Here is a 288,358-nt window from a genome sequence, read left to right on the forward strand (position 1 = left end):
CATGCGCTGTGCGCTCTGGCGAGACATTTAGTGAGTGGGCTTTAGAAAACCTGACCACAGCTTTTTGGCTGGCATAGAGCGTGCGGTTACGCACACAATGACGAGCGGAGGTGCCATCTGACTTTCCTCTCTCGTCATGGTGCCCGCACACCACTCGCTAGACGTGCCTCCTTTTTAAAATTTTTTTTACTTGCACCGCGCGCTTGTTGTATTATGCAGTGAAGCATAATCTGTTTACTCCAGTCTCTATCACATGATCAGACAAACCTATTGGGTCTACTTTTTTAAGAGCTGGTGTCATCAAATCGCTTGACTTACAGAGCATGTTTTTTAAGTCCTTGTTATTTAAGTGAGAACACCAGCATGGTGTCTAAGAGGCATATGTGTTTGTTTTTGACATCTGATGTGCTAATCCATTCCAAATGAATGTTATTGCATCAAGACCATTTCATACCATGCTAGGATATTTTACTGAAAGAAAGGACTATTGTTAGTTGGGACTTGTTTCTCGAATATATCCATTGAAATTATGAATCCGCACACGCTTTAACATAATGAAGGGCCCCGAAATAGAAAGCATAAATTAAACAGCTACCTAAAAATAATTATGTCAGCTCTGAAACTAACTCTCAGACCGACATTTGCTAATTAGACACATCTTCCCTGAATGCTGCCTGCACACACTGCCCTTCTCAGCGTGCTTTGTTTCCGGAGTGCACGCGCCTGCCATCTCTGACCTCTTGCAGCGCATGTCCCGCTGCGGCCCAATCTATCAGATCTGAAGCTCTAATCCACCCGCTGCGTTGTACAGCCGGCGACATTAAATGTGATGGCTTAGGAGCATTCCTGTCGCTGTCTGCCCGGGTGCCACCAGTGTGCCAGTCTTTGACGTTAACCCCATCACTCACACATCAAGTCTGGTAGAACATCTCCTCTCTTAATGGAGGCTTTGAGAACAGCGGCCATGACTGCCATGTGCTGTGCCGCGCGAGGAGCAGCGGAGCGGTCACAGCTCTTCAGAGGGCCCGGCGTGCGCAGGGGGGGCCTCTGGTGTTCAGAAGGATGTGGGCATCCTCGAATGCTATAAAGATGCCATTTGAAGCACCCGAGAGCGAAAGATGCCACGGGAGTGAATGATTGCGAAATGTTAAAATCCAAGTCTCATATCGCCTTGACAACTGTTTAAAGAAAATTATTCATATTCTCCTCTGCTATGGAAGTGACTGGTGATATGATAACGCAAGGCCCATGGCATTTTTCTTATGTATATTATTTACTCATGGTATAACGGGTCAATGTGTTGCTCTATCTTTACTATTGATTCATATCCCTGCAAACATCGGAACGTACAATCAGCCAAGTACTTCAGTAAATGATGTGGAAGGAAATTACACAACATAGTAAATACCCGATGACAACTTAACACCAGGAAGGCTGAGGTTAGATGTGCTAACCTGGTAACGCGTTTCCAAAAAGAGTCCGATGTTTAATTTAATTATATTCTTCGCTCTTCCTAGCACCTAAAATAATCAGAATTTCAAACCCTGATCGTGAAGTTACAGAGGACCTTCGACACGTCCAAAAAATGATGATCTGCAAATACAAATTCCCTCTGTTAACAAATAAAGTGCTTTACCCCGGGCTTCCTCTCGGTTACTCTCTTCATGGAATCTAATCTTTTGTTTTTCAAGAGTATACCTAGGGATAGGCCTACTGCCTTTGTTGTTTACTTTCACAATACATTGATTAATCTTATAGCATCTGACATAATTCCCAATCACCACTATATCCTTCCTCATTAGTTTATGGGCTGCATTGTGACTTTCTTGAGCGACTTTTCAGGGCCTTACGGGGGGAGTAGGGTTCAGCACTTGGGAGGATGTGCTGGGGCGGTGTTCCACGTCCACCACCAGCACCACCACGTCCACCACCACCACCACGTTCACCACCACCATGTTCACCACCACCACTACGTCCACCACCACGTCCACCATCATGTCCACAACCACGTCCACCACCACCACGTCCACCACCATGTCCACCACCACCACGTCCACCACCACCACCACGGCCACCACCATGTCCACCACCACATCCACCACCATGTCCACCACCACCACGTCCACCACCACCACATCCACCACCGCCATGTCCACCATCACCATGTCCACCACCACCATGTCCACCACCACCACGTCAACCACATCCACCACCATATCCGCCACATCCACCACCACCATGTCCACCATCACCACCACGTCCACCACTACCACAACGGCCACCACCACCACCATGTCCACCACCACCACCACGTCCACCAGCATGTCCACCACCACCACGTCCACCACCACCACATCCACCACCACCATGTCCACCACCACCACATCCACCACCACCACGTCCACCACCACATCCACCACCACCACGTCCACCACCACCACGTCAACCACATCCACCACCATATCCGCCATATCCACCACCACCACATCCACCACCACCACCAACTCCACCACATCCACCACCACCACGTCCATCAACACCACGTCCACCACCACATCCACTACCACCACCACGTCCACCACCACGTCCACCACCACCACCCGTGACAGGTCAAGTGTCACTGGAGGGCAGGGGTAATAGGAGTGTCAACCCCGGCTGTACATGGGACATTTAAGGATGCATTGGGTGCGAGAAGACGGGAATAGGGGATAGAAGTATTACACCAGACCCAAGATACATTTTGAAGAGGCGCAATGTCACAGGGGCTCCTGTAAAAGCACTCGCAGCATCTCTACCTCACAGTGGCACACCTGCACAAGCCACTCACTCAAAACAAGCGTTGGCATGGCCAATAGGTCTCGCCTTTTGGACCTTATAAGTGTTTAGACATGCAACAATTGATGTTGTTGCACCAAGGATATTGTGCTGGATAGCTAAACAATTATAAGGTCCCAAAGGCGAGATCTATTGGCTATTCCAATGCTTGTTGCAAATTGTGTTTGTGCAGGTCATTTAGGGATTGCCAGAAGGCGCAGCTGCGACCCGTGGCTTGACCCTTCAGACCCGGGCACTGCCTTTTTGACCCCCGGCCCCAGAGGAGGCAGAGTCAGTGCAAAGAACACATGGGCAGCTCGTTCTCTCTCATATTCGTTTTGTCCATTTCATATTACACTAATGGTGACTAATAGCATATTATTCACTATTAGTGTAATAAAAAAACGAGAACCAGGAGCTGGAACAAGACTTTATGTCGCAGCTGAGGTAAGTAGAAACATACTTTCGCACTCATAATAGGTGAGAGTTTGTGCGAGGCAGATAGCATGTATATCTTTGAGCATGGATGTCTGTATGTGTGAGCTTGTGTGTGTGTGAGTGAAAGTGAGTGGGTGAGAGTCCGTGACAGGCAGTGAGTGTCAGGAAATGAACAGCAGTGAGTCTCAGAATGAGTGCGACTGGGAGTGACTGAAAAAGTGGATCAGTGAGAATCAATCAGAAAGAATGAGTGGGAGAGAGGGTTACAGTGTGATTGACAGTGAGTTACAGTGAAATGACTAAGTGAGAATTAGTGAAAGAGTGATTACTAGTGAGTGTAAGAGAGATGGTATTAGTGAGTGAGCATGAGCATTATCTGAGTGAATGAGGTATCATAAGTGAGCCAGGGAGAGAGAATAAGTGAGAGTAAGAATGAAGGAGTGAGAGTGACTGAGGGCAAGTGAGTGTGAGTGAGTAAGTGAGAAAGTATGACTGTGTCTAAAAAAGAATGGGTGAGAGTATGGCTGAGTGCTAGAGTGAGTGAAAATGAATGAGAGAATGAGTGTGAGTGAGTGAATGAATGAAAGTGAGTGTAAGTAAATGTGGTGTTAACACTTGAATCTAACTCTGGTCCTTGTAATGGCTTGGCTCAACATGAAGGAATTTGAATATTTAATGAGTGCCCTTTCAGAGCCTATGGTTCTAAAGTTTAAAAAATGTTTTTTAATTCTTTTATTTAAATTAAATTGTTTTTTATCAAAATGTAGATTTTTAGTAAATGTATGTGAGAATTGTACTTTAAAATGCACCAAATGATCCAATTAAAAAAATATTTTTTTTCGGGGGAGAACCCTCTTCGCCTCCCCCTTAGAATAGGTGCAGCTCACTCACTTTGCTCATTTGCTACAATTCCGTGCAATTATTACCTCTCACTACTTTCAAATATCATGTCAGCACCCTAATATAGGTGGTAAATAAAATAAACGATTGCTCATGGTGCATTGCTCTATTAATCATGCAGCTATTATGCAACTTCAGGAATGTCAATTATTGTGTGTCATCTGGGTTAAGGTGATATCATCTCACTTTCTGGTAAAACTCGGGGTCATAAGTCATATTATGTCACTTGCGGTGATGTCATTCAGTACTAAGGATGTGTGATATCATTACTGCTACCCCTGGCATTTTAGTAAATCGGCATCCATGATTGTGCTTCGGACCCCCCTAGATCCTTCGGTCTGGTTCAACTCTTTCTTTTGGCATTCAGGCATGCCAGGTCTGGCTGCTCCTTGACCAATCCTCCATTTTATTTCTCACTATCTATTCTGCGTTTCTCTTACTCCTATTGCCCCAAACTCTTCCCTAAAGCCTTTGCACTGCTTGAAAAAGTATTGGCAGCTAGGAAACTTAGTCACTGTACCACCTAAAATAATCATCCATACATAATTGGATGATAATTGCACACCTCAAATGACCAGCTACCAGATGGTCATGTCCTAGACATTTTACAACACAAAAGTTGGGAGGTAATTATAAATTACAGAGTCGCATCCACAACAAATTTTTGCTGAAGTATGCAAAAAGTCGGTTTGTTTTTGCAAATTCTTTTTCTTTCTTTTTCTTTCTTCTCAACAATAGAAACACATGCAGCCAAAGCGTTTCGCCCGACACATGGGCTTTTTCAGGGTAATGTGAATCTACTAGCTACAGTTGTGCATTTGAAGAACGGTCGCATCTCACTGAGGATTGGACAATGTGTACCATTCTATTCTCACACCCTTAGGGTCACAAGATATCAACAATAAATAAGAATCCGAGAACCGCAATGCCGTCACGAAGTTCTTTGTCCTATAATGTTAAGGTGATTTTAAACCGAAATGCAGGGTTCAGCAACCGACATGACCCACCGCTTGCTCCCAGTGACAACATTGTACCACAACCATCCCTCATTCCAAGCCTACTACTTAATGCATTCCTAATGCACCATGGCGCAAGAAGGGCGAGCGAAGCACTGGGACAAATTTGACCCCACAATTTGATATTGTGCAGCAAGGTGAGATAAAGCAGCAGCATGGTCGCCACGTCATCAGGTCTGCTGTTCGCTCCCTCAAACTTTGCTGGGTGGAGAGGGTGGTTTTCTTCCCTCCCTCCCAGGCCTGGCTTGGGGGAGAAAAATAGACTTGGAGTCTATGTATGATGTGCAAAACCCACATTAATTGTGAGCCAATTGGTCTCACATAACACAACCTTCAAGTTTGCTGTACACACTAATCATCCCCTCACAATGACCTAATGCTGAATAACCATCACTTCCCCCACTAAACAATTCAACCCCTATTCCCCAAACTCACCACTCTTCTTCATTAAATTTTAGCATCCCTAAATTCCAATATTCCCATTTTATGTTCCAAGCCTGTGCATTCTTCTAACTGGCTCAACGATTTCTTTTTTGCATACAAGACCTGCCAGCTCCCGCAAAGCCTCTTGTACGTAAACATGGATCATGCGTTTGCGCCATGACATAGGCCTGTCTCACGGATTACGGTCCGGAAGACCTGCCAGCTCCCGCAAAGCCTCTTGTACGTTATAATCTAGTAAGTGAATAATGCATTCCTCTCTGTTGTTGCCCTTTGCCTTGCTGCTCAGTCTATGTGATGTCATCAGAATGTTGAGAGTGTTTAAGTGGAAGAAGGAATCAGTTGGTGTGGAAGGGCTGAGCGGCAAGGAGGCTGCTCCTGGTGGAGCATAGCATTAGACATAACTTGGATCCTATCTGGAGAATAAAGCTGTGATCCTAATATACATCTCTGGACTACGTATCTTTCCTTTAATTGTAACACTGGCGACGATTTTAAAGAACCTGCATGCCACTTCAATGGAGATTGGACTTTTAAAACTACAACCTGTGGATTTGAACAAACCTGGCACCCCTAATGCCCCACCAGTGACCATTTCATTGGTCGCCCCAACCATAAAGTGCCAGTTTGTCTTAGACTTTCCTTCGTTGTCTTGAAGCCTGCCTGTCTTGGAGGAAGTGTGCCCTCCTGCTCCTTGGGACAGTCTCAGAGTAGCGACCTGCTCCTACCTACTTGTTTGCTGTCTCCCTATTGAATGCCAGTTCTTGCCCGCTTGTCTGCTTCCTGCGTCTTGTTCTGCCAGCCTGCTGTCTGCCAGTTCCTGCCTGCCTGCTCGCTACCTGCTGCCCACTGCCTACTGTCCTGCCACTGCCTATTATACTGCCTCCCTGTCTTTCTGCCTTGGAGGAGTGTTTGTCTTCATTGTTCTGACCTTCTGTGCCCCTATTTTGTCTTCTGGCTACATCCTTTGTCAGTTAAGGGCTCCGCTATGTGCCTTTGAATTTTTGAGTTTTGTCGTGTTCCCAGTCTTATGCCCTTTGAGCACTCTTCTGCAGCATTTTGTACTGTGCGGCATCGGCACTGCTCTGATCATCTATGGTTTTGCTGTGGCACTACTTCCATTGTGTTTGACACTTTTCTGTCAAGACTTTGTAGCTGCGCCATTGAAATATAAACTGCCGCATTGCAGTTTTAATTACACATCTAGCGTGTTACACTTACCTTAGGTGGTCGCGCGATGTGTGCCCCATTACGTCCTTTCTCCTTTCCTGTTGCTCCTGTTGAGAGACACCCAGCTGCTTCAGCGTGCCGTAAGCCACCCGGCACGACGCTATAAACGTGCCGCCATCCTGTGGCTGGCATCCATCTTTTCCTTGGGCTATTGCCTGATGCACGCTCCCGTTTTGCCAACCACGTTTTTGCCAACAAATCACTTCGAGGATCTCTGTATTCCGGTTGTATTCCGGTTCACATCTTGAGGTGTTTTCTGATGTCCGCTGACCACCTCCTTACCTCGTAGACATTTGGGGATCCAGTTAATTCAAAAGAAGAAATTGAAGACGTTCTGACAGTCACAATTTTCTGCTGAACTGTTGTTGTTGCTTGATCCTCCTACAAGGTACTGTTTTTCATGGTTGTGGCTCACATGTTCCACACTTTAGTTGTTTACTGACAACGGTGACTACCTTCTTTATTTTAGCTTATTGTTTTCTTGGGACAGTGCATTTTTTCAGAATGTTGTTGTTTGTGCTCAAATACTTTTATTGTGTCATTCCTTAAGGTTCAATTTCATGTGTGTTTCTTATGTGATGATTGTACCATTCACTGGTACCTGATACTGTATTTGTATGAGAGGGGGTCAGAGAGTGTAGTGTCCTTGTTTTGTATCTGTATGAATAGAGGGAGAGAGAGTGTAGTGTCCCTGGTCATTTTAGTGTACGCCTTTGAGTAGTTTTGCCTCATGTGAGGTGTTTGGACTGTGCGTTGTGGGTGCGCACATGAGAAGATTCCTTCTTTTGAAGCTTCTCTGACTTGCCTGTTTCGGTTTTACCCTCTGTATTTGTTGTTACCTCATGTGAGGTGTTGGACTGTACGTTACGGGTGCGCACATGAGAATACTCCTTCTTTTGAAGCTTCTCTGACTTGCCTGTTTTGGTTTTACCCTCTGAATTGGTTGTTACCTCGTGTGAGGTGTTGGACTGTGCATTACGGGCGCGCACATGAGAGGCCTACCTTTTGTGTAGCTTCTTTGACTTACTGCTTTTGGATGTACCCTGTGAGTGGTTGTTGCCTAGTGAGAGGTGTTTGGACTGTGCATACAGGTGCTCACATGAGAAGACTACTTCCTCTTTAGCTTCACTGGATTTATCCTTGTTTTGGTTGTGGTTTGTGTATCACCCTGTGTTTAGGGGTTGCATAATTACCCTTAGACTGTACACCTTCGAGTGTTGGGCGTGCGATTTGTAGAACACAACACTTTTGTGTTTCTCTCATCTTTTCTAGATGGGCTGTGATGTGGTGATTGACGATGCTCTTGAAGATTGATGTTATTCTTGAAGCGTTATGTTATTTTTGTAGCTTGTTGACTTCTTGTATGTGTGTATGTCCACCTGCGCACATTTATTTATTGTCAGCCATATTGCATGTATGTGCTATGATCTCGCATACTTGTATTTTTACAATTTTGATGAGGGGGGTATGTTTTATAATCTAGTAAGTGAATAATGCATTCCTCTCTGTTGTTGCCCTTTACCTTGGTGCTCAGTCTATGTGATGTCATCAGAATGTTGAGAGTGTTTGAGTGGAAGAAGGAATCAGTTGGTTTGGAAGGGCTGAGCGGCAAGGAGGCTGCTCCTGGTGGGGCATAGCATTAGACATAACTTGGATCCTATCTGAAGAATAAAGCTGTGATCCTAATATACATCTCTGGACTACGTATCTTTCCTTTAATTGTAACAGATTCCTAATGCACCATGGCGCAAGAAGGGCGAGCCAAGCACTGGGACAAACTTGACCCCACAATTTGATTTTGTGCAGCAAGGTGAGATACAGCAGCAGCATGGTCGCCACGTCATCAGGTCTGCTGTGTGCTCCCTCAAACTTCGCTGGGTGGAGAGGGTGGTTTTCTTCCCTCCGTCCCAGGCCTGGATTGGGGGAGAAAAATAGAATTGGAGTCTATATATGATGTGCAAAACCCACATTAATTGTGAGCCAGTTGGGCTCACATAACACAACCTTCAACTTTGCTGTACACACTAATCATCCCCTCACAATGAACTAACGCTGAATAACTATCACTTCCGCCACTAAACAATTCAAACCCTATTCCCCAAACTCACCCCTCTTCCTCATTAAATGTTAGCATCCCTAAATTCCAATATTCCAATTTTATGTTCCAAGCCTTTGCATTCTTCCAACTGGCTCAACTATTTCATTTTGCATACAAGACCTGCCAGCTCTCGCAAAGCCTCTTGTACGTAAACATGGATCATGCGTTTGCGCCATGACATAGACCTGTCTCACGGATTACGGTCCGGGAGGGGCCCATAAAGTGCTACCCTCTAAGTGGCGGAAGGCTACTGCCTCCATCAGGAGTTGAGCAGCAAAAGCACAGTGTTGCAGCATGCTGTGTAATGATCAGAAGTAGTGAGCATTACTTTTTACCCTGTGTCTGTGGAATGAGGCTCACAGGCTCACTCGCCTTTTTAAAAGTTTCTCTTCTGTGTGCTTAACTCAACCTTGCCCTACATTATGTAGATGTGGAGTACAACGCAGCGAAGGAGTAATGACTCTGCACTGGATATATGTGTGTCTGGGAAGGGAACAGTACAGGGACAGAACAGTACTGTGCAGGGTATGTGTGCATAGTGCACGTACTGGGTATTCGTATACCTGCAAGGAATACATTGCTTGAGAGATGTAGCACTGTATAGTGTGTGCACAATGAAAGCATGTGCCAAGTGTATGTGTGCTTGTATGAAGTACAATACATGAAGGGTGAAGCATTGTGCAGCTTGCACATGATGCGTGTGCCTGCTGTTAGTGTGTGTGTTTGCAAATAAAAATGCCCTGGTAAAGTATAGAAAATGTCTGTGGTGAACAGTGTGCGCAGACTGAATGTGTGTACTGAAAGTATGTGTACTTATAATGGTACAACGCATGGAGGTAACAATGCTGGGCAGTAAGTGTGCTGTTAATGTACACTTAGTAAGTGTGCCTGCATTAGTACTCTATATGGGGAACCCTGGGTTCCTTTTTGAGAATCCCTGTCAAGCCTGGTGAAGAGTCAGACATGAGTAAGAGGGGAATCCCCCAGACAGATTTCTATACTTCTGCATTCATGTGAGCTAAGTGGGACACACTGGAGGAAGGGAGCAAGAGACTCTTCCTTTACACTTCAAAAGATTGCTCTTTGGTTCAGTGATAGATCACAAGGAAGGGGTCTGGACACATCTCAAAGAGGAGATGGGGTTGATAAGGGAATCATGAAAAGTAGGGCTGGGAGCCTGGGATTAACCTTTTGATGCACATATCACTGTGGCTGACATCCAGGTGTTAACTCTGGTCATTCCCATGAATTGTATTGTGGGTCAATCAGCTTCAGGGTCTTGTCTGTTGTGACAGAAATCCTTTCAAGGGGAAAGAAGAAAAAGAGAAGTGGAGAGGTCCAAAGAAGCAGACTCCCAGCATAAAACTGTAAAGGATCACAACCTAAATCACATTTTGTGTCAGGAAATTGACTTCAGACCCCAAAATGTGTCATCTGCCATGCAGCCAGACAGGTTTTGTGAGAAGGAGAAGTGCTGCAAGACATCTACCTGAGACCAGGACTGGGGTCAAAGGCCTGCCTGTCTCCCTACTGGTTGAGGAGACATAACCTTGGAAAACCAAGAACCCACAGCCTGGAGCCTGAAGCACAGCGCTGGCCTGCTTGCCAAGACAGGTGTGCCCTGTGAGGAAGAGGAGAGGTTTGGAGGGAACGAGGCCCAGTATGGAGCCCAGCAGAGAGGACTCCCTGAATGATTTGGTCATTGCCCATGTGTTGGGTCGGCGACCCATGTATTCCAGGAGAGGGCCGTCTTAGACTGAGCTGTGTGTTAAGCGACATGCAGGTCTTGCTTAGCCCATATCACCGAACTGCGATGACCCCATTTGCCAGGAGGGGCCTGGGCAAAGTTGCTACTGAACGAGCGCTGAGACTTGTAACCACCAGAGGTGCTGCTGGTACCTACAATGCCAAGAAGAATGAGGCAGCAAGAGAACTGCCCCTGATTGACCAATAAGGACTGCATAGGACGCCTCGGATGATGACGCACCCTTGCTGAGTTCCAGTCGGGAGTTTGAGAACGGATTACCCCACCACCACTCACCCCAATGGGGAAGGTTGACTAACTGCATTTTCACAAGCTGGGAGCTGCTCCGATGGTTGTAGAAGTTGGCAGTGCCACTCAGGATGGAAAGCCTGTGCCACTGGGCGTTGCTGCTTAGGCTGCGAGCAGCGCTACTTCTCCAAGCAGGTTCAGAAATCCCAGTTGTTCGCGCTGAAGACACTCAACACCCTGCTGAATGCTTCTGTGCTGCAGGAGCGGGTAAGATTTTAACTGGGCCTATTGAGCCTCGGGGACTCTGTACTAACCGTGTTGCAGCACCATAGACACGTTTGACTAAATCCTGAGGAGTCAAAGCAGAACACTTGAGTACGGCTGTGGTATAGTTATATTATTCCTTATGGTTGAATCCCTCCTTCCATATAGTTATGTTGGTTTGCTCCTGTAGAATGTTAATGTTCAAGTGTAAAACTGTTAGAGGTCTGGAGTGAAAAGAGAGAATCTTGGGATTGCATTAAGCTCTGGCTGGAGTTTTTCTAGCTAAATAAAGAAAGAAGTTATTCTCATCATTTGGACTTCGTGCTTCACTGACATCACATTTGGCGACGAGGATGGGATGCGGACCTACTTCCTTGGAGAAACTTCAACACACGTCATTGTTCTCCTCGTTTTATCCCTGACAGACTTTCTTTTTATGTGTCCAGTGCTTTGGCTTTTTAGCTTTCTTTTTTCTGGTGTTTATTTCCTGGGAGTTTCTTAATATTTTATTCATTGATTTTGCCCCTGGATGCCGGTCGTAGTTAGAGCGTTACCACGGTTTGTGCCAAGAGCCTCAACAACATATGCTCTCTTATGCTCTCCAGTACTACTTCTGCTCGTGCACGGTCTTGACTGGGGTAAAGCCTCACTCTGCGTCGACCTCACGTCTTGACTTTTCTCGTGCACAGCCATGACTTTGCAAGGAGTTTTTGGCGTCTCTCTTGGCCAGACTAACGTGGAGTGAAGCGTCTGTGGTATCTCCGCTCAACTGGCCTCTACCTTACTGCATTGCTCACCTAACATGCCCCTGACCGTGCAATGCTCTCATCAGACTTGCCTTCATTTTGGCAACAATTTCTTCAGAGTGCCTTTCCTCATGCATCCTTGCGTGTCTTCATCTCCTGCAATAGGAAGCCACGCCCTCTGTATCTTCTCTTAGATACTTCATAGCTTAAAATAGAAAAAAGGCCTGCAACACTTCAAACACTGAAAACAGAAAAATGACAACTGCCTTTCAGGCACTACATTGGATGTTATAGAAATAGGACTATAATTTCATTTATCCCTCTGCTAATCTGTTCACGCTGTATCATCTAATTGTTTTTTTGTTTTAGGTGGAGCTCGGTTATCATTTTGGGTACTGGTGTGGTTATTTATACCTATGTAATTTGGACTGCTTATATTTGTGTTTTATTTTCTGTTTGGATAGTCTTTCTTAATTATCTGGCAAGGTCATGCAAAATGTATCTCCTCTTCTGTTCTTCTTAAAGACACCGGGTGACCCACCTCTTCCAGAGGTAAAATGGAAGAAAAGTATTTTTTAACTATTTGAGAGTATGTGGTACAAACCTGTCGCATGAAAAAAACCGATTACATTGTCTCTGTGCTGAAGGTCGAGACATTTTAGAAACATTACCTGATATTGATGCGGATGGTGAAGGTGATGCTTCTTTTAAATGCGTTTGAGTCCAAAATTAAGAAATTGGACAATCAGTTTCTATCATCTTACAGAGGTATTATTTTGGTAGGCATAAACAAGGTGAGAATGAATCGGTGGAGGATTTTCTTACAGCTCTGAACAAATTAGCCTCTGCGTGTAATTTTGAAGACAACATGAAAGAGAGAATTCATGATCAATTTATGCCTAAATTCAAGTGTGATAAAATAAGGGAGAGACATTAGTCAAAGGGTGTATTAATAATGGTAGCAAAGCGACTTGAGCGCTCAATGTCATGCATACCCAAATTGCAGAAAACTAAAGAGGCTGGTTCTGTGGTGTGTTCAGTCCCTGTAATGCAAACAAGTTTTCTTCTCACGCTAAGGTTAATGTGCTTTGTTACAGGTGGGGTGCCCCAAAACACTTACCTAATGTTATGGAATGTCCCACAATACGCTGTAATTTATGTGGGAAGAAGGGACATTATGCTAAATGTTGCAAAACTACAAACAAGTCGAAGGACAACATCAATGAAGCATCTGCTGAGGATGCTGAAGTCATTCTTCAAATAATTAATGATGTAAACTGTGTTTCAAATGCATGCTGTGATCATCCGTCTGATGTTGGGCAACGTAATGGCATTAATGTATCAATGATGATGGACTCAAGTTCCAGACTGTCCTTAGTCTCGGATGTGGACTTCACAGGGTGTTTTGAAAGGAGAGTCAATATGTGTGGTCCTGATGTTATTCCTTATAGTTACGGAGGTACGTCCATTGAGTTGTGATGCAAATATACAATTTCAGGGCAATCATATTGCTGGGAATATATATGACTCTGTAAAGGGTGACACTGTCTTAAGCTGGCCTCATCAAAAACTTATAGGAATTTATCTTGACCCTAACTCTGGTTGATGAATAGAAGCCCCAGCTAGGCCCGCAGGACACAAGGGTTCGCTCTCCTGCAATGGAATCTATAAGGAAGTTGGCACGGAAACTGCAAAGTACAAAGACAAAGTTTATTAACCCTTAAGGGTGGTCCTACAATCCATACAACACCCTTCAGTATTGCATAGAGTAGCACAAAGAACTTGCGTACACGGTCCCCTTTTATACACAACAGAGGGGCTCATAAGTGGGTGGATACAACATGAGGCAAGGAATGTTACCTTTTATGGACATTTTCGATACAAGATCAATATGTGGGCGGAGCTGACATACTCCTTGAGCCCGCGAAAACATGGTCAAGCAAGGACTAACTAATAACAGATGTGGTCAAGCCTGGGCATGCGCCAGGCGGACAAAGGAACTATTTATAGACTGTTACTAGGCAGATTACAAGAGCAACTAACACAAAGATAGGACTCTTCTCGTGTTGAGCACGTGGAGACATGACAATACAAAATGGAGTCCAGACTTTAGTCAACATAACGAAAGAGACATGTTCTGAGGAAGGAGAATTCATGTCTTTAGTAAATGCTTAACCACATCGTGGTTTCAATTTACAACAGACGACCCTTTCAGCATTTACTGAAGACATCCGGTTTGTTAGGATAATCATCGCATATGTCAATTGTCATCATTTCTTCTACTTCTTTAGCTAAACGTTTCTGATAAGTGACATTGGCAATAGCTTTCTTATCGGGAATACAGAATGATACACATAAGGAACAGAGCAAGGGACCACATTGGACACAGATGCAACAAGAAAACAGAACTGCTACAATTATACAGAGACCAGTTAAAACCTTCCAACCCCAAGCAGTAATCAATGCCCAAAACCATCCAGAAAAGGACCAAGTGCCATTTTCTGTATGGATTTCAGCTGCAATTTTATGCAACCTGTTGATAGCATTATAGACTGACGGCGTGTGGTCAGGGATAAACACACAGCAACTACTCCCAATAATTTTACAAGCTCCACCTCGGTCAGCTAACATAACATCTAACACCATACGATTCTGCAATGCAACAATTCTAGTAATCTGCAATTCTTCCGTAAGATTCCCAAGAGCAGCAGCGGTTTGGTTTGTCACAGCCTCTACCACTCTTGTTAACCTTCGAACTTTCCTACTATTTAGGGCAGCTCCAACGAAGAAAAACAATCCTAAATTAAAATCAATATACTGCTGCAGACTGGTGTCAGTCTGATCCACATCATCAATTGATAGAGTACGTTTATACCTATTTACAGTCACATTATTTAACAACTTCAAATCCTTATGATAGGATGCAGGTGCCAAAAATACAGGAGGCAATAGAAATGCTACATAACATACTCCAGACCAACCGGCTGGCAAACGGTAATAACCTTTATTTCCACATACGAAGTACGTATTATGGGATGCTAAGAAAGTACTGTTATTCAACCCGTCGATGTTTAATATGGTAATGCAATCACTAACACCAACAGGAATATAACCCACACTCTGGACACACAGATCCTCTTGAGCTTGTGCCACTTGAATCACAAATCTGTCTTTTCCCACAGTGTCTCTGGTGTTCGTGAAAATATAAGGAATCGATTCATTGTCTGGTCGATACTCTTCCCATTCCCAAATTGTCCCATTCGCTTGCGGATATCCATCTTTATCCTGATGACATTCTTTATTGAGTCTGAAGAGTAATCGTCCCACTGTGGGTTTCCGAGTGGCAAAAAGCAAAGTGTACCATGCTCTACAAGAGCCATTATGAGAGAAAGGAAGAGGTATGAATGGCGTTCCTCCTTTCTTCTGATGAGCTGGCATCATACCACATATCCAACAGTTCGTAGCATTCGTGGCAACGTGGGTATGATGCAACATCTGGATGAAAGTGTTATTCAAATAAGACTGACGATGCTTCAATTCTTGATACGGAAGGGTATAGAAGTAGTGCTCCTCAGGCACTGGAGTGGTCAACACAAGTAACTCTCGAGCAGGAGTCACATCCTCCACAAACCATGTGGTTATCCCAACAATAGCTACTGTGAGCATAAAACCTGTTGCACAAAGAATTTTCTTTTTCTCCATGTCAGAATAAAGAATCAATATCTTCCTGAAACTAAAAGGCTTGTCAGAACTCTTCCCCTTGGGCAGCGGTCGATTTCTTCACCAACGGGCCAAGACGGGTGTCGCTACACTAATGCAGGGCTGATCCCCCCCCTTGCCTCATTGGCTCTCCGTTTCACTAACCCAAGGGCCGTTCTGACAACATGTCCCGATACTGAAGAATTCACTTCCTTGGCCTGAGATGATATCGCTTTCCTCCAGGAGTCGCGTGATCCGGAAAGAGCTCCTCAGCATCGTTCGGTTCCACAGCACGGCCTTTCTCTGTGGTCAGAATCTCTCGTTGATCGGTCAATACAGCAGGCTCCACCAATCCGGGCGGTACTTTGCGGCAGTGCAGGGAATGGATCCAATTCTTTCTGTTGGAAACTCGCACAGCCGTCCTCGTTGCAAGTAGGACCTGCTCAGGACCCACCCATCTCGGCTCCAAGCTGTTCGTCCTGTCAAAGATCTTTATCATGACATGGTCGCCAGGCCGGAGACTATGTCCTTCACCGGTGGACCGATCAGGGAGCGCCTCCCGGACCTGTTGATGAATAGAAACCAAGTTATCCGTTAACTGTGCCAGATAATCATTCATCATTACGCAAGATACATCATTCACAGTCTTAGGTTTTGGTGGACCCCAAATATTCATTGGGCGTCCAAAAACAATCTCGTACGGTGTAAGACCGGTTCGAGAGTGCGGTACCGATCTGATTGACAATAACGCCAGCGGTAAAGCATCTGGCCAAGTCAAAGATGTCGAAGCTTGGATTTTAGCGATCTTGAGCTTCAGTGTACCATTATACTTCTCGACTAGTCCTGCAGATTGAGGGTGAAACACTGCGTGGAACTTCTGGGTGATGCCCAGACCCTTCAAAACATACTTTATAACATCCGCTATAAAGTGGGGTCCGTTATCACTCCACAGAAGTCTACAAACGCCATATCGAGGGAAGAACTCCTTCAACAGCATCTTGGCGGTAGTCATTGCAGTATTGTCTTTCGTAGGGTATGCCTCAACCCATTTACTGAAGGCGCAAACCACTACTAGAACATACTTCAAATTGTTACAACGCTCAAGCTGGATGTAATCCATCTGCAAAACCTCAAAGGGTGCAGTAGGTGTTACAAATCCTCCTGCTGGAGTTCGAGTACCCTTTCCTGGGTTGTACCTCAGGCAGATCATACAGGTCTGCACCACTCTCTTTGCCGTGCTAGCAATCTCTGGATGCTCCCAGACTTGGGTAAGCAATTTTACAATTGCGGAAGCTCCAACATGTGCTAGCCCATGTGCCATCTTAACCATAGGTTGTACAAAAGCCGTGGGTAATTTCCATCTATCCATCTGCTTATTTCTCCAGCAACCCTCATCATCCAATTCTCCCTCACTGGACCATTGCTCCCGTTCTTTATCAGAAGCGGTCCTCTGTATTTCTCGCACTTCTTCCTTCGCATCGTGCCATCTTTCTACTTGCGACTTCACTACATACATGGCAGTAGCACCGGGCTGCATCGCAGTCTCCCGTGCCACCCGGTCTGCTAACGCATTCCCTTCTCCAACTTTATCGACTACTCTCCTATGGGCGCTACATTTAACGATGGCAATTTTCTTCGGATATGTCAATGCAGTTAAAAGATTATGAACGAACTCCCCATGCATTATTTGTACTCCATGTGACGTTAAAAACCCTCTCTCCTTCCAGAGCAGGCCGAAATCGTGCGCTACTCCGAAGGCATACCGGTTACCTGTATAAACATTCACACACAATCCTGTACTGAGCTCACATGCTCGTGTTAATGCTATCAGTTCCGCTGCTTGAGCTGATTTCTGTGGTATGCGTGCTGTCTCCACTATTGTTTGCAATGTGGTAATTGCATACGCTGCTGAAGTCGTACCATCTGGTAGCTTCAGGCATGACCCGTCCACCCACAGTTCTCCATCTACATCTGGAAAGGGCATATCCTGGAGATCAATACGACCCTTTGTTTGTTCCTCAGTCACAAGAATACAATCATGTGCTTTCCGTGCTTCAGACTGAGTCTCGGGGTATGGCAACAATGTGGCCGGATTTAACGTCACGCACCTCTTTAACGTAATATGAGGAGCCAAAAGCGTCAGCTCATATCCCGTTAAACGGGCACTGGTCAAATGCTGCGTCTTTGTCTGATTAAGCAGGGCATCAACAGCATGGGGAACTAATACCAACAGCTTATGAGATAACACAATTCCCTCGCTTTGGCGTATTGACACAGCTGTCGCCGCAACCGAGCGAAAACAACCAGGCAATGCTCGGGCAACAGGATCAAGTACAGCCGAAAAATATGCACAAGGGCGCTGCTTGTCGCCATGCATCTGCACTAAAACTGATAATGCACATCCATCTTTCTCATGCACATACAGCGAAAAAGGTTTGGTATAATCAGGAGTCCGTAACACTGGTGCTGAACAGAGGGCCTGCCGCAATTTCTGGAAGGCAGTGTCACACTCATTCGTCCAAGGAAGCGGAATAGGTGTGTCTTTTGTCAAAAGGGCTAACAATGGCTTAGCTATGTGTGAAAACCCTAGTATCCATTTCCTACAAAACGAAACAAGACCCAAAAATGCACGCACGTCCTTCTGCGTGGACGGCGTCGGCGTGTCCAGAATTACTTGGACACGATCTGGTGTGAGTGCACGCCCCTCCTTAGACAAAAGGTGACCCAGATAAGTCACCTTTGGTCTACAGAACTGTAACTTTTTCCGAGATACTTTGTGATTGTGGGGTGCCAAAAAGGAAAGCAAAGACAACGTACTCGTTTCACACAACTCCGGAGTGTCGGCCGCCAGCAAGATGTCATCGACATATTGAATGAGGGCGACACCCTCGGGCAGAACAAAGGAGTCCAATTGTCTTTTCAAAGCTTGACTGTAAATGCTAGGGCTTTCCGTGTAGCCCTGAGGGATTCTACAAAATCGGTAAGACCTATTATTTAGAGTAAAACCAAAAAGGTATCGACTATCAGGATGAATAGGGATTGAAAAGAAGGCATTTTTCAAATCAATAACTGAAAACGTGGTCGCCGTAGGCGGGACCAAAGTAAGCAACGTCGTGATATCAGAAACCACTGGGTACTGAGGTATCACGATCTTGTTCACTTCTCTCAAGTCAATTATAAACCGATAGACTTTAGCATCCGTATCCTTTTTCAAAATGGGTAGAATCGGGCTATTACAGACGTTGTAGGGAACTTCCTCCACTACTCCCACCTTAATCAAATCCTGCACAATCTGTATAAGAGCCTCTTCCCCCTCCTGCGAAATACGATACTGTGGAAGGCGTGGTAACACCGCCCCCTCCTGGACACTAATGTGAACAGGCGGAATCACCATCTGTCCCACATCAGTATCCGAAGTGGCCCACAAAGCACAAGGGAGGGTAGCTAACACAGCATCTTCTGCAACCACACACATCCGTTCAGACCGGGGGTAATTGTCATTTAATATCACCCGCACTCCAGCAGGGGAGCAGCGGATCGTAGCTCTGAAGTGCTTTAACATATCAAGGCCCATAATGTTGTCCGGCGTGTTCGGGGCAAGCAGAAACGGACAGGGTGCAGAAAAAGAATCAACCTGAAATGTGAGGGGCCGCGAAAGAGGGCTTCGGGAGAGTGTACCATCAAACCCTACCGATGTAACCACTAAGCCAGATGGGGGAGCCCTCGGAACCAATTGTTTAGACAGCGCACTACGAGTCGCTCCTGTATCCACTAGGAACTGATCAGTAGAACCCAAAACCTCAGCTGATACGTAAGGACCCTTCTGATCAACCGGCACCTCAACTGATTCTAACCCCCATCCAACGCATTCCTATGCATGCTGAGAATCATGGTATCCAGAACGGTCAATCCCCGACACTTGATACTGGTTTTGTCGATCGAAAACATTAGGCCTATCTCGTTGCTGCCCGGCAGGGTCAAAACGAGCGTGATCGTTAGAATTCCCTCTAAGATTCGAGAAACCCCCTCTACCTCTCGGGCCACCCTGATTGTGTCCCTGACGCGAAGCATGCAACGCCGGGCAATCTCTGGCCCAGTGTCCCGATTGCTTACAATACGCACATTGATTCCTGTTCAAATCAGATCGGCCCGAGGGAGGACCATAAAATCCTCCCCTACCTCTATTGACACCCCGGCGGGGCGGACCATATACTTGCGCTAACATCACCTTCGTTTTTAAATCCTTCGATTTCTTCTCCTCCTGCCCCTTCGCTTCTTGCTCCTGGCGCTCATAGTACTGAGCTATAGTCAGGAGGGCTGTCGGGGTCGCAGTGGACCAAGAACTTTCACTCGCTTTTAGGCGGGCTGCGATCGCCGGTAGTAAATTCGCCACATATTTATCAGCAAAGAGGTGTCGACCCGTATCATCCGTAAGTGACTGACCACTAAAATCATGAAACGTCTCCTCAAAGCGCGTAAAGAAATCTGCAACTGATTCATCAACTTTCTGCTTACACGAGGCTAGCATATTCCAGTCAATCTTTTTAGGGGGAATGATTGTCTTCAACTTAGTCAGAATAGCAGCAGGGAGATCTAAGATAAGCTGAGGTGGTTTCTGCGCGGGCTTCCTCTCCCTATCCTCATCCTCAAGCTCAGACCACCGAGCCTTAAAAGCGGCAACATCGTCCACCTTCCGCACAGATCGCCACATATCTGGTGGTAAAATAAGCCCAAAGAACAAATCTATATCTGCTAAGGTCATAGTACAAGAATTCAAGGCCCCCTCGACTTCTTCGTAAAAGGCCGCTGGATTCTTGCGGGGATCAGGCAACGCATTCTTTAATGCCATGACGTCAGCCCTGTGCCAGGGAGTATAAACCCAATTATACACAAAATATCCCTTAGCATCGGCGGAGGTAATATCCGAGCTAGTCCCCGCTCCTTTAGGAGGAACATACAAAGGCGCCGCCTCTCGCATTGGTTTAGCATGCACTAGGTCGCTCTTATCTGACTGAGAGGTGGATGAGTGGCCATCTCCGGTATGCGAATCCGACTGCTTCTCCTCCTCAGCTTGTTGGCGTGCTTTCTCTTTAAGGTCCCTCACCGCGTCCCGCAACGCAAACAGCCACCGAACCGCATCAGGCGCCTTAGAGGGAGAGAAAACACCATTACGCAATGCTTTAGCATCTAATTCCACATCGTCAGGCTCAAAGACACTGGAATATTTCCGGAAAGCAGCAATCACTTCCTCAGAAAAGTGGCCCAGAAAATACAACCTTTCTCTATCCTGCCACAACTCCCAAGAATCCAACAACTCAGCAAGGGATAACTTGCCCTTAAGTGCACGATAGGAAACTTGCCGAAGCTCACCCATTCGCTCAGCCGATAACATGGACCGCGTGTCTACCTTACCCGAACCCGATCCAGAATCTTGTGGCCTCAGGGCAGACGCGCCAACATAAGGAGGCGGAGAACGATCTAATAAATAAAAATCATCGTCATGATTATTAAGGACAGGATAAAGTGACTGACGAACAGCATATTGACCCGAGACTTGCAACCTACGCTCTTTCTCTTGCCTCTCCGTCTGTTCTCTTTCCTCCCGACGCTTTGCTTCCTGTGCTCTCACATGATCATTCTTCCGTTGCTCTTTATCAAACAGCGCTTTCTCACGTTTCTCTCGCTCACGCACTTCCTTCACCCATAATCGCACACATTCAAACGTCTTGACGAGCACGCCGTTTACACATACACTGTTCCACATACTCAATCTTACGCATATCAAACGACCCATACAACGGCCACCGTAACTCAGGATCCTTTCTGGTATATTTCCTCCATACTGTGCTGTACATTATGGAGGAAAGACCATGCTTCACATACATATCCCTATTAGGAGTCCCCTCAGGGGGGGCTGGAGCAGATTCCTCGAGGTTTAACCGGTTTCCAAAGCAGCAGCACCACTTACGGAGTGCGCTGAAAGCAGGCATGCTCAAAAATAATGCAAAATATGCAGTATTATCAAAAAAATGGCACTTAAACGTTGTGCCGTTCAAAGTTACACAGTTCCGGAGAAATATCTCCACATTACCTGCCTATACGTGTTGCAACGCATATATTCTCACAATAGCCAATACAAGATATGACCGGTCATCACAAATCAAACTCAAATAGCCAAACCAGGCTTCAAAAACTCGGAGCAAGTACCGTACACCGGTTCTTACCAATCAAGAGTCCAGATTCCAACTGCCAAGCTCCAAAATTCGCCCAAACGGCTGTCACGGCAGGACCGACAGAAGAGGTCTCAGTCGAGGACCGGCGCCACCCAGATGGTCAGCTCGGAAGGGAAGGAAGAAAAACCTCGGGATGCCAGGACTAAAGTGCCTCTGGCAGTGATCACATCCCCGGCCAAATTCCTCACCTTCGTCGCGACCAATCCTTCGAGCATCCGAGTCGCCGATGAGCCCCACGTGACGGGCGCCAATTGATGAATAGAAGCCCCAGCTAGGCCCGCAGGACACAAGGGTTCGCTCTCCTGCAATGGAATCTATAAGGAAGTTGGCACGGAAACTGCAAAGTACAAAGACAAAGTTTATTAACCCTTAAGGGTGGTCCTACAATCCATACAACACCCTTCAGTATTGCATAGAGTAGCACAAAGAACTTGCGTACACGGTCCCCTTTTATACACAACAGAGGGGCTCATAAGTGGGTGGATACAACATGAGGCAAGGAATGTTACCTTTTATGGACATTTTCGATACAAGATCAATATGTGGGCGGAGCTGACATACTCCTTGAGCCCGCGAAAACATGGTCAAGCAAGGACTAACTAATAACAGATGTGGTCAAGCCTGGGCATGCGCCAGGCGGACAAAGGAACTATTTATAGACTGTTACTAGGCAGATTACAAGAGCAAATAACACGAAGATAGGACTCTTCTCGTGTTGAGCACGTGGAGACATGACAATACAAAATGGAGTCCAGACTTTAGTCAACATAACGAAAGAGACATGTTCTGAGGAAGGAGAATTCATGTCTTTAGTAAATGCTTAACCACATCGTGGTTTCAATTTACAACATGGTCTGCAAGTTAAGGTCAGAAAGGTGGATATCATGCCTGAAATGTTTATGTGTGAGTTTCCTGAAGTTTTCCCTGAGAAAATTGGTTTTTGTCAAGGGTTACCAGCACCACATTTGTTTGAAAGAGGGAGTTAAACCAGTGCATGTAAGGTCAGCAGTATTCCTTTTCAGCTTACAGGAAGTGATAGAAACTGTATTAAATTGACACAAAGCGGAAAGGATAATTGAGCCGGTGGAAGCTTCCCAATGGATTGCATCAAGAATTCAGGAGACATTAGGCTCTGTGCAGATCTTAGCAGGGCCGGACTGCCTACCGGGCGTTTTGGCATGCTGCTGAGCTGGGGGCTGATTTCGTTGATGGGGACCTGAGTGTGATGAATGAAATTCATTTTGATTTGTTTATTTCGAAGCACACGCAGGTCTCCATCAACGAAATTAGCCCGCACCGCAGTGACATCAGCCCCCAGCTCGGCAGCATGCCAAAACACCCGGTAGGCAGTCTGGTCCTGGGTCTTAGGCACCTCTATAAGGAGGTTATTGAGGATACATTTCTTTCGCTCAACATAATGGAAATGATAAGTTTATTGGGCCATGCCAAGTTTTTCACAACTCTTGATTCAACATCGGCATACCACCAAGTTAGGCTATGCGATGAGCCCAAAGACCTTACAGCATTTATAACCCCTTTTGGTGTGTATCGTTTTAATAGGATGCCTTTTAGACTTTGTTCTGTTGCATTAGTTTTACAGAGGCTCATGACTGATTTGGTGGGGAAAATAACTAAAGTAAACTTATTTCAAGTTGATGCTCTCATCTTCCCTGATACACTGGAAGAAAATGTGTGTAAAGTTTGGGAGAGGTTGAGGACTTTCAGTACTAAGGCATTTTATTACAGGGGATGGGGTTAAACCTAGGGATGACCTTATCGGTGTTATTCAGCATTTGGGGCAACCCACCAAAAGAGAGCATGTTTAAACCTTTCTAGGGATGGCGGCGTTTTATGCCAGGTACATTCCTAATGTTGCCAAATGTTCCTGTAGTATTAGGAATTTGCTCAAAAATTTGAACAGTCAGAAGAGTGTCAGAAGGAATTTGAGGGTATGAATATGAGTCTGGCGTCTGCACAGTGCTAAAAAGGTTTTGTTCCGGGTTTGCCGTGTTGTGTGATCACGGATGCTAGTGATAATGGTCTTAATGCTATTTTGAAACAAATTCAGAATGACAGTGAATCCACAATTGTATTTGCCTCTACGTCTTTGATGGGGGCTGAATCATGCTATGTTGTTATTGAAAAGGAGGACTTAATGGTGTTTTAGGCACTGAAGAAATTCAAGCAGTTTTTGTGAGGTGTCAGGTTTGTTGTCCAATCTGATCATAGCCTCTTCAAGAAGTGTTTGAAAAAAGGTTTCGGATTGAATTTCCTCACATATTTGTAAATGGATTGTTGCATTGCAAATTGCAAATTCATTCCTGGTGCTGATAATAGATCTGCAGATTGTTTGTCAAGGTTAAGGAGTGATGCTTCGGAGTCATGTAATGATGATGTGGTGTAGTGGGAGGATGAAGAGGTCCAGGTTTGTGCCGTCACATTGGGGTGCATTAGGAGAGTGAGTGGATTGAGAAATTAGAGTAGGATGAGGGGGTGAAACGTCTATGAGGGCATTGTCAGTGAAATTGATAATTGGTTGCGAGGTGTGAATTTAGCTGGATATGCCGAAGTATCTGATGAACTTACAGTCAATAATAATCTCTTGTTAAGAGGGAGCAGATTAGTTTTGCCTTGCGATGTGAGGGAGCGTCTAGTATGTTTGGTTCAAGGAGGGCACCAGGGTATTTGCAAGATGAAGAAAAGGTTGAGAGGCACCTACTGGTGGTAGGGAATGGACCTCATGGTGAGCGGTTGGTTTGAAACTGTTGTGAGTGCAGATTAAGTGATAAAACTTTGAAGGTAAGGACATCCCCCCTGGTTTACCGACATATCCCCAAGGACGTCTGGGATGAGGTAGCGTTGGATATAGCTGGACCCATAAGGAGTCATTTTCAAGATATTTATTTGCTGTCAATGATATGCTCTCTAAATGGCCAGAAGTAATGTTTACAACTGAAATCACCACAACAACTTTAATACATATTTTGACAGAGGTATTCCCTTATGAGGGAAATCGCAATAGTATACTAAGGGGCAATGGGGTATAATTAACCTTGAAAATGATGGAAATATTTTTGGGCGAAAGGGGCATTACTCATAAGAAGTGTGCCCTATATCATCCATAATCCAATGGAATGATCGAGAGATTTAACAGAACAATAGACTATGCAGATTGCACAATAAAAAGGTGTGTGTTGGATGGACAAGGTGAAACATATAGTAAAGGAGTACAGTTATACTCCTCATACTACAAATAGGATGAGTCCATTTGTTCTCTTTAAAAACATAGGCCTTATGCCAAAATGTGTTCTCCATGAGTTGATGTATATTGCAAGGAGCTTTCTCATCTAGAAAATTTGACTAAAAGAGGGATATCAAGAAAGGTTCAACTTCAGAGAGAGAGGGAGAGGAAAGAGCGGTATGACCTCCGCAAAGTTGTCAAACATTGTAATGTTCAGTTGGGGACATGGTGAAAATTAAGCTGCCGAAAAGGTCTGATACTGCTTTTTATCCCTTTGGCATGCCCCAGAAAGTGATAAAAGTGATTAAGGGCAGTGCTAAAGTAGATGATGGGAGAGTTTGGAGCTTCAACAGAATTATTGTGTTGCCAAAGTAATAGTTTTCATCTTGTTTTTATCTTTTTGTTTTGGTTGGGGGGTGTGATATAGTTATATTATTCCTTATGATGTATTCTCTCCTTCCCTATATTTATGCTTATTTGTTTCTGTTCAATGTTGATGTTCAAGTGTAAAACAGCTGAAGGGAGTGTAATGAAAACAGAGAATGTTGTGATTGTGTTAAGCTGTGGCTGGAGTTTTTCTAGCTAAATAAAGAGTGAATGTATTCTCATCATTTGGACTTTGTGCTTCACTGATCTCACAACAGCTTACTAATAAGCATTCCCTGGATACATTCACCAGTGCATGGGAACTGACCCCGACCATGGTATAAAACAGAGGGAGGTACCGGCATTTGCCTGACAGTGACTGCTACTCTTCTCTCAAGGGGCTCGTGTTATGCTCATAAACATCGTTATACTTTTGCATGTGTAGAGTTAGAAATAAAATACTTATTTTTCTTATAAAGCAAGTACTTGACTATTTGAATGGACATTGATTTATTGTTTGTACTGTTTGCACTTTGTGTTGTACCTCATGTTTACTTACCTGTATCCACACTTCCCATCCCTGCCTGTTCACAGCTACCACTGAGAGTCAAGTGAGGAAGGGGTACTTGCCCCAATTGCTCAGGATCCATAATAGGTCGGGCCCGGGACATCAAGAGTCAAACTCCTCAACGCCCACGGTTGGGCACAGCAGCACCTGCATGCCCCTAGTCCCTCTAACAGGGGTTCTGACAAATTTGTAAAAATTCTGTTTGGCAGCATACTGAGTGCAACATGTGTCTGATCATCTAACCAGCATCAGCGACGTCGACAGTTCGTGCAGCACTGTTGTAACTACTTCTGAACTCAGAGGTCAAGTGGAAAAACGGAATGCAGACAGGGATCTTAGTACCATGTTTACTTTTTGTAGTTTCCACATGTTGGCCTTCCACTAGACCCGCAGCAGGAAATAGGAAGATTTAGTGGGCTAACAGTGGGAGAAGAGGTCAACCCTGTAATACCATGAATGACATAGGATGTGTGATGCCACTTTGCTGCCTCTGGTATTATGGGGAACTGACAAGCATGCCTACATAGAGAAAGAAGTATATTCAGCATGATCATTCTGGTATAGTTTAATTAGATACAAGATGAAAATGTGTGCTGTCTGTTGTGGCACACATTGAACAATCATTGGCATAGCCAATAGGTCTCGCCTTTGGGACTTTATAAGTTTAGCCACGCATGTACGAACAATGCCAAGAAGCAGAATGAGTGCCACAAGCGCAGATGCCGCCCACTGATCTAATATCATGTGTGAAGCTGCACGCTACCCATGGCTGTCCACACCAAAAGTAGCTGTTTTGTCTGTTTAACAAAACGATTTTCGAATTAAGTACGACATCATTAACTGGCTTCCGGTCACAAGATTCTCAGGGGGTTACTCATCTATTTAAAATGCTTTAATAACCATCCTTTTTAAAATATATATTTGGATTTTAATAGAGAGTGAACATGACCGAAGGTATCAGAGTGCTTTACATGAGCACTGGTTGCATTACAGATGGACATATTCATTTTGTTAGGCATGGGGAGATTAGGTGATTTGCCCGGCATCACATGAGGTTGAACGTTCTGCTGTGGCTCAAACCCGCTTCCCTCTCACAGACACTCTCTCTGAGCCTCTCACACTCTCTCACGGACTCTCACAGACACTCTCTCACAGACTCTCACAGATACTCTCTCACAGACACTCTCTCACAGACACTCTCACAGACTCTCTCTCACAGACTCTCTCTCACAGACACTCTCTCAAAGAAACTCTCTCACAGACTCTCTCACAGACACTCTCTCACAGACTCTCACAGACACTTTCTCACAGACACTTTCTCACAGATTCTCAGACACTCTCTCACAAACTCTCACAGACACTCTCTCAGACTCTCACAGACACTCTCTCAGACTCTCAGACTCTCAGAGAATCACAGACATTCTCTCACAGACTCTAACAGACACTTTCTCACAGACACTCTCTCACAGATACTCTCTCACAGACACTCTCTCACAGACACTCTCTCACAAGCTCTCACAGACACTCTCTCACAGACTCTCACAGACACTCTCTCACAGACTCTCACAGAATCTCAGACACTCTCTCACAGTCTCTCACAGACATTCTCTCACAGATTCTCACAAACTCTCTCTCACAGACACTCTCTCACAGGCACACTCTCAAAGATTCTCTCACAGACTCTCACAGACACTCTCTCATAGACATTCTCACAGATATTCTCAGACACTGTCTCAGACACTCTCTCACAGACACTCTCTCACAGACTCTCACAGACACTATCTCACAGACACTCTCTCACAGACACTCTCTCACAGACACTCTCTCACAGACTCTCTCTCACAGACTCTCACAGACACTCTTTCACAGACTCTCACAGACACTCTCTCAGACACTCACAGACACTCTCTCTGAGCCTCTCACACTCTCTCACGGACTCTCACAGACACTCTCTCACAGACTCTCACATATACTCTCTCATAGACACTCTCTCAAAGACACTCTCACAGACTCTCTCTCACAGACTCTCTCTCACAGACACTCTCTCAAAGAAACTCTCTCACAGACACTCTCACAGACACTTTCTCACAGATTCTCAGACACTCTCTCACAAACTCTCACAGACACTCTCTCAGACTCTCACAGACACTCTCTCAGAGACTCTCAGACATTCTCTCACAGACTCTCACAGACACTTTCTCACAGACACTCTCTCACAGACTCTCACACTCTCACAGACACTCTATCACAAACTCTCATAGACACTCTCTCAGATGCTCACAGACACTCTCTCACAGACTCTCAGAGACTCTCAGACAGCCTCTCACAGACTCTCGTAGACACTTTCTCACAGACACTCTCTCACAGCCTCTCACAGGCACTCTCTCACAAACTCTCACAGACACTCTCAGATTCTCACAGACACTATCTCACAGACTCTCAGAGAATCACAGACATTCTCTCACAGACTCTCACAGACATTTTCTCACAGACACTCTCTCACAGATACTCTCTCACAGTCTCTCACAGACATTCTCTCACAGACTCTCTCACAGACACTCTCTCACAGACACTCTCACAGACACTCTCTTACAGACACTCTCACACACACTCTCACAGACAGACTGTCACAGACACTCTCTCACAGACTCTCTCTCACAGATACTCTCTCACAGACACACTCTCACAGACTCTCTCCCAGATCTCTCACAGAATCTCACAGACACTCTCTCACACACTCTCACAGACACTCTCATAGACATTCTGACAGACATTCTCAGACACTCTCTCAGACACTCTCTCACAGACACTCTCTCACAGACTCTCACAGACACTATCTGACAGACACTCTCTCACAGGCTCTCTCTCACAGACTCTCACAGACACTCTCTCACAGACACTCTCTCACAGACTCTCTCTCACAGATTCTCACAGACAGACTCTCTCACAGACACTGTCTCACAGACACTCACTCGCAGACTCTCACAGACACTCTCTCACAGACTCTCACAGACACTATCACAGACACTCTCACAGACACTATCTCACAGACTCTCACAGACACTCTTTCACAGACACTCTCTCACAGACACTTTCTCACAAACACTCTCAGACTCCGACACTCTCTCACAGACTCTCACAGACACTCTCTCACAGACTCTCAGACACTCTCTCACAGACTCACAGATACTTTCTCACAGACACTCTCTCAGACTCTCACAGACCCTCTCTCAGAGACTCTCAGACACTCTCTCACAGACTCACAGATACTTTCTCACAGACACTCTCTCACAGACTCTCACACTCTCACAGACACTCTCACAAACTCTCATAGACATTCTCTCAGACTCTCACAGACACTCTCTCACAGACTCTCAGAGACTCTCAGACACTCTCTCACAGATACTTTCTCACAGACACTCCCTCACAGACTCTCACAGACACTCTCTCACAAACTCTCACAGACACTCTCAGATTCTCACAGACACTCTCACAGACTCAGAGAATCACAGACATTCTCTCACAGACTCTCACAGACACTTTCTCACAGACACTCTCTCACAGATACTCTCTCACAGACACTCTCTCACAGACTCTCACAGACATTCTCTCACAAACTCTCACAGACGCTCTTTCACAGACTCTCACAGACACTCTCTCACAGACTCTCACAGAATCTCAGACACTCTCTCACAGAATCTCACAGACACTCTCTCACAGTCTTTCACAGACATTCTCTCACAGACTCTCTCTCAAAGACACTCTCTCACAGATACTCTCACAGACTGACTCTCACAGACACTCTCTCACAGACTCTCTCTCACTGACACTCTCTCACAGGCACATCCTCACAGACTCTCTCACAGACTCTCTCACGGACTCTCACAGACACTCTCTCACAGACTCTCACAGACACTCTCTCATAGACATTCTCACAGATATTCTCAGACACTCTCTCAGACACTCTCTCACAGACACTCTCTCACAGACTCTCACAGACACTATCTCACAGACACTCTCTCACAGACACTCTCTCACAGACACTCTCTCACAGACTCTCTCACAGACACTCTCTCACAAACTCTCACAGACACTCTCTCAGACTCTCAGAGACACTCTCTCAGAGACTCTCAGACACTCTCTCAGACTCTCACAGACACAGTCTCACAGACACTCTCTCACAGACTCTCACACTCTCACAGACACTCTCTCACAAACTCTCATAGACATTCTCTCAGACTCTCACAGACACTCTCTCACAGACTCTCAGAGATTTTCAGACACTCTCTCACAGACAATTTCTCACAGACACTCTCTCACAGACTCTGACAGACACACTCTCACAAACTATCACAGACACTCTCAGATTCTCACAGACACTATCACAGACTCTCAGAGAATCACAGACATTCTCTCACAGACTCTCGCAGACACTTTTTCACAGACACTCTCTCACAGATACTCTCTTACAGACACTCTCTCACAGACACTCTCTCACAGACTCTCACAGACACTCTCTCACAGACTCTCACAGAATCTCAGACTCTCTCTCACAGACACTTTCTCACAGATTCTCACATACACTCTCTCACAAACTCTCACAGACACTCTCTCAGACTCTCAGAGACACTCTCTCAGAGACTCTCAGACACTCTCTCACAGACTCTCACAGACACAGTCTCACAGACACTCTCTCACAGACTCTCACACTCTCACAGACACTCTCTCACAAACTCTCATAGACATTCTCTCAGACTCTCACAGACACTCTCTCACAGACTCTCAGAGACTCTCAGACACTCTCTCACAGACACTTTCTCACAGACACTCTCTCACAGACTCTCACAGACACACTCTCACAAACTATCACAGACACTCTCAGATTCTCACAGACACTCTCACAGACTCTCAGAGAATCACAGACATTCTCTCACAGACACTTTCTCACAGACACTCTCTCACAGACTCTCACAGACACTCTCTCACAGACTCTCACAGAATCTCAGACTCTCTCTCACAGACACTCTCTCACAGACACTCTCACAGACACACTCTCACACACACTCTTTCACAGACACTATCTTACAGACTCTCACAGACACTCTCTCACAGACTCTCAAAGACACTCTCTCAGATACTCACAGACACTCTCTCTGAGCCTATCACACTCTCTCACGGACTCTCACAGACACTCTCTCACAGACTCTCACAGATACTCTCTCACAGACACTCTCTCGCAGACACTCTCACAGACTCTCTCTCACAGACTCTCTCTCACAGACAATCTCTCAAAGAAACTCTCTCACAGACTCTCTCACAGACACTCTCTCACATACTCTCACAGACACTCTCTCAGACTCTCACAGACACTCTCTCAGACTCTCAGAGAATCACAGACACTCTCTCACAGACTCTCACAGACACTTTCTCACAGACACTCTCTCACAGATACTCTCTCACAGACACTCTCTCACAGACACTCTCTCACAAACTCTCACAGACACTCTCTCACAGACACTCTCTCACAGACTCTCACAGAATCTCAGACACTCTCTCACAGAATCTCACAGACACTCTCTCACAGTCTCTCACAGACATTCTCTCACAGACTCGAACAGAATCTCTCTCACAGACACTCTCTCACAGACACTCTCACAGACAGACTCTCACAGACACTCTCTCACAGACTCTCTCTCACAGACACTCTCTCACAGGCACACTCTCACAGACTCTCTCACAGAATCTCACAGACACTCTGTCATAGACATTCTCACAGATATTCTCAGACACTGTCTCAGACACTCTCTCACTGACACTCTCTCACAGACTCTCACAGACACTCTCTCACAGACACTCTCTCACAGACACTCTCTCACAGACTCTCTCTCACAGACTCTCACAGAAACACTCTCACAGAATCTCACAGAATCTCAGACTCTCTCTCACAGACACTCTCTAACAGACACTCTCACAGACAGACTCTCACACACACTCTCTCACAGACACTACCTTACAGACTCTCACAGACACTCTCTCTGAGCCTCTCACACTCTCTCACAGACTCTCACAGACACTCTCTCACAGACTCTCACAGATACTCTCTCACAGAGACTCTCTCACAGACACTCTCACAGACTCTCTCTCACAGACTCTCTCTCACAGACACTCTCTCAAAGAAACTCTCTCACAGACTCTCTCACAGACACTTTCTCACAGATTCTCAGACACTCTCTCACAAACTTTCACAGACACTCTCTCAAAGACTCTCAGACATTCTCTCACCGACTCTCACAGACACTTTCTCACAGACACTCTCTCACAGACTCTCACACTCTCACAGACACTCTATCACAAACTCTCATAGACACTCAGATGCTCACAGACAATCTCTCACAGACTCTCAGAGACTCTTAGACAGTCTCTCACAGACTCTCGTAGACACTTTCTCACAGACACTCTCTCACAGACTCTCACAGGCACTCTCTCACAAACTCTCACAGACACTCTCAGATTCTCACAGACACTATCTCACAGACTCAGAGAATCACAGACATTCTCTCACAGACTCTCACAGACTCTCACAGACACTCTCTCACAGATACTCTCTCACAGACTCTCACAGACACTCTCTCACAAACTCTCACAGACACTCTCTCACAGACTCTCACAGACACTCTCGCACAGACTCTCACAGAATCTCAGACACTCTCTCACAGAATCTCACAGACACTCTCTCACAGTCTCTCACAGACATTCTCTCACAGACTCTCTCACAGACACTCTCTCACAGACACTCTCACAGACACTCTCTTACAGACACTCTCACACACACTCTCACAGACAGACTGTCACAGACACTCTCTCACAGACTCTCTCTCACAGATACTCTCTCACAGACACACTCTCACAGACACTCTCCCAGACTCTCTCACAGAATCTCACAGACACTCTCTCACACACTCTCACAGACACTCTCTCATAGACATTCTGACAGACATTCTCAGACACTCTCTCAGACACTCTCTCACTGACACCCTCTCACAGACTCTCACAGACACTATCTGACAGACACTCTCTCACAGGCTCTCTCTCACAGACTCACAGACACTCTCTCACAGACTCTCTCTCACAGATTCTCACAGACAGACTCTCTCACAGACACTGTCTCACAGACAGTCACTCACAGACTCTCACAGACACTCTCTCACAGACTCTCACAGACACTATCACAGACACTCTCACAGACACTATCTCACAGACTCTCACAGACACTCTTTCACAGACACTCTCTCACAGACACTTTCTCACAGATACTCTCAGACTCCAACACTCTCTCACACACTCTCACAGACACTCTCTCACAGACCCTCTCTCACAGACTCTCACAGACAGACTCTCTCACAGACACTGTCTCACAGACACTCTCTCACAAACTCTCACAGAAACTCTCTCAGACTCTCACATACACTCTCTCACAGACTCTCAAAGACATTCTCTCACAGACTCACCGACTCAGACACTCACTCATCAACATTCTCTCACACTCTCTCAGAGACTGTCAGCCATTCTCTCACAGACACTTTCTCACAGACACTCTCTCACAGACTCTCACACTCTCACAGACACTCTATCACAAACTCTCATAGACACTCTCTCAGACTCTCACAGACACTGTCTCACAGACTCTCAGAGACTCTCAGACAGTCTCTCACAGACTCTCGTAGACACTTTCTCACAGACACCCTCTCACAGACACTCTCTCACAAACTCTCACAGACACTCTCCGATTCTCACAGACACTATCTCACAGACTCTCAGAGAATCACAGACATTCTCTCACAGACTCTCACAGACATTTTCTCACAGACACTCTCTCACAGATACTCTCTCACAGACTCTCACAGACACTCTCTCACAAACTCTCACAGACACTCTCTCACAGACTCTCACTGACACTCTTGCACAGACTCTCACAGAATCTCAGACACTCTCTCACAGAATCTCACAGACACTCTCTCACAGTCAATCACAGACATTCTCTCACAGACTCTCTCACAGACACTCTCTCATAGACACTCTCACAGACAGACTCTCACAGACACTCTCTCACAGACTCTCTCTCACAGATACTCTCTCACAGACACACTCTCACAGACTCTCTCCCAGACTCTCTCACAGAATCTCCCAGACACTCTCTCACAGACTCTCACAGACACTCTCTCATAGACATTCTCACAGACATTCTCAGACACTCTCTCAGACACTCTCTCACAGACACTCTCTCACAGACTCTAACAGACACTATCTCACAGGCTCTCTCTCACATACTCTAACAGACACTCTCACACAGACACTCTCTCACAGACTCTCTCTCACAGACTCTCACAGACAGAGTCTCTCACAGACACTGTCTCACAGACACTCACTCACAGACTCTCACAGACACTCTCTCACAGACTCTCACAGACACTATCACAGACACTCTCACAGACACTATCTGACAGACTCTCACAGACACTCTTTCACAGACACTCTCTCACAGACACTTTCTCACAGACTCTAACAGACACTATCTCACAGGCTCTCTCCCACATACTCTAACAGACACTCTCACACAGACACTCTCTCACAGACTCTCTCTCACAGACTCTCACAGACAGAGTCTCTCACAGACACTGTCTCACAGACACTCACTCACAGACTCTCACAGACACTCTCTCACAGACTCTCACAGACACTATCACAGACACTCTCACAGACACTATCTGACAGACTCTCACAGACACTCTTTCACAGACACTCTCTCACAGACACTTTCTCACAGACACTTTCAGACTCCCACACTTTCTCACAGACTCTCAAAGACACTCTCTCAGACTCTCACAGACACTCTCTCACAGACTCTCACAGACACTCTCTCACAGACACTTTCACAGACACTCTCACAGACAATCTCTCATAGACTCTCACAGACACTCTATCACAGACACTCTCACAGACACTCTCTCACAGACTCTCACTCACAGACTCTCTCTCACAGACACTCTCTCACAGACACTCTCTCACAGACATTCTCTCACAGACACTCACTCACAGAGCACTCTCTCACATACTCTCTCACAGACAATCTCACAGACTCTCTCACAGACTCTCACAGACACTCTCTCACAAACTCTCACAGACACTCTCAGATTCTCACAGACACTATCTCACAGACTCTCAGAGAATCACAGACATTCTCTCACAGACTCTCACAGACTCTCACAGACACTCTCTCACAGATACTCTCTCACAGACTCTCACAGACACTCTCTCACAAACTCTCACAGACTCTCACAGACACTCTCGCACAGACTCTCACAGAATCTCAGACACTCTCTCACAGAATCTCACAGACACTCTCTCACAGTCTCTCACAGACATTCTCTCACAGACTCTCTCACAGACACTCTCTCACAGACACTCTCACAGACACTCTCTTACAGACACTCTCACACACACTCTCACAGACAGACTGTCACGGACACTCTCTCACAGACTCTCTCTCACAGATACTCTCTCACAGACACACTCTCACAGACACTCTCCCAGACTCTCTCACAGAATCTCACAGACACTCTCTCACACACTCTCACAGACACTCTCTCATAGACATTCTGACAGACATTCTCAGACACTCTCTCAGACACTCTCTCACTGACACTCTCTCACAGACTCTCACAGACACTATCTGACAGACACTCTCTCACAGGCTCTCTCTCACAGACACTCTCTCACAGACTCTCTCTCACAGATTCTCACAGACAGACTCTCTCACAGACACTGTCTCACAGACAGTCACTCACAGACTCTCACAGACACTCTCTCACAGACTCTCACAGACACTATCACAGACACTCTCACAGACACTATATCACAGACTCTCACAGACACTCTTTCACAGACACTCTCTCACAGACACTTTCTCACAGACACTCTCAGACTCCAACACTCTCTCACACACTCTCACAGACACTCTCTCACAGACTCTCTCTCACAGACTCTCACAGACAGACTCTCTCACAGACACTGTCTCACAGACACTCTCTCACAAACTCTCACAGAAACTCAGACTCTCACAGACACTCTCTCACAGACTCTCAAAGACATTCTCTCACAGACTCACAGACTCAGACACTCACTCATCGACATTCTCTCTCACTCTCTCAGAGACTGTCAGACATTCTCTCACAGACACTTTCTCACAGACTCTCTCTCACAGACTCTCACACTCTCACAGACACTCTACAACAAACTCTCATAGACACTCTCTCAGATTCTCACAGACACTGTCTCACAGACTCTCAGAGACTCTCAGACAGTCTCTCACAGACTCTCGTAGACACTTTCTCACAGACACTCTCTCACAGACTCTCACAGACACTCTCTCACAAACTCTCACAGACACTCTCCGATTCTCACAGACACTATCTCACAGACTCTCAGAGAATCACAGACATTCTCTCACAGACTCTCACAGACATTTTCTCACAGACACTCTCTCACAGATACTCTCTCACAGACTCTCACAGACACTCTCTCACAAACTCTCACAGACACTCTCTCACAGACTCTCACTGACACTCTTGCACAGACTCTCACAGAATCTCAGACACTCTCTCACAGAATCTCACAGACACTCTCTCACAGTCAATCACAGACATTCTCTCACAGACTCTCTCACAGACACTCTCTCATAGACACTCTCACAGACAGACTCTCACAGACACTCTCTGACAGACTCTCTCTCACAGATACTCTCTCACAGACACACTCTCACAGACTCTCTCCCAGACTCTCTCACAGAATCTCCAAGACACTCTCTCACAGACTCTCACAGACACTCTCTCATAGACATTCTCACAGACATTCTCAGACACTCTCTCAGACACTCTCTCACAGACACTCTCTCACAGACTCTAACAGACACTATCTCACAGGCTCTCTCTCACATACTCTAACAGACACTCTCACACAGACACTCTCTCACAGACTCTCTCTCACAGACTCTCACAGACAGAGTCTCTCACAGACACTGTCTCACAGACACTCACCCACAGACTCTCACAGACACTCTCTCACAGACTCTCACAGACACTATCACAGACACTCTCACAGACACTATCTGACAGACTCTCACAGACACTCTTTCACAGACACTCTCTCACAGACACTTTCTCACAGACTCTAACAGACACTATCTCACAGGCTCTCTCCCACATACTCTAACAGACACTCTCACACAGACACTCTCTCACAGACTCTCTCTCACAGACTCTCACATACACTATCTCACAGACACTTACTCACAGACTACCTCTCACAGACACTCTCTTACAGACACTCTCTCACAGACATTCTCTCACAGACAGTCTCTCACAGACTCTCGTAGACACTTTCTCACAGACACTCTCTCACAGACTCTCACAGACACTCTCTCACAAACTCTCACAGACACTCTCCGATTCTCACAGACACTATCTCACAGACTCTCAGAGAATCACAGACATTCTCTCACAGACTCTCACAGACATTTTCTCACAGACACTCTCTCACAGATACTCTCTCACAGACTCTCACAGACACTCTCTCACAAACTCTCACAGACACTCTCTCACAGACTCTCACTGACACTCTTGCACAGACTCTCACAGAATCTCAGACACTCTCTCACAGAATCTCACAGACACTCTCTCACAGTCAATCACAGACATTCTCTCACAGACTCTCTCACAGACACGCTCTCATAGACACTCTCACAGACAGACTCTCACAGACACTCTCTGACAGACTCTCTCTCACAGATACTCTCTCACAGACACACTCTCACAGACTCTCTCCCAGACTCTCTCACAGAATCTCCCAGACACTCTCTCACAGACTCTCACAGACACTCTCTCATAGACATTCTCACAGACATTCTCAGACACTCTCTCAGACACTCTCTCACAGACACTCTCTCACAGACTCTAACAGACACTATCTCACAGGCTCTCTCTCACATACTCTAACAGACACTCTCACACAGACACTCTCTCACAGACTCTCTCTCACAGACTCTCACAGACAGAGTCTCTCACAGACACTGTCTCACAGACACTCACCCACAGACTCTCACAGACACTCTCTCACAGACTCTCACAGACACTATCACAGACACTCTCACAGACACTATCTGACAGACTCTCACAGACACTCTTTCACAGAGACTCTCTCACAGACACTTTCTCACAGACTCTAACAGACACTATCTCACAGGCTCTCTCCCACATACTCTAACAGACACTCTCACACAGACACTCTCTCACAGACTCTCTCTCACAGACTCTCACAGACAGAGTCTCTCACAGACACTGTCTCACAGACACTCACTCACAGACTCTCACAGACACTCTCACACAGACTCTCACAGACACTATCACAGACACTCTCACAGACACTATCTGACAGACTCTCACAGACACTCTCTCACAGACACTTTCTCACAGACACTTTCAGACTCCGACACTTTCTCACAGACTCTCAAAGACACTCTCTCAGACTCTCACAGACACTCTCTCACAGACTCTCACAGGCACTCTCTCACAGACACTTTCACAGACACTCTCACAGACAATCTCTCATAGACTCTCACAGACACTCTATCACAGACACTCTCACAGACACTCTCTCACAGACTCTCACTCACAGACTCTCTCTCACAGACACTCTCTCACAGATACTCTCTGTTGGACCCGGCCTCGTGGCGTGGTCCTTAACCCCCTGGATTGTGCCCGTTCCCCACCCCGGCCTTCACGGGCCACCCGTCTGAACTGCCCCAAGGCCCTTCACCCGGAGCTGCACGTGGTCGCATACTCCTCGTGGCTCCGCCATCTTGTTGGCATCCACGTCACACCCTTCACCAGCCAGCGCGACCCCGCTCAACCCGGCCTCGACCCCAGCGAAGCCTCGACATCGAGGCACCACGAACTGGCCAGGGGGTGCCGCAGGAACCATTCATCGCCCCCGGCGGAGGACAGTATCGATGGGACCCCCAACTGTCCTCCCCTCTCGAGGTGTGATCGCCCTGCAACTCCCATGGGCCTGGCGCCTCTCCTGCTGGGCGTCTGGCCACCTCCACTCGGCCACTCCGCCCCCTCGGGCGCATAGGTCCGGACATCAAAGGGCTCCAGACATATATCTGGGGCGACCCCACCACAGCTCGACAGTTGTATCCAGGAGTCGAGAGCCCTGCTGATCGAATCGCAGCTGACCCGATGGAGAAGAACTCTTGCCAGAACCATCACGAGCCCTGCTGACTGCGTCGCGGCTCCCTCTTGTGAACCCTTTCTGAACCACCTGGAACATCGGAGCCCTGCGGACGCTGTCGCGGCCCAACCTCGCTGAAACCTTCCTCGGAGCCCTGCTGACGACGTCGCGGCTCGAGCTGAGCAGAAACCATCTTGAGAGCCCTGCTGATTGAATCGCGGCTCTCCACGAACTGTACGCCAGAGCCCTGCTGACGCCGTCGCGGCTCGACCCCTCCGAGATCGGAGGTCCTCCAGCTTGAGGATAAGAACTGGGCCCCAGGTACCCTCGTACCACATTCCTGCCAAAGACTGTCCCGCTACCCCTACCCTTCCAAAGAGACATTGAGACTTTTGGTGGATCCCTCGATCCCTTCGTGTAAATATTGAACTCGTAACCTTTTATTGATGATAAAGAATTGCTTGTCTTGAGACAACCTCCTTGAGTCCGGTGTGGTGGTGTTACTGTGCTAGTACGTAATAGGAGAAGGATCTCTCAGGAGACTTCTCGGCAGTGCTCGGCTACTTCGTGCAGTGAGAGGGCCCCCCTTGGTGGTCTCACCGACTCCTCGGGGTCCGCCTTCCAACATTTGGTGGCCAGCGACGGGATCCGAGCCGAACGCAGTACGTACCAGCCAGTACCCACTAGCTACCCATCCAAACGAATAGCATCATGAGCAGCCAGGAAAACAACGTGACAATGGAGTTCCAGCCCGAACGGCTGGAAGAATATACGCACAAAGAATTAAAACAGTTCTGCAGAGACAAAGGCATTGCAACCACCAGCCTCGGTACCAAGGAAGAGATGCAGAAAGCTCTGAGGGCATGGTTGGAGGCCGGGGCAGGCCCCTCCCAGGAAGAAGGGCCCTTGCCCCTGACGGAGACCACAGCAACCGCACTGACCCCGGCAACCGGAGGAAGAAAGAGCCTAGAAACCGGCCTCTCCGAAGAAGAAATACGAGAGCGGGAAAAGGTCCGGAGCCACGAACTAGAGCTCGCCCGACTGCGACTGGACGGCGAACTCCAGCTGGCAGAAAAAAAACTGGCCCTCGAGCAGCTACGCCTTCAAGAAGAAATAGAGGAGAAGAGACGACACCGGGAGTTGGAGGAAAAGAAACTAACTCTTGAGCACGAGCGCAGTCTCAAGGAGCTCGAGATCAAGGCCAAGAACGGAGGGACCAACACCCCCAGTACTAGAGACACTCTACCGCCTCCCGAGGCCAAGGTGCATATCCCGAAGGAGGTCGTCAAGGAGTATTACAAGAATGACGATATCCAACAATGGTTCAAGGCCTACGAGGTGGCCATGACCTCCCATCGAGTGCCCCGAAAAGACTGGGGCGCAGGCCTGTGGGGGCGATTCCTGAGTGAAGGGCGGGACACGCTGCTCCAGCTACCGGAGGAGGTGATGACCTCCTACGATCACATGAAGGAGGCCCTGCTCACCCGCTACGGGCTAACAGCGGAGATGTACCGCCAGCGGTTCCGAGGCTGCAAGAAAATCCCGGGTACCACATGGGTGGAATATGTGGACTTTTTCAGTCGGGCCCTAGAAGGGTGGATCAAAGGCAGCAAAGTAACCACCTACGGGCAACTGGTCGACCTCATCGTGTGGGAACATCTTTCCAACAATTGCTTCGTGGAACTGAGACAGCACCTCCTCGACAGCAAAATGACCGACCCGCGAAAACTTGCCGTCGAGGCCGATCGATGGGTCAACTCCCGGGTCCCCCGGAGCTCAATGGGGGAGTACCAGAGGAACCCCAACGGACCCCCACGCCAGCGCGGTGGGGGGGGAGGGCCGAACAGGAGCCGAGACCCTCCCGCTGGGGCCCCCAGGAGCCCCCCTCGAGGGCCACCGCAGCCACATCTCTCCCCGAGCCTAGCGCGAAGGGTGGGCCCGGCCCGACCCGGACCACGGCCACCAGTGACCTGCTATGGCTGCCAACAAACCGGACACTTTGCCAGCGACCCGGCCTGCCCTCTGAACCGAAGAAACGGGGCCGGCGGGCCCCCGCCCCGGCAGCTGACAGCCGCCGCCTTGGGGGGAGGAGAAGAGGAAGAAGAGGCCCTCGACCGAGAAAACACTGAGTGGGAGCCGGCAGCCATGTCCCTGGTCTGCCTGGGTAGCCGAGAGATGGTACCCTGCACCCCCATCCCAACCAACACCCAGAAGTACCGGCAGCAGGTCACGGTCAACGGACAACGGGCCGAAGCCCTTCGCGACACCGGCGCCAGTATCACCGCTGTCCGCTGCCACCTGGTGACCCCTGAACAGATTCTACCGAATGTGCTGTGCCCTGTACGGACGGCCGACAACAGTGAAAGCCTATGCCAGATGGCCCTGGTCCCCTTCGAGTGGGGAGGGGTGACGGGCCTGCTGAAGGTGACAGTGCGCGACGACGCCCCGGTCGACTGCCTCCTGGGGAACGACTTGGAGAGTTCCCCCTGGGCTCAAGTAGAACGACGAGAGCACCTCCGAATGTTGGGACTGGCTGATTGGGCCTGCGCCATCACCCGGTCCATGACCGCCCAGGCCCCCCGCTCATCCTCGACCTCCGGGACCGCCCGACCCGAGGGGCTCACACCCCCTCCCGCCAGCAGCGAGGAGGAGGCGGACACCGACCCTGGGCCCAGCGAATCCTCCCCCGAAGAGATGGCTTCTCCGAGCGCCCTACCAGAGCTGACGCAATGGCAACACGAAGGGGGCCCCACCCGAGAGCAGTTCCAGCAAGAGCAACAGTCCTGTCCCTCTCTCGAAGGGGTCCGACAGCAGGCGACCGCGCAAGCCAACGGTGACCAGACCGGCACCCACTGGATCTACTGGGCCGAGGGCCTGTTGTACAGTGAACAGAAAGTAGCAGAACTCGGGGCCAGCCGCGTGTTGGTGGTCCCCCTCCGCTTCCGGGAGTTCCTTCTCAACCTGGCCCATGATGTGCCCCTCGCCGGACACTTGGGGCAAGACAAAACGTACAGTCGTCTGGTGACCCACTTCTACTGGCCCCGGATGCGGAGAGATGTGGACAACCACTGCCGGTCCTGCCAGACCTGCCAAGCCAGCGGAAAGATGAGGGGTCGGGTCAAGGCCCCTCTCCAGCCCTTTCCCGCCGTCAGCACCCCGTTTGAACGAGTCGGAATCGACATTGTGGGACCCCTGGACCCCCAAACCGCCCTGAGCCACCGCTTCATCCTGGTCCTCGTGGACCACGCCACCAGGTACACGGAGGCGGTCCCGCTCAGAACTATAACGGCCCCTGTGGTAGGCCGGGCCTTGATGGGGATCTTCTCCCGAGTGGGATTCCCCAGCGAAGTGGTGAGCGACCGCGGCACGAACTTTATCTCCAGGTACATGCGGTCCCTGTGGCAACAATGCGGGGTCACATACAAGTTCACGACCCCATATCACCCTCAGGGGAACGGACTGGTTGAGCGGTTCAACCGAACATTGAAAGGGATGATCCAGGGCCTGGAAGAACCCCTCAGGCGGAAATGGGATGTCCTGCTGCCCTGCCTCCTGTTTGCCTATCAGGAGGTCCCGCAGAAGTCCCTGGGGTTCAGCCCGTTTGAACTGTTGTATGGTCACCCGGTCCGCGGACCGCTCAGCCTGGTCAAGGAGGGCTGGGAGATGAAGCCCCGAGGCGCCCCTCCTGACATCTACCGATACCTCCTGACCCTCCGAAACCAGACCCGCAAGTTCCGAGCCATAGCCGAAGCCAACCTCGAGGCCAGCCAGGAGGACATGAAGCGGTGGTACGATCGCAACACTTCTACTGTAGAGTTCGAGCCGGGTCAGAAAGTATGGGTCATGGCCCCGGTCGAACCCGGCGCCCTCCAGGACAAGTGGACCGGGCCCTTCAAGGTGGTGGAGAAGAAAAGTCCCGTCACCTACCTGGTCGATCTGGAGTCCCCCCGGAACCCCCTCCGGGTCCTACATGCTAACAGGCTAAAACCCCACTTCGCCCGGACCGAACTGAGCCTGCTGCTGGCGACCGACGAGGGGGGCGAGGACGACTCCGAGCCCTTGCCCGACCTCTTGCAATCCGACATTCACGATGGATCGATCGAAGGGGTCCAACTCGCCTCGTCCCTGACCCCGGAACAGCGCAACAACTGCCAGCGATTACTGCGGGACTACGCAGCCCTCTTCTCTCTCACCCCGGGGGTGACCCACTGGTGCGTCCACAACGTCGACACCGGGGAGAACCCCCCCATACGACACAGAGCCTACCGGGTGCCTGACCGAGTGCGGGCCTGCATCCAGGCCGAAGTAGCAAAGATGCTGGCCCTGGGGGTCATCGAGCCTTCCGACAGCCCGTGGGCCAGCCCTGTCGTCCTGGTGCCCAAGGCCGCAGCTCCCGGTCACCCCCCGGAGTTGCGATTCTGCGTGGACTACCGAGCCCTGAATGTAGTAACCAAGACGGACGCACACCCGATACCCCGGGCCGACGAACTCATCGACCGCCTAGGTGCCGCTCGCTACTTGAGCACGCTGGACCTCACCGCCGGGTACTGGCAAATCCAGCTCACCCCCGGCGCCCAAGAAAGATCCGCCTTTTCGACTCCGGATGGGCATTACCACTTTCGGGTGATGCCCTTCGGAATGAAGAACGCCCCGGCCACCTTCCAAAGACTGGTGAACAAGGTTTTGGCCGGGCTTGAGGCCTTCAGCGCGGCCTACTTAGATGACATTGCCGTGTACAGCAACCACTGGGCCGAGCACCTCCTCCACCTGAAGGACGTCCTGGCCGCCCTCCAGCGGGCCGGGCTCACAATCAAGGCCAGCAAATGCCAAATCGGCCACGGATCCGTGACCTACCTGGGCCATCAAGTGGGGAGCGGGCAGGTGGCCCCCCTCCAAGCGAAGATAGATGCCATCCAGACCTGGGAACCCCCCACTACCCAGACCGCTGTCCGGGCCTTCCTGGGCCTCACCGGATACTACCGGCGGTTTATCCGGGACTATGGGAGCATTGTTGGCCCCCTCACAGAGTTAACGTCCAAAAAGCAGCCCAAGAAGGTACACTGGACACCCCGCTGCCAAACAGCCTTCGACACCCTAAAGACAGCCATGTGTACTGCCCCGGTGCTGCAAGCCCCGGACTACGAGAAGGAGTTTGTGGTGCAGACGGACGCCTCCGAGTATGGGATCGGGGCCGTCCTATCCCAAGCCGACGAAAAGGGTCTCGACCGACCAGTGGCCTTCATCAGCCGACGACTACTGCCCCGAGAGCAACGCTGGAGCACTATTGAGCGTGAGGCCTTCGCTGTGGTGTGGGCCCTCAAGAAGCTCCGGCCCTACCTCTTTGGCACCCACTTCCGGGTCCAGACCGACCACCGGCCCTTGCAATGGTTAATGCAAATGCGGGGCGAGAACCCCAAGCTGCTGCGGTGGTCCATCTCGCTACAAGGGATGGACTTTGCCGTCGAACACCGGCCCGGCAATGACCACGCCAACGCCGACGGCCTGTCCCGCATCTTCCGCCTTGACGAGGAGAATCCCCAAGGAGATGGGTGACTCTCCATGCCTTTGGCTGGGGGGGACGCCTGTTGGACCCGGCCTCGTGGCGTGGTCCTTAACCCCCTGGATTGTGCCCGTTCCCCACCCCGGCCTTCACGGGCCACCCGTCTGAACTGCCCCAAGGCCCTTCACCCGGAGCTGCACGTGGTCGCATACTCCTCGTGGCTCCGCCATCTTGTTGGCATCCACGTCACACCCTGCACCAGCCAGCGCGACCCCGCTCAACCTGGCCTCGACCCCAGCGAAGCCCCGACATCGAGGCACCACGAACTGGCCAGGGGGTGCCGCAGGAACCATTCATCGCCCCCGGCGGAGGACAGTATCGATGGGACCCCCAACTGTCCTCCCCTCTCGAGGTGTGATCGCCCTGCAACTCCCATGGGCCTGGCGCCTCTCCTGCTGGGCGTCTGGCCACCTCCACCCGGCCACTCCGCCCCCTCGGGCGCATAGGTCCGGACATCAAAGGGCTCCAGACATATATCTGGGGCGACCCCACCACAGCTCGACAGTTGTATCCCGGAGTCGAGAGCCCTGCTGATCGAATCGCGGCTGACCCGACGGAGAAGAACTCTTGCCAGAACCATCACGAGCCCTGCTGACTGCGTCGCGGCTCCCTCTTGTGAACCCTTTCTGAACCACCTGGAACATCGGAGCCCTGCGGACGCTGTCGCGGCCCAACCTCGCTGAAACCTTCCTCGGAGCCCTGCTGACGACGTCGCGGCTCGAGCTGAGCAGAAACCATCTTGAGAGCCCTGCTGATTGAATCGTGGCTCTCCACGAACTGTACGCCAGAGCCCTGCTGACGCCGTCGCGGCTCGACCCCTCCGAGATCGGAGGTCCTCCAGCTTGAGGATAAGAACTGGGCCCCAGGTACCCTCGTACCACATTCCTGCCAAAGACTGTCCCGCTACCCCTACCCTTCCAAAGAGACATTGAGACTTTTGGTGGATCCCTCGATCCCTTCGTGTAAATATTGAACTCGTAACCTTTTATTGATGATAAAGAATTGCTTGTCTTGAGACAACCTCCTTGAGTCCGGTGTGGTGGTGTTACTGTGCTAGTACGTAATAGGAGAAGGATCTCTCAGGAGACTTCTCGGCAGTGCTCGGCTACTTCGTGCAGTGAGAGGGCCCCCCTTGGTGGTCTCACCGACTCCTCGGGGTCCGCCTTCCAACACTCTCTCACAGACATTCTCTCACAGACACTCACTCACAGAGAACTCTCTCACATACTCTCTCACAGACAATCTCACAGACTCTCTCACAGACTCTCTCACAGAAACTCTGTCACAGACTGTCACAGACACTCTCTCACAGACACTCTGTCATAGACACTCTAACAGATACTCTCTCAGACACTCTCACAGACACTCTCTCATAGAAATTCTCTCACAGACTTTCACAGACACTCTCACAGATGCTCCCTCACAGACATTCTCTCACAGACATTCTCACAGACATTCTCATACACTTTCTCAGACACTCTCTCTCAGACTCTCACATACACTATCTCACAGACACTTACTCACAGACTACCTCTCACAGACACTCTCTTACAGACACTCTCTCACAGACATTCTCTCACAGACACTCTCTCACAGACTCTCACAGACATTCTCTCACGGACACTCTTTCACAGACACTCTCTCACAGACTCTCTCACAGACAATCTCATGGACTCTCTCACAGACTCTCTCACAGACACTCTCTCACAGACTCTCACAGACACTCTCTCACAGACACTCTCTCATAGACACTCTAACAGACACTCTCTCAGACACTCTCACAGACACTCTCTCATAGAAATTCTCTCACAGACTCTCACAGACACTCTCTCACAGACACTCTCACAGATGCTCCCTCACAGACATCCTCTCACAGACACTCTCTCACAGACTGTCACAGACTCTCACTCACAGACACTCTCTCACAGACTTTCAAACAGACTCTCTCACAGACACCCTCTCACAGACACTCTCTCACAGACACTCTCTCACAGACTCTCTCACAGACTCTCACATACACTCTCTCACAGACTCTCACAGACACTCTCTCATAGACATTCTCACAGATATTCTCAGACACTCTCTCAGACACTCTCTCACAGACACTCTCTCACAGACTCTCACAGACACTATCTCACAGACACTCTCTCACAGACACTCTCTCACAGACACTCTCTCACAGACTCTCTCACAGACTCTCTCTCACAGACTCTCACAGACTCTCTCTCACAGACTCTCACAGAAACTCTCTCACAGAATCTCACAGAATCTCAGACTCTCTCTCACAGACACTCTCTCACAGTCTCGCACAGACATTCTCTCACAGACTCTCTCACAGACACTCTCTCACAGACACTCTCACAGACACTCTCTTACAGACACTCTCACACACACTCTCACAGACAGACTGTCACGGACACTCTCTCACAGACTGTCTCTCACAGATATTCTCTCACAGACACACTCTCACAGACACTCTCCCAGACTCTCTCACAGAATCTCACAGACACTCTCTCACACACTCTCACAGACACTCTCTCATAGACATTCTGACAGACATTCTCAGACACTCTCTCAGACACTCTCTCACTGACACTCTCTCACAGACTCTCACAGACACTATCTGACAGACACTCTCTCACAGGCTCTCTCTCACAGACTCTCACAGACACTCTCTCACAGACACTCTCTCACAGACTCTCTCTCACAGATTCTCACAGACAGACTCTCTCACAGACACTGTCTCACAGACAGTCATTCACAGACTCTCACAGACACTCTCTCACAGACTCTCACAGACACTATCACAGACACTCTCACAGACACTATATCACAGACTCTCACAGACACTCTTTCACAGACACTCTCTCACAGACACTTTCTCACAGACACTCTCAGACTCCAACACTCTCTCACACACTCTCACAGACACTCTCTCACAGACTCTCTCTCACAGACTCTCACAGACAGACTCTCTCACAGACACTGTCTCACAGACACTCTCTCACAAACTCTCACAGAAACTCTCTCAGACTCTCACAGACACTCTCTCACAGACTCTCAAAGACATTCTCTCACAGACTCACAGACTCAGACACTCACTCATCGACATTCTCTCACACTCTCTCAGAGACTGTCAGACATTCTCTCACAGACCCTTTCTCACAGACACTCTCTCACAGACTCTCACACTCTCACAGACACTCTACAACAAACTCTCATAGACACTCTCTCAGATTCTCACAGACACTGTCTCACAGACTCTCAGAGACTCTCAGACAGTCTCTCACAGACTCTCGTAGACACTTTCTCACAGACACTCTCTCACAGACTCTCACAGACACTCTCTCACAAACTCTCACAGACACTCTCCGATTCTCACAGACACTATCTCACAGACTCTCAGAGAATCACAGACATTCTCTCACAGACTCTCACAGATATTTTCTCACAGACACTCTCTCACAGATACTCTCTCACAGACTCTCACAGACACTCTCTCACAAACTCTCACAGACACTCTCTCACAGACTCTCACTGACACTCTTGCACAGACTCTCACAGAATCTCAGACACTCTCTCACAGAATCTCACAGACACTCTCTCACAGTCAATCACAGACATTCTCTCACAGACTCTCTCACAGACACTCTCTCATAGACACTCTCACAGACAGACTCTCACAGACACTCTCTGACAGACTCTCTCTCACAGATACTCTCTCACAGACACACTCTCACAGACTCTCTCCAAGACTCTCTCATAGAATCTCCCAGACACTCTCTCACAGACTCTCACAGACACTCTCTCATAGACATTCTCACAGACATTCTCAGACACTCTCTCAGACACTCTCTCACAGACACTCTCTCACAGACTCTAACAGACACTATCTCACAGGCTCTCTCTCACATACTCTAACAGACACTCTCACACAGACACTCTCTCACATACTCTCTCTCACAGACTCTCACAAACAGAGTCTCTCACAGACACTGTCTCACAGACACTCACCCACAGACTCTCACAGACACTCTCTCACAGACTCTCACAGACACTATCACAGACACTCTCACAGACACTATCTGACAGACTCTCACAGACACTCTTTCACAGAGACTCTCTCACAGACACTTTCTCACAGACTCTAACAGACACTATCTCACAGGCTCTCTCCCACATACTCTAACAGACACTCTCACACAGACACTCTCTCACAGACTCTCTCTCACAGACTCTCACAGACAGAGTCTCTCACAGACACTGTCTCACAGACACTCATTCACAGACTCTCTCAGACACTCTCTCACAGACACTCTCTCACAGACTCTAACAGACACTATCTCACAGGCTCTCTCTCACATACTCTAACAGACACTCTCACACAGACACTCTCTCACAGACTCTCTCTCACAGACTCTCACAGACAGAGTCTCTCACAGACACTGTCTCACAGACACTCACCCACAGACTCTCACAGACACTCTCTCACAGACTCTCACAGACACTATCACAGACACTCTCACAGACACTATCTGACAGACTCTCACAGACACTCTTTCACAGACACTCTCTCACAGACACTTTCTCACAGACTCTAACAGACACTAACTCACAGGCTCTCTCCCACATACTCTAACAGACACTCTCACACAGACACTCTCTCACAGACTCTCTCTCACAGACTCTCACAGACAGAGTCTCTCACAGACACTGTCTCACAGACACTCACTCACAGACTCTCACAGACACTCTCTCACAGACTCTCACAGACACTATCACAGACACTCTCACAGACACTATCTGACAGACTCTCACAGACACTCTTTCACAGACACTCTCTCACAGACACTTTCTCACAGACACTTTCAGACTCCGACACTTTCTCACAGACTCTCAAAGACACTCTCTCAGACTCTCACAGACACTCTCTCACGGACTCTCACAGACACTCTCTCACAGACACTTTCACAGACACTCTCACAGACAATCTCTCATAGACTCTCACAGACACTCTATCACAGACACTCTCACAGACACTCTCTCACAGACTCTCACTCACAGACTCTCTCACACAGACACTCTCTCACAGATACTCTCTCACAGACATTCTCTCACAGACACTCACTCACAGAGCACTCTCTCACATACTCTCTCACAGACAATCTCACAGACTCTCTCACAGACTCTCTCACAGAAACTCTGTCACAGACTCTCACAGACACTCTCTCACAGACACTCTGTCATAGACACTCTAACACAGGGGTACTCACAAACTTTCTCTTGGGGGTCAAATTTACAGTGTGGTTTGTGGCCGAGGGCCGCACCTTGGGGGCGGGGTCATTGGGGAAGGGGGCGGGGCTAGAGCAACAAAAAAAAACTGTGACCATGAGGTGGAACACAGGTCCCTGCAGCGGACGCCTTCGTCCACTGAGCCACCGGACCCGGCATACACATATCTCTCTCTCTCCCTCTCTCTATCTCCCTCCCTCCCTTCTCCGTCTCCCTCCATCCTCCGTCTCCCTCCCTCCTCCGTCTCCCTCCCTCTCTCCTTCTATCCGTCTCTCTCCTTCTATCCGTCTCTCTCAGTCTCCCCCTCTCTGTCTTCCTCTCTCTGTCTCCCTCCCCCTCTCCCTCCCTCTCCTTCCCTCTCCGTCTCCCTCCCTCCCTCTCCGTCTCCGTCCCTCCCTGTCTCCCTCCGTCTCCATCCCTCTGTCTCCCTCCCTCCCTCTGTCTCCCTCCCTCCCTCCGTCTCCCTCCCTCCGTCTCTCTCTCCGTCTCCCTCCATCTCTCCCTGTCTCTCTCCCTCCCTCTCCCTCCCTCTGTCTCTCTCCCTCTGTCTCTCTCCCTCTGTCTCTCTCCCTCTGTCTCTCCCTCCCTCTGTCTCCCTCCCTCCCTCTGTCACCCTCCCTCCTTCTGTCACCCTCCCTCCCTCTGTCACCCTCTGTCTCCCTCCATCTCCCTCTCCCTCCCTCCATCTCCCTCCCTCCGTCTCCCTCCCTCTCTCTCCCTCCCTCTGTCTCCCTCCCTCTATCTCTCCCTGTCTCTCTCCCCGTACTATGAGTAACCCTGATCTAGCACATGCAGGTGGCCACCATGGGGCTACAAACGGAGCATTGGACACAATTACCGCCCACATGACATTCAGCTCAGAGGCTGCTGCTCTCAGTATTCCACCTTGCCATAGTTCTATTGTGCATAATTCCAAAATCAACTTTGCTGTATGTCCCAATAGCAAGGGGCCAGTTAGCTCTATAAAATCTTTACCCACACCTCCCAGTTTTAATTGTGTGTTCGCAATATATAGCGAGAGGCACGCGCAGAGGACATTGGAGCACTTGACACGCCAGAGAGAAACACAAACATTGAACATCCAGTTGAAATAGCATCCAAATATAAATGGCACGCAAACAGCTGTCAATGATGCACTGAAAAACAGGAACACGGATATGACCTCAAGATGACGTACACCAGCAGGCAATGCAGCCCCCATTCAAAAAACAGTACTTTTGGAGACAGTAAAGAATTTTGGATTAATATCAAGGGATCTAATCGAAAAAAAGTAAGACATTCTTAGAAATATGACAAAAGTTTGCAAAATAACAGCCGTTCAAAGTGTGAAACTGAAAGATAGCAAAAATAGAATGTGATTCAGTGCATACATGTTTAGACTCATTCGCTTCAACCCGCTGCTGGTTGAAATTGTGTTGAAATCAGATGAAAATGTTTGATCTGTGATGCGTACATACCCGCTGTGCAGTGTGATAACTGCGTCTCCAGACCTGAATCTTTAAGAGGGCTCCGACGTTTTAATATATTTGTGTGACCACCAGATCGTGACGATCTATATCTCAATGCTCTGCTCCATCTGGGGGGCGGCCGGGTGTAATTTACTTACTTTAAACTTTGTAACTGTTTTCATTTATTTTACAAAGGTGTCAGAGCGGCTGCAGTGAAGATTCTCCGGGGCTGCGAGCTGCGAGCTGCGAGGACGTCGACACCACGGACACAGGAAGCTTCTTAAAAGGTCCTTTAAAAGTCAGCTGTAAAAGCGCTAGTTACAGCTGACTTTTAAAGGGCCTGTGCTTCGCGCTGGGTGCCGGGTGTGACGTCTCAGAGGCTCAGGCGAATCAGAGGCAAGGATAAGCAGAGAAGATGGTCGCAGAAGCAAACGATGTGAATACGTATTGAATACGTATTCACAACGTATGCTCTTGCGGCCATCTTCTCTGTTTAAACTTTACAGGAAGGACTCCTATGGCAACAAGGTCCGCGGGCCGCCAATGAAGGTCGGGCGGGCCGCCAGCGGCCCGCGGGCCGTACTATGAGTACCCGTGCTCTAACAGATACTCTCTCAGACACTCTCACAGACACTCTCTCATAGAAATTCTCTCACAGACTTTCACAGACACTCTCACAGATGCTCCCTCACAGACATTCTCTCACAGACATTCTCACAGACATTCTCATACACTTTCTCAGACACTCTCTCTCAGACTCTCACATACACTATCTCACAGACACTTACTCACAGACTACCTCTCACAGACACTCTCTTACAGACACTCTCTCACAGACATTCTCTCACAGACACTCTCTCACAGACTCTCACAGACATTCTCTCACAGACACTCTTTCACAGACACTCTCTCACAGACTCTCTCACAGACAATCTCACGGACTCTCTCACAGACTCTCTCACAGACACTCTCTCACAGACACTCTCTCATAGACACTCTAACAGACACTCTCTCAGACACTCTCACAGATACTCTCTCATAGAAATTCTCTCACAGACTCTCACAGACACTCTCTCACAGACACTCTCACAGATGCTCCCTCACAGACATCCTCTCACAGACACTCTCTCACAGACTGTCACAGACTCTCACTCACAGACACTCTCTCACAGACTTTCAAACAGACTCTCTCACAGACACCCTCTCACAGACACTCTCTCACAGACACTCTCTCACAGATTCTCTCACAGACTCTCACATACACTCTCTCACAGACTCTCACAGACACTCTCTCATAGACATTCTCACAGATATTCTCAGACACTCTCTCAGACACTCTCTCACAGACACTCTCTCACAGACTCTCACAGACACTATCTCACAGACACTCTCTCACAGACACTCTCTCACAGACACTCTCTCACAGACTCTCTCACAGACTCTCTCTCACAGACTCTCACAGACTCTCTCTCACAGACTCTCACAGAAACTCTCTCACAGAATCTCACAGAATCTCAGACTCTCTCTCACAGACACTCTCTCACAGACACTCTCACAGACAGACTCTCACACACACTCTCTCACAGACACTACCTTACAGACTCTCACAGACACTCTCTCTGAGCCTCTCACACTCTCTCACAGACACTCTCTCACAGACTCTCACAGATACTCTCTCACAGAGACTCTCTCACAGACACTCTCACAGACTCTCTCTCACAGACTCTCTCTCACAGACACTCTCTCAAAGAAACTCTCTCACAGACTCTCTCACAGACACTTTCTCACAGATTCTCAGACACTCTCTCACAAACTCTCACAGACACTCTCTCAGAGACTCTCAGACATTCTCTCACCGACTCTCACAGACACTTTCTCATAGACACTCTCTCACAGACTCTCACACTCTCACAGACACTCTATCACAAACTCTCATAGACACTCTCTCAGATGCTCACAGACAATCTCTCACAGACTCTCAGAGACTCTTAGACAGTCTCTCACAGACTCTCGTAGACACTTTCTCACAGACACTCTCTCACAGACTCTCACAGGCACTCTCTCACAAACTCTCACAGACACTCTCAGATTCTCACAGACACTATCTCACAGACTCTCAGAGAATCACAGACATTCTCTCACAGACTCTCACAGACACTCTCTCACAGATACTCTCTCACAGACTCTCACAGACACTCTCTCACAGACTCTCACAGACACTCTCGCACAGACTCTCACAGAATCTCAGACACTCTCTCACAGAATCTCACAGACACTCTCTCACAGTCTCTCACAGACATTCTCTCACAGACTCTCTCACAGACACTCTCTCACAGACACTCTCACAGACACTCTCTTACAGACACTCTCACACACACTCTCACAGACAGACTGTCACAGACACTCTCTCACAGACTCTCTCTCACAGATACTCTCTCACAGACACACTCTCACAGACACTCTCCCAGACTCTCTCACAGAATCTCACAGACACTCTCTCACACACTCTCACAGACACTCTCTCATAGACATTCTGACAGACATTCTCAGACACTCTCTCAGACACTCTCTCACTGACACTCTCTCACAGACTCTCACAGACACTATCTGACAGACACTCTCTCACAGGCTCTCTCTCACAGACTCTCACAGACACTCTCTCACAGACACTCTCTCACAGACTCTCTCTCACAGATTCTCACAGACAGACTCTCTCACAGACACTGTCTCACAGACAGTCACTCACAGACTCTCACAGACACTCTCTCACAGACTCTCACAGACACTATCACAGACACTCTCACAGACACTATCTCACAGACTCTCACAGACACTCCTTCACAGACACTCTCTCACAGACACTTTCTCACAGACACTCTCAGACTCCAACACTCTCTCACACACTCTCACAGACACTCTCTCACAGACTCTCTCTCACAGACTCTCACAGACAGACTCTCTCACAGACACTGTCTCACAGACACTCTCTCACAAACTCTCACAGAAACTCTCTCACACTCTCACAGACACTCTCTCACAGACTCTCAAAGACATTCTCTCACAGACTCACAGACTCAGACACTCACTCATCGACATTCTCTCACACTCTCTCAGAGACTGTCAGACATTCTCTCACAGACACTTTCTCACAGACACTCTCTCACAGACTCTCACACACTCACAGACACTCTATCACAAACTCTCATAGACACTCTCTCAGACTCTCGCAGACACTGTCTCACAGACTCTCAGAGACTCTCAGACAGTCTCTCACAGACTCTCGTAGACACTTTCTCACAGACACTCTCTCACAGACTCTCACAGACACTCTCTCACAAACTCTCACAGACACTCTCCGATTCTCACAGACACTATCTCACAGACTCTCAGAGAATCACAGACATTCTCTCACAGACTCTCACAGACATTTTCTCACAGACACTCTCTCACAGATACTCTCTCACAGACTCTCACAGACACTCTCTCACAAACTCTCACAGACACTCTCTCACAGACTCTCATTGACACTCTTGCACAGACTCTCACAGAATCTCAGACACTCTCTCACAGAATCTCACAGACACTCTCTCACAGTCAATCACAGACATTCTCTCACAGACTCTCTCACAGACACTCTCTCATAGACACTCTCACAGACAGACTCTCACAGATACTCTCTCACAGACACACTCTCACAGACTCTCTCCCAGACTCTCTCACAGAATCTCCCAGACACTCTCTCACAGACTCTCACAGACACTCTCTCATAGACATTCTCACAGACATTCTCAGACACTCTCTCAGACACTCTCTCACAGACACTCTCTCACAGACTCTAACAGACACTATCTCACAGGCTCTCTCTCACATACTCCAACAGACACTCTCACACAGACACTCTCTCACAGACTCTCTCTCACAGACTCTCACAGACAGAGTCTCTCACAGACACTGTCTCACAGACACTCACTCACAGACTCTCACAGACACTCTCTCACAGACTCTCACAGACACTATCACAGACACTCTCACAGACACTATCTGACAGACTCTCACAGACACTCTTTCACAGACACTCTCTCACAGACACTTTCTCACAGACTCTAACAGACACTATCTCACAGGCTCTCTCCCACATACTCTAACAGACACTCTCACACAGACACTCTCTTACAGACTCTCTCTCACAGACTCTCACAGACAGAGTCTCTCACAGACACTGTCTCACAGACACTCACTCACAGACTCTCACAGACACTCTCTCACAGACTCTCACAGACACTATCACAGACACTCTCACAGACACTATCTGACAGACTCTCACAGACACTCTTTCACAGACACTCTCTCACAGACACTTTCTCACAGACACTTTCAGACTCCGACACTTTCTCACAGACTCTCAAAGACTCTCTCTCAGTCTCTCACAGACACTCTCTCACAGACTCTCACAGACACTCTCTCACAGACACTTTCACAGACACTCTCACAGACAATCTCTCATAGACTCTCACAGCCACTCTATCACAGACACTCTCACAGACACTCTCTCACAGACTCTCACTCACAGACTCTCTCTCACAGACACTCTCTCACAGACACTCTCTCACAGACATTCTCTCACAGACACTCACTCACAGAGCACTCTCTCACATACTCTCTCACAGACAATCTCACAGACTCTCTCACAGACTCTCTCACAGAAACTCTGTCACAGACTCTCACAGACACTCTCTCACAGACACTCTGTCATAGACACTCTAACAGATACTCTCTCAGACACTCTCACAGACACTCTCTCATAGAAATTTTCTCACAGACTCTCACAGACACTCTCACAGATGCTCCCTCACAGACATTCTCTCACAGACATTCTCACAGACATTCTCATACACTTTCTCAGACACTCTCTCTCAGACTCTCACATACACTATCTCACAGACACTTACTCACAGACTACCTCTCACAGACACTCTCTTACAGACACTCTCTCACAGACATTCTCTCACAGACACTCTCTCACAGACTCTCACAGACATTCTCTCACAGACTCTCTCACAGACAATCTCACGGACTCTCTCACAGACTCTCTCACAGACACTCTCTCACAGACTCTCACAGACACTCTGTCATAGACACTCTAACAGATACTCTCTCAGACACTCTCACAGACACTCTCTCATAGAAATTCTCTCACAGACTCTCACAGACACTCTCACAGATGCTCCCTCACAGACATTCTCTCACAGACATTCTCACAGACATTCTCATACACTTTCTCAGACACTCTCTCTCAGACTCTCACATACACTATCTCACAGACACTTACTCACAGACTACCTCTCACAGACACTCTCTTACAGACACTCTCTCACAGACATTCTCTCACAGACACTCTCTCACAGACTCTCACAGACATTCTCTCACAGACTCTCTCACAGACAATCTCACGGACTCTCTCACAGACTCTCTCACAGACACTCTCTCACAGACTCTCACAGACACTCTCTCACAGACACTCTCTCATAGAAACTCTAACAGACACTCTCTCAGACACTCTCACAGACACTCTCTCATAGAAATTCTCTCACAGACTCTCACAGACACTCTCTCACAGACACTCTCACAGATGCTCCCTCACAGACATCCTCTCACAGACACTCTCTCACAGACTGTCACAGACTCTCACTCACAGACACTCTCTCACAGACTTTCAAACAGACTCTCTCACAGACACCCTCTCACAGACACTCTCTCACAGACACTTTCTCACAGACTCTCTCACAGACTCTCACATACACTCTCTCAGACTCACAGACACTCTCTCACAGACACTCTCTCACAGACTCTCACAGACACTCTATCACAGACACTCTATCACTGACACTCTTTCACAGACTCTCACAGACTCTTCACAGACACCCTCTCACAGACTCTCACAGATACTCTCTCACAAACACTCTCTCACAGACACTCTCTCACAGACTCTCACAGCCACACTCTCAGACTCACAGACACTCTCTTACAGACTCTCACAGACACTCTCTCACAGACACTCACATATACTCACTCACAGAAACTCTCTCACAGACTCTCTCACAGACACACTCTCACAGACACTTTCTCACAGGCACTCTCTCACAGACTCTCTCTCACAGACTCTCTCACAGACAGACTCTCTCACAGACAGACTCTCACACAGACTCTCACAGACACTCTCTCACATGCACTCTCTCACAGACACTCTCTCACAGACTCTCACACACACACTCTCACAGACTCTCACACACACTCTCACAGACACTAACAGACACTCTCTCACAGACACTTTCTCACAGATACTCTTACAGACTCTCACAGACACTCTCTCACAGACTCTCACAGACACTCTCTTACAGACTCTCACAGATACTCTTTCACAGACTTTCACATACACTCTAACACAGGCTTTCACAGACACTCTCTCACAGACTCTCACAGACACTGTCTCACAGACTCTCTCACAGACACTCTCTCACAGATTCTCTCACAGACTCTCTCACAGACTCTCCCACAGACTCTCACAGACACTCTCTCACAAACACTCTCTCACAGACACTCTCACAGACACTCTCTCACAGACGCTCTCTCAGACAGATTCACACAGACACTCTCTCACAGACACTCTCTCACAGACTCTCACAGACTCTCTCACAGACACTCTCTCACAGATTCTCTCACAGACACTTTCTCACAGATACTCTTACAGACTCTCACAGACACTCTCTCACAGACTCTCACAGACACTCTCTTACAGACTCTCACAGATACTCTTTCTCAGACTTTCACATACACTCTAATACAGGCTTTCACAGACACTCTCTCACAGACTCTCACAGACAATGTCTCACAGACTCTCTCACAGACACTCTCTCACAGATTATCTCACAGACTCTCTCACAGACTCTCCCACAGACTCTCACAGACACTCTCTCACAGACACTCTCTCACAGACACTCTCACAGACACTCTCTCACAGACACTCTCTCAGACAGATTCACACAGACACTCTCTCACAGACACTCTCTCACAGACTCTCACAGACTCTCTCACAGACACTCTCGCACAGATTCTCTCACAGACTCTCTCACAGACTCTCTCATAGACTCTCACAGACACTCTCTCACATACTCTCACATACACTCTCTTACAGACTCTCACAGACACTCTCACATACACTCTCTCACAGACACTCTCACAGACACTCTCTCACATACTCACACACCTACTCTCTCACAGGCTCTCACACACACTCTCTCACAGACTCTCACAGACACTCTCTAACAGACTTTCACAGACACTCTCTCACAGACACTCTCTCACAGACTCTCTCACAGACTCTCTCACAGATTCTCTCACAGACTCTCCCATAGACTCTCACAGACACTCTCTCACAGACTCTCACAGACACTCTCTCACAGACACTCTCTCATAGACACTCTTTCACAGAACAGGCACTCTCTCACAGACATTCTCAAACAGACTCTCACAGACACTCTCTCACAGACACTCTCTCACAGACTCTCACTCACAGACGCTCTCTCCCAGACACTCTCTCACAAACACTCTCTCACAGACACTCTCTCACAGACACAGACACTCTCTCACACTCTCTCACAGATACTCTCACAGAGACTCATTTACAGACACTCACTCACAGACACTATCTCACAGACTCTCTCTCACAGACACTCTCTCAGAGACTCTCTTTCACAGACTCTCTCACAGACACTCTCTTACAGACACTCTCACAGACATTCTCTCACAGACACTCACAGACACTCTCTCACAGACTCTCACAGACATTCTCTCACAGACACTCTTTCACAGACACTCTCTCACAGACTCTCTCACAGACAATCTCACGGACTCTCTCACAGACTCTCTCACAGACTCTCTCACAGACACTTTCTCACAGACTCTCACAGACACTCTCTCACAGACACTCTCTCATAGACACTCTAACAGACACTCTCTCAGACACTCTCATAGACACTATCTCATAGAAATTCTCTCACAGACTCTCACAGACACTCTCTCACAGACACTGTCGCAGATGCTCCCTCACAGACATCCTCTCACAGACACTCTCTCACAGACTGTCACAGACTCTCACTCACAGACACTCTCTCACAGACTTTCAAACAGACTCTCTCACAGACACCCTCTCTCAGACACTCTCTCACAGACACTCTCTCACAGACTCTCTCACAGACTCTCACAGACACTCTCTCAGACTCACAGACACTCTCTCACAGACTCTCACAGACACTCTCTCACAGACTCTCACAGACACTCTATCACAGACACTCTATTACAGACACTCTCTCACAGACTCTCACAGCCACACTCTCAGACTCACAGACACTCTCTTACAGACTCTCACAGACACTCTCTCACAGACACTCACATATACTCACTCACAGAGACTCTCTCACAGACTCTCTCACAGACACTCTCTCACAGACACTTTCTCACAGGCACTCTCTCACAGACTCTCTCTCACAGACTCTCTCACAGACAGACTCTCTCACAGACAGACTCTCACACAGACTCTCACAGACACTCTCTCACATGCACTCTCTCACAGACACTCTCTCACAGACTCTCACACACACACTCTCACAGACTCTCACACACACTCTCACAGACACTAACAGACACTCTCTCACAGACACTTTCTCACAGATACTCTTACAGACTCTCACAGACACTCTCTCACAGACTCTCACAGACACTCTCTTACAGACTCTCACAGATACTCTTTCACAGACTTTCACATACACTCTAACACAGGCTTTCACAGACACTCTCTCACAGACTCTCACAGACACTGTCTCACAGACTCTCTCACAGACACTCTCTCACAGATTCTCTCACAGACTCTCTCACAGACTCTCCCACAGACTCTCACAGACACTCTCTCACAAACACTCTCTCACAGACACTCTCACAGACACTCTCTCACAGACGCTCTCTCAGACAGATTCACACAGACACTCTCTCACAGACACTCTCTCACAGACTCTCACAGACTCTCTCACAGACACTCTCTCACAGATTCTCTCACAGACACTTTCTCACAGATACTCTTACAGACTCTCACAGACACTCTCTCACAGACTCTCACAGACACTCTCTTACAGACTCTCACAGATACTCTTTCTCAGACTTTCACATACACTCTAATACAGGCTTTCACAGACACTCTCTCACAGACTCTCACAGACAATGTCTCACAGACTCTCTCACAGACACTCTCTCACAGATTATCTCACAGACTCTCTCACAGACTCTCCCACAGACTCTCACAGACACTCTCTCACAGACACTCTCTCACAGACACTCTCACAGACACTCTCTCACAGACACTCTCTCAGACAGATTCACACAGACACTCTCTCACAGACACTCTCTCAAAGACTCTCACAGACTCTCTCACAGACACTCTCTCACAGATTCTCTCACAGACTCTCTCACAGACTCTCTCATAGACTCTCACAGACATTCTCTCACATACTCTCACATACACTCTCTTACAGACTCTCACAGACACTCTCACATACACTCTCTCACAGACACTCTCACAGACACTCTCTCACATACTCACACACCTACTCTCTCACAGGCTCTCACACACACTCTCTCACAGACTCTCACAGACACTCTCTAACAGATTTTCACAGACACTCTCTCACAGACACTCTCTCACAGACTCTCTCACAGACTCTCTCACAGATTCTCTCACAGACTCTCCCATAGACTCTCACAGACACTCTCTCACAGACTCTCACAGACACTCTCTCACAGACACTCTCTCATAGACACTCTTTCACAGAACAGGCACTCTCTCACAGACATTCTCAAACAGACTCTCACAGACACTCTCTCACAGACACTCTCTCACAGACTCTCACTCACAGACGCTCTCTCCCAGACACTCTCTCACAAACACTCTCTCACAGACACTCTCTCACAGACACAGACACTCTCTCACACTCTCTCACAGATACTCTCACAGAGACTCATTTACAGACACTCACTCACAGACACTATCTCACAGACTCTCTCTCACAGACACTCTCTCAGAGACTCTCTTTCACAGACTCTCTCACAGACACTCTCTTACAGACACTCTCACAGACATTCTCTCACAGACACTCACAGACACTCTCTCACAGACTCTCACAGACATTCTCTCACAGCCACTCTTTCACAGACACTCTCTCACAGACTCTCTCACAGACAATCTCACGGACTCTCTCACAGACTCTCTCACAGACACTTTCTCACAGACTCTCACAGACACTCTCTCACAGACACTCTCTCATAGACACTCTAACAGACACTCTCTCAGACACTCTCATAGACACTATCTCATAGAAATTCTCTCACAGACTCTCACAGACACTCTCTCACAGACACTGTCGCAGATGCTCCCTCACAGACATCCTCTCACAGACACTCTCTCACAGACTGTCACAGACTCTCACTCACAGACACTCTCTCACAGACTTTCAAACAGACTCTCTCACAGACACCCTCTCTCAGACACTCTCTCACAGACACTCTCTCACAGACTCTCTCACAGACTCTCACAGACACTCTCTCAGACTCACAGACACTCTCTCACAGACTCTCACAGACACTCTCTCACAGACTCTCACAGACACTCTATCACAGACACTCTATTACAGACACTCTCTCACAGACTCTCACAGACTCTTCACAGACACCCTCTCACAGACTCTCACAGATACTCTCTCACAAACACTCTCTCACAGACACTCTCTCACAGACTCTCACAGCCACACTCTCAGACTCACAGATACTCTCTTACAGACTCTCACAGACACTCTCTCACAGCCACTCTCACAGACTCTCAGACAGACTCTCACAGACTCTCACAGACTTTCTCTCACAGACTCTCACATACACTCACTCACAGAGACTCTCTCACAGACTCTCTCACAGACACTCTGTCACAGATACTTTCTCACAGACACTCTCTCACAGACTCTCTCTCACAGACTCTCTCACAGACACTCTCTCACAGACACTCTCACACAGACTCTCACAGACACTCTCTCACATGCAATCTCTCACAGACACTCTCTCACAGACCCTCACACACACTCTCTCACAGACTCTCACACACACTCTCACAGACTCTCACAGACACTCTCTCACAGACACTTTCTCACAGATACTCTTACAGACTCTCACAGACACTCTCTCACAGACTCTCACAGACACTCTCTTACAGACTCTCACAGATACTCTTTCACAGAATTTCACATACACTCTAGCACAGGCTTTCACAGACACTCTCTCACATGCAATCTCTCACAGACACTCTCTCACAGACCCTCACACACACTCTCTCACAGACTCTCACACACACTCTCACAGACTCTCACAGACACTCTCTCACAGACACTTTCTCACAGATACTCTTACAGACTCTCACAGACACTCTCTCACAAACTCTCACAGACACTCTCCGATTCTCACAGACACTATCTCACAGACTCTCAGAGAATCACAGACATTCTCTCACAGACTCTCACAGACATTTTCTCACAGACACTCTCTCACAGATACTCTCTCACAGACTCTCACAGACACTCTCTCACAAACTCTCACAGACACTCTCTCACAGACTCTCATTGACACTCTTGCACAGACTCTCACAGAATCTCAGACACTCTCTCACAGAATCTCACAGACACTCTCTCACAGTCAATCACAGACATTCTCTCACAGACTCTCTCACAGACACTCTCTCATAGACACTCTCACAGACAGACTCTCACAGATACTCTCTCACAGACACACTCTCACAGACTCTCTCCCAGACTCTCTCACAGAATCTCCCAGACACTCTCTCACAGACTCTCACAGACACTCTCTCATAGACATTCTCACAGACATTCTCAGACACTCTCTCAGACACTCTCTCACAGACACTCTCTCACAGACTCTAACAGACACTATCTCACAGGCTCTCTCTCACATACTCCAACAGACACTCTCACACAGACACTCTCTCACAGACTCTCTCTCACAGACTCTCACAGACAGAGTCTCTCACAGACACTGTCTCACAGACACTCACTCACAGACTCTCACAGACACTCTCTCACAGACTCTCACAGACACTATCACAGACACTCTCACAGACACTATCTGACAGACTCTCACAGACACTCTTTCACAGACACTCTCTCACAGACACTTTCTCACAGACTCTAACAGACACTATCTCACAGGCTCTCTCCCACAAACTCTAACAGACACTCTCACACAGACACTCTCTTACAGACTCTCTCTCACAGACTCTCACAGACAGAGTCTCTCACAGACACTGTCTCACAGACACTCACTCACAGACTCTCACAGACACTCTCTCACAGACTCTCACAGACACTATCACAGACACTCTCACAGACACTATCTGACAGACTCTCACAGACACTCTTTCACAGACACTCTCTCACAGACACTTTCTCACAGACACTTTCAGACTCCGACACTTTCTCACAGACTCTCAAAGACACTCTCTCAGTCTCTCACAGACACTCTCTCACAGACTCTCACAGACACTCTCTCACAGACACTTTCACAGACACTCTCACAGACAATCTCTCATAGACTCTCACAGCCACTCTATCACAGACACTCTCACAGACACTCTCTCACAGACTCTCACTCACAGACTCTCTCTCACAGACACTCTCTCACAGACACTCTCTCACAGACATTCTCTCACAGACACTCACTCACAGAGCACTCTCTCACATACTCTCTCACAGACAATCTCACAGACTCTCTCACAGACTCTCTCACAGAAACTCTGTCACAGACTCTCACAGACACTCTCTCACAGACACTCTGTCATAGACACTCTAACAGATACTCTCTCAGACACTCTCACAGACACTCTCTCATAGAAATTTTCTCACAGACTCTCACAGACACTCTCACAGATGCTCCCTCACAGACATTCTCTCACAGACATTCTCACAGACATTCTCATACACTTTCTCAGACACTCTCTCTCAGACTCTCACATACACTATCTCACAGACACTTACTCACAGACTACCTCTCACAGACACTCTCTTACAGACACTCTCTCACAGACATTCCCTCACAGACACTCTCTCACAGACTCTCACAGACATTCTCTCACAGACTCTCTCACAGACAATCTCACGGACTCTCTCACAGACTCTCTCACAGACACTCTCTCACAGACTCTCACAGACACTCTGTCATAGACACTCTAACAGATACTCTCTCAGACACTCTCACAGACACTCTCTCATAGAAATTCTCTCACAGACTCTCACAGACACTCTCACAGATGCTCCCTCACAGACATTCTCTCACAGACATTCTCACAGACATTCTCATACACTTTCTCAGACACTCTCTCTCAGACTCTCACATACACTATCTCACAGACACTTACTCACAGACTACCTCTCACAGACACTCTCTTACAGACACTCTCTCACAGACATTCTCTCACAGACACTCTCTCACAGACTCTCACAGACATTCTCTCACAGACTCTCTCACAGACAATCTCACGGACTCTCTCACAGACTCTCTCACAGACACTCTCTCACAGACTCTCACAGACACTCTCTCACAGACACTCTCTCATAGAAACTCTAACAGACACTCTCTCAGACACTCTCACAGACACTCTCTCATAGAAATTCTCTCACAGACTCTCACAGACACTCTCTCACAGACACTCTCACAGATGCTCCCTCACAGACATCCTCTCACAGACACTCTCTCACAGACTGTCACAGACTCTCACTCACAGACACTCTCTCACAGACTTTCAAACAGACTCTCTCACAGACACCCTCTCACAGACACTCTCTCACAGACACTTTCTCACAGACTCTCTCACAGACTCTCACATACACTCTCTCAGACTCACAGACACTCTCTCACAGACACTCTCTCACAGACTCTCACAGACACTCTATCACAGACACTCTATCACTGACACTCTTTCACAGACTCTCACAGACTCTTCACAGACACCCTCTCACAGACTCTCACAGATACTCTCTCACAAACACTCTCTCACAGACACTCTCTCACAGACTCTCACAGCCACACTCTCAGACTCACAGACACTCTCTTACAGACTCTCACAGACACTCTCTCACAGACACTCACATATACTCACTCACAGAGACTCTCTCACAGACTCTCTCACAGACACACTCTCACAGACACTTTCTCACAGGCACTCTCTCACAGACTCTCTCTCACAGACTCTCTCACAGACAGACTCTCTCACAGACAGACTCTCACACAGACTCTCACAGACACTCTCTCACATGCACTCTCTCACAGACACTCTCTCACAGACTCTCACACACACACTCTCACAGACTCTCACACACACTCTCACAGACACTAACAGACACTCTCTCACAGACACTTTCTCACAGATACTCTTACAGACTCTCACAGACACTCTCTCACAGACTCTCACAGACACTCTCTTACAGACTCTCACAGATACTCTTTCACAGACTTTCACATACACTCTAACACAGGCTTTCACAGACACTCTCTCACAGACTCTCACAGACACTGTCTCACAGACTCTCTCACAGACACTCTCTCACAGATTCTCTCACAGACTCTCTCACAGACTCTCCCACAGACTCTCACAGACACTCTCTCACAAACACTCTCTCACAGACACTCTCACAGACACTCTCTCACAGACGCTCTCTCAGACAGATTCACACAGACACTCTCTCACAGACACTCTCTCACAGACTCTCACAGACTCTCTCACAGACACTCTCTCACAGATTCTCTCACAGACACTTTCTCACAGATACTCTTACAGACTCTCACAGACACTCTCTCACAGACTCTCACAGACACTCTCTTACAGACTCTCACAGATACTCTTTCTCAGACTTTCACATACACTCTAATACAGGCTTTCACAGACACTCTCTCACAGACTCTCACAGACAATGTCTCACAGACTCTCTCACAGACACTCTCTCACAGATTATCTCACAGACTCTCTCACAGACTCTCCCACAGACTCTCACAGACACTCTCTCACAGACACTCTCTCACAGACACTCTCACAGACACTCTCTCACAGACACTCTCTCAGACAGATTCACACAGACACTCTCTCACAGACACTCTCTCACAGACTCTCACAGACTCTCTCACAGACACTCTCGCACAGATTCTCTCACAGACTCTCTCACAGACTCTCTCATAGACTCTCACAGACACTCTCTCACATACTCTCACATACACTCTCTTACAGACTCTCACAGACACTCTCACATACACTCTCTCACAGACACTCTCACAGACACTCTCTCACATACTCACACACCTACTCTCTCACAGGCTCTCACACACACTCTCTCACAGACTCTCACAGACACTCTCTAACAGACTTTCACAGACACTCTCTCACAGACACTCTCTCACAGACTCTCTCACAGACTCTCTCACAGATTCTCTCACAGACTCTCCCATAGACTCTCACAGACACTCTCTCACAGACTCTCACAGACACTCTCTCGCAGACACTCTCTCATAGACACTCTTTCACAGAACAGGCACTCTCTCACAGACATTCTCAAACAGACTCTCACAGACACTCTCTCACAGACACTCTCTCACAGACTCTCACTCACAGACGCTCTCTCCCAGACACTCTCTCACAAACACTCTCTCACAGACACTCTCTCACAGACACAGACACTTTCTCACACTCTCTCACAGATACTCTCACAGAGACTCATTTACAGACACTCACTCACAGACACTATCTCACAGACTCTCTCTCACAGACACTCTCTCAGAGACTCTCTTTCACAGACTCTCTCACAGACACTCTCTTACAGACACTCTCACAGACATTCTCTCACAGACACTCACAGACACTCTCTCACAGACTCTCACAGACATTCTCTCACAGACACTCTTTCACAGACACTCTCTCACAGACTCTCTCACAGACAATCTCACGGACTCTCTCACAGACTCTCTCACAGACTCTCTCACAGACACTTTCTCACAGACTCTCACAGACACTCTCTCACAGACACTCTCTCATAGACACTCTAACAGACACTCTCTCAGACACTCTCATAGACACTATCTCATAGAAATTCTCTCACAGACTCTCACAGACACTCTCTCACAGACACTGTCGCAGATGCTCCCTCACAGACATCCTCTCACAGACACTCTCTCACAGACTGTCACAGACTCTCACTCACAGACACTCTCTCACAGACTTTCAAACAGACTCTCTCACAGACACCCTCTCTCAGACACTCTCTCACAGACACTCTCTCACAGACTCTCTCACAGACTCTCACAGACACTCTCTCAGACTCACAGACACTCTCTCACAGACTCTCACAGACACTCTCTCACAGACTCTCACAGACACTCTATCACAGACACTCTATTACAGACACTCTCTCACAGACTCTCACAGCCACACTCTCAGACTCACAGACACTCTCTTACAGACTCTCACAGACACTCTCTCACAGACACTCACATATACTCACTCACAGAGACTCTCTCACAGACTCTCTCACAGACACTCTCTCACAGACACTTTCTCACAGGCACTCTCTCACAGACTCTCTCTCACAGACTCTCTCACAGACAGACTCTCTCACAGACAGACTCTCACACAGACTCTCACAGACACTCTCTCACATGCACTCTCTCACAGACACTCTCTCACAGACTCTCACACACACACTCTCACAGACTCTCACACACACTCTCACAGACACTAACAGACACTCTCTCACAGACACTTTCTCACAGATACTCTTACAGACTCTCACAGACACTCTCTCACAGACTCTCACAGACACTCTCTTACAGACTCTCACAGATACTCTTTCACAGACTTTCACATACACTCTAACACAGGCTTTCACAGACACTCTCTCACAGACTCTCACAGACACTGTCTCACAGACTCTCTCACAGACACTCTCTCACAGATTCTCTCACAGACTCTCTCACAGACTCTCCCACAGACTCTCACAGACACTCTCTCACAAACACTCTCTCACAGACACTCTCACAGACACTCTCTCACAGACGCTCTCTCAGACAGATTCACACAGACACTCTCTCACAGACACTCTCTCACAGACTCTCACAGACTCTCTCACAGACACTCTCTCACAGATTCTCTCACAGACACTTTCTCACAGATACTCTTACAGACTCTCACAGACACTCTCTCACAGACTCTCACAGACACTCTCTTACAGACTCTCACAGATACTCTTTCTCAGACTTTCACATACACTCTAATACAGGCTTTCACAGACACTCTCTCACAGACTCTCACAGACAATGTCTCACAGACTCTCTCACAGACACTCTCTCACAGATTATCTCACAGACTCTCTCACAGACTCTCCCACAGACTCTCACAGACACTCTCTCACAGACACTCTCTCACAGACACTCTCACAGACACTCTCTCACAGACACTCTCTCAGACAGATTCACACAGACACTCTCTCACAGACACTCTCTCACAGACTCTCACAGACTCTCTCACAGACACTCTCTCACAGATTCTCTCACAGACTCTCTCACAGACTCTCTCATAGACTCTCACAGACACTCTCTCACATACTCTCACATACACTCTCTTACAGACTCTCACAGACACTCTCACATACACTCTCTCACAGACACTCTCACAGACACTCTCTCACATACTCACACACCTACTCTCTCACAGGCTCTCACACACACTCTCTCACAGACTCTCACAGACACTCTCTAACAGACTTTCACAGACACTCTCTCACAGACACTCTCTCACAGACTCTCTCACAGACTCTCTCACAGATTCTCTCACAGACTCTCCCATAGACTCTCACAGACACTCTCTCACAGACTCTCACAGACACTCTCTCACAGACACTCTCTCATAGACACTCTTTCACAGAACAGGCACTCTCTCACAGACATTCTCAAACAGACTCTCACAGACACTCTCTCACAGACACTCTCTCACAGACTCTCACTCACAGACGCTCTCTCCCAGACACTCTCTCACAAACACTCTCTCACAGACACTCTCTCACAGACACAGACACTCTCTCACACTCTCTCACAGATACTCTCACAGAGACTCATTTACAGACACTCACTCACAGACACTATCTCACAGACTCTCTCTCACAGACACTCTCTCAGAGACTCTCTTTCACAGACTCTCTCACAGACACTCTCTTACAGACACTCTCACAGACATTCTCTCACAGACACTCACAGACACTCTCTCACAGACTCTCACAGACATTCTCTCACAGCCACTCTTTCACAGACACTCTCTCACAGACTCTCTCACAGACAATCTCACGGACTCTCTCACAGACTCTCTCACAGACACTTTCTCACAGACTCTCACAGACACTCTCTCACAGACACTCTCTCATAGACACTCTAACAGACACTCTCTCAGACACTCTCATAGACACTATCTCATAGAAATTCTCTCACAGACTCTCACAGACACTCTCTCACAGACACTGTCGCAGATGCTCCCTCACAGACATCCTCTCACAGACACTCTCTCACAGACTGTCACAGACTCTCACTCACAGACACTCTCTCACAGACTTTCAAACAGACTCTCTCACAGACACCCTCTCTCAGACACTCTCTCACAGACACTCTCTCACAGACTCTCTCACAGACTCTCACAGACACTCTCTCAGACTCACAGACACTCTCTCACAGACTCTCACAGACACTCTCTCACAGACTCTCACAGACACTCTATCACAGACACTCTATTACAGACACTCTCTCACAGACTCTCACAGACTCTTCACAGACACCCTCTCACAGACTCTCACAGATACTCTCTCACAAACACTCTCTCACAGACACTCTCTCACAGACTCTCACAGCCACACTCTCAGACTCACAGACACTCTCTTACAGACTCTCACAGACACTCTCTCACAGCCACTCTCACAGACTCTCAGACAGACTCTCACAGACTCTCACAGACTTTCTCTCACAGACTCTCACATACACTCACTCACAGAGACTCTCTCACAGACTCTCTCACAGACACTCTGTCACAGATACTTTCTCACAGACACTCTCTCACAGACTCTCTCTCACAGACTCTCTCACAGACACTCTCTCACAGACACTCTCACACAGACTCTCACAGACACTCTCTCACATGCAATCTCTCACAGACACTCTCTCACAGACCCTCACACACACTCTCTCACAGACTCTCACACACACTCTCACAGACTCTCACAGACACTCTCTCACAGACACTTTCTCACAGATACTCTTACAGACTCTCACAGACACTCTCTCACAGACTCTCACAGACACTCTCTTACAGACTCTCACAGATACTCTTTCACAGAATTTCACATACACTCTAGCACAGGCTTTCACAGACACTCTCTCACATGCAATCTCTCACAGACACTCTCTCACAGACCCTCACACACACTCTCTCACAGACTCTCACACACACTCTCACAGACTCTCACAGACACTCTCTCACAGACACTTTCTCACAGATACTCTTACAGACTCTCACAGACACTCTCTCACAGACTCTCACAGACACTCTCTCACAGACTCTCACAGACACTCTCTAATGACACTCTTTCACAGAACAGACACTCTCTCACAGACATTCTCAAACAGACTCTCACAGACACTCTCTCACTGACACTCTCACAGACACTCTCTCACAGACACTCTCTCACAGACACTCTCTCACAGACTCTCATTCACAGATGCTCTTTCCCAGACACTCTCTCACAGACACTCTCTCACAGACACTCTCTCACAGACATAGACACTCTCTCACACTCTCTCACAGATACTCTCACAGACACTCATTTACAGACACTCACTCACAGACACTGTCTCACAGACTCTCACAGACTCTATCTCACAGACTTTCTCTCACAGACACTCTCTCAGAGACTCTCTTTCACAGACTCTCTCACAGACACTCTCACAGATACTCTCACAGACACTCTCTCACAGACACTTTCTCACAGATACTCTTACAGACTCTCACAGACACTCTCTCACAGACTCTCACAGACACTCTCTTACAGACTCTCACAGATACTCTTTCACAGAATTTCACATACACTCTAGCACAGGCTTTCACAGACACTCTCTCACATGCAATCTCTCACAGACACTCTCTCACAGACCCTCACACACACTCTCTCACAGACTCTCACACACACTCTCACAGACTCTCACAGACACTCTCTCACAGACACTTTCTCACAGATACTCTTACAGACTCTCACAGACACTCTCTCACAAACTCTCACAGACACTCTCCGATTCTCACAGACACTATCTCACAGACTCTCAGAGAATCACAGACATTCTCTCACAGACTCTCACAGACATTTTCTCACAGACACTCTCTCACAGATACTCTCTCACAGACTCTCACAGACACTCTCTCACAAACTCTCACAGACACTCTCTCACAGACTCTCATTGACACTCTTGCACAGACTCTCACAGAATCTCAGACACTCTCTCACAGAATCTCACAGACACTCTCTCACAGTCAATCACAGACATTCTCTCACAGACTCTCTCACAGACACTCTCTCATAGACACTCTCACAGACAGACTCTCACAGATACTCTCTCACAGACACACTCTCACAGACTCTCTCCCAGACTCTCTCACAGAATCTCCCAGACACTCTCTCACAGACTCTCACAGACACTCTCTCATAGACATTCTCACAGACATTCTCAGACACTCTCTCAGACACTCTCTCACAGACACTCTCTCACAGACTCTAACAGACACTATCTCACAGGCTCTCTCTCACATACTCCAACAGACACTCTCACACAGACACTCTCTCACAGACTCTCTCTCACAGACTCTCACAGACAGAGTCTCTCACAGACACTGTCTCACAGACACTCACTCACAGACTCTCACAGACACTCTCTCACAGACTCTCACAGACACTATCACAGACACTCTCACAGACACTATCTGACAGACTCTCACAGACACTCTTTCACAGACACTCTCTCACAGACACTTTCTCACAGACTCTAACAGACACTATCTCACAGGCTCTCTCCCACATACTCTAACAGACACTCTCACACAGACACTCTCTTACAGACTCTCTCTCACAGACTCTCACAGACAGAGTCTCTCACAGACACTGTCTCACAGACACTCACTCACAGACTCTCACAGACACTCTCTCACAGACTCTCACAGACACTATCACAGACACTCTCACAGACACTATCTGACAGACTCTCACAGACACTCTTTCACAGACACTCTCTCACAGACACTTTCTCACAGACACTTTCAGACTCCGACACTTTCTCACAGACTCTCAAAGACACTCTCTCAGTCTCTCACAGACACTCTCTCACAGACTCTCACAGACACTCTCTCACAGACACTTTCACAGACACTCTCACAGACAATCTCTCATAGACTCTCACAGCCACTCTATCACAGACACTCTCACAGACACTCTCTCACAGACTCTCACTCACAGACTCTCTCTCACAGACACTCTCTCACAGACACTCTCTCACAGACATTCTCTCACAGACACTCACTCACAGAGCACTCTCTCACATACTCTCTCACAGACAATCTCACAGACTCTCTCACAGACTCTCTCACAGAAACTCTGTCACAGACTCTCACAGACACTCTCTCACAGACACTCTGTCATAGACACTCTAACAGATACTCTCTCAGACACTCTCACAGACACTCTCTCATAGAAATTTTCTCACAGACTCTCACAGACACTCTCACAGATGCTCCCTCACAGACATTCTCTCACAGACATTCTCACAGACATTCTCATACACTTTCTCAGACACTCTCTCTCAGACTCTCACATACACTATCTCACAGACACTTACTCACAGACTACCTCTCACAGACACTCTCTTACAGACACTCTCTCACAGACATTCTCTCACAGACACTCTCTCACAGACTCTCACAGACATTCTCTCACAGACTCTCTCACAGACAATCTCACGGACTCTCTCACAGACTCTCTCACAGACACTCTCTCACAGACTCTCACAGACACTCTGTCATAGACACTCTAACAGATACTCTCTCAGACACTCTCACAGACACTCTCTCATAGAAATTCTCTCACAGACTCTCACAGACACTCTCACAGATGCTCCCTCACAGACATTCTCTCACAGACATTCTCACAGACATTCTCATACACTTTCTCAGACACTCTCTCTCAGACTCTCACATACACTATCTCACAGACACTTACTCACAGACTACCTCTCACAGACACTCTCTTACAGACACTCTCTCACAGACATACTCTCACAGACACTCTCTCACAGACTCTCACAGACATTCTCTCACAGACTCTCTCACAGACAATCTCACGGACTCTCTCACAGACTCTCTCACAGACACTCTCTCACAGACTCTCACAGACACTCTCTCACAGACACTCTCTCATAGAAACTCTAACAGACACTCTCTCAGACACTCTCACAGACACTCTCTCATAGAAATTCTCTCACAGACTCTCACAGACACTCTCTCACAGACACTCTCACAGATGCTCCCTCACAGACATCCTCTCACAGACACTCTCTCACAGACTGTCACAGACTCTCACTCACAGACACTCTCTCACAGACTTTCAAACAGACTCTCTCACAGACACCCTCTCACAGACACTCTCTCACAGACACTTTCTCACAGACTCTCTCACAGACTCTCACATACACTCTCTCAGACTCACAGACACTCTCTCACAGACACTCTCTCACAGACTCTCACAGACACTCTATCACAGACACTCTATCACTGACACTCTTTCACAGACTCTCACAGACTCTTCACAGACACCCTCTCACAGACTCTCACAGATACTCTCTCACAAACACTCTCTCACAGACACTCTCTCACAGACTCTCACAGCCACACTCTCAGACTCACAGACACTCTCTTACAGACTCTCACAGACACTCTCTCACAGACACTCACATATACTCACTCACAGAGACTCTCTCACAGACTCTCTCACAGACACACTCTCACAGACACTTTCTCACAGGCACTCTCTCGCAGACTCTCTCTCACAGACTCTCTCACAGACAGACTCTCTCACAGACAGACTCTCACACAGACTCTCACAGACACTCTCTCACATGCACTCTCTCACAGACACTCTCTCACAGACTCTCACACACACACTCTCACAGACTCTCACACACACTCTCACAGACACTAACAGACACTCTCTCACAGACACTTTCTCACAGATACTCTTACAGACTCTCACAGACACTCTCTCACAGACTCTCACAGACACTCTCTTACAGACTCTCACAGATACTCTTTCACAGACTTTCACATACACTCTAACACAGGCTTTCACAGACACTCTCTCACAGACTCTCACAGACACTGTCTCACAGACTCTCTCACAGACACTCTCTCACAGATTCTCTCACAGACTCTCTCACAGACTCTCCCACAGACTCTCACAGACACTCTCTCACAAACACTCTCTCACAGACACTCTCACAGACACTCTCTCACAGACGCTCTCTCAGACAGATTCACACAGACACTCTCTCACAGACACTCTCTCACAGACTCTCACAGACTCTCTCACAGACACTCTCTCACAGATTCTCTCACAGACACTTTCTCACAGATACTCTTACAGACTCTCACAGACACTCTCTCACAGACTCTCACAGACACTCTCTTACAGACTCTCACAGATACTCTTTCTCAGACTTTCACATACACTCTAATACAGGCTTTCACAGACACTCTCTCACAGACTCTCACAGACAATGTCTCACAGACTCTCTCACAGACACTCTCTCACAGATTATCTCACAGACTCTCTCACAGACTCTCCCACAGACTCTCACAGACACTCTCTCACAGACACTCTCTCACAGACACTCTCACAGACACTCTCTCACAGACACTCTCTCAGACAGATTCACACAGACACTCTCTCACAGACACTCTCTCACAGACTCTCACAGACTCTCTCACAGACACTCTCGCACAGATTCTCTCACAGACTCTCTCACAGACTCTCTCATAGACTCTCACAGACACTCTCTCACATACTCTCACATACACTCTCTTACAGACTCTCACAGACACTCTCACATACACTCTCTCACAGACACTCTCACAGACACTCTCTCACATACTCACACACCTACTCTCTCACAGGCTCTCACACACACTCTCTCACAGACTCTCACAGACACTCTCTAACAGACTTTCACAGACACTCTCTCACAGACACTCTCTCACAGACTCTCTCACAGACTCTCTCACAGATTCTCTCACAGACTCTCCCATAGACTCTCACAGACACTCTCTCACAGACTCTCACAGACACTCTCTCGCAGACACTCTCTCATAGACACTCTTTCACAGAACAGGCACTCTCTCACAGACATTCTCAAACAGACTCTCACAGACACTCTCTCACAGACACTCTCTCACAGACTCTCACTCACAGACGCTCTCTCCCAGACACTCTCTCACAAACACTCTCTCACAGACACTCTCTCACAGACACAGACACTTTCTCACACTCTCTCACAGATACTCTCACAGAGACTCATTTACAGACACTCACTCACAGACACTATCTCACAGACTCTCTCTCACAGACACTCTCTCAGAGACTCTCTTTCACAGACTCTCTCACAGACACTCTCTTACAGACACTCTCACAGACATTCTCTCACAGACACTCACAGACACTCTCTCACAGACTCTCACAGACATTCTCTCACAGACACTCTTTCACAGACACTCTCTCACAGACTCTCTCACAGACAATCTCACGGACTCTCTCACAGACTCTCTCACAGACTCTCTCACAGACACTTTCTCACAGACTCTCACAGACACTCTCTCACAGACACTCTCTCATAGACACTCTAACAGACACTCTCTCAGACACTCTCATAGACACTATCTCATAGAAATTCTCTCACAGACTCTCACAGACACTCTCTCACAGACACTGTCGCAGATGCTCCCTCACAGACATCCTCTCACAGACACTCTCTCACAGACTGTCACAGACTCTCACTCACAGACACTCTCTCACAGACTTTCAAACAGACTCTCTCACAGACACCCTCTCTCAGACACTCTCTCACAGACACTCTCTCACAGACTCTCTCACAGACTCTCACAGACACTCTCTCAGACTCACAGACACTCTCTCACAGACTCTCACAGACACTCTCTCACAGACTCTCACAGACACTCTATCACAGACACTCTATTACAGACACTCTCTCACAGACTCTCACAGCCACACTCTCAGACTCACAGACACTCTCTTACAGACTCTCACAGACACTCTCTCACAGACACTCACATATACTCACTCACAGAGACTCTCTCACAGACTCTCTCACAGACACTCTCTCACAGACACTTTCTCACAGGCACTCTCTCACAGACTCTCTCTCACAGACTCTCTCACAGACAGACTCTCTCACAGACAGACTCTCACACAGACTCTCACAGACACTCTCTCACATGCACTCTCTCACAGACACTCTCTCACAGACTCTCACACACACACTCTCACAGACTCTCACACACACTCTCACAGACACTAACAGACACTCTCTCACAGACACTTTCTCACAGATACTCTTACAGACTCTCACAGACACTCTCTCACAGACTCTCACAGACACTCTCTTACAGACTCTCACAGATACTCTTTCACAGACTTTCACATACACTCTAACACAGGCTTTCACAGACACTCTCTCACAGACTCTCACAGACACTGTCTCACAGACTCTCTCACAGACACTCTCTCACAGATTCTCTCACAGACTCTCTCACAGACTCTCCCACAGACTCTCACAGACACTCTCTCACAAACACTCTCTCACAGACACTCTCACAGACACTCTCTCACAGACGCTCTCTCAGACAGATTCACACAGACACTCTCTCACAGACACTCTCTCACAGACTCTCACAGACTCTCTCACAGACACTCTCTCACAGATTCTCTCACAGACACTTTCTCACAGATACTCTTACAGACTCTCACAGACACTCTCTCACAGACTCTCACAGACACTCTCTTACAGACTCTCACAGATACTCTTTCTCAGACTTTCACATACACTCTAATACAGGCTTTCACAGACACTCTCTCACAGACTCTCACAGACAATGTCTCACAGACTCTCTCACAGACACTCTCTCACAGATTATCTCACAGACTCTCTCACAGACTCTCCCACAGACTCTCACAGACACTCTCTCACAGACACTCTCTCACAGACACTCTCACAGACACTCTCTCACAGACACTCTCTCAGACAGATTCACACAGACACTCTCTCACAGACACTCTCTCACAGACTCTCACAGACTCTCTCACAGACACTCTCTCACAGATTCTCTCACAGACTCTCTCACAGACTCTCTCATAGACTCTCACAGACACTCTCTCACATACTCTCACATACACTCTCTTACAGACTCTCACAGACACTCTCACATACACTCTCTCACAGACACTCTCACAGACACTCTCTCACATACTCACACACCTACTCTCTCACAGGCTCTCACACACACTCTCTCACAGACTCTCACAGACACTCTCTAACAGACTTTCACAGACACTCTCTCACAGACACTCTCTCACAGACTCTCTCACAGACTCTCTCACAGATTCTCTCACAGACTCTCCCATAGACTCTCACAGACACTCTCTCACAGACTCTCACAGACACTCTCTCACAGACACTCTCTCATAGACACTCTTTCACAGAACAGGCACTCTCTCACAGACATTCTCAAACAGACTCTCACAGACACTCTCTCACAGACACTCTCTCACAGACTCTCACTCACAGACGCTCTCTCCCAGACACTCTCTCACAAACACTCTCTCACAGACACTCTCTCACAGACACAGACACTCTCTCACACTCTCTCACAGATACTCTCACAGAGACTCATTTACAGACACTCACTCACAGACACTATCTCACAGACTCTCTCTCACAGACACTCTCTCAGAGACTCTCTTTCACAGACTCTCTCACAGACACTCTCTTACAGACACTCTCACAGACATTCTCTCACAGACACTCACAGACACTCTCTCACAGACTCTCACAGACATTCTCTCACAGCCACTCTTTCACAGACACTCTCTCACAGACTCTCTCACAGACAATCTCACGGACTCTCTCACAGACTCTCTCACAGACACTTTCTCACAGACTCTCACAGACACTCTCTCACAGACACTCTCTCATAGACACTCTAACAGACACTCTCTCAGACACTCTCATAGACACTATCTCATAGAAATTCTCTCACAGACTCTCACAGACACTCTCTCACAGACACTGTCGCAGATGCTCCCTCACAGACATCCTCTCACAGACACTCTCTCACAGACTGTCACAGACTCTCACTCACAGACACTCTCTCACAGACTTTCAAACAGACTCTCTCACAGACACCCTCTCTCAGACACTCTCTCACAGACACTCTCTCACAGACTCTCTCACAGACTCTCACAGACACTCTCTCAGACTCACAGACACTCTCTCACAGACTCTCACAGACACTTTCTCACAGACTCTCACAGACACTCTATCACAGACACTCTATTACAGACACTCTCTCACAGACTCTCACAGACTCTTCACAGACACCCTCTCACAGACTCTCACAGATACTCTCTCACAAACACTCTCTCACAGACACTCTCTCACAGACTCTCACAGCCACACTCTCAGACTCACAGACACTCTCTTACAGACTCTCACAGACACTCTCTCACAGCCACTCTCACAGACTCTCAGACAGACTCTCACAGACTCTCACAGACTTTCTCTCACAGACTCTCACATACACTCACTCACAGAGACTCTCTCACAGACTCTCTCACAGACACTCTGTCACAGATACTTTCTCACAGACACTCTCTCACAGACTCTCTCTCACAGACTCTCTCACAGACACTCTCTCACAGACACTCTCACACAGACTCTCACAGACACTCTCTCACATGCAATCTCTCACAGACACTCTCTCACAGACCCTCACACACACTCTCTCACAGACTCTCACACACACTCTCACAGACTCTCACAGACACTCTCTCACAGACACTTTCTCACAGATACTCTTACAGACTCTCACAGACACTCTCTCACAGACTCTCACAGACACTCTCTTACAGACTCTCACAGATACTCTTTCACAGAATTTCACATACACTCTAGCACAGGCTTTCACAGACACTCTCTCACATGCAATCTCTCACAGACACTCTCTCACAGACCCTCACACACACTCTCTCACAGACTCTCACACACACTCTCACAGACTCTCACAGACACTCTCTCACAGACACTTTCTCACAGATACTCTTACAGACTCTCACAGACACTCTCTCACAGACTCTCACAGACACTCTCTCACAGACTCTCACAGACACTCTCTAATGACACTCTTTCACAGAACAGACACTCTCTCACAGACATTCTCAAACAGACTCTCACAGACACTCTCTCACTGACACTCTCACAGACACTCTCTCACAGACACTCTCTCACAGACACTCTCTCACAGACTCTCATTCACAGATGCTCTTTCCCAGACACTCTCTCACAGACACTCTCTCACAGACACTCTCTCACAGACATAGACACTCTCTCACACTCTCTCACAGATACTCTCACAGACACTCATTTACAGACACTCACTCACAGACACTGTCTCACAGACTCTCACAGACTCTATCTCACAGACTTTCTCTCACAGACACTCTCTCAGAGACTCTCTTTCACAGACTCTCTCACAGACACTCTCACAGATACTCTGTCACAGACTCCCACAGACACTCTCTCACAGACACTCTCTCACAGACACTCTCTCACAGACTCTCACAGATACTCTCTCAGACTCACAGACACTCTCTCATAGACTTTCACAGACACTCTCTCACAGACACTCTCTTACAGAATCTCACAGACACTCTCTTACAGACACTCACTAACACTCTCTCACAGACTCCCACAGACACTCTCTCACAGACACTCTCTCACACTCTCTCACAGACTCTCACAGATACTCTCTCAGACACTCTCTCATAGACTTTCACAGACACTCTCTCACAGACACTCTCTTACAGAATCTCACAGACACTCTCTTATAGACACTCACTAACACTCTCTCACAGACTCTCACAGACACTCTATCACAGACACTCTCCCACAGACACTGTCTCACAGACTCTCACAGACTCTCGGACAGACTCTCACAGACTCTCACACACCCTCTCTCAGAGACTGTCACAGACCCTCTCTCACAGACTCTCTCACAGAGTCTCACAGACCCTCTCTCACAGACTCTCACAGACACTCTCTCACAGACACTCTCTCACAGACACTCTCTCACAGACACTCTCTCGCAGACTCTCTCTCACAGACTCTCTCTCACAGGCTCTCTCACAGATACTCTCTCACAGACACTCTTTCACAGACTCTCACAGACACTCTTTCACAGACTCTCACAGACACTCTCACACACTCTCACAGACACTATCACAGACACTCTTTCACAGACACTCTCTCACAGACTCTCACAGACACTCTCACAGACACTCTCTCGCAGACACTTTCTCACAGACACTCTCTCAGACTCAGAAACTCTCACAGACTCTCATAGACACTCTCTCACAGACACTCACAGACACGCTCTCACAGACTCTCTCAGACACTCTCTCACACTCTCTCACATGCACTCTCTCAGACTCTCACAGACACTCTCTCACAGACACTTTCGCAGACTCTCACAGACACTCTCTCACAGACACTCTCTCACAGACTCTCACAGACACTCTCTCAGACTCTCACAGACACTCTCTCACAGACTCTCACAGACACTCTCTCACAGGCTCTCTCACAGACTCTCACAGACACTCAGACTCTCACAGACACTCTCTCACAAACTCTCACAGACACTCTCTCACAGACTCTCACAGACACTATCACAGACACTCTCTCACAGACTCTCACAGACACTCTCTCATAGACGCTCACAGACACTCGCTCACAGACTTTCACAGACACTCTCTCACAGACACTCTCTTACAGACAGTCTCTTACAGACTCTCACAGACACCCTCTCACAGACACTCTCGCAGACACTCTCTCAGACACTCTCACAGATACTCTCTCACAGACACTCTCTCACAGACTCTCACAACTCTCACTCACAGACTCTGTCTCACAGACTCTGTCTCAGAGACACTCTCTCACAGACAATCTCTCACAGACACTCACTCACAGACACTGTAGGAGAGTAGGATCTGCCTCTTATGTTGCCCCCACTTTTTTCCTGATGTTTACACTGTTTTCTGGCTATAGTCTGGCTGGGACCCTGCTTATCAGGGCCCCAGCCTCTCTGTTTTCTCTAAACGACATGGAGTGCCTATTAGGTGCACTAGTGATTGGATACTGTGGTACCTTATGAGTCCCAAGTATATGGTACCTTAGGTACCAAGGGCATAGGTACTTCACAGGCCTACCAGGGGCTGAAGCATGTATTATGCCACCCCTGTGAAGCAGACTAATTCTGAGGTGGTGCTAGCACTCCTCACTGATATATAGATTCCCTATATCTCTCCGGCACACACATTTAAACCTATCAGTCACCCCTAAGGCAGGCCCTATCAATCCTGAGGGCAGGGTGCTTGGTTTCTATGTGAGAGGGTGCCTCTGCCTGAGCAGGGCCCCTCTGCAGCTCTCAGAGTCCATTCTCTGGGGCTGTTTGTGAATGCGGTCAAACTATATACTCTTAAGTGCATTATAACCTCGCGGTAAATGCTAACTTTGGAATGGCTGTATTGAAACATGTTGTGTTTGGTGTCAAATGCTTTGGAATCATACCCCCACACCAGTAACTGGTGTAGGAGTATGATTCCACCCTTCTAGATGGATAGACATGTACCTACTGTGGAAACGGGGTAGAATCCTAAAGAGCCCTGGCATCACAAAATGGATGCCACCAGTCACAGACACTGGGCTGCCCTCCTGCTGATGACTGAAACTTGCAGTGGAGGAAGCCCAACAATAGGTATCCTGTCACGGGGAGGTGTGACCACCTCCCAGACAGGGTGTAGTGTATTGGTGCTGGGTGGGTGCACTCTTAGAGTGCTTTGAAGTCCTTTACTGGGGGAGCAGTAGGCTCCTCTGTGCATACACCAGTTCAAACCGGTTCAGGGGCTACCTGCCCCTGCTCTGGTGCGAAACTGGACAAAGGGAAGTGGGTGTAGCCACCCACTCCCCTGACCCTCCCATAGGTGGGGTCATAGAGCTAATCTCGCCCTTCCTTCAAGTATAAGTTAGGGAACCCTTGCCATTGCAAACTAGATATCCCTGGACGACACTCTGAAGAAGAATCCCGGACTTTCGATGTTCCACTACCTCTGGAAACCTGAAGAATCTCCCTTGGAGTCAAGGAGTGACTCCCCTGCTTGGCAGGCACCAAAAACTGCAACACCGGTCACAAACTCCACTGCTCCCGCTGGAGCCCGAAGTCTCTGCAGCTCAGGAAGAGGATTTTCTGACTTCTCTAAGGCAATCGTGAGTCCCCAGTGATGCTGAGGCAAGTGGACCCCACGAGTGATGAGGAACCGCAATCCCTGGGCACCGTGCACTATTGTTAAATGCAACCCCTTCACAGCACTCTACAAACCTGTGCTTTGGGCCATGTCTTGTCCAAGCCTCTAGCAGCGATTCCTCCAAAGATCAGATGCCTACCCCATCCCGAGTGACCGTGGACTCCTGTTGAGAGGATCCTCCTGAGGCATCTTTGCGATCCCTTGCTGGCTGGCTTGTGGGTCCCCTGAAGACTTTTCTACAATTCCAAAGGTCTCCCCTGATTGCTCCAGGCCTGCCCGGACTTAACCTTGCTGGGTGAGTCCCCCAGACCTTGCTGGTCTGCACCGCTGACTTTTTGTCCTTTCCAAGAGACTTGCTGTTGCCAAGGCTTGTTGGCTCCAATCTGGTCGCCAACACCGCAGTAAGCTGCAGACTTCATGGGACAGGCCGAATCCAGTTCCTGGTTGTCGTCGACACCTCTTGGACCTCGTGGCTGAAGAGTCAAGACACCCGTGAAGTACCTGAAAACACCCGACGACTGTGGCCATTCATCTTCCTTGCCCCGGGTCACTGCCAAGTGACTTTGAACATTGTCCCCTCTGCTTTCAGGTCTTCCTCCTTCTGAATCCAGGCTTGGATTCCACCGGACACTTCTTCTGTCTTCACAAGCAGCAAGTCTTCACTGGCTCCCATTGAAAACAACGCCGTAACCCGACACCTAAAGACACCTATGCACCCGGCTTCCCTGGGTGAGGTAACTCCAGCACTACGGTGCTCCTGTGGGTGTTGGCTCTAGAACTACTTACCCTGTAAGTGACTTGCTTGTTGTCTCCTTCGAAGTGCCCTAAAACTCTTAATTTCCAATCGCGACTTGCACCATTGAAGTCAACGCCGATTCGCGGCTGTGTTAACACACTGCACGCGTCCCTCGTGGGTCCTTTACTTACCTGCCTTGGGTGGTTTTGTGAGGCCCCAACACTTCTAAAGGCCCTAGGCCTTGTCCCTTTGCAAGTCGTTGTCTCTAAGTCTCTTTTTTAGTATATGGTCTGGTACGCCCCTAGGGCCCCAGCCATATTTGTGCTTAATTTATTGTGAAACGTTGATTTGTGCATATGTTCCTGACTTCTAATCTCATAAAGAGATTAGTAGAGAGTTGTTTAGTAATAAATACATATATTTTTGATATATAAACCTGTGTGGTGTCCTTTCATTTGGTGATTCAAGAGGTTATGTGGTAAAACAAGCTACTTTACATTCCTCCAAGACTTAGCCTGAAGGCTGCTCTCCACAGCTACCACTAGGATAGCTTTCTTTCAAGGTTGTCTTAACCTACTACCATAAAAGTCGAATTGTACTGGTGCAAGGTGTCCACTTTACCTAGTGAACAGCATATACCAGGCCAACTTCTCACAGACACTCTCTCACAGACACTCACAGACACTTTCTCACAGACTCTCTCACAGACTCTCTCACAGACTCCCTCACAGACACTCTCTCACAGACTCTCACAGACACTCTCTAACAGACTCTCACAGACACTTTCTCACAGACACTCTCTCACAGACTCTCGCAAACACTCTCACAGACACTCTCTCACAGACACTCTCACAGACTCTCTCTCACAGACTCTCGCAAACACTCTCTCACAGACACTCTCTCACAGACTCTCGCAAACACTCTCTCACAGACACTCTCTCACAGACTCTCACAGACACTCTCTCACAGACTCTCACAGACTCTCACAGACACTCTCTCCCAGACACTCTCACAGACACTCTCTCACAGACACCTTCACAGAATCTCTCACAGACTCTCTCACATACTCTCTCACAGACACTCTCTCACAGACTCTCACAGACACTCTCTCACAGACTCTCACAGACACTCTCTCATAGACACTCTCTCACAGACACACTCTCACAGACACTCTCTCACAGACACCTTCACAGACTCTCTCTCAGACACTCTCTCACAGACACTCTCTCACAGACTCTCACAGACACTCTCTCACAGACTCTCACAGACACTCTCTCATATACACTCTCTCACAGACATTCTCTCACAGACTCTCACTCACAGACTCTCTCTCACAGACCCTCTCTCACAGACTCTCTCTCACAGACACTCTCTCACAGACACTCTCTCACAGACACTCTCTCACAGATACTCTCACAGACACTCACAGATACTCTCACAGACCTTCACAGACACTCTCTCAGACTCTCACAGACACTCTCTCACAGACTCTCACAGACACTCTCACAGACACTCTCTCACAGACTCTCACAAATACTCTCACAGACTCTCTTTCACAGACTGTCTCTCACAGACTCTCTCTCACAGACTCTCTCTCACAGACACTCTCTCACAGACACTCTCTCACAGACTCTCAAAGACACTCTCTCGCAGACTCTCACAGACACTCTCTCACTCCCTCTCACAGACTCCCTCTCACAGATTCCCTCTCACAGACTCCCTCTCCCACTCTCTCTCACTGACTTACTCACTCTCACTGTCTGACTCACTCTCTCTCACTGACTGACTCACTCTCTCACTGAATGACTCACTCTCTCTCACTGACTGACTCTCTCTCACTGACTCTCTCTCACTGACTCAGGGCCAACACAGCATCACTCAGCAACACCACAGCATCACTCAGCAACATCACAGTATCACTCAGCAACACCACAGCATCACTGACGGCCAAAACTGCATCACTCACGGCCAACACAGCATCATTCACGGCCAACACAGCATCACTCAACACCAACACAGCATTGCTCAGCACCACCACAGCATCACTCAGGGCCACAACAATATCACTCAGCGCCACCACAGCATCACTCAGCACCCCTACAGCATCACTCAGCACCACCACAACATCACTCAACACCACATTAGTATCACTCAGCATCGTCTTTGCAATAGTACACCACCACATCATCACTCAGAAAGACCTAAGTATCATTCAGCATCACCTCAGCATCATCTCAGCACCAGTCACCACCACCACCACCACTACCACCTCAACATCACTCAACACCGCCTCAGCCTGCTCTCGGAATCTGCCATCTGTTGATTCTCCCCTAGCTTCTGGCCGCTGCTAGTGTTATAATACAGGCACTATTTCACAACCTTCAACCTCCAATTGTTTTTGCCCCCTCAAAAAATAACTTTAACAAGCATTGCAAGAACAAAAGAAAAATGAGGAAATATTTTATTGTACATGCATTTTTTAATATGGTCGTTCTGTTGGACATAATGACTTGTTGGTCATATATAAGGTAACAAAAATGCTTCTGGCACTTTTTTATTACAACTTTTCAGCATGCTGCACAGCAGCCACACTTCTCTACAGCACAGCTTAAAGACATTGGCAAAGTCAATAGCTCTGGCTAAACACTTATAAGGCCCAAAAGGCGAGACCTATTGGCTATGCCAATGCTTGTTTATTTTCCAGTGTAGGAATGAGCACAGAACAGTTTAAAAATGAGTGACACTTGCACGAAAACGGGTGTAGAGGAGAAATATACTACCACTGCGCAATTGCAGAGGTAATTTTGTATGCAAAGTTTTACTCGATATACACTTGTTCATGCAAAAAGTATTTTCCTTATTTAGAAGCCGAATTTCCTAAAGGATTAACAAGAAATATTCTCGGAAATATTTGTGAATTCATAAAAAGGCACCCATCCGAGGGAGGTAAATGGTAGGTGCAGATTTCCAAAGATTTTTCTGATTTAGGGCCACCGCATGTAAGAAGAGCTCTTGGCGGGCAGAAACGTCGGCAACCACTTCTGGATTGTTTCCAGCTCACAATCCCACTACTCATACTGCAGAAAAGTACGCCTTTTGCAGTGTGCCCTGTGTACCCCTACTAGCAACAGCTATAGAGAGAAGATGCGGCGTAACGCCAAGAGCTGCCGACTGGGGCCCAAGATCCTGTGATTCTGAGCCCCCGTGTCGACAAGAAAAGAATGTGCCTTGTGTAATAAAACGGATGCTCATGTAAGGCGCTCCAATACTTTCGGTCTAGGTCGGGCTGTTTAAAAATTCAAAAAAATAAAACAAACAAAAAAGAAACCCTACAACATATGGAAATCATGTCCCCATGAACGGAACCTTTCTCTGCGCCCCTATGCCAAATTCTACCTTTTCCAGGTGCAGTTAAGGTGAAATCATTGCATGTGTTTTTGAATGTTCATATAGCTGTAAAATTGTGGTTATTCATCACTTCTGCCTGGCCACTCCAGTCTCACGGCATTCCTAGGGGAGCATACAGTGCCTGCTCCAAAGCCGGTACATATGACTGGACAATCCAGCCCACTGATACATTTCCCCCTGTAGAGATGTGCAGATCAGGGGCTTGCATTGGTGGCGCACATGACAGCTTGTGTTTGACTACGTATTATTACGAGATTACGAGGCACAAATGTTCCCGCCTCTGGCTCTAAAAGATTAGAGAAACAAAACAATTGTGAGCCGGGCTCTAAATGACAGAGAGGCATATCATCAAGCTGGCGATAAAGAATTATCGCCGCTTTTGCGGCCGTTTTCGGCCAAAAAGCGGCGATAATTTTATCGCCTAATTTGCAAGGTCACGCTAAGGCGTGAAACCTTGCTATAGCGCAGGGATTCTTAACGCCCAGCTTTGCATCTCTAATGAGATGCAAAGTGGGCGTTCCTGCCCTGACATGACAGGAGAAATATCGGTCGCTAAGCGACATTTCTCCTATCATCAAGCCCCACGCTATGAAGCATAGCGGCAGGAAAAGTAGCGATAACCCCTGTTATCGTTATTTTCCTTACGCCTGCTTCAGGACTGACTTAGCCATGATATCCTATGGAAGGAGGATATCATGGCTAAGTATGTGAGGCCCTATCAGCAAGCTAACGCCACACTTCGTGAGATTATCGCTGGGTTTCCATCGATAATCTTACGTTAGGCAGTTAGCGCTAGGATTTTTATCGCTATTGAGATAAGCATTGCTAATAGCACGCTATCTCAGTGATAAAAATCCACGCTAGCCGGCGATAATTATCCTAGCGCTAAGTGCGCTTAGCGATAATTATCCCAGTTGTTGCTGATATGCCCCAGAGTTCCCTGCACGAGGGTGGAGGTGTTTTGCATGCAATGGTTTTAACTCTTTGCTTAAACACTGGCGCACGACCAGGGCTGTCCAATCACAAGGCCTATGCAAACACAGTGCTGTCGTAACACGCACGCGCTTGTGTACCATGTAGTTATATGGCCATGCAAGAGTCTTTGCTCCATACTGATAACATCTTGGAGTTTACTCTGTCTTTAAGAGAGGTCCCTGGGCCTACAACAATCTCTAGCTCCACCTTGGTGGGTGCTGGGTGCCAGCTGGGGTGCATACGGGCCCCGCAGGGAGCATCACCAGGAAGAAGTTCTCCTGCGTTTGTAAATGTGGGCAAAAGTACCACCATCTTTGCCACGGAAAGGCCCCTTATTGTTGGGTTAAAGCTGAGACTGGGTACGCTCCATGGTCTTTTTCTGCTGTCCCTGGAGCGCCCGAAGGACGCCAACTCGGTAGGCGCTACAAAAAGGTGTGGAATGAGTCAATGAATGAAGCACTTAGCTTCACACGTTTGTTTCAAGGCGGTTTAGTTATTTATCTTTTTTTATTAAACTATTATTTTGGTTGTAAATGATGTTTTTATGTTCTACTGCTTAAAATGCGACGGCTATTTACTTTAAATATATTGGTAAATGACTAAAGTATCCTGATAAGCTACATTGCGACGTTTCGGTACAAAATTGGGAAGAAGGGAAAAGTAGGAGTTGAAGAGGTGGACATAAGAGAGAGAGAGAGTGAAGGATAACTACAGCGCTATCAGCAACTCTACTCCAGGTCTCTGCAGACAGCTCTCTGCTCCCTACCTATCTTATATAGAACAAGCCCGGAAGTGGTGCGTGGGCACGCGCATGTGCCCGCCGATGCACATGAAAAACAGATGGCACACTGCGTGCTGCTGCGCGTCACCGCAAACCTTAGGCCGCGGGCGGCTACAATTCCTGTCGAAGGTGGGACATGCACCCGCCTTTGCCCAATTGCGTGCTGCCTTCGCACGCAAAGACCGATAGAAAGAAAGCAAAAACACACGCACAAGCGTGTGAACAGTACAGATTGATTACAAGAGGTCGTTTTCCTAGCGCAGCGCATGCGCTGCTCTAGGCTCGACCTAAACATATCTGTAGGTCTAGGTCACAATCCTTTCTTGTGAGATGAATGGACACTGACCACTTACCTGTTTACAAAAACAGTGACTCTGATACACTAGATTGTCCACACCAGTTTAGTTGCTCTTCTCATTACGTCATTAGCCTATAATCAGTCCACGTGCAAGTGACAACATCAACCCACAGCTTAATAATGGCTGATAAACTCAGGAGCAGGTCAAGCACAGTGCACATTTAACACCAACAATCATCTTTCAGTAAGCAGACTGGCTCTATGCCAACAGGAAGAGTGCGCTTTAAAAGTCCACTCCACGTTTACAAAACCAACAGCCTAAAGAGAGTTGAGAGTTGCAACAGGGCTCTTGAAAAAACAAAGGCTTGCATAAACTGGACAATGACCCACCATCAACAGTCAGGTGATACATTATGAAATGCACATTTGTCCTATTACATCAGATTATGACCGCTACACACACAGGCAGGCCTCACTAAAGATTTCTTGGAAATTACACAATAGGCACAGGGTTACAGTAGCTGACTAAGAGGGTGAGTATTTCCCTTTTTTGTTCAAATCACATGGTCTATCTGTCACAGATGACTTAGAGAAAATGGTTATGTTTGTTCATTTATTTATGTGGGTGGTTTATATTGCTCCAACATTAGGTCATCTTTAAGCCTGTAAGATGAACAATATACAGAAATGCAAACAGCAATACAGGAATTCTGAAGGGTTTGCTAATGGGAATGACATTTGCAAAGCAGTCTGTATAGTAATAGATCACACCACAAATTGTCTATTTTCAGAGGGTTACAACATGATCTGCCTAATGAGGCAGGTCAAAATTTGTGACCCCTATGAAAGGAGACAAATGCGGGTCTACAAGGATAAGGCTTACAAGGTATAGCAGACCTCTGTCCCCGGAAAGCTTTCCCATATTGGAAATATTTTTAGGTTGAGCCTAGGCAGCGCAGATGCTGTCTCTCAACATGCTGTATTCAGTCAAGGGGCTCACAGCCCACCTCCAACTTCTGATTGGCTTTTGTAAGTGTCCTTTAAAAAACATTGCTTCTAACTGGATAATGGTTCCTGCTTGTTCCACCTTTTTGTAAATCAATTGTTGACTCCCATGGATCGCCTCCGGGACTTGCCCTCTTCCACTTGTCCTATTTTACTTAGGAACATTTTTTCTATTTTGACTAGCTCTTCACATATGTGAACGCTCGCACCCTCTCCTCGGACTTCAGCTGCCTTCTCCTCCCTCCTGTTTGTTTGGTTTGCCTTGGCTCGTGTATCAGCTTCATGTTAAGAACGGCATTTACATTTTCCAAACTGAAGCATGTGTTTGCATGTAAACAAAGTTTCTTTTGTTTTAACAGCACGCTGGGCTTTATGTTTTTTCATGACTGATTGGGATTCCAGCCCCACGGCAAAAGCGCCGTACCGAAAACTACTCCCCTTGACGCCCCCCTGACGGCATTTTATAACAAGCATTGGCATAGCCAATAGGTCTTGCCTTTGGGACCTTATAAGTGTTTAGCCATGCAATAGTTGCATAACTAAACACTTATAAGGTCCCAAAAGCGAGACCTATTGGCTATGCCAATGCTTGTTTTAACTGCTGCAATCTATTGAAGCCTCACGGAGAACATCAAAGCAGCCGTGCGGCCGCGAAAGTGATCGCGATCAAACATCTAAGCGAAAGTGAATGTAATTGCAGTAAAGCGCGACGCGCGCGCCGGAGCACATGCACTGTAGCTCTAGGCTGGCCTGGTAGCACTTTTTGGAGCCCTCACAAAATGTCTCGCCAGACCAGCGCATGCGCTGGGTCAGGCGAGACCTAAAAAGGGCAGTCGGCCATCACTGTGCTGCGCTCCTTGCGACAGCGTGCCTGGAATTGTCATGGCGTGCCTGGAATTGTCATGGTTTGGATTGCTGTTGTGTCCAGCTGTAGCTGAGGCACTGCAGAGCTTGTATTTGGCGAGGCAATGTGGCTGCGAACAACACAAAACCTTTTAAATGGCCGCACACTCAGGTCTCGCGCATCTTGCTCAAGTTAACTTTTCTCAATGACCCCTGTGACTTTAATGCAGTCTCACACACTCATAATCATAATTAGCCAGATAAAAAAATTACTTGGGGTCCAAATGATTCGACTGTCTTAATTTGGAGCCAATTGTCCTCACTATATCGTATTTTAGCCGGTGCAGACAACCCAGCCTATTTCTGCTGCAATAAGGTTCTAAACTCGTAATACGTGTGGCCTGGGAGAAAACTAGAACATGCACTAACAAGGGCATTTTTAAATGGTCAGTTTCATGGGGGAAGGCCTGCCTTCTGTAGGGTTGCTTGTTGTGATCTCTGGAAGGTACAGTATATTACATAAATCCAGGACAGCCTTGGGTGTAGTGGCAACAGCAATGCAAGTGAATAGTGCATCACATTTCCTGTTTTGCACTAGTTTTGTACCAAACCATATAGGCACAGACTGACCACCCACTCCACTTGCATGCCGATGCTGTGATTTATTTTGTGGCCTGAAGGGCGCACAGATGTATTTTTTATCAGCACTAGCTTTTTTTGTAAGGGGGGGAAAACAAACTATTGTATAAACGTTTTTGCTGATACATTTTCTCTCATTAAGAATGCAAATGCGGCGTGGACTCAGGTGTAGGAGGCTGTATTGAAGCCAGCCAGTGACCATGCGGATGTTTCAGTAGATATTTGAATGTAGTCCCCTTTTAGGTGTGAGGGAATAATATATATATGTATATATCCATATATATTCATATGTATACACTACAAAGATAACATGCCTAGATATATCACAATGTAATAATTTGCCCAGAGCTTCAAAGGCTTCCAATTCTGACCTTGCCTGGACAAGCTTCAACAGCTGTTCAGAAACAACTGAGAGGTCACTGTTGCTTTGCCTGACGTTCAGTTCATGTTAGTTCTCATTATTTTGCTGACACAGTATGTATTATAATTGGCACAGTGCCAAGCTTACATGACTGTGCTGCCTATATTTAGCATCTTATATGTCTGTTTATAATTGCCATTGTGCAGATCTCGCATTTCCCTGTTAGCCATATTTGGCAAAGTGTCCTATTTTAATTCCGCCGACACTGCATCACTAAATGTACATAGGACCCAGAAACCAGCCACTCAGGGAAGCAGCAGGCTAAGAGCACCAGTTGGTGACATGACTTCTTCCTTGCTGATCAGCAAGCATGCATGGGTATCATTAAATACATTTCATTTTGTTTCTGAACAAACTGCTGTGTATTGTGTGTTTCTTTCATTTGCTCCCAGGAGAGTGCAAATAGTATTTATTTCCGTAACAGAAGGGACCATCCAAGAGTTCTACTGGAGTTGGTGTAGATAAATGATGACGGCCCTGTCTGTTAATGCAAATTTGAAGATTTTTTATAAAAATAAATAAACATTTAAAAAAATCATTCCACTGTGATGCTTATTTTGTGAAATTGGGGCGTTAAGTGGAATTTGGCGTATGTTGCCTGTTGTGTGAATTTTTCCTCCAGTGTTTACTGATAATGCACATTGGCTCATTTTTAACTTGGTTGAATTTAACTCCAGATTAACTGAGTGTTTTAACCCTGGCATCTTTTGGCGTGTATCCCCTGTCTTTTTGCTTTCTGACCTCTTGGTTTTGACTCTGTTCTTGCTGTTTTAGTGTCTCTGTACACTGTCTCACTGCTGTTCAATGTTAAAGTGCAAGTGCTACTGTGAATTATGTTATAGATTGGTGTTTCCATGCTTGGCATGTTGGATTTACTGGTAATTCCCTAGTAATGTACACTTAGAGTGTCAGGGCCTGTAAATCAAATGCTACTAGTGGGCTTGCAGCACTGGTTGTGCCAGCCACGGAAGAAGCCCTGTAAAGGTATCTCAGACATGCCACTGCAATGTCTGCGAGCAGTTTTTACTGCCATGTGCTAACATTCCCCTTTGTTACATGTAAGGTACCCCTAAGGTAGGCCCCAGGCACCCCTATAGGCAGGGTGCAGTGTAGGTGAAAAGTAGGCCATGCACTGGTGTGTGTCACATGTCTTGATAGTGAGCTACAGTGTATTTCGTTTTTCACTATTGAAAGGATATCTGTTCCATAGGATAGAATGGGAGATACTTTGTATTGTAACAGCTTACAACTATAACTTCCTATTGGGACAAGATAGAGAAATGGAGTTTAGCATGCCTGAACTCAGAATGTAAAAAAGTGTTTTTCAGTAAATAAGATTTTTATACTGTGTTGTTGAAAATGTCACTTTTAGAAGGTAGGCATTTTCTTGCTTACCCATCCTCTGTGCCTTTGCTGGGTTGTGGATTGACAGTCTGGCTTTGGAGTGACATGGGCTGGCATGTGCATTCACTATAGACAGCCACCGGGGTGGGGGGTTGAGGTGTGTCCTGCCTTTCCTGGATGAGTCAGGGCTGGGCTGAATAGAGAAGTGGGAGGAGATTTCCTTGCACCTGAATAGGCCTGGTCTGCCTTACACAATGCTGTCTTCACCTCCTGCCAGGAAACTGGACCAGAGAGGACAGAACTGGTTTAAACTAAGCACAGAGACTCTCTGCCACAAGAGAACAAAGGAAAAGGTTGTATAAATATGGGGGCCCAGACCCCAGAACTTTAGAACTCTTTTGAACTCAGAAACCTGCCAAGAAAAAGAGCTGGAGAAGCTGAGAGGAGGAACTACCACTTTGCTGTGTGCTTTGCTGTGTTGGCCTTCAGTAGCTGCTTCTGACTTGGGCAGAGAAAGGACTGGACTGAACATTCTATAACTTCTTTGTTTGAGTTTCTCCAAGGGCTTGAGGTAGAGCTTGCCCCTGTTCAAGAAGTCTCAGGAACAGCAAAGACTTTAAGTTCATCTGCTACCAGCACTGGGAACTGTGTGTTTTGAGCTGCAACAGAAGAAAAAGCAACCAGATGCCATCACCAATGCCGCTGCTGGCTCCGTGTCCTGAAGGCAGCGCAGAGGGCACCGCCGCACTTTGCACTGCAACCCTGGCCTAACCGACGCCACTCGATGCTGCCACCGAGTTGCTGCCTGCACTACAACCTGTGGGCACCGCACTTTGCACCCCTCGCTTCACGCTGCCACCCTGGTATCCCCGACTACGCCACTCCACTCCGACATCGACACCGCTGCTTGCATCATGGTTCGGGGGCACCGCCCGTAAGTTAGACACCGCACCGCCCTTATCCCGCACTGCAGCCTTGGTCTACCAAAGCTGGCGCCATCAACTCTGGTTTGTCAGCCGACGACATTGCTTCCGCAACGACGACGCTGCTGCTTGCACTGTGACCTGCCAGCAAAGCGACGAGCACCTCATATCCCTGGTCTCATTGACGCCGCTGGATGACAGTCACCAAGCCACTGCCTGCACCGCAACCTGAGGGCACTGTACGCCACACCGCAGTACTTTGCACCGCAGCCTTGATGCCTGCCGTCGCTGGCACTCCTGACTTCCACCACGAGGAGTTCGATCTGCAACATGTGTGACTTCAAGGGCCCGACGACTCCTGCACCAACCTCCGGAACTGACACCTGCAGACGTCGGCTCTTTGGGGCTCAACGAGAGTTTGCCAATGCCCTGCATTTCTAAAGGTACTGTTTTGCGGGTCTCCCCAACGCCGCTGCTGACCTGCAATGCCGCGTTCAGCCAGAACTGTTTGGATTTGTTTTTCACAACACCGTGATAGCTGCGACGGAGCTATCGACTTCAAGGAAAGTTATTTTAAGTCTATTTTAGATTATTGATATTTCCAAGAACTGTATGGTGATTTTTTATCATTTTTGGTCTTGTTTGCACTGATAAAATGTTGGATATTTTTCTAAAACTGGTGTGGTGTCCATTTGTAGTGTTTTCACTCTATTACTGTTGGTTATGTGCAAATGCTTTACACACTGCCTCTGAGATAAGCCTGACAGATAGTGGAAAAAAAGTTCCTACTTGGACAGGGTAACAACCTGCCAAATAGAGACCCACATTTCTAACATTGGTTTGTCAGCGGTGAGGATAGGACCTGCGTTGGCACTTGACCTACAGTGATTGGTGTACACTACTACCATATCGCAGACTACTACGTACCACATACTGTTTCTTTTTGGTCTATTTTTGATCTTGCCATTCGTTGAGAGCTTTAACTTTCTTTTGCATCATGTCTGAGTCAAGACCCTCATCCTTTGCATCCTTGGAAGTGCCCTTTGAGGTGGAGAGGCTAGAACACTACAACATGAAGGAGTTGAAGACTATTTGCAAGAACCTCAAAGTCCAAATCAGGGGCCTCACCAGGAATGAGGAGCTACAAAAGGCGCTGAGGGCCTGGGCAGCAGCCAGACATGCCAGTGGGCAGTTTGGAGAGCTCAATGTAGAGGTGGAGGAGCTTATTCCTAGGGTGGATGTGCTTTTGGGAGCGAGGATCCCTCCAGGCCAGGCAGCAGTGGCTTGTCCCCAGAGGAGCTGGAGGAAAAGCGGGAGGCAAGGAAGTTTGAACTAGAAAAACACTGGCTGGGGAAGACAAAAGAATACCCATGGAAGAAAAGATGATGATCTTGGATCATGAGCGTGGTGTTACGGAGCTGGAGCTAAGAATTAGGTTAAGCACAGATGGTGGCAGCAATTCCTCAGTCCACTCAGACAGAATTGTACATTTCCTCAAGAATGTAGGAAAGGAATTCAAAAAGGGAAATTACATACAAAGGTGGTTTCAGGGTTATGAGGCATCTATCCACATGAATGGGGTCCCTGAAAAGAATTGGGGAGCAGAATTGTGGCCTCTTTTCCCAGAAGAGGGGAGGAAAACTTTAGTGGTTTTGGGTAAGGGGCATAGCCTCACCTTCGCTGACATGAAAGAGGCCCTTCTCACAAGGTATGGTTTCACTCCTAACTGTACAGGGATACGTTTAGGTCCAGTTGGAAAACAGTTGCAATCACTTGTTTGGAATGTGCAGATTCTTTTTGCAGGTCACTAGATGGTTGGTTGAAGGGCAGTAATGTGACAGATTTTCAGGGGTTCTACAATTTGATTGTGTGGGAGAACTTGTCTAGTCTATGTTTTGCAGAGCTCCACCAGCACTTGTCTGAAAGTTAGCTGACTGACCCCAGGAAGGAGGCGGACCGTTGGGTGAGTACAAGGGTCCACAAGAAGGTATATAGGGGAGACTCTGCCAAAGGTTACATGGTCCCCAGCAGAAGAGTGGGGGGAACAAGGGTAAACCACAGGAGTTCTCTAAAGGGCCCCAACCTAATATCTAAGGTAAAGGTTCCCATCCGCCAGGAGATAAGAAACAAGGGGCCTCTTCAGGGAAGCCTGCAGAGACTGGCCCCCGCAAGTGCTATGGCTGTGAGCAGGTGGGTCAAGAGTGCACAGACACTCACCGGTAGTGAGTGAAAGGTGCTGGCTAGTGTAGCGCTTGAGGAGGAAGGGTACGCAAAGGAGGGTGGGTATCCCGCAGAAATTACCCTTGTCTCACTAGGGGACAGTGAGATGGTCCCTGGAAACCAGGTGCCTGCAAACACTATGAAGTACAGCTCCTGGGTGACCATCAATGGGAGTAGAGTAGAGGCTCTCAGAGATACTGGAGCCAGTGTGACCTCAGTCTGGTGCAACCTGGTCTCTGAGGAGCAAGCAGTCCCTTGGGTATTCCACCAAGTAGTTGCTGAGGACAACTCAGAGCACCAGTGGATGGTGGTGCAGGTTCTTTTTGAGTGGGGGCGGGGTCTCAGGTACCTTGAGGGTGGTTGGGAGCCCTACCATGCCCGTAGATTGTCTGCTAGGTAACGACCTGGAGCAATCCTTGTGGAAGAATGTGGAGCTTAGGCCTCACTTGGATATGCTTGGGTTGCCAGAGTGGGCATGCATGACCACTTGGTCTATGGCAGCCAGTAAGGGTAATCAGAAGGACCTGGAACCTGAAACAATGGCCCAGATGACTGCCAAGAAAAAGGGAAGGGACGCGGAAACCCACCCCTGAGGTTCCCACGGTCCGAGAGGAGGCTGACCTTGAGGGGGATGCCACGGTCCCTACAAGGGAGCAAGTGGGGGAACTGGGGGACTTTTCTGAGCTGACCCATTGGCAGCAAGATGGTGGTTCCACCAGGGAAGAAGTCTGCAGGGAGCAGGAGGAATGCCCTTCTCCAGATGGTTTGCAGCAGCAGGCTGCAAACCAGGCAGCTGTTAATCAGTCTGGATCACACTGGTTCTACTGGAAGAAGTCTCCTGTACGGTGATCCCAAGGTCGCTGAGCCTGGGTCTGCCTCACAACATGCCTTTGGAAGGACATTTGGGGCAGGACAATACCTTTGACAGGATTGTCATTCACTTTTCTCTTCTTTTGGCCCCAAATGCAAAGGCAATCAGATGCAATCAGATGCACATTGTAGGTCTTGTCAGACTTGCCATGTAAATGGTAAGAGTGGAAGGAAGTGTAAGGCTCCCCTTCAACCATTTCCAGTTGTTGACATGCCTTTTGAATGGGATTGGGATGGACATTGTGGGGCCACTGGACCCAAGACAGCCATGGGCAACAGGTATATCCTGGTCTTGGTGGACCTTGCCACCCAGTACCCGGAGGCTATCCCTCTCAGGATAACGATGGCGCTAGTGGTGGGCTGGACGTTTATGGGGATCTTTTCCCACATGGGGTTTCCCAGAGAGGTGGTGTGTGACCAGGGTACCAATTTCATATCAAAGTATATTGTATTGTATTGGATTTGCATTTATATAGCACTTACTACCCCTGAAGAGGCGTTGAAGTGCTTTTTTGGTGAGTAGCACGCTACCCATAAAGGATTAGTGTTGAGCTAGTATAGTGAAATACGACATCCCTAGGGAGGAGTGTGGTGTAACCTACAAGTTCTCCACTCCTTACCACCCCCAAGGTAATGGATTGGAAGAAAGGTTCAACCAAACCCTAAAAGGCATGATCAATGGTCTAACAGAACCCATGAGGCATAAGTTGGACGTCCTCTTACCATGCCTTCTCTTTGCATACAGGGAGGTACCACAGAAGTCTTTAGGGTTCAGTGCCTTTGAGCTTCTGTATCGGCACCCTGTGAGAGGATCTCTCCGTTTGGTCAATGAAGGCTGGGAGACAGCTCCAGGAAAACTCCCCAGGATGTATTTAGCTACATGATGGCCTTCAGGAACCAGACTTCCCGCTTTAGGAAACTCGCGCATGACAGCCTGGAAGCATGCCAGGAGGAGATGAAATGCTGGTATGACTAGAATACCACTCTGGTAGAGTTTCAGCCTCGCCAGAAAATGAGGGTTATGGCTCCAGTAGAGCCTTGTGCTCTGCAGGACAAGTGTACTGGGCCTTTTGAGGAAGTGAAGTGCAAAAGTAATGTCACCTACCTGGTGAATTTGCAGACTCCCATTAACCCTTTACTTGTCCTCCATGTGAACTGCCTCAAACCGCACCTCGAGAGGTACGAAGTGAGCATGCTTTTGGCGACTGATGATGGGGTCGAGGAAGAGAGTAAGCCTCTTTCGGAGTATGATGGTCAGTGGAAGGTGTGATCCTCTCCCCTACACCTCAGAACAGCAGAGCGACTGTCACCAGTTGTTAGGACACCCTGTTCTCCCTGATCCCAGGCGTCACCCATTGGTGTACCCATAACGTGGACACTGTGGACAGTCCGCATGTGAAACACAAGATTTACAGGCTGACTGACAGGGTCAGAGCTGGCATCAAAGAGCAGGTCTTTGAGATGCTGGTGATAGGGGTGATAGAGCCCTCCAACAGTCCTTGGGCCAGCCCAGTGGTTTTGGTCCCAAAGGCTGCTGTACCTGGTGGCACTCCTGAACTGCAGTTTTGTGTGGACTACCGTGGGCTCATTTCCATCACCAGGACTGGTGCGTACCCCATCCACAGAGCTGATGAGCTCATAGATCGGTTGGGAGCTGCCATGTTCCTCAGCACTTTTGATCTAACTTCTGGATACTGACAGATTGCCTTAGCCGATGGGGCCCAGGAGAGGTCAGCATTCTCAACCCCAGAGGGGCACTATCAATTCTGGGTAGTGCCCTTTGGATTGAAAAATGCCCCTGAAACCTTTCAGAGATTGGTCAACCAGGTGTTGGCTAGACTGTAGGATTTCAGTGCTGCCTACCAGGACGACATTGCAGTGTTCAGTTCCAGCTGGGAAGATCACTTGCAACATCTCTGGGAAGTGTTGAAGGCTCTGCATAAGGCAGGCCTCACGATCAAGGCCAGTATGTGCCAGATTGGGCTGGGATTTGTGGTGCACTTAGGGCACCAGGTACGAAGCAGCCAGGTGGCACCCCTACAGCCTAGGATTTACACCATTCTGGCTTGGGAGCCCCTCAAGACACAGACAGAGGTGAGAGCCTTTTTAGTTCTCAAAGGCTATTATAGGAGTTTTGTCAAGGGCTATGGCACCATTGTGGCCCCCTTGACTCAGCTGACTTCTAGGAAACAGCCCAGGAAGGTGATCCGGACTGGTGCCTGCCAGATAGCCTTTGATGCCCTGAAGTCAGCCATGTGCACAGTGCCAGTGCTCAAGATACCCGACTTCTCCAAGGAATTGGTAGTGCAGACTGACGCTTCAGATCATGGTGTGGAAGGGGTGCTCTCATAACTGAACAAAGAGGGCCTAGACCAGCCTGTAGTTTTCCTTAGCAGGAGACTACTCCCTAGGGAACAGAGGCCGAGAGCCATAGAGCAAGAAGATTTTGCAGTAGTCTGGGCACTAAAGAATCGAAGACCCTACCTGTTTGGGACTCACTTCCGAGTTCAAACAGACTATAGGCCAATCAGATGGTTAATGCAGATGAGGGTTGAGAACGCAAAACTGTTGAGGTGGTCCATTTCCCTACAGGAATGGATTTTACGGCGTCTCAGCGCACTTTCTCACTGCTGTTCAGTGTTAAAGTGCAAGTGCTCCTACTGTAAATTATGTTATGGATTGGTGTTTCCATGATTGGCATGTTGGATTTACTGGTAAGTTCCTAGTAAGGTGCACTGAGAGTGTCAGGGCCTGTAAATCAAATGCTACTAGAGGGCCTGCAGCACTGGTTGTGCCACCCACAGATGTAGGCCTGTAAACGTATCTCAGACCTGCGCACAGTTTTTACTGCCATGTTGTCTTTGCAAGTGCACCCACTTGCCAAGCCCTAACCTTCCTTATTATTACATGTAAGTCACCCCTAAGGTAGGCCCCCAGGTACCCCTATGGACAGAGTGCGGTGTAGGTGAAACGTAGGACATGCACTGGTGTGTGTCACATGTCCTGATAGTGAACTACAGTGTGTTTCATTCTTTACTATTGAAAGGATAACTGTCCCATAGGATAGAATGGGAGATACTTTGTATCGTTACAGCTTACAAGTATAACTTCCTATTGCGGCGGTACTCAAAGTACGGCCCGTGGACCATTTGCGGCCCGCCAGGTCATTCCATGCGGCCCCCGTGGAAATCAGCAGGCACGGAATCGGCACCATTTCTGCCTGTTGTAATTCCTCGGGGGCCACATTTGCCAGGAGAAGCATGAAAGGAGCATGCAATGACAATCAGTGTCTCGGATGCTTACCCAACCCCATCCCCACCCCCACCCTCACCTGCCTTTCTGGCATCACTTGCTCGCCCTGGCTGTGCTACTTGTAAGTGCTGCTCACCAGGGCCGGCTTTAGGGCGGTGCGACCGGTGCCACCGCACCGGGTGCTGGCTTCCTGGGGGCGCCCTGTTTGAAAGTTTATTATGCTTTTGAACCACCTGCAGCAGCGTTTCTTTCCCCCGGCAATTACCAGGCCTCACATAAATGTCAAGATAACTCCTGTGATTAATTATCTTCCTGGAGCGAGATTAGTGTTTTGTATAGTTGAGGTTTTGACTTATGTGAAGTTAGTGCAGAGGGTTAATATGCCTGCTGCAGAGAACGTGTGCCAAGTAGATTACAGAGTGCGTATGATGTAAACAGATCAGCAGGTTACTGATTTCAAAAGAGGCATCCTTTTGTTACTTGCAATTTATAACTTAAAGTCCTAATATAGAATAGTGAGCTATTAACTTTCATCCTAGAACTTCATACACACTGCAAAGTATACATTCTTAAAACATTGATTAATGTTGCAAGAAGGGTTAATTTGGCTAGAAATCGATTCTTATTATTAAAGAAAACTCCCAACTATGCTGTTTCTTTTTCGACTCTGAGTTTGTGCTTCTCCACACCAAGCACTCTTAAACTATACTGCCTACCAGTATGGATGACATGTGATTCCTACACTTTCAGTCCTTTGGCTTATGTAACATTTCCTATACACTGATTTATACACGTATGATTGATTGTCTCTGTGTAATGTGAGTGTGATGCAAAGTGCTCGGACACCCTACACTGGTATGAGTGGCGCTATATAACTAATTCAATGCATCTGAGAGAGTGTGGTTATGGAGACTTGGTCACTGTTAAAGGGTGCTAGTGAGAGAATCCGTGGTGGAGGTGGTCATTGGGGGGTGCGCCAACAAACAATGTTGCGCAGGGCGCCACCAGCACTAAAGCCGGCCCTGCTGCTCACAGTGTGGCCTCTTTAATCTCTCAATTGGTGCCACTAAAACAGAGCTGTCTCTGTAGTTAAATGTATGTTCTTAAGGCCCCCGGTTAGGGTTTTAGCCAAGCCCGGACTTTTCTTCCTCATGGTCTCAGAGCAGACACGTAGTGTAAACGGAATAAATCAAATAAGGATCCAGCAAAGTCTTCACATCGATCCGTGGGCTGTGCCTAGCCTTTTGTTTTATGGCACGGCTTCACTTTAGGTACATGGGATGCTACAGGCTCTCGGGTCACAACAGCAGTGCTACATAAAGTTTACAGGTGAAATTGGGGGAGATGCAGTGTATACACAAAGTTGTATGCCTCGGAAGCAGCCCAGAAGGATAATTGTGTATAAATCCCAGTTTCCCCACTTTATTAAATTGTGCGATTCTGAGGGAAACATTTATGTGCCTGTGTTGTGGAAAATATTTCTAACATTTGTTTACAGGGAATTCAGCTTGCTTTGTGCATTGCTTTAGAAAGAGTATTACTTTTTAGTCATCCAACACTACCCGTCTGAGTCGTGGCAGGGATGTAGCATCAGGTCTTTTATGCTGCAGAATTGAACAGCAAATGGTTATTGGTTTTGGCACACATTAGGTAGAGTCAGAGCTGAGGAGACAGGGGCACAGTGTAAACATAGAGGTGAATGGGCAGAGTCAGAATGAACCGGTAGAGGTAAGGGGAAGGGGCAGAGAAAGGGAAAAAAGAGGGATTGGCAGACTCCGTATGAGCAAAGCATAGAAGAAGAATGAGAAGCGCAATGAGGAGGTATGGAAAGGTGAGGGGTTAAGTGAAGAGAGCGAGGGAGTAGGAACCATGTGAAATATGAGCGCAGAGTAAGGGTATTGCAGGTTATGAGGAGTGTGAGGGGGTAGGAGCAGAGAAAGGACAGGACGAGTGGGCTGCTATAAACGTAAGGACTATATTGAGTGATATATATATGGAAGGTGAGTGAATGGCTTGACACAATAATGGAAGCAACAGCTATGAGCTAGCAGCAAAGTGAAGGGAAGCAGTGAAGGTATACTATAAAGCAGAACTACAGGAAGGACAAAGGGAGTGGCTTACCAGTAGGGTAAACCTTCAGTAGAGTGAAGGTGTACAGGCACAATGAGTGGGTCGTTGCTGAGTGATGCAGTAGGGCACAAAGAGAGGATAGGCGTAGAGTGGTGTGTTAGCATGCCATGAGAGGTTAGGTGTAGGATGAGGTGTCAGGGCACAATGAGAGGGTAGGCAGTTTATAGGGTATGAGGAGAGTGAGATAAATAATGCTGAATAAAGTAGACAAGGTGGAACCAAAAAGGTGTGGGAACCAAAAAGGTGTGGTCAGATAGGGGTAGAGTGTGATGGACGGAGAGCAGTAGCAGCATAAAAAAGTCAAGGTGTAGAGCGAGTGAACGCAGTATAAGAAGTTGGAGCCAGAGTAGGTTCAAAATGACAGGCTATGAGCATAGTGAAATAGAAGGACCAAGACATGATTATATGCAGAGTGAAGAGGGGTAGAATAATGAGGCTGAAGGGTCACACAGAGGAAGCTTATAAACAGAGCAAAGAGGTACTGGGAGCAGATTGAGATGATAGTAATAGAAAGCGGGGGTAGGGACAGTGTGAGAGGCATTTATGAGATAAGGAAAGAACCAAGGGTAGGGGGAGAGGTATAATGAGTGGTGTACATTGAGGGTAAAGCAAAAGGAGAAGAGTAAAGTTGGGACAGAGTGCCAGGCTGCGGGACTGGTCAGGAAAAAAGTGAATTATTAATGCCAAAGTGGTTGGTAGAGGTAGGATGAGGGGGTAAAGTAGGGTTTGAGTTAGAGCGCAGGGTCAACGTGAATGCATAGGATCACAGGGGACCCTACCTATGAGCAGAGTCATTGAGTGTAGGGCTCAGGGAAGATTAGTGGTAGATGTGCTGCCTGATACATGCATTATTATGAAATGACATTCACCTACCTGAGATGATAGCCATTTTAGAGAAACACTACAATACCTCTGCTGCATTATTGGACAAGCTCATTGACTAGGAGAAGACAGCAGGTCTCTTGCCCATCATGCCAGTCATTGTGCCATTGTAAATGTGCATTACAGCCTGAGTACATGAATGCATGTATTGTGTGGGCCCATGCATGCACATTACAGCATGGGACCATCTATGCGTGTACTGTCTACGTACATTAAGAATATGGCAGCTTGGTGTCACTGATACTTGCATTGCCTGGGGTTACATGCATGTGGTAAGTTTAATGAGCTTAGGTGTGCACAGCGGCTGGACAGAGCACAGGAAACATATCTCTTTCAATGCACTTTGCATGTACCCTTCTGAGTTTTGCTGGATGATCTTGGGGCTTGGTACTGTAAACTCTCAACAGGGCCATTAAGGGTTGCTCTGAGTGAGTTTAGGAGGCATAGGGGTTTGAGTTGTTTCTTCTTAGAGACAAATGAAGGGTGTGTCCAAGTGTCTGCGCAACTGAGGGCCTAAGAGCAGGGAACTGGGTGCTTCTCAAAACAAGGCAAAGATGGCAAACTATGGTCGGAAACACACAGAACCCAGTAAAAATTAAAATATTTACAGTATTTAATCGGGGTACATACATACATATATCACATTTAGAAATACAGTGTTGTCTAGTAATGTTTTGAAAAGGGGATATTTTTTTTTACCCCTGTCTCCCCACCTCCAGTGAGCCCACCCCTTCCACCACCCCAACCCCCATCGCGCAGGCCCATCTGTGTGGCCCTCGGCCACAAGCCAGACTGAAATTTTGGCCCCCGAGAAAAGGTTTGTGAGTACCAATGTCCTTCTAGGACAAGCTAGAGCAATGGAGTTTAGTATGCCTGAGCTCAGAATGTAAATTGCATCTTTTAGTAAAGAATATTTTTATATTGTGGGGTTGAGAATGTTAGTTTTAGAAGATAGGCATTTTCTTGATTAATCATCCTGTGTGTCTTTACTGGGTTCTGGATTCACTGTCTGACTGTGGAGCGACAGTGGCTAGGGATGTACATTCACTGTAGACAGCCACTGGGGGGGTTGAGGTGTGTCCTGCCTTTCCTGGATGAGTCAGGGTTGGGCTGAATAGAGTAGTGGGAGGAGATTTACTTGCACCTGAATGGGCCTGCTTTGCCTTACACAATGCTGTCTCCACCTCCTGCCTTGGACTGGACCAGAGAGGACAGAACTGGTTTGAAATAATCACAGACACTCTCTGCCACAAGAGAACAAAGGAACAGACTGTATAAATATGGGGGCCCAGATCCCAGAACTTTAGAACTCTTCTGGACTCAAAAACCTGCTAATAAGAAGAGCTGGAGAAGCTGAGATGTGTTGGCCTGCAGTAGCAGCTTCTGACTTGGGCAGAGAAAGGACTGGACTGAACGTTCCGCAACTTCTTTGTTTGAGTTTCTCCAAGGGCTTTAGTTAGAGCTTGCCCCCTGTTCAAGAACTGTGTGTTTTGTGCTGCAACAGAAGAAAAAGCAACCAGACGCCATCACCAACGCCGTTGCTGGCTCTGTGTCCTGAAGGCACCGCAGAAGGCACCGCCGCACAACGCACCGCAACCTTGGTCTCACCGGCGACGCCGTTCGATGCGCTGCTTGCACCGTGGCCTGTTGGGACTGCACTTCACACAACCTCACTTCATGCCACCGCCCTGATATACCCGACAACGACGCTGCATGCCGACATCAGCGCCACTGCATGCACCATGGTTCGAGGGCACCACTTGTAAGTTACACAACATACTGCTGTCATCCCGCACCGCAGCCTTGGTCTACCGAGACCGGTGCCATCAACTCTGGTTCGTCAGCTGACGACAGCGCTTCCGCAATGATGATGCCGCTGCATGCACTGTGACCTGTCAGCGGAAAATATCCTTTACAGCGCATGTGATACATTGCATGCCATTACAACGTGGTCTTTATTACAACGACAGCGTTGTTAGATCACTAACCATTACAACGGAATTCGTTATAACCATTTGCTGTAGGGGGCAGAAGGTGTTGGAATTAAATCCAACACCTTCCCTACTATTGCACAGGCTGGAGTTGGAATATTAAATTATACTATTCCAACATCCAGTGCCCCCTACAGCAAGTCATTGTAATGACTTGTGTTGTAATGGTATGCGATGTAACAACGCGGTCATTGTAACAACCGCGTTGTAATGGCAATGGATGTATCGCATGAGTTGTAACGTGGCATATTCCCTGCCAGCACCGGACAAGCACCACATAACTTCGCATTGTAGCCCTGGTCTCACCGACACTGCTAGACTACCGTCACCGAGCTGCTGCCTGCACTGTGACCTGAGGGCATTGCACACTGTGCCTCTGCACTTCACACCGTAGCCCTGATGCCTGCTGGCGCTCCCAACTTCAATAACGAGGAGTTCGATCTGCAACGCGTGTGACTTCAAGGGCCCAATGACTCCTGCACCGACTTCCAGAACCGACGCCTGCAGATGCCGGCTCTTTGGGGCTCAACGAGAGGTCGCCGAAGCCCTGCATTTCTAAAAGTACTGTTTTGCGGGTCACCCCGACGCCGTAGCTGACTCGCAATGCCACGGTCAACCAGTTGTTCACAATGGCGTGATAGCCCCGTAGAGAGCTATTGACATCAAGGAACTATATTTTAAGTCTAGTTTTTTACTGAAAGCTGGTGTGGTGTCCTTTTTCACTGTATTACTGTTGGTTATGTGCAAATGCTTTACACACTGCCTCTGAGATAAGCCTGGATGCTCGTGCCAAGCAACCAAGGGGGTGAGCAGGGTTATATCAGTAGTGTATCCCCCTTATCCTGAGTAGGAAGATCCTATATGTAAAAGACTTGAACCGTGAACTAGCGCCCACCCCGGGCACCTTTAGTCAATCTGAGCTAATATCTGGTTTAGCGATACACGAGGCAAAATCACAGGCATTCTTTTTCCACTCCGGCGTACGCTTGGATACTATACAATTTGGGCAACTCACTCTCCCAGTGGCACAACACACCTTTAAGTATTTAGGCATTGAAATATATAGAGAAACTCCAGACCTGATAGAGGGTAACCTACATAGGGCTGTCAGGGCTGTCCGTTCCCAAACGCCTTCTGGACCTCTTTGCCACTGTCCGTGATGGGCTGTGTGGCTATCTCCAAGATGGTTGTCCTCCCAAGATTACTATATTATTTCACAATTCTACCGGTTGTAATCCCTAACCCCATATTTAAATCACTGGATACTTTACTTTCCGACTTAATCTGGGGGACTGGCCGCCGAAGGGTGGGCCTAGCTAAAATCCAACTAGCGACAGACAAGGGTGGACTTGGGGCATTGGATTTCCATGCTTACTGCTATGCAAGCCAATTACAATGGCTGTCATACTGGTTGGCAGGTTGCAACCTCCATGAGGTAGGCTATACCATACGTGGCATTAACCAAGGGGTATTACACACCTTGGTGTTGCCCTGCTCGAAAATCTTGCAAGGAGCACCAACACTGCTTCATACAGCACTTATCAATTGGCACAGGGCTGTTCAATACACATGTCAAAATACCCCATATGCTAATAATGTGCCTCTGTTGGGAATTCCTACACCCACTGGACTGATCACTACTCGGTCCATCCGCTGCTGGGCAGAGGAGGGCGTAACCAGGGTAGGAGCATTGTTCACGGACGGTATCCTTATGGATCATGCGAACTATGTTAGGGCAAATGGGGTCTCAGCTAACCTATACATGACGCATGCTACTATCCTTGCATATGTCAAAAAGCACTGGGCCCCGAACAGAGAGGAACCCCAAACACATGATTTAACGCAAGCGCTTCATCTTATGGGGAGGGGGAGCCGCCTCACGAGATGGCTGTATAGGGCTATTAGAGCACAGGCCAGTGTATCTCTTCAGGTGCTGCGGGACAGGTGGTCTGAGGAACTTGAGAAGGACCTCACCGACAAGCTGTGGGCCTCGCTGCTGGAGTACCCCAAGAAGGTGTCCCGCAATGCCAAATTTAAATTCATACAGTCTATGATATTACATAGGGCTTACCTCACTCCGCACTGGTTGCAGAGAATATATCCAGAAGCTGAGCATCGATGCCCCAGATGTAGGCTGAAAAACGCTGACCTTTCACACATGCTGTGGTCATGCCCCATTTCAGCAGAGTTCTGGGAGGGAGTGTTCCAGGGCCTAGGAACCACAACTGGTACTCCTATGGAGCAGACATTTGGTAGTTGTTTACTTGGTGTTTGCCGCCGTCCGAAATCGCAGAAGGTACAGACCCGCGTCATTGACCTGGCGGTATTGATTGCCAAGCGTGCCATAACCATGCGCTGGAAGTCGGTAAAGGCACCTTCAGTCTATGTTTGGCACGGGGAGGTGGTCCGCTGGGGGGGGGCGGGTGGAAGTTGAGAGTGCTGCCATTAGATAGGAGGAAGCCCGAGGTCTATGTAAGACCCTAATATCCATGGAATGGGACATTCTACTGGAGGCATTTAAGGCCCTAGACCCTGCGCCTGTTCCTAGAGTACCTGATGTGTAGTGGCCCATTAGCGATTAATGTCAATTTTTGCTGTACAGACGATCTCAGCCTGCAGACATGCGTCATATAGGGTTCTGCCAATCTTCACTCATATACCTGTCACCACAGGCACTGGATGATCACCAGTGTAGGCGGCATCTAAGCACGTTTTACTTAGGGTTGAGCCAAACAAGGGGGGAGGGGCGCTAGGGTAGTTTAAATGAGTTAGATCTGTTTTTCTGCTTCCACTTATATGTGACTTCAATTACAAGATATTACTGTGCAAATACACTTGGCATATATTATGTACTACATACTGTAATGTTCAGTGTTGATTGTTATACACAGTCTGAGACATATATAATGCAAGATGTTACCTACACTGTACTGTTTAATTACACTATGCATATCCATGCTACTGTAATCTTTGAAAAGAAGGAAAACTCAATAAAATATGCTAAAAAAAAAAAATCCTGACTAGGAAGAAGGGTCCCTACTTGGACAGGGTAACAACATGCCAAAAAGAGACCCCCATTTCTAACACCGAGTTTGTGCAAGATTACAGTGAAACACATGTATTCTTCAGAAGAACAAAGCTGAATGTGTTAACTTAAAGTGGAGGATTGCAACTCAGCAAGACACGGTCTAAGCGGTGGCATGAATGCATCATGGCAGAGAAGGAACTTACCATAGACTGCGTAGTGAGTCATCAAGCGGCCTGATCATGACTCACCAATAGTGTATGGTAATGTAGCTCAGTGAGTTAATGTGTATACTTCAGTGAAATTCTGTCTGAAGTGCAGGCTCAAAATCCATGTAGGGTAAGGAAGCTGGGGTGTTTAGGCTGTGAAGTCTGTGTGTCGCCAGAATGGTGAAGATTGCAATCCTAGGAATGATGTACATGTGGCTAATGCACCTGCTTTGCACATACCAACTCCTCCCGCTATTCTCAGGGTTCCGTATCAGAAATATGTATGCTGCGAAGATCTGTGCAATATGAATCAAATCAAATCAAAATAAGCTTCATTCGATTTAGGATAAAATGATAAAAGCACATAATACAAACATTTTTTAAGATAAAACAGGGTCAACAACATAAGCTTATTCGATCATACATTCAAGATAAAATATCATTAAAAAGAGATTCAGATCATAATAATTCGGGAACAGATTAAGAACATGAGGATTGCATAGATTTTCTAAATTTAATTACTAATTTTAAGAAACTTGAAACTGCATGAATAAGGGAATCATCTTCTAATAGCAGTAATTTCATGTATGCTAATTTACAGGTACGAATCCCCCATGCCCTCAGAACGGGTAACAGAAGAGCTCTACGCGGGGCTTTGTTAAATACACAAAAAAAGACACAATGTATGTCCGATTGTCTGGAGATATCATCACATGGGCACAAAGGAATTTCAGTGGACCAGTCATTACAGAGGGTAAAAGTAACTAAGTGAAAAAACATGCCTAATCTGAGGCGAGTCAGCAATGTGCGTGCATATGGGCTTAATTCTGAGCTAAGATAATATTGGAGACCCTCGCACTAAGTAATTTCCTGAAACCGGAGTACAGTAGGTTTCATTTTCTCCTTGTCCCATCTTTCCATTACCCGGTGGTCAAGAGCCAACTTTTTCAAGGCGGCTCTCGATAGCCCATCCAAACTGGGCGGGTTATCAAAGAATTCTGGGTGTCCTATCTTTACACAAAGATTTTTCACGTAGGAGAGCCACCTAATATTGGCCATTCCGTTCATTGTGAGACAGTCGGTAATTACTTCCCTATTTAAGGTTGTCTCCTCTGTCACCCAGACCTTATGCCACAGTAAAAGAGGGGAGATGTTAACAATGTCACTAATGTAGGGAAGGCCTACTTCTATATGGGTCATGTAAGTTGATGAAAATTTAGAGACTCCTAGTAAGTGGCAGATAAACTGATTCTCACAGCTTTGTAGCGTCTGCACATTTTCTATCCCCCAGAGCCCTGCCCCATAGGTGGCTGAGGAGACAACTTTGGCCTTATAGATTTGTATTAGTTCCATAGCGGGCTTCCCCCCAATTTTTGCAGAAAAATTGTTCAGGGCTCCCGCAGAACGTAAAAAGGCTAATTTCCTTGTTGCTATTGCCGGCTTCCAGCTCCCCCTCCTATCAAAAGTCACACCTAAATAACAAAATTTCTCAGTGGTTTCAATTTTTTGGGCGTCCAGATAAATAGAACAAGGTGCACTTCTAAGGCCCCTGCCACAGACCATCTTGTAAGATTTAGAAGTGTTCACCTTTAATTCCCTATCCCTCATAAAGGAGGTAAATTGAACCACCGCCCGCTGAAGACCTATCCTAGTACGCGACATAATTGCCGCGTCGTCAGCATAGAGTAATAGGGGCACTGAGGTACCCTTTATGGCGGGGTAGTCATATTGAAAATTACTTAGGTATCTCCAATAGAGTTAATGTAAATGGTAAACAACAGGGGAGCCAATATGCACCCCTGTCTGACCCCCCGCGAGATAGGGAATTTATCTGAGCATTCCCCCAGACGTCCGAATCTGACCCTTGCCCCTGCGTCCCTGTAAAGTTCACAAATAAACGTGATGATTTGGGCATCAAGGCCCAAAGAATAGAGTGTGTTCCAGAGGAATTCATGATTCACACAATCGAACGCTGAGCTTAGGTCAATGAAGGAAATATATAACTTTTCGCTCTTCGCTTGAGTGTACTTTGCAATAATTAAGGCCAGGTTCAAGCACTGCTCAACCGTTCCCTTGCCCGTCCTAAAACCATATTGTAAGTTAGAGATGGCCTGATTTTCAGTCTCCCAGCTCTGGATCCGGTTTAGGATAATCCTACCGGCCACCTTCATCAGTGCATCCAGAAGAGAGATTGGCCTGTAACAATTTGGGTCGTTTCTGTCACCCTTCTTGAATATTGGCACGACAGTAGCGTCAGGCCAAGATGCCACAAATCCCTGTTGGTTAGACTTGTTTAAAACATTGGTAAGTAAGGGTGCCCATAAATCCATCTCTGCCTTATAGACGTCGATTGGGACACCGTCGGGACCCGGAGCCTTACCGGGTGGACTGTCCTTAATAGCTTTAATGACCTCTTGGAGGCTGAAAGTAATATTCAACGGAAAAGCATTTCGCTCGCCTGGTCCGCCGGGGTCCATCAAACTGAGAGTTAGCGAAGGAGGACAGTGCCCTACAGTCGAACTATTATATAACTGCTTAAAATGGTTCAACCAGGTGTCCCCTGGGATAGCCACATCTAAGATATCTTCCGCTCTGCTTTGCAGGTAAGGGGCATTTACCACTTTCCAAAATAATGTACTATCGCGTTGTAGCGAGGCCTCACGTAAGGCCGCCCACGCCTCCCGCTTAAGGGTGGCTTTTCTCGTTTTAATGGTCAATTTGTAAGCTCCTCTAGCTTGACGGATTAGGTCTTGGTTTTTTGGTTTAGTCTGTAGGGCCTTTTTGAGAGAAGTCAAAGCTTTGGTGCATTTATTATCAAACCAACCCTGTGGGCGCTTAGCTGTTCGCCTATGTTCTCTAAATAAAAGATCTTTTACTGTCCGTTGGATATTAGAAAAGGCAGCCACGACTTTATCAGGCTCCATGTCAGCTGTTAAACATACGTGAATATCCTCAAGAGACGTCGAAACCAAGCTCTTTAGGAAGCCAGCTGGCTCAACTTTATCCCATTTGACAACATGCCCATTTACAGCACCGAGATTAACCTTGGGGGCATAATTAGGGTTCTTCTTGGGTTGACTACATTCTCCCATTGTTTTTACAGAGAATGATATGGGGTAATGATCTCCGAAGAGAGCCTTTCCAGTCTCCCAGAGGGTTATGCAGCCAGCATGGGCCGGGGACATTAAGGTAAAATCTATGGTGGAGTTACACCCTCGCCCATTGAAAGTTGGTTGAAACGGGACGATCGGGCTGCACAGTTCGTTTGCTAAGGATAAATTCAAATAGACCATCATGTTATTTAAGGAGTTGAGTGGGTGAAATGGGTAGGGCAGTCTTCCCCATAATCTGCTAGGCCGCACAAACCAGTTGCAGAAAGGGGGCAGACAGTGCAATTAAAGTCACCTACCCAGATTAACACCTTCTCACCTACAAGATTGTCTATTAAAGATATTATGCTATTTAGAAGGTTGTGAAGAACGTGCTCTGTATGGATAGATGGTACGTTATTATAAAAATTAATTAAAATTACATTGACAGAGCGGGGCCCTTTAAAGACCAGGACCTGATAAAACTCTGCGTTAAGACACTTGTTGACCCTGAGTTCCGCAGTTGTAGCCACATAAGTACAAAGGCCTCCTTTATTCCTGCCCTGCTTACTAATAAGTGCTGGCGAATGAAAGGATTGGAATCCTATAATGTGGATTTCCTCGGTCGTCCAGGTTTCCTGCAAACAGGCTATGGTATGTTTATTAATAACATCCAGCCATGCTTGCTGGTGGACCTTTTTACTCAAACTTGCCACGTTCCACGTAATCAGGCTGTAAGATGAAAAACTCGGCCTAACTTCCGTGGTTGCTACACTGGAGCTTATACTAAAGCTAATATCGCTGGGTAAATGTTGTGTCGTTAATAGCTGAGGAGTCACAATGGAGGAAGAAAGCCTACATTCCCTATTGGTTGTGCTAGCACCGTCAAGCGCCTGTGTCCTTATTACCCCAGTCCCCTCTGTTACGCCAAATATAACTGGGTTGTTTAAATCCGGTGTATTGACATTGTCCATAATAGACTTTGGGTTAATGGGGTCAATCAATGTTAGTGGTCAATCGACCGTTTCTAGACCGCTGAATCGGTTATGTGTGGGAATACCGGACCAAGGAACCCAGCGAGTGCGCTCATGGTTTACCGCCCTCAACGTATGTGTCCCACCCCAACTGTCCCAGCCTCTACCCAGGTGTCGATGCCCCACCGTTTTCCAAGAATTGTCATATTGGGGATGGCAGGGACCCATTGTCTGCCTGTGGCTGTCATGGTCGAAATAGCGGGGACCCATCGGTTGCTAAGATGACTCTTGGATGTTTGACAACCTTGGTGGGTAAAAGAAGGAAAGCCGTTTGATGCTTATTCCTCCACTTTCACATGATTTTTCCCATGCACAAATATGGTCGGCTGCTCTAGGATCATCAAAGGTTACCACGATGCAGTCGCCTGGCAGTGATTTCCGGCCTTGGCCCTCCCAGGTGGTTCTACGCACCATAAGGATCCTGTAGGACCTTGTCGGTGGGACAGGGCGATTAGTGTTGAGCCAGAATTGTACTTTATTCTTTAGGGACCATGTGGGTTCTGAATTATAATCCAAGAGTTCAGGGACACCTGTCATTACTGCCACAAGGGGGTAGGCTTCCGGGGGCAAGTCAACAGGAAGTCTGGGCAGTTGATCTACCCTCGTACCACCTGTGTCAGAAACTGAGGGTGCCGTTTTTGAAGCTATCAACGGCCAGGCCGAATTTGTTGAGGCTTGAGCATTTTGTACCATTGTTTTTTGGGGCAAGGTACTTGCCACTGTTGAGGTGGCGGTGTTTTTAGGGGCGGGTTTTACTGGACTATTAATTTTTGAGTTAGTAGATGGAATTAATTTTTGTAATGGGGCAGTAGGAGTAGAAATACGATTTTGTGGGGGTGCTGATTTGGCTGGATTCTGAATCTGGTTTTTTGCTCGTGGAATTTGTGTCCCTGATACCTGCTTAGTCTTATGCAGATTTAAAAGATTGGTCAATTTATTTTCTATTTTCGTTAACCTAAGTTCTATTGGGGTGAGTAGTGATTTCAATAGATCCGCTATACTGTTTAATGACATCTGTAAGTTATCAGACCGGAGTGGGTCTCCACCACTAGGGACATCAGTCAATGAGGCCACAAAGATGGGGTCGGAACTATCGTGTGCTGAGCGATGTAGTATCGCAGAGTGAACTACTTGTACCTTTCTCGAGTGTAAGTTCTCATTTGAACTAGGCCTAGAAACTGATTTATTAAAAACTGGTGTATTGGGAACTAGGGAAGGCTGGTTTATGTCTATCTTCCTTTTCCTCACAGCACCCTCCCTCCTCCCTCTATCTCTTCTTGTTTCGTCTGGTGTAACTTGCGAGGATAGCTGTGGGGATTGCGGGAGGAGGTCGGGGGATTTTTCCAGATCTGTGTTGGTCTGTAGGTCTGATAGCGGAGATGCAGATAAATCCACCATGCTTGGTAAGCTACGCCTACCTTCATTCAGTGACCTAGATTTAGGAGCAGTAACTAGCTCAGGGGATCTTACACTCGCTAGAGTACCCAAGGAAGATCTCTTGGCGCGTGCAAGGTCTAAAGACACCCTACCCTCCATAAGGCTGATACTCTGATCAATAAAAGAGTTTGCCTTAATGATAAAATCGTCCATTGGTCCTAGGAGGTTACCCACCCCTCCCGCGGCCTTTTTTTTCCTGCCTCTTGTTAGCACCATTGTATCAGTGGGATAAATGGCTTGCCGATGAATATATAAAGGGGCAGGTGTACGAACCCCAGGGAGGTCCGGCGAGACAGGACAGATAAAGGGGGGGTGGCCCGGTCCCGGCCTCCACCGTCCTCGAACGGCCTCAAACGGCCCGCCCTTTGCCCGGGCTTTGCCCCGGGCGCTCCCCCGCGCGCTCCCGCGCAGCGAGGAGGGATGGCAGAAATATAGTTAGAGTGACGCGCAGGGGGCGGGGCTGAGAGGGAGAGCGGGCCAGGTGTTTTCAATCGGCCAGGCAGGGACTCCTGGGACACGGAGTCCCTGCTGAAACGCTCGCAGCCCTACCCAGTTCCCCAGAGCACCACAAGCCTCACGGACACAGCGCAGTTCTCCCCAAGGTAATGCTGGTGAAGCGGGACCCGCGAAGCAGGTCCGGCGAACAGTTGATATTAAAGGCAGGTCCCCAGTAGGCAGAGAGCAAAGACCATCAGCAGGGCTTCCTCTTCAGCAAAGCGTCCCAGTGAGGAAAGGCAGGCCGAATCCTTTTCACACACCGTGTGCAGGGGGCGGGGCTGAGAGGGAGAGCGGGCCAGGTGTTTTCAATCGGCCAGGCAGGGACTCCTGGGACACGGAGTCCCTGCTGAAACGCTCGCAGCCCTACCCAGTTCCCCAGAGCACCACAAACCTCACGGACACAGCGCAGTTCTCCCCAAGGTAATGCTGGTGAAGCGGGACCCGCGAAGCGGGTCCGGCGAACAGTTGAAATTAAAGGCAGGTCCCCAGTAGGCAGAGAGCAAAGAACAGCAGCAGGGCTTCCTCTTCAGCAAAGCGTCTGTGCAATATGTTGGTTTAAGTCCTTGAAAATCAGCTCAGTGGGTCAATGCGCCTGTTGCAGAGATTATATTTTTATGGGTAGGTCACAAATGAAGAAAATAGTTGAGCAAGGGGTCTCTGCTGTAACAGTCTTTATTTAATTTGCATATCAGAGACTTGATTGAAATTCGTGCTCACTTTTATCATTTTAAGGACAATACAATCGAAGTCGTTCAGTTGGGTAAGAGTGACAGTGGTTAACAGAGCAGCAATAAAGTGGCATACTTGGCTAGACATTAATGGCATCAGTTATGGGTAAAATAATATTAGCCTTTTACATGCTAAGCTGCAAACTTGATTGTCTTTTAGCAATCAAGTAATTTAGGGGCATATCATCAACGAGGCGATAAAAAGTTATCGCCGCTTTTGAGTCCGTTTTCGGGTGAAAAGCGGCAATAATTTTATCACCTAATCAGCAAGGTCACGCTGTTGCGTGAAACCTTGCATTAGCGCCTGAAATCTAAACGCCCAGCTTTGCATCTGTTATGTTATGTTATGTTACTGGTTTTTGTACCGCGCACAGCTGCCCCAGCCAAGGGGCGTCCTGGCGCCAGGAAAGGTGAACACAACAACACGAAATGCAGCAGGTTTAGTTAATTTTATTAAAAAGAAACGTTTTGATGACACCTCTGAACCTGGTTAAGTCTTCCAAAGCACGGGTGTCATAAGGAAGAGCGTTCCAGAGCTTGGCGGCTACTACTCGAAAGGAGCGGCCTCCAGTCCTGTTCAACAGAAAACGGGGAACAACAGCTAAGTTCTGGCCCAACGATCTCAAAGAGCGAGAAGGGATATACGGAGTAAGAAGATTCATGAGAATCGGTGGAGCCAAGCCTTTCTAATGAGATGCAAAGTGGACGCTCCTGCCCTGACATGACTGGAGAAATGTCGCTAAGCGACATTGCTCCTATCATCAAGCCCCACGCTATGAAGCATAGCGGCAAGAAAAGTAGCGATAACACCTGTTATCGCTACTTTCCTTACGCCTGCCGCAAGACTAACTTAGCCATGATATCCTATGGAAGGTGGACATCATGGCTAAGTTTGTCCTGCCCTATCATCAGGCTAACGCCAAACTTTGTGAGATTATCGCTGGATTTCCAGCGATAATCTCACGTTTGGCAGTTAGTGCTCGGATTTTTATCGCTTTTGAGATAAGCGTTGCTAATAGCATGCTATCTCAGTGATAAAAATCCACGTTAGCCGGCGATAATTATCCTAGCGCTAAGTGCGCTTAGCGATAATTATCGCCGGTTCTTGATGATATGCCCCCACTTTACATGGATTCAGCCTCCTCTTCGAAAGTGCGATAGAATTACTAACTATGGGGCCTATTAGCAAGACCGGCGATAAAATTATTGCCGTTTTAGCGGTAGAAAACTGCCGCTAAAACAGCGATAAGGGGCTTGCTAATATGCGTTATAGAATTCCAATAGAAGCCGAGGTTAGATGTCCTGCACATCTAACCTGGGCTTCTATTGGAATTCTATAACGCACATTAGCAATCCCATTATCGCCGTTTTAGCGGCAGTTCCCTGCCTCTAAAACGGAGATAATGTTATCGCCGGTCTTGCTAATATGCCCCCATGTTCTTTTAGAAATCAAGTGAAGAACCACTGTATAAAGTGCACAATTATCAACTTTACATAGTAGAGTCACTGCAGGGGTACAGACCTGTATCCCGCAGCCTCATATACAGACCTCCCCAGCAGGTACTCATCCCACCGGGCTCTCCTACCCACTTAGTCCGAGGTTTGAACGCCGGTGGATCTATTCAGAATTTCGTCTTTCCGACGTCAATAACATACTAATGTTGGGCTGTGTTATTCATAAACAGAGACGGACTGTCAGAAAAAAATAGGTCCGGGCACCGACAGAAAAGACGCCAACATTAGCGAAGGAGATAGCTAAAAGCAATAATAATAACATCATGGAAATCAGCGGTAAAAACTGGACCACGTGATCATAAATAGATGCTAAAAAACTGGCCTGTACACTGTGCCTGGCCAGCCCATCGGGCACTGCCTGGTTGCCTTAAAGGCCAGTCCTACCATTGTTTTAACACCTCCTAATGCCTTATTTGAATACCTAGCAGTTCTTAAAACAAGCATTAAAAATGCAATCGGTCTCGCCTTTAATTAAGTTAAAGCCATTTGCTTTGCTATACAATACCATTAGCAAAGCAAATGGCTTTAACTTAATAAAAGGCAAGACCTTTTGCATTTTCAATGCTTGTTAATTAGTGTTAAGTCAGCAGCGAATAATGAATTTTCACTGCTACCCATTGGGAAAACAAGAAATCTAGTATCTTCCCGGATGTGAGAAAGTTATAGGGGGCGTTCTGCCGCCTTGTCCAGCAAACGGAACGAAAGTGAAGTGAAAGAGAAGTGAAAAAGCAGTCTGGTGGCTTCAAAAGGGTCATCTCATCATAAACAGAAACTGTGGAGGATAACAAGAGAGCCACAGATCCAATAGGTTGCTTCTTTGAATTACGTTGCCCAGCCTTCTGGCTTGGCCATTGCTCTTTGGTGGTCTGCATTAACAAAAACAACAAAAATATTTAGTTTGGCATACTGTTTTACAACATACCCTGCCCTGAGAGCTGTGGAGGTATACCATCCTGAGAGCTGTGGGGGTATACTGCCCTCGGATACTGCCCTGAGAGCTGTGGGGGTATACCGTCCTGAGAGCTGTGGGGGTATACTGCCCTCGCATACTGCCCTGAGAGCTCTGGGGTATACCGTCCTGAGAGCTGTGGGGGTATACTGCCCTTGGATACTGCCCTGAGAGCTGTGGGGGTATATCGCCCTGAGAGCTGTGAGGATATTCTGAGCCCATGTATACCGCCCTGAGAGCGGCATGCATATGGTGCCCTCAGAAACTGCCGAGAGTTGCATAGATATACCGTTCTCAGAGGTGCGTAAGTATAACCCCCTCCTCTTGATAGCTGAGTGCGTACACTAGAGAGGGAGGGGGAGAGAGAGCGAGAGAAGTGAAAGAGATAAAAAGAGAGAGAGTGAGAAAGAGAAAGAGAGAGAGTGTGAGAAAGAGAGAGACAGAGAGTGTCAGTGAGAGAGTGAGAGAGAGAGTGTGTGTGTGTGAGGGACAGTGAGAGAAACAGTGAGAGAAAGAGAGGCTGCGGGTGACTGGCCGGAGCATACCCTGTGCTTCCACTGAATCCGCTCCGGGTAATCCTGCTGTGCGGTTCGTCAGCAGCGCCGAATGGTCCAAGTCCTTTGAGAGAGCAGCGCTTTGAGCACCAGTAGCAGGGTGCTTTTTGGTAACTGTCTCTGGCAACATTTTCGCTGGTTAAACTCGGGAGACCCTGCTGTGCAGTTCATCATTAGCACTACAAGGAGGCATACTGTGGAGGAATATGGCGTGCGCTGAGAGCTGTGAGGATATTCTGAGCTTGTGTATACCGCCCTGAAAGCGGCATGCATATGGTGCCCTCAGAAACTACAGAGAGTTGCATAGATATACCGTTCTCAGTGGTGTATAAGTATAACCCCCTCCTCTTGAGAGCTGAGTACGTACACTAGGGAGGGAGGGGGAGAGAGAGAGAGAGAAGTGAAAGAGATAAAAAGAGAGAGAGTGAGAAAGAGAGAGACAGAGAGTGCGAGAAAGAGAGAGACAGAGAGTGTGAGAAAGAGAGAGAGAGTGAGAGAGAGAGAGTGTGTGTGTGTGAGAGAGACAGTGAGAGAAAGAGAGGCTGCGGGTGACTGGCCGGAGCATACCCTGTGCTTCCACTGAATCCGCTCCGGGTAATCCTGCTGTGCGGTTCGTCAGCAGCGCCGAATGGTCCAAGTCCTTTGAGAGAGCAGCGCTTTGAGCACCAGTAGCAGGGTGCTTTTTGGTAACTGTCTCTGGCAACATTTTCGCTGGTTAAACTCGGGAGACCCTGCTGTGCAGTTCATCATTAGCACTACAAGGAGGCATACTGTGGAGGAATATGGCGTGCGCTGAGAGCTGTGAGGATATTCTGAGCTTGTGTATACCGCCCTGAAAGCGGCATGCATATGGTGCCCTCAGAAACTACAGAGAGTTGCATAGATATACCGTTCTCAGTGGTGTATAAGTATAACCCCCTCCTCTTGAGAGCTGAGTACGTACACTAGGGAGGGAGGGGGAGAGAGAGAGAGAGAGAAGTGAAAGAGATAAAAAGAGAGAGAGTGAGAAAGAGAGAGACAGAGAGTGCGAGAAAGAGAGAGACAGAGAGTGTGAGAAAGAGAGAGAGAGTGAGAGAGAGAGTGAGAGAGAGAGAGTGTGTGTGTGTGAGAGAGACAGTGAGAGAAAGAGAGGCTGCGGGTGACTGGCCGGAGCACACCCTGCACTTCCAGTGGATCCGCGCTCGGGGTAATCCTGCTGTGCGGTTCGTCAGCAGCGCCGAATGGTCCAAGTCCTTTGAGAGAGCAGCACTTCGAGCACCAGGAGCAGGGTGCTTTTTGGTAACTGTCTCTGGCAACATTTTTGCTGGTTAAACTCTGGAGACCCTGCTGTGCAGTTCGTCATTAGCACTACAAGGAGGCATACTGTGGAGGAATATGGCGCCGCACCAGCGCCTCGAGCTTCCTGACACCCACGCACTGACGAACGCAACTCTGGAAAGTTTGCTTTTGGGTGGGGGGAAGGGAAGGGAGGAGTGGGTACAATTGCCAATTAGGAGCCAGCTTGTAGCATACCCACTTTACGGCTGTTGTGAAGACTTTTCTTATCTGCTTGTTAAATAAACAAGCAGATAAGAAAAGTCTTCACGACAGCCGTGAATCAGGCGAGCCAGTCCGGGTGGGCTGGACCAAAAAGCCAAAGGGAGGCAACGAAAAACCCTCCTTTCCAATGGGAAGCCAGCATTTACCATTAACGCTGATGCTACCCAATGGAAATGAGCGGCGGGGCTAGAGTCTCCTTCTCGAAACTGACTTGTTGACTATAGCTCTCGCAGGCGAGGAGCGCATGCGCGCTCCAACGCCAGGCGAGACCTAAAAACTGCTTTTAATGTTTTGTTTGTAAAGGGTCTGAAGTTAAATGGATTTTCTTAAAGGAATGGGTCCCTTGTCCAGACAGTAAAACATGTTTCTATTCTATTGCTCTACCATCTATTTCTGGGGCACTTGAAACAATGGAGACATAAATGTGCTTGGGCAGGAGAAGCAGCGTGCCTCGGGCTCTGAGTAGAGGGCATCGTGTAATTTTAAAGACTCCTTCCCCATCAGTCCTGCACCCCCTACTGACAATAGGTCATGAACCTTTTGTCACTCAGGGCTAAATTCATAACTCTTAGACTTGCTTTTGCACCAGATTGTTCGGAAGGTGACTGGGTAATGGTGCAGGATAATTAGCAGGCAGCTCAGAAGAATGCGCTCAGAGTGCTTACCATTAGAGTTGAGGCTAAACAACACAATTCCACCTCACAACACATATATCCAATTGACAACACATAATTCAACACAACTTCATGCCACAAAATTCAATAGCACACCACATAATAAACTACACTACATACCACTCCACAACACAAAATATCATTCCACATAATCACACTGCATGACAAACAATCCCACTCTACATAATTCCAATACACTCAAAATACATAATTACCCTCCATATAATACTATCGAACACCATGCCACATAATTCCACTACACAAATCCAGTTAAACCACACAATTCCATGCCACACAATGTGACAACTAACAATTCCAACCCAACCCTCATAATTCCACTACACACCACATACATCCACTCCACTCCATAAAACATAAGTAAGAGACATTCACATTTACAATGCCAATAGCTCTAACTCACATTATTTTTTTTTTTTTTTTTTTTTTTTAAACCGTTTATTACAAGACTCAAAAATATACAAATATGGGCCTACAACCTTCCGGCCGGCCGCTAGCAATGAAAGGAGCATACGATATACATTTATAAAACACATGGTGCTGCGGATGAGCATGCACAGGAGTTAACCTCGTTGAGAGCCACACCATCCAGACCCCACTATACGGTTCCATTTTAAACTTAAAGAACAACAAGTACAAACAAACCCACAAGGCAATCCTCAATCGGAAATAGCAACACGTGCTCCCCTAGAGGGGGGATCCTAGCCATCCATAGGAATCTCAAGAGGGGGGGAGAGATCAAAACTAGGGCTGGGTAAACCCAATGCCCGGTACCGGGGGGATGAGTTGGCTAAGGGGACGGGGCCGGCGACGGATCAGGCAATAACGGTGGAGCACAGATTCCCCCGCGGTAGGCGTTCCAGGGGCCCCACACTTTCACCCATGTCCCAGGCTTACCTCTCGCCACATACACCACCTTTTCCCGAAACATGCACCAATCCATATGTTCCTTCCAGGCCGAGACAGTCGGGGGCCTCTGGGAGCCCCACAGTTGAGCAATATCACGCTTGGCAACCATATACCCCGGAGTCACCCACCACGTCTGCGGCACCGAGTAATCGGTAGGTTCCCACACATTCAACAGGCATCTCCTCGCTTCGGGCAACAGCGCCACATGCGTAATCACTCGCAGCACCTCATGCACACCACGCCAGAACCCCTCCACCTCCGGGCACTCCCACAAGATATGCAGAAAAGTCCCCAACGCACCACACCCACGCTTACACAAACCGTCCTCAGCATAGCCCATACGCAGGAGCTTTGGCCCCGTCATGTAGACCCTGTGGAGTATCTTGAGCTGGACGAAACGAAGGCGAGCCGGTATGGCCACCTCTTTCGGGGAGGCCACCGCGGAGATCCAGTCCTCGTCGTCCAGCTCCAGCCCATCGGCTACCCAGGCCTCACGAAGGGCAGTCAACAAGCCTGAGCGGTCGTTGATCAGTTTTTTGTAGATCAGTGAGATCGTGCTGTCAGGGACGTGTCCATCCAGCACTCTATCCTCCAGGGGGGAACACTCCGGGATGGAGGCAACGTCCGGAAAGACGGAGCCCAGTGCATGACGGACCTGCAAATACCGAAAGTACTCGCTGCCCTGTAACTGAAATTCCGTCTGCAGCATCTCGAACGTTTTAAATCCTCCCCTCGTCCAGAGATCCCCCACTTTGCTAATGCCGATTATGTCCCACTTCTCAAAGCCCTTCGAGGTCCACAAGGAGCCCAACCGCTCAGACGCGTATAGTGGTGACGTCCGGGTCAAACGGTCCTTCCACCCCATAACTGCATTGGCCGCGTGCCACACTCGCACCATGACACGCGTGGGGCCCGTTAGGCGAGCGTCGGGCGCGCTAGAGTAGAGCGCTCGATTATAGTCACCACCTGGAAGTAGCATCCTATCCATTTCAAATGCCGGGTTTAAGGCGGGCCCATATAGGCCCTGATTAATCGCAGCTAGCTGGGAGGCCCAATAGTACCGTTTAATATCCGCGAGGGCAATCCCCCCGTCATACCATGGGAGCGTCAGCTTCGCCAGGGCAATACGTGGCCTCCCGTCCCAGAACAGGCGGCGCTGCAAACTCTCCACCTCGCAGAAGTAGCGCGCTGGGACGAGGTCCATAGTGTTCTGCAACGCGTACAGGAAACGCGGCAGCGACATCATTTTAAACAATGCCGCCCGGCCGAGCGGCGAAAGCGGCAAGCGCCGCCAGCGCGCGACATCCTCTTTCAGACGCTGGAGGGGGGGAAGCAAGTTCCGATTATACCGGGCCTCCGGGTCCAGAGTAATGAAGACACCCAAGTACCTAAATCCCTGCGGGGCGACCTGGATCGGACAGCCCTGCGGGAGAATAGGAGCCTCCCCGGAGAGAACATACACACACGATTTAGCCCAGTTGATGACAAGACCGGAGTTACGACCGAATGAATGCAAAACATCAACCAGTACTATGAGCGATTTACGTGGGGAAGCTAGATACAAGAGGATGTCATCAGCGTATAGGGATACGCGGTCCTCATACTCGGGGGTCCAGCGGAGACCACGGATGGAAGGCTCCCACCGCAGCCACTCCGCCAGGGGCTCCAAGGCAAGTGCAAAGAGGAGCGGCGATAAGGGGCAGCCCTGCCGTGTGCCCCGGCCCAGCTCGAATGGAGCCGATACTCTTCCGTTCACCACCACCTGCGCCAATGGGCCCGAATACAGCAATTTGACCCAACTGATGAACCCTGGGCCAAATCCAAACTTCGCAAGCATCGCCCAGATGTATGGCCATTCAAGCGTGTCAAACGCCATAGTGGCGTCTAAGGACGCCAAAATGGCCGGCTCCCGTATGAACGGGACACGTGCGAGCACACCGTGCAAACGCCGCAGATTAAGGGCTGTGCTGCGATGGGGAATAAAGCCGGACTGGTCCTGATGAACCAAATCGCCCACCACGCCGACCAGCCGATTGGCCAGTACCTTGGCGAGAATCTTGGGCTCCGCATTCAGTAGCGAAATGGGCCGATAGGATGTAACCCGGTCCCGAGGTCTCCCCTCCTTGTGGATGACCACGATGGTAGCCAGACGCTGGTCCAGCGGGAGGGAGCCCACCGAGTGTGCCGCCAGGAACATAGCCCGGAGGTGGGGCGCCAGCGTATCCGGTCACAACTTGTACAACTCGATAGGGAGACCATTCGGACCCATGGCCTTGCCGGAAGCGACCGAGCGTATGGCGAGGGCGATTTCGTCGGAGGTGGGAGCAGCGTCCAGCGACACCCTGTCATCCCCGGAAAGGGACGGCAGCGCGATATCCCTGAGCAGGGCACGGGAATCCTCTTCCGAGCAGGGAGACACCGGGGAATACACCCCACGGAAATAATCCGCGAAACAGGAGACGATTTCTTCTGGCTCAGTTACACACACACCATCTGTTTTCTCAATCAGCGGGACCACACGATTCGCTCTCTCTTTTTTGTCCAACCACGCTATCAGTTTACCAGCCTTATCACCCACATCATACAGTCGCCCCTGTTGCTCTCTACTGAGGCCCCTGGCCGCCTCCGTGACGAGGGCCCTATAGGCCGCTTGCTTGAGTTGGAGGACATGTAATGCGGCATCCGTCACCCCACCTTCTAGACTACCCTCCAACTCGGCTATTTCAGCCTCCATCCGGGTCACCTCCTCCCGCTCGCGCCTCCGGGCGTGGGAAATAAGGGATAGGGCCTCCCCTCGGAGTACTGTCTTGAAGGCCTCCCACAGTGGTACAGCCGAAGGCACGGATCCCACATTCTCATCAAAATATCGCTGAAGGGATTTAATCAATTCAGCGCGAATGGTGGGGTCGCGCAGGTACCAAGGATTGATTGGGACCACCCTACCCTCACCCCTCGGAAAGACATCAAAGTGTAGTAGGAGCGGGGAGTGGTCCGAAATACCCCGTGGCAAATGGCGCACCTCTCCCACCCTCCCAACATAGGCCGCCGGGACAAGGACATAGTCTAGCCGTGAGAGACTACCATGGGCTCCCGAGTGGAAAGTGTACTGCAGCTGCGTGGGGTGTTTTAAACGCCAGCAGTCCACTAATCCAAATGTATCCAAGAGGCCGGATAGCCACGCCTGTGCCCGGGGGAGGTCCCTAGGGGGGTGACGATCCACAGTCCCAGATACCACCGCATTGAAATCCCCCCCCACAACTAAAAGCCCCCCTGGAAGGCCAAGGAGGAGGCGCCCCAGGTCTGCAAAGGTGGTCGACTGCAGCCCCGGTGGGATGTATACTGACACAAAGACAACCACTTTGCCCTCCAGTCTTCCCACCAAGACCGTGTAACGTCCCCTGTCATCGTGGAGCACCTCATCAATCTCCAACGGGAGCGAGTTCTTCACCATGATGCCCACACCCCTTGAGCCAGACGTGAAGCCCGAGTGGGCCACTAGGCGATAGCCACGCCGATTCATGGCGCAGAAGGAGTTGCCAATGAGGTGTGTCTCCTGCAGAAAGACTACATCGGGCGAGATTCGCTTCAAAAACTGCAGGACCACACCTCGTTTGATCCTGTCCCCCAGTCCATTCACATTCCAAGACAACAAAGTTAATTCCCTACCCCCCATCATATACAGAAGCCATCATTCGTCCCCCGGAGAGCACTTTAGAACTAACACAAAAATATGTTTGCCTTGTGATAAAACCGAACAACACCCCATCCCTACCCACCCACCCCAACAGAACTCCCCCCTCCCTGCACCCCTGCATGAGCCCGAACAGCCCCCCCAACGTGCAGTGTGCCTGTCGCCCCATATATAGTTAAACTAACTAGACCCCCTAGAGGAGGAGGGAGAACCCCCAATAGACCCAACACAACCTCCATAGGAGGGGAACTTACAAAGACTGACGCAGAATCGAAAGTGGCATCATTTCCGTCCAGAGTGAGGCCCAATATTAAACCCTCAGTCCCGATCCAGCGTGCCGTCTCCCCCCGCCGCCCCCCCCCCCCCGCCCCCCCGATCACGATCCCCGGACAGAGTACCCAGCCAGTCCCCGGCCGCTTCGGGACGATCAAAGAAGTGCGTGCGACCGTCCACCTCCACTCGCAGCTTGGCTGGGAAGAGCATGGCGTATTTGAGGTTTAGGTCCCGAAGACGGCGTTTGACGCCTAGGAAGCTCAGTCTCTGCTTCTGGACTGCTGGGGTGAAATCAGGGTAAAACTTCACCTCCATATTGTCAAACTTGACCGGTCCGTGCAGTCTGGAGGTTTGCAGGATAGCGTCTCTGTCCCGAAAATTGAAAATCCGGGCAATGAGAGGTCTCGGAGGGGCTCCGACCTTCGGCCTTCCCCCGGGAACCCTGTGGGCCCTCTCCACAGCAAAGAACTTACTCAGCCCCCGTGGCTGGAGATGGGTAGCAATCAGGTCCTCCACAAAGAGATCCGCCGCCGCCTCCTCGCGTCCCTCGGGCACCCCGATGATGCGGATGTTGTTCCTCCGTGCCCGACTCTCGGAGTCCTCCAGGCGTCGATCCATAAGCGCACTCGCCTGACTAAGCCGGCGCACCTCTGTTTGTAAGGCCGCCACATCTGTCGTAAGGCCCGATGCGGTGTGGGCCAAAGAATCTACTCGGTCATTGGTTTTGGAAAGATCGGCCCTCACCAGGCCAACATCCACGAGGACCGAGTCGATCTTCTGCGCCAGTGTATCGAACCGCTGGCCCACCGAGGCCTTCATCTCGGCAATGGCGCCCATGACATCTCGCAGAGTCAGATCTGCGGGCAGGTCTGGGGCATCAGGAGGGCTCTCAGGGGACTTGCGCGGTCCATCGGGAGATCCCTTCTGGAGGGTATAGCGGTCCATACTGTTGGCCTGATGGACGGCGCCACGCCGGGTCGATTTGATCTTTGCCCGGTCTCCATCTTGTTTCGTGGCCATGGCCACCAGTCTCCCAGTCGCACCAGCCACGTCGTGTAGGGCAGGAAAGCAGGGCCACGAGCTCCGGGGGGGGCCACCTCAGAGCAGCGGGGTGGATCACAGCCTGCAGGCAGGCAGGGTCTCCCAGCAAGGCCACACCAACACCAAGTGCTCCGCGGCCCAACCTCGCAGAGACGGCAAGGGGGTGCGAAAGCGAAAGTGCGGGGTACGCGAGTCGCCAGGCCCTGCCTGCCGCTGTTGTTCACTTTGTCACTGGATCACCCCACAGAGCAAACCCGGGGTCCGGCGAGGGAAAGGCCGCAAACCTCAATCGGTGCTCACTCCGGTGTCCGAGGTCCGATTCGGAAGCGGGAAACGGGTGCCACCTCGGCTCAGGTTCACCAACATAGTCCCCTCATCCAGGGCAGGATAATTTCAGGATAATCGTAGGAGGTTGCGGAGGTCCTCGGGAGCCTCGCACCTACGCGGCCATCTTGGTTGCGCGCTAGGCTCCTCCCCCCCATTATTTTTCTTTAAATGTATTAATTCAGTTATTTAAGAGTTTTCTTTAGCGCTGGCTAGACCCGAGGGTATTGGAGCGTTTTGCAGCATTGTTAGGCAATACATCAATATTAGTACTTAATAACATTATCATAGGCTTTGTCAGTAAATAATAATGCAGTATGATTGAAATGTCAAGTGTTGAACCACACCCAAACACACAGATCTGGAACTTACCTATTTTTTTTTTCATCACCAAAAAGGCAAAGCTATCCACACAGTTCCATGCCACACAATTCAACTGCACACATTTCCAGCTGCTCCTGGTGCAGACAAGAGTGTTGGGGGTGGTGACGGGAGAAGTCGACAGATGACAAGCAAAAACAAAATTTCTAAAAAGATAATCACTTACCTTGCGCTCACTGTATCGCCGAGTCGGCGATGCGGCAAGCGCAAGGTAAGTGGTTTTCTTTTTTTTTCAATTGTCGTCATCTGTTGACTCGACGCGCACCCCGCCCCACCACTCTTACCTGCACTGGCCACGGCCATGCATTTCAATCCATACCACATAATTCGACACCAAACCACATAATACAACTGAACAACACAATTACACAACATAACACATACATCCAATCCACACCAAACCATTCCACATTATGCCACAAAATTCAACAGCACACCCCATAATTAAACTTTTAGGTTTAAACCTATAATAACTGATAAATCCGCACCAAAAGGAAAATAGCCCTCACCAGTGTAAACATATAAACATTGAAAAAACACCTTCACAACCACAAATTAAATGCCATTCAAAGGAAGGAAAAGGTGAGTGAAAGAGTAATTTGTATTTCTTCATGAATGGCCAATACAATGTAACTTTGTTATACAAGGCCGCAGCAAGAAAGACTGGGCTAACATTATTCTGCTTGAGTTTTGTTATTTAGGGATGTCACTAAAATATTGTTTCTTCTCCCTTTTGCTTTTTTCACTTTTGTTGTCTTTGATCTAAAGATACAGGGTTTAGAATCATGTTTTAGGTCTTATTTAATTATTTTATTAACTATAGAGAATCAGGAAATATCAAAATCAAATGTAATATATTTGGGCTATGTTTAATTATTTCACTGATAGGCAAGATGGCTGGTTTCATAAGAATCTTTCCCAATATGTACCATCATATTTACCCACAGACAGAGAATGGGTGAAAAACCTCTGATACATCAGCCCCCTTTTCTAGCGAGTCAGTATTGAGAATAGTTGGTGAATTGCCAAACACACCAGACTTTAAACATTCAATGCAAGGTGTAGTGACAGGTATATGTGAAAAGAGTGCTGTCACCAAGCATCTGAGATAATTGTGAAAACATGGCATTAGACATCTGGAAAACAAGTAAAAGAGTCACTTGGAATGTAGCTGCAAAATGCTCTTACCAAGTTCAATAAAGATTGTAGGGATACTGTTTATATTTGCAGTAATTCAGCTAAGACTATGAAAAAGTTGTGTGATGACCTGTCAAAATCATTACCTGAGCTGAAGTGCTTCCCTGTAAGAGATCCTTGGCACTTGCTAGATGGTATGCTGAAAAGCATCTTTACAATCTTCAGAATTAATTAACAATGCTATTGACTTTGGAGTCCATCTGGTGCACTGTTTTGTTATGCGCTGGAACTTAAACGCAAATATTTCTCATTTTGTGCTATGTGTGGCATCAAAGAAAGAGTTATCCCAACTGTGTCATTTAGCTGGTGGTTCTCGGCCCTAGAGGCCATGAATGCTATATTATCCATGTTGCAACTGTTTACAGAATGTTTGCTTACTGATGATGCCAAATGCAAGAAATGTGAGGATCTTCGGTCGCATATTGATAGTGATATGAAAAATGTACACTCTACTGCATTCTTAGATTTTTATAGGAAAACATAACTACTGTAGTGGACATAATAAAAAAACTAGAGTCTGAAAACACCCTTGTCTACCAAGTGTTCAGCTTAGTTGGTGTATGTGTGAAACATCTCCTTGAGAGCAGGCTTAGTGACAATTTTAGTGAGTTTGGCACTGCAATATGTTCCATGTTAGAATTCTTGCCACTTGGCAAGCAAAGAAATGTTGAGGAGCAATTTAGGGAATTTTATTTTGCAGTGCAGGAGGAAAGGCTTGCAATGATGCATAGAAATTTAAACACAGATTAGAGAGGTACATAAATGAAGGCGTCTAAACAAAAATCCTTGGGATAATCCACAGGATAGCGAAATCACGATAACAGAGGCATTCGTTCTTTATGTGTTCTTATTTTCTTTTTATTCATTGCTTGACACTACACAATTTCTGCAAAACAGCCAACGCGTTTTGCCCATGATTCGGGCTTCTTCAGGGCATGGTCTAAATGGGTAGTTCCCCGCTGGGGGGTATCCTAGTGTTGGGATGTGGCCCCAGGGACACTGAAGAAGTTTTGTTGGCCGTACACGGCCCTTGTGTATATAGCGCAACACATTTGCACTTTAGTTTTGGTCCTGTGTACTTTGAAGACTGTGACTAAGTGATTAATAACACATTCTGAGATTTGGACCAAATTTTGAAGTGGAATTTTCATCCCAACACTAGGATACCCCCAGCGGGGAACTACCCTGTGTAGTGTCAAGCAATGAATAAAAAGAAAATAAGTACACATAAGGAACGAAATGCCTCTGTCATAGGGATTTCGCTATGCGGTGGATTACCCCAAGGATTTTTGTTCAGAAGTCTTCATTTATGTGCCTCTCTTATCTGTGTTTAAATGTTGTTATATTAAGGACCACAAATGGTGGCTGATTCTCAGAGGTGGGCACTATTTGGAGACCTAATAGGAAATCAGCTGTGGTTTCTAGCATATTGAAAAACACAGGCAGTGGTGCAGCAGTTTAGGTACCCTGCCACCAAGAATCATTGTGTTTTGATGCATAGAAATTGTCCTTCACCAACCAGGGCATTTGAAGTCACTTTAGCCTCACTGAGGTACTCTGCACAAGTTCTAGATGCCTTCCGTAAAGGGAATTTTTCTCTAGACTTTGAAAAGTACTGCTTCATTTTTGACTACTTCAATAACTGAGGTCATATGCACCCAGCTCAACGCATATGTTGCAGAACGTGTCCCAGAGAATCACAGTCTTCATGTGCACCAGTACTGACATGGAAAGCTATGTCAGTGGCCAGAGTTGGCAATAGTGTACTGGCTTTTTTTGCGTTGCCCGTCTCAAGTGCCAAAGTTGAGATGACCTTTTCACAGATAAACATTTACATCGAAAGGAAAGACCGAGCATGCATGACCAAAGACTCACTAAAGAAGTATGTATGGTGTACTACAATAAGTTTGATTTGTAAACATGTATTTGGACCTCATATACCCTGGATGCACTGTCTATACACATGCACTAAAAGTGCAGAAAGCAAGCAATAATTAAAGTGAAACTTTCCATAAACACTGGGAAAACACTGTTTCTGTTGTTTTTAATTGTGCAAACATGCATAACCACTGATTACCACTGTGTTTTTTAAGGTATTGAAATCACCAGAATTTACCAAAAATAGAAACTGAAAACAGGAAAGCCTACACATAATTATACACCACTATATACCACTCAACAATACAAAATACCATTCCACATAATTACACTCCATAATATACAATACCAGTACATATAATTCCATTTGACTCAATGCCACATAATTACTATCCACATGATTTCACAGCACACCATGCCACATAATTCCACTTTACAAATACATTCCACACCACACAATTCCACGCCACACAATTACACAACTAACTAATACAATGCAACCTACATAATTCCACTACACACCACATACGTATACTCCATAACACAGAGGTAAAAGATATTGCCATTTACAATGCCAATAGCTCTAAGTCAGACAAATGTGAGATCTATTGCATTTCCAATGCTTGTTTTTTTAAAGCAGCTTGGGCCCATTAAAGGGCCTTGCATGTGCTTCTTAGAATCTCTACAGAAAGTGCATTAGCGTAATTCTGTGGTGCATTATAGTCAGTGGCATAACACTGCTCCCTGCAGCCCCTGTGATGCAGGGGGCCCCCAACCCTCCCGGGTGAAAAGCAATTCAAAGGGGTCTCATTCAGCCCAAGGCCAACAAATATTTGTGAGATATTGGAGAATCAGGGCCCCCTTCATCACATTCTACATGGGAGCCCCTTCATTTTGTGTTACATCACTGATTCTAGTATTTGTAAAATAGAAAATGCAGTCACTTCCTGTTGTATGTGCGCTCGCAGCAGCGTGAGACGAATGACATGTATAAGATACTACTTCAGTCACATTCCTGGTAGGTTAGACGCCTTTATAGACATCAACCCTAATCTAATTTAGGTGTTAGAGATAGTCTGTGCTCAATGACAGCTGAGAGTCGACTCTTTTGTCTCTAACCCCAATGTGAGGTTGGGCGCAACCTTCAGGATAAATAAAGTGGGGCTGGACCACTTAGGGCGGAGTCCATACAGCAGCGCTAGTGTGTAGTTTCCTGTGTCTCCCTCTCTCTACCCTGGACCCTCTAGACATTAAGTCCCAAGTACAATCCCTACCAAGTCTTTTGGACTAATTAGGCACCAAGTAAGGATCAGTTCCCAGCTAAAATTATTGCAGTAATCTTCAGATGGGGGCCTGCTATTGGATATGTGTACTACTTCATTCATGGACAGGCAAACACTGCCCTAGAGGCAGTTCCTGAATCAAAACACACACAATGTATTTTAATAAAATAAAAGCAGACTGAAGCTGAAATGCTCAGTCCATATCACTGCATGTACAGGTCATGGGGTCTTATTACAAGTCCTGACAAGATTACTGCTGACATTCATTATGAGGCCCAGTGGGGTCATACTCTCAAGCGCACAACCGTCATGAACAAGCATTGTAGGTTTTGAATTTGGACTGTGTGGACACCCTAAATATGAGTGAAAGTGCCGGATCACAGCTGCATGTATGCATGCAGTGGAAATATGTCACAAAAGGAGAAGGTTTTGATTTAGTTGTTGGAAGGGCACTTGCAATTACTCATGTCGTGTAGTTCCTATAAATCTATGTAGGATCTGAACGTTTTAGACAACATAAACTAAGGGATTGGTGTCCAAACTGATTCCAGACACCCCCACAGGATATGTTAGTCTGTAGACCAGCTAGCTCACAGTGCGCTATAAGCCCCACAACCTTACAAAGGAGCGAATAATTTCTGGCAACTATCGAACATGACAACCCTGAACCCTCAGGGATCGTGGAAACAGTACAAAACTTTTTGCTCAGTCACTCGTGCTCACCTTGTCTCAGAGAGATACACAGAATAAATGGTGGGGGCATTTTCAATAAGCATTTATTGAACCAGCATCATTCTAGTGTAAAATATGTGTGCTGCAACAATCATAAATCAGATACAGATAGAGACGATTACAAGCACCAATGAGTAGTTAAAAGGTAGAACTCTACCATAGTGCTAAAACAGTGAATATATGCAGGCTTAGGACTCCTAACTTTAGGACACCTAAATGCCCTCTGTGAATACCGAAAGTCTTAAAGTTAGGATTTTTCTCAGTTTAGGAGTAGTAAAGTTAGGACTTTTCTCAGTTTAGGAGTAGTAAAGTTAGACTTTACTACTCCTAAACTGAGAAAAATCCTAACTTTAAGACTTTCGGTATTCACAGAAGGCATTTAGTAGTCCTAAAGTTAGGAGTCCTAACTTTACTACTCCTAAACTGAGAAAAATCCTAACTTTAAGACTTTCGGTATTCACAGAAGGCATTTAGGAGTCCTAAAGTTAGGACTACTAACTTCTGTGAATACCAAAATGAGTAAGTGCCTTCTGTGAATACCAAAATGGTAGTAAATTTAGGATTTTGTCTTAAGTTAGTTCTGTGAATCGGGCCCTAAGTTTAGGCTTTTGAGGCTTCAAAACTAAAATTTAACTACCTGGTGTTTATTTTGTGGCCCCTCTCTTTTGTGGCTCTGCAGGACTTGGGCTCGGCTCCCTTGTTGCCCGGGATTGCATGGCTGCCCGGCCCGGGGTCGGCTCGTCGTTGTTGCGTGCTGCACGTCAGCTGTGGAGAGGCTGGCTGGCTGCAGTGATCTTGAGCTTCCGGGTTGCGGGGGCATCTGGAGCAGTTGGAACTGTGCAGGAGACACGCAGGAGCAAAGTGGGTTCGGGTCCAGACCGGCAGATTGGGATTTTGGAGGCTGATAAGGAGGTGAGAGGGTCGGTGAATGGGTCGGAAGGGGAAATTTTGTTGAAAGGAGGGGAGAGTGGGACTTTCTCGCAATTGAAGCAATTGAAGCAGGGTAAAATATCTCAGCCCCCGAGTTTAACTCAGAAAGGGAGGCTGGACAGCCATATGACCCCAAAGAAAGGAAGCAGAGTTCACCTTAAGAAGAAAAAGAATAATCATAAGACCGGAGTCTAAGGCTCACAAGGAATGGTCGTAGAAGGGATAGGTCATGATCAAACAGCCTTCGACATAGTTAGTAATACCCCAGAGTTAAGTATAGCAAACGAAAAAGTGGGTACGGCTAAAAATAGATACTCTTTGTGAAACGCAGAATGCGTGCGGTTAGTAGCTCAAGGTAAAAGGGAACCTAAACAGGATATAGGGGTAGGTGTAACACTAGTCTCGCCCACGTGGTAGTTCGAAGAAAGCCTGCTACACTGCAACAAGATAACGCAGATAATCTAGAGAGGGCTTTAAGGAAGAGTAAACATTACCCTGGAAAACCTAGATTTAAACCATCCTTGAGGTCATATTTTAAAATTAAAGAAGCAGAACCTTTAAATAAAACACCCTCACCGGACCCTCAAACTGCTAAAATCACTATGGCCGCTTTAAAGTCCATTGGAGTTTTGCAGAAGCAGTCCACAGTGCCAACTAGCCTCCCCAACTCCAACAGATATTCTGTGTTGACGGAAGACGACATAGGCATGGGTGTCGAGGAGCGCCCGACTCACTCACCTTTGGGAGGTGAATTTACTTCCACAGAACATATGACAAACGCACAATTGGAACCACAGATAAATGCGCAGACAAATGTACAGACTCCAGATGTGAGTTTAATGCTAATGCAGCTCTCAAAGGAGATTAAAGATAAATTTGCCATTTCCGAAAGTAACCAAGTTAAAATACAGGAATCATGTGAGAATTTGGATGCTAAAATGGCTGATATAACAGTAAGATTAACTGCAATGGAGACAGTGATTGGAGGTTTGCAAGAGGAGGTTAAAGCTAACCATAGAGAGATCCAAACTTTAAAAAGTAGCGAAAAGGAGATCAGGGATAAGCTGGAGGTATTAGAAAATAATTCCAGGTGGAACAACTTGAAGCTCCTCAATGTTTCAGAAGGACTTGAAAAGGGTAACTTGAAAGACTTTGTGGTAACTATTATTAAGGAGTCAATGCCAGAATTTCAAATGTGGGACTTGGAACAGGACATACAAAGGGTGCACAGAGACCCGTTTAGACGGGATCCAAAATGAGATAAACCAAGGAGAATCCTACTGAATGTTTGCACCTATGTTATTAAAGAGGCAATTCTTTCAGCTGCCCTCAAAGCAAAACGTTTCCAAAAAGATGAGTGGTCCTACTCTATAAGGTCAGATATAGCGAAAGCAACACAAAATCACCAATGTGAACTAGGACAGGTTATCAAAACCCTGGAAACATTGGGGGCAACAGCACAACTGAAGTTCCCTGCTACTTTAAAAGTTAGATGGAGAAACAAAATGCATAACTTTAGGGATGTCTCAGAAGTTGAAAATTTGATTGAGTACATAAATACACAAAAAGGCACATAATAGGCACACAATAGGCACACGGAATGGGCTGGAGTGTCGGAGCATCAGGGGGCAATGAGTCACCCCATATGGCGCAAGGGAGGGTTCCCCAGGGTGGGGGGGGGTGGTGGGTCAAAGTTCGAGGGTTTCACTTTTTCACTTGTAATTATGGGCACTGGGTAGGGAGCATTAGGGAAAAATAAAAACATCCTCATGTATGACATTGGCAAAATACTAAAAGGAGGCATTAAAGGGCGAAGGCAAGGAAGAGAAGAGCATTAATAAAATCAGAATACAATCTTGGAAGGTTAATGGCCTAAGAGTACATACAAGAAGGAGGAAGATTTTAGAATTAATTAAATTGTCTGAAAATGATATGATAATCCTGCAGGAGGCACATCTACAACAAGAGGAAAGGGAAGGGGTAGTAGATAAGTGGATAACACAGTTGGTATGCTCTAGTCAATCATGCAATGTCAAAAGAGTAGCCATATTATTAAAACAAATCGGTAAATGCAAAAATATAGAGTTATAAGGTGGATAGAGGGGGAGATGGGTTATAGTTAACATTACAATCGACAAATTAGGATTCACATTGGTAGGATACTATGGCCCCAATGTGGATGACCCATCCCCCCTTAACGAGCTATACAGGCACCTCTTAGACGCTAAGTATAACATCATCATGGCAGAAGACTTTAATAACGTGATGAATCCTGTCCTTGATAGATCAACTACTAAACATGCAATAAATGCCCCAAAAATAAGAACAAGCTTACAGTAGCTAGTAAAGAATTTAGGTCTATTAGATATCTGGAGATTTAATGCCGGTACTAGACAAGAATTTACGTATCGGAGCAGGAAGTACTCACACGCTTCAAGAATTGATTTATTTCTTGTTGATGAAAGACTGAGATAATACAATCTTACAGCTACTCATCAACCTGAGCATTTGTCTGATCACACGGCAGTGAGGCTAGAAGTTCCTATGGAGAAACAACAGGCTGAATATAGATGGACATTAGATAGAACACTCTTGGGGAAATAGGAGGTGGTCGATGCTCTAAAAAAAGATGTGGCAGAATTTTTTGATATAAATCGAGAGTCTGCTGCGCCGCACATTGTATGGGATACTTTTAAAGCCTATCCTTGGGGGAGAGTTACAAGTTATGCAGCTTTCAACCAAAAAGAAGGGAAAAGAGAATTGAAGGAGTATGAGGATAACATTGAAAAAGCACATGAAAATCTCCTCACCTGTCATAATATCACTTTAAGAATTGAGCTTCAGGGCAAGCTAAAGGAGGCTCAACAATACCTAGCAGAGTTCCTGGAAAGAAGGATCAGGGAGTGATGGGATGCTAGTAAAATGGCCCATCATGAGTATGGGGAAGGGTGCGTGAAACTCCTTGCATGGAAGACAAAGCAAGATCAGCTAAGATCAAAAAGGTGCAGGATGTTGCCTCCCAAGAACTATGTGAGGATAATTCTAGCATAGGCAAGGAGTTCAGAAACTTCTTTCAAGATGTATATACGGAGGATAGAAGGGCCTCTCTAATGGAATTAAATCAGTGGTTGAATCAGGACCCCTTACCCAGGATAAATACTAATCAGCAAACTTTATTAAATCAAGAAATCACTACTTTAGAGATAGAAAAATCCATTGCACTTTTAAAGAAAGGGAAGGCGGCAGGACCGGATGGCATTCCAAACGAACTGTATAAAGTCCTAAAAGAAGTTTTGGTCCCACATCTATATAAATTATTGAATAGCATTTATGTCCATCATGCCTCTCTCCCAGCGTCATGGAAAAAGGCAAGTATAACTTTAATTCTAAAACCTGCAACAAATCTCTTGAAATGTGAGTCTTATAGACCAATTTCTTTATTAAACACTGATTTCAAAATCTTTACACAAATTCTAGCTACAGGGCTAAATTCAGTACTGGTTGACATACACCAGAATCAAAAGGGTTTTATGAAGCATAGACAGCTTAAGGATCTAACACATGAACTAGTCACGGCAATTGATATAGCCACCACAACAAAATCCCCCCTAACTATTATAATGATTGACGCAGCTAAAGCTTTCGATCGAGTAAACTGGCCGTATTTATATAATGTCATAGAGCAAAATAATTTAGGTATCAACTTCTTAAATGCCATAAGATCAATATATGAAGCACCAACAGCTAGGTTGGTGGTAAATGGATCTCTTTCACCTAATATTACGATAGAGCGTGGGACTAGACAGGGCTGCCCCCGTCACCTCTACTTTTTAACTTGTATATAGAACCCCTTGCCAGGAGAATTAGATTAGAAAACGGGATTCCCCCCTTTAGATATCTGGATTGGGCGATAATGCCAGCACTATAAGCCGATGATTTGATGATTTATACACCAAGTCCGGAGGCATCATTACCCCTTATAATGGGCATAATGGGAGTCTTTGGAAAAACCTCTGGCTATCTAGTAAATAAGGATAAAACCGAGACTATGACCTGAACTGGCTCAATAAATTCTCCATCAGAAAAGTCAGAGATTAGATATCTGGATGTTAAAATAATCAAGGATTTGGATAAACTAGCTTCCTTTAATTTTAAGAGAATCCACCTAGAAACCAAGAAATTATTAGAATCATGGATGCACTTGCCTTTGTCAATCCTGGGTAGAGTAAATCTGATCAAGATGATGATCCTCCCAAAATGTACCTTTATTTTTAACACATTACCATTACACTTTAAAACTGAATGGTTTCAGAAATTACAATGTGATCTGAGCTGTTTCATATGGAAAAATAAGGCCATGAGAATAGCTTGGAAAAAACTATGTAAAAAGAAAATAGATGGGGGGGATCGCCTTGCCGGATTTTAAAATGTATCATTGGGCTTTCTTTTTTAAAAACACTAGACATCTTCTCATGGACAATACACAAAATATTCCCCCTCACTTACTGGTTCTAAGAAAGAATCTCCCGGATGAAGGAAATTCCTTTCTATTCAAATATGGACACCCAAATTTAAAAATAAAATCAAGTTCAAGGTGTTACTAGCAGCCTGCAAGGTATGGGTGCAAGTCAAGGGAATCTTGGGAACACCGTACTATACCTGTGAGGCCCCGATCTGGAATTCACCAGGTACCCCGGAGTGTCTTTTAGATGTCCTAGCTTTACCTTTATTAGCGGCAGGTCTGACAAAATGGGGGGAGTTATTTGTTCAAAGCTCTCTGATACCACGGAAAAACACTTGCATCAAAAACAAACTTTACCCTATTAAGATTTAAATACTTTCAATTGACAAGATGGTCATAAAACGAACTGCAAATTGGGTTGGAAACAGAATGGGAGGGAGAGTTTGTTAAAAACTTGACCTTTAAAAAGGAAGTATCTAAATGGTACTGGATACTGGTGGAAGCAGAGGACAACACCTTACCAGCGCCAGAGGAGATGTGGAGAACGGACATGCTGGAATCAGATATTCAAAGTTTATGGCAAGTATCAAGTGCTACATTTTGGTCCACTGTCAGACCCGCACCTTTGAGAAGAAACCATCTTTTTATTCTATACAGAGCTTATTGGTCGCCGAAGAAACTATCTAAGACGGGGGAAGTAAGAGAAGACAATGTCCCAAATGTATGCTGGAGAATGTGGATGATGTTCACTTGCTATGGCAATGTCCGGTAATCCAAATCTTCTGGCACGAGGTGGGTGAGTTTGCTTCCAGAACATTGGGGACCAAAATACAGGTAAGCCTTGAACTTGTTATATTTGGAATTATACCTAGTGGTGATAAAACTATATGGTAATCAAACCTCTGGCACATCTGCTTTTTGTATTGATAATTATAGCACGTAGAGAAATTAGCACAAAGTGGGTAGTTCAGGCTGCACCGTCACTAAGAGAGTGAATTTTATATGTAAGGAACACCTGTCTGGCAGATTGTATAAAGGGGTCAGCTTAAAGGAAAACGATGTGGGGCCCAATATGGGCGACTTTGCCAGAAAATATCCAAGGGGAATCCACCACTCGGGGAATATAAGCAAGATGTTATCTAACAAGTCCAATGATTAAGGCATGTCTAAACTATGTTGGTGAATGGTCAGATTGTGTTTTATCTCCAGACATATAGTTGGAAAAATAAAGGCCTAATGGATCTCATGTTGCGCTGGGACTTCGATCTCTGGGGGGGGATATTTACTGTCTACAAGAAACTCACATAGAGGGCTCGCAGAAACATCTCTTAGACTCCTTGGGTTTCCAAGTTTTGGGGGCCACTACTCAAGGCTCTAAAACCAGGGGGGTTGGAATTCTCGCTGAGAAAAGACTCTCTATTTTCTCGCCCCGGTCTAAGACTGATCCCCTAGGCAGATGGGTCATTACTGAGTGTCATCTATCTAATAATCCCCCTTTTACACTCTGTTCAATTTATGGAAGTAATACAGATGATCCTGGAGTCATTAACCTGGTCTCAGGGGAATTAGCACATTGGCCTACCCCTATTGTTTTATGTGGCGATCTTAACCTACATCTGCCTAGCAACTGGGAGTCTGACAACCATTGGAAATACAAAGGCAGAAAGCCCCTCGTGTTCCAGGCCCTGAAAAATCTCGCCCAGATACACGGTCTAAGAGATTGCTGGGCTAGATTGAATCCCTCTCAACCCGGCTATACCTTCTTTTCTGCTCCACATCACACCCTCGTTAGGTTAGATTACTTCTTTCTTTCATCTTCAACTATTAACAACTGTAATATTGAAATAGCCCCACGTTTTATGTCCGACCATAATCCCCTCATTGTCAACATGAGAGGGCTAGGCAAGTACAAAGAAGCCTCTGCCTGGAGCTTTGAGAAAGCTTTGCTTCAGGATTTATCATATCAAACTCACATGCAGGGATGGCTAAAGGAATTTTTAGAAATTAACGTTGGGTCTGCTCCACTTATGACTGTATGGGATACGTTAAAAGCAGGGATCAGGGGGGAAACCCTCAGCTTCTCAGTCCGCAAAAACAAAAAAGAGAAGATGTTGATAAACAATCTACAGGAGAAACTAAAGAAAGCTGAAATTAAATTAGGCCATTATATTCAAACAGGGCAAGATGTAGAGATAGGGCAGAAAGAAGTAATGTTGGTGAGAGCTGAAATTAGGGCAATCTTTGCGGAAAAAAACGCTGCAAAATGGGCAAGCTCTCGTGAGAAAAACTACGAGTGTAGTGATAACATTGGGCATCATTTGGCTGTCAGGACCAGACAACAGGTCTCTAACAGTGAGATAAATACAATTAGACTTTCATCGGGAAATGAGACCAATGACATTGATCTCATACGAAAGGGATTCCAGGAGTTCTACTCTAACTTATATACTGAGGAAAACCAGGCTCCCAATGATTTAATTATAAGGGAGACTACTTGTTATCTCAGCGAGATCAATCTTAGCTCTCTTTCCTTAGATAACAGAGCCTTATTAAATGTAACCCCTATTTGGGATGAGATACTGGAATCTGTCAACGGTTTTCCCAATGGAAAAGCTGCTGGGCTTGATGGCATCCCAGTAGAATTTTATAAGATCTTTGCTCCACAAATCAAAACAATTTTTACAGAAGTAATAACCTCCATATTTAACGGGGCTTTGCCCCCAGCTTCCTGGTCTATGGCCAGAATAGCTATCTTTCCAAAAAAGGACAAATCCCCCTTAGAGATGGGCTCTTACCGACCCATTACTCTTATTAATTGTGACTCAAAAATCTATTCTAAGATTTTAGCACAAAGAATCTCCTCAGTGGTTGATTCCCTGGTTTCAGAGTGGCAACATGGGTTCATCCCAAAAAAAGGAACAACTGAGCACGTTAGACGGGCTATTACTCTTTTTGATGCCGCACAGGCTGCCGGAGACCCGATGTCACTTATACTCTTGGACGCTGAAAAAGCTTTTGACCGGGTCTCCTGGCAATACTTATGGACAGTCATGAGTAAAATGGGCTTCGGGCCAAAAATCTTACAGGCGATACAAGCCCTTTATGTGAAACCAACTGCTTGTGTTACCATCAATGGGCAATTAACTGGGCAATTTGAGATCTCCAGGGGCACCAGGCAGGGCTGCCCTTGCTCCCCTCTGCTGTTTGCCCTCTACCTGGATCCCTTTATTAAGCAAATTCAGAAAAATAATGAGATCACTGCAGTTAACTTTCAAGGCAGCTGCACTAAGATTATGGCCTACGCTGATGATCTGGCTATCACCTCACCCGATCCCTCAACTGCCATTGCGGCCATTGAAAATGAGGCGGTTAAATTTGGGAAGGTCTCTGGCTATGCCCTGAATCAAAACAAAACGCAAATAATAACAAATAGTCAAATATCCTGGACTGATCATAGAGTGGTCTCTAAAGCTAAATATTTAGGTGTCTTTATCTCATCAAACTTGGATGAGATTGTTGAGGACAACTTAGCTCCATTGGCCATACATACCAGGAAGGCTCTGAAACAAATTGATAACTTACATTTAACCCTTGTTGGCAGATGTAACGCCATAAAGATGACATATTTTCCTAAGCTTCTATACTTCTTTCGATCCATACCTCTGGAATTTAACAAAACAAGTTTACAAAAATTCCAACAAATATTCACTCAGTTTATCTGGTCATACTCTCAATCCAGGAGGGCTCTACAGCAATTATGCCTACCTAAAGAACGAGGGGGGTGGTCTTTTCCTAATATTACTTTTAATTACTGGGCCTCGGTACTTCAATACAGCACAGAATTGCTAAAAGAAGCCCCACTTTCTCAAACATCAGGGCTTCCTTCGCCATTTCAGCTACTGTTGGGTGAACAATCTTGGGGCTGCCTACTCCGAGAAACCACCTATGGATACTATAAACGGGTAAGATTCAAGACACTACTGAACTCTTTTAAAGTCTTCCGCAGTATCAGCAGAGTTTTTGGGTTGGGCAGATTTAATCACTATACTCCCACGCTAAACAATGATAATCTACCTGCCATTTTTTGCAAGGCCTATTTTTCAAACTGGCATAAGGCCGGCATTTTGAAATTAGGAGATCTCATGACCAGTGATGGAGTAATACCCTTCCCTGACCTATCGACCAAATTTAAGCTCCAAAGTGAAGACGCTTTTAAATATCTCTCTGTCTCTAATTTTCTATCTAGGAAGGCCGGGGGCTCCTCAGGATTTAAGGAAATTGACTTGTTAAACCTATTGCGCAATCCACTAACCCCTCGAATTGGCCTTCTATATAATACTATAAACAGAGAGACTCCTGATGACCTACAAAAGATAGCTGACAAATGGCATAATAAACTTACTTCTCACAGCAGTATCTTTTTTAATTCACTTGCATTATCACACAACATTTTAATCTCAGCTAAACTACAGGCGCAACACTTTAAGACTATCTTTTTCCTGTACTTCACTCCTAGAAAGATTGCTAAGTGGGGAACTGGCCAAGGCACCTTTTGTCCTAGATGCTCTGAGTATGCGGCTGACTCAATTCATGTGTTTGCCACATGCCTAAAGCTTTCCCATACAATAAACCGCATACAGGAATTTCTAAGGGAAGTTACACTTCAGCCTATAATCTTAAATCCTACTATTATAATGCTAGGCACACAGAATGAAACCTTACGGCTGAAAAGAGATGGTCTAACATTCATTGCAATGACAGTCTGGAGGATGTGTGTGGCATCTGCCTGGCTTGATCCAGAGCCCCCTTCTTTCTCACAATGGCTAGCCAGATTTATTGCAACCTACTATCTAGAAATCACTGTCTACGCCAGAAAGGGCAGTAAAGGACGGAAAAAGGGGGTCGAGATTTGGGATAATCTCACCTCTTGGCTGGCGTAGACAGGATAATCACTACGTTTCTTCTTCTCCTGTCCCTTTTTTTTTTTTTTTTTTTTTTCTTCTTTTCTCTCACTCTTTTTTGTTTTGTTTTCACTTTAACCATTTGACTCTCAATAACCGTTAGTTTATTTTTTATTTTTTGATGTCTTTATAATATGTGTTTTTTCTTTTCTGTGTCTCCTACCCTTAATCTACACGTTGTTTTTGCTCTCACTGAGAGGGTGGGGGGTGGCAGGAGGGGGGAAGGGTGCTCTAATGAACCGCTCTCTGTATTTTTTCTCTGTTAAAAAAAAATAAAAAATAAAAAAAAAAAAAAGGAAAAATAAAGGCCTAATGGATCTCATGGAAGATGCTTTTTTGGTTAGCCTTCCCCGGTGAGATTTTGCATAGCTTCAGATCTTGGGCCAATGCCATATATGAGGACATAAAAAAAATAAAAATAAAGAACACCATGCTACTGGTTGTCAAACAACACCTTGATTGTTGGCTACTGGTTTTTCACACAGCACCCTGATTGTTAGTTAATCTTTGCTGTGATGCGATGTTACCAGCTCACTGATGATCCGTATATCGCCACAATTAAAATGAATGTTCTTCAAAGAATAATATATTCCTAATCTGTATCAAAGGAAAGGTCTTTTAGGATCTTTAAAGAGATCTGTTGTAATTGGTTTGGCAGTGCCAACCCCTGGAAGTTTTGGCCAAGCTCACGAAGGCATCTAGAAGCAAAGGTCGATCCTAGACATGAGGGACCATTACTATGCAGCCCAATTATATATTCTCTCCAAATGGTCCCAGCAGGTATGTGTAAATAGTGGACCCACACGGATCATGGTGGAATGTGGTATGGCTTTCAAAAAAACATTGGCCTCAAAACATTTTTGTAGTCAAGTGACCAGCACATTGTTGGGCACACTATATGCTATTGCAGCAGCATTGATTATTATGACATTACCCTTCACAATTATAATATATATAGAAACTAAGAACATGTAAAGACTGCAAAAGAATGTTCGGCATTACAGAAATTGACAGATACTGCCTGCCCAACGCAGCACCATTTAGATACTATACAATCAGACCTAAGGTGTTTCACCCCACGATATGGAAGGAAGAGTTGAGACAAAAACTGCTTTTCAATTGATGATTGTGTCTTTCCCCAGACAGTGGGGATAATTTCAGGATATTTAGATTAAAAACGACACCAACAAAGAAGACTAAGCTGAAATATATGGAGAAATGGAAAAAAGTCTTAGATACAACTGTGTCCAGGAAATTCTTGGAAAACGTATGGAGAAATGTTATGAAACATAACAAAGAAGTCCTGCATTGGGATCCTACTTGAAAATGATGACAAGGTGGTACTGATTGAACACTAGACAAATTGAGTAAAATATTCCAGGAATAGCAGTGTTGGTGATAAGGTGGAAGAATAGGCCCATCAAAAAATATATGTTGCTTATGATGTGGGTTAGCAACCTATTCGAAAAGGGTTCTTGTGGCAGTTAAAAATATGTTGGATTTTCCCAGACCCAAAAAGATCTTTCCTCTACTATTTTTAGATTCAAGACACAGTACTGGGAAGATGTGGCTAGTAAGAAATCGAGGTATACAAAAGAAAGGTCACAGTGGAGATAGTTTACAAAATGTCAGAGAACACATGTGTCGGCAATGCATATAAAGTTATGACAACACCAGATGCGATGAATGACTGTGATTTAATCAATTAAACAAGTTTTTAATCATAGGATCAACAATTCAGATGACAGAACATTTGTCAACATCAACATTTTAGTTAAAACAAGTGCAAATAGGGTGACGGGTGCAAAAATTGGGATCAGTGCAAGTGATGTGCAAGGGTAAGGTAGTGCCTATAGATACATCCACAATAGATTTAGGGACCTATCCTGCCAGACTTCTAGCAAATCCAACGAATGCAACAACATAAACAAAGAAAACAGTTATAGAATCACTGTCAATCCAGTTTGTTGTGGAGGAAAAAGAAAAAGTCGACGTTTCGACACCTGTTGTGACCAGCAAAGTGAATGTCTTGGAAGTGGGGTCTTCTTCAGGACCAAGGAATAGAGGGGGATGCGCACCTATGGACAATAATGAAGGTTATTAAGGTGTGTCCGAATTGGGAACGAATCTACTAGGCAAAAAATAAGAACATGATTTACCAGTATCAACAGGAGACTTTTGAGCTGGAGAATGAGAGTGTGGGCCTGTGTGGCTCCTGGGGTGGGAGAGATGGGAAAACGAAAGAAACACCTAGCGTCAAAATTCACACTAGAAACTGAAGAGGATAATGGTGAAAAAAAACAAGGTGAATGGGTACTCACCATTGGGGATTGAGTCGATATTCATCAATTTGGGCTTGACCCTAGATCGCTTCACACTAGGGCATCACACCAGCCCGCCTCTTGGTAACATAATAAGACGGTATTCCATTCATAACCGCTGGCACATGTCACCACATGATTCCATTCAATACAATACATGTTTTCTTTTACCGCATGACGCATTAAGATCTGCATTTAACCCTTGTAATATGCTATCACACATTGACAAGGTGACTCATTGCCCACTGCTAGTTTGTACGCTGCTGTGTAGCCAGGAAAACCGCTGGCACATGTCACCATATGATTCCATTCAATATAATACATGTTTCCTTTTACCGCATGACGCATTAAGATCTGCATTTAACCCTTGCAATATGCTATCATACATTGACAATGTGACTCATTACCCACGGCTAGATTGTACGCTGCTGTGCAGTCAGGAATTTTTAATACCTGGGAATTTTTAATACCCGGGAACATGCCTACATATTTAGACTTTGGAACTCTTTAACAGAGATCTGTCACCTAAATAATAATAATAATTTTTTCGTATGTATATATGATGTTCTTTAATATCCATGTGATATACCATTTAAAATCATTGTTGGATTCTGACCTTGCGAAGTTGTTCTAATGTTTACTTCACTGTTTCACCATTGAGCAAATCACGCATAGCCTGCTTAACTAGTTTCATATGTGCCCCATTCAGTAATTGGCTCCTAAAGCCTTTACAATTGTTCTAGATTTCTCAGTTCCTCCATTCTACAATCGTCTACACGAACTACCATAATATAAGCTTGGCTGCCTCGCCCCAGATCGGGGATCGACAAACCAGCCTTCACTTAACATCGGCCAGCCACGCTCGACTGTATCCCAAAGTACATGACTTGCACGTTTATACAAGGGATTTAACCGGTCACGTGACACCCTCCAGGGTTAGCTGTCACATGTTTCGACGCTTCCCCAGAGGTATGTCGCGCTGCCGCACGCTCTGTCTCCATTTATGTTGTTAACTCTTTCTTCGCATTAACACACCCATCCTTTTTAGCCATGGTTTTGCCGCCTCTCTCCCGTAACTTTGCGAATCAATCCCCCCCCCCCTGTTTACATTAATGCAACCACGCCTGGAGCATCTACCCATGCCGCCTCGCCTTGCCATGTGTGTAATTAACAAACCTTTCTGTGTATGAGCGGGCTCGGATTTCAATCCTGATGCTCGATGCCATTCACGGCCTTTTTTCTGTAAACCGCAGGCATTCAGTTTTAGTACAGACTTGGGAATAGGCACACCCCTACTCCGCGTTTATCTCCTAGGTTTATTTAATTTTCCATCTTTCCACCGCGTGCGCTGCGCATGTAGTGACGCTTCATTATTTCATACTAATCACCGCGTCCTGTGTTAAGCCCTTACACTTTCGAGCATGGCATTTATGGTTCCCACCTAACTTCGGCCAGGTTATTCTTAACCATCAATTTATCTTACGCACCACACATAGTTTGACGTCTCACCGCTCTACGTTTTTATTGTAAATATCATTCAATCCACCGCGACCTTTAACTACCCCGGGGGCGGCACATTTTACTCATGGCCAATTTCTGTTTCTGATTTAACTTTTTTAAGTAAAATGGGACTCCATTGCATCTTTAACAACGTGATTTTTCTTTTGTCCTCTCCTCTGCTCACAGCCATAGGTTACGTTTGAACCTTTCTGCTTTTCCTACTGATTGTTCAGACGTCCATAGCTATTTACCTCCTATGGTGTATGACTCAATCCCCAATGGTGAGTACCCATTCACCTTTGTTTTTTTCACTCTTATCCTCCTCAGTTTCTAGTGTGAATTTTGACGCTAGGTGTTTCTTTCGTTTTCCCATCTCTCCCACCCCAGGAGCCACGCAGGCCCACACTCTCATTCTCTAGCTCGAAAGTCTCATGTTGATACTGGTAAATCATGTTCTGATTTTTTGCCTAGTAGATTTGTTCCCAATTCGGACACACCTTAATAACCTTTATTATTGTCGATAGGTGCGCATCCCCCCACCCTCCTCTATTCCTTGGTCCTGAAGAAGACCCCGTTTCCAAGACATTCACTTTGCTGATCCCAACAGGGGTCGAAACGTCGACTTTTTCTTTTTCCTCCACAACAAACTGGATTGACAGTGATTCTATAACTGTTTTCTTTGTTTATGTTGTTGCATTCGTTGGATTTGCCAGAAGTCTGGCAGGATAGGTCCTTAAATCTATTGTGGATGCATCTATATGCACTACCTTACCCTTGCACATCACTTGCACTGATCCCAATTTTTGCACCCGTCACCCTCTTTGCACCTGTTTTAACTAAAATGTTGATGTTGACATATATTCTGTCATCTGAATTGATGACCCTTTGACTAACAATGTATTTAATTGATTAAATCACAGTCATTCATCGCATTTGCTATCTGGTGTTGTCATAACGTTATATGCATTGCCGACACATGTGTTCTCTGACATTTTGTAAACTATCTCCACTATAACCTTTCTTTTGTGTACCACTATATACCCGAGTCCAGTGGTCTATCGGGTTACCCCATTGATACAGAACTTTTTAGTAAGGAATGGAGGCTGATGTTTCCATAGGTCATAGAAATTGAGACAAGCATGGGCTAACCAAATATGGTTTGCCTTTGCAGACCTATTGATTTTGCTATTTTTGTTTTTAACAATGACATTCAGCATCAGCATAAATAATCAAAAGATGGATGTTTACCATGTACAAAAACAAATTGTAAAAAATCAGGAAGATGATTACTCATACACTTCATGATGCATGTGCATGTATGCGTGCAACACCACGCCTGTGCGCACATGCATCACCATACACCTAACACCTTGGTTTTTTTTGTTTTTTATTCATCATTCCAGGGTAGAGAACGCCCATCTTAGAACGGTGACTAAAAACATACAAGGTTGCCACAGCAAATTTTTTGTGCAAAGGAGCAACCTGGTAGCAAATGGCAGGAGCCAGACCTTTCCAAAAATCATTTTTCTTTAAAACAGATTGGTAGACAAGTGGGGCAGGGGCTGATGGAATGGTGGAAGGTGGGAAGGACCTTGGTTAAAAAAAGGGGCGAAAAAGAAAAGACAATAGGGAAAAACTTTGATGAACAAAGAAAAGTGATAAAGTGAACAACTGGAGTATGAATGAGAAGGGGCAATACAGAAAGCATTGGGGGTGCGAGACGTAGAGGGCAGGAGAAGTACCAGGTGAGCTGTGAGAGAGGAGCAACGCTGAGAGCCCAAGTGGGAGGAAGATTTCAGTGGGGAAGCAGCAGAGGAGGATAGGAGGTAGATAAGTCATGCACTCACACAGAGTGATGAAAGCACTTATGCTTAAAGTCCATCACACTTACATGTATGAAAGAAAAAAAAGTAGATCCCTGAATGTAAGCAGTAGAAGGATACAAGTCATTCATCAATAGAATAGTAAAAAAGCTGGGCTCCCAGGAAGGACACACACAAGAAGAGGAAGAAAACTATTAAATAAGTAAGCAAGCAAATGATATTGACAAGAAATCTAACCAATGATAAGCAATGGGCCGGCTCCAAACCCAAAGTATATTTTGGTATTGCCCACAACAGGTCTTAAGGCTTGCTTTATCTGGAAGGTGAGATGAAGGAATCATCATGCCACCAGCCATTGAGGCTTACACTTGTTTAATTATATTTGGGATTATTTAAATTGTGGATTTAATACCCATTGCCTACCTTTTGTTTTTCATTTTCATACATATCGCTGTCAAGAGCAATTGGCTGGGTGGGGTGATGGACTTAAAGCATAAGTTAATTAGTATATGGCTTGAGACAAGATATCAAATGAAATGATGTCATTATTGATGTTTTGAGACCTGAATATGTTACAAATAAGTTTAAACTAATGATACAATGTCAGGCTTATCAAGGGCATATTATTTGGTCTTTTTGTGCTTCAAATAGGTTTTAAAATGTGGCAACAACACTCTAAGAAACCTCCACACTGTGTGAAGGGTCAGGCCAGAATTGTTAGAGAGGTACTGACTTTCCTGGGCTGATTGTATGATACGGGTTTTGGGTAAAATGTATATATCTCTATATGCATACACTTAATGACCTTGACAAATATGACCTTGCCTAGACAAGCTTCAACAGCTGTTCAGTACCAACTTAGAGGTCACTTTATTTTTCTCACTTCCATGTTAGCTTGCTCATCGGTTGTTCAGTTCTTCTTACACTGTAATTCTGTATTATAACTGGCACAGTGCGATCTTGGATCTCTCTGTTGACCATATTTGGCACTATGTCCCTTTTAGTTCTGCTAGGGAGGCATTACTAAGTGCATACATGACCCAGAAACCAGTCACTCAGGAAAGAACAGGCTGAGAGCACCAGTTTGTGCCCTGACTTATTCCTTGCTGTTCAGCAAGTATGCATGATTACTGACAAATACATTTAGTTTGTTCCTGGTCAAACTGCTGTATTGTGAGTTTCTTTCATTACTCCTGGGAGGGTGCAAAAAGTATTTATTTCCCTAACAACGGGTCTCCAACCTTTTCTGTGATAGGTGCTACCTATGTTCAATGAAAACCATCCTGAGCTACTAATACTACTAGTGTTCAAATAGTGGCCACATCTGACAAGATTACCTTAATGGCCATCCTTTGCAATATCATCAGCTATGATCACATTAGGCAAGTTTGGCCACAGCAATGTAAAAAAGCTTAATCAACTTGGAATGTCTTACGTAGTTCATATATATCAGCCACTGTTGAGGTTCCATTGGCATCAAAGTAATATGAGTAATAACTAAGCCTGTTCAATGCTGCATGAGTTATCACTCCCATGTCAGCTATAAAGATGAAAACATAACCATTTTTCTCTAAAGTCAGCATTTTAGTTCTGAAAATACACATATCTCCACTATCATACACATATCTCCACAGCACTACATATATGTAGTGCTGTGCCTGGAGTGGTAAAGGGCTTTGGCCATTTTACAGCTAGGCAAGGATAGCACTGTGCTAATCCTATGCTTAAAAACTTTGCTGTACAGATGGTAAAAGACTTTGTCCCTTTCTATCTCGGCGTGAATGGCACTGTCCTACTCCTACGCTTAAAGACTTTGATAGAAAAGCAGACATTTGAGGCGAGCAAATTTAGAGTGTTGCTGGTGTTGAGAGTGCTCTATACTGGAGCTGCTTCCCCTAAACTTGAGAACTACCCAGAGTTCTCTGCTTCTTATTTATGTATATATATATATATATATATATATATATATATATATATATATATATATATATTACCTACTGGCGGTCGCCAGTAGGTAGTTATAGTTAGGACCACGTTTCCATAGGAAAACCTCAACATTCTATTTTGAATAACTTTGGCGCCGGTCGACGAATCCTCGCGAATTTCTCAAAATAGGTGGGGCGCTACGCTCCGCTCCTACCCTGAAAGTCTCGGGGGGATTCGTCAAGCGGGGGCTGAGATAAAAGGGGGGTCCCAAAACACGTTTTTCCATGCATTTTTCCATAGGACCTTTAGAACGAGCTACAGCCCGAACGGCTGAACAGAATTACTAGAAATTTGGCAGAGAGGTAGTCCCTAGGTCAAGGAAGTGCCTTTTGTAGGTTTGGTGTAAATCTGTTCAGTAGATTCTGAGAAAATAGCCTTTAAATCAATATATATATCTGAGCCCGCTTACGGTACGCTTACCGTACGCTTACCGTACGCTTACCGTACGCTTACCGTAAGCTTACGGTGGCGTGCGCGAGCGCGATTCTGATTGGCTCTTAGATCTTAGTAAACATTCGAATCGGCCGAAACCAGGAAGCGGCGTCCGCCATTTTGTCTCTCGCACTGAGTGTTGTTTCTCAAACATGATGGCCAAAAACATGTTACGGGGCTGTTTTGACAACTCCCTCCCACATAGTCATGTTGAGGGAGTCCCCAAACATCCCCCAAGAGCAAAAACGGTTTTATTTTTTTTTCGGCAATTTCGCGGGGTACGCTTACCGTACGCTTACCGTAAGCTTACCGTACGCTTACGGTAAAAAAATAAAAATAAAAAAAACACTATCCACACTTACCCCACCCCCTGTGCTTTTGGTGGCCGCAGGCCACCAAATGTGCAGGGCTTATTAATAGAGAAAAAAAACGTAATTTTGGCAACATGAAATTATAAAATCGAAATAAAAAAAACACTATCCACATTGACCTCACCCCCTGTGCTTTTGGTGGCCGAAGGCCACCAAATGTACAGGGCTTATTAAAGTTGATAAAAACCGTGCACGGAACGAACTGCGTTAAGTGGGCGCGCACGCCACAAATGGCGTAAAGTAACTTAGCATTTAAAAAACCGTACAAATTCACTGAAAAAACCATAGGTTTCACACACGTTATAGTTAGGAAATAGCATTTAAAAAACCTTGCTAATTCACTGAAAAAACCATAGGTTTCACACATGTTATAGTTAGCTGGACATTTTACTGATAAAAAACCAATGAAATTCCCCCGTTATAGTTACTGTAGGCAACTATAACTCACGCGACCGTAATCCTCTGCTGATGACATATGTGTCTTTATGAAAAAAAAATATTTGTAATATATGTATAGCTAAAATTTAATGGAAGAAGATATGGGCAAATAAGTGTCTAAATACAGTATTAGCATCAGCAGAGGATTGCGGTCGCGTGAGTTATAGTTGCCTACAGTAACTATAACGGGGGAATTTCATTGGTTTTTTATCAGTAAAATGTCCAGCTAACTATAACATGTGTGAAACCTATGGTTTTTTCAGTGAATTAGCAAGGTTTTTTAAATGCTATTTCCTAACTATAACGTGTGTGAAACCTATGGTTTTTTCAGTGAATATATATATATATATATATATATATATATATATATATATATATATATATATATATATATTCAGTCGCTTCACAAGAGGATTCGTTTCCGGGATCCATATCCCATTGTCAGGTGGCGTGTTGCACTCGGCCAATCCCACCGCCGAGTTAGAGTCAATAAAGTTTCCTGCTACGATAAGCAAAAACACGCTCTCAGAAAGGTACAGCTAGTGGGAGTTTATTCACAAGGTAACGCTACGCGTTTCAGCACAGAAGTGCCTTGATCACACGTTAACCACAAACCAATCAGGAACATCTTATGTACAAACACCAATGATCACCATGTATAATCAACATAGTGGAAGGACACTGATATTCAAGAAAATGCATCGGCCATTATTGACTAGTTCTTTTGCGTTAAATCTCTATTACGTCATAGAAATTTAGAAATCAAAACAGTGAATTCAATCAATATATATGAGAAACCTGAACTCCATCTCATATTGAGTCCATAGGAATAACTTATGATTAAGCACCTATGTCGTAGCATCACATATGTACAAAAAAGCAAATTGCACTCGGTCTAGTGCCCGAAAAGAGTCAATTTAAGATTTGATAAGTGACCAGTCTAAATCTCATAGTATCTAGGGTATCCATCCTCCAATGAGGTGATCAAATTAGGTTCTACTAAGGATGTTCCAACAAGGTAAATAGAGTGCATCTAGATCCAAGGATCAAGGAAAATAAAAAATAATAAAAAATAGGGGGGGTTGAAAATAACAAAAGTGAAGGTGTGTTTCTTAACTTATCGTGGTGAGGTGACAGTCTTCTATTCAGTTCAGACATGTGAAGGTCAGTGCAGTGCTCAGATTTTCTAAGGAGTGACGTGTCCCCGGCTGACTCCTAGAAAGAGGTAACAAGAACAAGTGATTAAAATAGATTAAAAACATCATCATTAATCAGTTTGCAAGAACACTCAGATTACATGTTAAACATCAGGACACAATAAGAATACAATGGACCAATTTAGAAGGCAGCCATGTACAATTACTCAGTGTGCAGATGGGTTGCAAGTTCCTCGTCCAAATTGTGTCCCCCAGGGAATTTGGTTTCCAATTCTAAAATCCATTTGGATTCTCTTTTTCTGAGGGCAAGTTCGCGATTCCCACCCCGCTTACCAACGTTGACCTGTTCAATTGCATAGTATCTTAAGAGGTCATTGTTTGATTGGTGTGCGGTTTGGAAATGTCTTGCAATGGGATATTTGGGGTCTTTGTTATTAATAGCCCTCAAATGTTCCTGAACTCTTTTCTTAGCCATGCACGAAGTACTGCCCACATATTTCTTGTGACATGGACATTCCAAAATATAGATCACATAAGTGGAACTACAAGTTAAAAATTGTTTGATTTGTTTTTTGGTATTGGTCCCTGGTATTGCAAAGTCTTTAACCATCACACTAGACCGACATGCCCTGCAATGCCCACAAGGGTAGAATCCACTAAGTCCTTGGATATGTTTGCCCTTTTGATCAGAGATGTCACTTTTCACCAACATATCCCTTAAGTTGCGGCCTCTTCTGTACGTTATAAGTGGTCTGTTGGTCAATTTGGGGCCTATGATGGAGTCAGATTTTAGAATTTTCCAATTATCAGCCACTATTTTTTGTACTTGTTTGGACTTTTGGTTAAAGGTAGTTATTATTCTTGGAAGTTGTGAGGAGACAATAGGTTTAGGCGTAGGATTCATGGTCTCTGATCTCTGAATAATCGAGGCTTTAGAAAGGGCTTTAATCAGTACCCCCTCGGAATATCCCCTATCACGGAACCGTTGGAGTATGTTGCTACTCTCGAGTATGAAATCCGCCTCTTGAGTGCAATTTCTTTTGGCTCTCAGAAGCTCCCTATAAGGGATGCTCCATTTGAGTGGTTCAGGGTGGGAGCTGAGGGCATGTAGAAGGCTGTTGCCTGCGGTGTCCTTTCTGTGGAGTTTGGAAATAAGTTTGCCATCTTGGATCGTGATACTGGTATCTAGGAAATCCACCTGATGTCTGCTAATGTTATATGTCAGATGCATATTGTAGCTGTTTTGATTCAGCTTTGCAATGAAGGTAATAGCCTCTTCCTTTGTGCCACGCCAGATGACGAAGAGGTCGTCGATGTATCTGGACCATAAATGTACCTTGGTGAAGTGCTCCTTGAGATCTACACTGGTCATAATTTCTTCTTCCCACTTCCCCAGAAATAAATTGGCGAAGTTGGGAGAAAAAGCCGAACCCATGGCCGCCCCACGAATTTGTTTGAAAAAGGTACCATCAAACATAAATATGTTGTTGCGTAGACAGAGTTTCATCATCTCTATTAGCATGACAGTGTGGTTTCTGAATCCTATTTCACGGTTTTTTAAGAAATAGTAACAAGCCTCCATACCCTGAGTGTGGTCAATGACAGTATAAAGGGCACTGACATCCATAGTTATTAATATGGAGCCTTCTGTCAATGTGATGGTATCTATTTTTTTGAGAAAGTCAGTTGTGTCCTTAATGAAGGAAGGAAGTTGGATGACATAATCTTTCAGGAAGTGATCTACATATACTGACAGATTTTCGTTGACACTTCCTATGGAGGATATGATGGGTCTGCCTGGGGGTTCTAAGAGATTTTTGTGAACCTTAGGCAGCAAATAAAAAATTGGCAGTTTAGGATAATCACGTTTAAGGAAGCAGAATTCGTGCCAAGAGAGGAGCCCCTCAATTTGCCAGTTGTGAAGTCTATTCCATGTTTCCTCTATACTATTGTTGTACTCATTAGAGTTGGATTTGGTATAGAAGATATCACCTTCAAGTTGTCTGATGGCTTCTTTAACATAGAGATCCCTGCCCCACAGAACAATGTTTCCTCCCTTATCGGAGGGTCTTAGTATAACAGAGTTGTCATCTGCCAAAGACAGGATGAAGTCACGTTCTTGTTTGGACAAATTTCTATTCTTGTTATCTCTATTGTACTGTTTATGTTTGAGCTTAGCAAGTTCTTTGCTGACTACTTCTTGAAATGTATCTATAGGGTCGTGTGGCATGATGGGGTAAAAAACAGATTTGGGTCTAAAACTAGTACATGCAGCCCTATTCATATTAGTTTCCCTCACACCTACAATAGAATCATCAGGTTGGCTATCTGATGATATACCACCCAGTGCATACATATCTAGTAGTAGATCACGATCATAGATATTGAGTTCAGGTATATCTGCTGCTGCAATGGATTGAGGAGTATCTTCTATAGGTCTCGAAAATCTGTCAGTATATGTAGATCACTTCCTGAAAGATTATGTCATCCAACTTCCTTCCTTCATTAAGGACACAACTGACTTTCTCAAAAAAATAGATACCATCACATTGACAGAAGGCTCCATATTAATAACTATGGATGTCAGTGCCCTTTATACTGTCATTGACCACACTCAGGGTATGGAGGCTTGTTACTATTTCTTAAAAAACCGTGAAATAGGATTCAGAAACCACACTGTCATGCTAATAGAGATGATGAAACTCTGTCTACGCAACAACATATTTATGTTTGATGGTACCTTTTTCAAACAAATTCGTGGGGCGGCCATGGGTTCGGCTTTTTCTCCCAATTTCGCCAATTTATTTCTGGGGAAGTGGGAAGAAGAAATTATGACCAGTGTAGATCTCAAGGAGCACTTCACCAAGGTACATTTATGGTCCAGATACATCGACGACCTCTTCGTCATCTGGCGTGGCACAAAGGAAGAGGCTATTACCTTCATTGCAAAGCTGAATCAAAACAGCTACAATATACATCTGACATATAACATTAGCAGACATCAGGTGGATTTCCTAGATACCAGTATCACGATCCAAGATGGCAAACTTATTTCCAAACTCCACAGAAAGGACACCACAGGCAACAGCCTTCTACATGCCCTCAGCTCCCACCCTGAACCACTCAAATGGAGCATCCCTTATGGGGAGCTTCTGAGAGCCAAAAGAAATTGCACTCAAGAGGCGGATTTCATACTCGAGAGTAGCAACATACTCCAACGGTTCCGTGATAGGGGATATTCCGAGGGGGTACTGATTAAAGCCCTTTCTAAAGCCTCGATTATTCAGAGATCAGAGACCCTGAATCCTACGCCTAAACCTATTGTCTCCTCACAACTTCCAAGAATAATAACTACCTTTAACCAAAAGTCCAAACAAGTACAAAAAATAGTGGCTGATAATTGGAAAATTCTAAAATCTGACTCCATCATAGGCCCCAAATTGACCAACAGACCACTTATAACGTACAGAAGAGGCCGCAACTTAAGGGATATGTTGGTGAAAAGTGACATCTCTGATCAAAAGGGCAAACATATCCAAGGACTTAGTGGATTCTACACTTGTGGGCATTGCAGGGCCTGTCGGTCTAGTGTGATGGTTAAAGACTTTGCAATACCAGGGACCAATACCAAAAAACAAATCAAACAATTTTTAACTTGTAGTTCCACTTATGTGATCTATATTTTGTAATGTCCATGTCACAAGAAATATGTGGGCAGTACTTCGTGCATGGCTAAGAAAAGAGTTCAGGAACATTTGAGGGCTATTAATAACAAAGACCCCAAATATCCCATTGCAAGACATTTCCAAACCGCACACCAATCAAACAATGACCTCTTAAGATACTATGCAATTGAACAGGTCAACGTTGGTAAGCGGGGTGGGAATCGCGAACTTGCCCTCAGAAAAAGAGAATCCAAATGGATTTTAGAATTGGAAACCAAATTCCCTGGGGGACACAATTTGGACGAGGAACTTGCAACCCATCTGCACACTGAGTAATTGTACATGGCTGCCTTCTAAATTGGTCCATTGTATTCTTATTGTGTCCTGATGTTTAACATGTAATCTGAGTGTTCTTGCAAACTGATTAATGATGATGTTTTTAATCTATTTTAATCACTTGTTCTTGTTACCTCTTTCTAGGAGTCAGCCGGGGGCACGTCACTCCTTAGAAAATCTGAGCACTGCACTGACCTTCACATGTCTGAACTGAATAGAAGACTGTCACCTCACCACGATAAGTTAAGAAACACACCTTCACTTTTGTTATTTTCAACCCCCCCTATTTTTTATTATTTTTTATTTTCCTTGATCCTTGGATCTAGATGCACTCTATTTACCTTGTTGGAACATCCTTAGTAGAACCTAATTTGATCACCTCATTGGAGGATGGATACCCTAGATACTATGAGATTTAGACTGATCACTTATCAAATCTTAAATTGACTCTTTTCGGGCACTAGACCGAGTGCAATTTGCTTTTTTGTACATATGTGATGCTACGACATAGGTGCTTAATCATAAGTTATTCCTATGGACTCAATATGAGATGGAGTTCAGGTTTCTCATATATATTGATTGAATTCACTGTTTTGATTTCTAAATTTCTATGACGTAATAGAGATTTAACGCAAAAGAACTAGTCAATAATGGCTGATGCATTTTCTTGAATATCAGTGTCCTTCCACTGTGTTGATTATACATGGTGATCATTGGTGTTTGTACATAAGATGTTCCTGATTGGTTTGTGGTTAACGTGTGATCAAGGCACTTCTGTGCTGAAACGCGTAGCGTTACCTTGTGAATAAACTCCCACTAGCTGTACCTTTCTGAGAGCGTGTTTTTGCTTATCGTAGCAGGAAACTTTATATATATATATATATATATATATATATATATATATATATATATATATATATATATATATAATATATATATATATATATATATAGACGAGAAAGACCACTATTGAAAGCAATCCAAGGACACAGCGGGGATTTCAAGTAGGAACCCTTTATTCACCGATTGTGGTTTGGCATAATGTATTTCGGCTGCTTCAGCCTTCCTCAGATGCCCCACGCCACTAGTCTGCACCTTCTCCCTCCTGTGCTCTTTATGCAACACTCCCAGCCGTGGGAGATCAGCGGTTCCTGCTTAATTCCGGGCAGCTGTGATCAAATGTCAAACTACAGCCTCCAGCATGCAATATGTTGGTAAGTCCAAAAGCAGGAAAAATAAACCTGTTAGTGAGCGCCGGTAATGCATATTACAGGGGGGGCCATGTAGTGGCAGGTACAGTCCATTACTGATAGTGTTTAGCGTTCCTTTGAGTCCCCAACGCCCAAAACCACAATAGTGAAGCAAACCGGGCCATGGAGAAAGCTGCAATGTGCTGTCTCTCCCGTGAAATCACAGTCTACCGGTTGGCAGCAGCCTTTGGTGTGGTCCGTTCTTGTGGCGGTCCCGGGATAATCAATCCCTTGATTGAAGTGAAATTCGGTGCCAGGAAACTCCCAGGACTCTTGGATGGACGGGCCCTTGTAGCGCGCCTCTGGCAGGCGCGAAAACATGACGAGAAAGACCACTATTGAAAGCAATCCAAGGACACAGCGGGGATTTCAAGTAGGAACCCTTTATTCACTGATTGTGGTTTGGCATAATGCATTTCCGCTGCTTCAGCCTTCCTCAGATGCCCCACGCCACTAGTTTGCACCTTCTCCCTCCTGTGCTCTTTATGCAACACTCCCAGCCATGGGAGATCAGCGGTTCCTGCTTAATTCCGGGCAGCTGTGATCAAATGTCAAACTACAGCCCCCAGCATGCAATATGTTGGTAAGTCCAAAAGCAGGAAAAATAAACCTGTTAGTGAGCGCCGGTAATGCATATTACAGGGGGGGCCATGTAGTGGCAGGTACATTCCATTACTGACAGTGTTTAGCGTTCCTTTGAGTCCCCAACTCCCAAAACCACAATAGTGAAGCAAACCGGGCCATGGAGAAAGCTGCAATGTGCTGTCTCCCCCGTGAAATCACAGTCTACCAGTTGGCAGCAGCCTTTGGTGTGGTCCGTTCTTGTGGCGGTCCCGGGATAATCAATCCCTTGATTGTAGTGAAATTCGGTGCCAGGAAACTCCCAGGACTCTTGAATGGACGGGCCCTTGTAGCGTGCCTCTGGTAGGCGCGAAAACATGACGAGAAAGACCACTATTGAAAGCAATCCAAGGACACAGCGGGGATTTCAAGTAGGAACCCTTTATTCACCGATTGTGGTTTGGCATAATGCATTTCGGCTGCTTCAGCCTTCCTCAGATGCCCCACGCCACTAGTCTGCACCTTCTCCCTCCTGTGCTCTTTATGCAACACTCCCAGCCGTGGGAGATCAGCGGTTGCTACTTAATTCCGGGCAGCTGTGATCAAATGTCAAACTACAGCCCCCAGCATGCAATATGTTGGTAAGTCCAAAAGCAGGAAAAATAAACCTGTTAGTGAGCGCCGGTAATGCATATTACAGGGGGGGCAATGTAGTGGCAGGTACAGTCCATTACTGACAGTGTTTAGCGTTCCTTTGAGTCCCCAACTCCCAAAACCACAATAGTGAAGCGACCGGGCCATGGAGAAAGCTGCAATGTGCTGTCTCCCCCGTGAAATCACAGTCTACCGGTTGGCAGCAGCCTTTGGTGTGGACCGTTCTTGTGGCGGTCCTGGGATAATCAATCCCTTGATTGTAGTAATTCGGTGCCAGGAAACTCCCAGGACTCTTGGATGGACGGGCCCTTGTAGCGCGCCTCTGGCAGGCGCGAAAACATGACGAGAAAGACCACTATTGAAAGCAATCCAAGGACACAGCGGGGATTTCAAGTAGGAACTCTTTATTCACCGATTGTGGTTTGGCATAATGCATTTCGGCTGCTTCAGCCTTCCTCAGATGCCCCACGCCACTAGTCTGCACCTTCTCCCTCCTGTGCTCTTTATGCAACACTCCCAGCCGTGTGAGATCAGCGGTTGCTGCTTAATTCCGGGCAGCTGTGATCAAATGTCAAACTACAGCCCCCAGCATGCAATATGTTGGTAAGTCCAAAAGCAGGAAAAATAAACCTGCGAGTGAGCGCCGGTAATGCATATTACAGGGGGGGCCATGTAGTGGCAGGTACAGTCCATTACTGACAGTGTTTAGCGTTCCTTTGAGTCCCCAACGCCCAAAACCACAATAGTGAAGCAAACCGGGCCATGGAGAAAGCTGCAATGTGCTGTCTCCCCCGTGAAATCACAGTCTACCGGTTGGCAGCAGCCTTTGGTGTGGTCCGTTCTTGTGGCGGTCCCGGGATAATCAATCCCTTGATTGTAGTGAAATTCGGTGCCAGGAAACTCCCAGGACTCTTGGATGGACGGGCCCTTGTAGCGCGCCTCTGGCAGGCGCGAAAACATGACGAGAAAGACCACTATTGAAAGCAATCCAAAGACACAGCGGGGATTTCAAGTAGGAACCCTTTATTCACCGATTGTGGTTTGGCATCATGCATTTCCGCTGCTTCAGCCTTCCTCAGATGCCCCACGCCACTAGTTTGCACCTTCTCCCTCCTGTGCTCTTTATGCAACACTCCCAGCCATGGGAGATCAGCGGTTCCTGCTTAATTCCGGGCAGCTGTGATCAAATGTCAAACTACAGCCCCCAGCATGCAATATGTTGGTAAGTCCAAAAGCAGGAAAAATAAACCTGTTAGTGAGCGCCGGTAATGCATATTACAGGGGGGGCCATGTAGTGGCAGGTACAGTCCATTACTGACAGTGCTTAGCGTTCCTTTGAGTCCCCAACTCCCAAAACCACAATAGTGAAGCAAACCGGGCCATGGAGAAAGCTGCAATGTGCTGTCTCCCCCGTGAAATCACAGTCTACCGGTTGGCAGCAGCCTTTGGTGTGGTCCGTTCTTGTGGCGGTCCCGGGATAATCAATCCCTTGATTGTAGTGAAATTCGGTGCCAGGAAACTCCCAGGACTCTTGGATGGACGGGCCCTTGTAGCGCGCCTCTGGCAGGCGCGAAAACATGACGAGAAAGACCACTATTGAAAGCAATCCAAGGACACAGCGGGGATTTCAAGTAGGAACCCTTTATTCACCGATTGTGGTGTGGCATAATGCATTTCGGCTGCTTCAGCCTTCCTCAGATGCCCCACGCCACTAGTCTGCACCTTCTCCCTCCTGTACTCTTTATGCAACACTCCCAGCCGTGGGAGATCAGCGGTTGCTGCTTAATTCCGGGCAGCTGTGATCAAATGTCAAACTATAGCCCCCAGCATGCAATATGTTGGTAAGTCCAAAAGCAGGAAAAATAAACCTGTTAGTGAGCGCCGGTAATGCATATTACAGGGGGGGCCATGTAGTGGCAGGTACAGTCCATTACTGACAGTGTTTAGCGTTCCTTTGAGTCCCCAAATCCCAAAACCACAATAGTGAAGCAAACCGGGCCATGGAGAAAGCTGCAATGTGCTGTCTCCCCCGTGAAATCACAGCCTACCGGTTGGCAGCAGCCTTTGGTGTGGTCCGTTCTTGTGGCGGTCCCGGGATAATCAATCCCTTGATTGTAGTAATTCGGTGCCAGGAAACTCCCAGGACTCTTGGATGGACGGGCCCTTGTAGCGCGCCTCTGGCAGGCGCGAAAACATGACGAGAAAGACCACTATTGAAAGCAATCAAAGGACACAGCGGGGATTTCAAGTAGGAACCCTTTTTTTACCGATTGTGGTTTGGCATAATGCATTTCGGCTGCTTCAGCCTTCCTCAGATGCCCCACGCCACTAGTCTGCACCTTCTCCCTCCTGTGCTCTTTATGCAACACTCCCAGCCGTGGGAGATCAGCGGTTCCTGCTTAATTCCGGGCAGCTGTGATCAAATGTCAAACTACAGCCCCCAGCATGCAATATGTTGGTAAGTCCAAAAGCAGGAAAAATAAACCTGTTAGTGAGCGCCGGTAATGCATATTACAGGGGGGGCCATGTAGTGGCAGGTACAGTCCATTACTGACAGTGTTTAGCGTTCCTTTGAGTCCCCAACGCCCAAAACCACAATAGTGAAGCAAACCGGGCCATGGAGAAAGCTGCAATGTGCTGTCTCCCCCGTGAAATCACAGTCTACCGGTTGGCAGCAGCCTTTGGTGTGGTCCGTTCTTGTGGCGGTCCCGAGATAATCAATCTCTTGATTGTAGTGAAATTCGGTGCCAGGAAACTCCCAGGACTCTTGGATGGACGGGCCCTTGTAGTGCGCCTCTGGCAGGCGCGAAAACATGACGAGAAAGACCACTATTGAAAGCAATCCAAGGACACAGCGGGGATTTCAAGTAGGAACCCTTTATTCACCGATTGTGGTTTGGCATAATGCATTTCGGCTGCTTCAGCCTTCCTCAGATGCCCCACGCCACTAGTCTGCACCTTCTCCCTCCTGTGCTCTTTATGCAACACTCCCAGCCGTGGGAGATCAGCGGTTCCTGCTTAATTCCGGGTAGCTGTGATCAAATGTCAAACTACAGCCTCCAGCATGCAATATGTTGGTAAGTCCAAAAGCAGGAAAAATAAACCTGTTAGTGAGCGCCGGTAATGCATATTACAGGGGGGGCCATGTAGTGGCAGGTACAGTCCATTACTGACAGTGTTTAGCGTTCCTTTGAGTCCCCAACGCCCAAAACCACAATAGTGAAGCAAACCGGGCCATGGAGAAAGCTGCAATGTGCTGTCTCCCCCGTGACATCACAGTCTACCGGTTGGCAGCAGCCTTTGGTGTGGTCCGTTCTTTTGGCGGTCCCGGGATAATCAATCCCTTGATTGTAGTGAAATTCGGTGCCAGGAAACTCCCAGGACTCTTGGATGGACGGGCCCTTGTAGCACGCCTCTGGCATCATCCCAAATGCAAAAATTGCAATTTAAGGAATCACTAAATTGCGATTCCTTAAATTGCGATTGCATTTAAGGAATCCCAAATTGAGATTCCTTAAATGCAATGCATGAAAGTTAAAAAATTTGCGATTTCGGTAATAGGGGGAGCAAATTACCATGAAGTTGAACTTCATGGTAATTTGGAAAAACTTTGAAAAAAAGCACGTTTGTGCATTTTTCAAAGTTTCATGGTGCGCACACACATGCCCTTAGAGCACGTGTGTGTAAAACATATGTGCACAGATCAATTTCAGGGGTGCAATAGGGTGTCATTTTGACACCCTTGCACCCTTGAAATTGCATGAGCAATTTGCGAGTACCTACTGGTACTCGCAAATTGCTCATGCAATCTCCAATTCATTCCTATGGGCCTGGAGGCCCATAGGAATGAATGGGACGGCATTCCTTAATTGCGACTCGCAATTTGCGAGTCGCAATTAAGGAATTTGTAGGAATCGCTATTTTTATAGAGATTCCTACATGCATAGGCTTTTGCAATTCCTTAATTGCGATTCCTTAAAAATCGCAATTAAGGAATCGCAAAAGTCTTTGTTGATGCATGTGCCAGTTAGTTTCCAAAGGAAAATCATGTATTTTTTTGCTAATAACTTCGGCGCCATCTAACGAATCTTCCCGAAATTTTCAAAACATATTTGCTGCTCACTTCAGCTGCTGTCTGGGAACATTGGGGGTGATCCGTCATTCGTGAGTTGAGAAAAAGGGGGGTCCCAAAATGCATTTTCCCCATGCAATTTCCTGTAGGGATTTGTTTTACACATGACTACAGCCTGAACCGCTGAATGGAATTACCCCAAATGTGCTGGAAATCTAGATCTTGGTCCAGATATTGTGTTTTTGTAATTTGGTTTAAATCTGTTCAGTAGTTTTGGAGTTATTTAAAATAAAGCTGAATGTATATCTAGAAATGCGGATCCATAGCGGTGGATCTTTGAATTCACGTGCCAACAGCAATGCTGTGATTGGCTGACCGCAACCTGGGCACGCAATGATCCATGGATCCACTGCGGTGCTCAGCGCGGCCCTGTATGAATCCACAACAGATCCATGGATCTAGACCCCAATGAAAAAAAATCACCCACTTACACATTCTCTCACACCCCCAGTCACTCACACACCCTCTCACACACTGAAACACACCCTGATACATCCACTCAGAGACCCAGAGAGCCACTCACACACCCACTCACAGACCCACACAGGAATTCACACACACCCATACAAACACTTACACACTGCCCGTGTGAATCAGCGACAGATCCACAGATCCAGACCCCAATTAAAAAAATAAACCCGTCGACAGACCCACTCACACTCAAACCCCATACAGTCACTAACACACCTTCTCACACACCCATACTGTCACTGATACATCCACCAGAACCAGAGTACCTCTCACACATCTACTCACAGACCCACATAGGCTCTCAGAAACCTACTCACATATCCATACAGACACTCACACTGCCCCTGTATGAATCTGCTACAGATCCACAGATCTAGACCCTAATTTAAAAAATATACACACACTCATACAGCAAAACCACTGACACACCCACTCACACAGAAAGAAGCAAACTAAAGGTGAGGAACAAGCAGAAAGAGCAAAATAAAGGTGAGAAACGTGCAGACAGAGGCAGAATAAAGGTGAGAAATTAGCAGAAAGAGGCAGAATAAAGGACAAAAATGAGCAGAAATAGAAAAAATAAAGATGAGAAACGAGCACAAAGAGGCAGAATAAAGTTCAGCAACGAGCAGAAAGAGGTAAAATAAAGGTGAGAAACTAGAAGAAAGAGGCACAGTAAAGGTGAGACAGGAGCAGAAAGAGGCAGACTAAAGGTCAGAAATGGGCAGAAACAGGCAGAATAAAGGTCAGAAATGAGCAGCAAGAGACAAAATAAAGGTGAGACACAAGCAGAAAGAGGCAAAATACAGGTGAGAAACGAGAAGACAGAGGCAAAATAGAGGTCAGAAACCAGCAGCAACAGGCAAAATAAAGGTGAGAAACGAGTAGAATGAGGCAAGATAAAGGTCAGCAACAAGCAGAAAGAGGCAAATTAAAGGTCAGCAACGGGCAGAAAGAGCCAAAACAGAGTGAAGACAAATGAGCAATGAAAGGCAAAACGGATGCAGAAAATCAAGCAGAAAAGGCTAAACAGAGCAGAAAAGGGCAAAACAGAGTACTCTGACAAACACCAACTCACAGACCCACTCAGACACTCTCACACTGACTCACACACCCACTCACAGACTCACTGAAACATGCACTTACTCACAACTCACTGTCAAATGTTAGTGGTTACATTTAGGAAAGAAAAGTTTAAAAACTTTAGAACTTCCCTTAAAGAAACAAAGGTTAAAGGAATATTATAGTTAGGAAACAACATTAAAAAACCTTAGAAATTCACTGAAAAAACAAAAGGTTACAGGGTTGTTACAGTTAAGCTCAGATTGGTAAAAAACTAGTGAAATTCAGTAGTTATAGTTAACTGAGCTAACTATAACACGCGGCCCAGGAGGGAGCAGTGACGCAGGGCGGTGGTGAGGCACCAGCTGTACGGTGAGGTGCCTGCAGCGTGTCTGGGCCCTGTGTAGCGGTGAGGGCATGTGGCGTGTCTTGTTGCACGTGGCCCTGTCAGTCTAGAGTATGAGGCACTCAGGCAGGTGCAAGGAGTACTGAGAGGCCTCCCAGGCCTCAGAGGACTATCACGTGGCCCAGCAAAAGGGGCACAGCACCAGCCCTGCAGGTGGAGGTATCGCGAGGCCCGTGAATACCATGAAGAGGGGCTGGTGGGCAGGACACGATGACAGGGAAGCCAGTACAGGCGTGAGGAGCGCGCTTTGCCCCAGGTCCCAAAGAGCATTCCACAGAGCGAGTGAAGGGTGCATCTGCTTCACAGGCCACGACTTGGACGACGCCTGAAAGTGGCAAGGGGAGAGTGAAGGAGTGAGGACAATGTGAAGGTGCAGGTGAGCAGGCAGGGGCCAGGAAAACATAAGAGGATGATGATGCAGGCTGAAGGAGGAGACCCAGGGCTGGGAGAGAATAGCTCATGCATGTCATTGAAGGCTTTACCACTGTTTAGCCAGTTAGCTGATCCGGCAACAGCTGCCCCACGATGGCGCAAGTGGATCGAACAATTGGAGAACTACTTCATTGCATTGCAGGAGATGGACAACGCAGTGAAACGCTCCACCACGTTGTACATGGGGAGAGAGGAACTATATGAGCTATTCCAAGATCTGCCAGACACAGGGGACAAAAATTACTATGACAAGGCCATCAGGGCACTGGATCGGTACTTCGACCCCCAGGTCAACCCTGACTTTGAGCATTTTAAACAGCATCAGGCAAAGCAAAAAGAGGAGGAGTCTGTTGAAATGTTCTTTGCATGTCTCAGGATGCCCGCTAGTTCCTGTTTGAGAATCGGGCGCAATTGATACTGGGGTGCAAATCGCCAGAGCTACGCAAACTCATACTGCATCAACCAGGAATATCCCTTGATGACATTCTGGTGCTAGGCAGGGCACACAAGTTGGCTGACGCGAGAGTGGGAGTGATGGAGTCTGCCTTGGTGAACCGACCCACCACGATGCAGCCGTTGTACCCTACCCCTATCAAAGAAGAGCGGGTGGTTGCGATCCGAGCAGGAAGAGGCTGGGGAAGAGGTGGCACCAGCAGCACCGCTGACCGATCGGGAAGAAAAGTGTGTGGAATTGTGGACTAGAGAGTCACTTACCACAGGGGTGTCCAGCGCAAGGCAAACAGTGATTGAGATGCAATAAGTTCAGACACTTTTGGAAAGCTTGCATGAGTACAGCTCGATCATCGGCTGTGGGAAGTCGACATAAGATGCCAGGAATGGGTAAGCAGGTGGTGCACAAGGCGGAGGTGATGGACGTAGTGGAGAGCATGTGTAGATGAATAAACATCACGGAGGACGATGAGGAGGATGACGTATTTGTAATCTCCCACACCGGGGGAACAAACATGAATAAAAGGCCACCACCGATGTGCAAGCTATGGATTGGGGACAATAACATCAGAGCGTTAATTGACACTGGAGCGTCCGTCAATATTCTAGACACTACCCAATATGAGAAGCTCGTGCCAAAACCCCCGCTCCTCAAGGCGCAGGCCAGGATTTTCACATATGGGGGTGACTTCTCCATTCCCCTCCAAGGGGTAATTGAGGTAGAGGTCACCCACAGAACCAGATCTGCAACTACACAATTCCACGTGATGAGGGACAGTGCGGCCTCCCTGTTAGGCTGCCACTCTGCCGAAGATCTGGGGTTGGTGGTGTTCGCCAGACAAATTCATCAGTCACATGCTGAAACCGTGATGGTGGAATTCCCGAAGCTGTTTCGAGGATTGGGCTGTCTAAAAGGAGTGGAGGTCAAGCTCCACATAGATGACATGATTAAGCCAGTGGCCCTGAGGCAGCCCGACGGTACCTTTCCATCTGAGACCCTTAGTGGAGGCGGAGTTGGACCGACTGGAATACGATGGAGTGATCGAGAAGGTGTCGGGTCCCACTTCATGAGTGTCCCCGCTAGTAATCGTGCCCGAACCAAAACAACCGGGAGCAATACACCTTTGTGTAGATATGAGGTTAAAGAATAAAGCGATCAGGAGGGAACGGCATATCACGCCCAACACTGATGAGATAGGACATTAACGGCGCCAAATGGTTTTCTAAGGTGGACTTAAACTCTGGCTATCACCAACCATCCTGGAGGAACAGAGCAGTTACATCACCACATTTTCCACCCATGTGGGGCTAAGACGATTTAAGCGGCTCAGCTTTGGGGTGTCGTCCGTGGCTGAGGTTTTCCAGGATGCCATCAGGGAAGCTTTGTCAGACCTGGTGGGGGTCATAAACATCAGTGATGATATCCTGATCTTCTCCAATTCCCTTGAGGAGCATCACACATGCCTGCGGGTGACTTTGCAAAGACTTGTGGATCAGGGTCTGACGTTGCACAAGCAGAAGTGTGAGTTCTACGCGAACGAGGTTGAGTTCTTCGGCTGCAGGTTCTCAACTCAGGCACTGGAAGTGGACCCTACCAAAGTGGAAGCCATCCGAGCAGCTGTGAGGCCCCAAAATCAATCAGAGGTGCAGAGTTTTTTAGGCATGGCAAATTATTGTGGAAGATTTATTCCACACTTGGCAACGATGTCTGAGCCGTTAAGAGCTTTAACCAAGAAGGATGCAAGGTGGTAATGGTCCAGCGCGGTAGCACAGGCATTCATGGAAATCAAAGGGGCTCTCCTACACGGCGTGACAGTGGCATACTTCAAGCCGGGGCAACCAACAGAGCTCGTTGTGGATGCCAGCCCGGCAGGGCTGGGTGCGGTGCTCTTGCAGCAAGACCCAATCGCGTACGCCAGTCGGGCTCTCATGGCTGCAGAAACACGGAATGCCCAGATCAAAACTGGGGTGGCGGAGTGAGCTAAAGAATGATAATGTATTAAACCCAGATCCCTAGACTGTGGGTGAGTGCTTGCAATGTTCAACACTCCGTCCATCATCCCCTTTGGTTTTGCTTGTTCACCCTAAGTTGGCAGGGTATGCCCAGACGTGGGTCCCTTGCTCACTTTACCACTGGATTCAAGCTAGCCTGGCTGATGACGGCTGATTAGCCAGAAACCGGTCCCAGGATGCTTGTTTCCGGTCCAGGGAAGACATGGCTTGGCAGTTCGGGCTGGACTGTTCCCATGAGGCACAGGGTCAGACTGATTTGCATATGGCCATGTCTGAACTGGGGTGGCGGAGTGAGCTAAAGAATGATAATGGATTAAACCCAGATCACTTGACTGGGGGTGAGTGCTTGCAATGTTCAACACTCCGTCCATCATCCCCTTTGGTTTTGTTTTGTTCGCCCTAAGTTGGCAGGGTATGCCCAGACGTGGGTCCCTTGCTCACTTTCCCACTGGATTCAAACTAGCCTGGCTGATGACGGCTGATTAGCCAGAAACCGGTCCCAGGATGCTTGTTTCCGGTCCAGGGAAGACATGTCTTGGCAGTTCAGGCTGGACTGTTCCCATGAGGCACAGGGTCTGGCTGATTTGCTTATGGCCATGTCTGAACTGGGGTGGTGGAGTGAGCTAAAGAATGATAATGGATTAAACCCAGATCACTTGACTGGCGGTGAGTGCATGCAATGTTCAACACTCCATCCATCATCCCCATTGGTTTTGCTTTGTTCACCCTAAGTTGGCAGGGTATGCCCAGACGTGGGTCCCTTGCTCACTTTACCACTGGATTCAAGCTAGCCTGGCTGAGGATGGCTGATTAGCCAGAAACTGGTCCCAGGATGCTTGTTTCCGGTCCAGGGAAGACATGGCTTGGCAGTTCGGGCTGGACTGTTCCCATGAGGCACAGGGTCAGACTGATTTGCATATGGCCATGTCTGAACTGGGGTGGCGGAGTGAGCTAAAGAATGATAATGGATTAAACCCAGATCACTTGGACTGGGGGTGAGTGCTTGCAATGTTCAACACTCCGTCCATCATCCCCTTTGGTTTTGCGCAGATCAAAAGGGAGGCACTGGCGATCCGGTGGGCATGCCAACATTTTGATATATACCTGTGTGGACACAACTTCAAAGTTGTCACGGACCACAAACCACTGGTACCCTTGTTTGGAGGAACGGCAAGGAGTGGACCACCATGGATTGAAAGATGGGCGGTGCAAATTCAGCATTACAAGTCTGAGGTCGTGTACCATCCAGGAGCGAACAATCCGGCAGACTACCTGACGTGGCACACGTTGGCCAGCTGTCCGGGGGTTCCTCTGGAGGTGGACGAAGGGACGGAGTCATTCATCAAGCAAGTTGTTGAGGCCACGTGTCCGTGAACCCTGTTGATCGAGGAAATCGTGGCAGCTACATAAGAAGATGCATGTCTCCAGGCTATTAAGGAGACACTACACAACCATCAGTGAAAAACAGTGGAGGAACGGGTCTGTGCAGATGTCATGAAGATGAGAGAAGGGTGTGACGGGGTGATCCTCAGGGGTGCGCGTATTGTGATACCGGCCAAGCTGTGGAGGAGAACAGTGGACCCTGTCCACCAGGGTCACCAAGAAATTGAGAAAAGGAAGGCTCGAATTCGGTCAGAGGTGTGGTTCCTGGGACTCGATCGCATGATGGAGAAAAGTAAGGGGATGCCACGCCTGTCTGATTACCGGAATGGAGCCACCCACCCTACCAGTGATCACCGAAGCACCCAGCACCAAGCCCTGGGCTAACATCAGCATGGACTTTGGGAGTTTCCTGGATGGGAGGCACAAGTTATGATGGACAGTTACTCCAAATTTCCGGTAGTGGAAGTGGGAGCTTGACATCATTCGAGGGACTAAAGCCCGTTTTAGATAAGACATTTGCTCTGTTGGGGATGCCAGAGGAAGTCTGCACTGACAATGAGCCTCCTTTCCAGGGGCAAGAGTTCAAGGAATACATGGGTTTCCACAATATCCATCACCAGAAAATAACACCTCAATGGCCCCAAGCCAACGGAGACATGGAAAGGTTCATGAGAACTGTGAACAAGGCTCTTCGGATTGGGGTGGACCAGGAAGAAGATCTAGAAGGGTGCCTGTACTGTTTCTTACGTGCATACCGAAGAGACCCCACACTGCACAACAGGATGTGCACCCAGTGACCTCTTAATGCAGAGAGCCATGAGAGATGTAGTGCCCGCCAGCAAACAATGGTTGCCAGGGGTTCTAGACAGTGTCCGCACACAGGCCAAACGACAACAGACAAACGACCAGGAAAGCCAAAAGAGGAGAGCCCGACACAGCAATATCCACCAGGTAGATCAGGTGGTTGTGAAAGACCGACATATGGGATGGAATTTCTGGACGCTGTTTGAGAAAGAACCCTGGGAGGAAGTACAGGTACAGGGATTGATGATAACGGAGAAGAGAGGAGACTGCCAGATTGCAAGAAATGTGTCATGGTTTAAGAGGGTGACTGCCCCAGGGGTGGACACAACTAGAGAGGGAGAAGCAAGAAACTACAGGAGATCATCAGCGGAAGAAGTGGAGGCCGGCAGGCCCAAGACGGAGTAGGAGTTCCAGGAAGAAGAAGAGGGATCTAGTGACGTGGGAGCGGATACCGAAGTGAGTCCGAGGGCCGAAGAGATCAGCCCTCCCCAAAGAGGACGCCCTTACCGGCTAAGAGACAATTCCCAGCCCAGCCAGAGACTGAGAGACTTTTTGTGTTGAATTTATTATTTTGTTCTGTTATCTTCTTTGTTTTAGTTTGTTGTTTGAATACCCGTTGGTTAGATGGGATGTAGTGAGCCACCCGGCTCATATGATACACTCTTGCCACTTAAACTCCCTGGGCCGGGCGCGGACTGGGAAGTACAAATAAAGCGTGACATCAGCGCTCGTGGCTGACGGCACGGACCAAAGTAAGAGTGTGGTCACGCTTCATTCCAGTCTCCCCAACGCATAGGCCCCGCCACCAGCAGTGGGCCCCCGCAGCCCCCAGACCCCATTCCAGTACCATGACATTGGCGACGAGCGGGACGCACAGTAAGGCTTTGTCACAAGATCTAAGACAGTGTCCTGGGGTGTAAGTATTGATATTTTGTTGCAGATATAACGGGCCTTTTCCATTTATGGTGTTATGGGTGAGGCAACAGATCTTAAGACAGTCACTCACACCCCCACTCACTCATCCATACAGGCTCTTAGCACAGCCACTCACTCACCCATACAAGCACTCACACACACAATTACATACCCATTCACAAATCCATACAAGCACTCACACATCTGCTCACTCACCCATACAGGCACTCAGTCCGCCCACTCACACACAGATGCAGTCACTCACATAATATATGTTAGAAATAGTATCACTCATCAGAGGTACAGAAAGTATAGTATTTTAACTTTTGTATTACCTTAGTATATATGTTTAACACATAATCTTTTAGAAAACACTAAGACTCACTGGATGATGTCATCAGTGATGTCACTGACCATGTCATCAGTGATGTAATATGTGAGGTCATAAGCAGTGCATTGTGGGGTGTAAATTATAGTTAGCTTAACTGTAGTAATGAACTCCAGACTGGTTGAGGTATTTCATGAAGATTTATTGTAAGTTGTTAAGTAGCCTGGAATAAGCCCCACCAGTAGCAGCCAGCAGGCAGCTCAGCCCCATCATAACTGTGGCTTATCTTCAACCAGCACCCAACATTCCGTAGTGCATCACAGTGCAGAAGCATTCCACTAGAAGGGCATTAAGTGGGTAAAGGCAAACATAGGAATATGCAATAGACAGAATACAACATTAACTAACTATAACGGTTGAATTTGACTGGTTTTGTGCGAATGAAATCTGAGCCTAACTTTATATAGATTCACTGAAAAAACCATAGGTTTCAGACATGTTATAATTAGGAATTAGCATTTAAAAAACCTTAGACATTCACTGAAAAAACAATAGGTTTCAGGGCTGTTATAGTTAGCTGGACATTTCACTCGTACAAAACCATTGAAATTCCTCCGTTATAGTTAGTTCTGCTAACTATAACTCACGCGCCCGCAATCCACTGCTGATGATGTCACATATTACATCATTCATGACATGGTCAGTGACATCACTGATGACATCACTGATGACATCTCAAATGACATCACTGATTACATCATCCAGTGAATGTGGTTTGGTTCGTTATTTAAATATGTATTATATATATGTAGCAATCTGCATTGAAGAATGAGTGGATATATAAATATCTGGATGGAGGATTTAGTAGCAGTGTGATTGACTGTTTACTTGACTAATTTATAGTGTCGCACTAAATATATTGGATAGTGACTAAACTGTGTGAATATCTGTATCACTTTGTCAGTTGTTGTGTAAACTGCTGCACCGGTTGGTTACTAGCTACGTGAAAGTCTATATTAGTTATTGATTAGTTAACTGAGTATTTGTATGGGAGAGTGAATGTGTGTGTGGTTCGGTGGGGGGTGTGTGACTGCCCAAAGATGTGTGAATAGTTGGTTCAGTAGGTATATGAGGTTAAGACTGCATGTTATAACAGTTGTTTGGGTGAGTGAATATCTTTATGGGTGTGGTGATGAGCAAATATATCTCTCAATGGTACATGTCCAACAAACTAGAAAATAAAAGGCAGTGTATGTGACAGTTGTTGTATATAAATAAATATACATAAGACTCAGTGATTGTATGAGTGACTGTATGGATAACTGTATACTTGTAATTGTGATTTTATAACACACCAAGTATGAGTTACTATCTATATGAATAAATGAAGTGGTGTTTGTATAAGTGTGTAGATGACTAAATGTAAGTATGATCCATTGTTTGCATAAGTGAGTAGGATGACTGCATAAGTGAATAGGATGTGTGCTGGTGAGTAATGTCGATATAGATGTATAAGTATATTTGATAGTGTTCTATTGATCATTGACAGCATGTATGAGTGAATCTATAGGTAAGTGATTAGATGTGTGTGTAGATCTAGGAATCACTGAGGGGGTTTTTAGAAACTTGTATTGGTGTGTCAATGGATTTAAATATGGTACTCTGTATTTTACAGTGAGTGATGAAAGGTTATACTAGTGTATGCTGAGGTGTATCTAATTGTCACGTGGATGATGTCATCAGTGATGTCATCAGTGATGTCACTGACCATGTCATGAATTATGTAATATGTGACATCATCAGCAGTGGATTGCAGGTACGCGAGTTATAGTTAGCAGAACTAACTATAACGGAGGAATTTCAATGGTTTTGTACGAGTGAAATGTCCAGCTAACTATAACAGCCCTGAAACATATTGTTTTTTCAGTGAATGTCTAAGGTTTTATAAATGCTAATTCCTAAGTATAAAATGTCTGAAACCTATGTTTTTTTCAGTGAATTTCAAAGGTTTTTTAAATGATAATTTTTAAATGTAATAATAGTTATATGTATTTTTTTATACAGATTTTCTACAGTTTTTTAACTGTTTATCTTTACATATTTTATTTTTTAAATTACATTATATATTTTTAATATAAATGGAAATAAAAATGTTTTTTAAAATATTGAAACTGAAATATTGTTTTTTTGTTTTATATTTTTATTTTAATATATTTATATTATTTTCTTTTCAAAATTTTTTAGGGGGTCGCGCACCCAAACCGTACCTTTCTCGATCACTACGCAGAACCTAGCCACCATTTTAGAAATGTTGTGAAGGATCTGCGTAGGGTGTGCGACGGGTGCATATTTTCTGAGATGTGTGCGATCGCTATGCGACCGGTATGCGACTCCAGCTCCCACACATTCGTGACACATGCGCATTACTGTACGCGATGCTCGCGCACTTCCCCGTGACATCATATACTTGTTCGACGTGGTGGGTCCGCGACTCCCGCAAAAAATTTTATGTCTAAAATGATATATATGTCTTTAAAATTCATATTAGGGCAAGACATTATCTAAGCTATTCATAAAAATAATATTTTTTACTTGTAATAAACTTATATTACTTTTAAATGCAATTTCGCGAAGTCGCGTTGGGTGCGTGCTGCCTGTGCGCAGGGTGCGCGGAACCCATGTAACCTGAAAAAAAAGATTTGATTGGTTCATAACATTTCCCATTCCAACTATTGAAGGACCCCACCCATTTCCATCATTCTTCTTTGAGCTTCTTTGGAGAGTGATCTCTGAGCTTGGAAGAACCTATTCCCATTACTTTTTTTTTGGTGTTTTTGAGAATAAACCCAACATCATGGCTTCAGGACAACAGCCACAGGACCAGGAGGAACATTCTTCGGAGGAAGAATTTTTACCGGAAGCTCCACGCCCACAAAGGCCAGTATCGGTGGTGTGGAAGTTTTTCACCTTTCCAGAGGGGCAGAAGAAAGTGAACACCACCAAAGTAACCTGCAGGTTCTGTGAGTGTGTCTTGTACCAAGGTAGTGCTGAGAAAAAATACTCTTGCGGTACTGCCTTGATGTATAAGCACCTGAAGACTCTGCATTCAGTGAATCTGGCTCAGGAGGAGTGCAGGAGAGCACAACAGAACCCTCCACCTGCAGTGCCTGCTACCTCTGGCAGTTCTACATCACCATCACCCCCAGACACACGTCCTGAATTTGCTCTACTGAAGTAGCACTGCGTAAAGTGCAACAAACTAATATCCTATGGAGAGCAGTCTGTTGAAGCAGTGTGTGTGAATCATCGTTGTTAGACTTTTGTTTGCTTTTTTTTGTTGGGAATGGCTGTTAATTCCTGAAGTTTCCTGTTTTTTTCGTTCTTTTTTCATTTTTTTTTTAAAAACACCAAAAAAATAACAAAATTGTTCTTAAAAATACAAAAAATAAATAAAAGAAAAAAAGAAGAAGAAAAAATTTCTTCTCAGAACTAACTTCTCTGGTTAAAGAAAGAACTATATTTGTATGTTAATGTGTGAAAGTTTGTTTGAATGTATGTGTATAGCTTAATTGACTGATAGAATAAATTAGTAGAATATGGTGAATGTATAAGTGCAGAACTATAAGTGTGTTGGTTAGTTAGGGGACTGCATGCATAGTGGATAAGGGCTTGAAGCAGTCCGTGTGCTAAGGCCTGGCTCACTGCATGAGTACTTGGGTACTGACTGAATAATTAGAGTACTACAAGGAGAGTGCCTGGGTGAATTTATAAGTGTTTGGGTTTTGGCGCAGTGAATGAATTAGTACATTGTGCTGAATGGGTCACTAGAGGAGTGCGAGGGGAGTGACAGGGTGTTTGCTGGAAGTGTATGGATACTGACTGGAGAATTGAAGGTGTGAAAGACAAGTGTGTAGGTGGTTAGAGGACTGCATGCATAGTGGATAGGCATTTGAAGCAGTCCATGTGCTAAGGCCCGGCTCACTGTATGAGTACTTGGGTACTGACTGAATGATTAGAGTACTGCAAGGAGAGTGCCTGGGTGAATTTATAAGTGGTTGGCTTTTGGCGCAGTGAATGGATTAGTACATGGTGCTGAATGGGCCACTACAGGAGTGCAAGGGGAGTGACACGGTGTTTGCTGGAGTGTATGGATACTGACTGGGGAATTGAAGGTGTGAAAGACAAGTGTGAGAAGTTGGCCTGGCATATGCTGGTCACTAGTTATAGTGGCCACCATGCACCAGTCCAATTCGACTCTTATGGTAGATAGGTTTAAGACAACCTTTTAAAGAAAGCTATCCTAGTGGTAGCTGTGGAGAGCAGCCTTCAGGCTAAGTCTCTGAGGAATGTAAAGCAGCTTGTTTTACCTTATAATCTCTTGAATTACCAAATGAAAGGACACCACACAGGTATATATATCAAATATATATGTATTTATTACTAGACACACTCTACTAATCTCTTTATGAGATTAGAAGTCAGGAACATATGCAAATATCAACGTTTCACAATAAGTTAAGCACAAATATGGCAGGGGCCCTAGGGGAGTACCAGACTATATACTAAAAAAGAGGTTTAGGAATGTCGACTAGCAGAGGGACAAGGCCTAGGGCCTGTAGAATCGCTGGGGCTTCACTAATCCACCCAAGGCAGGTAAGTAAAATACCCACGGGAGACGCATGCTGTGTGAGAACACAGCCGCAGGTTCCCTATTGATTTCAATGGAGCAAGTCGCGGTTGGATTTTTAAAGTTTAAGGGTAATTCTAGGACATCTACACGCAAGTCACTTACAAGGTAAGTAGTTTGAGGGCCAACACCCACTAGAGCACTGGAGTGCATGAGTTACCTCACCCAGGGAAGCCGGGTGCATAGGTGTCTTTTGGTGTCGGGTCACGTCGTCGTTTTCTATGGAAGCCGATGAAGATTTGCTGCTTGCGAAGACTGAAGAAGTGTCCGGTGGAATCCAAGGCTGTATTCAAGTTGAAGATGACCTGAAAGCAGAAGGGACAGTGTTCACAGTCATTTGCCAGTGACCCGGGGCCAGGAAGATGGATGCCCACGGAAGTCGGGTGATTTCAGGTGATCAAGGGTGTTTTGACTCTTCAGCCACGAGGTCCAGGAGGCATTGATGATCACCAGGAGCTGGATTTGGACTGTCCCACAACGTCTGCAGCTTACTAAAATGTCGGCAACCAGATTGGAGCCAACAAGCCTTGGCAACAGCAAGTCTTGTGGAAAGTGAATAAAGTCAGTGGTGCAGACAAGCAAGCACTGAAGAACTCACCCAGCAAGGGTAAGTGAGGGCAGGCCTGGAGCAGCCAGAAGAGCCCTTTGGTTTGATGATGAAGTCTTCGGGAAACCCACAAGCCAACAGGCAATGGATCGCAAAGACGCCTTGTAGGATTCACTTCACAGGAGCCCACGGTCACTCGGGACAAGGTATGCTTCTGATTTTCAAGAGAAATCCTGCTGGAGGCTTGGACCACATGTGGTCTAATGCACAAGTTCGTAGAACATCGTGAAGGGGTTGCACTTGACAATAGTGCACTGTACCTGGGTATTGCTGTTCCTCATCACTCGTGGGGTCCACTCACCTCAGCTTTGCTGAGGACTCACAATGGCCATCGGCAAGTCAGGGAATCCACTTCTGGGGCTGCAGGGACTTCGGACTCCGGCGGGAGCGGGAACGTTTGCGACCATTGATTAGAGTTTTTGGTGCCTGCCAAGCAGGGGAGTCACTCCTTGACTCCAAGGGAGATTTTCTGTCTTCCAAAGGTAGTGGAACGTTGAAGGGCCTGGATTCTTCTTGTAAAGCGTCATCCAGGGATATCTAGTTTGCAATGGCAAGAGTTCCCTATCTTATACTAAAAGAAAGGAAGGGACTAGGTTTATGACCACTCCTCTGGGAGGGTCAGGGTAGGGGGTGGTTACACCTACTTCCCTTTGTCCAGTTCCATGCCAGAGCAGGGACAGGTTGCCCCTGAACCGGTTTGAGCTGGCATATGCACAGAGGAGCCTACTGCTCCCCCAGTGCAGGACTTCAAAGCACTCTAGGAGTGCACCCACCCAGCCCCAATACACTAAATCCTGTCTGGAAGGTGGTGACACCTCCCTGTGACAGGATGCCTAGTGTTGGGCCTCCTCCACGGCGAGTTTCAGTCAGCAGCAGGAGGGCAGCCCAGTGTCTGTGCTGGTGGCATCCATTTTGTGATGCCAGGGCTCTTTCAGATTTCTACCGTGTTTCCACAGTGGGTACATGTCGTCCCCTCTAGAAGGGTGGGATCATACTCCCACACCAGTTACTGGTGTGGGGGTATGATTCCAAGTTGTTTGACACCAAACACAACATGTTTTGATGCAGTCATTCCAAAGTTAGCATTTACCGGTAGGTTATGATGCACTTAAGAGTATATGGTTTAACCGCATCCACAAACAGCCACAGATAATGGACTCTGCCAGCTGCAGAGGGGTCCTGCTCAGGCAGAGGCACCCCCTCACATTGTACACCAAGCACCCTGCCCTCAGGATTGATAGGGCCTGCCTTAGGGGTGACTGATAGGTTTATATGTGTATGTATGGTGAGATATAGGAACCCTGTACCTCAGTGAGGAGTGCTAACACTACCTCACCCAGGCTGCAGTAGCAGGCCTGTGGTGTCAGATTTAGTCTGTTTCCCAGGGGTGGCATAATACATGCTTCAGCCCCTGGTAGGCCTGTGAAGTACCTATGCCCTTGGTACCTAGGGTACCATATACTAGGGGCTCATAAGGTACCACAGTATCCAATCACTAGTGCATCTAATATGCACTCCAAGTTGTTTAGAGAGAACAGAGAGACTGCGGCCCTGATTAGCAGGGACCCAGCCAGACTATAGCCGGAAACCAGTGTTAACATCAGAAAAAAGTGGGGGCAACATAAGTGCAGATCCTACTCTCCTACTCAACCCCCCCCCCCAAACGCAGGGACACTAAACTAACCTTGACCAGTTGAGTCTTCGTGTTCTAAGTGGAAATACCTTGAGAGTCCATCTGCATTGGCATGTTGGGTCCCAGGTCTATGTTCCACAGTATAGTCCATCCCCTGTAGGGAAATGGACCACCTTAGCAGTGTAGGATTGTCACCTTTCATCTGTTTGAGCCATAGGAGGGGCTTGTAGTCAGTCTGAACTATGGAGTGAGTGCCAAACAAGTATGGCCTCAGCTTCTTCAGGGCCCACACCACAGCAAAGGCCTCCCTCTCTATAGCTGACCAACGTTTCTCTCTAGGGGTCAGCCTTCTGCTTATAAAAGCTACTGGCTGGTCTTGACCTTCATCATTCAGTTGAGACAGTACAGCTCCCACACCCAGCTCAGAAGCATATGTTTGGACAGTGAACTTTTTTGTGTAGTCTGGACTCTGTAAGATGGGAGCAGTGCACATGGCCTGCTTCAGGTCATCAAATGCCTTTTGACAGCTAGCTGTCCACTGAACCTTTTTTGGCATTTTCTTTGAGGTAAGATCATTTAAGGGGGTCACTATAGATCCATATCCCTTAACAAACCTCCTATAGTACCCAGTCAGGCCTAAAAAGGCTCTCACCTGTGTCTGGGTGGTTGGAGCTACCCATTCCACTATGGTTTGGATTTTGCTCTGCAATGGTTGAACCTGGCCTCCACCTACAAGTTGGCCCAGGTACACAACCTGACTCTGCCCTATCTGGCACTTAGTGGCCTTGATAGAGAGTCTGCTTTTTTCAGGGCCTCCAAAATATTTCTGAGGTGGACCAGGTGATCCTGCCAGGTGGAACTAAAGACAGCAATATCATCTAGATAAGCTGACCAATAAGTTTCCATACCTGTCAGAACTTTGTTCACCAACCTCTGAAAAGTGGCAGGTGCATTTTTCAAACCAAAGGGCATCACCACAAAGTGGTAGTGCCCCCCAGGGGTTGTAAATGCTGTTTGGCCTTGGCATCATCAGCTAACTTGATTTGCCAGTAGCCAGCTGTTAGGTCAAATGCACTCAGATATTTGGCTGAGGCCAAAGTATCAATGAGCTCATCTGCTCTGGGAATTGGATAGGCATCAGTCCTGGTGACTGCATTGAGGCCTCTGTAGTCTACACAAAACCTCATTTCTTTCTTACCACCCTGGGTATGAGGTTTAGGCACAAGGACTACTGGACTAGCCCAAGGGCTATCTGAAGGCTCAATCACACCTAGTTCCAACATTTTCTGGACTTCAGCCCTGATACAGTCCCTGACATGGTCAGGTTGTCTGTAGATTTTACTCTTGACAGGCAGACTGTCTCCAGTGTCCACCTCATGGGTGCACCAGGAAGTCTGACTAGGGGTCAGGCTAAACATATGTCTGAACTGCTGCATAACCCGTCTGCACTCAGTTTGCTGATGGTCAGTGAGGCTGCTTGCCAAAGCAACACCATCTACTGACCCATCATCAGGGTTCTGTGAGAGCAGTTCAGGGAGACGGTCACTCTCCTCCTCCTGTTCCTCATCAGTTGCCATGAGCAAGCCCATGTCAGCCCTGTCCACATATGGCTTTAATCTGTTGGTATGGAGCACCCTAAGGGGGCTCCTGGGAGTTCCAAGATCCACCAAGTAGGTGACTTCTCCCTTTTTCTCTATAATTGTATGGGGGCCACTCCACTTGTCTTGGAGAGCTGCTGGGGCCACAGGCTTCAGCACCCACACTTTCTGTCCTGGCTGATAGACAGTCAGTACAGCCTTTTGGTCATGCCAAGCTTTTTGTAGTTCTTTGCTAGGTTTTTGGTTGCCTTCTTCATGTATTCAGCCATCCGGGAGCGGAGACCAAGTACATAGTCCATCACATCCTGTTTGGGAGGTTTGAGAGGTACCTCCCAGCCCTCCTTCACCAAACATAATGGACCTCTTACAGGGTGCCCAAACAGAAGTTCAAAAGGGCTGTAGCCAACCCCCTTTTGTGGGACCACCCTGTATGCAAAGAAAAGGCAGGGAAGTAAAAGGTCCCATTTTCACCTAAGCTTTTCTAGGAGTCCTTTAATCATTCCCTTTAGGGTTTTGTTGAACCTTTCAACTAACACATTGCATTGTGGGTGATAGAGAGTAGTGAACTTGTAGTTTACACCGCACTCCTTCCACATTGCAGTGAGATACCCTGACATGAAGTTGGTACCTCTGTCAGATATAACCTCCTTAGGGAAACCAACTCTGGAGAAAACTCCAATGAGGGCTCTTGCCACCACAGGGGCTGTGGTGGTCCTGAGGGGAATTGCTTCTGGGTACCTGGTGGCATGATCCACTACCACCAGGATAAACCTGTGCCCAGATGCTGTTGGAGGGTCAAGGGGACCAACAATATCAACCCCTACCCTTTCAAAGGGAACCCCCACCACTGGTAGTGGTATCAGGGGGGCCTTTGTTGTGCCACCTGACTTGCCACTGGCTTGGCAGTGACACAGGAGCAACAAAACTCCTTTGCGTCCTCTGTCATGTGTGGCCAATGAAAATGTGGAACAAGCCTATCCCAGGTCTTGTTTTGGCCCAAGTGTCCTGCCAATGGGATATCATGTGCTAGGGTTAAGAGGAACCCCCTAAACCTCTGAGGTATTACCAGCCTCCTGGTGGCTCCAGGGGTAGGATCTCTAGCCTCAGAATATAGGAGTCCCTCATCCCAATAAACTTTATAGGACCCACAAGCACTCCCAGCCTCAGCAGCAGCCTGCTGTCTGAGGGGTTCAAGAGAGGGGCAGCACTGTTGCTCCTTACTCATATCTTCCCTGGAAAGTCCCCCTGCCCCCAAGAACTCAACCTGACCATGGTCAAGTCCCTCTGGAGGAGTTCCTTCTTCAGGATCTGCTTCTCCTCCCTCGGGAGGGGAATCTGAGATCTGAGACAGAGGGGAAGGCACTGCCTTAACCTTACTGCTCCTCCTCTTGGGTAGCATCTGGTCCATAGTTTCAGGATCCAGAGCTGGTTCAGCTTTATGCATTTTGGCCTGTGACCAAGGGGCATATGTATCAACATCACCATTTGCGATTCTCAAATAGCGATTGTTAAGGAATCGCTATTTGAGAATTGCAAAACGGGATGTATTTAAAAATTCGCAAACTTTTTGCGATTTCTTAAAATTCCTTAATTGCGATTAGCAAATTGCGAAATCGCAATTAAGGAATACCTGGCCATTCATTTCTATGGGCCAGGAGACCCATAGGAATGAATGGGAAGTAATTCTCAAATAGCGAATTCGCAATTTGCTAATCGCTATTTGAGAATAATTTCAAAGGTGCAAGGGTGTCATGATGACACCCTGATGCACCCCTGAAATGAGCATGTGTGTGCATATGGCGCACATACATGCCCTAAGGGCATGTATGAGCGTCACGTGGCACTTTGCAAAATTAAAAATAGTGCATTTTGAAAGGAAATCGCAAATTACCACCAACTGGAAGTTGGTGGTAATTTGCGATTTCTTAAGGATAATTCGCACAACTTGGGTGCTTTTTACATATCATTTAAGAAATCGCAATGTGCGATTTCTTAAATGATTACGCAAAATTAAGAAATCGCTAAATTAGCAATTCCTTAATTTTGCGATGGGATTTTGCCTAATACATCCCGTTTTGCGAATTTTTACTCGCAAACGCTGTATTTTGCGATTCGCAGCGTTTGCGAGTAAAAATTAGCTTGATACATATGCCCCCTAGTCACAGCAAATACCTCTGCAGGTATGCCCAACATCTCAGCATGAGTTCATAACTCTACTTCAGACCAGGCTGAAGTTTCTAGATCATTGCCCAATAGACATTCGACCAGGGACGGACTGGGAACCAAAACCGGCCCTGGCAAAGTGCTCGGCCGGCCCCCTTCCCTCCCCCGGGGCTTGGGGGTGCCGCCGAGTTCTTTGCCAAGGTCGGTTTTCGGCCGATTTTGTTACAGGGCCGATTTTGCAGCTAAGCTGCAAAAACGGCGCTGTAACAAAAACGCCCCCCAGGGGCCCAAAACTGGCCCCCGCCCGTGCGGTGCACCGGGGGATTGCCCGGTGCCCGCTACGGCCAGTCCGGCCCTGCATTCGACAGGGAGGTCTGCACTGACTACTACTTTCTTGAGGCCAGTTACCCCTCCCCAGGAGAAATTCACAACTGCCAGACTATGGTTGGTCCTGACATTGCTTGCATTGGTAACCTGGTACATTTCACCCAGGATGATCTGTTCAGGGTCCACCAGATCCTCTGCCACCATGGTGACACTAGCACCTGTGTCCCTGAATGCCAAAGTATGTTTGCCATTTATTACAGGTTGCTGTTTGTATTTGCCCAGATTACTGGGGCTCACTAGGAAGGACATATTAATGTCTCCCTGACAAACCAGCAATGCCTGAGTGGGTACTCTGACTAGGCCAGAGTCCACTTCAGAACCCAGGGTCAACCCTACTACGCCTGTATTCTGATTACCACCTCCACCAGTACTTGTACTGGGGGAACAGTTGCCTTAGGGGCTTGAGTGGTGGTGGTTTGGTCTTTGGACTTGGTACAATCAGAAGTCCAGTGCCCTTTCTGTTTACAGAATTTGCACCAGGGCTTCTTTTGGCCTTTTCCCTTTGTAGACTGTGAATCCCCACCAGATACAGATTTTTGGGGCCCTTGTGAAGACTTCTGGTCTTTTGACTTATCCCCACCTTTCTCAGAGCCTTTAGGATCCTGCTTCTTAGTGTCACCCCCTTGGTTCTGGATTTTCTGCCTCACCCTGGTTCTGACCCATTTGTCTGCCTTCTTTCCCAATTCTTGGGGAGAGGTCAGATCAGAGTCCACCAGATACTGATGCAACAACTGTTTTTGGCAATTATTAAGGATCTGTTCTCTCATCATAAGATTATACAATCCCTTAAAATAATTAACTCTACTACCAACCAGCCAACCCTCCAGAGCCTTGGTTGCACAATCAACAAAGTCAGTCCAGTCCTGATTCTGTGCTTTTTGGGTGTCTCTGAACTTCAACCTGTACTGTTCAGTGGTTAAGCCAAACTCAACTACTAATGCACTTTTCAGGACATCGTAATCATCAGCATCCTCTTCGCTAACAGTGAGGAGCTTGTCTCTACCTTTATCTGAAAAGGAGAGCCACATCATTGCTGACCACTGCTTCTGGGGGACCTGTTGAACTTTACAGGCCCTCTCCATAGCAGTTATCCACTTATGGATATCATCCCCACTCTGTTAGGGAGGAACAACCTTTGACAGGTTCCTATGGTCTGGGATGTAATCTCTGACTCTAGGGACACTGTTGCTGCCACCAGGGGGCTCTAACCCCTCTTTTCTAGAAGCTCTCTGGAGCGCAAAGGCTTCTTTATCTAATGACAACTGCTTGGCCTTAAGGGAAAATCTTGCTTCCTCATACTGTAGCAGTTTGTACATTCTTTCAGTGGCGGTCGCTTTTCTATTAAAGTTTGAGCTCCTCTGATGAACAGATTCTCTTCCAGTGATATGAGTGGTCAGATTCCCTTGAAGGGGACCTAACCCTCTCTTCTACTCTGTCAGTTCTCTTATGGAGAATTCCTCTGTTCAGATCCTTCTGGATCTGGCCCTTCAATCACAGAGTCCTGGTCATCTTGATTTTCATCATCTGACCCAGACACTGTAATTGACCCACTCCCTGATTCAGATCTGTTAGCGTCTAGAGCCAACCTCAGATCATCTGTTGTTAGCAGATCTATCAGGCCTAGTGTGGAGGGACTCTGTCCTAGCTTCAGGTGTCTTGCAACACACATGGCCTTCAGGTCAAAGAAGGTCATGTCCTTATACTGAGGCTGGGTGGACCCATTGGCTCCATCCCTTGAGGACATTCTAGTGTTGCGCAGTGTTGTACTACCTACACTAGTTTGTGGCCTACTGATCCTACCTTGAGCTGCAGCAAGGGTGTGCTATACCTTCACAAACAGCTCTAAGTTCAGTAGAACTTATTGATACTAAGCTTGACTTTTATATGTACCTTGAGTACCTTTAGTGGTTTTCAGTTAGTAATTCAAATATAGATTTTCTGGTAAAACAATGGCAAGCTGGAATCCCACACGCTGCCCACCAATGTGAGAGGTTGGCCTGGCATATGCTGGTCACTAGTTATAGTGACCACCTTGCACCAGTCCAATTCGACTCTTATGGTAGATAGGTTTAAGACAACCTTTTAAAGAAAGCTATCCTATTGGTAGCTGTGGAGAGCAGCCTTTAGGCTAAGTCTCTGAGGAATGTAAAGCAGCTTGTTTTACCTTATAATCTCTTGAATTACCAAATGAAAGGACACCACACAGGTATATATATCAAATATATATGTATTTATTGCTAGACACACTCTACTAATCTCTTTATGAGATTAGAAGTCAGGAACATATGCAAATATCAACGTTTCACAATAAGTTAAGCACAAATATGGCTGGGGCCCTAGGGGAGTACCAGATCATATACTAAAAAAGAGGTTTAGGAATTTCGACTTACAGAGGGACAAGGCCAAGGGCCTATAGAATCACAGGGGCTTCACTAATCCACCCATGGAAGGTAAGTAAAAGACTCACGGGAGACGCGTGCAGTGTGAGAACACGCCGCGGGTTCCCTATTGATTTCAATGGAGCAAGTCGCGGTTGGATTTTTAAAGTTTTAGGGTACTTTGGGAGAGTCTACAAGCGAGCCACTTAGACGGTAAGTACTTCGAGGGCCAACACCCACAGGAGCACCGGAGTGCACGAGTTACCTCACCCAGGGAAGCCGGGTGCATAGGTGTCTTTTGGTGTCGGGTCGCGGCGTCGTTTTCAATGGAAGCCGAAGAAGATTTGCTGCTTGTGAAGACTGGAGAAGTGTCCGGTGGAATCCAAGGCTGGATTCAGAAGAAGGAAGACCTGAAAACAGAAGTGACAGTGTTCACAGTCACTTGCCAGTGACCCGGGGCCAGGAAGATGGATGCCCACGGTAGTCGGGTGATTTCAGGTGATCAAGGGTGTTTTGACTCTTCAGCCACGAGGTCCAGGAAGCAGCGATGATGACCAGGAGCTGGATTCGGACTGTCTCACAAAGTCTGCAGCTTACTGAGGTGTCAGCAACCAGATTGGAGCCAACAAGCCTTCGCAACAGCAAGTCTTTTGGAAAGTAAATAAAGTCAGAGGTGCAGACCAGCAAGGTCTGAGGAACTCACCCAGCAAGGGTAAGTGAGGGCAGGCCTGGAGCAACCAGGGGAGCCCTTTGGTTTGATGATAAAGTCTTCGGGGGACCCACAAGCCAATGGGCAAGGGATCGTGAAGATGCCTCATGAGGATTAAATTCACAGAAGCCCACGGTCACTTAGGATGAGGTAGGCCTCTGATTTTCAAGGGAAATCTTGTAGGAGGCTTGGACCACACATGGTCCAATGCACAAGTTCGTAGAATGTTGTGAAGAGGTTGCACTTGACAATAGTGCATGGTACCCAGGTATTGCTCTTCCTCATCACTCGTGGGGTCCACTTGCCTCAGCTTTGCTGGGGACTCATAATGGCCATCGAGAAGTCAGGAAATCTACTTTTGGGGCTGCGGGGACTTCGGACTCCGGCGGGAGTGGGAAAGTTTGCGACTGTTGATTAGAGTTTTTGGTGCCTGCCAAGCAGGGGAGTCACTCCTTGACTCCAAGGGAGATTCTTCTGTCTTCCAAAGGTAGTGGAACATCGAAGGGCTAGGATTCTTCTTGTAAAGTGTCGTCCAGGGATATCTAGTTTGCAATGGCAAGGGTTCCCTATCCTGTACTAAATGAAAGAGAGGGACTAGCTTTATGACCACTCCTCTGGGAGGGTCAGGGTAGGGGGTGGTTACACCTACTTCCCTTTGTCCAGTTCCATGCCAGAGCAGGGACAGGTTGCCCCTGAACCGTTTTGAGCTGGCATATGCACAGAGGAGCCTACTGCTCCCCCAGTGCAGGACTTCAAAGCACTCTAGGAGTGCACCCACCCAGCCCCAATACACTAAATCCTGTCTGGAAGGTGGTGACACCTCCCTGTGACAGGATGCCTATTGTTGGGCCTCCTCCACGGTGAGTTTCAGTCAGCAGCAGGAGGGCAGCCCAGTGTCTGTGCTGGTGGCATCCATTTTGTGATGCCAGGGCTCTTTCAGATTTCTACCGTGTTTCCACAGTGAGATCATGTCGTCCCCTCTAGAAGGGTGGGATCATACTCCCACACCAGTTACTGGTGTGGGGGTATGATTCCAAGTTGTTTGACACCAAACACGACATGTTTTGATGCAGTCATTCCAAAGTTAGCATTTACCGGTAGGTTATCATGCACTTAAGAGTATCAATCAATCAATCAATCAGTGACACTTGTAAAGCGCGCTACATACCCGTAGGGTCTCAAGGCGCTGGGGGGGGGGAGGGGGGGGTGCCGCTACTGCTCGAACAGCCAGGTCTTCAGCTTCTTCCTGAAGGAGAGGTGGTCTTGGGTCAGGCGCAGGTCGGTAGGGAGGGAGATCCAGGTCTTGGCGGCCAGGTAGGAGAAGGACCTTCCTCCTGTAGTCGCTCTTCGGATGCGGGGGACGGCGGCGAGGGCGTGGTTGGCTGATCGGAGGTGGCGTTTGGGAGCGTGGAAGTTGACTCGGCTGTTGAGGTAGCTCGGGCCTTGGTCGTGTAGGGCTTTGTGTGCGTGGGTGAGGAGGCGGAAGGTGATTCTTTTGTTGACGGGGAGCCAGTGAAGGTCTCTCAGATGTCCGGAGATGTGGCTGGTTCGTGGGATGTCGAGGATGAGTCTGGCTGAGGCGTTCTGGATCCGCTGGAGTCTCTTCTGGAGCTTGGCGGTGGTACCGGCGTAGAGGGCGTTGCCGTAGTCCAGTCGGCTGGTGACGAGGGCCTGGGTGACGGTCTTCCTGGTCTCGGTGGGGATCCACCAGAAGATCTTCCGTAGCATGCGTAGGATGTTGAAGCACGCCGAGGAGACGTTGTTGACTTGCCTGGTCATGGAGAGGGAGGAGTCCAGGAGGAAGCCCAGGTTGCGTGCATGGTCTGTCGGTTTGGGTGCGGTGCCCAGGGCGGGAGGCCACCAGGAGTCGTCCCAGGCGGAGGGTGAGGAGCCCAGGATGAGGACCTCCGTCTTGTCCGAGTTCAGTTTCAGGCGGCTGGTCGTCATCCACTCGGCTACCTCTTTCATCCCTTCGTGCAGGTTGGATCTGGCGGCGGCGGGGTCGTTGGTCAGGGAGAGGATCAGTTGGGTGTCGTCGGCGTAGGAGATTATGCTGAGGTTGTGTTTGCGTACGATGGCCGCGAGGGGGCTCATGTAGACGTTGAAGAGGGTGGGGCTCAGAGATGATCCTTGAGGGACGCCGCAGGTGACTTCGGAGGCCTCTGACTTGTACGGTGGTAGGCGGACTCTCTGTGTTCTTCCGTCGAGGAAGGAGATGATCCAGTCCAGCGCCTTGTCCTGGATTCCGATGTTGCTGAGGCGCCGTACTAGGGTGCGGTGGCAGACCGTGTCGAATGCCGCAGAGAGGTCTAGGAGGATGAGGGCCGCTGTTTCTCCATTGTCCATCAGGGCTCGGATGTCATCGGTGGCGGCGATGAGGGCGGTCTCGGTGCTGTGATTGGCTCGGAAGCCGGACTGTGAGGGGTCGAGGGATCCGTTTGTCTCGAGGAAGGCGGCCATCTGCTTGTTGACGGTCTTCTCGATGACTTTGGCTGGAAACGGGAGGAGCGAGATGGGGCGGTAATTCTTGAGGTCGGTGGGGTCCGCTGTAGGTTTCTTTAGTAGGGCGCTGAGTTCGGCGTGCTTCCAGCTCTCAGGGAAGATGGTGGTGTCGAAGGAAGTGTTGATGATGTCTCGCAGGTGGGGTGCGATGACAGCGTCGGCCTTGTTGAAGACGTGGTGAGGGCAGGGGTCGGTCGGTGATCCGGAGTGGATGGAGTTCATCGTGCGGATGGTGTCTTCGGTGCTGATCGGGGTCCAGGCGTGGAGGGTGGTGGTGGGGGGTGGTTGTTCGGTCGTGGTGTGCGTTGGTTGGTTGTTGAAGCTGTTATGTATGTCCGCGATCTTGTTGTGGAAGTATGAAGCGAGGGAGTTGCAGAGGTCTTGCGATGGGGTGATGTCGTTGTTTCCTGCGCTGGGGTTGGAAAGCTCTTTCACGATGTTGAAGAGTTCCTTGCAGTTGTGTGCGTTGTTGTCCAACCGGTCTTTGAATGCTGTTTTCTTGGCGGCGCGGATCAGCTGGTGGTGTTTCCGGGTGGCAAGTTTGAAGGAGGTCCTGTTGTCTGGTGTCGGTTCCCTTCTCCAGACTTTCTCGAGGGCTCGGCAGTTCTTCTTGGAGCTCTTGAGTTCGTCGGTGAACCATGGGGCCTTCTTGCTGCCGGGTCTGCTAGGCGGGGTCCTGAGTGGGGCGAGTTCGTCCGCGCAGTTGCTGATCCACTTCGTGAGGTTGTCGGCGGCTTGGCTGGGGTTCGCTGAGCTGGCAGGAGGGTGCTGGTTCAGGGAGGTGGCGAGCTGGTCTGCTGTGATCTTGTTCCAGCTTCTGCGGGCTGCCTGTTGCTGGTGTTGGTGGGTCGTCGTTCTCTTGAAGGTGAAGTGGACGCAGCTGTGGTCCGTCCATTGAAGCTCTGTGGCGTGGCTGAAGTCTATGTCTGTGCTGGATGAGAAGACTGCGTCGAGTGTGTGTCCGGCGAGGTGGGTGGGGGTGGACACCAGTTGCTTGAGTCCCAGGTTGGCGAGGTTGTCGAGCAGGGTGCTGGTGTTGCGGTCGTTGTTGTTCTCCAGATGGAAGTTGAGGTCTCCCAGGAGGATGTAGTCGGCGGAGGGGAGGGCATGCGGGCTGACGAAGTCGGCGATGTCCTCGCTGAATTGTATATGGTTTAACCGCATCCACAAACAGCCACAGAGAATAGACTCTGCCAGCTGCAGAGAGGTCCTGCTCAGGCAGAAGCACCCCCTCACATTGTAAACCAAGAACCCTGCCCTCAGGATTGATAGGGCCTGCCTTAGGGGTGACTGATAGGTTTATATGTGTGTGTATGGTGAGATATAGGAACCTATACCTCAGTGAGGAGTGCTAACACTACCTCACCCAGGCTGCAGTAGCAGGCCTGTGGTGTCAGATTTAGTCTGCTTCCCAGGGGTGGCATCATACATGCTTCAGTCCCGGGTAGGCCTGTGAAGTACCTATGCCCTTGGTACCTAGGGTACCATATACTAGGGGCTCATAAGGTACCAGAGTATCCAATCACTAGTGCATCTAATATGCACTCCAAGTTGTTTAGAGAGAACAGAGAGACTGGGGCCCTGATTAGCAGGGACCCAGCCAGACTATAGCCAGAAACCAGTGTTAACATCAGAAAAAAAGTGGGGCAACATAAGTGCAGATCCTACTCTCCTATAACAAGTGCGTAGGTGGTTAGAGGACTGCATGCATAGTGGAAAGGGGTTTGAAGCAGTCCATCTGCTAAATCCTGGTTCACTGCATGAGTACTTGGGTACTGACTGAATGATTAGAGTACTGCAAGGAGAGTGCCTGGGTGAATTTATAAGTGGTTGGGTTTTCGCCGCAGTAAATGGATTAGTACATGGTGCAGAATGGAGCAGTAGAGGACTGCAAGGGGAGTGACAGGGTGTTTGCTGGAAGTGTATGGATATTGACTAGGGAATTGAAGGTGTGAAAGACAAGTGTGTAGGTGGTTAGAGGACTGCATGCATAGTGGATAGGCGTTTGAAGCAGTCCATGTGGTAAGGCCTGGCTCGCTGCATGAGTACTTGGGTACTGACTGAATGATTAGAGTACTGCAAGAAGAGTGCCTGGGTGCATTTATAAGTGTTTGGGTTTTGGCGCAGTGAATAGATTAGTACATGGTGCTGAATGGGTTACTAGAGGAGTGCAAGGGGAGTGATAGGGTGTTTGCTGGAGTGTATGGATACTGACTAGGGAATTGAAGGTGTGAAAGACAAGTGTGTAGGTGGTTAGAGGACTGCATGCATAGTGGATAGGGGTTTGAAGCAGTCCACGTGCTAAGGCCTGGCTCGCTGCATGAGTACTTGGATACTGACTGAATGATTAGAGTAGTTCAAGGAGAGTGCCTGGGTGAATTTATAAGTGTTTGGGTTTTGGCGCAGTGAATGGATTAGTACATGGTGCTGAATGGGTCACTAGAGGAGTGCAAGGGGAGTGACAGGGTGTTTGCTGGAAGTATATGGATACTGACTGGAGAATTGAAGGTATGAACTACAAGTGTGTAGTTGGTTAGAGGACTGCATGCATAGTGGATAGTGGTTTGAAGCAGTCTATGTGCTAAGGCCTGGGTCACTGGATGAGTACTTGGGTACTGACTGAATGATTAGAGTACTGCAAGGAGAGTGCCTGGGTGAATTTATAAGTGGTTGGGTTTTGGCGCAGTGAATGGATTAGTACATGGTGCTGAATGGGTCACTAGAGGAGTGCAAAGGGAGTGACAGGGTGTTTGCTGGAAGTGTATGGATACTGACTGGGGAATTGAAGGTGTGAAAGACAAGTGTGTAGGTGGTTACAGGACTGCATGCATAGTGGATAGGGGTTTGAAGCAGTCCATGTGCTAAGGCCTGGCTCACTGCATGAATACTTGGGTACTGACTGAATGATTAGAGTACTGCAAGAAGAGTGCCTGGGTGTATTTATAAGTGTTTGGGTTTTGCGCAGTGAATGGATTAGTACATGATGCTGAATGGGTCACTAGAGGAGTGCAAGGGGAGTGACAGGGTGTTTGCTGGCAGTGTATGAATACTGACTGGGGAATTGAAGGTGTGAAAGACAAGTGTGTAGTGTGTAGGTGGTTAGAGGACTGCATGCATAGTGGATAGGCGTTTGAAGCAGTCCATGTGCTAAGGCCTGGCTCACTGCATGAGTACTTGGGTACTGACTGAATGATTAGAGTACTGCAACAAGAGTGCCTGGGTGAATTTATAAGTGGTTGGGTCTCGGCGTAGTGAATGGATTAGTACATGGTGCTGAATGGGTCACTGGAGGAGTGCAAGGGGAGTGACAGGGTGTTTGCTGGAGTGTATGGATACTGACTGGGGAATTGAAGGTGTGTAAGACAAGTGTGTAGGTGGTTAGAGGACTGCATGCATAGTGGATAGGGGTTTGAAGCAGTCCATGTGCTAAGGGCTGGCTCACTGCATGAATACTTGGGTACTGACTGAATGATTAGAGTACTGCAAGGAGAGTGCCTGGGTGTATTTATAAGTGTTTGGGTTTTGGCGCAGTGAATGGATTAGTACATGATGCTGAATGGGTCACTAGAGGAGTGCAAGGGGAGTGACAGGGTGTTTGCTGGCAGTGTATGAATACTGACTGGGGAATTGAAGGTGTGAAAGACAAGTGTGTAGGTGGTTACAGGACTGCATGCATAGTGGATAGGGGTTTGAAGCAGTCCATGTGCTAAGGCCTGGCTCACTGCATGAATTCTTGGGTACTGACTGAATGATTAGAGTACTGCAAGGAGAGTGCCTGGGTGTATTTATAAGTGTTTGGGTTTTGGTGCAGTGAATGGATTAGTACATGATGCTGAATGGGTCACTAGAGGAGTGCAAGGGGAGTGACAGGGTGTTTGCTGGCAGTGTATGAATACTGACTTGGGAATTGAAGGTGTGAAAGACAAGTGTGTAGGTGGTTAGAGGACTGCATGCATAGTGGATAGGCGTTTGAAGCAGTCCATGTGCTAAGGCCTGGCTCACTGCATGAGTACTTGCGTACTGACTGAATGATAAGGGGAGTGACAGGGTGTTTGCTGGAGTGTATGGATACTGACTGGGGAATTGAAGGTGTGAAAGACAAGTGTGTAGGTGGTTAGAGGACTGCATGCGTACTGGATAGGCGTTTAAAGCAGTCCATGTGCTAAGTCCTGGGTCACTGTATGAGTACTTGGGTACTGACTGAATGATTAGAGTACTGCAACAAGAGTGCCTGGGTGAATTTATAAGTGGTTGGGTTTCGGCGTAGTGAATGGATTAGTACATGGTGCTGAATGGGTCACTGGAGGAGTGCAAGGGGAGTGACAGGGTGTTTGCTGGAGTGTATGTATACTGACTGGTGAATTGAAGGTGTGAAAGTCAAGTGTGTAGGTGGTTAGAGGACTGCATGCATAGTGGATAGGGGTTTAAAGCAGTCCATGTGCTAAGGCCAGGCTCACTGCATGAGTACTTGCGTACTGACTGAATGATAAGGGGAGTGACAGGGTGTTTGCTGGAGTGTATGGATACTGACTGGGGAATTGAAGGTGTGAAAGACAAGTGTGTAGGTGGTTAGAGGACTGCATGCGTACTGGATAGGCGTTTGAAGCAGTCCATGTGCTAAGGCCTGGCTCACTGCATGAATACTTGGGTACTGACTGAATGATTAGAGTTCTGCAAGGAGAGTGCCTGGGTGTATTTATAAGTGTTTGGGTTTTGGCGCAGTGAATGGATTAGTACATGATGCTGAATGGGTCACTAGAGGAGTGCAAGGGGAGTGACAGGGTGTTTGCTGGAAGTGTATGAATACTGACTGGGGAATTGAAGGTGTGAAAGACAAGTGTGTAGGTGGTTAGAGGACTGCATGCATAGTGGATAGGGGTTTGAAGCAGTCCATGTGCTAAGGGCTGGCTCACTGCATGAATACTTGGGTACTGACTGAATGATTAGAGTACTGCAAGGAGAGTGCCTGGGTGTATTTATAAGTGTTTGGGTTTTGGCGCAGTGAATGGATTAGTACATGATGCTGAATGGGTCACTAGAGGAGTGCAAGGGGAGTGACAGGGTGTTTGCTGGCAGTGTATGAATACTGACTGGGGAATTGAAGGTGTGAAAGACAAGTGTGTAGGTGGTTAGAGGACTGCATGCATAGTGGATAGGCGTTTGAAGCAGTCCATGTGCTAAGGCCTGGCTCACTGCATGAGTACTTGGGTACTGACTGAGTGATTAGAGTACTGCAACAAGAGTGCCTGGGTGAATTTATAAGTGGTTGGGTTTCGGCGTAGTGAATGGATTAGTACATGGTGCTGAATGGGTCACTGGAGGAGTGCAAGGGGAGTGACAGGGTGTTTGCTGGAGTGTATGTATACTGACTGGTGAATTGAAGGTGTGAAAGTCAAGTGTGTAGGTGGTTAGACGACTGCATGCATAGTGGATAGGGGTTTAAAGCAGTCCATGTGCTAAGGCCAGGCTCACTGCATGAGTACTTGCGTACTGACTGAATGATAAGGGGAGTGACAGGGTGTTTGCTGGAGTGTATGGATACTGACTGGGGAATTGAAGGTGTGAAAGACAAGTGTGTAGGTGGTTAGAGGACTGCATGCATAGTGGATAGGGGTTTGAAGCAGTCCATGTGCTAAGGCCTGGCTCACTGCATGAATACTTGGGTACTGACTGAATGATTAGAGTACTGCAAGGAGAGTGCCTGGGTGTATTTATAAGTTTTTGGGTTTTGGCGCAGTGAATGGATTAGTACATGATGCTGAATGGGTCACTAGAAGAGTGCAAGGGGAGGGACAGGGTGTTTGCGGGCAGTGTATGAATACTGACTGGGGAATTGAAGGTGTGAAAGACAAGTGTGTAGGTGGTTACAGGACTGCATGCATAGTGGATAGGGGTTTGAAGCAGTCCATGTGCTAAGGCCTGGCTCACTGCATGAATTCTTGGGTACTGACTGAATGATTAGAGTACTGCAAGGAGAGTGCCTGGGTGAATTTCTAAGTGGTTGGGTTTTGGCGCAGTGAATGGATTAGTACATGGTGCTGAATGGGTCACTAGAGGAGTGCAAAGGGAGTGACTGGGTGTTTGCTGGAAGTGTATGGATACAGACTGGGGAATTGAAGGTGTGAAAGACAAATGTGTAGGTGGTTACAGGACTGCATGCATAGTGGATAGGGGTTTGAAGCAGTCCATGTGCTAAGGCCTGGCTCACTGCATGAATACTTGGGTACTGACTGAATGATTAGAGTACTGCAAGGAGAGTGCCTGGGTGTATTTATAAGTTTTTGGGTTTTGGCGCAGTGAATGGATTAGTACATGATGCTGAATGGGTCACTAGAAGAGTGCAAGGGGAGGGACAGGGTGTTTGCGGGCAGTGTATGAATACTGACTGGGGAATTGAAGGTGTGAAAGACAAGTGTGTAGGTGGTTAGAGGACTGCATGCATAGTGGATAGGCTTTTGAAGCAGTCCATGTGCTAAGGCCTGGCTCACTGCATGAGTACTTGGGTACTGACTGAATGATTAGAGTACTGCAACGAGAGTGCCTGGGTGAATTTATAAGTGTTTGGGTTTTGGCGCAGTGAATGGATTAGTACATGGTGCTGAATGGGTCACTGGAGGAGTGCAAGGGGAGTGACAGAGTGTTTGCTGGAGTGTATGGATACTGACTGGGGAATTGAAGGTGTGAAAGCCAAGTGTGTAGGTGGTTAGAGGACTGCATGCGTAGTGGATAGGCGTTTGAAGCAGTCCATGTGCTAAGGCATGGCTCAGTGCATGAGTACTTGGGTACTGACTAAATGATTAGAGTACTGCAAGGAGAGTGCCTGGGTGAATTCATAAGTGGTTGGGTTTTGGTGCAGTGAATGGATTAGTACATGGTACTGAATGGGTCACTAGAGGAGTGCAAGGGGAGTGACAGGGTGTTTGCTGGAGTGTATGGATACTGACTTGGGAATTGAAGGTGTGAAAGACAAGTATGTAGATGGTTAGAGGACTGCATGCATAGTGGATAGGGGTTTGAAGCAGTCCATGTCCTAAGGCCTGGGTCACTGGCTGAGTACTTGGGTACTGACTGAATGATAGAGTACTGCAAGGAGAGTGCCTGGGTGAATTTATAAGTGGTTGGGTTTCGGCTCAGTGAATGGATTATTACATGGTGCTGAATGGGTCACTGGAGGAGTGCAAGGTGAGTGAGAGCTAGAGCCAGTGCTATGCTAAAAGACACTTAGAATACAGTTAAAACACCTACATACACTATCGAACATTATGCATTGGGGTACCCCTGTGAATAGAATGACCTCCTCTGTAAGCCCCTAGTACATAATTGGGCAGGGGTATTAAAACTACCTCTTAAAACGCGCCACAGGGCGCGTTTGCACACTGGTGCAGGGAGGTGGGGCTAAGATGATGTGTGCAAATACACCCTGTGGGGGTTTTAATTTGGGGGATAAAGTCCCCTTGAATCCTGAGTGTCCCTTGGGTCCAACTAGCCCACCAAGTATCTCCCGTTAGCGCCACAGAGCTGCGTTGATGAGAGGTGTAAAAAGTGGCACGGCCTGGACCACCTCTCTGCAACGCAGCGCAGTGGCACTTACTGGAAGCACCTGGTGGACTAATTGGCCCCCAGGGGCCCTCAGGATTGAAGGCGAATTATTTACCCATCTTAAAACGCGCCACTGGCCATGTTTGCACATGTCACCTCAGGCCCCATCTCCTCCCTTCACCACTGTGTAAACGCGCCCTGTGGCTGTTTTAATTTGGGAGATTAAGTCCCCTTGAATCCTGAGGGTCCCTAGGGTCCAAGTAGCCCACTAGGTACCTCCAGTAAGCGCCACAGACCTGCGTTGCAGAGAGGTATAAAATGGGGCACAGCCTGGGCCACCTCTCTGAAACACAGCGTAGTGGCGCTTACTGGAAGCACCTGGTGGGCTAGTTGGCCCCGGGGCTCTCAGGATTGAAGGGGAATTATTTCCCCAACTTAAAACGCGCCACAGGGCGTGTTTTCACACGTCACCTCAGGCCCCATCCCCTCCCTTCACCACTGTGTAAACGCGCCCTGTGGCCGTTTTACGTTGTGAGACTAAGTCCCCTTGAATCCTGAGGGTCCCTGGGCTCAAACTAGCCCACTATGTACCTCCAGTAAGCGCCGTTGCAGAGAGGTGTAAAAAGGGGCACGACCTGCACCACCTCTCTGCAATGCAGCGCAGTGTCACTTACTGGAAGCACCTGGTGGGCTAGTTGGCCCCCAGGGGCCCTCAGAACTGAAGGGAAATTAATTCCCCAACTTAAAACACGCCACAGGGCGTGTTTGCACACGTCACCTCAGGCCCAAAGCGCCCTGTGTCCGTTCTAAGTTAGGAAATTAAGTCCCCTTGAATCCTGAGGGTCCATAGGGTCAAACTAGCCCACTAGGTACCTCCAGTAAGCGCCACAGAGCTGCGTTGCAGAGAGGTGTAAAAAGGGGTGTGGATTCTGAACACCTGTCTGCAACGCAGCTCCCTGGCGCATACTGGAGATACCTGGTGGGCTAGTTGGCCCTCTGGGAACCTCAGTATTGATGGGGAATTAATTCCCCAACTTACAATTCGCCAGGGGGCACGTTTCCACAATGGTGCAGGAAGGGAGCGGGGCTTGAGTTGACATGTGTGCAAACACACCCTGTGGCGCATTTGAAGTTGGGGAATTAATTCCTCTTCAATCCTGAGGGTCCCTGGGGGCCACCTAGCCCACCAGGTACCTCCAGTATGCACCAGGGAGCTGCGTTGCAGAGAGGTGTTCAGAGGCCACGCTCCTTTTTACAACACTCTGCAACGCAGTTCCGTGGTGCTTACTGGAGGTACCTGGTGGGCTAGTTGGCCCCCAGGTGACCTTAGGATTGAAGAGGAATTAATTCCCCAACTTATAATGTGCCACAGGGAGTGTTTGCACACATGTCACCTCAGGCCCCGCCCCCTCCCTTCACCACTGTGCAAACACGCCCCGTGGTGCGTTTTAAGCTGGGCAATTAATTCCTCTTCAATCATGAGGGTCCCTGGGGGCCAACTAGCCCACCATGTACCTCCAGTAAGCGCCACAGAGCTGCGTTGCAGATAGGTGTAAAAAGGGGCGTGGCCTCAGACCACCTCTCTGCAACTTAGCCCTGTGGGGCTAACTGGAGGTACCTGGTGGGCTAGTTAGCCCCCAGGGACCCTCAGGATTGTAGAGGAAAGAATTCCTCATCTTAAAACGCGCCACAGGGTGAGTTTGCATAGTGTTGGTGGGAGGGGGTGGGGCCTCCAGCGCGATGCCGACTTTTTTTCTATTTTTATTTTTTAGAAGGGGGGCTTAGTGGCCCCCCTTCCTTTACTGTTTTTGGGGCCCTGGGGACCCCATCCCCCAGAGCCGTGCCCCTAATTTATTTTTCTTTATTTTTAAATCGGGAAAGGGGCCGCGTGGGCACCCCCTCCCGAGGCCATTTTCGGCCCTGGGGACCCCATCCCCCGGGGCATGGCCACTTTATTTTTATTATTTTTACCAAGGAGGGGGGCTGTGTGGCCCCCCCCTCCTGAGGCTTCTTTTAGCACCGGGGACCCCATCCCCCGATGCTCTGCTCGCTTTTTTTTTCTTTTTTAGGGGAAGCCACTTATGGCCCCATGGAGCCCATCCCCCGGGGCCTGGCCTCTCATTAGGGACTGTGGGGGGTCCCCAATCCCCGCACGGTCCCAGCTGGCTCCCCGCATCCTGCGGGAGACGGCATTGTTTTTCCACATGGGGAGCTGCTAACATGCAGCTCCCCATGTGGAAAAGCAATCTGCTTTGCTTCATTGAAGCGAGAGCAGGTTTCCCTGCTCTTGCTTCAATGAAGCAAAGCAGTTTGCAATGACAGGGTGGGAGCTGCGAGGCTCATGCCCTGTCATTGCAAACAACAGTGTCCCGGAGGTGGGCACCCTGGGGGGTGGCGGTCCCCAGGGCTATCAAGGGCTCCAAGAGGGGGGGCCGCGTGGCCCCCTCCCAACATTTTCAAAGCCCCAGTGGGTGGTGGTCCATGGGGCTTGGGGGTCCATAACGGACCCCCGTAAACTCTTAGTGCCCCGGGGAGGTGGCGGTCCCCGGGGCGTGTGGGGAGGGCTCAAGTCCCTCCACACAGGTTTATTTTTATTTTTTAAAAGTCCCAATGGGTGGCAGTCCCTGGGTCTGCAGGGGGGCCGTGAGCCCCCCGCATATATTCTCATGAAGCCCTGGGGGTGGCGGTCCCCGGGGCTTGGGGGGGCCTTTGAGCCCCCCCACCCATGTATAGTGAAGCCCCGGGGATGGTGGTCCCCGGGGCTGGGGGGCTGAGAGCCCCCCCATAGTTCAGAAAAGCCCCAGGGGTGGCGGTCCTCGGGGCTGGAGGGCCCCTCTGGGCCCCCCATTACATTAAACCCATTGCCCCCGGGACTTGGCCCCCCGGGGGCTAAAGAGCAACGAAGCGCAGGAGCCCGCGCTTCGTTTTTTTCCCCCGTGGCCGGATCCGCGCACCCTGCACGGATTTTGCCTCGCAGCTTCCTCCATGTCATAGCAACCTCTGGTTTGGATTTTGAAAGCGAGAGCAGGGAAACCTGCATGTTAGCAGCTTCACGTGGGGAAAATCAATGCCGGCTCCTGCAGGACGCAGGAGCCGGCGGGACCGTGGGGGCATTGGGGCTCACCCCATGGTCCCCAACGAAAGGCCAGGCCCCGGGGGATGGGGTCCCCGGGGCCGAATATGGCATGGGAGGGGGGCCACGTGGCCCCCTTCCAATTTAAAAAAAAAGTAAAAATAGGGGTAAGGCAAATAAAAAGGAAGGGAGACCATACAGCCCCCCTTCTTAAGAAAATAAATAAACAAAAAAGACCGGCATCGCGCCGGAGGCCCCGCCCCCTCCCTGCAGCTCTCTGCAAACGCGCCCCCTGGCACGTTGTAAGATGGGGAACTAATTCCCATTGAATACTGGGGGTCCCTGGGGGCCAACTAGCCCACCAGGTACCTCCAGTATGCGCCTGGGAGCTGTGTTGCAGAGAGGTGTTCAGAGGCCACGCCCCTTTTTACACCTCTCTGTAACGCAGCTCTGTGGCGCTTACTGGAGGTACCTGGTGGGCTAGTTGGACCCCAGGGACACTTAGGATTCAAGGGGACTTAATCCCCCAACTTAAAACGTGCCACGGGGCGCGTTTGCACACTGGTGAAGGGAGAGGGGGGCCTGAGGTGACGTGTGCAAACACGCCCTGTGGCGCGTTTTAAGTTGGGGAATTCATTTCCCTTCAATCCTGAGGGCCCCTGGGGGCCAACTAGACCTAGGCTAGTTGGACCCCAGGGACCCTCAGTATTCAAGGGGACTTTATCCACCAACTTAAAATGGTCACAAGGCGTGTTTACACACATGTAACCTCAGGCCCCCCTCTCCCTTCAGCAGTGTGCAAACGCGCCCCGTGGCCGTTTTAAGAGGTAGTTTTAATCCCCCTGCCCTATTATGTACTAAGGACTTACAGAGGAAGTCATGCTAATAGTAGGGTACCCCAACGCATAGTGCTCCCTATGTATGTAGGTGCTTTTACTGTATTCTTAGTATCTGTAAGCATAGTACTGGCTCTAGGCCTGGTTAGTCAGAGTCAGTTACCACCAGCACCCGTCTGAAAGATTTGTGGGCACAGGAGGACTTTATGCTCCTCTGTTGGTTCTTTCTGCACATCTCTTCTTTTTCCTGCACTTTTCTTCGTTTTTGTGGACTTCTGTTGCTCCTTTCTGCATTTCTTTTTTTCTTTCTGTGTGTTGTTTCTTCTTTCTTCACATGTCCTACCTCTGTAGGCATAGTTAGAAACTAGCATTTGAAATTCACTTAAAAAACCATAGGTTTCAGGCATGTTATAGTTATAAATTAGCATTTAAAAAACCTTTGAAATTCACTTAAAAAACCATAGGTTTCAGGCACGTTATAGTTAGAAACTAGCATTTTAAAAACCTTTGAAATTCACTGAAAAAAACCATAGGTTTCAGGCACGTTATAGTTAGAAATTAGCATTTAAAAAACCTTAGAAATTCACTGAAAAAACCATAGGTTTTAGGGAAAGTTATAGTTAGTTGGACGTTTCACTCGTACAAAACCAGAGAAATTCCCCTGTTATGGTTAGTTCAGCTAATCATAACTCGCGCCCCCGCAATGCACTGCTGATGACGTCACATATTACATCACTCATGACATGGTCAGTGACATCACTGATGACATCACTGATGACATCTCAAATGACATCACTGATGAAATCATCCATGTGATAATTTCATGCATCTTCTCACACCCTAAGATAACTTTTGATACACCCACTCTAAATTACAGGCTGCCATTCTCAAAACCATAGACACTCCAACATCAATAGCTACATACCCACTCCTTGATTATTAGGTCTACACACACATCCACTCACTCACTCACCCGTACAGTCACTCATACTTAAGGTCACTCAGTACAGGACTATCATATACACTCATACACCTATATAGACACTCACACACTGCCGCTCATCCATAGAGGCACTCACACACCTAGTCAGTCATGCAAATAATTAAACACACTCCCATTTACTCACCGATACAGTTATACACACACCAGCTCACTTACTCATACAAATACTAGCACATTCTTACGCTCTTATACAATCACTGATACAAGCACACACTCATTCATACAGCTACTCTCATAATCACACACTCTCACTTATAGCCATTTATATGCTCTAACACACATATATACTGCCCTTCACATATGTAGTTACTCACACATGTACCACTGAGATATACATTCACTCACTAACACACCCATACACACACTCACCCACCCATACAGTCGATCACAGATGCACTCTTGAAAACATGCACCCAGTGAATCACCCACTCACACATCTATGCACAGAGTCACACACACCCCACCCACACAAACACTCAGGCATCCATACAGATACTCAGACAACCAATCAATAACTCCTATAGACACTCATGTAGCTATTCACAAACCCATGCAGCCGCTTACACACCAACAGACTGACGGATACAGACATTCACACAGTTTAGTCACTAACCCATGCATTCAGTAAGATACGTTTAATCACTCACTTATAGAGTCAGTCACGCACCTACTAAATCATCCATTCAGACACTTATACACCCACTCCTTCCTCAATACGCCTTTCCCTATATATATTAAACAAATTTCAACTTTACAGAAAGACACAGTCACTGGATGATGTCATTAGTGATGTCATCAGTGATGTCATTTGAGATGTCATCAGTGATGGCATCAGTGATGTCACTGACCATGTCATGAGTGATGTAATATGTGACGTCATCAGCAGTGCATTGCGGGGGCGCGCGTTATAGTTAGCTGAACTATATAACGGGGGAATTTCTCTGGTTTTGTACGAGTGAAATGTCCAACTAACTATAACTTTCCCTGAAACCTATTGTTTTTTCAGTGAATATATTACCTACTGGCGGACGCCAGTTAGTAGTTATAGTTAGGACCTATTATCCATAGGAAATCCGCAACATTCTATTTGGAATAACTTTGGCGCCGGTTGACGAATCTTCGCGAAATTTTCAAAACTCGTGGCCCGCTCTGGTCCGCTCCTATCCTGAAAGTCTCGGGGTGATTGGTCAAGCGGGGCCCGGGAAAAAAGGGGGGTCCCAAAACGTGTTTTCCCTATGCAATTTTCCATAGGGACCGTTAGTCGCAGCTACAGCCCGAACTGCTGAACGGAATTACACCAAATTTGGCAAAGAGGTAGCCCTTGGTTCACACTCGTACCTTTTGGTTGAATGGTGTAAATCCGTTCAGTAGTTCCTAAGAAATTAAAAAGTAAAAAGATAGATATATCTAGGGCCGCGGATCCTCCTGAGCACGAGCTTTATGCTAATTGGCTGTCAACACTTCAAACCAGGAAGTGTTGGCAACCATCTTGTGCCTCGGTAACCGAGGCACAAGAAAGCAGTGAAAAAAATGCAAAAACGCAAAAAGGGGGGAGGGTAGAAACACCCTGACCCCCTAGGCCTGCTAAGGGGGTCCCACAAGGACCCCCAAGGCCAAATAATTGTTTTTTTTTTTTTAAATCCCGGGATGCGCTTAGGATCAGCGCATCCTGCAGTGAAAAAAAAAACGAAGCGCGGACTTCCACGCTTCGTTTTTAATTAGCCCCCGGGGCCAAGTCCCGGGGGATATATGCATATTTGAAGGGGGGGCCCAGAGGGGCCACCCAGCCCCGGGGACTGCCACCCCACGGGGCTTTAATATACATAGGTGGGGGGCTCAAAGGCCCCCCCCAAGGCCCGGGGACCGCCAGCCCCGGGGCTCTGTGATAATATATGCGGGGGCCTCACTGCCCCCCGCAGCCCCGGGGACCGCCACCTCCCCGGAGCACTAAATATTTAACATAGGGTGTCCGTTACGGACCCCCAAGCCCCGGGGACCACCGCCTCCCGGGGCTTTCAATTAAGTGGGAGGGGGGCCACGCGGCCCCCCTCCTGGAGCCTTGTCATGGCCCTGGGGACAGCCACCCCCCAGGGCCGGCTCCAGCAGTGTCCCGGGGTGCCCGCCCCCGGGACACAGTAGTTTGCAATGACAGGGCAGAAGCCTCGCGGCTCCCACCCTGTCATTGCAAACTGCTTTGCCTCATTGAAGCAAGGGAAACCTGCTCTCGCTTCAATGAAGCAAAGCAGATTGCTTTTCCACATGGGGAGCAGCATGTTAGCTGCTCCCCATGTGGAAAAGCAATGCCGTCTCCCACAGGACGCTGGGAGCCGGCTGGGACCGTGGGGGGATTGGAGACCTCCCACGGTCCCCAACGAGGTGGCCAGGCCCTGGGGGATGGGGTCCCCGGGGCAATTAGTGGCCCGGGAGGGGGGCCACGCGGCTCCCATCCCCAAAATAAAAAATATGTAAAAGGCCAGCCCCGGGGGATGGGGTCCCCGGGCCATAGGTGGCCTGAGGAGAGGTGCAACGCAGCACCCCTCCAAAAGATAAAAAAACAAATTAAAGGCCATGCGACGGGGGATGGGGTCTCCGTGGCCAATTAAGGCCTCGGAAGGGGGGCCACGCGGCCCCCTTCCAAAGTTTTTGGGGGATTTTTTTTAAATTAGGGGGCAGGTCCTGGGGGATGGGGTCCCCAGGGCCAATAAATTAGAAAAAGAAGGGGGGCCACACAGCCCCCCTTCTTAAAGAAAAACGGGATTACGGGGGCCACGCCCCCTTCTTGCTGCACTCTGCAAACGCGCCCCCTGGCAAGTTTGCAGATGGGGAACGAATTCCCCTTGAATACGGGGGGTTCCTGGGGGCCAACTAGCCCACCAGGAACCTCCAGTATGCGCCAGGGGGCTGCGTTGCAGAGAGGTGTTCGGAGGCCATGCCCCTTTTTACACCTCTCTGCAACGCAGCTCTGTGGCGCTTAATGGAGGTAGCTGGTGGGCTAGTTGCACCCCAGGGACCCTCAGGATTCAAGGGGAGTTAATCCTTCAATTTAAACGCGCCACGGGCGCGTTTGCCCAGTGGTGAAGGGAGGGGGCGGGGCCTGAGGTGACATGTGTGCAAACACACCCTGTGGCACGTTTTAAGTTGAGGAATTAATTCCTCTTCAAACCTGAGGGTCCCTGGGGGCCAACTAGCCCATCAGGTACCTCCAGGAAGCACCACGGAGCTGTGTTGCTGAGTGTTGTAAAAAGGGGCGTGGCCTCTGAACACCTCTCTGGTGCATACTGAAGGTACCTGGTGGGCTAGCTGTTCCCCCCAGGGACCCTCAAGATTGAAGAGGAATTAATTCCCCAACTTAAAATGCGCCACAGGGCGTGTTTGCACACATGTCACATCAGGCCCTGCCCCCTTCCATACCAAGTCGGCTGGGCTACACACATAGGAGACTACTTACTAGTGAGCTGCCTGTAGCGCACGGGCCACTCATTGCAGAAGCCTGCTCTACGAATATGAGAGGAAGGCGCGGTCTGCAGCTTTAGTATTTTCAGGCTTCCATGAGCCACGCCAGTGCAGCAAAACGGACTTGTTTACATGATTGGCAGCCAACACCATCCCTCTAAACCCCTACGTAGACCAGGTGGTTCATGTCACTGCACAGTCGTGCTGACCCACATAGATCGTTATCACTGCGCCCTGCCTCTCAGTGGCTTCTTGTTTCAATACTCACATTAATCAGTAACTTATCGGCAGTTTACCCACAGAACCGTGCATCCTTAAGCAATGCGCCCATTAATATGTATGTTCAAGTCATGTATACACCACACCTTTCCCAATTTAGGAAGTAGATGCTCTTATCTGTACCCTAAATAAACTGGTAGTTTGCACTTTACTTTTATTTCCGCCCTGCTACAAAACCTCCGAGGTCAATGCCAAGCCAACATACTGCTAAAAGGGTCCTTTCTTTCGCAGCTAAATTCCCTTTGTGGAATGTGGAGTATGTGGAAACGACACGGTGTTGCAGCTCGCCGTGAAGTGATCCCAAGGTCAGCCAGGCACTGGCAGACTGCACACCGCCCCCCTCCGCTCACGTCCGCCGCCAGTGCCACGCCCAGGAAGAAGCGAGAGCGCCACTCAAATCACTGCCAACCCAGGCAGTGGAATTTTCCACTCCAGAGCGCGGGTCACGAGGCTGAATTCCCACTGCGCACCGGCTATGTCTTATCACAAAGAACATTGCCACTGACTGGACCTGCCAACGAGCACAGGAAACGACATCTGACCGGGTCCAAAGCTCACAATGCACTTCCCCGTGAATGGCCACGTCACCAGCATTGTCAGTGCTTAAAAGGACAGGGTTGTGCAACCTGTGTGTGTTTCGGGACGTTGTGACCCTTTCCCGTGTCTGTCCTTTGACTTACCTTTCCAAAACTACAAAAGGAAGCTTAGCAAATAACTCATAAAGTGTGACATCTGTTCAGAGACTCAGGCAACAGGGATGACAGAAACACACCACTAGTTTCTTGGGTTGAGGTTCATTTTTTTAAAACTTAATTATGCAAATTAATACAGTAGCCCGAAGGCGATAGCGCGCTTTACAGACGAAAGAACAAAGTATCAAGCGATAGTAAATAACCAACAACCATAAAAATTAAAGCTTTGAAAAACTATTGTAAATAAAAGATGAGAACGCCAGATGATTGCTTTTCCCATCTTGGGCTTTCGTGTAGAAAACGAAAGCATTCGGCGGGTGAGCAACACTCCACAAACGCAGCCATAAGATGTGAAAAATGAGGCAGGGTTGAACATACATATCATCAGCACACCGTGAAAGCACCTTCTTGAAAACTGCAGTAGCATTTTTTTGTTTATTTTTTGTGTGCATATGTATATAGCGCGAACTCGACCGAAGGTATTGGAGCGCTTTACATGAGCACCGTATTTACATTACACGTTCATGCACGGGGAGATTGAGTGATTTGCCCAGAATCACAGGATGTGAACGCGACCTCTGGTTTCCAGCACCAAAGTCGGCAGTTTAGCCGACGGACCACATCCTCTCCCTCAGCATAGCCGCAGACCGGAGTTAGGGGGCTCAAAATACCGGTTTTGGGTTATATTTCGTATTTTTGTACCGACCAGAGCAGTAAAATACCGGTGGTGCCGGTAGAAAACCGGTTAGGTGGCAAACCTAATTGGGAATGACGTCCCCTACATTTTAGTATAAAGAGGAACCATGCATATTCATGCTTGCGTTAGAAAACTGCTCCAGGGCGACATTTATTGTAAAGTTTCCTGAGCTTGGCAGCAAGGAAAGCCGAGGGTGCATTGGACTATAGCAAGCAGGCGGTCATGATTCTCCAGCGCTGCCTGGCGTTTCACGGTCTGCACAAGAAACAGTGTTGCCGACCGACTAGCGGCGAACCTACAGTCTGCCTCACACAAACCTAATAGTGACTACATTCTTGACCTGACAGTCTTATAGTTTATTTTTGACCTGTAAGGGGATTAGTACGCCTTTCAATGGGTGTGATCCACATTGATGCTGTTCCGATGACTCATCTACAGGGGTTGCAGCCTCCTGCAGCTGTGTGCCTGGTGCTGCTCGACCTGTGGAAGCGAGCCACCCGGCTTACACTCCGCATTAGCCCATCACAGACTCACTGTTGTAAACTGCAAGAGACTTGGGGGCAGATTTATGTTAGACTTGCGCCACTTTTACGCCGCTGTAGCGTCACTTTTGTGACGCAGCGGCGGCGTAAACCCTGCACCACGTTGCGCCCCATTTACATCGTGACGCATCTCCATAGATGTAAATGGGTGTAAAGCCCTGCGACACATTAAACCTGTGTCAGGTTTAATGTATGCAGGGTGAGCGTTCCATCGGAAAAAGCCTCGGAAAAGTGACGCAGTGAAATCTACAAGATTTCACTCAGTCACTTTTCCGAAGCTGCTGCGTCAAAACCTTGCGCCTGCTTGAAGCAGGCGTAAGGCATGACGCAGCATGTTAGGTATGGGCAGCCCCTAAACATTGCTGGAGTTGCGTCGTGCTTGTGACACGACTCCAGCAATGCGCTGCCCTTACGCCATCAGATGCGTTACGCATCTGTTTATTCTTGCGCCACGATGCGCTGCATTGTAAATGCGGCGCATCTGTGGTGGTGCAAGGGTAAACTTGCGTGACGCATCTTTCCTGGCGCATCCCTGCTGATTTGCAGGGATGCGCCAGGAAACATAAATCTGCCCCATGTGGAGTGAATTGGCCGCAGTTTATTGTGCATACAAAACATGCCATCTCAAGTCTCTGCTCACAGGCGGGAGCATCATGCCAGGCAAACTTTGCATCGTGATTTCACAATACCAAACAGGACCAATAGTCCTTGTTCTTCTTACTGATCATTTCACTTTTCTCCCACCCTGCAGATTCCTGGCTTCATCTCATTAAACCCAAACGGCGTAGGAGTGGGGCTTTGCAGGCCGGGGTGGCAGGTAAAGTGGGCTTTGGGGAAGCGAAACAGGTACATATTGTGGTCAGTGAATCATGGAGTTATATTGAGGGTTTCATTCCATACTGCTCTTTAAATTAATACTCCAGTCTCTAGAAGAGTCATAGAGTTGGCAAAACTGAGTTATGAAGTATCTGAATCGCTATCCTTCTACCAGCCTTCTACTTGCTATTGCTACCTCAGTATAGTCAAGTATTAAAAAAGAAGTAACTTCAATATTGAATTAGAATGGAATTGAATTGTACAATGTAGTACCAAAAAAAAAAAAAAACAGTCCCGGCTTCCCCACTTGACCAAATTTTGTGATCCTGGGCAATTATTTTATTTCACGCTGCCTCCCTTTTCTTCATTTTGCATGTAAGAGCACCTTGAAATATACGTGTTCAGGATATGCACAGTGCAAAACCTTCTATTGTGTGCAATTTAATGAACTAAAATAATATTGTCCATGTATAATAAGAGCCCAGGCCATCCAGAGGGTTCGACGTGACAGTTGACTTGCTTCTTAGTTCACAATTGGTATTGTTATCAGGGCGGGGTGAGGCGCAAATGTTTCTACGTTCATTTGTGAAAATGATCACTTTTAAAAAATACTTCTCAATGCACTGATATCTGATGCTTTAAAGTGATACGCTTCTGCATGTTAATTAATAATCTTTCTGGATTTGTTACACGTTTGTGGCAAGACGTCTTAAAAAATGAATGTTTTCCTAAAGCTAAGTGGTATAGGCTACTTTTTAATTTGCTCCTTTTTTTAAGTGTACTTATCTTGTGAATAAAAGCTTGCCCATTTATTTAACATCGTTCTGGAATTTAGTACACTTTTAATTGAACAGCAGCCCAGTGCGGTCGTTCAGCAAGTGCCGCAAGTGAAGTTCAGGAGGGCCAAAAGTAGCCAGCGGGCCGTACTTTGAGTATCACTGTCCTAGAGCCTGCAGAGCATTCAAATCACGGGACAATCTCAGACCACATGACCCTCGCACAACTCCATACCCTCGCTTTCGCATTTAGATTTTTTTTCATGATGTCCAGCAGTTACCCAAAGCTCAGCGTCATCAGGCCGTTTCCACCCAGGTGAATCACCACAATGTCTGCTCTTCAATGTTGGGCCACAAGCTTTTTCAAGGTGGGGACTAGCTGCCCCCACCTCATTTCCTATGCATCCATCCACTTTATTGCTCTGTCCATCCAATGCTTTGTCAGGTCCTCCTGTCCTTGTATCACCCATCTCTATCTTCTTGACACATAAGAGTGTCCTATAAAACAGACCATCTTCCTTCTCCTACCAATGCTGTCGCCTGTTGAGAGAATGCAGAGGGTTGGTAACCCGTACTACAGTCAGTTTGAGTCCCCTCTTATCTAGGGATTGTAAGCCTGGACTCTCATCTACCCAATCTCATGACCCCCTCCTCAGTCATGCAGTGTCCTGCCGCTGTTGTTACAGCCCTGTACCAAAAGAGTGTGTGCTGATTGTGTCTCCGGGTATGCCTGCCCTCCATAGCCCCATGTGGATTACCACGGCAAACTAAAATTCGCTGAGGAATGACCCATCCATATGCACAAAGAGCAGAAGGCTCCCTTCTGGCCTGACTGCCAGGTATGCCTCGAGCAGGCATACCGGACAGTTTTCTGCTTTCAGCGCTGTACAATAATTTATTTCTAGTTTCCCAGTTGTTCTATCTTGGATTTTCTGGTTCTAAAGACCATGCCGTTTTCCCCCATGCACACAGTCTCCAATGTTATCAATTTAAAGCAATTTAATACAACTACCAATCTAACTGTCGAAGTAAGCTTTCTTACTCTCAGAACCTCAAAGAAGGCCAATGAAAGGCCCATCGGAACAATGCCATTCCAAAAGGGTTGTGACAGACACTTTCTAGGGCCTGTAATGTTGCTGTTAGCCTTTGAAAGTCAATTAGGAGCTTGCTGTCTTTTCTTTCAAGTTTCAAAATAAGTTTATTCAAGAGAAAGAAAAGAAAACACAATAACATACAGTTACATAATATGAGATAAGAACATATCCCCTGTTGAAGCCGGGAGGAGAGGCCGGCGCGCGCACGGCGTACCGCCCGCTCTCCATGTTGACGGTGGATTACAAAATCTTGAGTAAAATCTTGGCGTCGCGCCTGTTGACTCATATGACCGCCTTGATCCACCCGGATCAGGTGGGCTTTATCCCTCGGCGTAACACGGCCACTTCGGTTCGACGTTTGCTGCGGGTGATGGAGATGGACCGGGACATATATCCGGAGGCCTGCACACTGTCGGTTGATATAGAAAAGGCCTTTGATAGTGTAGAGTGGCCCTATTTATACCGAGTGCTGCGGGCTTTTGGTCTGGGGGACGGCTTTGTGCGCTGGACCACCTTGCTCTATAACGAGGCCACGGCCCGGGTGAAGACGGGGGCTACCATATCGGCCTCCTACCCGGTGCGGAGAGGGACGAGGCAGGGTTGCTCGCTCTCCCCCTTGTTGTTCGCCCTGGCCATTGAACCGCTGGCGGCACATGCCCGACTGGGGCCCTCTTATGCAGGAGTTCAATTGAGGGGGGACGCCCACTATATCTCCCTGTATGCAGATGATCTGCTGATGTTTTTGGCGGAATGCTGATGGCGCACTGCGTGGAGCGACCGCCTTGTTGGAGGCCTTTGGGCGCCTGTCCGGGCTCAAGGTCAACTGGGGCAAGACATGCTTGTTCCCGCTGGTGCCGGGCGGCTGGGCCCCCCAGTCGCTGGGAGTGATCCGATGGGAAGGTAGCTGCCTGCGATATTTGGGGGTTAGTATCTACCACACCCAGCCGGATTTGCTGGAGGGGAATATTGGCAGAGCCATTCGCGGCTTGCGTGGTAGCATGAGTTTCTGGAGTACGCTCCCACTTTCATGTGCCGGGAGGGTAGCGCTGTTGAAGATGGTGGCGTTGCCACGCCTCCTCTACTTCTTTCGCACCCTGCCTATATGGATACCTGCGTCGTACTTCGCACGGCTCAGGGCACTGTCCATGGGCTTCATTTGGGGCTCAGGGAGAAGGCGGGTGGCTTTGACCACACTGCGGCGGCCGAGAGCGGAGGGGGGCCTGGCAGTCCCGGACTTCGAGTGGTACTATCTGGCGGCCCAACTCCAATGGCTTACGCAGGCGGTTGCCAGGGAGTATAGAGGCCCGGAGGGCCCACAGGGCAGGTTGATTCCACGGCATGTGCTAGCCTTCATAGTCTTACAGCAGAGGTTGGACCTTGCCCTGCTTACTTTGGAGGAGCGTACACTCCGGCTGTGCTGGAACCGGTGCCAGAGGAGGGCGGCGATAACTCGCCCCTATGCCCCGGAGATCCCTTTGGGAATGTGTACGGCGTTCCCGCATGGGGGCGATTGGTCTGGGCTGGCCGTTTGGGAGGAGCTGGGCGTGCAGATGGTGGGCGACTTATTCAGGGAGGGGGTGCTGCTGCCCTTCCAGGAGTTGCAGGACTCCTACGGGCTTCCACGTGGGGACTTTTTACTCCACGCGGCCCTTGTAGCGAGCCTTCAGAGACACTGGAATGTGGGGCTCTCGGAGCCACCAATCGCTGCAGGTTGCCAATATGTAGTGATGGCGGCGGGGACGTCCAAGGCCATTACTTGTCTCTACCGCAGACTGTCGTCGGAAGGCCTGCTGCCCCTTGCCGCCTTGAGGGGCAAGTGGGAATTGGACCTTGAGAAGCCGATCCCCGAGACTACATGGACCACGTTGGTGCGGCGGGCCTGGAAGGGAACGCGCAATGCCCGGTTTCAGTTGGTTCAATTTTTTACGTTGCACAGGGCGTATTTGACGCCGGTTAAGATATTGCAATATTTTGGGGGTGAGCACTCTCAATGCCCGCGGTGCGGGGGAGAGGGTGCTGATTTTCGTCACATGTTTTGGTCCTGCGTTCAGTTGGGTGACTATTGGGCAGAGGTTATGGATTGCCTGAATCAGGTGACGGACCGCGTTATTGACCCGGAACTGGGGGCCTGCTTACTACTTTGGTTCCCACACACCCGCCGGACGAAGGTTACTAGCAAGTTTTACGACTTAGGGTTGATTATGGCCAAGAGGGAACTGACTATGCACTGGAAGTCCAGAGCGGGGCCTAGCTTCTTGCGGTGGAGGGCGGCGTTTGCGCGATGGGCGGGGGCAGAGGGTACGCTCCGGTTGCAATTAGCTCTTCGGAGGGATGACGAGAAGGCGCTGGCGACGGCCCGAGCATGGGAGGCGCTGGTGGTGGAACTTTAGGGGCTGATGTCTGACACCGGGAGAGAGGGGGACACCTCTGACAGGCAGGAGGAGGCGTTGAACGGGGAGTAGAAGGGGAGTAGTGGTGAGCGCTGGAAGCAAGGGTGTGGCTAGGCACGAGGGAAAGCCTTGGTTCCCTAGAGGAGGTTGAGCACCCATGCCTGATTTATAGCAGGGAAGGGGCACATCAGGAGAGAGGAGTAAGGAAGGGGGCACACTGACATGGGGTGGGGAGGGAGGGGGGGGCCCGCATGGGCTGGAAGTTCATTCTCCCGGATATTGGCTGGTAACAATGTATGTGAAGTATCTTCTTTGACGGGGGAGGTAGCGGGGTTTGTACTGAGTTGATGCTATGAAAACAATAAAAAAATGTTTCAAAAAAAAAAAAAATGAGATAAGAACATATAATCATACATGAAGTCATGTTTACAATGTCGATAAGGAGAGGGAGGAAGGGTTAAGGAATTTATAAGGATATAAACAAGGTCTGATAACTTATCTAGATTTTCATCAATATACTTATATTAAACATGCATAAATATTCACGAATACAGAATATACAATGTCAAGGAGGCTTCAAAACGTCTTGTTCTAAGATATTGCGTGCACAGGAAAGTCTTGCTTGAAGATCAATAAACTTTGTAATTGGGGACCATAACTGTAAGCGTTTTGCAGCAAGGGAAACAGGATATACATAAGCTGTATCTAATCTGTGTTTATGGCAAACTGTATACCACCAAGCTTGAAACAATAGTTTAGAAGAGTCTTTCCAGTGTTTAGTAATTTGTTGAAAAGCTACCCGTAAAAGTAGATCCAAAATTTGTACATTTAATGAACAATTACTCCAGTCATCTGACAAAGCGCCTACAAAAATATTGGTAATGGAGAAGGGTTTGTAGAGTCAAAGATAAGGGTAATTTGATCCCAAACAAGTTTCCAAAGTTCATGAGCATAAAGGCAAGTAAAAAGTAAGTGTTTTAAAGCAGCATGTATTAGGGAACAGGACCAGCAAGTATCAGATATTTCAGCGTTCATCCTATGAAGAGTTGTGGGAGAGAGAAGTAATCTATTATATATAAAGAAGAGTGTCTGTGTAGTGTTCGCTGCTCCAGAGGTTTTTATTAATTTGAGCCAGATTTTACTCCATAAGTGAATGGACCAATCTGCATCTAAATCTTGCTCTCAGTCCAGCTCTACCCTAGTTTTATCTCTAGTGACATTTGATTTTCGTAAGTAAACGTATATGGTGGATGCTGTGGGGTATGTGCTGAGAAAAGTATGAGTTTGATTGGTAAGAAGAAATTGGAGTAGGGTTAACTTGCTCAAAAGCCAGACTCAAGCCATTATGCAATAATTGGTAATCTGAAAGGAGAAAGGGAAATTAAATAAAGAACGAGCATGAGGAAAATGTATAACCTTGTTTTTGTGAAATAACTGGTTTACCCATATTAGACCTTTTTGTCTTCGTGCTTTCTAATAGATGGGCTTACTCTTGATCATTATGAGTTTGTTGTGCCATATGGTGGATTTCAGGAATGTTTCACCGTCCATGGACTTATCAAATAAGATTGCATCTAAAAAATTATTTGTGTGTTTAACAATGGTAGTGGATAGCAGTTGTGGTTTCGGAGTAAATTACAGATATTCTTGAAAAGAGAAAGGAGTAAGGTACTATTGTTCACGCATGACCCAAAGTGGAGACTCTGGTAAGAGCCCCAATAACCACCCAGAGGATTGACTCAATATAAATGCTTTGTGATAATTAGGAAAGTCAGGAAAATTGACTCCTCCTTCTAGTTTTGGATGTGTGAGTTTTGATAATGACATACAGGCTTTTGTATTATCCCAGAGAAAGGAGGATAACAAGGAGTTGATTTAAAAAAAAAGCTTTAAGGTATAGCAGCTTGAATGTAAGAAATAGTGTACAGATCTACAGGGGATAACATCATCTTGATAGTGTCTAATCGCCTCTACCAAGAAAGATATAGAGGGTGCCATTTATCTATCAGAGCTGATATTTTTTATAAGCATTTATCTATATTAATGGAAATTTATATTTTTATTGATGAAGTGAAGTGCATAACTAGATATTTTATATGTTGGGGGTTCCATTTAAAATATAGATATTTTAAAATCGTCTTTAAAAGTAAATTTAGTTATGGATAATATCTCACATTTGTCACTATTTAATCCAAAACCAGAGACAGAGGAATAAGCTGGCACTTCTTGTAGGAATGTAGGAAGGGAGGAATGAGGTTTCGAGAGAAATATTAAAATATAATCTGTGTAAGCCGCCAATTTAATCTGTACCTTATCAGATGCAAAGCCATAAATATACGTGTTTTGGCAGATTCTAGATAAAAAAGGTTCTAAAGCTAGATTAAACAAAAAAGAGGATCAGGGCCGCCGAACACCTCTTTCCAAATTAAAGTATGAAGAAGTAAGGCCATTAGCAAAAATTGCCGCTCTAGGGTTTGAGTATAGGAGAGAAATTAAACTTATAATTTTTGATCCAAAACCAAATCATTTAAGTGTTAAAAAATATAAGAGATTTATGAGAGGTTTTGGAAAGTAAGTCAAAAAATAAACAAGCTTTATCTGCAAGGAAGCGTCCATTGACAAAACCAGACTGTTCTTTACCAAGAAGGCCAGGGAGAAAGGATTCTAACCTCAAGGCCAAGGTCTTGTAAAAGATCTTACAGTCGATATTTACTAAAGAAATGGGTCTGTAATTTCTACAAAAAGGAGGGCCTTTATCTTATTTGGGTATCAGGCATATCAGGGCTTCCAAAAAGGATCCCGAGGAAGCACCTGCATGTGAAAAAGAGGCTGTAAGATTGTTTAACTTGGGAAGAAGTAAGTGAGAAAAGTGTATAAAAAACTCTACAGTAAAACCATCAGGTCCTGGGGCCTTATCTTTTTTAAGTGTATGTAGTGCAGTATGTAATTCCTTCGATGAAATATCAAGCTCCAATGAGTCAAAGTTCGGAAGTATAGCAAAAGATTTTTCGATGGAAGAAAGGTAGTCTGAAATGTCATAATTTGCAGGAGAGTACTCCGGTGTGTATAGGGATTCATAAAATCGATAAAATTCTTGTAGAATTTCGGGGTCCTTATATTTAGGTATTTGTTGATCTTCAATTATGTTGAGTTTGTGTTTTTTAACCTTGAGATAATTTGGCAGTATTTTGCCAGACTTATTTTGCCCACTGTAGAACTTTGCACTGGATTTCAGCAGATGTAATGAAGCATTGTCAGTAGACTCCTTATTAAACTTAAGTTTAGTTGCTATGAGTTCTGATAAACATTTTTTTGATGTGGTAGTATAGTAGGAATGTTCCAATCTCTTTATTTTTGCAAAAAGATCTGTGGCACATTTACGGGCAGCATGTCATTTCCTAGAAACATAGTTAATAATAAAATCAAGGGCATCTGCTTTAAAAGCATCCCATATTGTGTGAAAGGGCAGGTTTTCTGTTTTGTTAAAAAGAAAATGTTCTTCAAAAAAAGAGGTAAAAGAGGGAGTGAATATAGGATCAAGTAGCAGCAAGTTATTGAAACGTCATTGCCTGGAGACATTTGGCTTGCTAAGTATGTCTAATAAGATATAAACGGGAGCATGGTCAGATATTAATATAGAGCCAGTTTCTTCAGATTGTATGGCTTGAGAAATGTTATGGGAAATAAAAATATGATCAATGTTTGACTGTATCTGATGTTCCGGGAAAAAGTATGCATATTCTTTGAGAGTGGGATTACATAATTTCCAAACATCTATTCATTTTCTTTGATGAGTGGATAGGAAAAATAATTTATGAGCTTTAGTTGGTATGCAGGAAGCCAAGGAATTTCGATCAATAAAGGGATCTATGATTTGATTGCAATCTCCCGCCAAAATGAGATTATCATGGGGACATTGTAACAGTTTCTTTGTGAGGTGAGACCAAAAAAGGGAATCACCAGTAGTTGGTGTATAGATATTGAATGAGGAGAGTGGAACCTTCCAAGTCAGAAATTCGGTAAACAGCCAGCGACCCACATTATCAGTTTCCTGAGACACAAGTTTATCACAAAGAGATATGTGACCTTGCGTAATAACACAATTTCTTTTACCATCACCTGGAGAGAAGAAGACTGCACCTACCCGATCTCTCTTCAATTTTAACTATTCAGTCTCTGTAAAATGTGAGTCTTGGATCAATGCTATGTCAGCTTTCAATTTAGCTAAATGTGTTAAAACATGCTGTCTTTTGATCATAGAATTTAAGCCTCGTACATTCCAAGAAATAATATTCAGTGGCATATACTATTCTTCAAAAAGACAAAATGAAGTAAACCAGACAAAATATAGAGCTGATAAAACTTAAACCACAACATCATGTATAATTAAAAAAATACAAAAACCAAAGGAAATGATGGACGGAGTGTTGAACATTGCAAGCACTCACCCCCAGTCAACTGATCTGGGTTTAATCCATCACCGTTCTTTAGCCCACTCTGCCACCCCAGTTCAGACATGGCCATATGCAAATCAGTCTGACCCTGTGCCTCATGGGAACAGTCCAGCCCGAACTGCCAAACCATGTCTTCCCTGGACCGGAAACAAGCTTCCTAGGACCGGTTTCTGGCATTTCAGCCGTCTTCAGCCAGGCTTGCTTGAATCCAGTGGCAAAGTGAGCAAGGGACTCACGTCTGAGCATACCCTGCCAACTTATGGCGAACAAGGCAAAAACCAAAGGAAATGATGGACGGAGTGTTGAACATTGCAAGCACTCACCCCCAGTCAACTGATCTGGGTTTAATCCATCACCGTTCTTTAGCCCACTCTGCCACCCCAGTTCAGACATGGCATAGGAAGCTTGTTTCCGGTCCAGGAAAGACATGGCTTGGCAGTTCGGGCTGGATTGTTCCCATGAGGCACAGGGTCAGACTGATTTGCATATGGCCATGTCTGAACTGGGGTGGCAGAGTGGGCTAAAGAACGGTGATGGATTAAACCCAGATCAGTTGACTGGGGATGAGTGCTTGCAATGTTCAACACTCCGTCCATCATTTCCTTTGGTTTTTGCTTTGTTCGCCATAAGTTGGCAGGGTATGCTCAGATGTGAGTCCCTTGCTCACTTTGCCACTGGATTCAAGCAAGCCTGGCTGAAGACGGCTGAAATGCCAGAAACCGGTCCTAGGAAGCTTGTTTCCGATCCAGGAAAGACATGGCTTGGCAGTTCGGGCTGGACTGTTCCCATGAGGCACAGGGTCAGACTGATTTGCATATGGCCATGTCTGAACTGGGGTGGCAGAGTGGGCTAAAGAACGGTGATGGATTAAACCCAGATCAGTTGACTGGGGGTGAGTGCTTGCAATGTTCAACACTCCGTCCATCATTTCCTTTGGTTTTTCTTTGTTCGCCATAAGTTGGCAGGGTATGCTCAGACGTGAGTCCCTTGCTCACTTTGCCACTGGATTCAAGCAAGCCTGGCTGAAGACGGCTGAAATGCCAGAAACCGGTCCTAGGAAGCTTGTTTCCGGTCCAGGAAAGACATGGCTTGGCAGTTCGGGCTGGACTGTTCCCATGAGGCACAGGGTCAGACTGATTTGCATATGGCCATGTCTGAACTGGGGTGGCAGAGTGGGCTAAAGAACGGTGATGGATTAAACCCAGATCAGTTGACTGGGGGTGAGTGCTTGCAATGTTCAACACTCCGTCCATCATTTCCTTTGGTTTTTCTTTGTTCGCCATAAGTTGGCAGGGTATGCTCAGACGTGAGTCCCTTGCTCACTTTGCCACTGGATTCAAGCACGCCTGGCTGAAGACGGCTGAAATGCCAGAAACCGGTCCTAGGAAGCTTGTTTCCGGTCCAGGAAAGACATGGTTTGGCAGTTCGGGCTGGACTGTTCCCATGAGGCACAGGGTCAGACTGATTTGCATATGGCCATGTCTGAACTGGGGTGGCAGAGTGGGCTAAAGAACGGTGATGGATTAAACCCAGATCAGTTGACTGGGGGTGAGTGCTTGCAATGTTCAACACTCTGTCCATCATTTCCTTTGGTTTTTGCCTAATTAAAAAAATACAACAAGAACAGCATGGAAGAAGAAAAACAATATGGGAGAATAAGATAAAAAGGAGAAGAACGATTAAGAGGGGAAGATATTAGGAAAAGGAAATAAAGGGAAAGCTCAGAGTAAGAAACAAAGAGTAAGAGAAAAAGAAAAACACAAGGGAAGAAACACATACCTATATAATTCCCAAAAAGACAGGGGGGTTGAAACTACATGGAAGACTGGTGCATTCAGATCCCGTGTGAGGGTCAAACGGATGACTGTGTTTGACAAGGTGCAAGACAACGACAAGTACACAAAATAAGATACCTAAATGGAGAAACAAAGGAAAGCGGGTTATTTGCTAACAAAGTAACAGCAACGTTAGAATATTTACGTCAAAAAGGGAGATGTATAGAAAATTAAATACACAACGATATTTGAAAAACAGGCAAATAATTTAAACATCAACATGCTTTTAAGAATTTTTGACCAGAATGATAGGTTGAAGTGCCAGAAGTGTCCATTATTATTATTTATTATTTAGTATTTGTATGGCGCAACTAATCATTCTCAGGGGGATCTCGCGGTACCCGGGTGGCAGACAACATAGATGGACTGTGCTCATTGAAATAACGAGGTTTTAAGACATTTTTTAAAATGTGCCAAGTTTGTGCATGCCCGAATATCTTCTGGCAGACCATTCCAGTGTTTCGGGGCTAGGTGGGAGAAGACACCGCCACCCATTTTAACTTTCCTGATTCTCAGGAGACAAAGCAGCGTTTGGCTGCTGGATCTCAGCTGGCGTACTGGAGTATACCATTTAGTTTTTTTGTTAAGTACACCAAGCCTAGCCTGTAGAGAGAATTAAATACCAGGCATAAGAGTTTGAAAACTGATCTTTTGCTGATGGGGAGCAATTGCAGTTCTTGTAGCAGAGGCAATGATGGGGTTCGTGAAGGTTTGTGAAGGGCCAGGCGTGCTGCTGTATTTTGGACGACTTGCAACCTTGATAACAAATCTTCCCTAATCCCTACCAGTAAAGAATTCCCATAGTCTAGTCTACTGACTAGAAGCAACTGAATAAGAACCTTTCTGGAAGAGAGGGGAATCCAAGGGAAGATCTTGCTCAGCATGCGAATCATGCCGAAGCATTTACCTGAGAGCGTTTTGACATGCTCTTCCATAGAAAGTCTGTCGTCTATTATGATACTCAGATTTTTCACCCATTTTTTAGGTGTAGGGGTTTCTCCCAATTCCACAGGCCACCACTCCGTGGTCCATAACTCCTCAGCTTTCCCAACTAGCAAGATCTCTGTTTTATTGGAGTTCAGTTGTAGGAGGTTCTTGCTCATCCATGTGGCTATTTTTAACATGCAGCTACTGATTTTTTCTCTGGTCACGGCGGGGTCCTTCTCTATGGGGACTATCACCTGAGTGTCGTCCGCATAAGAGATTGTTTGGAAACTGCATGATCTAATGATAGTGGCCAGGGAAGACACATAGATATTGAACAAAGTGGGACTTAGGCTAGAGCCTTGTGGAACCCCCGTATCTACAATTGTTGTCTGGGACAGAAATGTGTCCAAGTGTATACATTGTGATCTATTGGATAGAAAACTTTGCATCCATTTTAGTGCCGATCCTCTGACACCAATCTCACGCAACTTGTCAAAAAGGATTCTGTGAGAGATGGTGTCAAAGGCTACCGACAAATATAAAAGGACCAACATCGTCGGAGTTCCCTCATCCAACAACATTCTTATTGAGTCTGTCACCTCCGACAAAGCAGATTCCGTGCTGTAACAGGCACGGAAACCTGATTGTGAGGGGTCGAGCAAGTTATTCTGTTCCAAATAGCCGGAGAGTTGTTGATTGATCAGGGTTTCCAAGATTTTTGAACAACAAGGGAGAAGCGAGATTGGTCTATAATTTTGAAGGTCTGCGGGATCTGCTAGTGCTTTCTTAAGCAGTGGTTTAATAAAGTCCTTCTTCCATTTCGAGGGAAATGAGGAAGTGTCTAATGACACATTGCAGACTTCCATACCTGGATTGGACAAGGCCAGTGCCAGATCGGAGATAATGTGAGGGGGGCTACATCTGACGGTGAGCCTGACCTGCTATGTGTTGACAGAGAAAGAACTTGCTCCACGGTGATGATTGAAAAGGTTTCAAGTCTAGGGGAGAGAAAATCCACCGGGGTAGGTAGTATCGCCCCAGCCTCCTCTTCAAGATCAAAGGAGTTATATATAGATGTTGTCAATCTTCTGTTTGAAATGAGAAGCTAACTCATCACATAACTTCTGAGTGGGTGGGAGCGAGGGGTTAGTTGCTCTAGGATTGGTGAATTCTTTAAGAATCTTGAAGAGCTCTTTCGAGGAGTACTTTGCCTCGGTGATTCGTGTACCTAAATAAGATCTCCTGGCTATGTTACAATTCTTCAGGTACGTTCTGTGTAATGTTTTGTATACCAGCTTATCCTCCTCCAATTTTGATTTTCTCCATTTCCGTTCTCTGATTCTACAGATGGCTTTTTCTGCCTTCAGGCTTTCTGAATACCAGGGGGCTGGGGCAATCCTATCCCGAATTATAACTGACTTAATCGGGGCAATAATATCAAAGGCCGCTGTTATCGATGTCTCTAATAAATGCAAGGCTGTGTTACTGTCGATACAGTTACCAAGTGACGGTGGAGAGAATACCGAACTAAAAGCTGTTGATGTCACCTTCCTCCATGCTCTTCGGGAGCTCCTACGCCCTTGAGGCTTGTCTAATGGTTTCGGGATAGCCAGAGAGAAGCCCAGAGCCAAATGGTCAGTCCAACTTTGCTCTAGGGGGGGCTGTACTCTGAGCTCCTTAATATTAGTAAAGATGTTATCCAGCGTATGTCCCGCTGTGTGTGTCACAGAACATATTTTGAGAAAAAGACCTAGGGATTCCATGGCTGCTTGTAAGCCTGCGGAATCTATGTTATCGGTATTGTCTAAATGATGGTTAAAATCCCCTAGGAGTAGGAAGTTATCTGCTTGCATGGTATATAGAGCAAGGTTTTCCAATAATGCCGCATAGAAGGATTTCTTTCTTTCCCCGCGGGGATGCTAGGCTAACGCTACCGTCACCCTAACGCCTTGGGCCAGTTCCATTAGGAATACCATTAATTCCATGCTAGGAGGTGAGATAGTATCCAAGATTTTTATGTGGAGGGCTGTACGGGTGGCTATGGCTAAACCTCCTCCCCTCTTGCCTACTCTGTCAGATCTCACTACCATATATTCTGCCGGAAAGGCAATTACTAGAGAAGGGGAAGATTGCGTGTGCAGCCATGTCTCTGTAAACAAGCAGATATCAGGTTTCATATCATCCAATAGATCCCATATTTCTGTAGCGTGTTTGGTAATGGATCTGGCATTGAGATACAAGCCTTGGAAAGTGACTCCTTGTCCTCCCTCGTTGTGCTTTCTTTCCCTGGGGGTCTAATTGCTGGATGCTCGCTGGCCTAAGAGAAGGGGCCGGAAAGGAGCTATTCTTTGCTGCCGCTGATCTATAGCCTAATCACAATGCGGCCAGTTGCTGACGTAAACTTCCTTGTCAATGGAAAGTTTCCCCCTACATCCCAGGCTAGGCGCCTTAACCCTTAGCTGTAGTAGCACCTCTTTAGAGTAGAATAGAGGAGGCATTGCTATACCTGACTCGCTGCGAGCAGCGTTTCCTGCCAGCTGGCAGCGTCCAGGCGCGGATGGGCGCAGACGGGCTTGCATTAGGTGCGCCCGCAGCACGCATCTGCAAACGCGGTAGATTTATGCTTTGTAGGCCTAAGACCACTATAGCGCTGACCGCCCCTAAGATGGCACCTGTGCGCAGCCCTCTGTATTCGGCTTCTTCTCTCCACTCAATCGGTCATGTACAGAGACCTTGGTGGACCGGAGAGTTGCCTGAAAATGCTCGGGTAAGTTTTTAAGTACAATTTAATGAAGCAATAATTTCTGTTTTACAAGAGTTGATAAAACCTTTTAGTTTAACTGGATCCTTGAAGGTAGTCATCTTATTTCTGTAGGTAACCTTAAAAAAGACAAGGGTGAAAAAGGCCATTGCGAGCCATCAAGAGCGTGACGTTCTGGCCTCATATTTAGAAATTCTCTACGCCTGTCCGCCGTACTCTTGGCATAATCTTGAGAGAAAAATAAAGCATGGCCTAACCAAGAAAGACTGGTTGTTATTTTGGAAGCAGAGAGAACTTTAAGAAGATCTGTATACTCTAAGAAATACAAAATGACACCTCTTGGGCGATTTGAGCCAGAAGCATTACCTTGTTGATGGCCCATTCTGTGCACTTTGGATGTTCAAGGTAGTACCTTCAGGTAACTTCAGTACTTTAGGAAGGACATTTTTGAAGAAGATGTGAGGGTCTGCGCCCTCCTTGTTCTCCGGTAGACCATATATGTGTAAGTTATTTCTTCTATTTCTTTTTTTCAAATGTTCAACTTGCTTCTGCAAAGAAGAGACTTGCGATTGAGTACTCACTTTCCTGACAGTTATACCATATGAGGAAACATTCTGTTCCACTGCCTGAATATGCTCATCCATTTGGGACCACCTCTCAGTAAGAAATTGTAGTTTAGTGTTCGTTTTCTCCATAGAGGGTCTAAGGCATGGACTTCTTAAAGTAAAAGATCCAACAAGGCAGGAGGTAGGGATTTTGCAGGAGATGGTGGGTATTTTTTCAGATTCTTCGTAGAAGCCTTTCCAGAATTCGCCGGAATAGTTGCTGCGGCAGCCGTATTTGATTATGGTGAGCATGTACCTTTAAGAAGGTTACAGTTTTCAGGCATTTTTCCCTTAAGATAATAATGGGTAAAATGGAGTGCGTCACCTCAGTGCTGTATTGTGAAGATACGGTGCAACCGCATTACAAAATGGCGGCCGCGCCTGAGGGCAAAGGAAAAAATTGAAAAAAACACTGCTTCCTTACTTGCGGCAAGGTGCACACTTCACCAGGCGGGCGCCGAGTGCTTCCCCATGCCAGACCTAGGCGTTGGCTCAGCAATAGGCCATGGGGTCCTTGGAAAAAGATCACCGACCTGCGCCGCCTTGTGGCGGATCACGGAGAAGCCGTCATCTTTTTTGGGCACAAAGCCACGCCCCCCCGGAGCCTGCTGTCTTTTACTGGAGGCTGCAATCCCCCCCAACTCTTCCCGACTGAATGTGTGTTAGACCTGGCATCTTTTGGCATGGTCTCCTCTAACCTTTTTGGCTACTGACTTCCTGCTTGGACCCTGTTTTCCTGGCTTAGTACTTTGAGCATGTTTGACACTGCTACTCAGTGCCAAAGCGCTGTGCTCATCATTTACATGATTGGCTGATTCGAGTTAGCTGTAAATCCCCTGTTAAGGGGTAAGACATTTATCCAGGGCTTGAATCTTGAATGCTGCTCCTTGGGCCTGCAGCACGGGTTGTGCATTCATGGAGGTAGATCATTGATTGTGCCACAGGTTTGCCCTAGTGGGTCTTGTGTGTACAGGTTACTGTTACACGGTTTGGCATTTAAACAGCTATGTGCCAAGATTCTGCATGTCTCTTGCTATATCAGTGTTGTCCCTAGTGGCAGGGTGCAGTGTTGGGAAGAGGTAGGGCATGTGCATATGTGCTTTATGAGCAAGGGTCGTGAATGGCACCAGGTGATGTGTAAAGTATGATGGTACCTGCTTCTCGCATTGGATTAGCACAAGGGAATGTAGGAAAAGGCTATTGAGCAGTGTTTCCTATGGGCAGAGTAGTAGCAATATTGTGATTGATATCGATGAGTTCGTAATGGCGAATCCTCTCCGGTAGTGCGAGTGGATCTGACATTACGTGTGTACAAATGTCACTTTTGGGAAAATTGGCATTTTGATGCTCTGTGTGCCGGTCAGCCTGCCTCCATTTCTCATTTGGGTGGGGGGGGGGAGGGGGGGGTTGCGGTGACAGCTGCATCTTTGCATTTCCAATTGAAGACCGTGAACTAGGGGCTCGAGGGGAACTGCAGACCTCTGACTCTGAGAGGCCTTTCTGGGATGGTTACATGGGAGTGGATTCGGCACCTGCTTTCCAAGCGGCAGGGTTTTGGCCCCACTAAAGATTGTGATAAAACCTCCCGGGAGGATTTCAGACAAGACACATTTTAGAGAGGGCCTGTGCATTGCAAGGTGGCCTCTTGAACTGATTGCATCTTCAAAGGCCATAGTGAATATCCTACTGGGGCCCTGGCCTTAGCAGTTAGAGACGTTTATGGATTTGGAACCATACTACGCTGGTTCGATGCTGGGACATCGATTCGACACAAGGAACCATTAGGGCAAGAGGGACTGCAACTGGATTATCCGCAGACTTGTGGTGCCTGAAGCTTGTCGTGCTCCAGAAAGGGAACTATCACTTGGTTGATTTTGCCTGGACTTTGCCGGCCTGCAGCTAAGTGCCAACTGTCATGGCCCAGGTCCCGAAGTACTCTCCAAGGGCGGTTAGCTATCTTTCTGTCCACGAGATCCCAGGACACAAAGGATCTCACTATTTCATCAAGATCCTTAGGGCAGCAAGGGCTACGGTGAAAATAGATGGAAATGATCATTGGTTGGGACAAGGACTGTCCTAGTGTACACCATCATCACACTGTGCAGTGGAGTGTATTAGTAAAGATCAGCAGCCACCTGAGGTGTGGAGACGTGAGGGGGTTCAGGAAGTGTAGGGGAAGCTTGCAGAGTCCGAGGGACCCGTGCTTACAACCAAGGGGATCAGTGCTAGCTTGCACTTCAGAGCGTGTGTACGAGGAGTGTTGAGGGAACCTGAGCAGGGAGCTGAGACTGTCTTTGACCACCAGATTGGGAGGCCGACACCGCCTGAAATCGCAGCCTCCATCCAAGGTCATTGGCACCCTCTCCCTGGACCCACACCACAAGGTACTTTGTTGTGGAGAACATTGCGACGAAGTCTGAGGGGTTTCTTTGCCTTGTGGGCACCTGCAGCTGACTTTTGGGGGCTACAGCAGTTCACACCTCTGCCTGAGGGGAAACCTTTCTCAAGACTTGGACGCGCGTCAGCTTCCTGGAACACAACGTTTTGTCTATGGGGGGGATTGTGATCCCACACCTGTGCAGATGCTATCGGGGCTTGAATGTCTAATCCAAATTGACAAAACTAAGCAACTGTTTCTTTCCATGTTAGGTGGTGCCGACTGTCTAGTCAACGGGATGTCAGCTGGGGTAATGTATATTGTTGGCTGATGTAGCTGAATAACTGAGGTGCTGGGTCATGAGGCATAGTCAAAGACCTGTCACTGTTTAACCTTTCTGCGAATGTGAAAGTTCGACAATTGCTTAAAACTGTAAAGTTTATATACAATTTGTATCTCCTTTTGATTTCAGTGTGTGTGTGATACAAAGACAAGTGTTTTATACTTATGGTGTGGAGTCATGTGTATAGTACTCATCCTACCTAAAGCGGTGGATTCTGACTGGCTTCGATAATCTCTACCAGCCAGAAACTGCTTGGTCTAACATTTGGTGATCAGCGGTGTGGATAGGACGTGTGTTGTTACAAAGCCTTGCAACAAAGTGGTTCGCCACAACTCCGGTAGACAATATGCCTTGGGTTCTTTTTTGTGTGATTTCGCTATGTTAGTCCGGAGAAGTTTCTGTGTTCACAAGTCATGTCTAAGGCGGGAGAGCCAGCAGAGGTACCTGTAGTAGGTGAGGTTGAGCCGGATAAGTTAGAGACCCATACGGTACCCCAGCTCCAATTGTTCTGCAGAGATCTGAAATGTTTTTTAAAGGCCTCAGTAGGAAGGAGGAGCTTAAAAAGGCATTGAGGGCCTGGCTGAAGACCAGAGGTACAGCTGAGGATCCCGGGGAGGGTGATGTAGTGGATGCTGATGAGCAGGAACTGCAGGAAGGGAGCGTAGTACCCTCCAGGTCAGGCTGTAGTGGTTCCAGAAGAAGTGGAGGACAGGTGGGAGGAAAGCAAGGTCAAGTTGGAGCTGTCCTAACTTAAGTGGGAAAGTGAGCAGCCCAAGGTGGTGATGAAGGAAAAGAAAACTATGTTGGCTTAAGAGTTGAGCAAGAGAGAGGTGGACGTCAGGGCAGAGTCCAGCCCAGATGGGTTGCAGCATTTGTTCTTGTCTTTGGATAAATGAGTTCACATACTAAGGTGAAGAGGTGGTTGGGCCTATAAAATAGCTGTATAAATGCACAGGATCTCTGAGGGCGATTGGGGGTGAGTTTGTTGAAACATATTCCATCTGGGAGGAGGGAAACCGTTTTGGTCCTTGCAAATGGTGACATGGTGGAAGTATTCCACCCTGAAGGAGGTCCTGGTCAGGAAATATGGGCTGATCCCTGAGAAATACACTAACCTAGAAACAAGGAAACCCTACTCACAAGGAGCCTGGGTGAAAGTTTATGAAAGGAAACAATGGCTCATGTGGGATGATACTCAATAATATGATTTACGTCAAAAATCACGATAAATAAAAGGGTTAAATGTTACGTCAGAAAGAGAAGTTAACCACACACATCAGACAGTAGGTAGAAAAACATTTTTGATATATTTACAATAAACAAGCACTTCGAAAAATACAAAAACAATTTCACAATATACAAACAAATAACAATCTTAATAACAAAAACAAAAAACAATCTTAATACGCATTTATAAAAAGTGTCCCAATGAAACCAGTGAATAAACCAAAGAAAAAAGAATAACAAAAGAATACAGCATACAACGGTTTCAATCTGTCATTATAAAGGCGATCAAAAGAAAAGATAGAATGATCAATAACACTTGTTCATTCCAAGTGTCGAAAAATATTTTTGATTCGCCTGTCTCGTCAACGGCGTTTCGACCCTTTCTGAAATAAAGGGTCTCTTCAGGACAATCTAATGTGGGAGCACCTGGTCGGCAAGTGTTTCAAATATTGTGAATATATGGTGTCACCGTGCTTAATGTGAAAGAAATAACTCACGAGGCGCCCAGGCTGGGTGCCCTATGAGGGACGACTCAATTGGAAGCCGATAATTAATTTCAGTCTTGTTTGCATAAACAGACTCGGCGTAACGATCAATTCGTGTATGGGACAAACACAGAGCCTCACGATAAGGACTGCGCAATGGCTGTCATTTGGTTTTGTTGATTGGAATAAACTATCTCTATCTGTGATTAGCGTATAAATTCACCGCGTTACGCTTCAGCAGGGGAACAATCTCCGATCTGCATAGTACAATCACCTGAGAAATACAGGCAGAAGTTTAGGGACAGTATGAAACTGACTCCCCAGACCTGGGTAGATTGTGTGGATTTGTTTTGCCAGGCATGGGATGGTTGAGTGAATGGCAGTAAGGTGGTGGACTAGAAGGGGCTGTGCAATTTGATTGCACAGGAGTATATGCTTAGCATTTGCTCTACAGAGAGGCCCAAGTACTTGACTGATTAGAAGCTTTCTGATCCTAGAAAGCTTGATGAGGAGGCAGACCACTGGGTTAAGATCCGGTCCATAAAAAGCTGTCTGGGGAGGATCCCTCTAAAGGTGGCTTGGTCCCCCGCAGAAAAAGGAGGGGAACAAGAATACTCTCAACGATCCCAGACTAAGTCCCCAGGTAAGGATTACCAACCTCCTGGTGATAAGAAGAAATGGTTCCTTACAGGTAAGCCTGCAGGGAAGGGACCCCCGGTGCTATGCTTGTCAGCAAAAAGGGCACTAGATCGGGGATCCCAAATGTCCTAAGTGGACTATGTCCCCCACCAATGGGCTGACAGTGGGGATGGAGGGGTTGCACTTGGGGAGAAACTGAACCCGGTTGATGGTGGGTAACCCTAGTGTCTCTCGGCGATAGTGAAGTGGTCCAAAGAACCCTTCTGCCTGATAATACTAGGAAGTACAGGCAGTGGGTGACCAATAATGGGCATAGGGTGCAAGCTCTGTGAGACACCGGGGCTAGTATGACAATCGTCAGGTGTCATCTTGTGTCTGCAGAGCAGGTTGCTCCTAACGTGGTTCACCAAGTGGTTGCCACTGACAACAGTGAGAGCCACTGTCTAGGAGTACAGGTTCCCTTTGAGTGTTAGACGTCTCTGGTTCCTTGAGGGTAGCCGTGTCCTCATCTATGCCTGTGGACTGTCTGCTCGGTAACAACCTGGAACATACATCCGGTCGCACTTGAGGATGTTGAGACATGCCTTACTACACAGTCAAGGGTGGCACGGAGGCTGGTCATAAGGACCCTGCGCCTGAAATAGTGGTCTAGGACCCTGCCAGGAAGAGAAAGGGCAAGGGTCGCCGGAAAACCCTCTTCTTAGCTTCCCGCAGTCTGGGAGGAGGCTGACGCTGAGAGGGAGGCTCCGGTACCCACAGGGGAAGATGTGGCCGAACGGGGGAGCCTGCCTGAGCTAACCAATTGGCAGCAGGACAGAGGTCCCTCCAGGGAGGAATTCTGCATGGCACAGAATGAGTGCCTACTCTTGTGGGTCCTCAGCGGCAGGCTGAGGCCCAGGCAACTGGTGACACCTATGGAAGTCACTGGATTTAGTGGGAGAATGGTCTCCTGTATAGTGAGCCTAAGGTTGTTGAACCGGGGTTCACGTGTATATTGTTGGTAGCCCAATGTTTTAGAGCCTTCCTATTGAGTTTGGCTCATGATGTGTCGCTGACAGGTCATTAGGGGTAGGGCAAGCTCTTTGACAGACTTGCTGCCCAATTCTATTGGCCCCAGATAAGAAAGGCCTCAGACGAGTTCTGTTGGTCTTGTCCGACATGCCGGGGGGGGGGGGGCGGATAGGGAGGAAGTCCCCCCTGCAACCGTTTCCTGGGCACCCATTTTGAGCGGGTGGGCATTGATATTGTGGGGCATATGGATCCCAAGACTTCATCCTGGTCTTGGTGGACCATGCCACCCGATACCCGGAAGCGATCCCCCTGAGCATGTTGATGGGGCCAGCTGTAGCCGGTGCACTGTTGGGGATCTTTACCCGCATGGGTTTCCCCAAGGAGGTGATCTCCAACTCTCTTTGTACATGAAGGCCATATGGAAGGAGTGTAAGGTAACCTACAAGTTCTTCACCCCTACCACTCCAAACCAATGGGTTGGTTGAGAGATTCAACCATACCCTGAAGGGCATGATTATGGGTCTTTAATACCCCATGAGGCGTAAGTGGGACGTCCTCCTGCCCTGTCTTTTGTTTACCTACAGTGGGACGTCCTCCTGCCCTGTCTTTTGTTTACCTACAGGGATGATCTGCAGAAGGGGTCTGACTTCAGCCCATTTGAGCTTCTGTATGGGCACATAGTGAGGGGTCCTCTCAGTTTGGTGAGTGAGGGCTGGAAGTAAGCTCCCACAAAGCCACCCCAGGATGCATTCATTTATGTCCCGGCCTTCTGTAACCAAAAGGCCAGCTTCAGGAAGCTTGCTCAGGCGAACCTGGAAGCTAGCCAGGAGGATATGAAATGATGGTATGACCAGAATGCCACTCTGGTTGAGATTCAGCCTGGCCAGAAAGTCTGGGTCATGGCCCTGTAGAACCGTGTGCTCTACAGGACAAGTGGTCCAGGCCATTTGAGGTGAAGGCAACCCACAAGTCTGTCTCTCTGCCATTGACTTTAGCAAACTGTATTACAATAAAATCAGCAATTGCCTCTTGTGTAACTTTCAGGTCAGCTCCTACATCCAATACAGTCTGCGAAGCCCCCATGTCCCCTCCCTCAAAGGAATTGACCACTCCCAACACAACCAGCCTTTTGGGATTTCTTATCAATGCTAGGTCCCTCACTAAAAACAAAGTAGATGCTGCAGAATAAATTATGCTCCATGAGCCTGACTGGGTTTTGATTACAGAGACCTGAGCCAAGAAGTCTTCTGGTCCTGACCTGGTAGATACTATTCCTCCAGGTTGCACTATTACATGACATGACAGAAGTATACATACCTCATTAATCCTTTCCACAATGCATTTCCTTATGAAGTGGTATATTTTTCATAACAAATGTGGCCTAATGGATTTTTCACAGGGATCTTAGTCTACAGGCTACTTGGGTCCAGGCTGCTTTCGTCCCCGAGATTGCTCACTTAGTTGAACCCTACCTGAGTAAAAGCAATTTTACAGTTCTGGGGGACTTTAATTTCAATCTGGAAAATGATGGTTGTAAGGATTCTCTGGCCTTCAATGAAGTGATGTCATGTTGCGGGTTTTCCTAATTAGTAATGGCAGCTACTCATGAAGCTGGCCATTCTCCGGACGGTATTTTCTCTAATGACGTCCATCTTAAAGACTCAAATTCTCTCCCCCTACCTGGTTTGACCAGCAGGCTGTTCCATTTTTTCTCCCCTGATCTACCACACAGGAGACCCATTTTTTCTCCCCTGATCTACCACACAGGAGACAGCTATGAGTGGAAACATCAGACATTCCAAAAGAAACTGAAAAGGACTCAGCAAAGAATCCTGAACCCAGGCCTTGAACACCTGTAAGTAGACAGAGCACGAGGATGCCAAATCGACAACTGTAGATCTTTCCTTGTGGCTTATGTCTTCCATTATTATGGTGGCCCAGCTGAAGGAAACCTACACACGACGAAAGATGCCTACCTCACTCTGGTTCTCCAAAAGACTTAGATTGCTGAGACAGGCTTGTTGGAGTCAAAAATGGCAGAAATGCTACCACTCTCAGGAAAGAGCAGGCTATAAGGCCATTCTGGCAGAATATAAAGTGGCTGCCGAGGATGAAAAATCTCTTTATTGCACGAATGAGCATGCCTCAGCTAAATCATCTAGAGTTCTCTTTAAGATCATCGATCTACTATCCATTCCTTCAGCCCCCTCGAATACAGAGGGTTCCCAGGATTTTGGTGATGGATTAGCCAAATTCTTTCACACCAAAATTCTCATTATCTACAAAGAATTGACTACATCAATTCTTAGTCTCCCATCCCCTATGGATTGGATTGGCAGCCTGGCCCAGGTCTGCCAAAGACCACTACTACTAGAGAAAGCCCTATTGCATTCCTATCTTGCTTCACTCCCTTTGTGTAAGAACTCACGGAGCTCTATATAGGCAGTGTTAAATCAGGTTCCCTATTTGAGTCCTGCTCATCCAATGTCCTGTAACTGGGAGCTAATATCATTGTTCCCCTTCTCACTAAAATTTTGAATAAAGGCATCATGTCTGGGTGTTTCCCTCAACTCTTGAATAAGGCTGTTGTTAAGCTTCTCCTCAAAAATCAGCCTAGTTTCTTGCTGCCTGTTCCCACTAAAATTCTGGAGAAACACATAAATGCCCAGCTGATGGCCTACCTGGAACAACAACAACTTTTGAATGTCTCTCAGTTTGGATTCAGGAGTAAACATTGGATGGAGACTGCATTACTATCAGCAGTCAACTATATCTAGTCCATGGTGGATACAGGGCAGTCTGTGGTTGTGATATGTTTGGACTTATCTGCAGCTTTTGACACCATCTCCCTGACCCTGCTTGTTGAGCGGCTGCAAAAACCTGGGGTCACAGGCCTAGCACTGGAGCTCCTGGCATCTTTTTTGAGTGATAGGTCTCAGATAGTTAAGGTGGACCACTTTTGTTCAGAGTCTATAACTGTATCCACGTGGAGTTCCTCAGGGCTCTTCTATGAGCACTACATTATTCAACTTGTATGTCTAGTAAAACTCATAAGATCCTTTGGGCTCCAAGCGCTGTCCTATGCTGATGACACACAAATTACTGGGTCCTTTGGGCTCCAAGCGCTGTCCTATGCTGATGACACACAAATTACTGGGTCTATCTCTAAGGACATTAAGGGAATTGCGACCAAATTTAAAAATGGAATGCAGGCTGTTGCCACATGGATGCAAAAAACCTACCTAAGACTTAATGGAGACAAGACAGAGGTCTTGATCTTTGGCAGGCAACCTTCCATATGGACCCATTTGTGGTGGCCAGACAGACCAACACCCTAAGGTCTTCAACGGAGGGCCTACTAACATGTCCAAGGTTTAATTACACAACTAAAGGTGAGCGAGCCTTCTCGGTCCTCATCCCGCAACTCTGAAACAGGCTGCCAGGCCATCTCCGCTCTGAAAGAGTCCTTGTCCAATTTAGGAAAAAACTGAAGATGTTACTCTTCACAGAAGCATGGGCATAGCATTTACCACTTAGAGACTACACTCACTTCTGGGAATATAGCTAATCTTCTCGTAGCGCTTAGAGACCTGCCGGTATTAAGCATTCTATAAATTACAGTTAACAATAACAATAACAACCAGGGGCTCTGCCCACTCCAGCTGCCTCCGCTAAGAACCTCGGAGTATTGGTTGACAAAAATGTATTGTTCGACATGCAGGTCAACTGGACAGCTTCAATCTGTTCTTGGATTATGAAGTCCCATAGGAAAGTGTTTCCTTATATCCCCTTTCTGGCACATAAACAAGTGTCTTTGGCACTCATTATTTCCAGGTTAGACTACTGCAAAGCTTTGTACCTGGATAGTACTAAGACTGTTCTGGCCAAACTGCAGTTGGCTCAGAATGCAGCAGCTTGAAGTTCCCAAATTCCAATCAGTCTCGCCGGGGTTTCAGAAGCTTCACTGGCAGCCTGTTAACAAACAAATAATTTTTAAATCTCTGTGCATTATTCATAAGGCTTTCCATAATTCTGGGCCTGGAGGGCTTAAAAATATGTTCCAACGATATACTCTCCCCAGACAGACAGCTGCGATCCACATGAAGTCCCATAGGAAAGTGTATCCTTATATCCCCTTTCTGTCATGTAAACAAGTGTCTTTGGCACCATTATTTCCAGTCTAGACAACTGCAATGCTCTGTACCTGGAAATAATAAGACTGTTCTGGCCAAACTGCAGTTGGTCCAGAATGCTGCAGCTTTGCTGACCATTTGCAGGCTGGATCGCTGGGTTGGTTCTTGCTGTCGCTGTGCTGGCTACAAACATCTGGGTCTTCCTTTCATGCTCCCTCCCTTTGTCTGCGGAAACTACCTCCTTCCCAGCTTTCTGCTGGCCTCCTTAGACAGCTTTATGAGGTTGTCTGTGTCATTCATATTGAATTGAGTTTTGTCTGTCTGCTCTGGCCCACTTTTTAAATGGGTGCTGCTATTTTCCCTGTGAAGGGGACTAGCCTGGTTGCTTGAAATCCCCTCTGTCTTTCAGCACAACGTGTCATCTAAGCCCAGTCACTCCTCTCTACCCCTGCTGCGGTGGCTTTTGGTATTGCCCACCCCCCACAAATCTGGCTAGAGAGAAAGCACAACATTTGTCCTAGGTCTAAAGTTCAGTCCTCTCACACTGCTGCAGTGGCCTATTTATTATTTTTACCCCACCTGGGAGGTTGAGGCTGGTGGCGTGTAACGCCACCGCCACCAGCCAGTAAGGGTGTTTAAGGCTGGGCCTTGGGCAAGCAGGGACCCAGAAGATGTTTAAGTGCTTCTGGGTCGAAGGCTCTCCAGTTATCTCTAGGCCCGCCCATAAAAGGGGCGGCAAAGCAGTCTCTTTTCCGCTCATTGCTTCGTCAGGAAGACACCGCCGGTCTCCCGTCCAGGGTACCAGGTCCTCTTTTTGTGTGTTTTGTTCCCTCTTGGAGGCATATTGTCGGCACGCTTGTTCTGCTCTGTATTTGCCCCGACAGAATTTCATCTGGGAAGTCATTTGGCCATATGCTGGGAGCCACACAGACTTAATTTTTACTCGCCTAACCTATGGTGCACTTGCACACGGTGGCGGCTCCAACTTCGGAGGCCGAGGTGAGGGTGCAAGGATTTTGTGGATGTGTTTTTTTTATTGTATGTCATTTTCTGTGCTTGCAGTCGATCAGGGCTGATAAGTCGTCCTTAGGCCTGCGGCACTGCTGTTGTTGAGGACTAAGGAAAGGTTTGTTTTCCCTGTGCTGCAAAGTGGGGTAGCGGGAAGGGTTTTTTGGCTGTAGGGGGATCATAGGTTTTTTCAGTGGCTGGTGAGTGGTCTGTTTGCATTTCCTGTCCACCTGCATTTTAGGGGACACGGTTTGTTGTTGCAGAGTTTATATGGCACTGTTGGTCTTCTACTGGTGCAGAGATGCCTGGTAGGGCGCAGATGGGCGCAAAGTGCATGCACATGAAGTGCTTTTAGAAGCTGTGATGCGCAGGATGGCTACTATGGATGAGACCCTGGCGGCAAAAAGGGACCGCCCCCCCTGCGTAGAGGCAGGGATCGACAGAGGTGTCAGAGGAGAGGCCTAGGTGAGCGGGGGTGGCCTCTAAGGCAGCATTCACCCTGGTCCCGAAGAGTGCTCGGGGGAAGTCTAGTAAGAATGGGGTAGAGAGGCTCCATGAGGCACATTCCAACAAAGAGGTAGCTGTTCCCTTGGTGTGGTGCTATGGGGTGCTGGTGGAGGTGTGTTGGACTGAAAATGCGTTTGGTCAACTCCTTCTAGCATTGTACGATGTAAGTTAGCATTTGTGGCACCATTTTGTATTAGCCGCCATTTTGAGTAATGATCTAAACTAACGTCTGTGTCATCTTGTGTCTGCCTCATCGAAAAGCAGCTGCCAATGTTCCCTCTGTATGTGTATTTGTTCAAGGCTGAGTTTGCTGTGCTAATGAATAAACTGCCTATATCACATCATACCTTTCTGTCTAAATAGGCCTTCTCCCACTGCTTAGAATGGTGTGGGAAGACAGAGTAACCTTGAATGCAAGATAATGTGTGCCCGGTCCCAGGATCGTAGCTCATCCTTTTGTACCTCCTTTGTGAACCAGCTCCCAGACTCGAAAATTCCTGTCTGGGCATGTCTTCAGGGGTATTGGAAATGTACTCTATGCTTTCTCATGTTGTCTAAGCTCAGTCCCTCTGCAGCAATCTGAGGAGGCTGGTCAGATTGGACTCCGCTTGAGCGTATACTAATAAATATCTTTGGTTTGTATTCTCTACTGTCTGATCAACTCTTCATTTGTATGGAAGGCTGAGAGGTGGCCGTGAGTGACCCAGAGGCCCTAATTGGGTCACTTCCTTCAGTTGGCACCCAAACAAGGACCCCATCGGGTGAGTGACCCTTCCTTGCCTGCGGATGTGTGAGGAGGTCGTGCCACGTCGGGTCAGATGGGCGGACCGGGGATCCCTGCACGAGAGAGTCTGGTACTGGCAGCTGGCCCGTCTGATTGACCGGGCAGTTCCTAGGCCAGTGGCCATCCCGGCTGGGGCACTAAATGGCAAAAACCTTGGATCTGACCGTTTGGTCCGAAGAGTCGGCAGTGGAAAATAAATTGGCTCGACCTGTGTGCACCTGGTGAGTTTGCTTTGGTTTGTGGTGGCTACTGCACCATTTTGGTTTATGTTTGGTGTGGTCTGAGGACCGTCTTTGGACAAGCGATTGAATTTGTTTGAGTTCTTTGTGAACATGGTACCATTTTGGTTTGTATTTGGTGGGGTCTGAGGACCAACTTTGGTAAGATATTTGCACATATCTGCTCGGCATAAATAGTAAATTTGATTTCTTTCAAAAAATGCAGTGCTCTAGCAAATTGTCCTGTTTGGGCTGTCGTTGATGCTCATTTGGAAGAAAGACAGCCTGCGCCTCCGGAAGGCACTCCTAACTTCGATATGTATGTGAAACACGGCCTTGGCCCTATTATGTTTAGTACATTATGGCACAAATATACAAGGGATAATGACAAATTGCAGTGGCCGTTGACGGGCACTTACGATGAACAAAAACATAATTTCCTACAGGATAAATTGTTTGCGAAAAGAAGTAGGCAGTCAATGTTTGATTCCCTTAGAACGTGGCAAAAGGAGGCTAAGCAGAGACGAATGAAAGCAGAGAAGGAGGCCCGGAAGGGAAAGATGCAGACAGTGACTCAGAAAGCTGCAGCGTATGATAAAGAGATAATAGAGAAGGGAATAGAATGGGCCGATAGGAAGTTTCGATTGCAATGTGAAAAGTCATATGTTACCTGAGATGATAAAGATCGGTTTGTGGAGGAATTTTTGGCTGTTCGAACCCTGCCTCCATATCCCCCGCAATCGGTGTACCCTGTACTTTCCCCACCGCCTCAGCCATCCGAATCTTGTGTTTCTGTTGTCTCTGCTTCTGCTACTGCTGCTCCATCTGCTTTGGCCCCCGCACCTCCTGTCCTTTCTTTGCCTTCGCTGTCTGTGGCAACTATGTCTGTTGGTGTTCCAGCAACATCTGTTGTCACGGCATCCCTCTTGCCAGCTCTTACGCCTACGACACAGCCAGTAGCTACGTTATTGCCAGGTAATTCTGTTTTCACCCCTACTGTTTTCCCTTATTCCCCGCTCTCACAAAATATTGACATGCCAGTACGTGGCCATGAGGATAAGGACTGAACGAAACTCAAGGACCGGTTAGGACGGACGTTGATATGATCCGATGTGGGGGAGGTCGAGAAAAAAGTTGGGGCTAACTAGGCAACTCAGTGGGCTCGTAACCCCAGTTACAGTGTGCAGGATGTGTGGGAGGTGATGAAAGACTATGAGCCTTTTGTCCAGCAACATTCCCTTAAGCACATGTCAGCTACTTTGATTGGGCTTTGAGAGCAGTGTTTTAACGAGGTAGCGCCACAGATTACCTATGATATTAAGGATCATGTCTGTGTAGCTGACATGGTGCCAGGTCAGTAAGGGAAACAGCGTTTAAAATGCTGGTAATACCGTTACAACGCGGACGTTACATTGTCCGCATTGTTACCACGCATGGCATTACATTGCAAGTCGTTTCAACGACTTGCGATAGATGGCGCGCAACACCAGGAAATGTGTTGGATTTTGAATCCAACACATTCCCTGCTGTTGTGCTAACTGGAGTAGTCATAGCCGTTTATACTATTCCTAAGTCCAGCGCGCCATCTAGCGCAAGTCGTAGAAACGACTTGCGATGTAAAGCCATGCGTGGTAACAACGCGGACGGTGTAACGTCCATGTTGTAACCTATTGTGGGGTAATGGATGGCGTAGTAACGTCATACATTTGTTTAGTAATGTTGCGACAATGGTTTTCTTTTTTTTAAAATTCTCTTTATTGGTTTTCAAACAAAGATAACACACGACCCGCCATGTAACGTTCATAATGCACATGATATATCCTTGAGATTACATAGTATACACTATTGACATTTAGGGAGTGAGCATAGGGTCCTGCTGGTCCATCGTCAGTAAATATTGTCGTAGTGGCTCCCAAATGTCTTTTGGTTTAGAAGAGGATGGCAATTCTTCTGCATACAGCTCAAGAGACTCTTTACAATAGACCATGTCTTTTAACCAATGATCAAGGCGTGGGGTCAGAGTACTCTCTCAAGTCAGCGCTATACACGTTTTGCTAACAACAAAGCAATTCGTATGAATTTCCCAACTGCTCCCTTAATATAAGGCACATAACTCAGCAAACAAATAGCAGGTGTACATTGCAATTGTAGATTGGACATATTCTGCAAACACATTACTACTGCTTTCCAAAATGTAGCCACAGCCGCGCAGTGCCACGCCAAATGCCAAAAGTCTGCATCTAGTTGGCGACATCTCTTACATTCACTAGTATCTCGGAGTCCAATTTTGTACAATTTCAAAGGTGTATGATATACCTGGTGGATATACTTGAAATGGATAAATCTAAGGTTACTATTTGGGGTTAGTTTACCTGTTAATGTGCATATGTGTTCCCAGTCAGCTGGGGTCAGTGGAGGATCTAGGCCACTGTTTCATCTGGCTAAGCTGTCATTTTCTTCCCCCATCATTTCAGATCGTACCGCCTTATACAATTTGGTCACCAATTTTCGCTTTGAGGTTACTATTAATAAAAGCTGTAGTGCCTTTAATGTAGGTGGCTCTACGAAAAATTAGCTGTAATGGGCCCTAAGTGCTTGCATCAATCCATGGATGGTGAACTGAAACAATGGTGATGTATTAGTGATGTATTGGAGGTCTTAATTTGAGAGAAATTGACCCTCCAGATAGATATCCTGCATGTGTTGTATACCCACCATTTGTAACGATCGGATCGCCCCACTTTCTTGAGTCATGGACAAGGAAGCATGGTGTGCCAGTGGCAGTGCTGGGGCGTATAGCGGGAGTTTCGCTGTTATTTTACCAATACCAATAGTTTGCCAGGCGGCAATAGTAGTGTCTACCGGGTTGATTTCCATTCGTGGTGTGCCTCTGCGTGTATGTGTGAGTATTCCAGCCAATGGGATGGGATAGGCATCTCCGTCTTCCACTGCAGCGTGGGGTGTGAATGCGTGCAGGTTGTACCAATAATAGGCATATTGGGCCTGCACGCATAAGTAGTAGACATATAAATTTGCTGCACAAAAACCTCCATATGAATAAGCCAGAGTAAGTGTATGCCAGCTCACTCTAGCCTGTCTGCCGTTCCAAATCAGCTTTAGTAATTGGGTGCGAATAGTGTGGAATAATCGTTTCGGTAGTGCAATTTGAATATTATTAAATAAGTAGAGAAATCGTGGTAACACGATCATTTTAATAAGGGCTATGCGGTCCGCTAGGGAGAGGGGCAGAGAGGACCATCTGTCAACCTGAGATTCTAACGTTGTGTATGCTTTGCCATCATTTTCTCTGACTACAATCTCCGGCTCACGATGCACCCATACCCCCAAATATTTCACAGGATCTGCAGACCAAATCAATGGGTATTCCATTTGTGGGGGCTTAGTGATTGTCGTCAGGGGTATAACAACCAATTTATCTCAATTAATTAAAAGTCCAGAGAATAAACCAAAACGGATATATTCCCGTAGCAGTGGGGATAAATACTTATGGGGTTCACGGACAAAAAGCACCATGTCATCTGCATATAAGGATATGCCGACGGGGCGATGGTTGGAATTAAGCGCCGACTCCCTGTGTCGTTGCCGAATTACACAAGCCAATGGCTCAAGTGCAATAGCAAAAAGTAGTGGTGATAAGGGGCAACCCTGACGAGTGCCCCTGTTAATGGCCAATGGTTCGGAGGTGAGGACCCCCACTTGGACCCTTGCCGATGGCTCTGTATATAGCAACTGTATCCAGCGCATGAACATTGGCGGAAATCCCATTTGTTTCAAGATGTAAAACATATAACACCATTCAATAGAGTCAAATGCTTTTGCCGCATCCAACATGATCGCAGCGGCAGGTAAGTTTGGCGTTAGGACATGATACATGGCAAAAAGTGTTCTTAAATTGTGTGTTGTAGAGCATTCCGGTATAAAGCCAGATTGATCCGGAAGCACCAGGCAGGTCATTAGGGGTTGGAGTCAAGTGGCCAATATTTTTGCTAATATTTTGGCATCTAGATTAATTAGTGACAAGGGACTATATGAGTCACATTGGGAAGGGGGTTTGTCTTTTTTTAGTAAGGTAATACTTAAGGCTTGTCTCAGTGACAAGGGGAGTACACCCGTATCATGGGCCTCTGCATATACCTCTAGTAGGTATGGCGCTAAAAGATCTGCATATTCCTTGTAGAAATCAGCTGTGAGTCCATCTGGACCTGGGGCCTTTTTGTTTGGCAAAGCTCGGATCACTGTTTTAATATCTTCCGCCAACCAGGCACAGGCGATATCAAAAAAATAGTCATCAAGTGCCACTTCATCCGTGCTCCCGTGGAATGTATACAGTGTGGAATAACAAGATCTAAATTGGCCAACTATCCCCTGAGGTGTGTAGTATTCTACCCCCTGCGCATCTACTATTTTCATGATGGGACAGTGTTCATTGCGGAATTTAAGTTTGGCAGCCAGGTTTGCTAGTGTATTTTCAATTTTAGACAGTTGGCCTCGGATATCTTTCAGTATACCGGCTGTAGTGCTTAAACATACCCCTCTTACAGTAACCTTGAAGGCCTACCACAGCGTGGCTGCACTGTCCACAGTTCCCACATTTATTGCAAAAAAACGTTCTATCGCCTGTCTTATGTTGTCATTATAGATAGGGTCCAGTAAGGCATCAGCTCTGACATGCCATGTGAACGGGCGGTGGACGAAGGTAAGGATGCTAATGCTTAACTTTACTGGGCTATGGTCTGATAATGTACGTGGAAGTAGAGTTACATCAGCAACCCATTTGTTACATTCTTCATTTAGTAGCCAGTAATCCAATCTAGACCATGTATTATAAGCAGGTGTGATGTGTGTGCCCATCTTCACTGTATCATTGCGTAGTCGCCAGGCATCCACCAGTCCCAACTCTAACATAGCATCACGTATACACTGAGCGACCCTTAGAGTGCGCGCACCTTGCAGTTTCGACCTATCTTTGGCGGGTTCCAAATGCGTGTTAAAATCACCCCCCCATAGTATGGCTGCCTCCGGCCACATTGGTAGCTTGCTAGCATTCGGATAAATACGTGTGGGTCATCTGCCTCTGGACCATAAATGTTAATGACGGTGATCATATTTTGCCCCAATTTCCCATAAATCATTGCGCATCTTCCCTCATCATCAATGTACTCCTTGAGGGCTGTAAATGGCAAACGCCATTTAAACAATATAAGGACCCCCCTGGAATATGCAGACTATGACGATGATAATCTGTACCCAGCCTATCTGGTCGCAATTCGGGTTTCTGATGATTTGGTGAAATGCGTTTCTCGCAACAGGGCTATTTGAGCTTTGTGTCTGTCTTAATAGGCGAGCACTTGGCGGATTTTTTGGGGGGTATTGAGTCCCCTTACATTCCACATCAGGCAATTATAATTAAGGTGCATTATCTACGTAGCTAATTTTGCCCGAAGGTGAGTAGCGAATAGGGCCTATATGATCATAATAATAGTTATATAGCACATCAACATATAGATAGAAACTCATATTGGAAGTTTCCATGGTTTGCTGCAAAACCCCACGTCCATGTCTTCTGTAAGAGCTCTTATTTGTCAAATAATGCATGCAGAAAGAAGCAGAATGAAAGATACAGATTGTGTCTATGCAATCCCTGATATATGCAACCTCCTCGTGTGTAATCATGCGAACACATCGTGCAAAAATGATAATAACATTACAAAACCCTACCACCCCCTCCCACTTCAGCACCCCAACATTGCCAAAGCCGTACCCCTTACCCCTAGCCAACCCCAATGCAAGCAACAACGTTAATACAATAAAATGGAGTATAACCATTCATGGGGGGATAGCGACACAAACAGCCTCCCTCTAACCAGGGGAGGTGACCACCGAGTGTTTATGTATAGCACCTGAGCCACAGTAATGACCCAAAAAATAAAGATGTGTGGCAACAATTCAGTGTCTTGCGCATGAAAAAGCCTGCGTAAACTAGGTAATCAATAACGTTAAAGGATACAGAGATAGTTAAGCACTTCAATTTCACAGTCACTTGGCATAAAATATTAAGGTTATATCCAACTGAGGGTCATGTACATATAATGACTCTAGGAATAACACCGGGGCAAAGTGCCCTATAGGACCTTCGGCCGGCCCTATCATAGCAGTATAGTGATCTGTTTTTCCCTATTCCATTCAGTCATCAATATCTGAGGTGGCGGGAGATGGTGTTTTTTTGCGCCGTAGCGTTTTCGCATAATCCAGGGACGGTTTAGGGTTTATGAAGATTTTAGCTTTATCCTCAGTTCCGATCCGTAATCGCGCCGGTACAGCATAGCGTAGGGAATCTTTTCTGCGAGTAAGATTTTCTTGGTTGCTTGAAATTCTTTACGTGCGGCGTGCACTGACACTGTGAAATCCGGGTAGAAAGAGAGGGCATTACCTTGATAATTAACATTTCCTTTTTGTCTTGATATCCGAAGTATAGTGTCTCTGTCTCTATAATTGAGCAAGTGGGCAATAATCAGTCTGAGTGGTGCCCCTGGGGGCGGTCGCGCTGCTAGTGAGCAGTGAGCTCTCTCTAAAATAAACATACTGGATAGCGTGTCTTCTCCACAGAGGCCCAGGAATAAGTTCTCGTCATAGGTCTCCAGACGCCCAACATTGGTCGATTCTGGAAGCCCCAAAATGCGTACATTATTGCGCCACGAGCGCGCTTCGAGAACCTCATTTTTCGCTTGGATGACCGCTAGTAATTGTTCCATGTCGGATTTCTTCGTTTCAATTTTCTGGATGCCATCCTCTGAATCCGAGATGCGTTGCTCGGCCTCTCCAAGTCGCAGGCCTTGTTTATCAAGTTTAGCGGAGATGCTATCAATTCGACCATTCAGCGCCTCCATATTGTCGTTGATGGACTGTAGGCTCATATGAATAGCCGCTAAGGATTTCTCCAACGTGGCCAAGGCCGGGGTGTCCCCCTCCAGCTCTGAGTCCGAGGCATGCTGAGGTTTACCAGATTTGCGCAATTCAAACGTGAGCCTCGGCTGGTGTTTGTCAGGTTTCCCCATGGCGTAGTAACAGCGCGTGGTCGATGTCCCTATACAAAACTTTCCCCAACTGGTGCAGCCCGTACTACCAGTGTAGAGTGTGTCGTGGGGAACACAGAGTTTCACGTGGGGGCGCCGCGTGTCAACTGAGACTTTTGCCCGTGAAGAACTCGCTAATGTGTATGTGTGCAAACGATTAGTACACTCCAAGAGGCACCTCGGTTTTGGCGTAACGTGTGGTTATTGTGCTGTGTCTGAGGGGCATCCGGGGATGCGGGCGACTCGCAGAGCGTCTCCCTTCACTTTCGAGATCAAGGTCTGCGTTGTTCATACATTTCACAGCGCACTGATGATGATGTAATCAGTCTTAGCAGGCCCGTAAGATTCGACTCACTTCTGTATGTACATTCCCTTCCGCTTCCAATGTCACCATGCGGTCGCCTTTTTGCGAATTACGTGGCCTAGCAGCTATCGTAGTGTCTCTCCGTCTTTGCCCCACAAGGCAGTTGCGTGGTCTCAGCCTATGCGGTCAATCGGCGACTGCAGCTTCTTTTTTGTGGGGCCTACACAGATCCGTTCCTCAATTTTTTGCCACTTGCGATAATCTCCACAGATCGGACCCCAACACGCGCCGCTCACCTTGGCGCGTCCGGGCCTCAGCACTCGCACCTCCGATGCCGTTCAAGGATCGTATCGGCAGCAACATGTGGGAAAGGCGATCGCGGAAACAACAGCCAGCAGCAACTCCTCGGATCCGGCTGCTACGCGAATCTCGGCTTCCGACTCACCAGGCTCTGTACATGGGGGCCGCCATCTTGCCTTGAGTGCTGCATTAGAGGAAACCACCGATGAACACGGTTTTACTGTCTCTTCCAGCTGCAATTTCACTGCCGTACAATCCCCCAGAGTCAGGGTGTTAGGTGCTGCAGTATAGGAAGGCCGATGGTGTCAGGGCATCAAGAATTGTTGCAGGATTGTGTCGGTGGTCAGCAGAGCCACGATATTATGCGGCCATCTTGCCGTGCGTCAAGCCACGCCCCAATGTTGCGACGATGGTTGCCTACCGGAGTAGACTACTTGATAGGAGCCTGGAGATGGTATCTCAGTTTCCGATGAGGGAAGTGCACCCCATATATCACCCAGAAATACCAGAGCAGCAAGACCAGCATGATGTCGTTATCAGACCAAAGGTAGAGGCTCGGTTCCAAGAGCAATGGGTTTATACTCCATGGAAGAGGAGTGAGGTGTTGTCCCTTAAGACTCAGTTACCTGACCCTAGGTAGAATCCTACTGCCTACTATAAGGAATTGACGGAGACAGCTTCATCGAGAGTGATAATGCTTGCGGATATTGAAATGTTCTTTGGTTTACTGGTACCCGTTGATAATTGGAGGCAGGTACACATACAGGACCACGGTGTGGAATTGGGTAGTATATGGGATCAGATTAAAGTAGGGGATCAGGAGAGGAAGCCTGGTGAGAAGCCTAGGGCCGAGATACTCGCTTTGCCTGGCCGAATTATCTCTTATATGCATTCTCCTATTCCACCAAGAAGAGTAAATTGGGACAAGTTAACTGCATGTAATCAGAAGGAAGATGAAATTGTGTCTGATTTTTTGCTCTCCGAAAGGTATTTACATGACAATAGGTCTGATGAGAGTCAGATCTAAGCAGTGTCTGTCCAAAGATGTGCCCCTTCCTACTGAGTTTAAGGATGTGCCGCCCACTTTGTGGGCAACAGGTGACATGGATTTAGGACTGTTGCAAATTCCCCCGGTTTACATTAAAGTTAAAGACAATGCCATTTTGCCTCTTATTCCCCAGTACAAAATTCCACAAGCAGGAGAGCGAGCTTTGTTGCGGATTATATAGGACCTGATTAAGACGAAGTGGTTGAAGAGACAGCGGCAAGTGTGTGTAATAGCACTATTCTTCCCATTCTAAAGAAGGCATCTTCAGGCTCCCCCAATGATCACCCAGATGTTTATCGTTTTGTGACTGATCTGCGCGCAGTTAATAAAATAGTGGTCCCTCAGTTCCCAGTGGTCCCTGACATTACTGCCCTTCTGACAATGATTCCTTCTTCTGCTAAATTCTTTTCTGTCATTGACTTGAAAAATGCATTCTTTAGTATCCCAATCCATCCTGACAGCAGACATTTGTTCGGTTTTACCCTAGCTGGCAGAAGCTTTAGATTCTGTCGAGCTCCTCAGGGCTATGCTGAGAGCCCTAATATATATATAGCAATCCTTAAAAGCCCAATTGGACTCCGTCACACTTTCCTCAGGTAATGTATTGCCTGCCTTGGATGCATGACTGTCAGCAATCTTTTCAGCAATTAAAAGTTGCGTTTTGCTCTGCACCTGTGCTTGGTACGCCTGACCATGCAAAGCCGTTCGTGCTGTATGTACATAAGACGGCCGGTTGCGCGCTTTATGTCTTAACACAGGCCTTTGGCGGTAAGCAACGGCCGTGTGCTTATTTTTCTGCTCTTCTTGACCCTGTCGCAAGAGCCCACCCGTGCTGTTTTAGAGCAGTCAAGCAGTGGCCATCTCTGTAAGGGAATCTGCTGGGCTCGTACATGGAGGCAGATTTACAAGCCCTTTGCACCTTCTTGCGCTTCCATTGAGTCACTTCTTCTGACACAACGGTGGTGCAAACAGTGCGGCCTATTTACAACATGACGCATCTAGGGAGATGCGTTATGTTGTAAAGCCCAGCGTCAAATTATACCTGCGTCAGGTATAATGTATGTAGGGTGGACGTTCCCACGCAGGATGGCCTCGTAAAAGTGATGCAGTGAAATCTTGTAGATTTCACTGCGCCACTTTTAGGACGCCACTGTGTCAAAACCCTATGCCTGCTTGAATCAGGTGTAAGGAGTGACGCAGTACAGTAAGTAAAGGCCTCAAAATACATTGCTGGAGTTGCGTCGTGCTTGAGACACAACTCCAGCATTGCGTGACTTTTGGGCCAACAGATGCACCAGAATTTCTGTTGCGTCTGTTAATCCTTGCGCCATGGAGCACTGTATTGTAAAGGACATTTGATGCTGGCACAAGGAAACTGACGCATCTATGCAAATGCGTCAGTTCCTTGTAAATCTGACCCTTGATACTGACCTCACAGTCATGGTACCCCATGCTGCGGATACACTTTTGAATAAAACCAAGACACAACACCACACCAGTGCACGTCTGACAGGTTACGAATTGACCCTTTTTGCACCACATGTTCAGATTAAAAGATGTGCCACACTAAATCCAGCCATGTTGCTACCCCTCCCTTCCGAGAGAGAGGAAATTGATATACATGATTGTATTTTTCAGACTAAAGAGGAAACGAAGGGACGGGTAGACCTGACTGATGTTCCCTTATCTGACCCCCATGGGGAACTATATGTCAATGGCTCTTGTTTCAAATTACCAGATGGCACCATCACTGCAATGTACGCACTCACTGCACACGGTAGTTGAGACATCACGAGTTCCCTATCAGTTCACCCAGGCAGCTGAACTAGTCGCCCTCATTCGAGCTTGTGAATTCAGCAAGGGACTGGTTGTTAATATATATACTGACAGCCAGTACGCCTTCGGATCGACATAATTTTGGGCGGCTCTGGGCAGAGAGAGGGTTCATTACTTCCCATGGGACACGTATCCAGCATGGCCGTCTTATACATAGGCTCCTGTCTGCTTTGACGCTTCCTAAGAAATTGGCCATAATAAAATGCAGTGCCCACAAGGCAATTACTGACAACGTGGGTAAGGGGAATGCATTTGCAGATCAGACAGCCAAGGAGACAGCTTGAACGAAGATGAGAAAGATGCTTGTAGCAGGTTCTGCTATGTGGGTGCCCAAGGTTACTATGTTTGAGGATACGCTGGACAATGTGAAAGAAATTCAGAGTGAAGCAACGATTAAAGAGTTAGCAGTATGACAGGAAAGCACAGCATGTTTGGTTGAGAACGGATGTTGGACGGGGGAAAAGAGATGGATGTTACCAGATGCGTATGTCCTGCCTGTAGTAACAATGGGGCACGGGCCAGCCCATATCAGTGAGAAAGGCATTTGTAAATTGCTAGACCCTTTATGGTAGAATGACAATATCCCAAACACGGCTGCCCACTTGGTCAAATATTGTATGGTATGCATGATGCATGATCCTGGGAAAGGTACGCCTACACCCCCTGGTAATTTTGCACCTCCCACTTTTTCTTTTGAGGTCCTTCAGATGGACTTCATTGAACTGGAGCGAGTCAACAATTTAAAATATGTGTTAATGGTTTGTGCCTTCAGTAAATGGGTTGAGGCTTACCCCACTAAAGAGAACACAGCCGTGGCGACTGCAAAGGCACTCCTAAAGGAGTTCTTCCCTCGTTTCGGTTTGCCCCGTTTGATCTGGAGTGATAATGGCAGCCATTTTAATTCAAAGGTCATTCAGTTAATGTGTGACGGTCTGCATATTAAACAGAAATTCCATGCCCCACACCACCCCTAGTCAGCAGGCTTAGCTGAGAAGAACAATGGTACTCTCAAACTGAAATTGGCAAAGATTCAGGAGAGCACAGGTTTGCAGTGGCCAGATGCTTTACCATTAGCCCTTTTGTATACGAGAGTCACGGCACACTCTAGGACAGGATTATCACCTTATGATGTCGTGATCGGACACCCAGCAAATGCGTGGGGTGTACCGCGGCCTGGTAAATTTTCAGACATTGAATAGCCTCTGTTGGTAGATTACCTATATGAGTTAACTAAAAGTCTATCTTCTATTCACCAACAGATGCAAGACACCCTTCCGCCAGCACCTGAGGGGCCGGAACACGATATTCGGCCCGGTGATATCATCTTGGAGTTTGGAGCTGCGGTGGAAGGGGCCAGTACAGGTGCTCCTGGCCACCCGCACCGCTGTGAAGGTCGCCAGCCAAAATAACTGGATTCATACCAATCACTGCCACCGAGTGCCTTTGCCTTACGATCAATGGGTTCTTGATGGCATCAGGGAATTGGAGGGGAAACAGGTGCCCCGCTTTTTCCCCACGCTGATGTCCAGCTAACGTGGACCCAAACGGAGGTAGAGAATGATGCAGTGTTGAATACAGAAGTGCCCCCTGAGGTCTGAGCCATTCAGGTGCCCCGCTCTGCTGGCCCATCTGTGCTGGAGTCCCAACCCATTGGCCCCTCTGTGTCTGAGCCCATTTTTCCTGACCCTTCTATGCCTGGAGAGGCTAGGTACAATCTGCGTCCCCGACGGAGGAGCAGTGCACCAAAGGAAAAGTCAGATTAACAGGGATGGACTCGATAAGTCAGGCCGCAGTAGAATAGGGAGAGGCGAAATTGGTGCATTGTTCAGACATTGGACAGGATAAATAGAACTTGTTTCCCTGAGCGACGTGGGATTTCTTCAGAAGAGCTGGGATCGCCAAGCTCCACCACCTGTGCTCAACAGCGCCAACGTTGATGAACAATAGGAACCTACCAGTGAGGCTCAGAAGGAACATATGCCCCTTCTTGTTTTCTTGTCATCGGCTCCATTGCATTTCCTTTCCTCTGGTTACAATGTATCCGTTTGGCCGCCTAATTATTGAGGAGGAACAGCCATTTGCATGATTCTGGTTGGTCCAGTTGGTCCACAAAGAGTAAAATAGTTTTTATGGTGATTGTTCTGATTTCCCTGATAGCAGTACTTGGAATAGTACGGTTCCTTGAGGAGAAATATCATGTGCACTCTCTGATTGGCACAACGCCTGTTCCTCCTGAACACATGTTTGTCACTTTTTTCCCTCATAAAGGTGAACACAGAAAGACATATGTAGATAATGTGTTTTTACAAATGCTCCACCAAGCCCATGATAAGTCTAATGTCACCAATTGTTGGATATGTGGACTGCTCCCTTCAGTTACACATAAGAGTGATAGCCTGCTATCGTTGCCCTTGTCATATCTGGGGAGCTGTGAGGGTTGGTTTGAATTGTTCTCTATGGTATACATTCATTATCATTCTTGTACGTTGAATATGACATCTGGTGATTATCACACTGTTAGAATATATACGTGTACACCAACGGTTTACCCCGGAAGAACAAGGGACCCTGATACATTGTCCCCAACAGTTTGCATGAATGTATATGAGAGAGAGAAAACTGTACCATGGCTTCAAAATGAAATGTTTGACTTCCATGGGTTCAACGTCACTGAATACTTTTGCTCCTTTCAAATGCGCAATATTACTCAGGATGAGGCAATGCCGGTGTCAGTAGTCAACCCAACAGCTAGTTTTTGTGTTCGAGGGCTTGGGAAGGTGAAAGTGGGAGAGAGTAATTGCAACTAGACATATACGTTGAGCACGAGTAGTAGCCTGCCTTTGCTCCCACCGCATAATATCTACTTTGTTTAAGAATCTCAAGCTTATGTTTAGCTTCCTAGGGGATGGTCGGGTATATGTTACCTTTCTTTCCTCCTTCTCCAAGTGTACATAGCACCGCCTAATTATCAAAAGGACCATTGATTACAGCGTAGGAGTGCCTATTTGTTTTGAACTAGAAGGGTTATAAATACAGAAGACATAGATCATACAGACACCACTCTACAGCAGTTCATAGATGCTATGAAGGGCATCATATCCTTTTGGGGTCCTATGTCCAATAGCCTTAATATTCGTCAGCTCATCAGAGTTGTGGAAGGGGTCATTAATACCACAGCAGGAATTTTGACCAACATTACAGCTGAGCTCCCGGCTACGAGACTTGTTGCTCTACAGAACAGGATGTATCAGACGTCATCCTCGCTGACCGGGGAGGGCCCAGTGCTGCGTGTACATACCAGATCACGCCCCTAATGTGTTTGTTGCTATACAGAAGTTGCATAGGCTCGCATCTGACTTCCACCAAGAGAATGGTACTTGGACTCTTTCTGGGGTCTACTAACATTCTGGGGGTGGTAGATCCTTATCTTTCTAGTAGCAATTGCGGGTATAATTTTCACATGTTGTCTGTGTGTACATTGCCTTCCTGCTTGCTGTGCTTACTCTGTTGGAAAATTGACACCCACACCGAAGACCTTAGTAAATAATACTAAGCCTACGGCCATGATGATGCAGGCTGTCCAAGACCTAATGTCAATAGATGAAGATATTTTTGAATATTGATACTGTGTGTATTAACATGTAATAGTAGTCTTCTTTTTTTACAAGACGTTTTTTGTTTCCTAACACTAGACAAAATTGTTAGCAAATGCTAAAAGGAGGGTCTGTTGGACTGAAAATGCGTTTGTTCAACTCCTTCTAGCATTGTACGATTTAAGTTACCATTTGCGGCACTATTTTGTATTAGCCGTCATTTTGGGTAATGATCGAAACTAACGTCTGTCTCATTTTGTGTCTGCCTCATCGAAAAGCAGCTGCCAATGTGCTGTCTGTACATGTATTTCTTCAAGGTTGAGTTTGCTGTGCTAATGAATAAACTCCCTATATTACTGCATACCTTTCTGTCTAGATAGGCCTGCTCCCACAGCTCAGAATGGTGTGGGCAGACAGAGTAACCTTGAATGCAAGATAATGTGTGCCCGGTCCCAGGATCGTAGCTCATTCTTCTGTACCTCCTTTGTTCACCAGCTCCCAGACTGGAAAATTCCTGCCTGGGCATGTCTTCAGGGGTTTTGGAAATTGACTTTATGCTTTACCATGTTGTCAGTCCCTCTGCAGCAATCTGAGGAGGTTGGTCAGACCAGACTCCACTCGAGCGTATACTATTAAATGACTTTGGTTTGTATTCTCTACTGTCTGACTGACTCCTCATTTGTATGGAAGGCTGAGAGGTGGTTGCGAATGACCCGGGGGGCCCTAATCGGGTCATTTCTTTCAGGTGACTATGGTGGACTTGTCCTTGGGGCCCAGTGCCCCGGGCCTGATGTTGGCTCAAAGTAGAGTGTTGGGCATGATGGATCCGGCTACAGGGGGGGGGTTTGCAGAGGGGCAATAGTTGTTTGGTGGTAAGGGTGACTTTGGCCGGGGCCCCACCCAAGCCAGATTAAGTCACCAATCTGGCCAACGTTCTGCCCTGGCTTTCTAAGTTCGGTATGTTATGTGCCCCTAATTGGGAGGGAGCTCTTACCACCGATGGAAACGATTTGGAAAGGGCCAGGCAGTTGGTTTCACGCTTCAAAGGTTCAGGGGCTCAAGGGGCATGAACAGGCCCTGCTTCATTGGCAGGAGTACTAGGCATTCCACCAAGTGTCTTAGTGGGCAATCGGGTTGGGCCTCCCGCAAATATGGGAGGATTAGGCAATGGTGTAGTGTCTACAATAGTTGGTCAGCTTGTACTTCCTGGAACTGTCCCTGTGGCTGGGGTCCCCTTGCGACGAGCTAAGGGCTATCAGTGGCTGGCAAGACTCTACTGGACAGTGCGCAGGGCAGTGCTGCGGTGGTGGCGATAGCTGCAGAGGCATAGGATTTTCTGAATTCAGAGAGGACGTCTCTGTTGCCAAGTTTAGGAATAGGGGAGGTACGATAGGGACGTGACCAGCTAGGCAGGCATGTCGCAGCTGAGTGGTGGAAAGGGTTTGGTTTTCTTCTTCTTCCGCCGTGTCATTCTTGGGAGCCCTGAGGGATAAGGGGTGCTATGTAGCTTGTGCGCAACACAACATGGCAGCAATTTCCTTTCTTTCTAGAATGCTTGGATACCCAGATGTAACCAGATCATTCCTAGTGCAGAGGGCATTGTGAGGATGGCAGCGTTTGCAGGGGACCAAGCCAGATGCTAGGCACTCCATTGATATTGGCAAGGTGGTGGCAATACTGGGTGTCCTGGGTAATATCTATAGGTCCACAGAGGAGGCTTGCCAGTTCAGGTTAGCATTGCGCCTGCCTTCTATGGGGCCTTCAGGATGGGCAAATTGGTGACCAAGAACAAGAAGGACGTGGTCCTGGCAAATGGAGTAAAGTATGGGGAGCGTGGAACTCCTATAGGGGTGACATCTGCGACCCGCCCTCAGACACTGAAGATGATGCCTCAGACACAGACTAGGATGGGGGGGCCCGGGGGTGGGGGAGTGGGAAGGTGGATGTTGAGGAAATGTACCGTTGTTGAATTGTTTTCTGCCATCTTGCCGCATTCAGGGGCTACTGCATTGCTCTACATTGTGGAAAATTATGTGCCTGATTACTGTATTGTGCTGCTGCTAATAAATACAATAAAAACAAGTTTAAAAAAAAAAGAACAAGAAGGACATGCATGGGGGGACTGCAGCTGTTCCATGTGCAATGTTTGAAGGGTGCTTTGGCTATTACACTGCAGCGCTCCAAGACAGAGCAGGGCTGCAGGGGTGACCACATCATCTTGCATAGGGCACCAGGCAATTCCTGCTGTCCTGTGGGCAACCTTGAATTATTTATGGCTCTTATGCCCTGTGAGGCTGGAGGCCGCCTCCAAGTGCATGTCGATGGGTCTCCTCCCATTGGTGAGGTTTCAGTTCTCCAAGCTCCTTGGGTTGGCTCTCAGGTTCTCACTTTTTCAGGATTAGTGCGGCCACTGCGGCAGCAGCAATGGGACTCTCGGGGTAGGGGGTGCAGAGGATTGGCAGGTGGGCCTCCAATTGTTACATTAGGTTGCACATGCTATAGGGCTGCTGCTAACAGTCATTTTCTTTCTCCCACTTTTTCTTGTCCTGTGATGCGGTGGAAAGTCTAAAGTGCCAAGTCGGCTGCCGGAGTTCTGTGCAACACCGGTTCATTCTGAGCCAGAGTTGACGGGAGTATGGGTAATAGGCCACTCTTATGTGCGGCAGGTTAAGCATTTTTATTTTGCAAGTAGCATCAAGGATTGGGCCCTCCAGGCGGGCACCATATGTCTTTTCATGGACAAGGTGGTCCACGGTTGGCACATTGGAGGCATACATTGGAATAATTGTTGCTTAAGGGGTGTACACACCCTGGGATCATGGTAGTGCTTCTTGGCAGCAACGATTTGGTACACATTGGCAGGAGAGAATTGTTTGAACTGTTGATCACGGAAATGGGCTGTTTGGCAAAGAAACTCCCTCAGTCAATCATTGCTTAGCTCCACATCATCTCATGGTCACAGTGGAGAGGGGGGAGAGTCTGCCAGGGCCCTTAACCACTCTGTCAAGTGGACCAATCAGAAGGTTGATAAGCTCTTCTGGTCACCAAGACTGCAGGCTTACATGGGCGCATCCAAGGAGAGCGTTTCTTTTTACAGGATAGGGTTCACCTCTCTAAACTTGGTAATGCGATATTTTGTGAGAATATGCTCACATGGTAGATACATCGAGCACTTTGACATGCCCATCTTGGGGAGTGGGGAGGAAGCCAGATAGTAGGTAAACTATGCTGGCCTGTGGTGGGTGAGGGCATGATTGGCGAGGCACTATGGGTCCATAGAAGGCATCCTTTTACTTGGGATAGGTGGGACTGTGGTCTCATGGGGCACTCCAGGGGGTGCTTGGAGCACGTTGGATATTGGACAAGCCCCTATGCCCAATCCCTGCACTGGTGTGTGAGCACCAAGCTAGCACAGACCTTGGGAGGATAATGAGGGATATAGGGTGGTGCCCGAGGTAGGCAACCTGGTGGGCAGACTGGCCCCTGCACAAGCTTACTCCGGGGGGATAGAAGAGGGTCCCCTAAGGGAGGGACCCACACAGGTTTACCAGTCAAGACCTCACTTGAAGGCTCAATGCTGGTCACGCAGGAACAAGGCTAGATATGGTTAGGAATTTCTATGCATTAGAGTTTAATATTAAGGTTAGCCATCAATAAAAATTGTAAATATTATTGTACGTTTTTATGGGTTTTCTGTGTATCATTTTAGAAGTTATACTGTGTGCATTTTACTGTGAGTTATTTTATCATCATAATAATACAGATGGGGAATCACAAACCCTATCCCACATTTGTTTTTAAAGTGTGATGTTGTGCTGTCTATAACAATGGGGGATGATGGAGGTGAAGGTGGGAGGGTCTGAGGTCGTTCATGGGTGGCAGGGTCTCAGCAAAACCTGGCCATATGCCAAGGCACCCCCAAATTTGGGGAGCCGCACCTATGGCAGTCACGCAGGACCCAGCCTGGGATGTTGGGGGCGGTGGCGTGTGACGCAGCCGCCACCAGCCAGTGTCTAGGATTGGGTCTTGGGTGCTCGGTGACATGGAATCTATCTAAGCTCTTCAGGGTTGCAGGCTTTCCAGTTCGTGCCAGGCCTCGTCCATAAAAGGGTCTGCAGAGCTGCAAAGCAGTCACTTTTTTGCTCGCCGCTTCACCAAGAAGACAACGCTGGTCCCCGTTCAGGGTACCAGGACCTCTTTTCGTTTGTGCCACCCACCATTCCTTTAGACAGCATATTGTTGTCTGGTTCAATTTTTTTGTCTTATGTTTGCATTAACTTTCTCTTTCAGCTTCTTGATGTTTGAAGTTTGTGTCTTGTTAGCTATTTTCTGTACATTAATTTTACTTTTGTAGCTGTAGAGGCGTTTGTCTTATTTATGTTGCATGCTAGGTCTGAGGGTGAGGTAATGAGTTGATGGAGCACTTCGGGTCCATAGAAGTCATCCTTTTACTTGGGATAGGTGTTACAACGGTCTCACGGGGTCCTCCAGGGGGGTGCTTGCAGCAAGTCGGCTACAGGCTGCAGGGTGCCAGGGGTGGGAAGTGCTCCCTGCCAACAGGCCCTTATGGCCAATCCCCTCACTGATGTGTGAGCGCCAAGCTAGCACAGGCCATTGGGGGGATAATGGGGGACTTAGGGGGTGCCGGAGGTAGGTAGCCTCTTGGGCAGACTAGCCCCCTGAACCAGCTTATTCTGGAGGTGGGGGGGGGGCATGCAAAGGGATGGGCCCACACAGGTTGAACAGTCATGATCTCTCTCGAAGGCCCAATGCTGGATACACAGAAACAAGGCTAGTTATAGTTAGGAATTTCTATGTGTTAGAGTCTATGTTAAGGTTAGCCATCAATCAAAATTGTAAATAATATTGTACATATTTATGAGTTTTCTCTGTTTAATTTTTGAAGTGATATTGTGTGGATTTTACTGTGAATTATTTTGTCATCATAATAAATACGGCCAGGGGTTCACAACCCCTAACCCAAAAAGTTTTTTAAAGTGTGGTGTTGTGCTGTCTTTAACAATGGGGGGTGGTGAAGGTGCAGGTGGGAGGGTCTGAGGTTATTCATGGGGGGTTGGGCCTGTGCGATACCTGACAATATACTTTGAGGTTGGGGGCAGCGAGCCACTCTGTTATGATGTCTTAAGGTGCTGGCCTGCCACTTCAACCCTTGGTTACCACTGCTGCTGTGTCTGCTGGTGGGGTGGGAGGTGACAAGCTGCTCTCTTCCTGCTGCCTGCTTTGTGGTGCTTCGCAGCTGGCAGAGGGACCATGCTTGTGCCTCCATTGTCCACTGCTCAGTACCTGTCGATGAATAGGGGATCGATGCCTCCAAGTTTCTGATCACATAAATTCTTGATCTTCATCCTAATCTCTTCCAGGGCAAGAGAGGTGGCCAGAAACAGCTTCATGAGCTGTCTCTGTGCAGGGGTCTCTCCTTTGGTGCCCATGTCCCCTTTACCTGGAACTCCCACCCTGCTATCGACTTATTAATAGGTCATCAACCTTACTTGTCGAATCCGGGCGCTCACTCATGCTGGGTTGACTTTCATACCTCAGCGCTTCATCACACACTGCCACAAGTGCCTCCGCTGTGGTGGTCTTTACCTGCACTTTTCACTGTGCCCTACTAGATTCTGACTTGTCCTAGGTCCTCTGCCAGGTTACTGCTACGACCCTTTAGGGCCTGCTTCGTCGGCTGGGCCTATGCATTAAATCAAAGAATGTTACCAAAGCTATTACCTTTTTACTATTTTGCTGGACATTGGGAGGCCCACAACTCGGTGACTGTTTGTGTTATGATGTGGAGGTGGATGGATAGCACAGTACTCAATTTAAGTGTGTGGCTTCATCTACCTGTGAGGGGGCCCTTCCACTGCCTAGCTACCTCCTTAGGTACAGTGGATCATGGTGGGAAGGGTGCAAATGCCCACCTTAGGGTATGAGCCTTTCTCTGTCTGTGCATCCCTGGAGTCACAGAGAGAGTGAGAAGACATAGCATTACATTAGAACAGTAACCATGTTAAGCTGTATGGCATAGGGGATGAGCACCAGTACATTTCCCTATGTCCCTAGTTTGTGCCTGCCCTTATAGGCCTCCATTTGCTTGTGGCTGCCCTGGCCACTGAACGCACTTGACCAACCCTGCTGCAGTCTCACCAGTGCCTGCCGGGTACAGTTGGATGAAAATCCTGCAGGTTAAGCGAAAATCAGGAATTTCACCCATTTTTTCCAACCACAGATCAGAATAGGGGCTGAACCACTGCTCCCTGTCCGGAAAACTAAAACAAAAAGCACAGTTGGTTTTAAAAGCGCTGAGAAAGGGTAAGAAATCGATTTACTTTTGTATTTATTATTTATGTATTCATTTATTAGAGGAGCATGAAACCAAACCCAGTGCCTACATAAATGTACATTTATCAATCACAATTCGTAACATTATCTCAATTCATCTAAACTCAAATTATTGTAACCTTTACCCAGACAATGAATTCATTAGTTATTGGTATCTTGAATAAATGCTTAATAATAAATCCGATTTATTTGGTTATTGTTACCATACTGCAAACATCTGATATAGCAGCTAACACCACACTATTATATTCTGACAATCCACTCGGCTATTGGCGCGTAATATAGTTACCTTAATGCTAATTGGAAATAGCCTTAAGGTACATTGGACAGACGTCTGACAAGGGACTTCAAAGCAATTTCCCCAGCAGGGAAGTCCGTTTGTCACACCTGCCTTTAGGGTCATCACAGCAGGAGGGCACCCCACACAAGCTCCCCTGCTTGGAAAGTTGCTTTGAAGAGCAGTACACGCGACCCTGCCATTGTAATCGACTCAAGGTAACCAGCTTGTGCTCTCAAATTTCCCAGTCCCGATGAAGACCCATCAAACTAGTAGGGTTTTAAGGACAATGGATACCATAGACAAAAAGACCATCCTAGTCATGATCAGTTTATATCAGTATGTTGGGAGACATATGATTAACTCTGTACCAACAATCACGTTTCTTACTGTTCTAATGTCGTGACTTGTATATACACCTTTTTCACTGTGTTCAAATGCACCGTGCGAGCACTTGAGCACTAAGAACTGATGGTTATTTTTTTCATACAAATCTTCAGAAAAATTATGAGCAAATGAATATATTGCTGAAACTCATTGAAAATGTGTTTGTATGAATTGATGGCTTAATCAAACTAGTTTTTGTTCTATGACATAAATTGCTGCATGACTGTATAATGCATATACAGATACCAAAAAGAACCCCTGTTTGTTGTTAGATTGATAGCACCGCATTTCAGGTAAGAAGGCAGGCCCCCTTTTTTTTTTATATATATTATGAATGTTTTCTTACCCTCAGAAAAAATCCAAGCCACACCTGGCCCCTTGCTAGGATGCAGGCACGGACACTCAAGTTTCCACCCCAGCGAGGAGTATGGATGCTGCTTGGATGTTTTTTCACCGAAGAAAAACCCAAGCTGCGCCTGGCTTCTTGCTGATGCGGTGTACGCTATGCCTCAGCAAGGAGTCTGGACGCTGTTTGGATTTATTCTTAGCCTGAGAAAAAATTCACGCCAGCCTGACACCTTGGTGGCGTATAGGCACACGCATTCACACATCTGCTCCCCATCCAGGAGCCTGGATGCTGTTTGGATTATGCATCAGCAAGATAAACAAGCATTCACAATGCAATAGGTCTCGCATTTAGGCATGTTGAGCTATTGATATTGCAAATAACAATGCCTTTTATTTTTGTTTTCGTTTTTAAAACATAAATAAAAGGCATTGTAATTTACAATGCCAATAGCTTAAACTTGCGTAAATACGAGGCCTATTGCATTGCAAATGCTTGTTTATTAATGCTTACGGGCAGTACAGCTTTTTTATGTGCTTTGTTTTTTTAAATCCAGTCAGGCTTCGATCCAGTTGTGACTAATCAGCACACAATTAACATATCATATATCAGCAGTCTTTTATAGAAGTTTTTTGTGTTTTATTTTTTTAACACAGCTGTAAAAACCATTTAGTCGAAGGCACGATGCACTTTATCATGTCTTGCACACTCTACAAAAACCAAAGAAGGTGCCTTATTACATTGTGGTTCACAGTGGTGTATCTTGTTCAAACTTTGCTTGGCACTTGTTCACCAATGGTTTATACCCGATGAGATTATTTGTTTCACTTTATTTTTCTTTCCTATCTGGTGCTGTCTGTGGGAGACTTGTGCCTTTTGTATCGTGTCTTCTACACACCGTCTCGGATACTATTTTAATTGGTATGTGTTCTATAAGAGGATGTCTTTATTTGTATTTTATGCGAGTGCTTTTATGGTTTTTGTGAAAGAAAAGAAATAAAGATTGTTGATTGATTTATGTTTTTATTTATGGGTTTTGTAAAGTGCTAGTTGGAGGGGATAGTCAACAGCCAGGAGAAAATATGCTCAAAATACTAAATTCCAATAATAAGCCTTAATTTGAAGAGACAAGTCTTTGGAGTTCAAGTTGGACTACAGTGATTAAGTACAAAATTCAAAGGGGTAACATCTTCGTGAAATTATCTTTCACCAAGCTTTTTTGTGCTCAACCAGGTGGGCGACTAAATGTTTGTAGACTGCCAAGCTTGCAAAATACCACTGACTAAGGGTAGCTACTGCTAGTTCAATCTGAATAGAGGCTATGATTAGGTACACGGGACATGTAGTTATTTAGAGGGGGTGTGTTGGCATCAAGCGGGGAACAGGGACAACTGAGAGGACAGCACAACTGGGCATCTGGCTTGGCAAGCAAGATTCCAGTAGATTATTTCCAGTCACAAGTGAACTCTGAATCTGAATGGCGCGCCTGAAAATATACCTTTCAATCAGATACGATTTTTAAAATATGTTTTGATAAAGAAATATCAACACTGACTATCTAACAGACCATCTCAAAGTAATTTAATGTACTGTAATAAATCTTTAGCACTGGTTATTTTCAATTAACAAAGACTCCCTTACAACAAGTCTTTCTGGTCACTGCTGTACTATTAAGTGTCTCGACTGCATGGCAGGAGCAGAGAAATAAAAATGTGATGTACTGACAAAGGAGCATTTTATCAGGGTCCTCCATGCACACTCACTTCAGCCATAGATGCACTGGCGGGGAGATATTTTATAGGCAAATAATACTTAATTTTTACTTTTGAAGTATGTATGGAATCTTCGTTGACACACAGGCAATTCAATTATCAAAGGCACAAATGAGCACTATAACAGGGAGACAGAGAAGGACCTGCATGATATGTACAGATACACGCAAAAAGGACACCTGTACATGAAGGGCACAGATTGTACAACAGGAAGAAAGGAACACTGTGCTTTGAGCACATGCATTTCGGTGGCCACAAAACTGGCCTCTCACTTACAAACAGAGCTTCCACAATTGAATATATCCACCAGTAGAAGATACTTCTTACTAACTGGAACAAATGTTAATGCAAAAAATATATACATGTCATGTTATGTCAACAGAGATTTGAATAGCGATGCATTGCCATTAGTACTAGGAAGAAAGGTGAATGCTGGAGACCACAAGACACATTTTTTCTGTGGACCACTGAGTCTCTCATCCTTGGTGCCCAGTGCTCTTCAGGGTGTGGAGCGGGCAGCCGCACTTTCCCATGCCCTTCCGAATCAGGTAATGAGTAGGTTGGATAAACAATGCACTGAATTTACTAATAGTGATAGCTGCAGCATGTTCATCCACTGCCTTGTTATATATTAAGTTGGTGAGTGTTTACATTAACATGTTTATATGTGTACTTTGTATGATGTAACATGACTTGCATGCATAAGCGGCAATAATACTTCAAAGTATTCAATGTATTGCTGAGGGAGGTACACACTGGTATCTTTTCTGGGTTTGCAAGTATTTGTGTCACACCTACAGTGGGGTGATGTGCACAAGATATTTTTTTAATGGTATTGTCAAAGTCAAATGGTAATTATGGGTACTGGAATATGCTTAAATGTCACTGCTTGAAAGTCGCTCCTAAAGGGGTGTCAGCAAGCACTGGGGTTGCTTTTGAAGCACATATCTGCCACCCCTTGAAAAATAAAGTGTCTCTAGACAGACTGTTAAATACCACATTCCTTTTGAGTACAATTTAAAATGTGTTTCTCAATACAGGTGTACATCCATAGACTGCATACTATGCAAACATTTCCCTATTATACTCTTAAAACCTTGCACTAAACAATTACCTTGACTTAAACATTACATTTGTCCTCCAATGTTTATTTTGAATGCACCCTCCTTCCCTTCAACCTTTTACGTGCCTTCTTTATTAATAGACTACTCTAAATCGCCTGCCTATCTTAATCTCTCTTTGAAACCATATCCCTACAAACCGCCAGTATCTCAATTCATTCTAACAACCTTTTGATTCTCACATAACTTACTCCAATGATCACACCAACGTCTTTAATGTACAACAAAGAAACTGGAGTAGATTCGTGTAATTGTTTCTAATAACCAATGGATTGACCATGAACTTTGGGCTCCGAGGGGGGAGCTATTTGTCGTAAAGCGCTTCAACACCCCGTCACTCTTCAGAGGTTGGAAACGCTATGTAATTGAAATGGCAAACAATGGCAAAACAACACAGTACGAGGTCGGGAACAGCCCTTTCCTCGTGTAAATACGGTATGTAAATAACCTTCACAAAGGTGTCATTCGTCTTAACGTGGACTTGGTAAACTGAATAAAGCTGACAGTAATACCTACAAAGGTCTGCATGGTTCACGTTGCAGAATCTGGCACCTCGCCTCTGCGGGATATGTGTACAGTGGCTACCACCTAGCTCCCGTGCCAATGTATATATGTATATTCCTTTGATAATATTACTTTCCTTGCAAAGCTACCAAACGTTAACTTTTGTAAGTTGAAAGAGGAGCACGTAGACATCATGCCAAGAACAGTCTCGAAGAGTGTCTGTTAAAACGTACAACGCGAGAAGAACAAAATGCCCATGTTTTCCTCCAACGCCGTGCATCAAAAGGGTCACAACAGAAGCGTGGCAGACGTTTCTTCCGAACTGGGAATAGAGTTTGGAGAAAAGCTGCATTTAAATAATGTTAAGTCCGAATGGAGCTGAGAAATTTGGGTATAAATAAAAAAGTTGGGAATGCACTTTGGTATTGTCATTGTGTAATTAGCACATTCACCAAAACTCGACAGCATGCTTCGAAACGAGAACTGTACGCAAGCAATAGACACTGTTGACTCAAGCATGGGTTGGGAACAGAAAGGTGACCCAGGCACTTTCACCAGCACATAAAACAAGTTATTACCACAGCGCCGTGTGCTCCTGGCTTCAGTCTGTCACCAGGAGTCAGGATGCCCAAACACAAAGTCTGCAAGTCTCTGGGAAACCCCTCTGAATACGGGTTTCCCAAGAACAAAGGCAAGCAGGAGTGGATGCTTTCTTGTGCCCCGGGGGGACCGTATAGTGTGTATTTATACTGGAGCACTGTAGTCGGTCCCTGCTTCTTCCCCAGGGCCACTAGAAGGAGCACGCTACATGTGAGCAATGCCGAAGGCACAGAAGCTGGAAATTGAAAGGCAGCTGTGCGCAAAGACTTTGTGCGCGTTGCTGCTCCTACCAGGCAATAAATAGTCAGCGTGCTGGAAAGTCTCCAATTACAAAGGAAGACTACAGCTTGCAAAACAGATGGAACTGAAACAGATGGCACTGAAAGAAGTGCAAGCAGAGTGAAGTAACACTGTAGTTAGGCGCTGCTGTATTGGGACTACACGGAAATTAGTAAATCACCAACAGCAAAGGAGATACCAACAACACTAACACAACTGAGCCAATAGCAAGCAAAAAGACAAATAACATTAAATTTAACCCAACATACAGATTACTTTAGGTCTCGCTGAGACAGTGCATGCAGCGCATGCGCTGCCAAGGCGAGACCTAAAAAGACAACCCGCGCCCCCAAGACTCAAAGAATCAAAACTGTGCCCAGCCCTTGGAGGGGCTGAGACTGACACTCCTAGACCTGCATTCCATTGAGAAGACTGGAATGGATGTTGTTTGGAATTTTTCTTAGTTTATGGAAAAATCCACACCCAGCTCCTCCCTTGATCACAGAAACGTGCCTGGGGTTGGGTTCACCCCACACCTAAGTGAAACTCCGTGCCCAGTTTATCACTTGTGGGAACCCGGAACCCATAGAAAACCCACAAGTGTCTGGTACCTCATGCTAAGGAGACCCCCAAGTTACAAGTCTTGGCCAGGATATGTTCTTGTGCAAGCGAGACAGGACGGAATCATCTTTCTTTGTAAGAAAAAGAAAAAATGATAAAACTCTGACAAGCATCATATTCAGACTGTTGTACATACCAGCGAGACAGAGTAAAAGAGATCTGACTTGTGTCAAGAGATACTTTAGGTTGTACAGAATTAGTAAATTTATAGTTTTATACGTTTCCTACAGTCCAGAGTTTGATATCTGTCTTCAAATGATATAGAGTTTAGTGGAGAAGGGACTCTAGCACAACAGCGACGGGGTAACTTCTCTGCCAAAATAAAGTTTCACCCCCCTCTTTTAGAGTAGGGCGGAACATAGGTATGTCAGCAATGGAGACTATTCCGTCTCTGCCTCTGACATACTACTTTAATGGCCAGAGTGAGTAAGAGGCATCAGAGGTTTGGCCATTTTTCCATCCGCCCTATTTAGATTGAGTGGGCAAATATCCAGATTTTTCTTTCATACACTGCCATACAAAACGGTGGTAATGAATGAGAGTAAAATCTTTTTAATGACCCCCCACACCATGGGAGAAATTCCCATGGCGAGGGGGTTATTGATTTTTTTTTTGTTTAAAATCCCACGCTGGGATTTTGTTTTAAAAAATTAAAAAAGATATTGAAAGCGTATTGTACAGCACCCTCATAATGACAGAGCTGCATGACATGCTTCTCTAAATCCAGACTGCGGTACACCCAAACGTAGCAAAATTAATTCTCTGAACTTTAAATCAACCCATAGTTTGTATGAGTGCAGCAAGAAATCAAAGACATACATGTGCTTGAAGAACCTAAAGCCTATTTTTAAGAAGAACCCCCAGCAGAGAGGTGCAGAATGGGTTACGGTAATTTCATTTTCTGACCCTGGACAACGCTGGACGCCAGGGGGGACATGAATTCCTAATTTCTTGTATTCCTCAATTCTCGGAATGAGGAATTCCTATTCTACATGGCATTTTACCTGCATTAATCCCTATTCACTATCAGTGGTAGACAGCTGCTGAAAAAGCGGAATTAGAGGCAGTTTTGCATGTACTTTCCATGGACTTAAAAATGGGGCTATTGCCCACTCCTACTACCTGAGACTCCTCTTCAACCAAGTTTTTTTTTTTTTTTTTTTTTTGAAACCTTTATTACAGAAGTCAAAAGAGTTACAAAAATGGGCCTACAACCTTCGGGCCGGCCGCTAGCAAACGATAAGAGCATAGAATACAAGTGGGAAACACACGCTGCAGCGTGAGAGAGATCACAGGAGTTGGAAAGAAAAGACATTGGCGGCCACACCGTCCGGACCCCCCAGATGGCGGTTCCATTTTTATGTAAGAAATAACAAACAAATCCACAAGGCAGCAAAAAATCGAATCAGCAGTATGTGCTCCCCCGGGGAGGACCCTACCGATACACAGGAAAAGCAGGGGGGGACAGGCCAGAGCGGAGACAAAGTGGACTCCGTACCCAGAACCAAGGAGACAAGGAGACTAGGGAGACGGGGCCAGTGCCAGTTCAGGCGTCAGCGGCGGGGTACAAATTCCGCCACGGTAGGAGTTCCAGGGGCCCCACACTTTCACCCATTTCCCAGGCTTACCTCTCGCGACATACACCACTTTTTCCCGAAACATACACCAATCCATGTTGTCCTTCCATGCCGAGATCGTTGGCGACCTCTGGGAGCCCCACAGTTGCGCTATGTCACGCTTTGCCACCATATAGCCCAGAGTCACCCACCACGTCTGCGGCACTGAGTAATCAGTCGGCTCCCACACATTTAGCAGACACCTCCTCGCCTCAGGAAGCAGCGGCACATGGGTGACCGCCCGCAACACCGCATGCACACCACGCCAGAATCGCGCCACCTCCGGACATTCCCACAAAATATGGACGAAGGTCCCCAATGAACCACACCCACGCTTACACAACCCATCCACGGAATATCCCATACGCAGCAAACCCGGCCCCGTAACATAGACCCCATGGAGTATTTTGAGCTGGACGAAGCGAAGGCGGGCCGGTATGGCCACCTCTTTCGGGGAGGCCACCGCAGACACCCAGTCCTCGTCGTCCAGCTCCAATCCATCGGCGACCCACGCCTCACGAAGGCCAGTCAACAGTCCCGAGCGATCATTGATGAGCTTTTTGTAAATCAAGGAAATCGTGCCATCCGGCACATGCCCATCTAGCACTCTATCTTCCAGAGGGGAGTACTCCGGGATGGAGGCAACATCCGGGAATACGGAGACCAGCGCGTGACGGACCTGTAGATATCGAAAGTACTCCCTGTCATGCAACTGGAATTCCGTCTGCAGCACATCGAATGTTTTGAATCCCCCCCTCGTCCAGAGATCGCCCACCTTGCTGATGCCTATCATGTCCCACTTCTCAAAGCCCTTCGAGGTCCACAGGGAGCCCAGCCGCTCAGAGGCATACAGTGGCGTCGCCCGGGTCAATTGATCCTTCCACCCCATCGCCAAGTTTGCCGCATGCCACACCCGTACCATGACCCGCGTAGGGCCCGTCAGACGCGCGTCGAGCGATCGAGAATAAAGCGCCCGATTGTAGTCACCACCCGGCAGTAATAGTTTATCCATCTCAAAGGCCAGGTTTAAAGCAGGCCCGTAAAGGCCGTGGTTTATCGCGGCCAGCTGGGAGGCCCAGTACTACCGTTTGATGTCTGGGAGGGCGACCCCCCCGTCATACCACGGGAGTGTCAGCTTCGCAAGGGCGATACGCGGCCTCCCATCCCAGAATAGTTGGCGCTGCAAACCCTCTACCTCGTGAAAGTAGCTCGCCGGGACAACATCCATCGTGTTCTGTAAAGCATATAGGAAACGTGGCAGCGACATCATCTTAAACAATGCCGCACGGCCAAGCGACGAGAGCGGCAGGCGCCTCCAACGCGCCACGTCCTCCTTCAGGCGCTGGAGGGGGGGGAGCAAATTTTGTTTATATCGGGCCTCAGCATCCAGGGTAATAAAGATACCCAGGTATTTAAATCCCTGCGAGGCGACCTGGATAGGGCAGCCCCGCGGTAGAATAGGAGTCTCCCCGGAGAGGACATACACACAGGATTTAGCCCAGTTGATGACTAGGCCAGAATTACGGCCAAAGGAATGCAAAACATCCACTAATACAATCAGTGATTTACGCGGGGAAGCAAGGTATAAAAGGATATCATCTTCGTAAAGAGATACGCGATCCTCATACTCAGGGGTCCAACGGAGACCACGAATGGAAGGCTCCCACCGCTGCCACTCCGCCAGGGGCTCCAAGGCAAGCGCGAAGAGGAGCGGCGACAGCGGGCAGCCCTGCCGCGTACCCCTGCCCAGCTCAAACGGAGCCGACACTCTACCGTTCACCACCACCTGCGCCAGAGGTCCGGAGTATAACAGTTTCACCCAGCCAATGAATCCTGGGCCAAAACCAAACTTCGCCAGCATCGCCCAAATATATGGCCATTCAAGCGTGTCGAACGCCATAGTGGCGTCCAAGGACGCCAAAATGGCTGGCTCTCGTATGAACGGGACCCGCGCGAGCACCCCGTGCAGACGCCGCAGATTAAGCGTGGTGTTGCGATGAGGGATAAAGCCGGACTGGTCCTGGTGAATCAGATCGCACACCACGCTAACCAGCCGATTAGCCAGCACCTTGGCGAGAATTTTGGGCTCCGCATTCAACAGAGAAATGGGCCTGTAGGACGTGACCCGATCCCGCGGCCTCCCCTCCTTATGAATAACCACGATAGTGGCCAGACGCTGGTCCAGCGGGAGGGAGCCCGCCGAACGGGCCGCGAGGAACATAGCGCGGAGATGTGGCGCCAGCGTATCCGGTCGCAGCTTGTACAATTCGATGGGAAGGCCATTAGGACCCAGGGCCTTGCCGGAAGCGACCGAACGTATGGCGAGGGCAATCTCCTCAGATGTAGGGGCGGCATCCAACGACACTTTATCCTCTTCCGAAAGGGAAGGCAGCGCAATGTCTTTAAGCAGGTCATGGGAATCCTCTTCCGAACGGGAAGATACCGGGGAATACACCCCACGGAAATACTCAGCGAAACATTCAACAATTTCCTCCGGCTCAGTGACACACACACCATCCAGTCTCTCAATCGACGGGACAACTCGACTCGCTCTCTCCTTTTTATCCAGCCACGCAATCAACTTACCAGCCTTATCACCCACATCATACAGTCGCCCTTGTTGCTCTCTACTCAGGCCCCTGGCTGCCTCCGTGACTAGGGCCTTGTAGTCCGCCTGTTTGAGTCGGAGAGCATGCAGTTTATCATCCGTTACCCCACATTCCAGATCACCCTCCAATTCAGTTATCTCAGTTTCAATACGGGTCACCTCCTCCCGCCCGCGCCTCCGGGAATGGGAAATGAGGGACAGGGCCTCCCCCCGGATTACCGTCTTAAACGCCTCCCACAGAGAGACCGCAGACAATACAGACCCCACATTATCTTCAAAATACCGCTCCAGAGATTTAACCAAATCTGCGCGAATTGTGGGGTCACGCAGATACCAGGGATTGACCGGGACCACCCTCCCCTCCCCCCTCGGGACAATGTCGAAATGCAGCAGGAGCGGGGAGTGGTCCGAAATACCCCGCGCCAAATGTCGTACCTCCCCAACCCTCCCCGCCTGTGCCGCTGGCATCAGAACATAATCAAGCCTTGAAAGACTGCCATAAGCCCCGGAATGAAAGGTGTACTGTATCTGCGTTGGGTGTTTCAGCCGCCAACAATCCACCAGCCCCAATGTATCCAAGAGGCCGGACAGCCACGCTTGGGCACGGGGGAGATCCCTAGGAGGGTGACGGTCCTCAGTACCGGAAACTACAGCGTTAAAATCTCCCCCAACCACTAGAATCCCCTCCGGAAGGCCAAGGAGGAGGCGTCCCAGATCAGCGAAAGTAGTTGTTTGCAACCCTGGCGGTACATAAACAGAAACTAAAACAATCACTCTACCCTCCAATCTACCCACCAGAGCCGTGTATCGTCCCCTGTCATCGTGGAACACCTCATCCATCTCAAACGGGAGCGAAGTTTTAACCATAATTCCCACGCCCCTCGAACCAGAGGTGAAGCCCGAGTGGGCTAGAAGGCGATAGCCCCGTCTATTCATAGCACGAAAGGAGTTTCCAATGAGGTGCGTTTCCTGCAGAAATACTATATCGGGAGAAATACGTTTTAAAAACTGCAGGACCACACCCCGTTTTATCCTGTCCCCCAGTCCATTGACATTCCAGGACAAAAGACTCAGTCCCCTACCCCCCATCATAGCCGAAATCGAGCCATCTCCCCCCAGGGAGCACTGTAGAAGTAGCACAACAATACATCTGCCTTGTGGTACAAATAAACAATACCCAACCCCAACCCAACAGCCCCAACAAAACTCCCCCCTCCCTGCACCCCTGCATGAGCCCAAACAGCCCCCCAACTTGCAGTGTGCCTGTCGCCCCTATGTAAATGGAACTACTAAGACCCCCTAGAGGAGGAGGGAGAACCCCCTCGAGACCCAGCACAACCTCCCATGGAGGGGAAACAAGGCACAATAGGCAAAAGACCCTAAGCATGGCCAAAAGTGGCATCACCCGGGTTGAGCCACGGTGTCAGTACCTCAGACCCGGTCCGGTGAGCGCTCACCTCCCGTCGCCCCCCCCCATCCCGACCATGTCCCCCAGTCAAAGTGTCCAGCCAGTCCCCGGCCATGTCAGGACGGTCAAAGAAGTGAGTGCGACCATCCGCCTCCACCCGCAGCCTGGCCGGGAAGAGCATGGCATATTTTAGGTTCATGTCCCGAAGCCGCCGCTTGACACCCAGGAAACTCAATCTCTGCTTCTGGACCGCCTGCGTGAAGTCAGGATAAAAGTTCACCTCCATGTTTTCCAGCTTAATCGGCCCTTGCAGTCTGGAAGCTTGCAGAATCGCATCCCTCTTCCCGAAAGTTAAAAATACGGGCAATAAGAGGCCGCGGAGGGGCTCCGACCTTCGGCCTGCCTCCGGGAACTCTATGGGCCCTCTCCACCGCAAAGAATTTACTCAGCCCCTTAGGCTGGAGATGGGTAGAGATCAGGTCCTCCACAAAGAGATCCGCCGCCGACTCCTCCCGTCCCTCGGGCACTCCAATAATGCGGATATTATTCCTCCGGGCCCTGCTCTTGGAGTCCTCCAGGCGCCGATCCAGGAGCGCACTTGCCTGACGGAGCCGATGCACCTCCGTCTGAAGGGCCGCTACCTCAGTCGTGAGGCCCGACGCGGTGTGGGCCAAAGAGTCGACCCGGTCATTTGTCTTAGAGAGAGCGGCTCTAACAAGGTTGACATCGATGAGGACCGCGTCGAGTTTATGTGCCAAGGTGTCGAATTGCTGGCCCACTGAGGTCTTCATCTCAGCAATGGCGCCCATAACATCCTGCAAAGTCAGATCCGCAGGCAAATCCGGGGCATCCGAGGGGCACTCGGAGGACTTGTGCGATCCGCCGGGAGACCCCTTCGGGAGGGTGTAGCGGTCCATAATGTTGGCCTGATGCGCGGTGCCACGCCGGGTAGACTTGGCCTTCAACCGATCCCCTTCCTACTTCGTGGCCATCGTCGTGTGGCTCGCGACCTCACCAGGTACGCAGTGGAGAGCAAGCAATCAATCAAGGCCGAGAGCCCCGGGGGTCACCCCAGGATGGCAGAGCGGGCCACCGCAGGCAGGCAGGCAGGGTCTCCCAGCGAGGCCACCCCAACACAAAGAAACGCCGTAATCCCACTTGCGATGACGGCAAGGGGAGTCAAAAGCGAAAATGAAAGTGCGGGGTGCGCGACTCGCCAGGCCCAGCCCGCCGTTGTTGTTCACTTCGCCACTGGGTTACCCCCAAACTCGAATCCGGGGTCAGGAGGGAAGTAGGCCGCAAACTTCAGTCGGTGCTCACCCCGGCACCCGGGGTCCGATTCAAAAATGGAAAACGGGTACCACCTCGGCTCAGGCTCACCGACACAGTCCCCTCAACCAATGCAGGATGAAGACAGGATAAACGTAGGAGGTTTTGGAGGTCCTCGGGAGCCTCGCACCTACGCGGCCATCTTGGTTGCGCGCTAGGCTCCTCTCCTCTTCAACCAAGTTTTGATCTGTAGACCAACTGCAGCCAAAGCTCTTGTGCCCACGCTTCTTCACTAAAGACTGTCTTTTGTATGCACTCGCATTGTATTTGAGTCACCAGAGAGTGTACAACAACTATGGACTGCTAGACATAAAATCAGTACACAAATAAAAAAATGTCTGCAGGGAGGGTACAAATTGCTACTAGCGCCGCAAATTACAAAGCGCTTTATGTCCATACACATATTTTCACAGGCAAAAATGGATCCATTTACTGCTGACAGATATCCACAAAAGCGTAAATGTTTTTACTACTACTGTGTGTTTCTTCACGTGCATGTGGACGCCCACAAACCTGTGGGTTGTTGAGCATCAACACACTGCTTCTGACCCATTTCTGGCCTGAAAATGGTTGGAATTTACTGCAGCAAAGGGCTGGAGTTACTCCTCTGCTAGGGTAGAAAGTGGAAGCGAACCACCCCCCCCAACTTGGTGGAGATGTTGAGGAAGGGGCTCTACCTTGCATGGAAAACAAATTGTTTCCACGATATTTCCTCCATATTTGTGGCTGTAGCTACCACAGTTATGCTATGGCTCCCAGGTGCAAGAACATCAGATGTGATTTTATTGCTTAGAAAAAATGACAGGTAAATCACTTTAAAAGAGTTTCCAAGAGGACGCGCGATTGCGCTCCAAACTGTCGCACTGCAGAAACAGGAATATTTCCATATCATACACAACTTTTTTTCTTTTTGCTGTTTACCATAATCTTCATTTTCAAAGTAAACCAAGCTGTCATCACGAAACCTTCATCCACAGTTCATCCATACTTGCACCATCACGGCGGGAACAGCGCAATTCCAACATGATCCATTATATTTACATATTCAAATGTCTCCTGCATGCCCTCCGGGCCTTCGACAGCGACACGTTGAAACGAATCATGCACAACAAGTTGGCTCATCAAAGGTATTTATTTCTTATCACCCAATGCATTTCGGGCCACAAGGGCCCTTCGTCAGGGGTCACTTCAAAGCCGAAACCGGCAGCCTCATCATAATGTGCACATCTATTCGCCTCAAATCACTTTAGGCATTTGCGGCACCAGCTGCCAGGTCTTGTCCCTCAGCACATACCATCTCCTTCTTTGGAAAGGGAGGAACATGCAATGCTTCACCCTGCACACCCCCTTCATTCCAACCTTGCCCCACACAGAAGCCCATTCTCACATTTACCACCTGGTTATAGCTGGTGGTAAATGGGAGCTTTAGACACTATAGAACTGGAAATGCTGTGCAGTTTTATGCCAAGTGACACTACGTTTGTACAGTTATACCACTTTTCATGGGTTTTAACTCGTAATTGCATAGTACTGGTGGGCAATACTGCACAGTACCAGTAATTGCAGGTGTGGAGTTTGTAACCAGCATGTACTGTGCAACTTGTAATGATGGCCTAAGGCTGTTTAGGTCGAGTCTAGCAGCGTGCATGTGCTGTCTGCAAGACCTGCTGTAGTCAGTAAAAGGACGTTGATCCGGTCTGCTGCTTACCATAGGTTGACTCCAGTGTTGGTCTTCCTTGCTGCCTCCTGACTGGTTCGTAAAGTCGAGTAGTCAATTCTGTTGTCAGCTCAGGAGCTCCGGCCAAGTACAGATTCCTACGCTTTTACTGTTTATCTGTTGTTTGGGAGAACTCTTTTTATTAAATTGTTACCTGCCTCGGCTTGTGTTCTGATGTATGTGTTTCTGCCCCTGTTTTTGAAATGCTGCTTTACTTCATCTACGACCTCACCCAATGGGAGTTCGTTTGCAGGCATTCGGCTTTTGTCACACCGTTCATGGATGCCAGGCTACATGCAATTTTCATTTGATTTCATCTGATGCATGTGCATGCTGTTTAGGGTTTAAAAACCCTGCACTTCCCTCAAATGCTTGTTCATGTGGTTTGTTTATTCTTTGCTAGTGCGGGTCTCGGCTTTGGGGACGCCGTACTTTCAATGTATTTTTTATTTTTATTATTATTTTTTTTTTAAAACCTTTATTCCACAGATAAAGTCTTAATGTATGTGTATTCTATTTGGGAATCACTGCTACATATGAATGAAATCATACACATCCCCCAAGTGTTTTCTTAGGCCGAGCACTTTCCACATGGCACGGCACACAAATCACGGACATCACACTTCAATGAAATCATACACTTCCCTAAAGTGTTTGTTCTGAACAAGTAATCTGTTTGTGGAAGCTTGTCTTTATTTTTGCTTCCTTCCACCCATAACCGCAACCACCTCCCACAACACTGCTTGCCCGCTCCCACCACCCCTCCCAGGCGTAAACATCCCACACAGTGGTGTACCGCTCCTAACTAAGTCTATCTTAAAAGCCTCACGCCTCAACTGTTCAGTTCATCACACTCCGGGGTGATTAGTGTTGTGTGTATGTGTTTATTTGATGAAAGCGGTGAGTGTAATCTTCTTCCTCAGAAATAGACTGCAACAGCTACAGAGCTGTACGGCAATGAGAGTGGGCATGGTGAACCAAAACTATTTTCTATTACAAATGTTTTATGTATGCCATTTGTTTCTCCTTCATGACGTCTATAATTTCAATAATGCTTTATTGACAAGAACTACAAACAGTGGCGGCTGGTATGTATGGGTGGGCAGGCAAATGGGTGGGTGCACGCGCAAATAAAAAACATTAAACTATACCTGAAATTTGAGGATAAGATGTCCTTCTCACTACGGATCTCTTCTCCTGAGACTGCAGTGCGAGCCCCAGCAAACTCCCATGACCAATCCTGGTGCTGCTATCTTGCTGTTAACAAGCATGAGAGCAGAGCCCTGAATGGAGGGAGCAGCCTCTCTCAGTGATCCCAAGGGCACTGGAGCCCTGCAGTTACTCTCTAGGTTTAAAGTGCGCATGTCTGGCTGGCCGTCGCAAGACGGCCGGCCATAGAGACATGCACACTTTGAACAGTGCACAGGCAGCCGTCTACCCACCCCTCTTCCCTGCTGCTCCTCAGCAGGCCCGGCCTCCATCCTGACACTCGGTTCAGAATGGGATGATGAAAAATAAATGGTAATAAATTACCATTTTATTTTTCATCTCTGGGGCTTTGGGGGGCATTTAAGTGGGGTGACACTCCTCAGCTCCAATTGGGTAGCCACCCCTGACTACAAATGCACACGTTTTGGGGAGAGGGAGAAGAGCTGCACACCTGATGGGCAACCTAGCGGACATTTCGGTTGCTGCCTGCACTTCTGTTGTGCCTCTTACTTACACTTGTTGCTGTTTCTTTTTTCACCCCAGCTTCCTTCACCTTCTGTTACAGCATTAATTTAACTCTTTGTAGAATATGGAATCACGTTATCTTCGGGGGCCTCTTCCAACACTTTATCAAATGTTTTCATTTAGATGTGACTTTATGGTCACTTCTGTAAGCCTTTTTTCTTTTAAATAACGATTTGCTTTCTGTCTTAAAAGAACGCACACACAATAAGGCTATTTCTAAATAATTGTTTGATTGTATTGTGTCCAAAACACGCTCAGCTAACGTGAACTTTCTAAAAGATTTAGGGGCAGGTTTACAAGCCCCTTGCGCCACTTTTGCGTCATTGTTAACATGGGAAAAATGACGCAAAAGTGGCGCAAGGGGCTTGTAAATCTGCCCTTTAATATCTTCTATGAGTCCGTGCTCATGTTGGGTGTGGGAATTTTGGTCTGATATGTAGTTTGCCTAAAAAAAACGTCATTCATGTTACAGCACATAGCATATAAATATAAATCGGATTTAATCCAATATGAAAGAAACATTTTGGTTGGTTATGATTGAAAGATTTCATATTAGAGCATGATAAGTTTGACTGTTATTGGGATGCTCTTTCTATGTCTGGAGTTCTGTTTCTGGAACTGGGTGGGGACTAGAAGGAGAAAATGGTGCAGAGCACATATAGAGGAAGAAGGGTTATGTACAGGACGGTTGCATTTAAAGAACAAATAATGGCTCCAGCTTCAGCTTCCGCCCCCAAAACACCAGTCGTTTGGCAAATTTTGGCTTCAGCACACATCTCAAATTAGAAATCCGGCAGGGCCGACACAACCCTTCATCCCGCTAACGCTAATAACGGAATTGCATTTAGCTGGTTCGAATTCTGCCTTTTCTGTGTGCGGTATAAATGGTCCGTTCTGTGGATGACTGTAGAGCTTAACCACCTGCGGCTTGCCTAACTGCCACTCCATAACATACAATCTCACTGCACACAATACCAAAACACTGAATACAACATAATTACTATCCACATAAATCCACTGCAAAACTCCACTCCACACAATTCCATGCTAAACAATGCCACAAGTAACAATTCTAATCCAACCCACACAATTCCACGCCACACCACATACATCCATTCCACTCCATAACACATAGGTAATAATGTGGAAGAATTACAAAAAACGACACTTTGTGCTCACTTGTTTGTAATATTGCTGTCAATGAATGCACTTGTTTTTTGTTGTCCCGCCCTCCTGACTTTAGTTTCAGTTCTTGCGTGTGACACACAGTTATTTAACCTTAATAACTTAATGACCAGGCATCCTGACAAGTTCTCGTTTGGTGGTTGCAGTGGTATCTACAAGTGCCTCTTCCTACTGTCCGCTGTCACCAGTTTGCTGCCACAGACCTAGTCCATGATAAATATAGGCAAAAGAGTGTATAAATATAGATATAAATATATATATATAAATATGTATCACAAAAATAGTGAAAATCAATGGGAAGGACACTATCAATGTCAGCAACTCAGGGGGATATTCACAAGGATCTATCGCCGAGTTAACAGCACTTTATCGCAGCCAAAGTCGCAATAAATTTATCGCCCCATTCACAAGCTGGTGTTAACAAGCCACAGCACCAGTTTACCCACGATAGCAGCCGCAAAAAACATCGCCACAGAAAACCCCCGCAACTATCGCTAATAAGATGCAGAGTAGGCATTCCCGTGCCAAAAGCTGCAACATCACCACTCCACAACATTCACAACAACCAGCCAGAACTGCGATAAGAACACAAAACAGGTGTTAAGGCGCGTTAGCAGCAGGAAAATAACACCTGCTCTGACCTGGTGCAAAGTTGGACCACAGCCAGCACCACAAAAGGGAGCACAGCCCACAGCCACATCAGAAGGGCAACAGATGCCACAGACCCACTGGTCATGCGGCCTGGACACCCAAGAGGGCCACAACACTCACCACCACCACCACCACCCGAAACCCCCATCCCCCCCCCCCGGACCACCACAGAGGCAGCGCAGACAAAGACAGCAGACCCCCAGGAAACGCACCTGCCTCACAGACCCAACACCTGACAATGTCATTGCCCACTACAGGCACAAAAGGACAACCATCCTACGCAGCCTGACCAACATCCCCCAACAGGCCGATGGCAACAACACAGCGGACAACCAACAACCCACCCCACACAAAGCTGCTGGCTGTGCTACACCTGTTGGCCCCTGGTACCCCCAACCAACACCCGCCAGAGTAGCATGAGTCTCACAGCCAGCCACATCCAAGTCCCTCACACCTGTCCTGGACATCGCCATCAGCCTGGTACCCCAGTCCCCATACATCCAACTCAATGCACAGGATCCGCTGGAGACCTAGCAAGGACCATACGCCATAGCTGGATGCACGCACGTGTTGGGGGCAATACACAGCACACATGTCATACCTGTGCCCCCTGGTGACACAGCACACAATCACCACAACAGAAAGCACACGTCTCACATCAATGTGCAGGCAACATCTGAACACCGTGGAACCTCCACCAATCTCACCTCCAAATACCCAGCCAATGTGCATGAGTCCTCCATCCTCCGAAAGTCCATCAGCAACCAGCATTCCCAGGATGGCACCAAGGGAAATGCACAGCCCCTTGGCAAGTTCCAAATGAACACCCCACTCACCTCAACTCCACAACCATGCAACTCACAACTCTGGCAATGCACACGTCACAAAATCAAAACCAACATGCAGAACAACATGCCCACCCACCAGACACGACAGAACACCTCACAATGGTAACCTGGGCTAGCCGTGAACATGAGCCATCAACGGCATGGCACCTCAGCCACACCCTAGCCGAATGTAGGGAGAGGTGGCAACCAGGCATGTGTGAAGGAGGCAGTAGAACCATGATTGGGAAAGTACACAATGCCAAGAGTGGCGGAGATGTGCTGGACATACCTCAGTATGCAGAACACACCCATATCCATGGCGACATACACCGATAGTGTATGGAGTGGAGTGGACAGTGGACGCAACCATGTCACCCCGGCCAATGGGGGAGTTTGTGGAAATGTTGCCTGTTACGTCCCCCCCGTAAGCGTGAGCGGATTGGCATGGCCCGGTGTACGCCAGGCCAGCGTAAGGGTGTGAATAAAAAGCACGTAGCCCTGGGCGTGGTCCTCTTCCGGAAAGCCCAACGTCTCTGCCAGGGTGGCGCCTCTCACCACGCCATGAGGTTGACGCCGTCCTCGTGAGCGGAGTTGCCTGCGATCCTGTGTGCCTTGCGTACCCCAGCCCGCTGGACCCCGAACCCGTCAGGCCTGTCAGCCAGGCCACACTGATCACCTGCCAACACTGGCGTGTGTCAAGGAGGGCCCACCACGTGCTGGTGCAAGCTCCAAGCACCAGTTCCGTGACCTCTGCAGCCTCCGCAGACCATCGCTGGCCCCCCGACGCTAACCCACATTACTCTTTCCTCATTCACATACTACACCGGCGTCCTCTTCAGCCCAATAGGTCCCATATGTGAAACTGTGTCCTAAGTCCTGAATGGCAGTGACCCCAAAGCTGGGGCAGCGGCCACAGCACCAGACCCCCCCGATCAGTGAGGCATAGTTCCATATGGGCATCTTGTGACACATGGTGCCACTAAACCTGATCAACGCCAGCCGGCGACACGTGGTGCCACTAACCCTGTACAACACCAGCTGGTGCCACGTGGATGAGGGACCAGGACTACCCTGAGGACCAGTAGGTCCCACACCCAGCCCCTAGTCGCCAATCACGAATGGCAGAGTCCACACCAGTGGTCGCACGGAGAGGATTAAGAGGAAGATGCGGCTCAGTCCGGATGAAAGCCAGGTCACAGTTACGGAGGTGACTGAACACTATCAACAACTGACCTGGTGCCATCAACCCTGTTCATCGCAAGTCCGCGTCCCGTGGTCCCACTGAACCTGAACTACGCAGGCCGGTGGGGCCATCCAACCTTTGCCGGCGACACTCGGTGAATGGCCTGTGCTGACCGCTGCCTCAGGCCGACACTGCGGTCCAGTAGGTCACACATGTGGAACTGTGTCTTGGATAAGATGTGGAGGAATCCACACCATTGGACATGTCTCATCGCAGGCGGCATCCCCTAATAGCACTGGTGCAACTAACTCTGTGCGCAATGAGTCATGGGCACCATCTGGTTGGACCTTGGTGGCATCAGAGCCCATGGCCTGGTGGTTTTTTGCATCTTCTTCTGGCTTGTCCGACATGTGTCTGTTCCATTCATCTCCACCATAGTGACTGTATCAGCGTGGGCCTGCCCTCTGCATCCTGCCCTGGGGGTACACCTTCCACTGTCCATCGAGACACTCCGCGACAAGGCCCCTTGTCATCCCGTGAACCTGCTTTGCACCCGTGACCCTGCCCCAGTGCACCGCAAGTCAGCGCCCAGTGGCAGCAGGCCCATGTAGGACACTGTGCATCTGGGGCTGCTAACTCTGTGCAGCACAAATCATGGGGCCTTTATGGTTGAATGTTTGTGTCCTTTACGATGTACACGGTTGTCAATTTCTGACTGCACCAGGCAGCCCTTGCTGACTGGTGTGCACACACCCCACACACATCCAACACAGGTGTCACTTGGTAAGTGTGCCTGATAATAAATGTGGCCGTGCACACGTGCCTGTAGCCATTCACACCATCTGAGCAAGTGTGTCCGTGTGTTCATTGTGTCAGCATGATGGGCACGGGCCCTGCAGCATCACAGTGCGCTGTCTTCTGCGGACTTTGCCATGTCACCTCAGCAGTGGCAGTGACCCTGGACATGTAGCCCCGCACCTACCCCCCCTACATGCACAGGCTGTGTGTGCTGGTTCGGCAGGGGGGGCAGGGAATGGTCCAGACCTGGCCCGGTGCAGGAAGTGCGGTAAGTGTGTCTGTTTCAGGGTGTTGTCGCCACCATGGCCACAATACACGATGTTGCAATGTGGCATGTACCAGGAGGGCGGGCCCGCAGGTATTGGGACATGTAGGAGCGCAAGAACGCTTGTGGTCTTGGCACATGCATGCCAGGTGTTATGTGTATCAGTCTTGCGGATGCATGAGTATGTTGCCTGGCCTCATTCGCAGCGCGATCCCAGCCAGCCATGGGCTGAACACCTGTGTCCACCCTGTCCGGACCATTGGCCTACACCCAAGTGGGCGCACACCTTCGAAGGTCAGGTTCGCGGTGTTGTTGGCATGGCGCTGGACATGCGCGGACAGGCATTTGAATGGTATCCCGTAGGGGTGCAAGTGATGCAACCGTGCAGCGCACACAAGTGTGGATGCCCGTAGCAGGGAGGAGCAGCTGTGTGGCAACGTGACACTCAGAGAGTCCGCTCATGTGCATCGTGCTGGGCATATCATCCATGATTCCCAGGGCCGCAGGCGTCACACCACATCCATGGCCGGCCTCTGTACATCTCCTGTATGCATGCAGCTTGTGAAGTTACTGTAGGGATGAAAGGTCCTTTGTCTGTACTATCAGGCGGTAGCACATCTGCAGCTCCGAGCAGGAACTTGCATGTGCCCAGCACCCCCTGACAGATATGATAGCATTTGCTTGCGACTTCCACACTACGCACTGCCGGACGTGAGACCAATGTGTACACATCCCACACGCAGTAGTCCTTGGTCGTAGTTGGCATGCGTGAAATGGCCTTCACACGTACTCCCACCCCACCCAAGGCCTGCACCCGTTGCACACAGACACTGCTCATTGCACCGAGCTGTGCCATTTCATCCACAGGACTGTCTAAGGGCATGCCAGTGCCGCTTCAAGCAGAGCCACTGATGCAATGGCAGACCATCCCGGACACATGCTCGACTCCAGTCACGTGAAGCTGTACCGTGCACGTCTAGTGCATGTACTTGGTGCACTGCCATTGGCAGTGCTGCAGATCAGTTACTGGCTGAGCTTCCACCTTGCGCACGTCACCTGCGTGCAGCCTGTGTTGCATTGTCGCTCGTGCATATTCGAGTGGTCCATGGATGTCTGCCTCTCCAACGTAACGGTAGCAGACCTGGATTACGACGTGTGTGTGCGCCCCGTTGGCCCACGGCCAAGAGTGTCACCAGGATGACCGCTTATGGCATGCATGGATGTTTGGCATGCAGTCTGGAATCTGGATCTGGGAGATTGCACGAGTCGTCGTGTGCAGTGAGCACATTGAAGCAATACCCAATTGGGCTTTGGTGCACATTGGGTCCAGTGGTTGGAGTCAGCACATCTGTCTGGGTCAGCTGATGGATTACGTCGACTACATGTCAGATGTGGTGGACAACGATCGCTCATTGGAGATGTTGGCCTACGCAGCTGCACTCACGTTCATGGACTAGTGACAAGGTACCTGCAGCCACAACTGGATGTGAGCCATTGCACGTGTCCCGACACATGGTTGCATGTTGTGGATATGGTCACATGTCCCAAGACGACAGTGGACATGGCTGCATTGGCCAGGACTCATGTTCCAGGCATGGACAACCAACGCGGGTTGGTACTGACTTTTGTTGGTGAGGGACTCCCCCGAGGTGGACATGGGCGCTTTCCTACGTTCCTCATTCAGACATGCTGCTGCATTTGTCTGCATATCGTGGCACTTCTCTTGGCCGTACTGATTTGCACTTGTTGATAAAGTTTCCGTACTTTCACTTGTCTCCAACTGTGTTGTGTCTTGATTTGTATGCCAATGTGTGTGTCACGGACTCTCTGGCCCCCTGCCATTCGTGCATTGCTACCCCATCAGGACTGTGTGTTTGTACTTGTGCATTATCATGTCCCTGTTTCGTGCTTTGCCAGATGCGGATGGCTGTTTACCGGCCACAGGCGGGTGCACTTGTGTCCTGTGTTTGGTTGTGCATAAGTTGGTGTTTGTACCACATTGTGTTCGATGTTGGGGTGCTCTGCTTCCTATGTGTGTATGCTGCATTGTGTATGAGATGTCCCTTTAGCTCTGATTTGGCTTACCCTTCACACTTTCAGGTGGTGTTGTCTTCACTTCTGTGCTTGTTCAGTGGTGTGACATTGCCGGGTTGTGTTACTTGTGCTCCTGGTTGGTGTTGTTACTCTTGGGCATGGTTTGTCTGCAGTTGTGCTGTGCTTAGGTGTGCATGTGTGCCATTGTGCCCATCACCCCCCGTCCCCCAGTCCCTGCTGGTTCCTCTCCCTGTGGCTGTTGTGTCTGTTGTTTGGTGCAGTTTCCGGGCCCGAGTCCTGCCACCAACTCCAGACTGATGTGGTGGACACCATTTCCTCCATGTCGTCCAGGTCCTGGTGTGACGCTGGACTCCCACCTCCGGTGTGCATTGCAGCCTTCTTGTTGTTGGCGTTTTTCTGCTTGTTTGTGCCTTTCACATCATTGCTGGAGTTCTGGTTTTCTGCCATTATCCTCCTCCGCTCTCAGGCTGCATTCATCTTGCCCAAGATGGCCTGACATGTACAATGTTTTGTTGCCAATGGGTATGGTGGTGTTGTCTGCTGGCTCGGGTTACCTCCATTGTGGTTGGCTGTTGTTTTCTGTTTGGTCTGTCTTACTTTTTCAGGCTTTTGTTGTGCTTATTCCCGCCTGCCGTGTGTTCACGGTCCTGGCGGTGCTTATCCCTGCTTTCCTCATCGCGAATGAGCTCATCGCACGTTTTCTGGTGTTGTGCTTTGTGTTTTTATCTCCGTCGGGGTGGTTGTATCGCAGACATTGGCCGTGTTTTCGGCAGACTATCGCATGCTACTGCCTTGTTGTGAATTCCACGTTAACACAGGGTTATTTTCCCGCGATGGGCTGCAATGTGTGAAGTTGTTTTAGCATTTTTTTGGTGATGTTTAGCACACGTTCTTGTGAATATACCCCTCAATCTTCAAAAAGAGACATATTATAGAAAATTGTGCAAATCCTCGCTGGTATTGAGACCATTGGGTGTCTTCGTGTCTAGTTCTAAAATGAACTTTGACTCCATCTGGTGTAACAGTTTCTCTCTATTGCCGCCTCTTCTTTGGGCTGGTACTGGGCCAATCACATAATATTTGATACAACTGATATTGTTATTATGTGTGTCTTTAAAATGGTGCGCCACCGGATAAGATGAATCCGAGTTGACAATAGCTCTGAGATGCTGTAGAATCCTCACATGCACCTGCAGCTTGGTGACGCACTCTACAATGTGCACTCGAGGACATAAACAGCAAACTCAGTTCGACAGTTGTAGAATCCCTTTAGTTCAACAGGTTTGGAACTAAATGCTGACATAGAGTTTGAAACATTGACCCTAAATCGGCAGGCCCGACATGAACTACATTTGTGAAAGATGATTTTTAGGGAGAGCCAGTTGGTCCTTATATCTATTTCTTGGGCTACTTTTAACCAATGCATTCCTCATAGAGGGAGCTCTCCGAAAAGTCAGAGTCGGCTTGATTGGAAGGATTTGTCCCAAAGTTGCATCTTTTAAAACAATGGGCCAAGGCTTATTGATAATTGATCTGATGTTCTTTTTCTGTCGCATGAAACATGAGAATATGCCTGATACCAGTGTCTTTAGCTTGTCTACTGATGCTACAGCCCTGTTGTGGGGTATCTAACATGTCAGTCTGAAAGAGCATTTCTTCTCTGGTTTTAATGTTGGCTTTTTTCATGGCCTAATCAATTGTATTCCTGTTATATCCTCATTGCAAAAATCTGATTTTGGCTTCTTGCTGACAATTGGCTAGATCTTTTTCTGAGCTGCAGATCCTACGTATTCTCAAAAATTCCCCATAGGGAATACTATTGATCAGATGTCTAGGATCAAAGCTCAAAGCATGTAATGTCGAGTTGCCTGCTGTACTTTTACGGTATAAACAAGATTTCAATTTGTTGTTCTCAACATACACATGCATATCTAAAAAATCACTAGCCTGTTTGTCTATATGGGCAGCAAATTCCAAATTCAATTCGTTCACATTGATACATCTCACAAAAGCCTCAGCAATTAGGTCAATAGGTCTTGCCTTTGGGACCTTATAAGTGTTTAGCCATGCAACAGTTGATGTTGTTGCACCAAGGAAATTGTGCTCAGGATAACTAAAAACTTATAAGGTCCCAAAGGCGAGACCTATTGGCTATGCCAATGCTTGTTACACATGTTAACACTATCTGGCAACGGTTTCACCTCATTATTAACAGTGTGGTACCCCAAAAAAACAATGAGCAATGGAAAGGTGACTAATCAACCTCTGTGAAGGGGTTTCCACTGCGCGCCAACACATGTCATCACATTGTTATAACTTTTTCTTCGTTATAGCCAGAAACCATTTTTTTTGTTAAAATCTGCAGATTATGCAGCAGATGATGCATTATGTGGTAAATGCGGAAAATACATACTTATGCGGACATGCTGTGGCTGCAAAATTGTGGAATTCCAGTTTAAAAAACCGTGACACATACAGTGTATAGTGTTGGGACAGGTATGCAAATGCAGAGTTGGTCCTGGAAAATAACGAATCCCCTAAATCAATCCTGGTTAATTGCCACTCTTCCCCTGATGGTGGGGTTAAGAGCAGGTGGGAAGTGGACTACAAGGTGAAGGTCAAGTCCTTCTGCAGTAAAGAGAAATAGCAAGAACTGGAACTGTAATGAGTCTGACCTGCTTCCCAGAGCCTCGGAGTTAATGGAGCAGCTTTAGCAAGCCCCTCCCTATTGAAAGAGTCTGCCTCTTTCACGGATGCAGTGAATCCAGACATGTGTAATTAGTATCGCATTAATAAGGTGTCAGAGAACAAACAGCAGCAACTAGTTTTATTAATTACTGTTTTTTTTTTAATGTTTGAGTTTATTGAAGAAATAAAGAAGGGAAGGAGAAGGGAGGGGAACGGGGTATAATCATCATGATAAACATATACAAAAAATAAGCAATTCAATAGAAACTCTCATTAAAAGCAATTATAACAAGCATGAAGCTTACATGAACAGAGCCTACGTATAGGAATGAAAAATACCATATAGTATAGTAGAACGTGATATCATAACAAAAAAGGCATTAAAGAAAGAAGAAAATCATGGTGGCTTATGCACCTCAACTGTGTTAGGATCTGGAGAGGCGTGCACTGGAGCAAAGGAGGAGAGATAGGATACCAAAGGGAGCCAAATCAGGTCGCGTTTAATTGCCAGGGAAATGGGAGATACGTAATTAGTATCTAGGCGATGATGGAAGCAAACTGCATTCCACCAAGATTGGTAGGAGACATCTGCAGCCTGTTTCCAATTAGAAGTAATGGTATGGAAAGCCACAGCAACTAGAAGGTCAAGTAGTAGATAATGGGAAGGAGATTGTGGGAGTGTCGGTGATAGGGAACCTAGAAAAACTTGCGAAGGGGAAAAGGGAATTTGAAGTTGAAATATCTTTTGTATTTGCGTCCATACTAGGTGCCAGAACTTGGAGATAGGAGGGCATTCAAACAACATGTGTTTGAGATCTGCGACGGGACAGGAACAGGACCAACAAATAGGGGATGTGTCAGGTGAAAAACGGGATAAAGCTTGTGGAGTACATAAAGTTCTGTTATAAATGAAATATAAGGTTTGGGTAGTATTAGCAGCTCTAGAGGCTTTATGAAGCTTAGCCCATATTTTGTCCCAAAAAGGTATTGGCCAACCCTGAGAAAGATCCAATTCCCATGCATTCTCGATTTTAGATTTTAGTCTGTCAGTGGAGTACCGGAAAGAGTTATAAATAGCAGAGGCTGAGGGAGACGTCTCCAATAATAAAGAAGTAGCTTTGCGGTCCAAAGGAATATCGGTAGATGGCGCCAAAGAGCGAAGATATAAGATCAGGACTGGGAGAAGGGCATTGTATTGCGAACGAGCAGAAGAGGGCAGTGAGAAAGAGGATTGAAGTTCCTGGAATGAGAGAGGGGTATCTTGGGAAATTAATTGAGAGATCCAACACAATCCTCGAGAATGCCATGTCTTCCAAAAGATGGTGCGATTACGAATTTTGAAAAGAGAGTTGTGCCATATCGGTTGTTCGTGAATGGAAAGGAGGGAGGGATAAGATGATATTATGTAAGGGAGAAGGAGAGTGCGGCAATGAGAAATAACAGGCGTACGAAAGCGAACTAAAGAAGACGTGAAGGATAAGAACTCGCGAAAGGTAAAGGGGGATAGAAAGGAAGATTCCATACTTAACCAGACGGGCGGATAGTGCGGAAGATCAGAAGAGAACCAACGGGTCGATTGTTTCAAAGAGAAAGCTCGATGATATTCTCTGAAATTCGGAAAGCGCACACCAGACTGAGCCTTATCCTTGCGCAATGAAGCCAAAGCTATCTGAGACCGCTTGCCATTCCATAAGAATATCAGCAACAAGGAATCAATCCGTTTAAAGAAGGAAACTGTAATGTGTACTGGCAGCATGGAAATGGTATAAAGAAGAAGAGGGGATAACATCATTTTTATAGAATTGAGCCGACCCCACCAAGTCAGAAAGAGCGGGTTCCAGCGTTGAATAGCCGTGTCCATTTACTTGAAGACATAATCAAAATTAAATTTGAGTGTATCAGACAAGAGAGGAGCGAACCAAACACCCAGATATTTGATCCTAGATGGTTGCCAGGAGAAACTCGTTTGGGAAAAAAGATGCTTTTGACAAATAGGGTTTAAAGGTAGAATCTCGCACTTATCAGCATTTAGGCGATAACCAGAGACCGCGGAGAAGGAAGACACCTGCTGGAGAAAAGAGGGAATAGAGGAAACAGGATCAGAGCAGTAAAAAAGAATATCATCAGCATAGACCGAGAGTTTAACTTGACGCGAACCAAATTTAAAACCAGAAATACTGTTGTCTAGACGAATTTTAGTAAGAAAGGGTTCCAAGGCTAAAACAAAAAGTAGGGGGGATAGAGGACAGCCTTGTCGCACTCCCCTGTGTAACGAGAAATAATCCGAGGTCATCCCGTTGACAAAAATGGAAGCCTGGGGATTAGAATAGAGTAAAGAAATAATAGAGATGAATTTGGAAGAAAAGCCGATTCAGCGCAAGGCCTGAAACATAATATCCCATCCAATCCTGTCAAAGGCTTTCTCCGCGTCTAAAGAAATAGCCGCGAAGGGAAGTGACAAAGAGGAAGCCTTGCTAAGTATATTAAGAAAAACACGGGCATTGTCAGATGAGAGACGGCCCTTGACAAAGCCTGATTGTTCAGGGCCAATGAGATCGGGTAAAAGGGGATCCATGCGCAATGCCAAAATTTTTGCCAGAATTTTATAATCCGTATTGACCAGTGAAATTGGTCTGTAATTTTTGCATAATGAGTGGTCCTTATCTTCTTTGGGAATTAAACAGATTAAAGCCTGTTGGAAGGAGCCGCTGGAAGAACCCGCTGCAAGGAAGGATCGGAATAATAATAATAGTTTAGGGAGAAGTAGAGAGGCGTGGAGACTTACCGTGCCGCAATTTAGAAACAGCATGAGAGATTTCTAGGCCTGGGCGGTAAATTCCGTTCCGTTCGCGGAATTTGCGGAATTTGGGTAATTTCGCGTTCCGCGGAGAACGCGAAATCGTCCAAAAATCTGCGTTCCGCAACTTCGCGAAATTTTTTGCTTGTTCGCGTTCTCAATATGCGTGTTCGCAAGATATTTCACCCCGAGCACGCAAACAGCGATCGCGAACAGGAAAAAAGTATCGCGAACAAGCAATTCCGCGTGTTCGCGGAATTTCTGCGTGTTCGCGGAGATTTTTTACCGTTTCGCGGAGATTTGCGTAACGCGATTACGCAAATTCCGCCCACCCCTAGAGATTTCAGAAAGCGAAATGTCCTGTTCTAGGGCAAAAAAATCAACTTGAGAAGCCGGGGGGGAGGGAAGCGAATGAAAATATGAAAGAAGATCCGTAGTCTCCGGGATGTGTTCGGGGGTATACAGATTGTCATAAAATTTCACAAACTCAGAGAGAATGTCTTTATCTTTAAAGCAAGAGTTCCCAGTGGAAGTCTTAATGGACTCAATCTTTGTACGCTCCTTTCTTATTTTTAAGTAATTGGCCAAAAGTTTCCCCATTTTGTTCTTACCTCCATAATACCTGGAATTAAATTTTAGCAAAAGGTTAGAGGCAGCATCAGTTGTAAACTTATTGAAGGAAATTTTCGCATCAATAAGCTTTTTAAGAGAAATCTCAGATTTAGAAGCATGATAATCAAGCTCTAAAGTCTTAATATTAGCTAAAATGCGTTCGGATTTGGCTTCTCTAAGTTTCTTTCGTAGGGCTACAAAATTAATAATAAAACCCCTAGAGGCTGCTTTAAAAGAATCCCAAACAGTAACAAAAGAGGAATCAGGGGTATGATTGAAAAGGAAAATTCAGTGGCAAAGGCAGTAAATTCGGAACAAAAAGTAGGTTCCAAAAGCAAAGCATTGTTGAAACGCCATCTGCCAGAGTGAGGGGAAAAAGGAAGTAGGTCAAGGTCCACATGAACCGGAGCATGGTCCGAGATTAGGATGGAACCAATGTCAGAGCGTATAGCGTGCTGGGATAGGGATTTACTAAGGAAGATATGATCAATGCCGGATTGTGATTGATGTGGAGGGGAGTAAAAACTGTATTCTCTAAGATCAGGATTACACAATCTCCAGATATCCACCAAGGCATTATTTTGAAAGGTGTTAACAAATTGAGAGTGCATCCTAGAGGGGACAAATTTAACATTGGAATGACGATCGAGGAAGGGATCAACAACTTGGTTACAATCTCCCCCTAGAAGTATGTAATCTCCAGAAAGGGAGGACAGCTTAGTTGAAATAGAGGGCCAAAATAATCTGTCAATCCCAGTTGGGGCATACACATTAAAAAGAGTGATAGGAATATTATCTATAAGCAGTGTAACAATAACCCATCGACCATCAACATCACATTCGTGAGAAATTGAGGAAACATTTAACTTTTTATGTAATAAAATCACAACACCATTTTTCTTGGAAACTGTGGGGGAGCAAAAAACATGACCCACCCAACAACGCTTGAGTTTTAGAGCCTCGTTTTCAGAGAGATGAGTCTCCTGAAGGAGGGCAACATCAGACTTAAGTCTCGCTAAATGTGATAAAACCCTTTGCCTTTTAATGGGATTGTTTAAACCCTTAACGTTCCACGATGTAACTTGGAATGGAACAGCAAAGAAAAACAGCTAACAGCAACATGCTCATTACTGCAGAAAAAAATAACTTGAGAAAACTGAGAGAATTGTAACGAATTGATGAAGGAGAGAGGGCAGAAGGAGAGAAAGCAAAGAAGAATAAAAGGAAAGGAAAAAAGGGAGGAACCACTATGAATTTAATACTGAATCCAAGGAAAGGAAGGAGCAAGAAGGGGAGATGGGAGGTGAAAGAAAGTGAAAAGAAAGAGGAAAGAGCAAAAGGTAAGAGATCAAGTGTAGGAAAAAGGACAGAAACAAAAAACAACAAGAAGACAGTACACGTTCGAAACGGACGACTGAAAAACATACTTACAGAACGAAAAACTCAAGAACGAGGATGGGGTGATGGCGCCGGGAGACAACGACGACGACAACATCCAGAGCAGATATCAAACCTCAACTACCATGGATCCAAAAACGCAGCATATAAAAAGTAGCATGGCATATCAGGGTAGGAGGGAGGAAGGAGATGTCTGTAGAAACAAGAGAGATATACAATTGAAGGGAAAGACGTGTCACAGGGGAACAGGAAACAATTGAACTACATAGGGGACACATGAGAGTGAAACGACTATCGGAAGAAGAGACAGTAGGGGAATCACAACATCAGCGATAATGGAGAGACAACAGAATCATAACACAACGAGTTCCAAGAAGAAGTAGCTGATCTTGTCAACCAGGTCTGGATACATCCATAACATCTGGGCCTTGCCGTTGGAGAAACGCCTGCAAGGCTGCAGGGTCTTCATATGTGGTTGTTCTATCTTTATATGTGACCTTGAAGAGACAAGGATGTAGTAGTCCATATCTAGCCTCCAGGGCCCGTAGTTGAGGTCGCATGTCCAAGAACTTCTTCCTTCGATCTGCAGTGGCCTTGGAGACATCTTGTGAAAGATAGAGGCGATGACCTTACCACATAATTTGCTTCTTGAGCTTGGCAGCTGAAAGGACCTGTAGGAGGTCAGTGAAATTCGAGGAATAACATAATGACACCTCTAGGCTTACTAGCGACCTTCGGTCCAAGGCGATGGGCCCTTTGGATGTTAATGGAAGTTAAGGCCGGAGCATCTAAGATCTTGGCAAGAAAGGATTGGAAGAAGACGGTGGGGTTTGACCCCTCTGTAAGTTCTGGAAGATCATAAAGGCATAGATTGTTCCTACGATTCCTATTTTCCAAATCCTCCGTCTGACGTTTAAGTAGAAGTATCTCCGCCTCCATTGACGGAATATGGGAACAAGAGGATTGCAAAGAGTCTGTGGACGTTTCCAAAGTTTGAACACGGGACTCCAGAGACGACCATTTTTCCTGCATAGCCTGCATGTTCTTTGTGGTAGCTTCCATAAAGGGTTTGAACGCACGAAGTTCTTCCAAAATGAGATCCATGGAAGAGGATGAGGAGTTACTCCCTGGGGATGGTGGATCCTTCTTCAGGCGCTTAGAGGAAGCTAGAGAGGACGCCAGTTTTCCTTTGTTGCGCGCTTTTGGGATGGCTCCTCGAATTAAATCTGATTTTGGTGCCATGGAGTCTTCCATGTCCTGAGGAGGAGAATCCGAATCTGAGTCCACAGGTAATTGAGAAGAAGTAGCCAGCTTTAAATTCCGGAGTTTGCCCATGAAGAGTCTAAGAGTCAGTTGAACGAAAGCAATAGGTTAATGATGAAAATACAGGAAACCTGAGACCAAGGAAGACAGGCAAACACGAAAGACAGGCTGAGGTCACCACAAGG

The sequence above is a fragment of the Triturus cristatus genome, chromosome 3_1, assembly GCF_964204655.1.
Source record: "Triturus cristatus chromosome 3_1, aTriCri1.1, whole genome shotgun sequence".
In the NCBI taxonomy this organism is placed as follows: Eukaryota; Metazoa; Chordata; class Amphibia; order Caudata; family Salamandridae; genus Triturus; species Triturus cristatus.